At 48.7% G+C, this 286,143-nt stretch overlaps 6 protein-coding genes and 1 long non-coding RNA gene across 9 annotated transcripts; 2 read left to right on the top strand and 5 right to left on the bottom strand.

The window, feature by feature from the left end:
* The first annotated feature begins 42,048 nt into the window (after positions 1–42,048).
* Positions 42,049–47,023, top strand: LOC311521118. The gene is made up of 3 exons (XR_014711800.1): positions 42,049–42,282; positions 44,002–44,241; positions 46,793–47,023. It is a non-coding gene; the product is annotated as an uncharacterized lncRNA (long non-coding RNA).
* Positions 47,024–55,192: 8,169 nt separating this feature from the next.
* Positions 55,193–203,916, top strand: SHB (SH2 domain containing adaptor protein B). The gene is made up of 6 exons (XM_084629217.1): positions 55,193–56,443; positions 94,083–94,200; positions 145,109–145,324; positions 158,208–158,379; positions 163,498–163,617; positions 199,979–203,916. Exons 1-6 carry the CDS (start codon positions 55,901–55,903, stop codon positions 200,160–200,162), a joined length of 1,353 nt encoding a protein of 450 aa, XP_084485343.1. The 5' UTR covers positions 55,193–55,900; the 3' UTR covers positions 200,163–203,916.
* A 33,995-nt stretch (positions 203,917–237,911) lies between these two features.
* Positions 237,912–265,691, bottom strand: LOC311520613 (perilipin-3-like; the record flags this gene model as incomplete). Its single annotated transcript, XM_084628181.1, has 13 exons — positions 237,912–239,025; positions 239,136–239,255; positions 240,137–240,324; positions 241,345–241,630; positions 241,970–242,058; positions 243,538–243,730; positions 244,275–244,354; positions 261,235–261,367; positions 262,715–262,905; positions 263,621–263,906; positions 264,012–264,094; positions 264,806–265,001; positions 265,638–265,691. The coding sequence occupies 13 exons, from the start codon at positions 265,689–265,691 to the stop codon at positions 238,645–238,647; spliced, it is 2,280 nt and encodes a 759-aa protein (XP_084484307.1). The 3' UTR covers positions 237,912–238,644.
* On the bottom strand, positions 249,243–256,381 carry LOC311521408 (perilipin-3-like; the record flags this gene model as incomplete). The annotated part of the gene is made up of 8 exons (XM_084629741.1): positions 249,243–250,229; positions 251,413–251,541; positions 251,966–252,141; positions 252,641–252,878; positions 253,253–253,335; positions 253,986–254,181; positions 255,128–255,207; positions 256,336–256,381. The coding sequence occupies 8 exons, from the start codon at positions 256,379–256,381 to the stop codon at positions 249,867–249,869; spliced, it is 1,311 nt and encodes a 436-aa protein (XP_084485867.1). The 3' UTR covers positions 249,243–249,866.
* Positions 265,692–270,537: 4,846 nt separating the features above from the next.
* LOC311521407 (perilipin-3-like) lies at positions 270,538–274,442 on the bottom strand (the record flags this gene model as incomplete). Its single annotated transcript, XM_084629740.1, has 7 exons — positions 270,538–271,030; positions 271,132–271,254; positions 271,470–271,660; positions 272,386–272,671; positions 272,777–272,859; positions 273,573–273,768; positions 274,389–274,442. 7 exons carry the CDS (start codon positions 274,440–274,442, stop codon positions 270,659–270,661), a joined length of 1,305 nt encoding a protein of 434 aa, XP_084485866.1. The 3' UTR covers positions 270,538–270,658.
* A 5,730-nt stretch (positions 274,443–280,172) lies between these two features.
* On the bottom strand, positions 280,173–281,974 carry LOC311521410 (perilipin-3-like). Of its 3 annotated transcripts, none has more exons than XM_084629746.1 (3): positions 281,936–281,974; positions 280,941–281,063; positions 280,173–280,841 (listed from the first exon to the last, which is right to left on the bottom strand). In XM_084629746.1, the coding sequence occupies exons 2-3, from the start codon at positions 280,998–281,000 to the stop codon at positions 280,470–280,472; spliced, it is 432 nt and encodes a 143-aa protein (XP_084485872.1). In that variant the 5' UTR covers positions 281,001–281,063; positions 281,936–281,974; the 3' UTR covers positions 280,173–280,469. The 3 variants fall into 3 exon arrangements, with proteins under 3 accessions (XP_084485872.1, XP_084485871.1, XP_084485873.1); XM_084629745.1 differs by lacking the exon at positions 281,936–281,974 and adding an exon at positions 281,789–281,925; XM_084629747.1 differs by lacking the exon at positions 281,936–281,974 and adding an exon at positions 281,789–281,925 and having other exon boundaries at positions 280,173–280,838.
* A 71-nt stretch (positions 281,975–282,045) lies between these two features.
* Positions 282,046–285,043, bottom strand: LOC311520611 (perilipin-3-like; the record flags this gene model as incomplete). The annotated part of the gene is made up of 5 exons (XM_084628162.1): positions 284,982–285,043; positions 284,145–284,340; positions 283,349–283,431; positions 282,973–283,243; positions 282,046–282,269 (listed from the first exon to the last, which is right to left on the bottom strand). Exons 1-5 carry the CDS (start codon positions 285,033–285,035, stop codon positions 282,046–282,048), a joined length of 828 nt encoding a protein of 275 aa, XP_084484288.1. The 5' UTR covers positions 285,036–285,043.
* Between the last annotated feature and the right edge of the window lie 1,100 nt (positions 285,044–286,143).

The following is a 286,143-nucleotide window of genomic DNA, read 5'->3' as shown; positions in this document are numbered from 1 at the left end:
GGGGCACCTGGCACTGGCCACTGTCAGAAGACAGGATACTGGGCTAGGTGGATCTTTGGTCTGACCCAGTAGGGCCATTCTTCTGTTACATGATTATAAACATTGGTTCAAAGTTGTTTAAAACTGTGAGTCAGACCATAGACCCGTTCTTGCAATTCTTACTCAGGTAAATCTCCAATTGATTTCAAATGGGAATTTTGCCCAAAGTAAGGACTATAAAACTGAGACCGAAGTCTGTTACCGTTGGGGGGTGAATTGGTGTAATCTAGCTGAGATGAGTTTCTTATATGAAAGCAATTGGGCACATAGGAGTCACTAGAGAGGATCAGAGCCAGGGCTGTCTCTGGCAGTGGCCAGTGCCAGATGGTTCAGAGAAAGGTGTAAGAACTCCATAACACACATGTGGATAATCTGCCTGCACATTAGAATCATAGAATCATAGAATCATAGAATATCAGGGTTGGAAGGGACCCCAGAAGGTCATCTAGTCCAACCCCCTGCTCAAAGCAGGACCAATTCCCAGTTAAATCATCCCAGCCAGGGCTTTGTCAAGCCTGACCTTAAAAACCTCTAAGGAAGGAGATTCTACCACCTCCCTAGGTAACGCATTCCAGTGTTTCACCACCCTCTTAGTGAAAAAGTTTTTCCTAATATCCAATCTAAACCTCCCCCACTGCAACTTGAGACCATTACTCCTCGTTCTGTCATCTGCTACCATTGAGAACAGTCTAGAGCCATCCTCTTTGGAACCCCCTTTCAGGTAGTTGAAAGCAGCTATCAAATCCCCCCTCATTCTTCTCTTCTGCAGGCTAAACAATCCCAGCTCCCTCAGCCTCTCCTCATAACTCATGTGTTCCAGTCCCCTAATCATTTTTGTTGCCCTTCGCTGGACTCTCTCCAATTTATCCACATCCTTCTTGAAGTGTGGGGCCCAAAACTGGACACAGTACTCCAGATGAGGCCTCACCAATGTCGAATAGAGGGGAATGATCACGTCCCTCGATCTGCTCGCTATGCCCCTACTTATACATCCCAAAATGCCATTGGCCTTCTTGGCAACAAGGGCACACTGCTGACTCATATCCAGCTTCTTGTCCACTGTCACCCCTAGGTCCTTTTCCGCAGAACTGCTGCCTAGCCATTCGGTCCCTAGTCTGTAGCTGTGCATTGGGTTCTTCCGTCCTAAGTGCAGGACCCTGCACTTATCCTTATTGAACCTCATCAGATTCCTTTTGGCCCAATCTTCCAATTGGTCTAGGTCCTTCTATATCCTATCCCTCCCCTCCAGCGTATCTACCACTCCTCCCAGTTTAGTATCATCCGCAAATTTGCTGAGAGTGCAATCCACACCATCCTCCAGATCATTTATGAAGATATTGAATAAAACCGGGCCCAGGACCGACCCTTGGGGCACTCCACTTGATACCGGCTGCCAACTAGACATGGAGCCATTGATCACTACCCGTTGAGCCCGACAATCTAGCCAGCTTTCTACCCACCTTATAGTGCATTCATGCAGCCCATACTTCCTTAACTTGCTGACAAGAATACTATGGGAGACGGTGTCAAAAGCTTTGCTAAAGTCAAGAAACCATACATCCACTGCTTTCCCTTCATCCACAGAACCAGTAATCTCATCGTAAAAGGCGATTAGATTAGTCAGGCATGACCTTCCCTTGGTGAATCCATGCTGGCTGTTCCTGATCACTTTCCTCTCATGCAAGTGCTTCAGGATTGATTCTTTGAGGACCTGCTCCATGATTTTTCCAGGGACTGAGGTGAGGCTGACTGGCCTGTAGTTCCCAGGATCCTCCTTCTTCCCTTTTTTAAAGATTGGCACTACATTAGCCTTTTTCCAGTCATCCGGGACTTCCCCGGTTCGCCACGAGTTTTCAAAGATAATGGCCAGTGGCTCTGCAATCACAGCCGCCAATTCCTTCAGCACTCTCGGATGCAACTCGTCCGGCCCCATGGACTTGTGCACGTCCAGCTTTTCTAAATAGTCCCTAACCGCCTCTATCTCCACAGAGGGCTGGCCATCTCTTCCGCATTTTGTGATGCCCAGCGCAGCAGTCTGGGAGCTGACCTTGTTAGTGAAAACAGAGGCAAAAAAAGCATTGAGTACATTAGCTTTTTCCACATCCTCTGTCACTAGGTTGCCTCCCTCATTCAGTAAGGGGCCCACACTTTCCTTGGCTTTCTTCTTGTTGCCAACATACCTGAAGAAACCCTTCTTGTTACTCTTGACATCTCTGGCTAGCTGCAGCTCCAGGTGCGATTTGGCCCTCCTGATAACATTCCTACATGCCCGAGCAATATTTTTATACTCTTCCCTGGTCATATGTCCAACCTTCCACTTCTTGTAAGCTTCTTTTTTATGTTTAAGATCCGCTAGGATTTCACCATTAAGCCAAGCTGGTCGCCTGCCATATTTACTATTCTTTCGACTCATCGGGATGGTTTGTCCCTGTAACCTCAACAGGGATTCCTTGAAATACAGCCAGCTCTCCTGGACTCCTTTCCCCTTCAAGTTAGTCCCCCAGGGGATCCTGGCCATCCGTTCCCTGAGGGAGTCGAAGTCTGCTTTCCTGAAGTCCAGGGTCCGTATCCTGCTGCTTACCTTTCTTCCCTGCGTCAGGATCCTGAACTCAACCAACTCATGGTCACTGCCTCCCAGATTCCCATCCACTTTTGCTTCCCCCACTAATTCTACCCGGTTTGTGAGCAGCAGGTCAAGAAAAGCGCCCCCCCTAGTTGGCTCCTCTAGCACTTGCGCCAGGAAATTGTCCCCTACGCTTTCCAAAAACTTCCTGGATTGTCTATGCACCGCTGTATTGCTCTCCCAGCAGATATCAGGAAAATTAAAGTCACCCATGAGAATCAGGGCATGCGATCTAGTAGCTTCCGTGAGCTGCCGGAAGAAAGCCTCATCCACCTCATCCCCCTGGTCCGGTGGTCTATAGCAGACTCCCACCACTACATCACTCTTGTTGCACACACTTCTAAACTTAATCCAGAGACACTCAGGTTTTTCTGCAGTTTCGTACCGGAGCTCTGAGCAGTCATACTGCTCCCTTACATACAGTGCTACTCCCCCACCTTTTCTGCCCTGCCTGTCCTTCCTGAACAGTTTATAACCATCCATGACAGTACTCCAGGTCTCATTAGGTCTCATCCTAGTCTCTAATAGTTAGAGATTGGGTTGAACCCTGAAGCAGGAGGTTTACTATCCCTGCAAAAAGGGACAGGCTCCTTCCCCACTATTCTTTTTTTGCCTACTTCATGAAAAGCCCTGGATTTATGATTATTTATGATTATTGATATGACAGTAGCACCTGCAGGCTCCAATCAAGAGCATGGCCCCATTGAAGCCCTGGCCTTCAAGAGCTCGTGTTGCACAGTTGTGAACTGACAAAGTATTATTATCTCTATTTTATAGATGGCAAACTGAGGCCCACAGAGATTAAATGACTTGACTAAGGTCATTTGGGGAATCTGTACCAGAGCCAGGCATGGCACCCAGGTCTCGTTAGTCCCAGTTTAGAACATTCAATACTATTCAATATTTTCATTAATGACTTGGATAATGGAATGGCGAGAACGCTAATAAAATGTGTGGATGACACCAACCTGGGAAGGGTTGCAAGCACTTGGGAGGACAGGTTTCAAATTCAAAATGACCTTGATGAATTGGAGAACTGGTCTAGCCAGCTTTCTATCCACCTTATAGTCCATTCATCCAATCCAATTTTTTAACTTGCTGTCAAGAATACTGTGGGAGACGGTATTAAAGCTTTGCTAAAGTCAGAGGTGAAAGTAAGCCGGTACGCCCTGGTACGGCCTACCGGCAAGAGCCGGTGCACTGTACTGGGGCAGCCCGGCTTCCCCAGGGGGCAATTTAAAGGGCCTGGGGCTCCCAGCAGTGGCTGGAACCCCAGGCCCTTTAAATTGCCTCCAGAGCCCCACTGCTGGAGCCCTGGGGTAGCAGCTGCGGGGCTCCGGTGGCTATTTAAAGGGCCCAGGGCTCCCCTGCTTCTACCGCCCTGGCCCTTTAAATAGACACTGGAGCCCCGCCGCCGCTAACCCAGGGCTCCAGGGGCTATTTAAAGGACCGGGGTGGTAGAAGCAGGGGAGCCACAGGCCCTTTAAATAGCCCCCAGAGCCCTGGGGTAACGGAGGCTCCGGGGGCTATTTAAAGAGCCGGGGCTCCAGCTGCCTCTACTGCCCTGGTCCTTTAAATAGCCATTGGAGCCCCGCCCCTTCCCCAGGGCTCCAGAGGCTAATTAAAGGACCGGGGCAGTAGAAGCAGGGGAGCCCCAGGCCCTTTAAATAGCCCCCGGAGCCCTGGGCTGCTGCTGCTACTCCGGAGGAGAAGGGGGGCCCACTTACCTTACAGGGTGGGCTGGGGCTGGCTCTGACCCCCTCAGCCCCGCCCCTTCCGCACTAGCCCCACCCCTTCCAGGGGCCAGAGCTGCCCCAGCGTACTGGTAAGTCACTTGACTTACTTTCACCCCTGGCTAAAGTCAAGATATATCGCGTCCACTGCTTTCTCCACATCCGCAGAGCCAGTTATCTCGTCATAGAAGGCGATCAGGTTGGTCAGGCATGACTTGCCCTTGGTGAATCCATGTTGATGGTTCCTGATCACCTTCCTCTCCTCCAAGTGCTTCAAAATGGATTCCTTGAGGACTGCTCCATGCTTTTCCTAGGGACTAAGGTGAAGCTGACCGGTCTGTAGTTCCCCGGATTCTCCTTCTTCCCTTCTTTAAAGATGGGCAAGATGGATTTGGAGTACTGTGTCCAATCCTGGGCACCACACTTGAGGAAAGATGTAGATACATTGGAGAGTGCAGAGGCAAGCAGCAAAAATGATCAAAAGTTTAGAAAGCCTGACCTACAAAGGAAGGGTAAAAAACTGGGCCGGTTTTATCCTGAGAAAAGAAGATTGAGAGGGGACCTGACAAAAGTCTTCCAATATGTTCAGGGTTGTTCGAAAGAGAACTGTGATCAACTGTTCTCTGTGTCCACTGAAGGTAGGACAAAAAGTCACGGGCTTAATCGGCAGCAGGGAGATTTAGGTTAGATATTAGGAAAACTTTCTATCTCTCAGGGGAGTTAAGCTCTGGAACAGGCTTCCAGGGGCAGTTGTGGAGCCCCCATCACTGGACGCTTTTAAAAACAAATTGGATAAATCCTTGTCAGGGATGGTCTAGGGTTACTTGTTGCTGCCTCCGTGCAGGGGCTGGACTTGATGACATCTCAAGGTCCCTTCCAGCCCTACATTTTTTTGGTTCCTTGATTAAGCACAAGGCCATTCTTCCTCTCTGATTGACTAGGAGTCTGTCATTTAATACATCTCCCCCTGTGCTATCGTTGTTCATTAGTCACTTAAGCAGAAACTCATATAATCAGAAGTGAGATGAATCAAATTACACCGTGTTCTGCTTATCACAATTGTATTAAACCAGACTTGCTTGTCTGAAGGTGAGAGTTTAATCACCTTCAGAAGTTCTACAGCCAAGAAGTCCTGCAGCATTGTGCTGTCAGCTTCTGTAAATCATTCAGTGAACACCCATTCTGAGTGTCAGGGTAGAAACTGCTCAGGGCTCGCTCTACTCCCACAAAGCCTGCTGGTGTTTTGCAAAGTTCCCAGCATGGAACAGGAAAGAGGATTCTGCAGCTTGGTTCTTCTCTCAACCCACCCACCCTGCAAATACGAACGGCTGGTCATTGTCTCTCTTTCAAACTGTGAAAATCTTCTCATACTCCCTGGATCTTTGTTCAAATGTATTTCACCAAGCACATTTTCCACAGCATATGGCCAGAAGTTTCACTTCCAGACCTCCCAAAGACAACTTCCTGTTCTTCTGTGTTTGATTGTTTGGTTGTCTCTCTTCTTTAGCTGTTCTCCTGTAGTTTCTCATCTCAAAACTGGACTGAATACCGTGTGTCTGTGTAAGTCCCATATAGAGTGAATATGGGACTGCTCAGAGTGGATAAAGTTGCACTGAAGCACTGCAATGTCCCGGCTCGGCTGATGAAGTTGGAGAGTTGAGGCTGATAGTACTTGGTGACTAAAACCTGCATATTGATGACAACTCTTCTAAGTTAGTTCAGGATTTCATGGCTGCCGTGGGACCACTGGCTACTGGTATTGAAGATCTGCACCAGCTCAGCAAGAAGCAGTGAGTTTGACTCAAGAATCTGGTGAGGTTCTCTGGGCTGTGTTATGCAGGAGGTCAGAATGGTCCCTTCTGGCCTCACAGTCTATGACGCTGAACAGATGCAGTTGGCCATACTGTTGATCTAGCATTTGAGATGGAGCTGGTAGAGGGGCAAGTAGGCCATTATATGAGCTGGATATCTGGGTGTTCCCTCCTGTGGATGGAGGTCAGGCAAACCTTTCCTTCTTGCATGATCTGTCTAGGAGAACGGGAATGTTTCTGAGGGAGAGGACTCTTACTCTGGGAGGCCAGTCGGTCCGTAGTTCAGAAGGTTTTTACCACAGTCCTTTGTTCTTTCTTATAGATACCAGAAGTCCCATTCCTGGGATTGGTTGCCAGGTGACGTGTGATGGGTGATGTGAGAGAGGAGATAGCTGGAGCATGTGGGGTGCAAGTCTCCACCTGCAGTTGGTCACTTCTGTTTCTGAGCTCCTATGCTGCGATTTGCGGGAGACAAAGAGGAGGGTCTCTGGCTTGCCACATCATCCATGCAATCTGAAATCAGCGGATTTGTTCTGGGTGGTGGACAGCCAGATTAATCCAACTGTCTCCACTTGATAGTTGATTAGAATTCCTCCTATTGAGAGAAAATTTCTAGGTGTGTTGTGGAGAAAATCACTCAGATTCCACCCAAACTGCCTGTGACTGTAGAAACCAGGGAGTTCTTTGAGAGGACACAATCTCAACTTGCAATATCTAATCCCCACTGGACTGGAGGGGTGAGGAGTTGGCAAAGTACGTTGGGTCAAATGCCTTAATTTGGCAAAAAATGCCAGGGCATCTTTAAGAGTTTTGCAGAAGCTTATAAAAGAGAGCCCCTCATGCTAAGGTGCACAACCCTCACTGTATCCTCCCTCCTGAAAAGAGCTGACAAACCACTCCAGGGATTGGAAGCTGTTTTTCTAAGGACTCTACATCTTCCACACCTGGGCTGAAATCCCTGACTTCAGCCCTCCGACCAGCTAGTATTGTTAAGCATCGAATTTAAAACTACAGCATCAGGAACATTCAGAGTCAAGGCAGAAACCCACTTCCCTTCTTTCATGTAGATGTGATTGAAGTGGATACATGAAAACAGACAAGGGAGAGATGGCAGTGGTCAAATTTCTACAGACAGCCCAGCGTGCCGGGTCAGCCCCTACGGCTGAAATCCTGCTCCTATTGACATCACTGGGAGTTTTGTCATTGACTTTGCTTGTGCCAGCATTTCACCCTAAGTGTTTTGCTGGGCTGAAAACAGGAGAGTGATGGCTCTGGTTAGAAAGCAGAAGCCAGCAGAGTCCTGCGATAATACTTCTAGCATCAGCTGAATTTATAAGAGTCCTCGCCAGGTGGGTAATGGTCTTAATAACGCATCTCCCTCTTCCACACTAAAATGCCATGCTCTGAAGCACTGGGCCATTGGGGGTTTATGAGCAGAATATATTTTGTGTGGCTGTTCTAATGGAAGGCCTTGTCCTCTGGCAGTTAGGTGATAAAACTGAGTTATCCGTGTTTATACCAGAGCTTGGGATCAACAGCTTCCTTTAAAATAGAAAAATATTTGGTTTTGCAGCTGTAGGGCTAAAAGTCATTCCTGGCTGCAAGCCACACAGGCCCTAATCCAGGTTCTTTAATTGCTATAAATCAGAATATTCCCACATCCCAGCAAGAGGAATTTGGGGCCTATAGGTAGTTGTACACCCAGAGATTTTGCTAGGATGAGGTTAAATCGATATCCCTGAAATACCTGCTGCATCAGGCTTTCAAGTATCAGAGCATCGCTTTCTGGCTGTTATCTACCATGTGTATTGTAGTAGCGCCAAGAGGTCCTGTCATGGATCCGGCCCGCGTTGTGCTGGGCACTGTGCACACCAGGGAAGGCCCCTGCCACAGAGAGCTCCCAGTCTAGAATGAGGGCAGGCTGCTCCTCGTGGCTGAAACAGACCGACAGGGTGTGCGCCGGGAGGGGAAGGTCCGTGAACTGCTGCGCCTGATGTTATTCTGAGGAGCTCACCCTGGGCTCGGACAGTCCAGCTGGTTCATCCCACCTCACGCATCTTAACTGGCAATAAAGGTTCTCCAGGCCATGTTATGTCCGCACTGACACCGGTGCTACCCTCATTAGCCTTCACATATGTAACCCGGGCATTTCATAGGCATCACCGAAGACATTATTGGAAGATGGGGGTGGCTAGTTTAGGTGTCGCCCAGAGCATAATTTGGCCAGTAGAAACGTTAGCGCCGGTTAGGCCTTGTGAGATGAGAAGAACCCAGCTTGGCTGGACAGTGTGCGTGACTTTACAGGACTGACAGCTAGGAAAATGTATCTGCTCACTTTCTCACTCAGTGAATTTGACTCAGTTAATATGGACCATGTTATTCTATTGATACTAGGTCACTTTTCAGGTTAGAAGTGCAACCTAAAAGGAAGGTATGACGCCTGCAGATCAGGTACCAGCTCTGGCCAAATTGATTGCTGGTCTAGTCTGTGTCCCCTGTGTGTTAGTCTGGCTAAGATGGGTATTGAACTTGTAACAGTGTGTTTAGTGTTTAGACTTTATGAAATGCTTGTAAGTCACTGCATGCATTAATCTCGCTTACAGCATTTGTATCACAGGCTATAAAGTTATATTGAAGATTGTAGAAAGTGTTTGCTCTGAAACTGTGAACCCAGTCAGGAGGGATCATCTCCTGCCCATCAAGAAGCCCATCAAAATTAAATGGGCCGTTATGGGACTTCACAATACAAAGACATTGCTAATTGCCCCCCTGCACCCATGAAGAGGCTACGTGCAAAGGGCTCATCCCATCAGCTTGAATTCTGGAAGAAGGAACTAAAGATAGCTGAGCAAAAAAAACCAAACAAACCTCTTTTGCTGTTTGGACTCTCACAGGGCCAGAGCTACGAACCAGAAGCAGAGATCCCCAGGGTCAACCTAGGTTAGCCCTCAAAGACATTCAGAGCTGACAGATTGCTACAGCTTTGTCACCTTTTAAAACTATACACTGCAACTCATTTGTGTGTATGCCTACTTTAACCTTGGAATAACTCTCATTTCTTTTTCCTAGTTAATAAACCTTTAGTTAGTTTATTACAGGATTGGCTATGAGCATTGTCTTGGGCGAGAGACCTAAGGTATACATTGATCTTGGTTAAGTGACTGGTCTCTTGGGACTGGAAGCAACCTGAATATTTTGTGGTCTTTGCTGTATAGCAACCAACTGTCACTAAGACCAGCTTGCTTGGGTAGCAAGACAGACTGGAATGCCCAGAGGGGCTGCCTGGGACTCCATGATAAGACTGTTATAGTTCTTTAGGAGTTTACATTTGGTATTGGGTTGGTGAAATCTAATCATAGAGCATACCATGAATTTGGGGTCTCTGCCTGCTTCTTGACAGTCTGCCCTGAGCACTCATGGTCATGAGCCACTCCAGACACTTGACAGAAGAAATGGCAGCTGCTGACACATATGGAATATTCATTCTAGTGGAATATTAGAAGCATACCTAACTTACATGTATGCATAGATTTTAAGGCCAGAAGGGACTACTGTGATCATCTAGTCTGACCTCCTGCATAGCACAGGTCAGAGATTTTTACCCAGTGATTCTGGCATCAGAGCCAAAACTAATGGTCGTGACAGAGCAGGTTGTTCAGAAAGACTCCAAGTCTCGATTTAAAGCTGCAAATGCTCCAATTGATCGCCCTCATTGGTAGACATTTGATCTCATTTTGAATTCTTTTTACTTGAGCTTCCAGCCCTTGGATACAGTTATCTCTTTGCTAGATTGAAGATCACTCTGGTATAGATCAATCCATGACTAAGGCTAGAATTTAGTCACGGGTATTTTTAGTAAAAGTCATGGACAAGTCACGGGCAATAAACAAAAGTTCATGGCCCGTGACCTGTCCATGACCTTTACTATAAATATCCCTGACTAAATCTTAGTTGGGGGGGATCTCCAGGGTGCCACCGCTCTGGGAGGCCCCAAGGAACAGCCCCTCTGGCTGCTGCTCAGGCCGTCCACGGGGCCAGCAGCACTAGCCGCTGTTTGGGCCATCTGTGCAGCCAGCAGCACCAGCTGCTGCTCGGGCGGTCCCTGTGGACAACAGCTGGGGGCCACCGAGCCATGCCTAGTGCAGCTGGCTCTGGGGCCACTCCAGCAGCAGACGGTGCAGGTGGTCTCGGGGCCATCTGGTTAGGCGGCCCTGGTGTCAGCCGCACTGGCTGCTGCAGAAGTCACGGAGGTCGCGGAAAGTCACGGACTCCATGAGTTCCGCAACCTCCATGACAGACTCGCAGCCTTATCCATGAGTGACGAGGCTGTGGGCAGAAAAACACATGAAAAACTCTTGTCATGAAGGCACTGGGCCAGGAATCAGGAGACCTGGGGCCAGTTCCCAGTCTTGTGACTTCTTGTGTGACCTTGGGCAAACCACTTGATCTCTCCTTCCCCCATCCATACAAAGTGAATTATGATTTTCCCTTTCCCTACACTCGTCTGTCTTGTCTGTGTAGATCATAAGCTCTTTGGGGCGGGGTTAAGCTCTTATTATTTATGTGCATAACCCAGTGAGGCCCTGATTTCAGCTGGGGCCAATAACAGTGGATCGGGTGGACAGCAAGGTATTCAAAGCAATGAAGGAGAACACTGAGTTATGCGACAGGGTAGTGTACAGATGGACTGATTGCTTTGTTTCTCTGAGTTTAAATGAGACCACCTTCCATTATTTGAATGTAAAATCCTCTGTTCCTTCATCTACATACTGAGAAACCGTCACCAGAGTCATGCACATTCATAAAGCAGATGGTGGGGGCCGAGCTGCAGAGAATACAAAGGGTGGATGGAAGTCGAATGTTCTGCACTGCTTTTGTCAAGGGAGTTCTTGTTTTGAATTTCGTATTTTGAGATTTGACAGACAAGAACATCTCACACATTAGACGGAGGTAGAGTTATACAGCGTATTGGGCAATTAAGGGTAGCAGCAATTCTGGATAATGATTTTCATATTAGAAATTATTTTGATTACTTTGAACGTTAACAAAATATACTTCTGGGTGTCATCAAAGCTGGGGATGAAATAGAGAAGAGCCAGCTGCTAGAGAGTGGGAGTCATTATTTTCTTTGGGATCATATTATACGTTGTCTTTTGTACACTATTTTAAAACATACAGTATCTCACTTTGATTATACAGTAAGCTACAGCTGACAGCAACTTCCTCTGCCCCATTCAAAGACAACATTAGCACCATCCGCTGTCTGAATAGTCTTCTTCTGTATGGTCAGACAGATACAAACAGGCATCATAAAATACACTGGCCAGACACTAGAATTGTGGAAGCTCAATCATGTGTTAATAACATCACCTGCTTGCTTATGTCAAGCACTCCATGGGTACCTCAATCCCACTAGCAAACACACACATACTTATTAGCCCCTTTGCTTAATTTGACGCCATTGCCAGGTTTCTTCCTAAATCTTTCAAGTTGTATAAAAGGAAGTTATGTGAGCTCCAACAGCAGCCAAACAAATGGTCTCTAAACTAATGCACTAGACATTTAAACTTTATTGAGCACAGTTGTCTCTATAATGCACAGGTGACTACAATTAAAATCTGTGCATGCAATTTTTGTAACATTCCAGGAAAAATAATTGTTTTGGTATAGTCCATGACAGAGAAACATAAGATGACAGGGGTCAGATCCCTCACTCTGACATCTTCTAGGCACTTATCTCCTGGGAACAGCTACTTATTTATTGTATTCTGCAAGGCTGTGATCTTTAGCAGGTGTTTTTCCCTTGACCAGGCTATGAGAGCTGTTATTTGCCAAGCAACCTGGTAGAGCAGGACAGTCTGGGAGAGCTAGTTACTTCCTTCCTAATCCACTCGGCTCTGTGTGAAGGACAGCTCCAGCACAGAGAGGCTGATCCAACTGTCCCAACATTATCCGTTCATTCTTATAAAATCCCACTTCTTTCTTTTTGAATTCTCGCTGTGGTTTTGGCACCAGACTGATGGCTCAGAACCTAGAAGGTCTCCAGTGATTTACAGAACAAGGGGTTCTCCCCCATTTGCCTCCATCCACCAACATTCTGAGTGACGCCAGGAAGTGCGTCATGGGACAAACGATGTTAGTACCATGTTGTAACTTGCATGATGCTAAGCTCGACTGTGTTCTTAGTGTGGACAGGGACTGCTATGTTTAAAATGTGCTGGCAGGACAGAGCTAACTGTTTGAATGCAGATCATTTTTGCAGTGAAAAATTGTGAGTTTTTTTCCACAAAAAATGTTCGACCCGGTCGAGCACGGACATCCAGCCTGAGACGGATTGGGACTGGCAGCGTGGAGGGGAAAGCCTTGGCAGTGTCACCAATACCAGGAGCTCAAAGCTCGTGAATCAGGCCTCAGCAAAATCATGAGGGGGTTTAAAAATCATGCAATCTTTAAAAAAGGAATATACTTGGTGTGCTTTATATTTGCCTTCTGGTTTCTGAGTCTTTCGGGTACACTTGAGTCGCATTTTCAAATGTTTCTCTGCAACCACGTGGGCTAGAAAGTTCCTTTTTAAAACAAAATCTAGGCCCTTACCTAATCTCCCGCCTCCAGGACCTGGAGCTTCAGAAAAAGCACCCAACTTGCAATGAAATCATGAGGCAGCAGGGTATCCAATTAGCAACTCCCTGAGTCTCCGCCTGAAAAGCCCACTTGTGGAAATGAATCCGAAGATGCTAGTTCTGAAATGTCTCTTCTGGACTAGAACTCTGTGTGTGCACATGGCGGGGGTGCAAACAGCCTGTGAGGTCCTGGTGGACAGACTGCTCCTCTTGTCTCCAACCAGCAGTAAACACCTTTAGATGAGAAAGAACATGACGTGGGGGGAAAGACAAGGTGGATTTAGCAAAGTGTGCAACTCAATCCGTCTGCAAAGAGGACATTGGACCCTACTTGTTTATGAGTAACCACGTCTAATTCCAATAGGGTTGTGTTGTGTTTTTTTCTGCCAGTTAATACAATAATAGCACATATACAGCCGCCATCTGAGAAGCGCCAACACGTAGAGAACAAAGCAATTGCAGATGCTTTTAGTGTCCTCCAAGTGCCTGCCCAGCTGCACTTTGGTTACATCGCCTTTGTGTAACATCCTTGGACGGTTTAGCCACATCACTTCATGCCAGAACAGGCTAATTTTTCTCTAGCCCCGCCAGGTTTCTCATTCCAGGCTTCCAGCTCTTGGCTAACCAGAATGGATGCCGTGCAAAGAGGGCACTGGAGTCTGCTAGGAGATTCAGTGATTCATGGCGGTTCCGATGGAACTGTGTTTCATTTTGACATAGGGCCTCCCTTTGAAAAGACGTGACTGTTGAACCCACTCAGAATATAGTATGCCAACGTTTAATGAAACGTGGCCGTTGGCCCTGTTGGCCCACATGTAACAGAAGCTAACCAAATGCACTGGAGATGATGTCATAATAGTTCTCCTGTTGGGTTAAACATGCTCATACTTCAGATTTCATTAAAACTTAATGGACAAGCAAGGATATCCTCAAACCCATCTCTATTTTCCAGTGTAGGTAGCGTTTGTGCAGCAGAAAGAAAGGACCCTTATTTATATGCAAGGAGTTAGGAGCTTAAAATTCAAGGTGAGCTAAACATACCACGCAAGGAAATTCATGAATGAGCAGCACGGGTGGGGGCCCACTCTACATGTGAGTCTTTTAAGTACCTTCATTGCCAAGAACTCCCCCAGCTGATGACCTCCTGCAGTGATACAGCTCACAAGTAACTCCAAGAGGGCATCAGGACTGCAGCTCACTAGGCCATTGATGTCTCACAGGGAAGTGTGGGTTCCACTGAGAAGAAATGTGCACAGTTCATGAGATGGGTGGATCCTAACAATGATAATTGTGTTGGGGGTAGCAGTGTGTGGCTGTGATTGCGAAAGCCCTTTGTGCTCCTGGATTTCATTCATTTTCACCTAAATATGCATAGCTTGGCTGAGCAATGGTGTGTGTGTGTGCGGGGGGGGGGATACAACCACATGGTACCGGTATTTGAAGGATGTTAACAGCCAAGGAGGACGGCAAGGAAGACCCCATGCACACCCTGGGGGCACTGGGACCCCCCATGGATCCTTCCCTTCTCTAGACTTTCAGAGAACTTCTTACAGTTTTGACTGGACTTTCTCTGCCCGCTGCTGATTAGTTGTTTGCTCCAACCTTGAGCCTTCCCACTCCCTGTCAGTCTCTTCACTCCACACCTGCCTCTCCTCCCCCCTGCCCTATACCCCTCATGCCCCGTCCCTTCCCTTTCTATTGAGCTGATCCCCACGGAACTAAACCCAACCAAAACAAAACAAAATGGTGGCACTAACGTGCCATTTGCCACTGTCACACTATTCACTCTGCTTGTGTGTCCCAGCCCTTCCCCGACCCTGTGTCAGTCTGGTCTGTACCACCCCTAGCACCATGGGACTCCATTCTTGAGTGGCCCTTAGGCACTGCAGTGACAAACTTGACTAATTACTTAATTAGTGTGCTACTTGGGTAATAACTAGAACAAATGGGATGGAACTAAGATGGGGAAATAAAGACAGAGTATCAGAGGGTGGTGAAGCACTGGAATGGGTTACCTAGGGAGATGGTGGAATCTCCTTCCTTAGGCGTTTTTAAGGTCAGGCTTGACAAAGCCCTGGCTGGGATGATTTAGTTGGGGTTGGTCCTGCTTTGAGCTGGGGGTTGGACTAGATGACCTCCTGAGGTCCCTTCCAACCCTGGTATTCTATGATTCTATGACCATGTCCTGGTAGCAAAATTAGTTATGTTCTTTGGAATTGTACAGAAGTGGAAGTGGTGCTTGTCTGAGGTTCTGTGCACTGCTGCTGCAAATCCCGAAAAGATTTCTTCTTCCCAAAAAGAAAGACTCTCTCTTAGGGAAGTCGTGGCAGGCCCATGGCTTGGTGACTTTACATTAGAACAAACCAAACCCTAGACAATATCCTGGGAATGGCCATTCTGCACTGGCAGGAAATGGGCTGGGAGAATCAATGAGCGCTCTTCCATCGCTGACTTCTAAAATAGCTCTGGAGGCGACAGAAGCTCTGGCCCTACGCAGAAGATGGGAGAGGTTCATGTACAGAATGTATATGATGAGGATCTGTAAATACAGTCAGAGCTATCGCTCAGACACCACCTGGAGATGGCTTCACTGGGTTGCCAAGCAGAAGCCCGTAGAGTTGTTGGGAAAATACATAGTTTCCTTTAATTTGTTTCTTCTTCTTCTTCCTCTTCTCCTCCTCCTGCTCTCTTTTGCACCTATCCTGCCCTTCAGGCTGTATAATAATTAAACTATACATTACACAAGTTCCACGTCGAGGTGCTCACCCACAGGACATTAATACTTGCTCACCATAATAACAGCCCCATATTTGATCGTTTACATCCCTTTCTGCCCACCTTCCTCCCTGCACACCTGAAATACAAAGGTAGGCATAGCCTGCCCAGAAGGTGAACAAGCTCTAGCAGACCCAGGGGTGAAGTGAGCTCCAAAGCTGAGGATCTCTCACAGGAAATACCTTGCTAACAGCCACTTTCCTTTTCAATTCTCCGTCTGTATGTATTTGTGCTGGGTGCTCGATACTGGGTGATGGGTGTGCTACAATAGCGAGGGTGCTTCTGCTCACCACCAGCTTGCTAGTGTTGCTCACAGTGAGAAGTCACCAAGGGAAGTGGTGGACTCCCCATCTCTTGGTGTCAGCAACTCAAGTCTGGCTCCCTTTCTGTAAGATACCCTTTAAGCCAGAGGATATGAGGGCATCACAGGGCTAAGCGGGTAAGGTTCTCTGGCCTGTGCTATAGAGGAGGTCAAACTCAATGATCTCGTGGTCCCTTTGGGCCTTAGACACAATGGAGCGATGAAGGTGCTTTCCCAGAGAGCGAAGTACAAAACCTTTGGGGGCCGTGTACATCCAAAGTGACCTGTCCTCAAAAACAAATACCATCTCTAATAGCATTGACTGGCCTCACAAAGCCAGGAGGCCTCTAAATTTTACAAGTAGGTAATATAGCGACTGCATGTTCCTAGACCTGACCCTGTGTTCCCCCTTACCCCATGCTGTTGTGCCCTACACCCACCCACTGTCCGGTTACGTGGCCTTGTGTGCTACTTCTTGGTGGGTCAGCACAAGCAGGCAGCATCCCCAGAGTGATGACACAGAGTGACACAGAGCTTGGTACGCAACAGAACGGGTGTTAATCACTGGAAGAGGGGACATAGGAAGCTCCCGTCCTGCCTTTGATACTGCTGACTTCAAGGTGCTTTCACCTGCCCTCCCCTGCCAGCACACTCCCACCCTGATCCTCCTCTCAGGGGAATTTCCTGCCTCCTTCCTGTCTGGGCAGAGCCACACCCGCCAGGACCCACCCCAGTGTGCCATGCACACTGACCCAGCAGTGCAGTGACTCTGAGATAGTGCCTTGCTGCTATCTAGGTCCCCTCCCATTGGGTGCCATGGCAGGGTCGGAGGTCCCAGACTGCATGCTCTTTGGGGCAGGGACTGACTGGCTGCCAGCTGCGTTTGGACATTCCCAGCACAGTGTCTCTCCGATGTGTTTACCCGAGATGTGTAGACACACTGACAGCGAGCAGCTAGCCAGGTGCCGTGCACATAACCAACCAATACCTCACAAACACCCTGACCTAACTACAGCGCAGCAGCCGTGGGACCCCCACCAGTGAGCCTCAGCTGCCCCCTCCCATGATCCTCCATTTCCAAAGGGCTGCGGGAAAGAGGAATGTGGCAGTGAGCCCCAATGGGTGTCGGACCAGGGATATTTCAGATTGGGGCTGGGAGTGAAGTCCCACCCCACAGGGCCCTCCCAGCCAGCCCCCAACCCCCTCGCATTCTGCCGGTGCAGCTCCCGCCGCAGCCCCCCTGCTGATCCCAGCTGTGGCGTGTCCCTGGGGAGAGAGGCACCTCGCAGGTATGCAGGGCCAAAGCCACCGAGAGCTTGAAAGGGCAAACCCAGCTCCTCACACTCCCCCTGGAAACCCAGAGGCAGCAGTGCGGGTTCCAAGCACCACAGCAAGATACGCCATTTAGCCCCCGGTGCCAGCTTCCAGATGGCACCAATGCCTGCGGGGACATCGGCATTGCTCACAGGCTCCGGGCCTGCATCCAAGCCGAAGGCTCCTCCTGACCTGGCCATGACAGTGAGGTGTCTGTGGTGGGCTGCACAGACCCCACCCTGGCCAGGAAGGGGTTAACGAGCGCCTGTGGGCCCAGTCATCCCACCTGGGAGAGGAGCCACACCTGGAAGGGGGGTTAGAAGAGGGAAAGCCCAGCTCAGCACTGTGAAAGAAGGCCCAGCTGGGGACAGGACCTAAGCAGAGACTCCTAGATGTCATAACCCACTTTGAGCACATGGGCCTGGTGCGGGATCTGCTTGTGTCTTTTCTCTTTTGCCCCGCATAACTAATTTGGTTCCTCTTTTGGGGGCCCTCCAGACAGGCAGCCGGGGGACAGCCTCTTAGGGCCCAGTAGGAAGCAGCCTGGGGATACAACAGAAGGTCTCTCATATATTCCACAGAGGGTACCTGGGCCGGAACCCACCGGCCCACCTATGGCAGGGCGTGAAGGCCCCAGGGCCAAGGACTGGCAGGTCCAAAAGCCTGAAGTTGGGCCTAAGCTCTGGCGTGACACTGCCAGACCAGTGGGAACTCAGTGGGAACTCAGTGGGAACTGCCAGACCAGTGGGAACTCAGTTGTCCCCAGAAGGGGCTGGACTAAAAGTGACCTGGCCAGAGGGCCGAGTCTTAGGAAGAGGCAGACCACTGCATGGCTAGCATGGGCCATTGCCAAAAGAGGAGGAAAGCTGCTAGGTCACACCCAGCCAAGAGGGGGTGCAGAGACTCCCTGTTGGGCCCCCATGGAAAAATCAACCTAATGGAGAAAAACCCTGCACACAGACCCCAGCAAAAGGTCCATGCCACTGTGGCTGGCTGGTGGGGGATGACGCCCTATGCAGTCCAGAGCTGCAATGGCTCCAGCCTCCTGCTATTCCGGGGGGGCCCTGATCTCTGCTGGTGTCTCTGGGGGCTACTTGAACCCAAATGCTACATACTACTGGGGTGCAAGTGCTTCGCTCAGGCATGGAACCCTGTTGGGGTGCTTTGCTCTGGGACGTCTCTAACACGTAGTTTGGGTTATGCTTGTTATTTTCAATCTTTCCTCTTAATTAAACCCTTCTCTGTCTCAACAGAAATACAGTTTCAAAATGTGGGCTCCACTCTCTTCGCAGTGACATCAATGGGAAGGAAATCGCAGCTCACATTTTTCCACGCCTCAAATTCTTGTGGTTTTGTTCTAAAGCTGGAACCCAGCGTTTGCGCGCGAGCTCCAAAACTGCAAAGCAAGGTCTCTTCGTGCTACTGTGCAGACACGTCACTGGGGCAAAGAGACAAATGAACAGTCCTGAGTTCTCTCATATCCTGAGCAAGAAACGAACCAGCTCTGGGAATCTGAAGGGAAATGTATGAGCAACCCTGTGTCCATAGTGTATGTGTTATTCTCCAACATATCTGAAGAACTCAATCTCACACGCATGAGCCAAGTCAGCTCCAATCTGACAAGGACGCAGCCTAAGGGATCCTCAAACTCACGTACTGCACAGGGGCTTAGATACCATGGCAATGAACATGGAATAAATATCTAGCGGGATTAGATGGAAATGTTACTAGGGGCTTGATTTTCTTCTCGCATACACCAGCATTAGTCCGTTGGATCCAGTGGGGCTGCTCCTGGTTCACACAGACATGAAACCAGAATATGCCTCTTGCCTAGGTCCCCATGGCCTAACGATTCTCTTCCCACGCATATCCATCACCTCTCTTCCCTCTGCCCGCAGCAGGTGCAGATTAACATTTAAAAGAATTCCCTGAGATGCAACACAGGGGGATTTGCCTATCCAGTAACTCCAATAATTCACCGCTCCAATTACTCAGGGCGTTCTGGAAGCCACATTCTTTAATAACTCAAAAGCTTGTCTGCATGCTTAGACATATCAATTGCATTAATGCAAAGAAAAGCCACACTGGTGGTATAATGCAAAAAGGCAGCTCACATGAGCAATCGTGAAGCTGTCCAGTCCAAATATCCACCCCTCGCACTGTGAGCTCATCTGAAGTAAGGGCTGGGCTCCTCTAGCTAAAAGATCTGATTTGTTAGCTGAAACAAATGAACTTGCTTTGTCGGGGCCAGTGTTTTATAGCTGCTCCTAATAAACGATGTTCACTTTCTGTGGAGACCTGCCTTCCCCTCTTCCTGGGGTCTGGCTTTACTGGTAACTCAAACCCAGCTAAACACAGCTTGCATGCCAGTCAGGGTTGTTCCTATGCATTTCCCCTCCAGAACCTCTCTGTCCCAGCAGCTCCCTCTGTCAGAGAGAGGGAATCCCACTGGTCTTTGAGCTTCCAACCTTCTTCTCACCAGCTCCTCCAATAGTGCAGCAGTCTCATGGGATATGGGCTCCTTGGACAGAGAAGGAGGTGGCCCGAGGCTGGGATAGGCCTACACCAATGCAGCCAGGCTTGCCCACGACAGATTGTGCTGATCCCAGTGGAATTCCCTTCTTTGAGGGTGGCATGGGGGTATGTAACAGCAGGGAGCACATGGGGTGCCCTGGGTTCTGCTCCCAGCACCACATGCAGGGTCTGGCTGCTGCTCCGGCTCTGCTCCCGGCCCCTCATTCGGGGTCCCGCTTCTGGCCCTCACGTGGGAGCCCACCAGGGGTGCTGGAACAATCTGTGTAGTAGGGGTGCTGAGAGTCATTGAACCAAACTGTAAACCCTGTAAGTGCAAACTGGTCTCCATATTGGAAGAGAAGCTTAAAGGACTAGAGACCCAAGTATCAACCCTGTGCTGCATCCGAGGAAATGAATTCTTTCCGGACAGAAGCCAGCGTTTGGTACTGCAGGCACAGCATGCTGAAGAATCAGAGAGGGCGGTGCAGAACGGGGAAGAAAACTGGCAGCATGTGACCTCCAGAAGAAGAAAGAGGAGAGCCCATGTACCCCCAATGCGCATAGAGGTAAGAAACCAATTTTGGGCTCTCTGAACAGGTACTATGGTGGAGAATGGTTTGGAAGCGTTATCTGAGGGAAGGAATCAGAAGGAGACCCCATCAATCGGAAGGCCTGGGATGCATTGTCCTAGGGATGGGGGTTCCACGATCAGCACTCCCAAGAGGAGGAGATGGGTGGTGGTGGTCGGGGACTCCCTCCTCAGGGGGACACAGTCATCCATCTGCAGACCAGACCGGGTAACTCGAAAAGTGTGCTGCTTGCCAGGAGCTAGAATTCAGGATGTGACGGAGTGTCTGCCGAGACTGATCAAGCCCTCAGACCACTACCCCTGCCTACTTCCCCACGTGGGTACCATGATACTGCCAAGAATGACCCTGAGCGGGTCACTGCAGACTACGAGGCTCTGGGAAGAAGGATAAAGGAGTTTGAGGCACAAGTCATGTTCTCGTCCATCCTCCCCATTGAAGGAAAAGGCCCAGGTAGGGATCATCGAATTGTGGAGGTAAATGCGTGGTTGCACAGGTGGTGTCAGAGAGAGGGCTTTGGATTCTTCAACCATGGGATGTTGTTCCAGGAAGAAGGATTGCTAGCAAGAGATGGGATCCACCTAACAAAGACGGGGAAGTGCATCTTCACAGGCAGGCTTGCTAATCTAGTGAGGAGGGCTTTAAACTAGGTTTGCTGGGGGATGAAGACCTAAGCCCTGAGGTAAGTGGGGAAGTGGACTATAAGCCAGCTGTTGATCAATGGCTCAATGTCTAGTTGGCAGCCTGTATCAAGCGGAGTGCCTCAGGGGCTTGGTCCTGGAGATGGTTTTGTTCAACATCTTCATTAATGATGTGAATAATGGGATGGATTGCACCCTCAGCAAGTTCGCGGACGACACTAAGCTGCGAGGAGAGGTAGATACGTGGGAGGGTAGGGATAGGGTCCAGAGTGACCTAGACAAATTGGAAGATTAGACCAAAAGAAATCTGATGAGGTTCAACAAGGACAAGTGCAGAGTCCTGCACTTAGGACGGAAGAATCCCATGCACCGCTACAGGCTGGGGACCGACTGGCTAAGCAGCAGTTCTGCAGAAAAGGACCTGGGGATTAAAGTGGACGAGAAGCTGGATATGAGTCAGCAGTGTGCCCTTGTTGCCAAGAAGGCTAATGGCATATTGGGCTGCATTAGTAGGAGCATTGCCAGTAGATCGAGGGAAGTGATTATTCCCCTCTATTCGGCACTGGTGAGGCCACATCTGGAGTATTGTGTCCAGTTTTGGGGCCCCCACTACAGAAAGGATTTGGACAAATTGGAGAGAGTCCAGTAGAGGGCAATGAAAATGATTAGGGGGCTGGGGCACATGGCTTATGAGGAGAGGCTGAGGGAACTGGAATTATTTAGTCTGCAGAAGAGAAGAGTGAGGGGGCGAATTTGATAGCAGCCTTCAACTACCTGAAGGGGGATTCCAAAGAGGATGGAGCTTGATTGTTCTCAGTGGTGGCAGATGACAGAACAAGGAGTAATGGTCTCAAGTTGCAGTGGGGGAGGTCTAGGTTGGATATTAGGAAAAACTGTTTCACTAGGAGGGTGGTGAAGCGCTGGAATGGGTTACCTAGGGAGGTGGTGGAATCTCCATCCTTAGAGGTTTTTAAGGCCTGGCTTGACCAAGCCCTAGCTGGGATGATTTAGTTGGGGTTGGTCCTGCTTTGAGCAGGGGGTTGGACTAGGCGACCTCCTGAGGTTTCTTCCAACCTTAATCTTCTATGATTCTACAGGATGGAAACCACCTCAAGCCAGAGGGTCCTGCAGCACCCCAGCACCCCAGGGTCCAGCACCTATGCCTCCCACAGAGGTCAGTGCCTTTCTCTGCTGGCGATGTTTAGCCGTGACTGCTTGTGGCAGTTCGGCACCTGAGGAGGAGTGGGAGGCAGAAGAGGACTTCCCTCCTCACTTTCAGTCCACTGGTCAGGGTACTTACTTGAGAGCCCTCTGGTTTAAGAGCCCCACCTGAGGGGGAAAAGGGATTTGACTAGAGCGTCTTCCACCTCGCTAGTGAACACTCTAACCGTTGGGCAGTGGGACATTCTGGTGAGCAGGGGCCCCTCAGTCTCTCCTGGTGAAGCTGTGCCCCTGTTACTAATTGTCGAAAGAGTGACTGGGGGGGGGGGGGGAGAGGGACTCTGTAGCCCGCTGGTTAAAGAACTCACCTGGCAGACACAGGATTCAGTCCCTCTGCACCACTAACTCTTAAATTCTATAGCCCTCGTCCAGCAGCTTCAGCAAGAGAGACTGAAGGAGTCCCCCAGCGGACTATCTCTGGCCTAGCACCATGGCTCAGGCACTCACCTGGGAGGGACCAGATCCCTGTTCAATCCCCTTCCCATCAGGAGGAGGGGGGACTTGAACCAAGAGTCTCCCACCTCCCAAGGGGGGCTACCACAGGGCTAAAAGTTATGAGGGAGCTCCTCCCCCAGCTGTTTGGGGTGAGCTGACGTGCAGGTCCTATCTGAGCATGCCTACTGGATTGTGCCCCGCACACGAGTGCCATTGGCCTATCCTCCCCGGATCATACCTCGTCCCGGCCCTCAGGTGGGGGAGCGGAACCCAGGCCCCTAGAGGAAGGCAGTGGTGCACATGCCCAGAGGCAAAAAAACACAGACACCTGGGGAATTTTACTGCAAAAATGTCAGAGCCGCAGGAGTTTAGGCACCAGCAAGATTCAGGGGCTGTTTTGTGAGTCATAGTGGAGCCTAAAACTGGGACTTCAGTGTGAACTGTATGAATCTAGGCTCCTGTGTCTGTGGATAATCAGAGACCGTTGTGGGTCACAGGATAGCCACGGATTTAGAGGAATGCACCACATGGCCACTCTCTATGGGCCACGAAGGAAAGATTTCCATAAGCTAAACCTACCTCACTCTGATTCTAGTAGGGGTTTCTCCCATTCTGCAGGTTTTTTCTTTGTATTCCAACACCCACCCCTTATGAGCGACTTTAGATACCCCCTGTGTAACTTTGAAAGTTGTGGCTGGCCATCACTTCTGGCAGGAGTGTCCTTCAGCTAGCAAGAGGGACAAATAGGTGCAATAAATAGAGTGCGGGAGAAAGACGGTCATATAACCAGACTGCAAATACTACCCATAAATCTTCACCCCCAGCCTTGGCATGGATCTCAGTGAGGCAGAGGGGAAGAAATGACCTGATCTCTAATAAATCAGCTTTATTAACAAACCCCGCTGTTATCTTTGGCAATGGAGGAGCAGGGTGTATAACTCAAACAGCTTCTCACCTCTTCTGTGACTCATGCCTCTTTCATGTCTTTGGTCAACACCATCTTCTCACCATCTTATCTAGTTTTCACAAGGTCTCATGAATCAGCATCTTCTCCTCCTGCTTTCTTGTGCTTTAATACCTGGGGTAAAAAACCTTTCGTCACCTTTTCTATTTGTAGGGGCTTTTAGCTTAAATAAGTGTCAGAAGAGGTTTCAATCCTTCCCATATTGCTTAGTCCGGAGTTCTACTGGAGGCCACACACCTAAATGCAGTTCTGCTCACAGAGGACTCAGAAAGGATATATTTCAGAGTAGCAGCCGTGTTAGTCTGTATCCGCAAAAAGAACAGGAGGACTTGTGGCACCTTAGAGACTAACCAATTTATTTGAGCATAAGCTTTCGTGAGCTACAGCCCACTTCATCAGATAAGCTGTAGCTCACGAAAGCTTATGCTCAAATAAATGTGTTAGTCTTTAAGATGCCACAAGTACTCCTTTTCTTTTTGCGAATACAGATTAACACGGCTGCGTCTCTGAAACATATCAAAAGAGACTACCTGTACTTTTCAGAGCTGAGAGAAATTTCTTGACTAAAAAAAATTTCCCATCAGAAAATGTGATTGTTTTGAAATAGAAACCTTTCATGGGAAAATGTTGATTTAGACCAACTTTTTATTTATTTATTTTCTGATTGGGAGAATATCAATTTTTGGCTTGGCTTGGCACTTCAAAACAAAAGATTTCATTTCAAATTGATCATTTGAGAGCAGAAAGTTCATTTTGACCTTTTGAATCCTTTCAGTTCCATCCAAACAATGTTGACATTTTCTATTCCGGTTCAAAACTTCTTGGAATATTTTGACTGTTCACTATGATTTGGAGCAGAAAGTAATTTTGAAATACCTGAATTTCCTGTGAAAGAAAAAAATCTCATAATCTAATACTTCCCTGGAGAGAACGCTTCCCTTTTGGATGTCAATAATTCATGGTAGGAAAGCTGCAGCTGCATGTCCGAACTGATGAGAGAGACAGAATTGTCTCCTGGCTATTGGCATTCTATGTGAGCATAAATATTTGGTCACCAGTGTTATTGGTGAAAAATCAATGCTAGTTAAGCATCATAATGACAGCTCCATACTTTTCAGAGTAACAGCCATGTTAGTCTGTATTCGCAAAAAGAAAAGGAGTACTTGTGGCACCTTAGAGACTAACCAATTTACATGAGCATAAGCTTTCGTGAGCTACAGCTCACTCCATACTTTGATTCAAGTAGCTTCATGGAACATGCTTCTCAGGGAGAAATGTTAGAGAGGACATGAGCTGTAATTCTCAGACCAGAGACCAGGGACTAGAATCAGCAGTTCACAGGAATGCTGGGCCCCAACCGCTGGGATAATGGTCTTCTGCTGGGTCCCACAGGGTGCCTGCCCTCCTATGGGAACCTGCTTCCAAGCCGGGAACACTGATCCTTCTTGAGACTCTTGGTCTGGTTCTGAGATCTGCCTACCTGTGTTAGGAGACTGGACACAGAGGGAGGGATCGTTGGACACTGACGTGAATGGGAGTGCAGGACCAAGCCATTAGGCCTCGATCCTGCTCCCATTATGACGTCAATGTGAGTTTTCCCCTGTGTTCAGTGGAAGCGCCCTTGGGGAAAACCCAGTCCCTAGCCAGGGAGACAGAGCCAGAGCAGTTCCAATGTGTGGCTGGGAGGTGGGACTGGATGCAGAATGGCTGCAGAGAGGGTATTCATGCCCAGCAGTGCAGAGCTCAGACCTGTGGGCTGCCATGCGTGCCAGGGCACTGGTGTAGGTAGCGGGAGGGGGGGCACAGAGACAGGGCAGCAGAACTGCTGCAATGCAGATCTGTTCCTTACTTCTAGTGGGGGAGTGGCTGCACACTGGAGTGACTCCACTGGTGAGCTGCAGCTTGCGGAGCGGGGCAGGATTCCTTCCCCTTGCCAAGGGGCCCAGCACAAAGCCCATTATTGGGGGACACCCCTGAAGTCACTGGGTCAGGGCATCGCTCCACCTTACCGGGCCCTCCGGCTTTGCCTCCTGTGGGTGGTTCACAGAGTTGCCTCTTCACTCTGTGATGGGAGCATTTGCATTCAGCCTCCTGAGACCAATTGAAGGTATATGCCGCCGAAACGTGCAAGAAAACATAGTGGCACATTTCCCTTTCAATGCAATAGGTCAGGAGACCCAAAGGCCAGGAAGCACATTCCTTTAGGGCCGCTTCATAATTGACTTACTCCTAAAATGCCACTCGATGGTCCAGGCCATTTCCAGGAAAAATCCAGACAAAGCAAAACTGCTCAGATGAAGAGGGAAGAAAGAAAACTCTTTACCGTAAATTAAAGAAAGAGTCAGTAAATGGACGTAGTGTCAGCGAGCAGCGTCATCTCTGATACGTGGGGACAGTGGTTGGCAGCCCCACATCTCTAACCTGGGGGACGCAGGGGGCTTCGTCATGGGCTCCTAATAAGAACTATTCTGTTTTAACCTGATTTACTGACACATGACGTATAATCCAGTCCAATGGAATGAGAAAGAATTTCCCACCGATGTTTTGTCATTTCCACTCTGGGAAAGAAGTAAAAAACCCCTGGACCTCCCGGGGCCCTTGAGTCACTTTACAAGAAGATTTGTGATAATTCCTTATAGATGAAATTATATGGACAACTTAGTTAACGACTTGTTATGCAATTTAATCTTTGTTATGCACATCTGTGTTAGCAGTCAGGGAAACTGCATTACCTTGTCAGCCCACACTGAAATACAATAAAGAAAGAGTAGCTTATATATAAACTGGCTGAATTCTAAAACCTCAGCAAGATTAATGATTAGTTAAAAATCCTGGGCCAGATCCCTAGATGGTGCAAGCCAGCACAGCCCCATTATGTCCCCACATGGGTTTTTTAAACGTCTTTATCTACTTCCCTCTGGCTGGAGGGTGACTCACAGGCCTGGGTGCCCTGAGAATCGTCACAACCCAGGTCAAGCCAGCACACTAAAAATAGCAAGGCAGCCACAGCGGCACGCGCAGAGGGAGAAGCTCGCCACTAAAAGACGTGCCTAGCATCACACTCGGGGTGGCTAACCCCTCCCGCTGGGCTACACTTCCGATGGCGCTAGGATGGGTATGTGTCCTTGAGCTAGAAGTTCAAACGTACACCGCCAGGTGTCCTTAGGGTCTGAGTCTGTTTTGGATCAGCCCTCTGGGGAGAAAAAAGATTGTCAACTCACCCTGCCAGCTCAAGGGGCTGGATCACAAGGAGTTGTTCATGTTCCACCATTTGCGACCGAGGATGGTTTTGATTGTCGTTAGGGTGGTGAGGAGCCTTTTATGCCTCGTTCATTGGCACATTAACTGCAGCATGTGGACCGCATCTGAATTCACACCACATCCTCCTGGTAAGAAGCATGACTGCCATGTGAACCAAACACTTGTTGCTTTGTAGGCAAATGTCTGACCGCAATGCCAGATAAAAGCAGCCGGCAGCAATAGGAAGCTATGCGTGGTGCTGTGTGCCAAAGGGACAGAGCCTGCAGTGCTCACTCACCCACAAGCTCCATCGGGGTTTGCCCCAGTACTGTTACCATGTTATACACCTTGAAAGCAGCGGGGCCTAGTGGATAGTGCACTGGCCTGGGTTTCAGGAGACCTGGGTCCTAGCCACTGCCACTGGCCTCCCAGGTGACCTTAGGCAAGTCACTCTGCCACTCCGTGCCTCAGTTTCCCCATCTGTAAAACTGGGCTATGATCCTGACTGCCTTTGTGACACACTTAGAAATCAATAGCTAGAAAGTGCTATACAAGAGCTAGGGTTTATTATTATAATCTCTGGGCTGTTTCCTGCTATATTCTCTCACCATTAGGGGAACGAATCCCTCCCAACCCCCTACATTCAGTTCCCCTTTCTTGCATTGTGATTCCTGGTTATTGCCCAGTAATCTGTGCTTTCCCAGGCCTCCCCCCTGCAGCCAGCCGAGGTAACAGCAACACAGCCATGGGCGCCTCTGCTCGCCAGGCGGACTAGTGGGGCTGTGCCAAGCCAGATGTTGTCTGTGTGACCAACAAAGCACCTTGCAGTGATGGCGAGAGGCTTTCTGTAGCACAGCCAATCAATTCAGACACACTCTGCTTTATGGATGACGTGCAGGAGCAAAGGGGAAATCCCCTTCTCTCCCTTTGTGAGAGATAAACAGCTCTGTGCAGGATAGTCACAGCTAGGCTGGGGAGGTCCAGTCCATGCTGTGCGGGTGTGAAGCCACAATGCAGCCTGCCTTCTATACAGTGATAGCAGTCCTAGACCCACTGTCCGCTGTGGGTGGTAGGGGGACCAGTGGCCACCCCAGCTATGCAAGGGGGGCATGGCTAGTCCTTCCACGGCTGTGCTGCTCTTCTGAGGGCCACCCCTGGTTCACTGCACAGCCCAGGTATACAGGGCTCCAGGCCCCAAGCCAAAGCCAATGGGAGTTTTGCAGCAGGCCCCAAGCGGCCTGGGTTGTCTTATGCTGGCCTGGTGCACCTCTGATGAGCTTACGTGCACAGGCCCCAGCTTCTCCAGCCACAGCTACCACCAGTTTCACCCAGGGGAATTTTCAGCAGCGCCTACGTGAGCAAACCCACCCTGCTCAGGCACTTTGTAAATCTCACGAGGTGCCTGTCTGCCTCTTTGGGCAGCTACAGACCGGTGAAAATCTGGCCCTTACTGACACGGCCAAGCTCACCCAGGGGGTCTGTGATGGAGCCGGGAACTGAACCCAGGACTCCTAGATCCCACTGCAGCGCTTTCACCCTGAGGTCACCTTCCCTCTCTTCCCAGGCAAGAAAGGGAACCATTCCAACACAACCCTCCCCCTGGGGTGCAGTATTCCTCCAGAAACCAATCCGATGGCAACAAAAGAGTTTGCTGGGGTTACGCTGGGGAGAGAGATGGATAGTTTTGAACTTGTGGAAATTTTACTTGTCAAACTGTCAGATCTAAGTGTTGGGGATGACACTTTGTGCCTGGGAAAACATTAAAGACTCACAACTCTCAGGGATCTGGAAGTGGTGTACAGGAGCTGTGAGAGACCCAAGCCCAGAAAGCAAACAGGCAGGAAAACCACAATCTTTGCTCTTCAACAGGGGAGAAAGAACCTTTTGCCCATCGAGCAAAATGCTGTGGAGATGAGGGAGGGAAGGCAGCTTTCCTGAGCTGTTCCAAACTAGGGGAAGGGATGAGCAAAAATGAGACGTTATGTTTTCTGGGATCTGCGTCAGTTACTCAGCTTCTGGCAAAGATCAGAGAGGAGAATGTAAAGCTCAGAGGGGGCTCACACAAAGGAAAAGAGGAAGATTAACTCTGCTCTTTCCTGGGGCCTTCCTCTTCCTTTAGGACTCAGCTCCCTTAAGATTGCTGAAGCTGCCAAGGGCCGGTTGTACTCAGAGATGGCGCTTGCTAGATTCATCTCCTATTCAAGTGAAATGGAATTGCCCTGGCCAATGGCAGCCGGGGAATGCTGGGCCATCTTTGGCCACTTTTGTCTCTTTTGCAAATCCCTGCCCTTTAATAGCCATAGACAACGTAGGCGTATTTCCCAGTCACTGCACACCCCCTCTGCGCTGACCGAGGGCCGACATTGCCGGCTCCAAGCAATGGCCAGGAAGAGCCATGAGAAGGGTTAGGTGAGGGGACAGTGCAGGGAGGGAGCCCTGGGTGTTCTGTTCATTGTGACTGGAAGTGCTACATGCAATAACAAAGAGAGCGCAGGGGGTTTATAGCAACTAGGGTGAGCCTGGGGTGAAAGGGCGGGCGCCCATACAGCATCGCAAGAATCATCACATGTGGTTACTCCCTTTGGGCTCTGGAATAAACCACAGTCTGGGCTTCATCAACACGGCTGCAGGTTTTTTCCTGAAAACTTGTCCTCCGTTTCAGAGCAGAGGTGTGGGAAAACAAGGCTATGTCACACAAAGGGGGCCAGCAAGGGGCTGAGGAGCCTGTCCACTGGAGAGCCAGCCCAATCTACCCTCACCCCACAGCAGCAGTTGCTGTCCTACAGGGCTCAGCCCGGCTCCCTGCCTTGTGACCTAGCCCACCTGGTCACAGTGCTGCTCAGGTTTGGAGCATCCACCCTGCCACAGATGGGGGCAGAGGACCAGACATGCCAAAACCAAGGGGAGATCATGAGCCAGGTCGTAATGCCCACTGCGGAAAAGAACCACCACTGCAGGGGTCCTGGACTTTATTCAGATTCAAGATGACTGAACACCGTGACCTCCACTCCAAAACTGTAGCTCTATTCATAAACTGAGGCATTTCCACAGCATCAAACTCTATTTTTAATGTACTTGGAGTTTCCTGCTTTCTCAGTTTCTGGAGGAAACTCTGATGATCTTTGTGCACTCAGTGAGACAGGCACGTGCATCAAAGTGTGCCCCCATTTTACAGGGTAGAGCGTCTGAAATAACAGCATATGATGAAATGTCTTTGTTTTATCCATTTGTGAAGGAAATCCCCTATGAAAACTCCCCACCTTAAATAAATGTTACGCTTGCTCCGTGAAGCGCTAAAAACTGAGAAAATGCTTGGAAAACTCTCAGTCAGTCCCCTTGTGATCCTGCCTTACAATGCAGCTTTTTAAAGATGATCACATGGTATTTTTCCACAGAACCTGTGTGTAACAGGTGGTGTGCACCACTGTGGCGCCTCCTGCTGGTTGCTCTGGGAATTAGCTCTGTCCATCAGCCGGGCACCCCCCTCTTGTGGTGTGTCACTCTCCATCACTATTTCTCCACCATCTCCGGAGACCTGCCTCGCTCCCAGACCACGGCATCCTCTTCAGGGCATGGTCCTCCAGCTGTGCCCCAACTCAGTTGTCTCCCCCCTTCTGGGGGAACCGGCAGTCCTTCGCCCAGCCTCTCGCTGCAGTGGCAAACTGCAGCCCCTAGTCCAGCCCTTCACTCAGGGGCAAACGGCAGCCCTTTGGCTGGCCACTTCCCTCGGCAACCAGTGCGGGGCCAAGGCCCACCCACTACTCTGAACCCCAACCCAGGGACCCTATAGCTGGCAGCCTCTCCTTCCCCTCTGCTGCTACCTGCTTTCCCTGAGCCACTTCCCTATAGCCCCAGAACCTACTTAGCCCCTGAATCAAGCCCCCAGATACTTCTCTCTCAAGCTCTATGGAGAGACTATGCTCCACTCTGCCCTGCAGCCCTTCTTATAGGCCCAGCCTGGCCCTGATTGGCTGCTTCTAAGTCTTTCTCTGATTGGCTGTGGTCTGCATAGCCGCTCTAATGGCTGCTATTAACCCTTTGCCAACCAGTAAGGGGCAGCTGCCCCATCACATCCTGCCTCACTCAGGGTGCAGCCTGTACGGTGCTCAGGGAACAAGGCAGTAGTTCATTATTTCTTTGTTATCCGCTCTGTTCAATGTGTGGCCCTGCCTCATTCACAGCGCTCACTAACAGAGTCGATCTGGGGAGAGCTTGTGATCCAACCCTGAGTTTCCTGCAAAGAGAGGTGGATTTGTCCCTTAAAAGTTGGCAGATTATTGCCGATTAATATGGCTAAGTTACTGTCCATTTGTAGACTAGCAGCTTTTCATGAAGAGTTTAGTGTAGTGTAATATTGGTAACCACTTCCTTGATTTTCATGACAAAGCTGGTAAAGATACTGAAGGGCAGTCCTATGGTTTTGGCCCAGGCCTGGGCATCAGGAGACCCATGTCCTGTTCCTGGCTAGTCCAGGCATTTCTTGTGTGACCTGGGAAGTTAAGACAGAATTTTTAAAAGTGTCCATTAACTTTGGGTACCTCCATTGGGAACATCCAATTTTTGACATCTAGGTAGGGCCAGATTTTCAAAAGCACTCAGTACCCAGGAGTTCCCACTGTTCGGTGCCTAGAAGGCAAGGGGAGTGGCAGGCATACAGCACCTCTGAAAATCAGAGCCTATACTTACCGTCTCCCCAGTGGGAGCCTGAAGCCTTTAATGTGCTGCAAAGCACTTTGAGTGCGAAGGTGGTGTCTAGGCGCAAAGAATTAAAGATGAAAAACAGAACCAGCATGCTTCCTGTCGTTGGGCAGTAAATATTCCTAGCCTCTCATGAAGTTGCCATTGCAGCATCTGGGCATCCAAACCGGGGGAAAAACATGCCCCATCTGCATATGCTTTAACTTTCCTTTTAAGCAAACCACAGTGAGGCCTGTCATGTCTGAGCAGAGTACAGTATTAGTATATGCAGCTGGAATTTGGATAGGGGTGCAGCTGGATCACAAAAGTTATCAAAGAAAAATTAGACCTTCAATGATTATTCATTAGGCAATTTTTTAATATAAGTGAGTAGGATATTTAATGCATCATTATACAAATTTTCTCAAGAGACTTGGCAGTAACATCTTTGTTGCCTTGGTCAATTACAGGATCCATCACTCAGGCTGACTTGAGATAAAGAACAAAGTACTGTGTAAAGATAGCATTTACATTTTCCTGGGAAAAATACATGACCTTCTTAAATATCTCTATCTCACAAAGACTTGCTTTCATCTCTCTCTGTTAATATTCACCGTCAAGGCTGGTCCTGGGGATTATGACAGTTCTATTATATGTTAACAGGCCAACCCATCTTCTATTTGAATGCGTCAAGTATGTTGTACTGGGAGATCAAATCTTAAACTGCTTTGTTTTACGGAAGCTGATTCACTAACGCTCTGATGCATCAAAGATTCATTACACCCAGGCTTCACTTTACATCCGTGAGTTGTTCCAGTGGTACTATGCAAATTAAGCACGTGAGTGTTTGCAGGCTTGGGACCCAGGGCTTCCAGATCTGTTGCACACTTTTCATCTCATTCCGGAGAAGTTGGCCTTTTCACCAAGTTTTGAGTTTATACGTTCCTTCTGTGCTTATAATCAGCTCCAAGCATGTGCAAACCTAGATCCCCTCTAGTCAAGGTTCATTTAAACTTCCCTGGACCTAAGCTAAAGATAGTGGCCAGCCCATTGCAAAATCCTCCCAACGTGACCAGGTTCGGACATGCCACACTGAAAAGATACGATTGCTAAATGCTGGTGGACTTTGCCTAAATGGGGAGCAATGAACCTCTCATTGACACGGATGGAATGAAACATCTGATAGCAAGGTCCACTCAGAAAGTACACCTTTGTCTCAAGACGTATTAATGGCCTAATTAAGGACAAGAAGCAACTTCAGTGTCAGGCTGATGGCCGATAAACAAAACTAGGATTGTGAATTCCTCAGCAGACCAAATCACACAGACTTCTGGTGTGTCTCTTTCTCCCCTGGTGTCTAGAATTTCTGGATCCACACTGTCCGTCACCTCTGCTTCTTTGCCGGGGGCCCATTGATGCCTGTGGGTGAAATCTCTTTCCACTCTTTGGAGGCATACACTTCTTCTGCCATGTGTACTGCATATTAGACATTTCCTGGTAAGGGTAAGCAAATGCCAAATGGCTCTTACTGTGGTGGGAGAAGAAACCCACACTAGCATCAGCAAGCAACACCTTAACACCCTGCTAAAGAGCGTCCAAGCAGAAGCTGCAGGGTTCAATCAGCATGTGCACTGAAGGACCTCCCTGGTATAGCATGGGAGACAACAAAGAACAGCATCTTATTTCATCTTTGGACTCTGGTGGACGCAGCCTGGCTATGGTCCATTTTTCTTCACCATTTAGTTTCCTTCTTATTCCCTCATTCCGGGGTTTCCATGTCTGGCCATGCAATAGGGAAGTCTGCTGAACCGAGGAGGAAACTGTCCTGGGGTTTATATGTATTTGCTGACTGTGGCTCCCTTTCCCGAGGCTTTCCCTGTGAATTGTGGGAGAAGGGGTCTGGCGCAGGGCCTGTTTGATGGAGAACAGTGGTCTGGAACTCCCAGGAGGAGGGGGAGGGCTTGGGTGTACTGACGGGCTCAGGGGAAGGTGAAGTTATGGGGGCTCGCATTCTCCCCATCCCTTCCACCCCCATGCTCTGCTTTCAACCCTGGGCTTGTTTTCCCAGCGCAGAGAGGTGTGGAATGCTGCCCTCGCCCGGGCACTGGCGTCCTGCAGAATGCACTGATGCTATCTGCCTATGCCTCGCGGCATGCATGGGACCAGGCTTGTCAAGAATTTTCCTATTTCCATGATGAAAACTGATAGTTTCTTCCTACCTAATGCTCAGATTAGACGCCACTTGACAAATTGGCCCAGATCCCTGGGGCCAGCCCAGCTGCATTTGGAGCGTGGGAAAGGTGGCTCTGAGCCTCAGCCGCACTGGGGCCGTGCCTAAGGGCAGCGCTAAGTGACACCAGCTAGCACAGTCTCCTTGGCTCGGCTCCACTGGCAGGGACTAGCTGGAATAGAGTGTGGTCTGGCTCTGCCTTCTCACACAGTGAGCGTGGGCCCGGCTTAGAGCTGGGTATGCTGGCGTCATACGCCCTTGGAGGGCAGTTCCCATCCCTGCTGTGCGGATCAGCCCAAAGGGGCCTGAGCAGGGGCCCCATCGTCTCTCCTAGTAGGGTGGAGAAGGGCTCTGGAATCACTTTGCTGCCTGTATATGGACCTTCCCCACATCCCAGTACTTTGTGATGTTCTGTCCCCTGGTTTTCTCTTTCCTCTTCACTTGTTTGGCAGTCTGTTTGCCCAAGGAAGATCAACTTACTTCTAGCATTGGGCTATTCAAGAGATCCTACTTAGGTGAGCACTGGAGAGACCACTGCTGGATACTGTGTCCAGCTATGGTATCCACTGTTCAGAAAAGAGGGTGACACATTGGGTAGGGTTCAGAGAAGAGCAACAGGAATAAGTTGAGTTCTGGAAAAGCTGCCTTACAGCAAGAGACTAAAGAAGCTCAATCTATTTGTTTATCCAAGAGAAGAATTACGGGTGGCTGGATCAGCCTACAGTACCTACATGGGGAAGAGTTTTGGGAGAAGAGGGTTCTTTAATCTAGCAGATAAAGGCAGAACAAAATCCTGTGGCTGGAATTGGAAGCTAGATGAGTTTCAGACTAGAAATATGGTGGACATTTTTAACAATCAGGGGAATTAACCACAGGAACAACTTACCTAGGGATGTGGTGGATTCTTGATCACTTGGATCAAGATTGGTATCTGTTTCTAAACTATATGCTCTAGCTCATCCATAAGATATGGGCTTGATGCAGGAATTGCTTGGTGAAATTTTATTCCCTGGGCTATGCAGAAGGTCAGACTAGACAATCATAACGGCCCCTTCTGGCCTTAAATTCTGTGCATCTCTGAATCTTCATGACCAGTTTTCCAACTGGTTTCAGTAAGCTCTGTTCCCCTGCCTGAGGTTCTACAGTGGGCCCTTTCCTGCTGCAATCGAAGCTAATGAGAGCTTTGCCATTGATTTCAGTGAGCGTTGGACCGGTCTGAATGGTGGCTTGGTTGGAGACCAGCGGTGGGGGTCAGAGAGTAGCAACGCACTCAGCCCCAGCCACTTACCAACCCGATTTTTTTGTCACTGACTTTTCTTTGTGCCAGTGAAAGAGGGCGGAATGCAAGTTTGATCACTACCTCTCTCCTTAGAAAAAGCAGTTGTCCTGCCAGCTCTGAAGAAACCGCTCCTGGAGCACAGAACCTACGAACTACTGCCCAGTATCAAACCTGCTGCTCCTGAGCAAGGACGGTCAGAAGCCTGTGGGGGTCATCTAGCTGAAGGCAATAGGCGAGACACCCCCCCGCCACACACATGCACACACAATCCAGACCGAGCCCTGGACACGGAGTGCAAACCGCACTGGAGGCGGGGAGTGGCTGCACGCATAGATGCGGAATGAGACGGGAGAGAAAGCCGAGTCTGTCCGTAGCAGGGTGCTCTCCCACACCAGTGCTCCCATTTCTTTCCTGCCTGCTTTCTCTGGCCCAGCCGAGCCGAGAACCAAGGTGAGCTGAGGAGGAAGTGGCCACTTCAGGGTCCTCCTCGTCCCCTCTCAGGTGCCCTCACATACCAGCAGCCTGAACCATGGGCCCCTACACCCGCCTCATCCCTGGAGCCTCAGCTCTGGAGGGACCCCTACCACCCTTCCCAGGTGCCTCCTCACCACACTCCTTCCCTCACCCCTCCCTGCTAGCAAGACTTGCCCTCAGCTGATGGGTCTGTCCCACTTCCTGGCTGGTCCCCAGCGCTGGAGGAGCCACCGTGGTTTCAGCAGCCGGCAGGTGAGGACCCAGCATGCTGCAATGTGAGCCCGCAGAGCGGGACCTGGGTGCCAGACATGACAGGCTCCCAGCTGTGATGCGCACGGTTGCTAGTTAAAGTGGTTGGGCCATGGCCTGGTGCCCCCCATCCCTGGCTCCTCGGCCTATAGATTCATAGATACTAAGGTCAGAAGGGACCATTACGATCATCTAGTCTGACCTCCTGCACAACGCAGGCCACAGAATCTCACCCACCCACTCCTGGGAAAAACCTCACCTATGACTGCAAGCACATCAGACCTGGCTTCTGCTAACGACACCCCCCGGCTCCCACCCCCCAGGATACCACATGAAGTTCAAGATCTCAGCCTGGCCTTGGACCTGGGTTTGCCTCACGCTAAGAGCCATGACAGCTGCCACCAAATCCACAGTCTAACCCCGGGGTGAGGCGGCTGGGTGCGGCACACAGAGCTCTCTCTGGGGAACCCCCATAGGCTGTCCGAGCCGCCGCAGACCAGCCCCGTGCCCATTCCCGGAGCAGGGTACACTCCTTCCACCTGCCTCCGCTGCACAGGGCACTTTACAAACGGGGAGTTTTAAAAGCCTGGATTGAATTTCTCCACTGGGAGAGGAGCGGCGAAGGAAACCCACGCGGCAGATGCCTCCCTGGAGCTGTGGAGGCGAATGGAAAGATCCTGGCATTGCTCAGCTCCTTCTTCTCAGGCCAGTCCTAGAATGACCCTCTGGGTAACTGCGTCTCCTGCTACGCAGCCCACAAGGCTCAGTCCTCTCCCAGTGTTGTTCACCCGTCTGTAGGAAGCTGGTGAGAAGACCTGGGCTGCCACGCCTGCCGCACACAGATAACAGCAGCCCCTTTCCCTCAAACACAAAACAGCACCACCTCCCCGCTGGCTCAGTGCCCGGCGGAGAGCAGCACCCGGATGGAGAACAGCTGGCTAGAGCTGAGCCCACAAAGACCGAGGCGATGCAGTTCGGCAAGGGAGAGCACTCTGAAGAACTTACCTGATCGGTAGCATTCCCACGCCGGAGAACACCTGCCCTCGTTGTGGTAAGGGTAGAGGCAGGGTTCCTGGAAGCCCCAGTTCTTGGCTGCAGTACTCTTCCCCCAGAATTGCCTTCTACAGCGAGCTACCCTGTGCAGACATCACCTCATGCTGAAATCAATGGAAGCTGTACAGGTGTAAATCAGCAGGCATTTACATTTCCCAATCTGCAATTTATATACCTAAGCAAGGTCAGGCCTGCTGCAGCGTGTGGTTTCCAGAGGAGACCTGCCTTTGTTTTATTTAACGGTCGGAAGGTCTGCAGCACGCAGAGGCAGATGACTTGTCCAAGTTTACACAGAGTCATTAGCTTGGAGTGAGACAGAATTGGGTCCTTACCATCTCCTAGTGGGCAAAGCAAACGGCCACCATGTTGACAGTCTTCTTAAAACTAAACCAAACTAGGAATTGAGGCAGTAGCCAAAGCCAGACGACTGACTCAGGCTTGCTGTTTAGTAGCGAGCGCGTTGGAGGAACGATTTTGATGTGTGCTGCACGGCATGGTATACGGCAAAATTAAATATCAGCGTTTACCTTGGAAATAACCAGTTTTCTCAGGTCGCAACAAACCAAAACATGTCTTTGCTGGAAATATGTGACTAACCATGATTCATCTCCAAGCACCCATGCTGCCGAATGAGGTTTTCAATTCGATTCAAGTTAGCTATGCAGGGACACCAGCCTTCGTAAGCAGGAGGTGTTCCTGTGAGACTAACACAATTGCAGCTTTCACGGTACTTGTGGGAAACAGTTGCAGGCCCATCTGCTGGCTCGTGAGCTGGAATTAAACTGTGATTTTTATGGGATTAAAAAAGAGAAGCAATCTGGTTTTCTTTAATTCCCGTTGTTCTAAATGGACAAGGTAGTCAGACGATTTCAGCTTCAAAACACTGTGGCTGGACACAGTGACTCTTCAGTTACACTCTTTGCACCACGTGCAGGTGCCTCTTTCTCTGTTTGCAGGATTTATTTTATTGTGGCCGTGCTGAGGAGCTGCAGTCATGGAGCAGGGCTCTACTGTGCTAGGTGCTGTACGAACGCAGACTAAAAAGAGCAGCCCCTTCCCCAGAGAGCTGAAACTTTAAGACAGACCAGTCTCATTATGTTGGAGCTGGAGTATAGACCAAAGGCTAGATCGTGTCCCTCGTGTGCGGGTAAAGTCAGCTCGGAAAACTCCACCAGTGGGAAGCTCAGAGAGACTCACCAGGGGGAGGAATGGGGTGTGCCTGCTTGCAGGGTGAGCGCAGTGGTTCTCCGATGCTGCAGACAGACTGAGCTCCATGAGCGGCAGGGATTGCAGGGCAGGGCAGGGAGGCTTATGCTTATTGGAGCCTTGTGGCAATCACCTGGCCTGGCTCCACGTCACTCCCCCTTCAGAAGAAAAGGTTCACACCGCGGGGATTCAGTGCTGCTAGAGACAGAATTTGGACCTGGTTCTCTGAGGCTGAGCAACCTCAGCCCCCAAGGACTGCAGGTCTGAAAATAAGGCCCTTACTTCCCACGGTGTTTCCTCATTAACCAGGCTGTTTGTTCCATAAAAACTTGGAAATAGGATGAGAACAAGGGGAATGTTTTTTTCGTTCCTTTATTGTTGTCAGACACCTCAGAGATTTCATTGTAATGCTTTTACAATTACACCTCTTGGACTGTGATCCTGCAAGTTTGGTCTTGGACCGGGAAGAATGTGGGATGCCATGGCCAGCTGGATGAATAGCAGCTACTTCGAGCACAGCAGAACAGAAATCTCATAGCAGTCCACTGGTAAGAGGAGATTCCCTCTTGCTCTGCGTGCTCACTAACAGGCTGTAGGGGAGGTGATCAGAGGGAGGGAGTCTGGCTCAGATCCTTGGTGTCGTTTGTAGAGCTAACTGGGAATTTTCCATCCAAATGATTTTTCAACAAAAATGCAGTTTCTGCAAAATCAGTGCAACCATTCTCCTCCCTGGGCTGGGGTCCGTGGCTGGACTACATCTCCCATGAAGCACCCTGGTGTCCCCTCTGGCTGAACTGCCACCGTGCATCAGGGAAAACAGAGCACAGACAGATGTAGTTCAAGTCTGAACTGAGGTAAAATTAAATGTTTCGATGTTTCCGAATGGACATGTTTTGGAACTTTCAGGGGTTCTGGAAAACTTTAGCTATTTCAACTTTTCCTCCCAACTTTAGGGGAAAAAAGATGTCAAAATATTGGAATTTCCCATGGGACAGAAATTCCGAATTTTCAGCAAGCTGTAATCATTTGCGACTATGTTTTCCCCTGCAGAAAGCCACTTATCACGTGAAAAGAGCAGGGGCTTATTTTTTGTGGTACAATTTTTTTCAGGCTGAGTCTTTGTGTGTCTTCTGACACCCTCACGACAGCAGCACATGTCCCTGAGACCATGAAGGTTGTTTACTGCACTTCCAGCTAGCAGACCTTTCAGCACGAATTCTTTATTGCTAGCGTCTTGTTCAGAATGCAATGGCCCCCTTTGCTCAGTGCTTTGAGCCACTGTGCTCATATTACATGTACTCTGCATTCCTTACATGGGGTGCTCATGATTTTAACCGGTCCCTGATGGGCTTTAAAATGTTGAAGGGTGTAGGCCCTGGCTTCATGAAATCATCTTCTTGAGCTTTGTCCTGAACGGGGTAGCGTCCAGAGCTCAGATCTCCCAACCGGGTGGTCAGAAAATGGGGAGAAGGGTCTGGTGGAAAATCTCCACAACAACAAACAGAACAAAACATTTCCATCCACATTTTCCATGGAAATTTGCAACTTAACTGTGAAAACTTGAAAATTTTCAGGTGAAAACTTTTGATTCAGAAACGCTACCACAGTGCATCATGGCAGTTGTAGTTCTAGTACCTTGTACTCCCCTCACCCTCCCCATTCTCCTCGCCCGACTGGCCTACATCTCCCATGAGACACCAGGATCTCCCCTCCTGCTGAGCCACCTCAGGGCAGCCCGAGAGTCCCATGGATTGAGGCGGTGCATCTTGAGGGTCCCATGGATTGAGGTGGTGCATCCCATGGGGGATGTAATCCAGTATTTATAAATCAAATTTGGTGTTTGGTTTTTCGACAAAAAGTCAAAATTTTCTGAGGAAGGAGGAGACTTTTCTGGGGGAAAAGAGTTTAATTGAAAACCCAATTTTCTCTCAAAAAACAGTTTTTGTGGAAAGTTTTTGACCAGCCCCAGTGGCAATCTTTTACACCTCTCAGGGATGCCACTTTTCTGTCTGAGGCCACAGGCCATTCAGAATTTGTGGCCATTGGCCAGCTATGTCACTCACTTCCCCTTGACATTTCTCTCAGCCCCTCCCCTCCACACTTTTTAAACATCTAAAACCTTGGCTCCGTGAATATAACTCCGTATTTGGAACCTTTTGGGTCAGTGGGGACAAGGTTGGTTGGGAACTAGGGAGTTTTTTAATCAATACAATTATTATACTCAATGATAAAGGCAAAAATTGAGGTCCAAAGTTTCCCGCGAGCTAGGCCCAGATCTAGTACGTACTATGTAACACAGTAGACAGATCCCATTTACTTCAATAGGATTTAAACGTGACCCAGTCCTGCAAGCTGCTTTGCATACGCAGACCCATATACCCACATGTAGCCCCATTTCATTCACAGATTGCAGGACCAGACAGGACCATTATGAGTATCTTGTCTCACCTCTTGCCTAGCACAGGCCAAAGAATGTAATTGTAGTCCAGATGGCTCCTCCACGGGGCTGGAGCCCTCCCCTTCTGTAAAGAGTGCATGCCTATATTTCCCTCCCTTCAGCTAAAACTAATCCAGTAATTAAGCCAGACATTTTGTTTCTTATTTCCAGAGATTTAATCGCAGTGTTTCACAGAGGGCAATATCTAGCTCTAGCATGCTTCCTGTGGCAGGTAATTCTTTTAAATATGCATTTTTCAAAAAGAGGACTACATCATAGCTACCTTGCTCCTCTGGAAATGCTGAGCTGGAAAACAACTTACAGTAGCGAGCCCATGTTTTACTGATGAGCTGTGGGGGTCTGAGGCAGTCTCTTTTTGGGGGGCTATAATTTTAAAAATAGCTCATTCAGCATCTTGTTTTGCACATGGCTAACTTCACACTTTATCTTCCTATTCAGATGTGAGCCTTTCTGTTTCCAAGGGCTACATCTGCATGCAAGCCACAAAGAAAATCAAATTGTTGTCTCAAAGCAAGACGAGGCTATAATAGCTGGAAGTCTGTATTGATGGGGTGCACGTTCTGTTTCGTTGCAAACTCTGGAGTCTTCAGATAATTTATTAGCCCTTTTCTATTTGCAGCTGTGAATGATATTAATGCTTTGTAGACACACTTTAAACAAATCTCACAGGGGAAAAATGAGGGTATTAAACCTTTAGTGGCTTTAATAAAGGAGACTGTGATCCGTATCAAAATGAACAAACCCAAGACTGTGCAAGCGACCTAGATCTCTGGCCCCTTCTCTTCCCAGCCCAGCCTCTGAGCAAACGCCCAGGCCTGGGAAATGTAGTGAAACACAATACAAGTCACTGCCCCACTCCCACCCAAAATGGCTGTATTTCCAAAATGTTGACAACGTACCACTTGCAATGAAGACAGCACTTGACTGTGGGAAGGAAGGAGTGTGCTCCAAGGATCAGACCAGGTGGGGAAAGGGAAGAGAGAGACCCAATTGTTTTACATGACACGTTATTTTAAAAAGAATCCATTTTCCTGGCCCTACTCTGGAGAACGACCCTAAAAATGGCATCATGGGCATCCTTCACACGTGGCTCTATCAATTCTGCTCAATTTACATGTAAAATCACAGTGGGTGAAATTCTGGCCCCACTGAAATTAATGGGAGTTTTGCTAACTGCCTGCCCTGCAAACACTTCCAGGACTGCGAGAGTTGAGCTGAATTTCTTCCTTCTCGTATATTATCCCCACGAATTAAACGTCTGCACTTCAAATTAGCCTCAGCTACAGCCCCATTATCTTCAAATGATGCTCTCAGTCACACCTAGGCAATTCCATTGCCTCAGCTCGGTTGGTCTGGGAGAAACAGAGCCCTGCTCCCTCTCTCCACTGTGCAAGGCTAGCAGGAGGCCAGTAGCAGTCCGGCTTTATTGCAGACACTAACCTCAGCAGAGACAGCCCTGAACACACCCACCCAGAGCAGAGCTGCTGAGCCAGAAAGGGCCATGTTTACATTCCACCTTGTGCAATGCTGGACAGGGTCCACTGCTAAAGCGGGGAGGAGGGGACGTCCCGAGGCAGGGGATTGCTAGTAGCTGGACAGGCCTCTTTTAGGCTGGGTTCACCAGCTTTCTACTCCGACGCAGTTAATCGTAGCTGACAGCTTCATTTCCAGGTGAAGACAGCCTGTCGCACAGGCTCCTTCCCTCCGCAGTATTCATGAGGTTTAGATTCAGATTCTAATTTATGCTTTTTTGCTGACTGCTGATCCCGGTTCAGGCCCTGCCCTGGACGAGATGTACACCATAGCCGCAGATGAGCCCGGCCAGGCGTGCTACCCTGGTGAGTTGGGGGCTTGTGGAGTTTTCACTTACCCCTTCTGTCATTAGCAGGGTGGCCAGACATTGGTCAGATGGTGCCCTAGCACAGGCAGAGTCTCCTGTCCCGCCCCCCCAAAAATAAGCAGTAGGTTAACACACTATTAACTCGAGGCTCCCCCCTGCCCAGGTTACTCACCTCTGCTTTCTGCCACTTACTTCTCCAGCTCTTCCCCGACCCACCCATGCTGGAGCAGCTGTTCACATCTGACTGGAGACAGGAGCGGTGCCTCACAAGGGACCAGAGCCACCTGACTTTCAGCCCAGCTCCTACCACAAGGCCAGATCTCCCCTGGAAGACGTCTAGTCATAATGCCACCCACTCCCCATCCCCAGGCAACAATTGCAAAACCCCATTGACTTCAATGGAGCCAGATTTCAACCCCAACATCGCATGAGTTGTCAGCATGGTGCACGAGAATGGACCACAGTGTGCCGTTGGTGTTTGCACCAAAGAACGACCACAATAGCACAGCTCAGCCTGCCTTTGAAGACAGCATTGCAGACTCATGTCTAGCTTGCTGCCCTCTGCCTCCCCAAAGCCTCTTCCTGCATTCCTGCTTCCCAGCATGCCTGGGCACTGAACATCGGGCTCTGAATATTTTTCCTCCCAAGGATGGTATTGGGCCCCACTCCTGCAAACACGGAATCATCTGCCTCCCTTCCCTGATTGGCACGGGCCAGATCCTGGTCCATGGAAAGACTCCCCTTCACTTCAGCTATTGTACTAAACCCTGTAGGAGAGATTTCTTGTCCCTGTGTAACCCCATTGATTTCAATGGAAGTTGGATCATTGACTTCAATGGAGTTACACCAGCAATGCATTTGGCCCTATCCGTGCAGGTTTTTCACATATCCCTCCCTGCTCTTGTCGCTACAGTAGCTGTTGTTACAAGGCTTCTTGACTTCCTCATTGTCCAGACTTCTTTCCTTTTCGCTTAACCTTATAGACAGATTTTTAGAAGAGGTTGAATCTCCGACAGTCAAGTAATTAATTTATTTGCCTCATTTAATTCATTCAGGGGTCTGCAGTCTCGCTTGTACTTCTTTTAGCCTTTCTATATGTGTAAACACTTATTCAAGGAGGCAGTATGGTCTTGGACTGGGACTCAGGAGGGCTGGGTGACCTTGGGCAAGTCACTGTCCCTATCTGTGCCTCAGTTTCCCCATCTGTGATATAGTAGCCGGGGTTGTTATTATGACCACCTTGTACTATGGCTCCAGAGACGAGCACCTGTTCTAGGCTCCATTATCCGAAATTGTCAATTATATTGAATCTCCCTGTCAGTACTGGCTCTCCCCTGCCCCCATGAGCTGCAGTCCATGGGAATTCCCAGGCATGCGTCAGGATTCCCAGCCCTGTTCTTGTGCTTTGCTTTGCCCTGGCACTGAGCGGAAGCAGCATGATGTCTTGCTTTCTTTAGCTGGACCAGCTTCTTGAGCCACCTACCAGGATTTCTGGCCTGTTTCTTCTGCTGGATCCCTTTCAGTGCTCTCATTCACCTGCTGGATTATTCACCTCCTGGTGCTTTTGAGCAGGGGTGTCAAAGTCATTTCATCGGGCAGCCCTGAGCCAATACCCAGCCATTTCGCCTGGGCCACGAAGTTCAGCAAAAGTCCTTAAAATAGAAATAACTAAAGTTAAACCAGGCTGGTAATTAGACTCATTTACTTTTGATTTTAGTGACTGCTACCTACGTTCCTCAGTACCTAGCTTCTCTTAGCACCCTTCAGTGCCCTTTCCCCTCACCTGGACATGTGCCAGCTTCCACCAGACTTTGCCACTCCAGCGCCTCGTGAACATGGCCAAGCAGTTCTACACCTGTACATGAGGGATTGCTGCATTGGAGTCCGGCCTGCAGGGCTGCGATCTGGAGAGCTCATCAGCATGCTGCTCTCCAACTCACCAGTGTGGACCCTGCAGGTATGCACTGACTGTTCTTAGTGTGCACCGATCTAGTCCTGTTTGACACAGAATACTTCAAAGCACTCCAGATGGGGAAGTTAGAGTCCAGCATGCTGGTCTGCCATACAATTCACATCCCCGTAGTGCAGACTGCAGGGTCATGTGGACAAGCTTAGATATTTATAGGAAGTCTGTTAGCCGGATGAAACTATTCCAAGGGCTGAATCTGGCCGGTGAGCCATAGGTTTGACAGCCCGGCTTTACACCAACAATGCAGACACCCTTCTCCTCTCCTTCAGGGGCTGACAAAATGTCACCCAACTCTGGATATTAATTCTATACTAGCTGCAAGCACCAGAAACCAGAGGTCACAAGCCAGCGCTATTCATTAAACTGAACGCAGGAATATGCAAATTCACCTACTTCATAAAATTATATATATATTTTTTTTCTGACAGAGCCGAGATTGGACTGGCGTAATAATGAATATAAATTACAGAGAAATAAAATAATCCATTTCCATTAGTAACACCTGTCGCCAAGAAAGAATTTAATGCCATGCAAATGACGACAAATTGCATTATTAGGGTACTGCTCCCCTAGGGTTGCCCCCCCTCTGCGTGATACCATGCCAGTGGACATATCCCGAGGTGTCCTAGCTAACACTTATCCCTGCTGCTCCCATCATTTCACTGTGGCGGGGCTCTGGCCAGGGTTTTCTCAGTGCGGGGTCCTGGGATGTAGAATTCACTTAGAATCATAGAATCCTAGAATATCAGGGATGGAAGGGACCTCAGGAGGTCATCTAGTCCAACCCCCTGCTCAAAGCAGGACCAATCCCCAACTAAATCATGGGGGCTTTGTCAAGCCTGACCTTAAAAATATCTAAGGAAGGAGATTCCACCACCTCCCTAGGTAACGCATTCCAGTGTTTCACCACGCTCCTAGTGAAAAAGTTTTTCCTAATATCCAACCTAAACCTCCCCCACTGCAACTTGAGACCATTACTCCTTGTTCTGTCATCTGCTACCACTGAGAACAGTCTAGAGCCATCCTCTTTGGAACCCCCTTTCAGGTAGTTGAAAGCAGCTATCAAATTCCCCCTCCTTCTTCTCTTCCGCAGACTAAACAATCCCAGTTCCCTCAGCCTCTCCTCATAAGTCATATGTTCCAGTCCCCTAATCATTTTTGTTGCCCTCCGCTAGACTCTTTCCAATTTTTCCACATCCTTCTTGTAGTGTGGGGCCCAAAACTGGACACAGTACTCCAGATGAGGCCTCACCAATGTCGAATAGAGGGGAACAATCACGAACACTTCCCTCCTTTTCTCTGCCTTATCCATGGGTCAATTGAAAATCTCAGGTTTTGTCCCCTCTCAGCTCTTTTTTTTTTTCCTGGAGGGGTGGGAGAGAGTTGAGGGAGACAAGCAGTTGGGCGGGACAAAGTTTGTAGGGGCTACGGAGGGACTAGGGATGAGTCGTTCTATAATTATAACATTGGCACGTGTCCTCAGGCTGAGCACACTTTAAATATGAAAATAAATCATAACAACGTTGTTCTCCTGGAGGCCTGGGGTTGAGCCTAGCTAGAAAACTGCCCAGGGCTAACCCCCTCTGCATTCCCCACTCACCAAGGGTTCTCCTGGAGAACGTGGGAACGAGCAGACCAACCACGCTGCCCTTCCCTGCTCCCACACTTCTCTCCGGACCAACACGGGCCTGGCCCGGGGCTCTCCAAAGGCCATTGATTCTTCAGAAGGATGGGGCTCCAGGGAAGAAGGGTGCTAGTCAATCCCAGGGCCTGTAACCCTTCTAGTGCTGTGCCTGTGACAATAGCCCTGCAGCCTGGTTGGCAATGGGGGCAGTGGTGGGCCCAGGCTCAGCCCCGTGAGAGAGAGGAGCTCTGAGAAGCAGCCAGCAGCTGTAGGTGACTGCAGGGAGGAAAGACCCAGGTACCGATTCTGCACTTGCCAAGGAATTGTCACAGGTAAAGAGCAGGGGAGATGCTGGGGCTGGAGGCAGCCTGGGAGCCATAGCCTGGGAGCTGGCTGTGAAAGGAAGGCCAGGCAGAAGGCAGACTTGAGAGCTGGGGCTAGGAGACTGATGGAGAAGCTGGGAAATAGGCTATGACAGTCCCAGGGTAACTGCCCCTTTAGCCCCCCTCCAGGGTCTGCTCCAGGAATGCCCACTCAGGCTTCTAGCCACGCTACAGCTCCCCTGCAACCCGCTGTGAGTATCCCAAGCAGGCCTGACTCGCGTCCAGCCCCTGTGCTTTGCTCTTTCTCCAGGGACAATGTTGGCTCTGATTTTCCAGGAACCAAACAGCTCTTCCAAAGCAGAGTATGCCGATTTATGGAAAACACACTGAACAATAAAAAGGTCCAAACGCATACTAACCACCCCCGAAGTCACCCATTACCCGCACAGTGGATACTGTGCTTCCAAGCCTCCCCCAGAGTGGGGTGTGCCCTTGGACCAAAGCTCATGTCCATCTGTTGAATCAAAAAGAAGGCCCCTCTGTCAGGTTAAGCTCAGCCTTTTATACCCAAAGCCCTTTCTTTGTCTCCTAGGAACTCCGGTACTTGCCTGAACCAGTCTATGTGAGCCATCCCTGGGGTGGTACTTCTCTGGAGGGGTTTACAGGCCCAGGGACGGCCGTAGTCGCACCCCACTGTTTGCAATTCCTGGAGGAGCTGTGGTCACCTTCCCCCATGGAGCAGAACCCAATCCGTAGGCCGTAACAATCCACAGAACAGCCAGAAATAAATTGAATACGATACGGTCCCCAAAAATACGGTGTGTGTCTTTCACAGCAGCGGCAGCAGGATGCAGGGGGAGCAGCCTGCAAACAGGGAATTGAAACAACCGCTGGAGCTGGAGGACAAAAGGAAAATGCAGAGTAACCCCCTATCACCACTGCAGTGGGACGCGGTTCTCTGGTCAGAGGGCCCTACAGATCAGTGCTCCCTGGCCCTCCAGTACAGGAATGGACCTGAAGGAGATCTAGGCCTGAGAGGCCCCAGGAGGTGAAATTCCTTTGCTCATCTTTATTCCCGCGGGGAAGAGTTAGGAAGCACAGGATTGATCAAGTGTTACAATAGCATCAGGGTACCTGAACTCTCATTTTCTGTCTGCCTAGTAAAGGGTCCTCCTTCGCTCAGAGTACCAATGACAGCCCACCAGGAGCTAGTCAGCAGCAGCAAGCACGCGCCTCCAAGTTTGCAGTAGCCAGAGCATGCTCCCAGATATGGAGGAGGGAGGGACTGGGGTAGCTCAGTACTCAGTGACACCCTGGCTATACGGCGCCAGACTAATGGTCCATCTAGCCCAGTATCCTGTCTTCTGACAGGGCCCAATGCCAGCTGCTTCAGAGTGAATAAACAGAACAGGTAATTATCGAGTGACCTATCCCGTCTCCCATTCCCAGCATCTGGCAGTCAGAGGCTAGGGACACCCAGAACATGGAGTTACATCCCTGACCATCTTGGCTAATAGCCATTGATGGATCTATCCTTCATGAGTGGAATTTGTTACAGTATTGCGACATGTATTTTATATTACAGAGAAAATCCCATTAAAAGAATAAACTCCCAGTGCACCAAAAGGCAAAGTACACAAGAGTAATGACCTGTCAAAGGAATTAATCTGTCAAATGAAAATATTTTCTGTATAAACTCCCCCAAACGTTACATAAACCAGAGTTCTCTTTAAAGGTGACTGCTAAGTTTTGGGAGGCATTAACCCTGTAGATCTGTGCTGCATGCTCCCTGGAGTGTGAGAGAGAGGGGCACTCCGTATATTATTCTCAATGTATTTCTTTTCTTTTTAGCTCCCTTGGCATCACACTGTTTGGCTCGTGGCAATGTGAGATCAGTTGTCACTGGGTATGTCTGCCCTGCAATGTAAGCCAAGGGTTTGAACTCAGGCTCAAGCCTCACCCTCCTTCTGTCTACACACAAATCACGCTACCTTCGGACTCAGACCCAGGGTCCCAGGACCCCACAGGGGTCAAGGGTCCGAGTCGGATTCAAGCCCTGTTGCTTTGTAGTGTAGACACAGCCCCACCAGACTCGTGCTCTGGGAATCCGCCAAAAGTATCCCCCAGGCCAACTTTCTTTGTCCTCTGGACAATGAAGTTTGGCGGACAGCCAAATTTTCCCACACTGCACCACAAACAGAGGGCTAGAACAGCCACATTTTGGGAGGGGGCTAGGAAGTCTGGGATATGGGTAGTTGGACGTGGGCCCATATAATGCAGTGTAGTTCCAACCCGCTAGAGCCAGTGTTCAACCGTTCCTAACCTGGGTTTACAAATAAGTGTAGACACTCAAGCCCTAGGTTAACAAACCCAGGGTCTGCTAACTGAGTTCTACTACCCCTGGGCTTACACTGCCGTATAGACATATGCACTCAGATTCCACAGACAGTGCAGCAGACCCTTAGGCTATGTCTATACTGCAATTAGAGACCAGCTGACAGAAGCCAGCCACAGATTCGGGCTCTCGGGGCTCAGGGTAAGAGGCTGTTTAACTGCAATGCAGACATCTGGGCTTGGGCTGCAGCCGGAGGCCAAACATCTACATCTCAGTTAAACAGCCTCTCGCCAGAGTCAGCTGGCACGGGCCAGCCGCGGGTGTTTAATTGCAATTTAGACACACCCTTAGTGATTCAGTCACGTCTCTTCCACTAAACAGCACGGTTTTAAGTTACACTTTGAGATGTAAAGTATTGAATAATATAATAGAATGTAAATGTTTGCAGAGCACCTGGATGAAGCCAATGATCAGGATAAATCTGCATAGCTTCTGTAAGGGCAAACCATGCTTCTCTGACGGTCAGAATTCTTTGAAAGAGTTAAAGCAGTCGATAAAAATAACTCGTGGATATAATTTATTTAGACTTTCAAAAGGCTTTTGATAAAGTTCCTCACAAGAGGCTATTAAGGAAATGAGGTAACTAAGGAGTGGGAGTTGAAGTCCTATGAGGGATTAAAACTGATTTAAACTGGTTAAGAGATTGGAAGCAAAGGGAAGGACTAAATGGCCAATTCTGAGTCTGGAAAGAGGTTTATAATGAGATGCCTGTGGGATCAGTACTAGGATTGCTGATGTTCAGTAATAATTACCTGGCAGACAGGATGAAGAGAGAGCCAGCAAAATATGCTGATGACAGAAAATTATTTAGGTTCGTTAAAACTAGGGAAGATTTTGAGGATCTCTCCAGAGAATCTAAGAAAACTAGGTAAGCAGGCGACACTGACAAAAGAAATTCACACACACACAACATAGTATATAAAGGAAAGACAATTTGAACTAGATCAATGCCACAGGGTTTAGAATGAATAGTAACTTCTCAAGAAAAGATCTTGGCAACAGCACCGGCAGCTCAGCAAAGGCATCTGCTTAATATGAAGTGCAGTCAACCCTGCAAACAAGGGGCTAGGTGAATAAGGAACAAAGCTACGTTAAGAAAAGGACAGAGAATTGGACAATGTGATAACCCCATTACACATCCTGTAACTGGCTAGGAGCAGGCAGAGCCATGCGGAGCTCCAGGTCCAGCTGGGGGACTGGTGTGTTTGATGGTTGGCCAGCAGTGCACTCTGGGACAGAGGATGTCCGGGTTTGCAGAACAGTGCAAGGAAGTAGGAGGTGTACATTGTGCCTGACTGCCTTGCACCCCCTGTCCAGACTGTGGATAACAGCGCAGAGAGGAGAGCAGCCTCCATGGAGGAGCTCTGTCCCCCACTCGTGCCCTTAGGTGCAGAATGGGATGGGAGTGGGGGAGCCTAGTGGTGCCAGTGTGGTGGGGGGCAGTCCGCTCTACCAGGCGTGTGCTCACACAGAGCAGGGGAAACCCCAGAGGCAGAGCATGACTCAGAGCCGCTCTGCCTTTTGGTCTGCTCTTGGGGCAAGGCAGTGGCATGCTGCCCAGGCTTGGGTACAGCCAAGGCTGAGACCTGTTTGGGCACTTGGGGCTTGTTTTTTACAAGACACCTGAAGGTTCAGACAGGCATCAAGTGAACAGTCCAAAAGCGCCTAGGCTCTGAGCTCCTACTGACTTCAGTGAGAATTAGGTGCCTTGAAAATCCTCCCGGCTGCCAGCCTGCCCCTTCAGGCACCTAAATACCTTTAGAAATCTGATCCTTGCTGTTCAAGCCAATAAAGCAACAATAGACCAACACCTCAGAAAGGTGGCAAACCTGACTAGCAGCACTCGATGGCGGGGCAGCGGCCGACATGAGAGGAGAAAGAGGTTTACATACAAGGCAGAGTGTGAAGACACCTGTGCACCTTTCCCCATACTAGGAGAACACAGAAGGATGACAAATGGATACCAGAAATGACTTTTTTTTTTTTTACACAAGGTACAATTAGCGGAGTGGGATGCCACCTGGGTGCTTAGTGATTCGTATTGCTAGCGATAACACCTGCAGTCACACACAGAAAACCGACTGTCACAAACTGGTGACTACCTGGGATCAGAAAATGATTTCATACGCCACCATAGGATGAAACTAAGGGCATTTGGATATTATACACCTCCCTCTGCCTTACTTGACATTAGCCACTCTTAGAGTGGGGATCAGAAAAGGTAGAACATTTGTCTATGGCAGTTCTTAATATGCAGAATGTATACGATCCTTTGCTCAGCCTGCCCAGGGCCATATTAACCAACAGGTCTGTCCTCCTCCCAGCCCCCAGTCTGATACAATAGACCAACTCCAGGTTTGGAAATGAGGGCATCCCTGCCTATCAATCCATAGCACTGTCTCCATGGAATATCATCTACTCTTTTTCTTATTATCTTAATTATAAATGCCATTAAAATTTATTGCAAGACTTATTAAGCATGCAAACCAGAAATACAAGAGGAAACAATGTCCCACAAACTCAAAAGATGCTATGTAACTTTTCTATTTAATTAAATTTAATGATATAATTACTTGTGCATACTCTTAGTCAGCACAACCCAACAAGTAGTCAAGTGTGTTAAGAAACACATCAATTGCCAGCTATTATCTGTCCTTAGTGCAGATAAAATATTTTTTGCATCGTGTATTATCTAAGTTTTAACAAGTTGCAAACCCTGTCCTAATATGACTGACTATTGCAGGAGGTGTGCAGAGACCTTGCTTTTCAGGTCATTGCGTTATAGGAGGAGAAGATTGTTCACTATTTCCCAACCCATTTTTAAAGAGTCATTACTTCTGCCACTGTGCATTCACAAGAGTCAAGGATTTTTTCCTAGGATTATAGAAAAATCCCCAAACGGTCCCCAGCCCCTCCCAATCTACCACCAAGCTTTAGCTACAGCCAAACCATTGACCCTTGAAATTACTAACTGTGTGGATTAAATGAATCTTTGGAAAACACCTCTAATGCTATCAGCTGTGATATGCTGGCGGGATCAAGGCTGCCAAGCCTCCAGCATCTCCCGTGAAACTCATGGCAACCCTGTTACTCAGCTGACAGGCCTGTGGGCACAAAACATAGTTCCCCCCCACCCCCGCTGCCTCACCTCCCCCAGCTGGCAACAGGCCAATGTGGAGGTGGAAGGCTGAGAATGGGGCAGGTTCTGAGAAGGAACAGATTGGAGCCAAGGCTGAACACGGGAGCGACAAGAACAGTGAAGTCCCCAGAGCTTTGGAAGAAGCTAAACTCTCCTGTTCTAGGGCATAAACAAACCTCTGGCTATGGGAGTGAGGAGAAGACTCTCCCTGGGGGAAGGTTATCTCATAGCTGCTGCTGCTGGTGCTGGGAGCCTTGCACCTTCCTTTAAAGCATCTGTCCCTGGCCATTCTTGAGAGAGGAACCTGGACTACATGGACCCCACGGCTGATCCACTTTGGCAATTGCATTGCTCCTCAGAAGGTTATCTTGAGATTGGAGACAGTGGAGGCTGCTAGCATGCATAAAGGGGCAGAATCTTGATCTGTATTTGGCAGACAGTGCAGAGACTCCAGGATGGATATAACCTGGCTACAGTTGCTCAAACCAGAAATGCAAGCATTCCACTTCGTGCTACCTAGATGACAAGAGATGAAGGAACACCAGAGGAAGTTGTCTTGGGAAGGAATGATAATTGAACCCTGTGGTCACAAGGGAGAGGCTGTGCTCTGATGAGGTCATTGCAACATAAAGAAGGGTTCAGCTTGCGCCAGTTGCACAACCGAAAAAAACCCAAAAAACAAAACAAAAACCACCTTTCCTACCGCATCCTATCCATGATTTTTCAGAGAAAAGGTGTGACCAAAAGCCAGGCCAAGTTTATCTGTACAGGCAGCAGACTTCATACAAAAAGATAACACATCTGTAATTAACTTTTAAAGGAGAACATGGTTCCAGAGGGAAGAGCACAAGAAGGGATGACAGTTACAATGTGCGTTTCACTGTGGTCGGGTGGTAGTGACCTCAGGATATAAATTAAGTACCAACTTGTGCATCACAAAAGACCCCCCAAAGCGTGTGCATATAATGGACGTATAGATACGGCTTTCCCCCCTTTTCTGAACAGAGATTAAAAATCACAGTGCACACAGTGATTAGCTCTTGGCATCTTTATCTCTTGCCGAGCTTTAATGAAGTAGTTGAGTATCAGTTGTTCTTTCAGCCCAACTTTGCCCTTGATGAGTTTCCTAGGCTCTTCATCTCTCTGTAGTTATTATTTGTATCACATTAGCACCCGAAGCCCCAACCAGGACTGGGACTCCAGGTGGCAAAGGTTGTACCAACACAAAATAAGACACCTCCTGTCCCAAAGAGCTTACTGATGAAAATATCATCCAGCTATTAACGTTCAGGGATTTAAAATGAAAACAATAAGGGCAATAATCAGCAGGGATATAAAACCTTCCTGGTCATATTTTAACTGATCTGAATAGAAGCGTTTTCTCTTAGAAAAGGTGACCTTCAGGGGGAGACAAAAAAGATGGACTGTATTGTTTGTGTGTCTATAGGACGGAAAGATGCCCAAAAGTTTGGGCAGGGGGGAGGGTTAAGTCTGCTTTTTTCAACATTAGAAATATCAGTTTTGGGGTGAAATCCTGGCCCCACTGAAGTCAATGGGCATTTTGTCATTGATTTCAACAGGACAGAGCTTCACACATCAAGTCTAGCCTTTCCTGGTTCATTGCAGAGCTCTTCCTAAGGGACCCACAGATGTGAATTGGGAGTGCTCTCAGTCCTTAATGGAAGGGAGGGTGTTGATTCCTTCATTGCCAGATAATTCTAACCAACCTGCTGCAGGGGTGAACAAAAACACCACGACTCTTCATGTCCTTCCTCTGAGATCAAACTGAGAGAGTCACTATAGGCTATTGTCTCTCCACCTCTGCGTCTCCCACCTCTGCAGTCCTACAGAGCTCACTCCTCTCCTCTATTCAGTGAGGGTGATATATAGTTGGGAGAACGGGGGAGACCATACAGACTGCTGCCAGCAATATGCCAATGACACCCAGATGCACATCTCCTTTCCATCACACATAAGTAATGGCATCTCCCAGCTTTCTCCCTGCCTACCCTAAATCAGCACCTGGCTGAAGAACTGCTAGTAAGACTGAGGTGAGACCGGCAGGAAGCACTCTGAAGAACTGGCCTCCTATAGAACCACAACCTTCCCTAGTGAGGGCCTGTCCTCTCAGAAACCAGGGGGACCTTTCGGGCTCCTCAGTGCTGCTGGGGTCCCAAACAGCAATGATACCCAAACCTGCCCAGTCCGAACGGCCAGAGACCAAAGACTGCTCACCCTCCTCACAGGGACAGCTGCAACCGCGTTGATTCACACAAACCTCCCCTCCACGTCTGAGTTATTGCGGTTGTTATCTATAAATGAAGCCACATGCCCTGAAAAAACTTCAACTGATACAAAACACAATATCCTGTCTGCTTAGCAACACAGGTCACCACGAACACAACACCCCAGTGCTCTGCACTGGCTCCCTACTGTAATAGGTTCAAGGTGGCTCTCCGAAAGGCAAAACCCACCATGCAACAGGCCTTTTGGGCCTGTGTGGTTGCCTCTCCTCCAGTGACCTTAAAGATTTTAGGGACTGTCTCCAAATCCTCCTCCACACCAACAGGGTGTTGCAAACACATTCTGTTGACATTGTCTGCCATTTCTTGCTGAGGACGGATCTTTACAAAGCAGCAGATCGCTGGGGACACAGTTAAAAGACATCCCTAGAAATATGCTTCCCAAAGACAGACTCTCATTTTAAAACAAATCTACAATCAGTTCAATTCTTACAGGGCCCGAAAGGAACAGAACTAACTGGCTCTGCCAAGACAGTGCCCACAGAGCCAAATATGCCATCTGCTCCCGCCCAGTGGCCAGCCTGAACACTGCATTGCTTAAGCTACATCTGTCAGTGTCAGAGGAACACAACCACTGGCTAGAGGGAGGGAAGAGGCTCATCCGTCCACCCGGCCAGGGCAAGCTTTCTCCCCACAGCACGCTTTGAAGAACCTTTCCCAGTCTTGCTTTAAACGTCCCAACGTAAGGTGGCTTCTTACTGTTTCCCTCAGGAGATCTATTCCATAGAGCTCACTGCTCTCTCCTCCTGGTTTTCATCATTTTGCTTCAGCCCATGTTTGGTGCCCAAATTGTTTGCTTGTGTCTGAGTTTGGCCTGCGAGTGCATTGAGGGCAGGGTCGCTGTCTGCCTTTATGTTTGGCACAGTTTGGCGCAATCAGAGCTCAATACATAAAAAGCTCTCCCCGGCACTGTCTTTATTTCACCGGGAGCGGATTCCCCGGGTCCTTCTCCGCACACTCCCCGGGAGGAGAGGCCCGTGAGAGTCCGGGGCGTGTAGGAAAGTGGCGCCTGGGTGACCTTAGCCCTACAGACCAGCCCGAATTGTAACGAAAGCGCCGAGCACGTGTAAGCGGGACACGCGTTCAATGGTGCGCGTCGGAGGCGCTGGGACACGTGTTGAAGCAGGGAGCCCTCCCTGCGGCAGCCGGGCGCATTGTCCATGGGCTCGGCGAGGTGCGCTGCGGCTGGGGTAGATCAGAGCCGTCACAGCCTGTCCCCAGCGGGAAGCACCAGGACCCGTCCCGCCACCGGAGCGCCCGGGCTCGGCGAGCGGAGCCCGGGAGCCGGTGAGGGCTGGGGGGGAGCCGGCGCCGCGGGGAGGCTGAGCGGCAGGAGCGCAGGGCGCTCGGCGAGTGGCTGGGGCAGGAGGCGCAGCTAGTCCCCGGGCCGAGCCAGGGCCGGGCCACGGAGCAAGTTCCCCGCCTCCCCGGCACCTGGGCCGGCCCCTCCCCCGGCCCGGGATAGGCAGGGGCCCCCTTGCCGGGGGCGGGGGAGTCTCCGAACAGCCGCGTCCCCGCCTCCCCGGTGCGTGCTGAGGTCAGGCCGGGCGGGCGGGGAGCGCGGCGCAGCAGAGCCGGGCTGGGGCGGCTGGCAGCGGGGCAGCAGCCGGAGCGGAGCAGGAGGCTCGCTCGCTCGCTCGCTGCCCTGAGCGGGAGCCGGGGAAGCGGCGCTGCGCGGCGGTGCCCGCGGGGAGCCCCCGGCGCCGGGAAAGTTGCGCGCGGGGCAGGAGGCGGCCCCCATGGCGGGGCAGGGGCTGCCGCGGGCCGGGCGCGGCGGTGGGCAGCACCCCTGAGCGCCGGGCAGCGCCCCGGCCCGGCCCCCCGTGCGCCCTCCCCATGGGCGCTGCGCCCTAGCGCCGGACCATGGCCAAGTGGCTGACCAAGTACTTCAGCCTGGGCAACAACAAGGCCAAGAGCCCCCCGCAGCCGCCGCGGCCCGACTACCGGGACCGGCGCCCCGGGGCAGAGCTGCTGGCCGCGCACCGCCACACCTCGCCCCGCCTGGCGCCCCGCCACCTGTGCGACGACCCCGGCGAGCTGCTGCGCGCCTACCGCGCCCAGAAGGAGCGCGACTTCGAGGACCCCTACAGCGGGCCCGGCTCGTCCCTGCGCAAGCTGCGCGCCCTGTGCCGCCCGGAGCCCTGCGCGCCCGAGGAGCCGGCCGCCAAGCCCCCCTCGGCCGCCGGCTCGCCGCACCTCTTCCGCAGCCAGAGCGAGCGCCGGCCGCCCACCCCGCCCGACGGCCGCTACCTCTCCCCCAAGCACCGGCTCATCAAGATCGACAGCGGCTGCGAGGGCGGCACGGCCGCGGCCATCACCTGGAGCCCGCCCGGCGGCGCCGCCAAGAAGGGGGGCAAGTGCCCGGAGCCGCCGGAGAGCAGCGCGCCCTCCGCCAAGCCGGAGAAGGTGAGCGAGCCGCTGGGCGTGGGCGGGGAGTTAGCCGCCCAGGGCGGGCGGGACAGCGCCTAAGGGACCGGGCGGCCTGCGGACGTGCTGGGTCTCGGGGCGGAAAGGGCAGCGGTCCCCGAGGCTTGGCAGGGCTGGGACCCGCGCCGGGGCTGGGCAGTGTGCAGCGGGCACCCAGCTGCCCTGTCTGCGGGAGCCGGAGTGACACCGGTTCTGCACACACCTGCCCGGCATCTTGGAGACGCAAGGTGCGAAGTGCTTGAGGGGAGACCAGCTAGGGGGGCAGGTTGTTTCTTGGTCAGGGGCCTGGCCTCCCTGGGCACCGCTAGGCTCCGACTTGGTGCGTGCAGAGGGTGGCTCAACTGCTTTCTCTGACCAAATCAAAGAACAAGATCTGATGCCATCATGTGTCAGACGGGGGGAAGGAAAAGAGAAAGGAGAGGTGTCCAGGTCAGTAAAGGGGGAGAGATTTTTAATCTCAGTATTGCAGGGAATAAGATTTGGAAAAGAGAAAAAGAACTGTGGGTCAGGCACTCCAATAACCAGAGTAGTCAAAGGAGTGTAACACCAGCGACGTGGTCTTGGCACTGGGAGCTGGCAGGTGTTAGCCAGGTTGCTAGGAATGCTGAGGGTACCTCCCCGCCTGTTCTGTTACGGTCTGTGATTTTATGTCACCAATGCATCAAACATCAGAAAGCTAGTGAAGCTTTTTACAGGTTTGGCTGTGACCTACTTTTCCTGATATTCAATCCATCTCATTATTTTGTCTTCAGATATGAAAAGTGATTTATGTGCTAGAAGCAGGAGATTTCTTGGGTTCGCTCATTTGCATTTTCCCCGAAGATGCTCTCTGGAAATGATTTTGTGATTTAAGTTATGGGTGCTGACGATGTAACTTTTTGGCATCTGTTCATAGGGAAAGCCGTGTACATCACCTGCTTCCTTCTGCATGTATTGCTGATCTTTCTGTAGGCAGTCGTACTGAACAAATTACAAAAGTTGATTTTAAGAGTAAGGCAAATGGTAGTGAGATTGCTTTTGAGACTGTTTATTTAAGGGAAACTTGTGCCCAGTGTTTGGAGAGGCTTTTTAAAAATATACATTCTCTTCCATACAACTGAATTATTTTGCTGGTCACTACTGACTTCTGGCGTGGGTGCTAGCATATAAGAATACCTGACCAAGATGTGATTCAGCACATGAGGTTCGCTCCATATGTCTGTCACTGACTGCGATGAATTTTATGGAAGGGCTGCTTTTAGTCACTTATGTCAAAATGTAAATAGACACTCTATGGTGATGAGCACCATAGAAGTGCCAGTAAATGAATGGGAGGGGAAGTTCAGTGGCAAAGGTGAAGCAGAGATTAAGGTTGAGTAAAGTCCCATTGATTACGCCATATCTTTTGGTGGTTTGTGCAAGAGACGGCACAATACTGAAACAGACTTCAGTGCTTGAGGCTCAACTGTAAATAGTTTGCTTTCTTCTCACAGCAGTGGTTCCCAAACTTTGACAACCTCTGAACTCCTTTCACTAAAATGTCAAGTCTCGTGAACCCCCTCCTAAAAATGAATATTTCTAGGGATTTTCTCTTTTACCTGTGTATAAATGATAAAAGCAGTGATCTTGGAAATATAAAATTTGTTTTTGACATGCTTATTACACACTATTTATTACATTGTGAAAATGGCAACACTCTTCCAAGATCTCACTTTCTAGTTTGTATCATTTTGAGTTAAGCCTGTTTATAAGACAAGGCTCCTATGTTTCATCAAGGAGTATCAGGTGTAAAACAGCATCAAGGTATTTAAGAAGCCAACTCAATGAGTTCCTCCCACACAAGCATTCAGGTCTTGAGCAGTCCAGGCAAACAACACACGTTACAACAAAGCTTAAACTTGTTCTTCATAATAATTTAAAAAACAATAATAGCTGCCTATTTAATTTTAAAAACAGCAAAACATATCCACCTCCCTTTCCATTTCTTATAAGGAGACTTGAAGTTTAAATCTCCTCAGTGTGATAGATAGGCTTGCTTTGATCTGCTTAGCTCTTGGTAGTCCAGGGGCTCCGGGCTGCCCGTCCCTAGGGAAAGCTCTGTCCATCATTAGGGAATTTTTTCCCCGAGAACCTCCTGTAACATTTCACGAACCCCAGTTTTGGACCCACTGCTCTACAGGTACGTACCAAGCACTGCAAATACTAGACCATCTATGGAGAAATCATGGTGGCCTTTGTACAGGGAAGTAGTATAAATCATTTAAAAGTGAAGCAGGTATCCCTGCTTTTATTATCCTGATAACCATAGTCTAGTTTTCCCTTAGCGCAGTAGTGACTAGTTTTTTAATTCAACGGTAGCATACTCTGGAGCGTACAGGAGAGATTAATGTAACAGTAGGTTCATATAATCTAAATATTTGCTGGATATTATCAATTTAAATTGGGTAAGTGTGTGCATGTTTAGGCATATGACCTGGTTGAATTGAATAGTAACACATTGCCATGAAGATTTAAATGAATAAATGATATTCTGTCCTAACCTAATTCCAAATAAATCAAGTTGTCAGGATAAAATAAGATTAAAACTCCAAGATATTTATTGTATTGTCAGTCATATGTAGTCACTGACTGGAAACACTTCTTTTCAAGGAAGTGAGTGATTTAAAGTTATTAATTCTTATTTCACTTCTCCATAGGCCGCATGGCTTGAGATCTGTATTTGAAAGTGGCATGCCCCAGGCATCTCCTCCTCTGGGGCATGTATATTCAGAAAGTACCTGCCTAGAGGGCATATGCAATACATAATAGTTGCTCATTGGGCATGAATTTCTAAAAATCACGTGACCGTCACAAGCAAAATCATTTTACTCAATTTTAAACCCTACTGGAGCAAATTTTTTTTTTTTTTTTTTTTTTTTTTTTAAATAGCAGCTTCTAAATCTGCAGCCATGGCAGCCTGTTAGAAAACATGTACAGTATTTACCCATTAGATTGGAACAACTCAGGGAACTGCTCTTTTCAGGTCTCTACTTGTTTTGAGGCTACATGCTTTGTTAAACAAAACAAAAACCCAACCATCGTTGGTTAAAAATAGTTTGGATAAGCAGTTAAAGGCTCTTAAAGTAGCATAATGCCAAAAGTGACTTGATTGTTGGATGGACTCTTCCCAAATCTCCGTTATCTCTTTTCTGCTTTATATAAGTGTGTGAGAGAGAGACAGAGAACACAAACTCTACTTAGCATTTTGAAAAACAAAACTGGAACCAGACCATGGCTGTGGTGTGAAAGCCATATATACTTGACTATTTTTGCCTGAGTAGTGTTGGTCTTGTTTCCTGCTGTGATGGCTCATCTCAGTCATGAACAGTAATGTACCTGGTCTCACGGGGGGGAAAAGAAAAGTGCCAGATATAAGTTGTCCGACTTCCTCTGACTCTAAGTGTGTGCTCAGACGGTATATACACATACATGGTACCAGGCGAATATTCCACATAATAGGATTTGGAGGTTATTACTGACTTTTCAGTGTTCCAAGAAATCCAGCTATAGACTGTGGACTCAACCCAAACAATGAAGCTTTCCTGTTTGGTAACATCAGATGATATTTCTGTTAACTTTCGTGGGAGGCGTTAATTTCCTGAACACTGACTTTCTCAGCTATAGAACAAAGAGGAACTACATAACTTTCCAGCTGAATTATTTGCTTCCCCTCAGTTGTGGAAATGAGAAAACTCTGGCTTTTCCATTACTCTGACAAGCAGTGGAAGGGCCTGGAAAGTTGGCCCAAAAGACAGGGAGTCACTCTTTCTATGAAATACTCTTTAGAATCTTAAGTTCAGCACAAGATTCTCACAGGTATTGGTTGACTTTTTACTAATATTTATGTTTCAGTGTCTAAAGATCCCAGTTGGTGCTGGGGCCCCCTGGGTGACAGTGTGATCTACTCAGTAAGGCACTGGGCCATGGGAGTTGGGGAACCTAGGTTCTCTTTCCAGCTCTGGCACTGATGTGTTGTGGGACCATGGGCTGGTTAGTTCACCTCTCTGGGCCACTGTTTCCTTGCCTGCTCTGTCTGTCTTGTCTGTTTAGATTGTCAGCTCTTTGGGGCAGGAACTGCCTCTCGTTATGTGTTTATAGCAGCTAGCACAATGGGGCTCTGATCTTGGCTGAGGCCTCTAAGCGCTACTGTAATACAAATAATTTGTTAAGCACTAAAGGACAAGCACTCAGGAGACATGATTCTCTGCCCCAACAAACTTGCAATATTCCCAGATAACCAAGAAAAAGCGGCATTCTGCATAGCTCCAACCAAACATATGGCTTTACTTTACGCTTTTTGCTTTAACAGTAACACAAAGTGTCATAAATCTACTCATGTGTTAAACTGTCTCATACATTAGACGTCAGTAATTGAGCTGTGCAGTGGGTATAGAACAGAGCTTTAAAATGAATGTAAACGCACCCCAGGAACCCAGTGCCATTGTGGAGTCCTGGCCCTGACAGCATGTGGCAAAGCTTACTGTGTGATGGCCTGTTCGTGAGCCTTATGAAATATGTTTAAACCAATGGAAAACCCGCTGATCTGGCCCAGAGCAATGGTGGGGCAAAAATGAAACCTAAATACTATTGTCAGCTGGAGCCTCTTGTGCTGTGAAGTGCCTTGTTTGCTTTGTAACTGTTTAGTATCTGTCTTGCACTGCAGATGGAGAGGTACTTAGGAACCTAAGAAGGTTACTAGGCTGTGACTGTAACTTTTGGAAATAGTGGTGGGTTTTTTCTTTTTGAACTTGAGACTCCTCCCCTACATAAAGCTCGTAAAAGCAAATCCATTAGATGCTGATGCAGTCAAAATATTAGTTCCTGCAGGAATATCTGACACGATTTAGTTAACACAAAATCAAGCTGATCCCTCACTGGCTGTCAAAGTTGCATGCACATGTTTGATGTTGTGACTGGCGACAGTCTGTGACTCAGAGGTATCTGAAGAATCAAAGCTGGTGAATTTGGGGAGAGTCTTACAAGGAAAAACATCATGGAAGTGAAACCGTGGGAATCAACTGTTAAAATATCTAGTAAATGCATTGTGGGTATGCAAACCTGCATGCTCCAGAGACTCTCACATCTAGTTACTTCTGTGGGAATTCCATCTGGGTATTTCAGGACAAAACTGGGCCCAAAGAGCTTAGTGTACGTATTGGGCTTTTTTGCTCAAAGCGGTAGTTGCCATGGTACTTATTTCCTAGAACTCTTTGAGGTGGAATTGAGAGGGCCTGATTCATCTCTATCTTGCACTTTGTGTCTTCAGGTAGGTGTGTGCAAAATGGGGATGAAGCATATCAGTAGCATCCTCCCCTGGTGGGAACTTTCACACACCGTCGCCTTCACCCTCTTCCACAGGACAGCGCAAGGTACCATGCAAGAGAGAATCGGGCCCAGAATGTCCACTTCTATTTAAGGCGGGCTTTTTTTAAAAGCTTACGTTTGGTTGCATTAATTAAACTTTGAGTACAGATTGTTTAAAGCGACTAAGCCAAAAGCGCTCCTCTTCCTTTTAAAGGTCTGAGTGGTTTTCCTCCCTAAGATCATCTCAGGTTTCAGACTGTGGAAAAAGTGTTTGTTTTAATCACTGTTCTCGTTTCGTAACAAATAACTTCCTGCACAGTCTCCTCTGCATTAGCCATGGAATGCAGTGACACATAGCAGGTGCAAGACTTGCTGCCAAAGAAGTGGGTGTATTTGATGGCATAATAAATACTCTTAGTCTGAGGGGGCAGAGCAGAAATGCAGGTGGGGCGCACAAATGCCACATGGCAGCTGCTGGGTGGCAGGGCTCTGTATCTGAATGCCAGAGCCTCGCTGGCACAGTTGGCTGCATTCTCTCCCAAGTTTTGAGGAAGGTATGTCTCTCTGTTCGTTTGCACCCATGCTGCTTCATGTGGCCAACAACATATTGCAGCATGAAGAAAAACGTTTTATTTCGTTCTAAAGAACACCGGACGCACAGGCTAAAAGTTATGTGCAAGATGGCTTTGTTGTTTTGACCAGGACAGTTTCATATATTTCAAGCAAGATGGGGATATTCTGTCTGAGCCTTTAATCTGGAATTAGTGATCCTAATATAATATTCCTGTTCAGAGTGGTGATATTTTTTAAAATGTTTTTAAAATATTTTTTTAAATGAGATTTCTTTGACACATTCTTAAATATTTCCGGTTTCTTCCTTGCTGTGTAAAGTATCAATCTGTCTTTTGTGGACTCATTGCACGTAAGAAATTAAAACAACCAAAAATGGGTCTACTGTACCTGGTGATGAAGTGGTGTAATTGATACTAGTATTTAAACAGGCTTGAAAGTTGTAGGATTGCTGTGTACAAGAGGCATGTAGATTTTGAAGGACAAAATACGAGTATGTTCTTCTACGGTGCCTCTTATCTGAAGATCTGTAAGTACTTCACAAATGTTGAATTGTAACACTTGTTTGAGCATGTGTACACACACACAGGTGTGATTATTCTAGTGACAGGCCAAGTACAGCAACTGTCTAGCATTGGTCAGCAATCCTGCCACAGTCCAAGGGAGAAGTATCTCCACTTAGAATGGTAAGGGGCTATCCATAGGCAGAATGTAAGTATCTGCCGTGGACTTACCCTGGGAAGAAGTGCCATGCCATAGGATGATATGGTGAGGGGTTATACTATACATTCCTATTGACAGACTGCACGCTGGACCATCATGGAACCCCTGTTCAATGCTGACTCAGTAAAATGCCACCCATGAAATAACCATCATCTAGCTAGTCCTCTGAGATCTCCCCTCCAAGCATTGGCCCACCCTGACTGCTTGGCTTGTGAGATCTGTTCAGATTACAGCCAGGAGGGTAAGGTTGGTGGACAGTAGTCAGGGGAAGCTAGCATAGGAAAGGAAGAGGAGAATTTGTAGGTTGGTATGCATTTTTCCTTCAGCATTCCAGTATCCTCCGTTTTTCTCCGATTACGAAATACCATGTTGTAAGCACTCACTACTCATGGAAACTTTCCAGTCAAATATCTTCAATATAGCCCTGCGCACATGAGCAAACTCTCTTCCATAAATAATTGAGGGTACCGGTAACCTGAGAATCAAATGAATTACTTGAGAAGTTAGAGTAATAAATGCCATGGATAGTGCATCTTCAGTGTCCCTGACCACCAGGCCTGTTAATTACTTCTAACTGCTTGTATTTGATGTCTTGTGACACTGATTTCCTTCCCCCACCTGCCTTCCTTCCTTAATAATTGTAAGAATAGATTATTTCACATCATGCATCTTTTCCTCTTTCCGGTCCCTCATTCTGTCTGCACCTATTTTGTCTCAAGAAATGGTGACTTCCCCACTGGTGAGCATGACCTGAAAGCCAGTTGCTTGGCTCTTTTGATCAAGAGCTCTCATGCTCTGGGTCATCATAAAGCTGTTTTTTTGGGAAATAACTTTTGATACTCTCTTGACTGCTGTTTTAAAACCAGAACAGCTGTTAGGTCTGAAGCAGTTTCCTTAGCAGTGAAGGGTAAAACTGGAAAGTTTGTGGCTTGAGCATTGCACATTTCATCACCGCAGTATCTGAGCATCTTACAACAACCTGTGTGGTATGGGAATATTATCTCTATTTTTCCAGGCTGGGAACAGAGCTGCAGAGAGGTCAGAAGAAGTCAGGGTCAGATTGGGAAGAGGCCCAACTTCTCCTGAGTGCTTCTTGCTTTTTGGGCACCAGTGTTCTTGTAAGGTCAGGTGACCAGATGTCCTGTTTTTAAAGGGACAGTCCTCTTTTTTGGGACTTTTTCTTATATAGTCGCCTATTACTCCTTACCCCAGGTCCCGTTTTTTCACAGTTGCTATCTGGTCACCCTGTTGTAAGGTCAAGTTTATGTTCTGAAGGTGGTGCTTTTTCTATCAAAAAGACTGAGCTGAACCTAGGTGTGTCCACCCTTCCTTGGCAGTAAGACACCGGCCAACCTCCTAAACCCCCATAACAAGGGTGATTCTATTTTTTGTTCACTACTTAGGGCACGTTTACACTTAAAACACTGCATTGGCAGGGCTCCAGCGCTTTAATGAAGATGCTCGACACCGACAGGAGAGAGCTCTCCCGTTGCCACAGTTAATCCACCTCCCCGAGAGGCGGTAGCTGTCTGGATGGGAGAAGCTCTCCCTTCAACATAGCGCTGTCTACGCGGGGAGCTAGGTTGGTATAATGACATTGCTCAGGGATGTGGATTTTTCATACTGCTGAGTGATGTAGTTGTACCGACATACGTCTGTAGTGCACAACAGCCCGTAGTGGGGAGCGTAATGCATTAATGTCTGTGACGTGCTCTGATTGTGTAGTGATAAGTGTTACAGAAAAACCTCCAGAAAATAAACTTGATTCAACCACAGTTGGTTGAGTTGTCACTTAGAGCGATGTGGTGAGCAAAATCTAGATCTTTCAGTGCTCTCTTGTTGAGCTGTACAATTCCTGTGTTGTATCTGTCTGTGCTTTTTCTCATGATGAAGTCAGTGGCGATGTCGAACAGGAGAGGTGAGATTATATTCTAGTTTGGCACCAGTGTCTAGGGTGAACCATTCCCTCAAGCCTGCGTGTACTTTCTGTGCGTGCTGCATCGCAAAAACAATGGGGTTAATTCGTTATGAAAAAATATATCTAATGAGAACCCCAGCAACTCCCCATTCAAGCTTTACTTGAGAAGGCAAAGGAATAGTAGAGAGGAATCTTCATGTACCTTGGCAGTAAAGTGTAAGCCAATGAGAATATCTGGAAGGGAATAATGTCATGAATTGGCAACGTGGCAACTGCATTCCCCAGCTTACACAAGATTGGGTGTACAGACAATCTGCTATTTTAATAGTGTGTCAGGAGGATGTTAAACAGTAGCTACAAAACTTCAATATTTTTAAATGAGCAAGTACAGATAACTTGCAGCCAAGATTTTTAAAAGAACTGGCTGAGCAGCTGGCTGGATTGTTAATTTTACAAAGCAAACAGCTATGTAAAATGGTAGCTATTAAATGGAATGAATTTGTAACCGATACTGAGATTTGTTAACTTTGGAGATAAGTAGTTGTTAAATTCTATGCAGAAAAGAAGATGAAGACAGGTGTTAAGAATGAGGCCCAAGCATCTGCTATAGCAGGCATGCCATTGGGCAGCTGGAGAAACATGCACAAGGGGCCTACCAAAATAATCTCTCCACCAAACAGTATTTAGAGAGGGAAAAGTTTTGGGCTTCAACAACACAGAGAGTGACACAGGCCAGACAGCATTGGTGGAGCCTTGTTTGTGCCCTAAGCTATGTCTGATGGATTCAGAACAACCAGTAAGTCTGAGCTTCAGCTTGTGGAGGAGAAAAGGACCTTTTGGTGTGGGTGTGTGTGAACTAATCTGTGTTTGCAGAGAACGTGACTGGGTTCCATCTCCAAACGGCGAGGCAGTGCTTTGTCTTTCATGGGTGATGTTTTGTCACAAGTGAAAAGGATGAAGCAGCCCAAAATCGTTTTTTTGACATGAAATTAAAGAATGCAATGGGGGCAGAGGGGGAATGTTGGGTCACATGGTGGTGATCTGGCTGCAATCTGAATGGTGGTGTTGTGGGCCATTGGAGGAGATCATTTAGACTTCTGCTCACAGAGCGTACATGTTGCTGGAGATTGCTTGACCCATGGCTTTTAATGCTATCTTATGTACTGCAAACCAGTCTGCAACTAGCCCCTTTTGTGTGATCCTCTCTTAAGGGTCTGGTGTGAGTGCCTTGCTTGTGGATGCCAGCTGCTGTAATAAGGGTACCGTAGGTGACTCTGTCTCCTGTTCCTGCTGCCAGATTGCTGCCCTGGTACGGCAGTAAGGTTTCCCCACAAATGCCGAGCTTCAGGAGCAGGGTGTAAGTCCTTCGGAGCTCTTGGGATGGCACTGTTCAGCCAAGAGTAGATGTGTGGTGCTCATAACTATTTGCTGGGTCGGTCTCCTGGATCCTTCTCGCTGAGGACCTCCCTCCGTTGGAATGGGTTGCAGCGGGTCAGTTTGCCCCTGGAAGCTGTGTTGGCCTGTCCCTATCACACAGTGAACGTGTGCGTAGCCTGCCCTAGTTATTGTTTTAACTGATTTATTGGATAATGGCTTGGATCTCTCTTGTGCTTGCCCACTCAACCACTGTGTGGATCAGGCTATGCAGTTGCCCCTCTCTGTGACCAGGGATCCCAGCGGTGGCTTAGCAGAGCATTGGGCTGCTAGGGAGAATGCAGCAGCCTGTGGTCCTGCCTCTACAGGCATAGACTGGTCTAGAATTCTTCCAAAACTCTCTAAGCTTGGCTTCTAGCTTCTCAGATCCGAGGTCCGGGAGGGGGGTTCTGAATACCCCAGCTAATGATAAACTTCTATCTTTAATGACTCTCCTTCCCAGGGAATTGTCACAAGGAAAGGCTAGTAATGTGCTCTTCTGCCTATTTACCTAGCATTAAGGAACCAAACTTACTGGCCCAGATGAGCGTGCTCTGTAATATCGGGTATCGGCTACCATTTCTTTATATCCTCGTTCTCGTTCAGTCTCCTCCACACAACCTTTGCTCTGCCCTAGGATTTGTCTGTTTGGTAGCACAGCTGAAATTCATTAGCCAGCAATGGGTTAACGAGCAGGCTCTGACTGCAGAGAACAAATAGCTCCTTATTGCTACTTGCAGCTCAGTTTGTGCACTCTGACGTACTTGGGCACTTCTTGCTCGCTCTCGGATGGATTTGTGCTGGGTAGTACCCATTCTCTCGGGAGTAAAGGATGAATGCAGAGGTGCGCTCTACCGTGTTAATGGGTAAGTCCTGATGAAATTCTGCACTCTCAGGCTGATGGGTGCAGGTGACAACATTGTTTGAGGTTGGGGAGGAAGGACAAAATCTACCCCATTTTCATTCCTGGTGCTTCTTCCCGGACAGCAGTACTAAAATTCTTATGCGGCTGCAGTTCTACTTGTAGATACATTAACGCTTTCTTTAATATGCAGTGTTCTGTGCCTAGGTTATTCAGTAACTTCTGTTTTCAGCAGCCTCTGACTGTGTTAAATGCTCAATGTATCTTATGCCCTAAGCAGGCTTCAGATATAGGTTTGGAGCAAAATCAATTTGGCCTTGTTACGACTGGCTTTTGTTTCTTTCCTTCTACCTCTAACAGAGCCACATTCTGAAAGAGTCCTCAAAGGAATTCAGTAATGATGAAAACTGCAGCCAGCGGTTTAGCCTCCACAACAGGGAGCTTGCTGACGGCAGGTTTTTAGAATAGCCCTTTAAATTTTAGCTGGAAAGCCAACAAACCGCTATTACCCAACAATTAAATTGCCAAGAGCCACGGTTGGGCTCTGAGTGCTTCAAATGGTTTTTGTGGATTTTCATTTTAATTTCTTTTTAAATTACTATTGTGAGTCACTCTTGGGTTTTTCTGAATATTTGTAGTCAGAAATAACAGTAAACCATTGTCCCTTTGATATAGCTGTCAGGAAGTGCAGCGTTTGGTTGGTGACAACAGGTTTTCAGCTCTGAGACTTCTCTTGCTTTCAGATGCATTTTCCTTGTGTTTCTAAGTTGCATTCACTTGCACTCTGAAATTTCGTCAGGGTGACTTTCGTCGCTTGCCTTTTCATATGGTGCTTCTAAACTTAAGGATGCAAAGCATGTCACTAACTACGTATACAGGAGTCATGTTGCCCCCTGCTGTATTCCATCACCTCTGATGTATGATGTGTAACCGCTTACAGCACCATGACGGAGTTCCTGATGGGGAAAAGTGAAGGGAGAATGTGTGTAGACATAATATATTATTCGGCTTCAAAATAGGTAACTGCTTGCTCTTACGAGAAGTGCCCTGATCTATTAAGATCTTGTATAGACAGGAACTAAGCTCTGATTCTCATTGAAAATACAGTACTACCAATAACACAAAGCCTAACACACCCCAGGCATGCTGGAGGTACTGGTGTGTAACTCTCGCTCGGCAGTAAGAGCGCTCGCTAGTGAGCTTACAATGCTATTGCAGCAATTCTCGGATCTGAGGACTAACCAGGCCTGACCTTGCCAAGCTCGTGAGATCTGAGAAGATCACAGCCCACGGTGGCATGGCTGTAGGTGAAAATGTAACTTCTCTTGCAAAGCATCTCAATTGATCCTGGCACAACAATGTTCAGAGAGCACTTTAAAGGAATGCATACCCTCCAAGCATGCACATTTGTTAATTAGCCTGTCTCTACTTTCTACAGGTATAGGAAAGAAATTCCAGTTGAAGTTCTTCTGCCCACATCTGCTCTGAGACTCCCAGTGCAATGTGCACTGGTGAGAAATCAATGTTTGCTTTTTGAAAACGCTGCCTTTTGAACAAGGATCTCTGTGTCACGGGGAGAAGTGTTTGTGAAAGTGGGTCTGCTTGCCCCACTCTAGCATGCAGTGTGGTGAGGGTACCTTGGTGTGCTCACATGGCTTTCACACCTTGTGGCTACTCAGTAAATCCTCTGTGCCATTGGGAGGCAACCGGAGATCAGATACAGCGAAGAGGGGATGGTAAGTGAAAGTTTGCCAACACCCTCTGTGTGCCTATCTCCTTTCCAAGCCCCCCTGCAAAGGAGGGACTTGGCTATAGCTGATGCTGGGCAGATGAGCTGGAGTCGAGCCAGAGATCTCCTGCAGCAGGTCTCTAAGAAATAGTCACTTTGCAGGCAGTTTAAATCCTAAATCTCCTCTGTGAGGATTTGCTGCAGCTGGCAGCTATGTATGAACCGCTAGGTTTAGTGAGTTCTCAATAGTAACAAAGAAAATAAGTTAACGGAACCTTGCAGGCCTTTCTAATCCCTTCTCCCCAGAACTGCCAAAGGAAACGGCTTTAAAAAGTATGTGAAGTTCAAATAACTGAGACTGATTCTTCTCAGTGGAGAAGATGAAGTGAAGGATCTGAATTAGTGACTGGAACCTGCTGGAGACTATTCTCCTTTGGCATCTTAGCAAAAAATTTCCGAGACTGGCTCTGGGCCTGCAGAGCTCTACTTCAGGAAGAGATCTGTTTATCTCCGGTACTCATCTGCCCCCCAGTCACTGCAGTGTCACGGAGCCTCAGGATCTTTATTGTATTTCTCCTCGCAGCACCCTAGGGGCAGGGCAGGGCCGACATCTACATTGGACAGCTGGGACCTGAGGCATAGAGAGGCCAAGCGACTTGCCCAGGGTGACACTGGAAGTCAGTGGCAGAGCAGGGTCTTGGATCCAGGCCTTCTAAGTCTAGGCTAGTGCCCTGACCACTGGTCCATCCATAAGAACCTAAGAATGGCCATACTGGATCAGACCAAAGGCCCATCTAGCCCAGTGTCCTGTCTGCCAACAGTGGCCAATGCCAGGTGCCCCAGCGGGAATGAACAGAACAGGCAATCATCAAATGATCCATCCCCTGTCACCCATTCCCAGCTTCTGGCAAACAGAGGCTAGGGCCACCATGAGCAATTAAGAAATGAAGGGGTGTGTGATCTGAATTTGGGTCCCAAGCTCTTTGCTGAGGGCCCTGGGTTAGCACGGGATGAGGCTATCTTGTGACTTCCCACCCCCACCTCCCCAAAAACTAAAACTACTGGTTCCAGGGCTCCAGAGAGTCCCATCTGGCCCAGCACAGTGGAAAGAAATCCCCTGTTAGCATGGGCAGCTGGTGATCCGGCCGTTGGGTGGGAGACTAGCTCCTGTCGCCTCCCATCCCCCTCCCGCGCAGGAGCCCAGAGCACCTCCATCACGGCCCCAGCACCAGCCACCCCGAGTCCCTGCAGGAGGCCAGCCCCAACCAGCCTGCGCCAGGGCAGAGCTCAGGGAACTGCAGGAGGGGTTCTGGGGATGGAGCATGGACAGGGCCATGCCAGGCTGTTTGGCACAGCCTCCCCCAGGCTACGCTACCTGCCACCCATGCCTGTTAGCAGGGTGCAGGAGTGGGTTTCGGGTGAAGAGTCTAACTGGGGAGTCCTAGTGGAGCCTTTCCACTAAGCCAGAACAGCGAGCTAAGCTCTGAGCTGCCGAGGCTGAGCAATACAGTGAAGTGTCCTGACTTGACTTCCTTAAGGGTGGGAGTTGAAAATGAATCTGTAAGAGACAGTTTGCTCGTTAAGATGTTGCCGGAGGCAAAGTTGCACAGGGACTAGGTGCTGCCACTGCACTTTAGGAGACCTCGGTACAAATTCTTCCTTGGCTCACCCGTGAAAATGAGGTAGGTGCTCTAGTCTTATTCCCTAGCAAACCTTTGCTCATACGCTGGGAAACTGCCACGCAACTTCACATGCTTGCCAGTGCCTGCTCCAGGGGCCATGGACTGAAACAGCAGGGTATTGCGGGTCAGAACCCAAGTTCCTGGTCTGAGCTGCGTGGGGAAGTTCGCCCAGGATCTGCTCCTGCTAGCACTGTTAGTCAGTTTCGCTGTCCCAAGCCTGACCTAGGCCTGGTGTGCTCTCCTAAAGAAATAATCAATCTGCCTGAGTCAGCTGTTCCAGGAGCCGCTCCTTCTGCGGTAGCAAGAGCTGCAACTGTGTGAAGGGGGCAGAAGTGTGGGAGATAACTAAGGGGGGTGGGGGGGGGACTTACCCCGAGCTGCTGGAAAATCAAGGCTTTTGATTTCAACAATTTCCACCCCACCATCAACTTCAGCCTGGACCAATCCACACAAGAGATCCGCTTCCTGGACACGACAGTGCTAATAAGTGATGGTGACATGAACACCACCCTATACCGGAAACCTACTGACTGCTCTACTTACCTACATGCCTCCAGCTTCCATCCAGGACACATCACACGATCCATTGTCTACAGCCAAGCCCTAAGATACAACCGCATTTGCTCCAACCCCTCAGACAAAGACAGACCCCTACAAGGTCTTTATCAAGCATTCTTAAAACTACATTACCCACCTGGGGAATTGAGGAAACAGATTGACAGAGTGAGACGGGTACCCAGAAGTCACCTAGTCCAGGACAGGCCCAACAAGGAAAATAACAGAACAACACTGGCCATCACATACAGCCCCCAGCTAAAACCTCTCCAGCACATCATCAACGATCTACAACGTATCCTGGAAAATGATCCCTCACTCTCACAGACCTTGGGAGGTAGGACAGGCCTCGTTTACAGACACCCCACAACCTGAAGCAAATACTCACCAGCAACTACACACCACACCACAGAAACACTAACCCAGGAACCTATCCTTGCAGCAAACCCCATTGCCTACTCTGTCCCCATATCTACTCTAGCGACACCATTATAGATCCCAACCACATCAGCCACACCATCAGGGGCTCGTTCACCTGCACATCTACCAATGTGATATGTGCCAGCAATGCCTCTCTGCCAAGTACATTGGCCAAACCGGACAGTCTCTACGTAAAAGAATAAATGGTCACAAATCAGACATCAGGAACGGTAACATACAAAAGCCAGTGGGAGAACACTTCAATCTCCCTGGACATTCAGTAACAGATTTAAAAGTAGCCGTCCTGGAACAAAAAAAAGTCAAAAACAGACCTCAAAGAGAAACTGCAGAGCTACAATTCATTTGCAAACTTCACACCATTAATTTGGGCTTGAATAGGGACTGAGAGTAGCTGGCTCACTACAAAAGCAATTTTCCCTCTCTTCGTATTGACACCTCCTCCCCAATTATTGGGAGTGGACCACATCCACCCTTACTGAATTGGCCCTGTCAACACTGGCTCTCCACTTGTGAGGTAATTCCCTTCTCTTCATGTGCCAGGATATTTATGCCTGTATCTGTAATTTTCACTCTATGCATCTGAAGAAGTGGGTTTTTTTTTTAACCCACGAAAGCTTATGACCCAATCAATCTGTAACTCTTTAAGGTTCCGCCGGACTCCTCGTTGTTTCTGTGAATACAGACTAACACGGCTACCCCTCTGATACAGGGCTTTTGTGAAATCTCTAGGTTGTGAAACTGGCCTTCCACCTGTGGCCGCTGTGATGTGTGACTGGAGCAGAACCACTGCCCGGTGGGGTGGGGCAGAGCAGCTGCTGCTGTGAGGTGAGAACGAGCCTGGTGCTGTTAGGGTGCCCGAGTGGGTTGCCATCCTGACTCTGGGGGAAGGGTGTGAGAGCCCCTGACAGGGCAGTGGGATCATGGTGCCGCTCCCTTCCTCTCCCACAGCCCTTTGGTAAGGTGGCAGGAGGGGCACCGCACACTGGGCCCTCTCGGCCTTGTAAGAGGATCTCTACGTGCTTGGGTTGTGTCAGCAGGGGAGACCCCCATATGTGGGCCCTCAGCTAGAATGACACAGGGGGCTGCTGGTGCTGGTCTTCCAGCTGGCTGGGGCCCCACAGCTCCTCAGCAGGCTGCTCCCTGTTTTCTGGGAGGGCTGGGGTCGGCCCCAGAAAAAGGGAGCGCTCCACCTTCCCTGCAGAGGCCTGTGTGTAGGGCCAGCTATCTGTCTGGGTGTGGAGGGCGGTGGCCCGGGTGGGCGTGTAGGGAGGAGAGCAGGGGGCATTAATTGATTGGTGCTTGGGGCTGATGCTGAGGCACAGAGCTCAGCCGGCAGGACACCAGGGTCCTCGGGCCAGGGAACTGGGAGTGTGGCTGGAAGGCTGGTGTGTTCTGGGCTGGCAGGGAGGCTCGGTCCTTACACAACACCTGTTAGCTTATGTTCCTCCAGCCCCGAAGAGAACCAGGAACCCGTTCACCTTTGTGCAGGCAGCACTAGAGAAGCTCTGCCCCTCAGAGCCCCACTGTTACTTTCCCTTGCCAAAGCCCCCAGTAGATGTAGAACTGCTCAAGACTGGGATGATCTCGACCGTGCTATAAGCTATGCTGTTAGCTCAGTAATTCTCAATGCCACTCCTTGAACCCAGGGCATGCGGGCTGTGACAGCCTGGCTTGTGGTGCTGGGATGGCTTCTGCCAGCCAGCTGCCTTGCTGCTGGCACCTCAGGATGGCTGCTTACTGGAGCGCTCGTTACTGGTGGTGTACACACCCTTGGTTTTTGTCCTGACCTTTGTCTCTGCTTTGTAATGTTCAGTTTCTCACTCCAGGAATCCTCCAAGAGGAGCGTCCAGCAAGGAGAGGAGGGAGTGAAATCAGCCGCTGTGCTATGTTACACTGACCCAGTGGTGCTGGCTCTGGCCCTGTTTCGCTCGCTAGCCTCGCACAGGAAAAGCGTTCTGCACACCACAGCCATAATCCCTGCTGGCTCATTCCCCGGTCATTTAACCGTCACTGACGCTGGAAGCCTGGGGCAGAGCCTGCACTGAGGGACAGCTGTAAGCTCGCCAGGGATATTTTAAAGAATGTCTAATAATACAGAGGTGTGTCTCCATGGCTTAAAGACTTTATGCCATGCTGCTTTGTGTGGGGCCAACCCGTCTATTTAACTTCATAAGCCAGCTCAGGCATGAAGAAAATTGAGAGAGAGAGAAATGACAGCATTTCAGTCCAAATGGCAATAGTGCCGTGTGTGTGCAGTTAGAAACACTTGTTACGGAGTTCAGAAGTTCGAGCAAACGGGGATCCAGGTGAAGTAAATTAAATGCTGAAATTTTCCCAGGGAATGTGCAAAAACAGGTTGAAGCAAAAATGGGGTGTGCTTGGCTTCATATGTTGTAGCTGGAGAAAAGTCCAAACGCTATTTAAAAACCATTAGACGCATTTTGTGTTCACTAACTTGCACTGTGCTCTGTCTAAGAAGGAAGCACAGGAGTGACTGCACTTCCCTTGTTTAATGTAATAGGCATCACAGAGAGGAGCATGTTGAAATAAGAAATGTAATCGCTCTTACGTTGGAAATTTAGGCCTTCAGGTGCACTTGATCAAGCTATTTGAGAGTAAAAAGTATTGCAAAGAAAGCAAGTTTGTGTGTGTGTTTTCACATCATGCGCCTTGTGTAGCCAGACTTCTAGAAAGGATGACTCTTTGATGGCTTTTGGTCTTTAAGAATATTGCTACATATTATCCCATGTCTACAGTGTAATTGGTGCTGTAGTTGCTAAATTCTAGGGTTATTTCCTATTACCGATGACATTGAAGTCTTACTGAAATAACTTCCACACACACAGCATTATATAATGTTTTTATTTATGATGCTTCAGTGTAGATCAGTGTAGCTTCTGAACTCTTTTCTCCTGTCTTGCAGCTAACAAGAAGCATTGACGTTACCAGTGGGCTTGACGGAAAGTTCAGGACAGAGTTAAGGCATTGTCATTTGGGATTGTACCTACAATCCTTTGAAGTGCAGTTCTCATCTACTGTTTTTTCAGTGTATCCCTGGATCTTCTTGCTTCATGCATTTAGAGCCACATCATCTGACTTCAGTGACAAAAATAAAATGTCAATTGCTTTTTACACTCTTTTAGCTCTGTTGGCTCTGCATGTTTGAGAGGGAGCGAGTGGGATTTTTTGACTCGTGTGTGCAGCATCAGCAGATTTACTCACTAAGTTCCAGTTGTGGAAATTCCCTGAAGGAAGTGGGACTGTACATGTGTTGTTGTGGGTCTGACTTGGGCTGCAGACCCTCTAATACTGGGGTTTCGTGATCAAACAGAAAAGAGCCCGGCTTGATTTTTGCAGCATCCAGGCTGAGTTTGCAGGGCTGACAGTAGTGTATGGAGAGGGATTTTATTTAGGCTATGTCTACACTACGCACCTTTTAGCGACACAGTTGTGCCACTACGACGTGCCGCTAAAAGGTGCGCAGTGTAGCTGCTCTTCGTTGGCGGGAGAGAGCTCTCCTGTTGACCAAACCCCCCCCCCCACACACACACACAAGCGGCGACAGCTTTGTCAGTGGGAGAACTCTCCCACCGACAAAGCGCTGTTCACACCGGTGTTTTTCCTTGGTTATTGATTGCCTGCGTTGTTTGGTGTAGTTAGTTCAGATGGGAATGGAGGTGTAAAGGATGTTGACACTTAATTGTTGGGATGCTGGGAACAGTACTTGGCTTGTATATCTCCTTTCTTTGTTAGCATCCAGGTTCCTTTTTCCGTTTTCTCATTTCAGAATATTTTAAATGATTATCCCCGTAATAGCTGTAACTTGGCTATACTACACAATGCACTAAAATGCACATTGACTAGCACATTGTCACACGCAATACGGACTTGTGCTAGAAATGGTTGTTGGTGAACATTGCCAAAGCAGCTGGGAGTCTGACATCAACAAGAGGTTAATTGCAAATTAAAATAAAAGCCTCCTGCTCACTAAAGCATCCCATTCTGTAAGGTTACTAAAATTTAGTCAGCTGCTTGCCTAAACAAAAGGGCATCACACCTGATAAAGGACAATGGTCCTGAGTGGTCTCCGCTTCCTCTGGAATTAACAGGAGTGGAGGGTGCCTGGCATCTCAGAGGATCAAACCCATAGTTGCCAGACTTGTTGAAGTTTTAATAACACTTTATTAACCTATTTCTTTTGCAACAAGTTCATTTTAAATTGCAACCAAAAGATTTGCACATCTTAAAGGGAATGAATAGATGAGCTAACTTTCACTTTGTTTCACTCTCTACTTTTCTTGGGCTTTCTGGCTTCAGTTTTGTTTTTTCTTCTCTAGACAAACAAACGCTGCAGTTCCACATTCTGTCAGTTTTTGGCAATTATATGTGTGTATTTGTTCAGCTTCTGAAATATGGGACCTTGGCTATCAACCTGATGCCAGTTACGTGTGTAATTGACCAGGGTAGCATAAAGCTGACAGCTGGAGCTGCAGAACCTGGTATCAAGAGACACATTTTGGTGGTAGAATAGGAAGAAGAAGAATACACTCCAAAGCATTGGGGCCAAATCACGGTTTCCATAAATTTCATAAAATAAACTCCAGTGATCCAGACCATGGAAACTTACATATGATGTGGCCTCTACAGACAGTAGGGTGGTGGCAGGCATCGTATTGTAAAGCAGGGAATATAAGGATATATAATATAAAATAGAGTTGGGTGAGTCTGCTATTCTGGATGGAAAATTAATATAACCTGTTGGGTTCACTTAAATCTTGGGAGTCTACAAACATGAATCCAGCTCTTCCTTTAGAATTAAAGCTTATCCAGCAGACAGTCTCTGAAATTCTTAAGTTTAGAGTAAAGTTATTGTTATAAGTTTCCCATCAAGATTTCCTATCCCAAACCCCTACTATCATTTAAATCTCTGTACTTGATGATTATAAAAATAATCAGTGCAAATGTCAAAGGGATGTAGTCTCCTTGGAGACAGAGCCCCATCTGGATCAATTTCTAGCTGTGGCATTAAGGGTGGCTTGGCTGGATATTCAGTTTGTCCATCACTGGTGATCTGATTGGCCACTAAAGCTTTTGGCGACCATGTGACCCCCCCAGTCATGTAGTGGCATTCCTTCTTAGACACATTTCATAGGTGGTTGGTCTTCCACGCTAATAATACCATTGCTCATGGAAGTGGCTGCTGAGTTTGGCTGTGAATATCCTCCCTGTTGGTCTTGTCCTGCCACTTATTATGGAGCAGCTGATGATCGAAAATCTGATATTCTTCAACCTTCTTCAGTGCTCCCACTTCACTGCCCTACAGTGAAACTGCTACGACTGTGGCTCTGTCAATCAGCAGCTGCGTAGCAAGCTTCAGAGGCTGCTGAAGAACCCCAAGAAGAATTTTTCATGGGGAGTTTAATTTCCACATTCCCTCAAGGTGCTTCTATCTCACATGGCCTAGCAAATGGAAACTATCTCCTGCCCCTTACAAACAACAGTGTTTTCAACTCTGCCAGCAGCACTGCTCTGGCAGATCCCATGTAGCCCCTATGAAGCGGGGGCTCATCGCTTGGGCTCAGTTTGGAGCCTCCATTTGGATCTGCCAATGTAGAGTGCTTGCAACATTTGGCCCATGTATGATTCTTTAACCAAATAACCTGCATCTGCAATCAGAGGGCCCAGTCACAGTCCCACTGCCCTTAATGGGAGTCTTTTCATTGGATTGAATGGGGGTTGTATTGGCCCATTGCTTTGGTTTTTGAGATCTAGAATCCACTTTTTGTCTCCTGTCTCGCAGTTGGGGGAAGTACTGGTTTGAAAAACACTACCTGGGGCAATGTGGTGGTTGGCCTAAATGAGGGTTTTGAGTTTAGCACCTAAATTAAAAACTTGACGCCCCCTTTATAAGCTGGAAAAATGGTGCTTGTATTCTGGAGACCTTTCTGATGCATTTTTACATAGGCAGCTGGGCTAATGGCATTACATTGACAGGCTGTTTTAAAGGAAACAGCTGCCTGTAGGTTTGTTTGGGAAGCGAGACAGGAAGACCCCTTGGGTGCTGAGGAGGGAAATTTGGTACTTGTTGAAATTTTACATCATTGTAAAAAGTAGGCAATAAATGTTGGTGCATAGATGGGCATTTTACAAACACTTATTTCCGCTGTGACTTGTGACCGCTTCCTTGTAAGCGTACACATCTGGAAAAATGAGGAATTCACATTACGTTGTGGAAAATCAGAGTTTAACACACACTTTTTCAAAGCTAGCTTAAGTTCATGTATTTCTCCTTTTTAAAAGAAGAATCTCTCCTCTGCCTTCGCTGAGCCCTACCTGCCGCTTTACTGTTACGGAGCGGAATTGTATAAGGGTGCCACTGACGTGCCTTATGCATCTTCAGTGACGTCAGAGGGTTTGACACCTTCGCTTGCCTCTCTGCCATCTCGTAAGCGCCGCTCCAGGCAGAGTTGTTCCTGTCTCTATCTTCACTATAGCACATTAGTTACTCTGCTCTAGATATGCTGAAAATTTCCCCCCTTGTAGTCAGTCTTAACTTTTAATAAAAAGAACAGGAGGACTTGTGGCACCTTGGAGACTAACAAATTTATTTGAGTGTAAGCTTTCATGGGCTACAGCTCACTTCATCGGATGCATGCAGTGGAAAATACAGTAGGATGATTTTATATACACAGAACATGAAACAATGGGTGTTACCATACACACTGTAACCAGAGTGATCAGGTAAGATGAGCTATTACCAGCAGGAGAGGGGAAAAAAACCTTTTGTAGTGATAATCAAGGTGGGCCATTTCCAGCAGTTGACAAGAATGTGTGAGGAACAGTAGGGGGGAAGAATAAACATGGGGAAATGGTTTTACTTTGTGTAATGACCCATCCACTCCCAGTCTTTATTCAAGCCTAATTTAATGATGTCCAGTTTGCAAATTAATTCCAGTTCAGTAGTCTCTCATTGGAGTCTGTTTCTGAAGTTTTTTTGTTGAAGAATTGCGACTTTTAGGTCTGTAATCGAGTGACCAAAGAGATTGAAGTGTTCTCTGACTGGTTTTTGAATGTTATAATTCTTGACGTCTGATTTGTGTCCATTTATTCTTTTACGTAGAGACTGTCCAGTTTGACCAATGTACATGGCAGAGGGGCATTGCTGGCACATGATGGCATATATCACATTGGTAGATGCGCAGGTGAACGAGCCTCTGATAGTGTGGCTGATGTGATTAGGCCCTATGATGGTGTCCCCTGAATAGATATGTGGGCACAGTTGGCAACGGGCTTTGTTGCAATGATAAGTTCCTGGGTTAGTGTTTTTGTTGTGTGGTTGCTGGTGAGTATTTTCTTCAGGTTGGGGGGCTGTCTGTAAGCAAGGACTGGCCTGTCTCCCAAGATCTGTGAGAATGATGGGTCGTCCTTCAGGATAGGTTGTAGATCCTTGATGATGCGTTGGAGAGGTTTTAGTTGAGGGCTGAAGGTGATGGCTAGTGGCATTCTGTTACTTTCTTTGTTGGGCCTGTCCTGTAGTAGGTGACTTCTGGGTACTCTTCTGGCTCTGTCAAACTGTTTCTTTCACTTCAGCAGGTGGGTATTGTAGTTGTAAGAACACTTGATAGAGATCTTGTAGGTGTTTGTCTCTGTCTGAGGGGTTGGTTGTATTGTAGGGTTTGGCTGTAGACCATGGATCATGTGGTGTGGTCTGGATGAAAGCTGGAGGCATGTAGGTAGGACTAGCGGTCAGTAGGTTTCTGGTATAGAGTGGTGTTTATGTGACCATTGCTTATTAGTACTGTAGTGTCCAGGAAGTGGATCTCTTTTGTTGACTGGTCCCGGCTGAGGTTGGTGGTGGGATGGAAATTGTTGAAATCATGGTGAAATTCCTCAAGGCTTCTTTTCCATGGGTCCAGATGATGTCATCAATGTAGTGCAAGTAGAGTAGGGACATTAGGGGACAAGAGCTGAGGAAGCGTTTTTAAGTCAGCCACAAAAATGTTGGCATAGTGTGGGGCCATGCGGGTACCCATAGCAGTGCCGCTGATTTGAAGGTATACATTGTCCCTAAATGTGAAGTAGTTATGAGTGAGGACAAAGTCGCAAAGTTCAGCCACCAGGGTTGCTGTGACATTATCGAGGATACTGTTCCTGATGGCTTGTAGTCCATCTTTGTGTGGAATGTTGGTGTAGAGGGCTTCTACATCCATAGTGGCCAGGATGGTGTTTTCAGGAAGATCACCTCTGGATTGTGGTTGCCTCAGGAAGTCAATGGTGTTTCGAAGATAGCTGGGAGCGTAGGGCCTGAGGAGCGAGTCTACATAGCCAGACAATCCTGCTGTCAGGGTGCTAATGCCTGAGATGATGGGGCGCCCAGGATTTCCAGGTTTATGGATCTTGGGTAGCAGATAGAATACCCCTGCTCGGGGTTCTAGGGGTGTGTCTGTGTGGATTTGTTCTTGTGCTTTTTCAGGGAGTTTCTTGAGCAGATGGTGTAGTTTCTTTTGGTAACTCTCAGTGGGATCAGAGGGTAATGGCTTGTAGAAAGTGGTGTTGGAGAGCTGCCTAGCAGCCTCTTGTTCGTATTCCGACCTATTTATGACGACGACAGCACCTCCTTTGTCAGCCTTTTTGATTATGATGTCAGAGTTGTTTCTGAGGCTGTGGATGGCATTGTGTTCTGCACGGCTGAGGTTATGGAGCAAGTGATGCTGCTTTTCCACAATTTCACAGTGCTTCCGCCGACGTGCACAGGCTATGTAGAAGTCCAGTCTGTTTCAACCTTCAGGAGGAGTCCACCCAGAATCCTTTTTTTGTAGTGTTGGTAGGAAGGTCTCTGTGGGTTAGTATGCTGTTCAGAGGTGTGTTGGAAATATTCCTTGAGTCAGAGAGGTCGAAAACAGGATTCTAGATCACCACAGAACTGTATCATGTTCGTGGGGGTGGAGGGGCAGAAGGAGAGGCCCTGAGATAGGACAGATTCTTCTGCTGGGCTAAGAGTATAGCTGGATAGATTAACAATATTGCTGGGTGGGTTAAGGGAACCACTGTTGTGACCCCTTGTGGCATGTAGTAGTTTAGATAGTGTCCTTTTTCTTTTGTAGAGAAGCAAAGTGTGTTGTAAATGGTTTGTCTAGTTTTTGTAAAGTCCAGCCACGAGGAAGTTTGTGTGGAAGGCTGTTTTTTTTATGAGAGTATCCAGTTTTGAGAGCTCATTCTTAATCTTTCCCTGTTTGCTGTAGAGGATGTTGATCAGGTGGTTCCACAGTTTCTTTGAGAGCGTGTGGCACAAGCTGTCAGCATAGTCTGTGTGGTGTGTAGATTGTAATGGGTTTTTTACCTTCAGTCCCTTTGGTACGATGTCCATCTGTTTGCGTTTGGAAAGGAAGATGATGTCTGTCTGTGTCTGTACGAGTTTTTTCATGAAGTTGATGATTTCCACTCCATACGGCTAAATTCAGTGCCTTGCATAATGACAGGTTTCAGAGTAACAGCCGTGTTAGTCTGTATTCACAAAAAGAACAGGAGGACTTGTGGCACCTTGGAGACTAACAAATTTATTTGAGCCTATGTAGTATGCATGTTACCTATGTAGTAACAGAAATTATGATTTTTTTGTAGAAATACTTTGAACATATGAATATCACTTAAAATTACTGTAAAGAGAACATTAAATCATAGTAGCGAACTACTATTGAGTCAAAACTGGTTGATGAATTTATAGGTGGTTTCACTTTTTTAAATCTCATATTCAGTGGGTTTTTTCCATGTGCTATTCTGCTACAGCCAAGACTAATTGATTTTGTTTATAGACTCCTGAAAAGGGAGCTTTATTGCAAGTGAATAAATGCATTTAGATAGGTTACATGGGAAGAGTATTTAGTGGAAAAAATACTCTATGTGAATGATTAAAAGCAAATACCTTTTTTTGGCATAGTTTACCAGAAGGGTGGATTATGTGAAGCGTAGTCTGTAATAAACCTTTGTAATCCACCTGATATCCAGTAATTAATGATGATAGGATTATTCCAGATCTAATCTGATAAGATATCTGAAACACTGGTCTAAATTACTTACATGCTAAAACTAGTCCACTTGCTGTAATCTAGAATGGAAAGCTCCCCCAGGTTTTGTAAGGAAAGAATCTGAGTGTTCATTCATGTGACTAATGTGACTTGTCCTCCGCTTGCTAACGTCAAAAGATCAGTTACAGTGGGTATGTTAGCCTGCTTGTAACTTGGGGGCAGAACCAGACCTAGCAGCAGGGGAATGCCCCGCACCCTATAGCGGACTCTCTCAGCCCCCCTGTAAGGAGGCAAAGCAAGCCTTGTTCCTATTTCATAGATGAGGGCAACTTGTGGAGACAGAGAAATTCCAAGGTAACGTGGTGGACAGTAAAGCTGGAATCAGAATTTGGTGGTTCCTCTCTTGAGAACGCTTGGAGAGGAAGTTCCCCTTGGGCTGCAGTGAAGGGACAGACCTGGGGTGATTGTTTGCTTCAGTTGTTTTTCTGTTTTCCATTTCTCATTGGCCTCAAGGCCCTGGTCCAATAAAACACTTGCAGGCATACCTAACTTTGAGCACATGGGTTGTTCCATTGAAGTAAGAAGCTAGTGCTTTGCTGGGAACACCTCACACCCTTCCTTAAAATGGGCTGCTCTTGGGGTGACTCGCCAAAATCAAAAATGGTTCTGCCCAGATTGCTGTGTACCAATATGCCATCGACAAGGAACACCAGTTCTAAGGCAGAGTCATGCTGAGTTGGCACTGTCCTTCCCTGTGTGCACAGATTCATTTAAATACAAGGCAACAGAAATTGTGTTTGGAGACCCTAGGAAGGCAAAGCTTTCAGAGATGGGAGCAAGTACCTTCTTCTCTATTCTTCTTGCTAAGCAGTTAGATTTTTCTGTCTTCTGAAAGGTTGGGATCTCATCTGGCTGTTTGCTTTTGCTTCTGAGAAGGATGAAGAGGTATTTTCAGTGGGTCTCCTAGAGAGAGTCCTCTTGAGAAGATACATGGGGATTCAGAGACTCTTGAGATGGGAAAACAGGGTTTTCCCCAGGCCACCTCTTCAAGCAGCTTGGATTTCCAGTGGCAATTCCTTTTGGAGTTACTGGTGCATGGAACAGTAGTAACTTCTCTGCTTCTTCCTCTGCCGCCTTCACCAGGGATGGCGAAGGGAGGAGAGTTGTCGGCAGCACAGCTTCTCTGGGAAGTTGTCTGCAGGACAGGCTGTGATCTGTAGGACTCTGCACTAAGTGCCACATGGATCTTGGTGGTTCTCTTAGCCTCTGTGAAGGCAACAAAACACTTCATTGCTTTTTTTCATTTCCATAATATGGCTACAAACATCTCTTTAAAACTAATAATTAGATTCTGCAGAATGCAGCAAAATCCACAGCCACACCCTCTTTCGCTGCCCTGTTTGTACTTCTGTGACTGGGGCAGAAGCTGGCATTGCATGTGACATGCCTTTTTTATGCAGGGCACTGTGATAAACTTCAGTTCGAGGAAACTGCATCGTAGGAAACTCCTCCAGGTTTCTGACCTTGATGGTCTTTGGATTCAGAAAAAGGAAAAGCTCAGCTGTGCATTAGAGCTGCTGTAAACAATTCCTGTTATTGTTAGGATGCTACTTGCTGCACCTCTTGTAAATTTCCTCATTGCAAAGCAATTAGATACACTTGAAGGGCTGAATGTTTTGTGCTCTTTCCTTAATAAAATATACTGGATGAAACGTTAGCGAGCCAAATGGATAGTTTTGGATTTTGTGGCTTTCAGAAAAAATGGATAATTTTAGAATAAGACCCACTTGCTAAGAACTCCTAGAATAATTTTCCATTTTGGTCGTCCTACAGATTGTATAACGTGTTGTTTTTTTTTTTTATAAGTGGTCATAATGGGCCTTTGAGAAAAATCCTTCCCCACTTACCAGTAAGAGAGCTCCACGTTAATGGAGCACTGACTATTAGACCCATAATTTTAGACTTGCATTCAAATTGTTATGCATTGTATCCTCTTGTTTTTCTGTCAACTTGAACCTCACTAAAGCACTGATCCTGCACCATAGAAGTGACTGGGAATTTTGCCACTGATTTCAGCGGTTGCAGGATTAGGCCCGATAAATAATAATGCAAAGATGTAGAGTTGCTGTTGCTCATGGACTGCTGCCTTATTAAGCATTGTAACCTCAGTTTATGAAAAAGGTCTGGTATACTTTCCCCAGCACTGGGCCAAATTCCACTCCATTAGTACTATATTTGGCTTGCCTTTAACAGCAAACTAGACTAGTAAATACGTTAATTTAAGAAAATATAAGATGAAGGTTTTGAATTGGAAAAACTAGGTCAGCACGAGTCAACGGCCCAGTAATTATTTTGCACGTCTCATCAAAGTCTCCCGTTGCAGTGAGAAAGAGGTAGAAGTTCCCGCACTGGCTATACTGGGCGAGAGGGATGCGGAATTGCTTCCTTACTAGGGTGACCGGATAGAAAGTGTGGAAAAATCGGGACAGAGGGTGGGGGGTAATAGGTACCTACATAAAAGAAAGTCTCAAATATTGGGACTGTCCCTATAAAATCGGGACATCTGGTCACCCTATTCCTTACTGATATTGACTATATTGAATCTTTCAGATTCTTTCATGATTAGCACTAAGACCCAGGAGCTTCTTGTTAAAACTACCTCTGGCAGATGACAAGATTAATAGTTAAAAGAGAAGGTGAATCATTTATATATAAACTAAATTTAAATGAATTCTGCAGAATTAAATCAGCCTTTAAACTTTCATTGTCTAGTACTCCAACTTCTGTGATGGTTTGCAAATTCAGCTTCTTTCCATTAAGCAGTAAATGTGAGGCCAGACTTATTCATATAGATTGGGTGGGATGTTTGCTTTGCTAATCAAAAGACTGTAAATAGTTGAAGGCATCTTGCTTTGAATGTTGGGCCATGTTTGTTTGCATTTTAGTAGCCATTATTATTTTCTCCTCCTCTTTCTTTTCAAATTAACCATTTTTATTGTTCCCTTTACAACTGAAAGTATAAAGAGAATTGGCCCCATCCCTAGTTTACAAAAGTTACAACTGGAGTATTAGTAAACAAGAATTTGAAGACGGGGGAAGGCTAGTATACAGTCAGAGAGCCTGTTCCCTTTAAGTTAAATGTACTTTCTAGGCGGCGTCTGGATTAAAGCCTGTATTAGCCACACAGCAATCAGTCATCAGTTTTTTCACTAATCGACTTCAAGCAAGGTCTTTTGTATTTGTCAGTCATTTGAATAAACATCACCTGATGAAACAAGTGTGCCATGGCTTCTGATAGCAAAAAAAAATTTATCAATAAAACAAACCGCTGTAAAGAAAAGGTAGTGTAAAAAGAAATACAATTCTGTACAAAATGGATTCAGTATATTCTCGGAAGAAAACAAGGCTTGTCTTATTATGTTGCAGTTTCCCCCTGCGTTTGCAAACTTTTAATCATAGCTCTTAAAAACGATTTCTGCACGCTCTCGTGATGCTGGTCTGGTTTGCTTGGGGCATAATGCTTGAAAAATCCATTCTCAAGGCTAGATAGTGACCTAGCTTGGAACAGTTCCTAAAAATTAATTTTGACGAGATCCCCATCGGCACTGGCTAGCATAACCATGTTTACAGAAACCATTTAAAAACTAGCTTTAAAATCTATTTCTGAACAAAGGCAGGGCTCATGTGGACAGGACCAAAGAAGTTGCATGGAAAGTGGGTATAAACAACCGCTGGTTGGAAAGCAGAATATCTGGTGGTAATATTGGTAGCTGCTGTGGGGATAAGCCACCCGACTGACAATTTCAAACTCCCTTCCCCTTCTCTCAGACCTCTGGTTAGTTCCCTCTCTGCCAGAGAAGAGGAATCCACAAGCATAAAACTTTCAAAGAACCCACAGGATTGGGTTCGTCCTGCTGAGTTTGCTGTAATCTCTGTTGCATGCATGCATACATTCTAAAATTTCTAGCTCTTCTGGCAATGAAGATGGCAGTGATAGTCCAATGTACTTCTGTCCTGTTGAGTTTGCAGCCAGACAAACTGAGAGCAGAGAGGTGTCAATGCTCCTTATGCATCATGCTTAAATATATGACCATCTAAACGCCCATGTAGTTTCTTGCTTCACTGCCGAGTACCGTGCAGGGTACCATAGCTACTGCAGTTGTCCACTGCAGCTGGACTTACCTTGGACATCTTGACTTTCAATGAGAAACTGTGTTAGGAACATGCTCTCTTTTGCAGTGGCTGAAGAAGCAGTTGAAACACAGCTGGAAACAACTGGGTTTAATTTTGGTTTTGACTCTGAGGGCCTTGCCAAACAAACAAACAAACAAAAAAAGCCCACAAAAGCTTGTGCTGCCAACTCAGTGTTTTCAAATGAAAGCAAAACAAAATTTGGCATTTTTTAACTTCTATGTAAGTATAATGAGTGTATTGTTTTTCGGTGTAAATGCTGTTAATTGGAGGCAGATTGGCTGAATTTCACACATGATAGAAATTGATTTGCTGCATCTGATGAAGTGGAAAGCTTATACTCAAATAAATTTGTTAGTCTCTAAGGTGCCACAAGTACTCCTTTTCTTTTTGCTACTCTGAAACCTCTCTCAAACTATATTATCCAAAATATAAACACTTACTACAAGTTTCATATTTTTCTAAAATGTATAGTACAGTAAATTGCTTTAAAATTAGAAATCTATATTCGACTCTTCTAAATTGCTCAGTGGCCTACATATTTTTTTCAGATATTTTTAGATGTTTACTTATATTCCTCACAAAAAATGCCTGTAAAACCATTTAAAGTGGGTTCTCAGTAAAGTTGGGGATATTAGTGTAATCAACAAAATTCAGTTATTTGGAAGGGGGGAAAGGATACATTTTACCAGTTTGTGGAAACTGAGGCCCTGCTGTCTTACTGAGAGCACCAGAATAAAGCAAGCATCTGTTAGAAGTTAAACACATACGTGTGTGTGTAGACACATACGTGTCTGTGGGGAGGGGGGAGAGGAGGAGAGGGAGGCATTGGGTAGCGAGCTCTGTAACATGCAGATGATCTCCTGCTAGCGTTTTAAAGAGAAAAGGTATTTTGTGGAACTTCAGAAAATGTCTCAGGTCCAGTCTGGCTCTCGGAACTCTTGGAGGCACTCAGAATGAGAGTCTTGCTTCTCTTGACTAGGCGACGCACCTGGAAAACATGATAGTAGCTATCCTCCCCCACCCAAACAAAGTGATTGGGTATGTTATTCCATAAGTAGATAACGTGACAGGGCATGTGTGGAGTTTTTGCCATATAGCACAGGAGAGCATTCACGCCTACAAGGCTTTTATATGAAATAGGCACTGCTTGAAATGCAGAAAGACTCCAATTAATGTGCATGAAATGCTGATCACCCCACTGAAATTAAATCCTTGGAAAGAAAATGCAGCAACAAGAAACAGTGGAAATACCCGTGTTAGCCACACTTTCTTAGAGTGAGGATGACTTGCCCTTAGTGTGCAGGGGGACATACGTTTACATCTCTTTGTTTTCGTAGCATTGCGGAAATCTCTGGTCTCAAGCTGCTTTCTTTGTGCTCAGAACTATTCTGTAACCGTGTAAAATGTCTGTCTCAGGTACTTCTCTGACCCACTCACTCTAGTGTGTGAGTGCTTCACAATCTTTAATGCATTTACTTTCATAAGGCCCCAGGGAGGGAGGGAGGGAAGAGCTGTTGTGGCCATTGTATAGATTAAAGGGAACTGAGCCCAGAGAGATACAGTCACAAAGGGTGTTTGTAGCAGAGCAGGAATTGAACCAGGGTCTCTTAGAGCCTAGGCTAGTGCTCCAGCTACTGGCCCATCATTCCTTTCCTCCCCAAAAATTCTGTAAGCTGCCTCGGAGTTCTTCAAAAAATAGAAAAACTGGGTGGGAAGAGTACGTCCTATTAAGACACATTCTAGAACCCTCTAGGCCAGCTCCCTTGGGGTTCCATGGAAGCTGTGATGTCACCAGCATTGTACCAGGTTATGAGGAGCCTCTGGCACATGCCGGTAAAGTTACTTACCTCTGTGAGTTGCTCTTAAGCTGATGCTGTCTGAAACTGAGATGGTGACAATCAATTGACCGACCCATAGGGCAACTGATGTTCTTGGTAGGTTGAGTGGTCGGAGTTCTGCTGGGAGAGCTAATTAAACTTCATGATCCCTTTGTGGTGTTGGCGTCTTTGACGATCCTTTTGCAGCCTTTTATGCATTGAGACCTGACTATGTTTCTTTTGAGTGTGCTCCCTCCTGATTGATTTTCTGGCTAGCATCACTAGATGCACGGAGAGCAGAAAATGGTTTTCTTCAGTGAGCATGCTGAACACAGCACTGTCTATGGTACCGTTATTCTCCCTTGCTGAATCCCTTCTTGATGGTTACACATAGCAAATGGTTGGACGCACGCAGAACAGAGCACTAAGCAGTGCTAGTTTATTTAGACCAGGGGCTTTCAACTTTTTGTAGTGTGGAGTCAACCGTCCCTCTGTTAACAGAGGGATTGTCTCATGAGCCACCTCTATTCTCTCATTCCCCAGTCATGTGGACAGCATTCTCCCATTGCTAATAAGGAAGGTGTTAGTGTGAATTTAGCTGTCTTTTTACTGTAATATAATAGTTTGAAACATGGAACCAGCCAGTTCTCTGCAGGCCCATAAGCAAGCGATTCATTAATCACCAGTGGTTCTCGACCCACAGATTGTGAACTGCTGCCCTAGGCCAGTCCCTAGCTAACCTCTTACTGAGGAACTGAAGATGGAAAAGAATATATTCCTGGAAGATGAATGCTGAAGCCTTATTACAAAGCGTGAGGATAAATACGATTAAGGGTGGATTTTGTTGTGTGTTAGTGATGACTCTCTCCTACCTTCTCCCCACAGTCCTTGTGGGCTGTTGCTTCTCATTGTTCCCTGGGTGACTTACACTGTAAGCTGAAAGTATCTCCTGTGAGAGGAACCAGACTGACCCCAGAAGGCAGAAGCCTGGTCGGTCTCTTTTTTTTTTTTTTTTTTTTTTTTTTTTAAGGCTTCCAGTTCAGGGGTCTGTTGACCCCGCTGCTATGTCTGGCGGTTCAGATGGCAGTGGTTAGTCAGGGGATTGTGATTGCTGCGGTGGCAAGGGTTGTGTCCAGCTCCCTATCCCTTTGCGGTTTCTAGGTTGGACTAGTGCCGTGCGCGTGGTCAGAGCTGCATGAAGATTGGAGGGAAACTGCAGCTAGTCCTGAGTGCTGCTGTTTGCTTTCTTAGTGGTTTATGCGTGCAGTATCTGACACCTGTGTCCTGCAGTCTGCACTGGCTTCCAGTTCACTTCAGATAACAATGGCTAGCTGTTGGATTCAGCCTATAAATGGAGGGGGTGGCCTTGTTGCTGAGCCTGCCTTCTCTTAGAGATCTGCTTGGATGCTAGGGCTGATGGGCCCCTAGATTTTTGTGTGTCAAGAGACAACTGGCAGGGCAGGATGCTGACTCTCCGGGATCTGGTTGGCCATGCTACAGAGCTTACCCTCTTGGGCTGTCCCTCAAACAACCCACCCCCTGAGAAGGGTCTGGAGGCGTGTGATGGGCAGGGAGGGAAAGTTACTTGCACTGCCTGCGGCAAGAAGCATTTTTTAGATCATAAGAACAGCCACATTGGGTCAGACCAAAGGTCTATCTAGCGCAGTATCCTGTCTTTTGACAGGTTTCAGAGTAACAGCCGTGTTAGTCTGTATTCGCAAAAAGAAAAGGAGTACTTGTGGCACCTTAGAGACTAACCAATTTATTTGAGCATGAGCTTTCGTGAGCTACATCGGATGCATCCGATGAAGTGAGCTGTAGCTCACGAAAGCTCATGCTCAAATAAATTGGTTAGTCTCTAAGGTGCCACAAGTACTCCTTTTCTTTTTGTCTTTTGACAGTGGCCATTGTGTGCACAGTGGCTAGCACGGTGGGGGGCCGGCAACTGGCTGGGGCTGCTGGATGCTATCCCAATGCAAACCGCTCCTGTTGTTGAAGTTATTTCCATTACAGTGGCACTGGGGGGTCGGGGGGGATGGGTCTGATAGGTGTGCTATGTAAATTACTTAAATGCATTTATGCAAAAATAATTAAGCATTTGGAAGCGTTAGAGAATTCTTCTCCTTTTGGCCTTAATCTGGAAAAAGGTTCCAAATAAAAGCAACGTAGCGCTTTAACAAACTGCTTTAAAAAAAATCTCCAAACTTCTTAGAAACTGTGAGGATTTGCAACTGTCAGCAAGTATAAAAGAAACCATATGTCAGCATAGGCCAGCTGCTTTATCTAGGCTGAGAATTTGTAAATTCTAATTTAAACTGAAATAGTAATGCAGGCAGCTGGGGGCTCTCTGACAGCACGGAGCTAGAGATCTAATTTTAATAAGAAAATACAGATAGTGTTTTAAAAAGAGCTGGTCCCTGTGTCTGTCCAAGTGAACACTGCATTATCTTGTTACTTCTGCAGCCCTCTGTGTTTATGCATTTTATACGCCATGTTTTATTTCACATATTGATTTCTAGATTATGATGAATAGCCCAGCACTTCCACCATCCAGACGACATAATCGTTTTTCCGCTTGAGGGGGAAACGTCCACGGATCTCTTACAGGGTTTTCCCCTGCTTGCAGAATGCTGGAGACAGAACTGTTAACAAATCATGAGCTTGATCCTGCGGACAAATCCACATACCATGTGCCTGTGTGAATCTCTACAAGGATACACATGGGAATAAGGCTCTGTACATTCAGATCTGTTTGCTGCATCTTTGATTAGGTCTCGTCCTATAAAGCAGGTTCATCATTTCAGTCCCTGTGGTGGTGTCTGGTACCTGGAGCTCTTGAATATGTTACCGTCGTGCTTTTAAACCAAATCAACATTTGACATTCTCCTGCTGGACAGCATTATATGTCTAATTTTTCCCTTAATGCTTTTCGGCAAATAGAGAAGAAGAAATAGCAAATAAAGCACATTGTCCTTGTGAGGCTATTTTTCTGTTTCATGTCATTTTAGTTCAGTTATTTTAAAGAAAGGCAGCTATTACAGTGTCAGTATCTGGAATAGGGGGACAGCAGGGAGCCCAAGATACTATCCATCAGCTCTTGACAAAGTGGTGTCAGGGAAAGTAAATGGATGGTGTTTCAGCTGTAGGGCTTTTACAGATAAATATGCCCTTGTTACTGGGAGGAATTACTGCTGCATGATGCACATTGTTGTCTTTGTGTTGAGCGCACACAGCCGCTGACACTGCTCTGACAGCCCTGCTGATTACAGCTCATGCATACATTACTAAAGATGTCGCATTTTTCATTGAGTTAACTGTATCTGCAATAACAAGCCGTTCATTTCATTGTTAGGTGAAACAAAAGATTGCTCTTTCTCCCTCCTGATTTGCCTTGTCATCTTAGTGGTTTTCAGTTTACCCAGACCCTCAAATATCTTTAATTTATAGGTGGAAAGCGGGCACCGTAGGTTTATCCTTAAAACAGCCAAGAGAAGTAATTTAGAATTGCAATAATTAACTTTGTGCCTGGAGGGATGACACCTAGACAAATTGGAGGATTGGGCCAAAAGAAATCTGATGAGGTTCAATAAGGATAAGTGCAGGGTCCTGCACTTGGGACGGAAGAACCCAATGCACAGCTACAGACTAGGGACCGAATGGCTAGGCAGCAGTTCTGCGGAAAAGGACCTAGGGGTGACAGTGGACGAGAAGCTGGATATGAGTCAGCAGTGTGCCCTTGTTGCCAAGAAGGCCAATGGCATTTTGGGCTGTATAAGTAGGGGCATAGGGAGCAGATCGAGGGACGTGATCGTTCCCCTCTATTCGACATTGGTGAGGCCTCATCTGGAGTACTGTATCCAGTTTTGGGCCCCACACTTCAAGAAGGATGTGGATAAATTGGAGAGAGTCCAGCGAAGGGCAACAAAAATGATTAGGGGACTGGAACACATGAGTTATGAGGAGAGGCTGAGGGAGCTGGGATTGTTTAGCCTGCAGAAGAGAAGAATGAGGGGGGATTTGATAGCTGCTTTCAACTACCTGAAAGGGGGTTCCAAAGAGGATGGCTCTAGACTGTTCTCAATGGTAGCAGATGACAGAACGAGGAGTAATAGTCTCAAGTTGCAGTGGGGGAGGTTTAGATTGGATATTAGGAAAAACTTTTTCACTAGGAGGGTGGTGAAACACTGGAATGCGTTACCTAGGGAGGTGGTAGAATCTCTTTCCTTAGAGGTTTTTAAGGTCAGGCTTGACAAAGCCCTGGCTGGGATGATTTAACTGGGAATTGGTCCTGCTTTGAGCAGGGGGTTGGACTAGATGACCTTCTGGGGTCCCTTCCAACCCTGATATTCTATGACTCAGGCCATGATTCTTGACCATGGGAGTGCTATGCATTAATGCATTGTGAATCCCCCCTGCGTGTGCGCACAGACACACACAAAACAAACCCATACGATTGCTAGGCTGTAGGGCTTTCGGTAGGATTTGTCAGAGGATGCTTTGGGGTTCCTCAAGCTCGTTGAATCCTGCCCTCATATGCTCAAAGACTACCTGGAAATAACGATGGCGACCCAGTTGCCATTGGCCACTTCTCACATGGGGGGACGGGAGTGCGGGTGCTTGTGCTGGATTCATGCACAGGTCCTAATCTGGCAAAGTGCTTAAGAAGATGAGGTGCCCCGTTGGCCATAATGGGGCTCCTTACGTTAAATGGGGAAGTTCACGCAGCCATTCGCAGTGGCGCTCTTGCGTAGAGTACTGTCTGTAACCATCTCCTCCTCAGTCCCTGCGAACTAAAATTGGTCTTTTTGCCATGTCCCACACTCCCTCCCTTCAGCCTCCTCACCCTCACCCTCTGGGCCTGCGTGTGGCTCAGTCCCTGCCCATCAGTCCCCTCGCTGTGGTGACTGCTGTCTCTGACTCCGCCCGTGCCTGGGTGGCTTCACCCAGGTGGCGTCTGAAGCCTGGAACTTTAAATCCAGCTCACCTGGTGCCAGAAGTATTCATTTCCACTCATCGCTGGCTTCAGCCTCACTTCAATCTCTACTGCTTTTCTACGCCCTGTCTGCTCCGCCCCGCCCTCTTCCCAGTGCCCAAGCTACTGGGGAATGCAAGTGTGTCTGCAGTACAATGCAGCTTGCCTTCTCTTTAGTTCTTCTTCCGTGGTCTTTCCTTCTTCCCTATGCCTGCCTTGTCCGCTCCCTCCCTTTTCAGCATCAGGCTGATGTAGATGGGAAGCTCTTTGGGGCAGCGTGGGCCTTTTCCCTTGTCTCTGTAAAGCGCTGTGCAAAGTTACAGCACTGTAGATTTTTTTAATTCATCCATGGGCTCCTGCCCTCGCCCTGTGGCCACCAGCTGCCCGCCGCTGACTGGCTGCTGTGGCCTCCAGCCCCCATTTAACAGGTGGCTATGTTGGAGGCAGCCAGCAAGGGGTGGGAATGGGTGGAAAGGCAGCAGGACCTAGGTAACACAGTACCCAATTACACCTGCGGCCATCCATCAAGGAAGAAAGAGGTGATGCTTGCATTTGCTTAATTTCAGTTTACTTTCTTGCCATCTAATTTCGCATGCATTTATGACAGGAAATTGAGTGGCCTTCTACAGTATTTATAAAGAATAAAAATTATGGGTCAGGTGGAGAAACTCCGCCTCAAGGAAGGGGCTTGGCCTCACGGTCTTTTTTTTTTTTTTTTTTTAAACGGCAAATTAGAAACAAAGCCTGGACCATGCTTAGGTTTTATTCAATGTGATGAGAAGATGTTTTTCCTAGGAAGTAGCTTGATGGTATTATAAGGTACCTTACCAGTTTTGTGGTTTACAGCTGAGTAAATAAACACAAGAGTTAACAAAGCACGTAAAAATGATCTTAAGTACAGAAAATGTGTGACAAGGAGAGAGGCATTCTGGAGAATCCGAGAAGGTATTGTGATAAATTGGAGCCCCGTGGTAGATTCAATTGTGTTAAGCATTCAGATCTCATTAATTTGCTACTGTCCCATTATTCCTTGTGTGGTGATCTGAGAGTCAGACTCCTCCGAGGAGAGCCGCTTTTGTGAGAGGTCCATGGTTGAATGAAGAGATACAAGCGCTGACCCCTTGATTTGAGGAGAGCACTTAAAGCAAGTGCTTTCTGTTAACCAGATGTTTAAGAGCTTCGTTGAATCGGGGCCTTACTTCCAATGCTAAAAGGGGTTGGCTAAGGCCTCTTGTGAAGCTTATGTGCTCACTTTCACTGGGCAGATGTCACCCTTTCGAGCACTTGTTGCTGATTTAGTTTCACTTAGTTTTAGCTTGTGAGTCCCAGATTAAAAAACAAAACAAAACCAAAAAAGCCCCTTCTCCAATAAAAGTATAATTTTCTTGATTTCAGGTCTTGATAGCAGATGACTACTCGGATCCGTTTGATGCCAAGAGCGAGCTGAACAAAGCGGTGAAAGGAGAAAACACTGGCTATATGGAACCTTACGAAGCCCAGAGGATAATGAGCGGTAAGAACATGGGCACTAGGCAGGTGTCAATGAGATGGATATTTGATATGGGGTGTCTGACACATGACTACTCTGGTCTTCAACCTAGCTGAGCCAAGGTCCTTCAGCTGCGTAACACATTGAAGCAAGTATGAAGATCAAACTGAGTCTTGCGTAGGTATTTGAAACTACATTTAAGACCTTCAGGAATAAAGTGAGTGAAGGAAGGTTGCAACTTGCAGCACTTTCTGCAGGAGAGAACTCAGACAAGGCCAATGCAACTTTGTGTGGGGCGCTCTTGTGGTGGTTTAAAACGGGCTTAGATCAGGTTGGCTTGGATCAGTAGATTTACAGGTAAGTGTCCACACACAAGGTTGTCTTGGTCTAATTATCCCGATATGAAATAGCACAAGTTTCATAACTTGTTTAACTAAAGCGACTTTAGGTTAACGAGTGCAAATTCTGCATATAGGAAAGCCCTGGCCACTGCGAGGGAAGGGAGGCACGCTGCTGCTTGATGCCTCTAGATTACCTAAATTCCTGATTATCTGAATAAAATCCTTGTCTCCTGGGATATTTGGATAATCTGAAGCACGCACAGATAAATGACCACCTGAATTCACAATCTGCTGTCTGTCTGAGACTTTGGTGGGTGGCCTGTATGCCTTGTGGGTGTTGAGATACCACCATGATACCATGGCAACAAGTTTAGTATAAAAGCACAGACAGACGGACAATCCTTGGGCTCTGGCTGGTGAAGCTTTAATTTTGATCTCAGTGGCTTTTTGCTTGGAGACCTATGGCATGTTGCTAAGATGCTGTCTTGTACAGTAAGTTCACCGGTACATTAAACAGATGTCACAAAGGGCCCTATCCAATGCCAGTGAAATCAATGGGGATCTTCTCATTTCCACAGTGGGCATTGGATGCAGTCCAAGCAGGATTATAATACCTGGGGAAATGAAGCAGCAGGAGAAGCCAAAGCCATATGAAGCAGCCATCTTGTTTTCGTATAAATGGCCATACTCCTGTTTTTTTAAATAGCACACTTGAAGAGAGGTGCAGAAAATCACCCGTGATTGCATTGTTTATAAGCAGAATGCTTTCAGTGTCCTGTCAAGGTGTCATGGGCCCTTCTTGTTTTTGTTGTAAATCTATTCAGCCATCTTCTTAGGAGGCTTTCTAGATGAATTGGGTAGAATGCATTCTTGTTTTCACTGCTATTGAATAAATGGTCATTTAGTTTCAGTGTAAATGTCATGGGGGTTTTGTACGTTTTTTTTCCCCCTTTCATGTTTATAGTGCTTTCACTTCTTCACAAATATAAATGTTTGCCCTACATAGAAACTTTGTGTTTTAAATAATCCATGAAAAAGACAAGACTGTTACATCAGTGTTGCAGAGCGCATTAGCTGAGATAACAGGCGATGAGTTTGTGTGGATGTGCTACTAATTCTTGAGAGAGAGAGAGAGAGAGAGAGAGTGAGTGTTTTACAGTAGTCTTGGTCCAAATAGCGTTTGCCATAGTGGATGCACTGGCAGGCCAATTCTGTTCATATATCCCTCTACCCCGATATAACGGGGTCCTCGGGAGACACAAAATCTCACCGCATTGTAGGTGAGACGGTGTTATATTGAACTTGCTTTGGCCCTCCTTGTTCCCTGACCGCCCCCTCCAGAGGCTCCCTGTACCCTGACTGCCCCGCCCCCTATCCACACCCCCCGCCCCCTGACAGGCACTCACCGGCAGCGGCGGGAAGCGGAGCAACGTGGCCCCAGCCTGCTCCACTCCGCCACCTCCCAGCCGCGGCGCTCCGCTTCCTGCCACCAGTGAGTGCGCGGGGAACCCCTTCCCCCAAACCCCCTCCCATGAGCGACACGGCTGGGGCTGGGGCGAGGGAAGCGGAGCGGGCTGCTCCTGGCCCCCCGCTAATCCCCTGGGCCACTCTGGGACTGCGGGGCCTCCAAAAGTGCCCCCCCACATCTGCTGCCTCCCAGATCCTGGGGGGAGCCCCTGACCACCCCCTCTGCCTCTTATCCAACCCCTTGGCCCTGGCCCGGCACCCTTAATACACTGCTGAGAGCAATGTATCAGAGCTTTACCACGTTGTATGCGAACCCTCGTTATATTGGGGTAGAGATGTATATAAGGTTGATGTTTAGAACACTGCAAGGATGTTAAAAATACTTGCAAATCAGGAGTCCAATCAAGCAAAGTGAATGCTGAGCTCTCTGCTCCCATTAAATTCAGTGGGAGTATCAGATGCTCAGCATCTCTTAGGACTTGCCCAGCACCTTTCAGGATTGGACCATTGATTTGTTGTCTGCTACCTAAGGGAATGGTTCAACTCCTATGAAAGCCAGTGGGAGCCTTTCCGCTGACTTTTGACTGCAGTTGGATTATGTCCCTTTAATATCTAAGCATCGTGCTTCTTGATGCTTTATTCCTAGAGGAAAACCAGAAGGCTTATTTGTTGGAAGCTTTCAAAGATTTCGCTTTGGAGTCCTGTGTCGGCGTGCAAGGATCTGTTACTTATACTATGCAACTGCTGTAATGTATCGTGTTAAAGAGCACGTTCTTACTCCAGTCTTTGTTGTTGTTTGTGAAATGTTCAGTGCTGAATTCCTCCGTGAAGTTGTTAGGTTGGCTGTGGTGACTGACAGGTGAAAGAGCATGTTACAATTGACAGAGATGAATGAGATTTCAGCTGATACAGAGAACTGGCTTAAAACGAAAAGTACTCTGATTTGTTTCAAGCACTGCTTGATCCCAGATCGCAGAAGTCTGCAAACTGAGGCAAAACCTGCCATTTATTTCCTTTACCTGTCCCAAACACATCCGTCGACTTCTCCCAAGTATCCGAGTTACCTTCCCAGGCTTTAAAGATATTTCAGAGCTACTTGCTTAAAAAAACCACAAACAAAAGATGGAAATTCATGGATAAAAATATTCTGAACAATGTAAAACAGATGAAATGGAAATCTTAACGTTATGTGTGTTTCCCATGTCCATGAGTGATAGGTGTGTGACCAACCGAGTGTATCTAACTACTGTTAACCAAGGTACCAGTTCTGCATGGACCCTGGCTGTAGTTAAGGAAGGCTCTTTGTGGGCACAGGTCTATCCAAGCAGAGCACCTTGCCAGGGACCTAAAATCTTTGGGTTTCATGCTGCTCAAGATAGGGAAGAGAAGACACGTGGGTTAGTAATGAGCAGAGACTTCTTGTAACCTTAGCTTCTCAGAATGGAGCCCCAGTTCTTAAATAGACTGAAAGAAAGACAGATTATCTGGAGAAATAAGTTTTCCCCCAGAGTCCCAGCCTTCTGTCAGAAATAAGCTAACTGCTTTAATTGTATTAAGTAGCGCCAGAGCTCAAGCAGGAGAATGATTATGTTCTTTAGTGACAATAACTTTGATCATGTACCTGACACACAGAGTTTGGTTGTAAACAAGCGAATTTTCCTTACAGTACCGCGTAGTCCTCCAAGCACTTAGTCTGCAACAGCAGTGAGATAAGACAGTGAACCTTAGCCGTCACTAGTTTGCCCGATCCAATGCACTGTCCAGTGGTAGACGCAGCTCTCATCTGGTTCAACAATTGCTTTCCAGATAGTGTCCCAAAAAGCACATTCTTTGCCAGGCTTGTTGTTTAGCTCAGTCTTCGTGCTAACGTCTGTAAATGGGGAAAAAATCCCTTCGTGGCCCGAGTTTTAAGACTGATGCTGCGGAAACCAAAATGTTCCTGTTACGGAGCAAATTTGCTTGTTCTCCTGGCAGCAACTGATGTTAGTTCCCAGCCACTCAGATTGGAGAGAAATGGTTATGGGCTGTCTTCAGTGAATGTTCTTCTGACTCAGGGTCCCGTGAACTCTCTTCGTCTAATCGTGGGCTCTCTTCCATGTTCTAGGGTGGGACCTTGGCTACCCAGTTCCTCAGGAAACCTAAGCTACTTTTTGGACTCCGTTCCTTGTGGTGGCCTAGCTAATCTTTATTTTTAGAAGAGGTTTCTTTCAGCACCTAGCATTAGGAGGCGCTGGTCCTGACTGGGGCCTCCCGGAACCACTGTAAAATGAATAATAAGCTTTGAGAGGTGTTGGAGGTGATTCCGCAGTTCCAGTTGCATTGAGATCCCTGTTTTCACACGTCAGTGATTGAATTTAGTGTCAAAATTTGGCAAAAGGGATAACTGATATTTTCCATGAAAAATATTTACTAGTTTTTAGAGAGGAAAGCTTTTAAAAATATTCCCTTGCTGAAGTATTGCCCGGCTTGCCTTGGAGTTTGGGCTTCCTATAGCTACACCACCATGGTTCTTCCACTCCAAGGTATTATCAGAAAGAGAATAGTAGTTTGAACATAAGCCACTTGTCAGACTTTAAAAGGAAACTGAGGTCCTGCCATTGTTCAGAATTGCTGTCCTGAGCCGTGCAAAGGTTAGCTGGGGACGTGCTTGTGGCGTTAGCTACTTCTCTTCTTGGCAAATTACTGTTTTCTCTGTTAGTGTCACATGATTAATTCTGGCTCTATTTGAAAAACATTTCATGTCAATGTTCGCCTGAGATTTCAACCAAAAATTCAGCCTTTAGCCGTTGAAGCTGTGGGCACTGCATGTTTTGGATGAACAAATTGGCTAGATTTGTTATCCAAGGCATAATTGTATTCCTTTCCATTGCCAGGGATAAAAACAAGGTTTAATAAAACCTCAACATTGTCTTCCTTTATTCTTGTGGAATGAGCCTGCTGTTTTAATTATGTCACAAGTGGGTAGGCAATAGCCTTGATAGCATCATTTAACGTGTTAAACAGCAGGACAGAACTATATAATTGATTCTTCATTTGTTGTCTTATGGTCAGATCTGTGGTTAAGACTGAACAAAGACCTTCTTGGGCAGCAAAGCCCTAAATGCATTCAGTGATCCTGCTTGTTCTGCGTTTATGCCCTTCACTTACTCTAGATTTGCTTTCACTTCCCCAGGGATGTGCAGTTTAATGGATACAGTGCTTTACTTTGAAGACCCTTCTAATGCATTTCATGGACACTCATAATAAGATGTTGGGTCAGGGAGTGTCATGGGATCTCTGTCAAATACTTCGGGGAAGATAGCTTCATAAAAGGGAAGAATTACAATGCAGTTACTAAAAGTCCAGACGTCCGATTATAATGTCTGTTGTTAGTGGTTGGCGTTTGGAGTGCGTATTAGTGTTGGTGGACAGTTTCTAAAGAGAAGATCCATAAAGGCACAATGCAGCCCTCAGAAACCAAGGGCCAGCCAGCTGTGTGCTGGGATCACTGTGAGGTGCAGAAGTCCAGAGGAGCAGTGGGATCTGGTCTGCTCTATGAAGCTCTTTGATGTATAGGAGGGAGTGCATCTGCTCTACATTCCTTTCTGGGGTACAGCGCACTCTTCCAGGGGCAGATCTGCCCTTCGGGCTGGTGGGAAGAAAGATGGAGGGAGGGAAAGGTAGAAGGATGGCTGCCTCTCGACCCCTTTTTGAGGTGCTGGGCATCCTCATACCAGTACACAGGGACCAGCCCTTGCACTCTCTTGAGTAGGGACTGCAGTTGTGCCTGACTCTTAGCAGGACATGCAAGGGATGGGGTGTAACAGGGGAGTTCCCTGTGCTCCTGTATAAGGGCTGGGCACAGTCTGGGTCTGAACTTGGATTGGACTGTTAATGGCTCAAAATGGAAAACTTCACAATGCAATAAAATGTTGAAAGGCTCAAATCCTGCCAGTGACTTGCTTGAAGCCATGACCCTGCTGGGTGCATCAGATTTTGCAGGATCAGGGCTAAGCAATTAGTTAAAGAAGGGGGGGGATCCAGTTTCTGGCAGAACACGTTGGTAAAAGTTGCTCGGTCAGCGTGTCCCGTTCGGTCCTTAGCAGAGGGCTGGAAGGCAGCTTTATAAAGGAGAGTTCAGTATCACGGTGCTGTCATGGCTGCAGGACACTCCCTAGCCACAGCGTGTCTGGCCCCGAATGTTTGGAAAAGAGGCAACTACTGGGATTGCTGCTAGGCTGCTGTCCCCAGGTGCTGCTCAGGGGCTCCATGGGTCATGTCCGATTCTGGGTAGTAGAGGTCCGGTGCGTGCTGAAGCTTCCCCCACAATCTCTGTGTAATCACTGGCTGCTAGAAGGCAGAATGCCACCTCTGTCCTCCCTCACCCCACAACCATCTAAGGACCTTCTTTCTGGCTGGGGAGAGGTGGAGGGGGGGGAAGGATCTGTGCTCTTCTTGGCATGGAAAGGGGCCCTCCCTGCTGCGGGGCCCCTGGCCTGTTCTTCTAGCTGTTGCGAGTGGGGCATCTCTACTGCTTTACCTCTCCCAGCCTCGCTCTTCTCCCACGCGTCGGCCCAGCGCGTGCTGCTGCTCAGAGCTTTGCCAAGAGGCAGCAGAGTGAAACGGACATGGTTGCTGTCGGTCTGGGTAGCCGCAGAGGGACTCACCCCTGTTTTGGTGGTTTCACTGATCTGCGCTGGGGGCTGTCTGAGGGCAGCCTGGCGTCTCATCCACCAGGTTCTGTGCCTCTTCTGAAGGGCTACCCGGCGGCAGGAATTGGTGGCTGAGGCCCGTGTGCCCTTGCAGGGGCAAATGGCTGAATGGATCTGTCGGGCCTGGGTATCGTTGTTGAAGAGACCTATGAGATTGGATGCTAACATGCTTTTATAACTGTACACCTGGTGTCTGCACCTGGGCTCTTAGCACTGAGTATCACCCCATTTGGGGCGGGTGCTCTGGGCCGGGTGGGAGGTGGGGAAGGGTTTGGGGGGGCTGCTGTCCCCCTGTAGCTGGGGATGGCTGTGCTTGGCAGGACCATGCTTTTTCTGAAAACTGCAGTAAGGCCCATTCTGTGCTGTCCTCCTCCTCCTCCCCAGTGCTTCAGAGGCACCTGAGCAGTGCCGTGCATCTCCTTCTGTGCAGCTGGGCCCTCGGGAGCAGTGAGCTGAGCCCTTGGGCGGGGTGACCCATCTCTAGCAGCTGAGTGAAACAATGTACTCAGCAGACTGCTCACTACGCTCGACAAAGCAGGACCCTTACAGAGCCCAGCGGAGAGGGTCCAAGTGTGGACCATGACTCGGACAGCTTGCGAATGCAGTTATACAAGGACAGCATGCAGAGGAGCGTGTGTGTGTGTGTCACTTTATCAGAGGGATAAATGAACACTAATTACAACGTTAATCTAATCCACTCTGAGACTCTGTCCAGTTACCTCTGTTGTGACAGTATTTTTTTTGAGCACCAAATTGAATTAGTCTCTATTTCAACTTCTGATTTCAGTTAGCAGGGACTCAGGATGACACACAATTGATTAAACAAAGATCAGTTTGAAAGATGATGTAATCTTTGATTGGGTCTAATTTTATGTCCCAAACCGAAATACACTGCAAAATGTCTGTAAAATTCATGCTCTCCTGAAAGAACAAAAATGAATTCCCATCCCTCCAGACATCAGCTGGCAAAGCAGAGGGTGCTGGGGCTTGAGTCTTCTCTGTCCCTGGACAGTGCACTATTGGGCATGTGTGCCATAGCTGGTGTTTGCACATCGCACCATCCCACAGCTCTGTCTGATCCAGCGCTGTCCTGGTCTCCTTGTTAAAATTCAGCCTGCCAAGTGAAGGAAGGCTTGGGGTGACTTCTGTCTGCAGTGTACTTCACCCCCTCTCCAGAGACTGGGTAATCCACATCCCTACCAGAGATGACTTATCCCCAGGATCTAGTGCTGAAAAGCAAACGTTTTGGCCTTTGGAATGGATCAGATTGTGCCGGGAGTTGACTATTTTCAAACAGGTCTGTGGGAAGGGTATTCTCCACCTCCCCCAAAGCCCATTTCACATTACACAAGCTGAGCTCTCTGCTATGCCATTAATATAGTCCGTGTGTCTTTCAAATTGCAGAATGACTCCAATACGCAGAATGCGTGTCTGTTTGAAGGTTGCACAGAGGCCAAGTTGCGATCATTTTTCACGTACTGCATGTGTTTAAAAAAAATCCCATTTGGCTGTATGTAAAATGCAGCCCTGTCCTGTGCCCAGACGTGTTCCTTCTCTAGAAAGGTTTCAGTCTGCTTCTGTGTAGGTTTCACTTTACCGTTCAGCCTTTCCTAGTTAAACCATATACTTTCCCATTCCTCTCAATATCTCTTAATACAGCTGTGGTCCATCTTTAAGAATATGCAAAACCATAGTTAATAAAAATACGGTTGTTTTAACTACACACAGATCTCTTTCTGGTGTTACTTCATTTCCAAAGTGTGTTCTGTCAGCCCTTGGAACGCTAATGAGCGTGGTGTGCGCTGTACCCAGAATGTATCACACTTTTTCCATGTGTCATCTGTTTGCTTGACTCATTCAAACTGGAACTAAGATGCAATTTGTTTAATCCGTGAGATGGTAATTAACCATCGACATGGCTTCCCAGGTCATGGGGTGAGTTCTCCAGCACCGAGGAGCCTCCACACCAGAAGTGGACGACTTTCTGAAAGAGAAGAGCTAGCACAGCCTGACGTTCTGGGCCTGATGCAGGAAGCACGCAGGGAATTTCTCTGGCGGTTGGCCTGTGCTATTCCAGAGGCCAGACTAGGTGATCCTGATGGTCCCTCTTGCCTTAAGATCTAGGATTACTTAATAAGCAAAGGACGTCTCTTAGTACTAAACTTACACCCATTTCCACGCATTCGTCTCTTCCAAAGCCTGGGCCACAAGGGAGCTGAGCAATGGGGACATTGCGTGGGATGGTGGTGTGTGACAGGGGCGGGGCGTGGGGACAGACCAGATAATCGTTCTTCTCTCCCGCAGACGCATGCCCTCAATGGAAGAGCGGGGGGGGGATTAACCCTTTGAGGTACAACAGGATCCCTTCCATGCTGTTCCCACCCTCCTCCCCAGTACTCAGGAAGCGTGATACTTTTGTCACCTGCTGCGGAGCCCCGGTCATTGGCCTGGGCCCCACTGTGCCAGGAGCTTAGACACCAAGCAAAGGGACACTCTCTGCCCCAAAGAGCTCAATAAACCCTTTGGCAGGTTGCTGACTTCCCATTTGCCAGTCCGTCGAGTACTGTTCCGACTGTCCCCTCCTGCAACACTGTGAAACACATTGTGTTTCGCTATGGCGGTTCTGCAACCCACCCCTCTCCTGCGGCAGGACATGCTGAGCTTTGCCCTCACCTGTCAGGCCAGACCTGAACCTTTTCCATTCAGTACCCACTCTGTCATCTCCTTCAAAACTCTTGACAGCCAGGGATTCCCTTCATATGCGCCGCACTTCTCCGATGTGTCCGCCCTAGCTGTTTGTGTGATCAGCCAGGGGCCCATCTGGCTGGGCAGCCAGCATTCCCTTCAGGTAGGTGTTGCTGGGGAAGATTGGCAAAGCAGGAGCCTGGGCGCATGGAGGAGATGTGAAGCAGCGATTCAGGGTGCTGGTTTGAATTGCTGTTCGTCCTGAGGGCTGGCAGCTTTTCATTTAGCCTTTCCGCTAATTTTCTCCTCCAAACTAGAAATTGGAAGACGTATGAACAGAGAGCTGCCTCCTGGGGAGCTTCTGTTTCTCCCTGGAATTCAGGGCGTTAAAGTGCGAGCAGGGGCAGGACGGTGCTAGTCCTGGGGGCCACCCTTGCCACCGGGAAAGAGAGGTTTGCCATTAGTACAGTGGGCATAGAATGGCCAGTGACTGTCTGGACAGGGAAGCTAATGCTGGCGGGTTTTGCATTGCACGGTGCTCTGGATGCACATCTAGCATTCTGTGATCTGTGCTGCTGCCAGGTTTGTACAGCTCCTAGCGCAGTGGGTCCTGGTCCATGACCAGAGCTCCTAAACACGGCCACAACACAGATTGGGCTTCTAGAAAAGCGATTCCTTTGTTTCAGCCTTCTGCAAAATTCCTTGTGGATGGGAGAGTCTCGGCATAGCCAATGTCTTCCCATACTGTGGCCTGTCATATTATTTGCCTGGGTTGGGAAGTGCAGTATTGCGACAGGCACTTCCAGCTTAGGTGACTCAAAATAGATGTCCTAGTACAACATCTACCGTATGTCTCTCTTCAGCTCAGGAAAGGCTTGGACCTGTTGCCAGTGAGAAGCTTGCTAGCCGAGGAACAGCTCTGGGAGGACTGGGTTAGGCAGGGAGTCAAAGTTCAGCAAGGCAGGAAGTCCATCCAGTGTCCAAATCTACCTCCCAACACATCAGTCAAGCAGGGTGCCCAAAGTCAGCTCCTTGCGCTTGGCTCTTCTTGGATCTCCTAGCTAAGCAGGGTTGGGTCTCAGCAGCGTCTGCAGAAAGAAGGGCTGATTCAGCTGGAGGCACAATTTCCTCTGAGTCCGGACCCACGGGGTGCCCCAGCAGGGCCCTGGGGCTCGCTGAATGCAGTCCTGAGCACTTGGGGGGTACTTGGCATCCAGGGGGCTGTTTGGGATAGTGGGAAAGCTTAGCCCAAGTGACCGGCCTCAACGAAACCCTAGGAAATTAGTATTTTCTTCCCACCGCTGGCTTTGTTGCCATACGTTGTTCTGCTCTTGCCCTGCCCGGTGTGGCTGGTGCAGACGGGCTGGCACACCTCACTCAAGGCTGCTGTTTGGAGGGTGGAGTGATTTTGATATGTAATATTTTAAGCACTTTGTGGCTCTGTGTAATGGAGTGGAGAATGTAATTGCTGTGTAGGGTGTGGTTTGCCTTCTCTCCCTCCCCTGCTCCCCATCACAAAGATACTTCCAAGGGATTGCGGAGTGCCTTTTGGTTCCTAAGAATTAGTCTCAGAGCTAAAACTGCCCTCCAAGAACTGCTCCCCTAGGCTTACTAACATGAAGCCATTCCCTTTCATTTCTTCCTTTCCTGGACCTCCCCTTCGATGGGTTTCGTTCGCATCCTCCTGCTTGCCACTTGTGCTGCCTCTCCCCCCCCCCCCCCCCCCCCGCTCTCACTGTTGCTGTTCCCTTTGTCTGTGTTTGTCCTGTAGGTAGGTCTGTGTGAGACCTCGCTTCTTGTTGTGGTAGGGGGTTTTCTCCCAGGATCCTCGGCTCTCTCGTGCCTCCTTCACGTCCCCTCTGGCCGCAGGTGGTGGAGCACGACTCCCTTCACAGCCAGTGCTTGCTGTGAATTCACTGACCAGAGGGAGTCCCTAAAGAAAGGTGTGCAGCGCTGCCTCCCCCCCCAATGCAGACTGCAGCCTTCTGTTCCCCCCCGCCAAGCAAATCTGATTCCCAACCAATGTCCTGCCTCCTGATCAGCTGTGAAACTCCCTCCATGTTTCCTCAGTTATCCTTTCTCTCTCCCTTCTGTGTGCATTTCCCCTTTCCTTTGCAGTCTGGTCCTCTTCCCCCTAGCCCTGTACCCGCTGCTTCCCTGAGCAAGGAGAGCAGTAGGAGAGTTAAAGTAGCTCAGTTCTGGGGGGATTGTTCAGCTCCAATCTTGGTGGCTGGACTACGGGAAGCTGTGTGTCCAGGAGCAGAAGGTGGGGTTGTCTTTTTTTTTTTTCCTACTGTAGAACCTCAGAATTATGAACACCGGAGTTACGAACTGACCGGTCAACCCCACACCTCATTTGGAACTGGAAGTATGCAAGCAGGCAGCAGCAGAGCCCAAAAAAAGCAAATACAGTACAATACTGTGTTAAACATAAACCACTCAAAAATATAGGGACAGATAAAGATTTGACAATGTAAGGAAACTTTTTCATTTAAATTAAGAAGGTTAAAAGCAGCATTTTTCTTCCGCATAGTCGAGTTTCAGAGTTGTATTAAGCCAACGTTTAGTTGTAAACCTTTAAAGAACAACCGCAATGTTTTTGTTCAGAGTTATGAACAGCCCCGTTCCCGAGTTGTTTGTAACTCCAAGGTTCGACTGTACTTCCCTTCGCCCTTCCCCACTCCCTTGTATTATCTGCAGAAGCAGACTGCTTGCATGTCACGCTAGCACCAAATGCCCCGCCATCCACCTACCAGGGGCAACATCATGAAGCTAACTGAGATTACAGTAGTTTTGGACTGGTGTTGCTGTTGTCCCCTCTCCCTATGGAGGAGTACTAACCGCATCACTCTGCAAGATTAGCTTGAAAGTGCTGGGAAAGCAGCATTCCCATGGACCTGTACCTGCTGGAAACCAACCCCTGGACGCCAGTTCCCCTTGTAACTCTAGAGGACGTTTTTTGTTTGAGCATGTAACTTCATGCCGTGCAGCGACTGTAGGCATTTCAGATCACGGTGAGTCAGTTCTTGCAAAATACTTAATCCTTTTAGGCAGGTGGTTTCTGGCACATCTCTGCTGCTGCTGGTAAAGAAGAAATGATGGGGTGTAATTGCTTTCCTATTTATTAGGTCTCAGTCCTTACTGGTGGTAGTTTGTGACCAGGTCTGTTTCATGAAGACACATTCAGAAATGAGGATAGTGGACCTAGCAAAACAAATCTGTAATCTATAGACACTTCACATTAGCAGCTATCTGTGGCTGGAAGTTGATCCGTTTGAGGTATGCTTGCTAGCTGAATCTTCTCTGAGAAGAGGGAAATAGCTGCCCGGGGTGGAGAATGAAGAGCCACGTTGCCCCTTAAAGTTTGGATAGCAGGCACTACATTTTAAACATTTTTGGCCCAATCTTGTAATCCTTACTTGGGCTAATCAGTCCAGTGGGACTCTGTCCTGAGTAAGGACTGCAGGATTGACCCTTTATTGTGGGAAGAAGCAGCAAAATTTTGGGGCACATTTCAAACTTCTTCAATTCAGATGCTAGCCTTTAGAATAGAGGCCAGATTTAAAGAGCATTTCAGGGCCAGATCCAGAGCCCACAGAAATCAATGGGAAGGATCAAGCCCTGGGAGATAATGGTGACGTGTGACATTTGGATATCTAATATTCCTGACTAGCATGAATTGCCTATAGGACAGCAATTACATAGCCAATGCAAATAGGCTGTATAGTAGTCACACTGGCTACGTGAGATCTGGAAAGCCATTCAAAGATGTCGGCGGAGATGTCCGCTCTGATGCACACGTTCAGCAGTTACATGTTTGGGGACTTGGATTGACGGAGGAGAGACACCAGCTCAAAACTATTGGACAAAGTCCTTCTGACCCTGCTTTTTTGTTGGTCCTTGCTCCATTTTAGAAATCTGGCTACAGCTTTCATTTGGAAATGGTTTGAAAAAGGGGAAAAAAGTGTGCTGGAGAAATCAGGCCTTACTACACTATTCCCCCGCTGTTGTGAAATAGAAAGGGAAGTCTAACAAAACAGGATCCCTTCCTTTTTATTACCTTGTATGCATGCAAGGTAAGACATGACTGAAAGGATTCCAGGGCTGTATCGAAAGAAACCCTGGCCTTCTCTTTAACTATAGCTACAAAGACCTTGTGTCTGATGTGAAATTACAGGCAGCTGACAAAATGGTGCCTTTGTCCATGCTGAGTGCTTAACATCATGTGAGTTAACATGAGTTCTAACCCTATAACTTTCCCGTGTAGGCAGGGTCAAAATGAGGGGTGAGCATACTCTTCATACTCGTATCAACAAAATAGAGCATATCAGACAGCACTTTACTGATGCTTAGTTGTGGCAAGTGTCACTCAAAACACAGATGATGAGAAACGCTTTATAATTTTTGTAGAAGGTTGAGTGTTTCAGTCAGCAATTTGCACTGTTTTTTCTATACGATTATACTGTGCTTTTCTTCAGGTGGTGATTCCTACTGTATTCCACTGTGGGTTATGCATGCTCATCACACGCCTGGAGCCAGAGAAATTGAAACTAGTGTCTGTTGATCCGCACATGTGTCTGGGCTCTCCTCGTGCCCCTGTATGAGGGGGGGAAAAGTGTAGGGCAGACTGATGGTGTCTCCAGTTCCTTCTCACCGCCACAGGGTCCAGGTCATAAAATCATAGAATATCAGGGTTGGAAGGGACCTCAGGAGGTCATCTAGTCCAACCCCCTGCTCAAAAGCAGGACCAATCCCCAATTAAATCATCCCAGCCAGGGCTTTGTCAAGCCTGACCTTAAAAACTTCTAAGGAAAAAGATTCCACCACCTCCCTAGGCAACGCATTCCAGTGTTTCACCACCCTCCTAGTGAAAAAGTTTTTCCTAATATCCAACCTAAACCTCCCCCACTGCAACTTGAGACCATTACTCCTTGTCCTGTCCTCTTCTACCACTGAGAATAGTCTAGAACCATCCTCTCTGGAACCACCTCTCGGGTAGTTGAAAGCAGCTATCAAATCCCCCCTCATTCTTCTCTTCTGCAGACTAAACAATCCCAGTTCCCTCAGCCTCTCCTCATAACTCATGTGTTCCAGACCCCTAATCATTTTTGTTGCCCTTCGCTGGACTCTTTCCAATTTATCCACATCCTTCTTGTAGTGTGGGGCCCAAAACTGGACACAGTACTCCAGATGAGGCCTCACCAACGTCGAATAGAGGGGGACGATCACGTCCCTCGATCTGCTCGCTATGCCCCTACTTATACATCCCAAAATGCCATTGGCCTTCTTGGCAACAAGGGCACACTGCTGACTCATATCCAGCTTCTCGTCCACTGTCACCCCTAGGTCCTTTTCCGCAGAACTGCTGCCGAGCCATTCCATCCCTAGTCTGTAGCGGTGCATTGGGTTCTTCCGTCCTAAGTGCAGGACCCTGCACTTATCCTTATTGAACCTGATCAGATTTCTTTTGGCCCAATCCTCCAATTTGTCCAGGTCCCTCTGTATCCTATCCCTCCCCTCCAGCGTATCTACCACTCCTCCCAGTTTAGTATCATCCGCAAATTTGCTGAGGGTGCAATCCACACCATCCTCCAGATCATTTATGAAGATATATTGAACAAAACTGGCCTCAGGACCGACCCCTGGGGCACTCCACTTGACACCAGCTGCCAACTAGACATGGAGCCATTGATCACTACCCGTTGAGCCCGACAATCTAGCCAACTTTCTACCCACCTTTAAAATGCATTCATCCAGCCCATACTTCTTTAACTTGCTGACAAGAATACTGTGGGAGACCGTGTCGAAAGCTTTGCTAAAGTCAAGAAACAATACATCCACTGCTTTCCCTTCATCCACAGAACCAGTAATCTCATTATAGAAGGCGATTAGATTAGTCAGGCATGACCTTCCCTTGGTGAATCCATGCTGACTGTTCCTGATCACTTTCCTCTCATGTAAGTGCTTCAGGATTGATTCTTTGAGGACCTGCTCCATGATTTTTCCGGGGACTGTAGTTCCCAGGATCTTCCTTCTTCCCTTTTTTAAAGATTGGCACTACATTAGCCTTTTTCCAGTCATCCGGGACTTCCCCCGTTCGCCACGAGTTTTCAAAGATAATAGCCAATGGCTCTGCAATCACAGCCGCCAGTTCCTTTAGCACACTCGGATGCAACTCATCCAGCCCCATGGACTTGTGCACGTCCAGCTTTTCTAAATAGTCCCTAACCACCTCTTTCTCCACAGAGGGCTGCCCATCTATTCCCCATGTTGTGATGCCCAGCGCAGCAGTCTGGGAGCTGACCTTGTTCGTGAAGACCGAGGCAAAAAAAGCATTGAGTACATTAGCTTTTTCCACATCCTCTGTCACTAGGTTGCCTCCCTCATTCAGTAAGGGGCCTACGCTTTCCTTGGCTTTCTTCTTGTTGCCAACATACCTGAAGAAACCTTTCTTGTTACTCTTGACATCTCTCGCTAGCTGCAGCTCCAGGTGCGATTTGGCCCTCCTGATTTCATTCCTACACGCCCGAGCAATATTTTTATACTCTTCCCTGGTCATATGTCCAACCTTCCACTTCTTGTAAGCTTCTTTTTTATGTTTAAGATCCGCTAGGATTTCACCGTTAAGCCAAGCTGGTCGCCTGCCATATTTACTATTGTTTCGACACATCGGGATGGTTTGTCTCTGTAACCTCAACAGGGATTCCTTGAAATACAGCCAGCTCTGCTGGACTCCTTTCCCCTTCATGTTAGTCTCCCAGGGGATCCTACCCATCCGTTCCCTGAGGGAGTCGAAGTCTGCTTTCCTGAAGTCCAGGGTCCGTATCTTGCTGCTTACCTTTCTTCCCTGTGTCAGGATCCTGAACTCAACCAACTCATGGTCACTGCCTCCCAGATTCCCATCCACTTTTGCTTCCCCTACTAATTCTTCCCAGTTTGTGAGCAGCAGGTCAAGAAAAGCTCCTCCCCCCCCGCCCCCCAGTTGGCTCCTCTAGCACTTGCATCAGGAAGTTGTCCCCTACGCTTTCCAAAAACTTGCTGGATTGTCTATGCACCGCTGTATTGCTCTCCCAGCAGATATCAGGAAAATTAGTCACCCATGAGAACCAGGGCATGCGATCTAGTAGCTTCCGCGAGCTGCCGGAAGAAAGCCTCGTTCACCTCATCCCCCTTGTCCGGTGGTCTATAGCTTCAGCTTTGGCCTACAAAATAGGAATTAGATTTCGCTTTGTAAATAGTTCTAGCAGTTTTTACAATTTAGTGCTTTATAGATCTTAGTGTTTAGATTTAGTCTTTTCGGGGGAAGCCCTAGGGCTTCCCCCGAAACCCTGTTTAGGTACTGGACTGTGCTCAGGACTCTGGGCTTCAAAACCTGCGCTTCCTGCCCACCATGCTGCTCAGTCAGCAGAACCCTCAGCACTGGCTGTACTGCCTTGGGGAAGCCCACAGCAAGGCGAGGTGCGGTATCTGCCAATCATTCCCCAGCCACACCGAGAAGGGCGGGAATTTTGTGCAAATTCCTCATGGAGACGTCCATGAGGCCTCATCGGACCCAAGCAGGGGAACACCTCACTCCCAACTCGCTGGTGATTGAGGCTGCATCTTAAAGGGCTAGATAGCAACATCCCCGGTCTGCTTCTATCAATAAAGAGGGCAAATGCTTGGACCTGTGCGGAGAAAGATCTTTTCATCATATAGGCTCCAGTTCAGGATACCTAGTTATCAGACACTCCTGGTTAAATAAGACTTCCTGAATTATGCCAGGTTTGTGGAGTTTACTGACAGCCTTCCACAACAGGGCAGAGCTGGTTTCCAAGCTCTGGTAGATGAAGACAGACTGATGGCGAAGATCCCTCTCCAATCTGTGGTGGATGCCACTGATACCTTCTCTAGAGCTATGGCTACTGCAGTCATCGTGTGCGGGGGAGTCCTGGCTCATGCGTCAGGGATCCCTAGTGAGGTCCAGTATATCATTGAGGACCTCCCATTGCATGAATCGCAGCTCTTCAACAAAAAGACAGACGAGTCCCTCCCTACCCTGGAGGACTCTATGGCTACCCTCTGCTCACTGGGGATATACACGCCTGCGCCTAAGAGAATGTTGAACTGCCCATTGTTTAGATCTAGACGAATGGCTCAGCAGTTTTTGCGCCAGAGGCCCTATGAAGCACCCTGCAAGAAGCAGAGGATTCAAAGACCCTCTTCCTCACACCCTCTGCAACGGGCTCTGCATCTCAGTCCCTGGCTTGATGTTATTTGCGGCTCTCAAGCGCTCATGAAAAATTAATTAGCCCAACCTCTCCTAACTCCCACACACTGTTTGGGGGTCACTGAGCACTCCTTCCACACCTGGAGTGCAATAACAATGGACAAGTGGGTACTGAATGTCATCCACCTGTCCGCATGACAGAGATTGCATCCCTATTTCTTCCAAAAAATGAGTGTGTTCTCAGACAAGAGGTGGACTCCCTATTGGAGTAAGGAGTGATAGAACACGTCCCCCCCCCCCTCAATACCAGGGGAGCAGGTTTTATTCGACTTTCTGGTACCCAAAAAGAAGAGTGCTGGAAGACCAATCTTCGACCTCCACCATCTCAACTGCTTCCATCGCAAGCTCAGATTTCTCATGGACATCCATAATCCCATCTTTAGAAAAGGGCACATGGTTTATGGCCCTTGATATGAAGGGGGCCTACTTTTACCTAGACATTCATCCCAGTCACAGATGCTTCCTCAGATTCACGGTGGGCTCCGACCATTTTCAGTACAGGGTGATCCCTTCTGGCATAGTGACTGCCCCCAAGGTCTTTACCAACGTACTCCTGGTAGTAGCGCTCACATCAGATGTCGCAGCCTCATTGTCTTTCCCTACCTCAGTGACTGGCTTCTTGTCGCCAAGTCCCGCCGGGAGCCTATGTGTTAACTTCTATGATGCTGCACCTCCTCTCCTCACTGGGAGTTGGCATAAATGCTGAAAAATAATCTGTTCTCACCCCCATGCAATCTCTGGACTCATTGAAGCCACCTTGAATGTTATCACCACAAAAGCATATTTACCCAAGGGCAGATGTAGGCCATGAACAATATCGTAGTTTGATCACAGACAATCTCCAGTGCAGGGCAGGACATGGCTGTCTCTCATAGGTCATAGGGCTTCGTACACCTACATCACCCAGCTCCCAAGACTCCACCTTGGTTGCCTTCAAAAGTGGCTTCAATCAGTCTATTCTCCAAACCACCGTCCCGTGAACCTCCTGGTAAGAGTTCCCGCCAAGGTAGTGTCTTCCCTGCTATGGTAGGCAAAACCTCGTCAGGTATGCATAGGATCCCCTTCCTCACGGGATGGGACCATTATTACAGAAGCATACCTATTCGGTTGTGGAACCCACGTGAACAGCCGCACAGCACAAGGTACCTGGATGTCTTGAGAGTCCAGGATGCACATCGATATCCTGGAGTTGCTAGCAGTCCGGAAGACATGCGAGGCCTTTCTCACCAGGTCCTTATAATGTCGGATGACGTTACAACTGTATTCTACATCAATGATCAGGGAGGAGCAAGATCTGCCTCCCTGTGTGCAGAAACAGTCAGCCTGTGGAACTGGTGTGTCAGCAATCAAAACAGCCTATTGGCAGCCTAACTTCCGGGGAAGCAAAATGTGCTTGCAGACTTCCTCAGCAGACATTTCACAGTCAACCACACATGGGAGCTCCACAACTTAGTACTGCGCTATATCTTCAGTCTCTGGGGAACCTCAATCAGGGAACTGTTCACCTCTCAAATGAACAGGAAATGCATCCCAGGTTACTCTAGAGGAGCTTTAGGTCACATTTCTGGGGTGACACCTTGCTTTTTCCTTGGTCAGACCAGTTCAACTATGCCTTCCCTCCACTTCTGCCACAAGTTCTATGCAAAATCCAGCAGGACGGGGCATCGATCCTCCTGATCACCCTCTGCTGGCCTAGACAGTTTTGGTTTCCCAACCTCCTATGCATGATATCCCTGACTACCAATCATCCTCCCAACGTTTCCTGATCTCCTGACCCAGTGAAATGGTAAGATCAAGCACCCCAATAGACATCTGTTTCACCTTAGGGTTTGGTATTTGGATTGGCATCGTCCTTAGAGCATTCATGCTCCAGGGCCGTGCGAGACATCCTTTCTAATAGTAGCTAAATAGAAGTGCTTTTCTTCTTAGGCACAGCAAAGGAGCATTCTCCCAGAAACTGCAGATATTCCTTTCATGTTGGACTGTATCCTCTCTCTGAAGACATCCAAGCCTGTCCATCAGCTCCTTGCTAGTCCACTTGCTGGTAATCCGTGCATACCATCCACCTTCTCAGGGCTACTCGGTTTTCATGCATCCACTGAGAATCCGATTCTGGAAAGCCTTCCCGGTACTCCCCAGTGGGGCCTGAACCTTGTTTTCTCAGTGCTCACAATGCCTCCCCTTTGAACCTTTAGTTTCTTGCTCCATGTCTCTTCTCTCCCCTCCCCTCCCCCCATGAAGGTAACTTTTCCCATAGTCATCACTTCAGCTAGATGGGTTGGCGAGCATGGAACGATTATGGCAGATTCTTCTTCTTCTATATTCCATGAGGATATGATTTCTTTGTGTCTACACCTCAAATTCACCCCCAGAGTAGTTTCAGAATTTCACCATAACCAATTGATTCACGTACCTGTGTTCTTCCCAAAACCTCACACTTCTGCAGGAGAAAGAAGACTCCTTTTCCTTTATGTTTGACAGGCCTTGTTCCTTTACCTGCAAAGAACAAAATCGGTCAAGAAATCCCTGAGACCACTGGTTGCTATAGCAGAAAGAATTAGGGGACATGCCATCTCCACTCAGAGAATCTCCAAATGAGTCTCTGGGTGCATTCTACTCTATCAACTATTGAACCCAACCCTGCCACCCTCCTATGGAGTGAGAGCTCATTCCACAAGAGCGTGAGAAATACGGCATCACTTCAGGAGCTGCCCCTCCTGTGTATCTGTAAAGAGTCCATGTGGAGTTCCTTACACTTTTGTGAGGCAGGAAGCTTAGGTACAGGACTCCTCTGTTGGTGCCTCCGCTCGACTCTAAATCCTCGCACCCGCCTCTTACTTCGGTGCTACTTGTTAGTCCCTATTGTATTCCTGTGGGTGACTATCACTTGGAGAAGAAAACGAGGTTATTGACCTGTAACTGGAGGCTCTCTGAGCAGCGTGGTCCCTCTCTGTATTCTGCTACCCGCACTCTTTTGCCTTTGGAGCATCTCTGATTCGCAGTGGAGAAAGAACTGGAAAGATGGTCAGTCCACCCTGCCCTGTATCCCCTTGGATGGAGGCATGAGTCAGTCAGGGCATGGGTGCAGATCAACAGACGCTACTTTCAAATTTTCCTGCTTTGAGCACATGGTGCATATGCAGAATCCCTCGTGGGATACAGAGAAGGGCCACACCAATGAAGAAGCTTCAGTTACAGGTCAGGAACTTTCTCTTCTAATGCTTTGAGATACTGCTGCTGCTTTGGTTGACGCTTGCCAGTTTATTAATTTTAGATAAAATGGTTTCAGTGCTGTATCTTTTTATTTTAATAATTCCATCCATACAGCTCACTAGAGGTTAAAAATGGTTTTTATTTTAAGAATGCAGTTTGTCTACTTGCTCTAGAAGCTTGGAATTAACTTTCATTTTTGCTAAGGTTTGTTTAAAAACTAAGTCTCTTGCTCCAGTGAAAGCTTTCCTATATGCCCTGCTCTGCTTTTTAAATTATGGCCTGATAAACCCGATTTAGCAAAGCACTTTTATGTGTACTCAACTCTGAAGTCAGTGGGACTTAAACACATGTTTTGTCAGTTTGCTGAAATGAGGCCATAAATTAAACTTGAGAGAAGATACACTTGTTCCAGGGTCCTAAAATAAACCCACTTTTGGGTAGCTAATTGTAGTTTACAAAATATTTTGGTATAGTTTGATGTTGTGACAATCTGCTGGGGTTCCCAGAATTGCGAGTTACTGTGTAACCCCTCTCAGCCGCAGCAAATGAGTTTTACTGTGCGAAACTGTGTGTGATAATCCCTTGACGCACCAGCCTGTCTGCCTGGCCAGCAAACTCTTCAGGACTCTCCCAGTCCAATCCTTGCCTTGCAGGTAACTGTGAACCCCAACGCCCAAGTTCCCCGTCTACCTGCAGTGTTTAGCCCTATCACTGAACACTTAAAGACGTTATTAAGCTTGTTGCTCCTTTAAAGAGACAATACGTGGCAGCCTGTTAGCTTAACTGGGGTTAACACCTCCTTCCCTTCAATCAGTGCACTGAACTGGTTCATAGTAAAAGTAAAACAGAAGTACATAGGAGTAAGTGATACCGAGGATAAGGAGTAAAGATGGAAAGGAGCAAACAAAAGTAAAAATATGCTTCTAAAGCTAAAACCTGATGATTTAACAAACGAGAGTTTCTTCTTCAAAGAAGGGTTTCTCAGCACGTTTCTTTTCCAGCCTGGCTGACCAGACTGTCTGGCCAGGACCCTTCACTGATCTCAAAGTGCTCCGTTCCTTTGTCCTTTTCAGGTGAAAGATGCCAAAATGGCTTTTTCCTCTCTCCTTGTATCTTCCCAAAAAGTGCATTGACCCTGCTTCAAGAGGCAGAAAGGCTTCCTGGGGCACAGTCTCCATCTCTCCGTGGATTGATCATCTTTCCTCACTTGCTCTCCTGATGGCTTTGTTTACCTTGCATGTAAATGTATCTTTATTGTCTCTGCCTGATGACCAGGCTGGTCAGACAAGTAAATACACATTCCTTTGTGTAGGGCAGACTGGCTCATGCATTGCCAAACCCCATTTTAAGAACATAATTGTAGCACACATTTGTAATTCTTCCTGTACACCCTGCACGTATACTACATGATGATTTTCAGAACCAGCATGTTACCAGATAGTATACTATCTTACATGACACCATACAGGTACAGATTGACAGCACTAGGTGTAGTGAGTGTGCCAGGCCTGACAAAAGTTGATGAGGCAGAGTAGTGAACCACCAGTGGTTCTTTGTGTTTCACGTATCACTTGGTTCAAAACTTTTTTTCCTTGCCCTTTAGGCCCTGATTCAGCAGTCAAACCAAACTTAAATAACAAAGCACAGTGATTCTTGTAAGCACTTTAAGCATCTGAGCAGTCTTGTTGACCTCAGTGTGACTGCGCTTTAAATTGAGGATCTCTGTAATTGCTGAGATTTTTCAAAGCCGCCTAAGGGATCTGGAAACTGTTCTCATTCAAATGATGATGAGATTATTGGTTCTCTGGATGAAGGGAAAGCAGCGGATGTATTGTTTCTTGACTTTAGCAAAGCTTTTGACACGGTCTCCCACAGTATTCTTGTCAGCAAGTTAAGGAAGTATGGGCTGGATGAATGCACTATAAGGTGGGTAGAAAGCTGGCTAGATTGTCGGGCTCAACGGGTAGTGATCAATGGCTCCATGTCTAGTTGGCAGCCGGTATCAAGTGGAGTGCCCCAAGGGTCGGTCCTGGGCCCGGTTTTATTCAATATCTTCATAAATGATCTGGAGGATGGTGTGGATTGCACTCTCAGCAAATTTGCGGATGATACTAAACTGGGAGGAGTGGTAGACACGCTGGAGGGCAGGGATAGGATACAGAGGGACGTAGACAAATTGGAGGATTGGGACAAAAGAAATCTGATGAGGTTCAATAAGGATAAGTGCAGGGTCCTGCACTTAGGACGGAAGAACCCAATGCACAGCTACAGACTAGGCACGGAATGGCTAGGCAGCAGTTCTGCGGAAAAGGACCTAGGGGTGACAGTGGACGAGAAGCTGGATATGAGTCAGCAGTGTGCCCTTGTTGCCAAGAAGGCCAATGGCATTTTGGGATATATAAGTAGGGGCATAGCGAGCAGATCGAGGGACGTGATCGTTCCCCTCTATTCGACATTGGTGAGGCCTCATCTGGAATACTGTGTCCAGTTTTGGGCCCCGCACTACAAGAAGAATGTGGATAAATTGGAGAGAGTCCAGCGAAGGGCAACAAAAATGATTAGGGGTCTGGAACACATGAGTTATGAGGAGAGGCTGAGGGAACTGGGATTGTTTAGTCTGCAGAAGAGAAGAATGAGGGGGGATTTGATAGCTGCTTTCAACTACCTGAGAGGTGGTTCCAGAGAGGATGGTTCTAGACTATTCTCAGTGGTAGAAGAGGACAGGACAAGGAGTAATGGTCTCAAGATGCAGTGGGGGAGGTTTAGGTTGGATATTAGGAAAAACTTTTTCACTAGGAGGGTGGTGAAACACTGGAATGCATTACCTAGGGAGGTGGTGGAATCTCCTTCCTTTGAAGTTTTTAAGGTCAGGCTTGACAAAGCCCTGGCTGGGATGATTTAATTGGGGATTGGTCCTGCTTTGAGCAGGGGGTTGGACTAGATGACGTCCTGAGGTCCCTTCCAACCCTGATATTCTATGATTCTATGAATAGGAACAGGGTATCCAAAAGTTTGAAAAATCCCATCCAGCATGTGCAGATTGGGGCCTTAATAGGGCCAGTCCTGCAAATACACATGCAGATAACTCAACTCGTGTGAGCATAATTAGTAGACTGTTGGTGTCTGCAGCATCTGGCCCAATGTTCGTACAACATCTTGAAAAGGAGGAGGAAATATCTGTATTCTTGAATCACTGTGTAATATTGTACAGCTCAATATGCATGTAGTTAAAATAACCTTTGCAGACTGGGAGAGTCTTACATGAGGCAGATTTAAAAACCTTTAACACTAAATCACTTTTCATTGAAATAATAGTGCAAAACAAAATATTAAAATAATAAAAAAACCAAACCCTACTTATTGTAGAGTGTTGGCTGGTCAAGCATAGTGCTGTGAGTTTACTGGTTCTTTATTTTTGTACCTTACTTTAAGTAACATTTCTTTAATTTGGTATCTGTTCAGGTCTGTGACAGCTGATTGATTTTTATTTACACTGAAAAAAAGAATTGCACTTTCCATTTGGCTTCTCCTAAACAATAGTGTAACAATCCTTTTGTTGTGCCCCCTCTTTCCGTTTATTTCATATAACAGGGACCTAGCTGGTGGCCGTGTGAGGTCGTACTACAGTCACTTGTTGTACAGACCTTTGTAGTAGAACAGAATCTGGCCCTTTGATGCTTCCATGCTAGGCACTGGGAAGTCAGATTTATCTGCCAGCTCTACAGCAGGAGGAGTGTAATGCACTGTAGCTGTGGATCTTGAAAATCTTCAGAGGCAGAGACGAAATAGCTGCTTAGTTTCCTGTTCTGATGCTTGCGTCTTGGGGGATTAAAAAACTGGCCAGCGCCCATCCAAGGTCACTTTACCTGTGTTTCTAAGAGTACAGGCTACTTCCAAGAATCGAACAATATCTTCAAGTAAGAGAAGAAATTGTATAGATGCTAACAATGTATCAGCTGCAACAGACATACGGACGCAATTGGTACAATGGAACAAACGCTTAAACTTGTGACCAGTTCCTCTAAAGCCCCTGGCTGGCCTCATGGATAGGGCACTGGTGTGAGACTCAACAGACCTGGGGTCTATCCCCGTCTCTGCCACTGACCTACTGGGGAACCTTGAGCAAGTGACTTCCCCTCCCTGTGCCTCAGTTTCCCCGTCTGTACAATGGGGATGATGATACTCACCTCCTTTGTAAAGTGCTTTCAAATCTGCTGATTAAAAAGTCCTGGATAAGAGCTAAAGATTATTAGCTCTTAAGTGCTTTGGTAAATTGTGGCCTAAAAAGCATTTAGTGGAGTATGTTAAGGTGACCTTCCCATGTGAGCTGCAGTAGTGCAAATTCCCACAATTTCACATCTTCTGTAAAGCACTCAATGTATTTTTTTCTTTAGACACAAGCCACAATTTGTTCTCCAAAGTCACTTTCTTCAATTGATGCCTCTGTTTAAAGAAGTTAAAATAACTCTGAATTTATAGCAAGATCAAGAAAGAAGTAGAGGAGGAAGGGACCACATGAGGTTGGAGCACAAGGTGTGTAGGTTGCTAGCTGTCGCAATTGCCTTAGCAAATACAGCACTCCCCTCATTCAGAGACCATGTGTCGGGAAGGCTGCAGACCTATCAGGAACTGAAGCGAGCAGGACACTTTTTAGGCAGCGGGCCACAGAAACACTGGGGACAGAGAGAGAGGGATTTTCTTACACCTCTGTTGAAAGAAACATACATGCTAAAATCAGAAGCTGAGGAATGTTGGTTTCAATACTTATAACAATGTGTAGCCCTTGAGTTCTAACATGCTCTAGGTTTGATTTTTCTATATAGCTGATAGTTGATTAAATGGATTTGTTTCTAGAATTAGCTAAGGCGTATCTGCTTGTCCTTTCGAAATCCCCAAGGTTCTGGAGTAGATCTTCAACTTGGTCTCTTGTTTTTCAGTTAGCAGAGGCTGAAAGTATGACCCAGAGAGGAAGGGGAGAGCAGCTTGCATTGCTATGTAGCTGCCTGCTGACTGTATGGCATCTGAAGGGATGCCCAATGTGATGCCCTTGAGGGTGCTGAGAGTTGGGGAAGAGATCTCTGGGTTGACATGGGATGCCATCCAGGGGAGAGAACATTATTCTAGACATTCAGCTTATTCACTGAATTTCCAGATGCATGAGTCATCTTTGATTCTACTGTAGACCTTGGGTATTCAGCCATCGGTGGCCAGGCACTGGCAGTAGCAGCTCTGCCCCAAGTATGGACAAGGAAGACAGTTTGTCCTACCTGAACCCAGAAAAAGCCTCCCATGTGCAAATTGCAGCTTTCCTTGTCTTCACCTGGGGCTTGCACTGGGTAGCTACCCCAGCAGCTGAATTGGAGCTGGTCCCTAGTACAGATGAGCTTTGAGTGACTCCAAATAACTGGAGTACGTGGATAATGCAACGAATCATTTCTGCTTTACTTCATATCTTTCTTGGAGCAACACAGTGAAGAAGCACAAGAAAGAATGTTACTTTTATCACTGAATTCCAGGCAAAATCAGGTAACCGGGGTGTGGTTTGTGTCTCCTTCCCCACTTCATGCCCCCCACCGTGTGTTATGCAAATGAGTAAACTTCAGCTTTCTCAGTGAGAGGTACCAAAACCACATTGTACTTACAGGCTCATACAGAAATCTCACTGGTAGGTGTGCATGGCTCTCCCGCTGAGAGAGGTGACTTGTGCGCAAGGAGATCTCGAATATTCCAAAACCACAATACATTCAAGAGTGCTTGGTATTGAGAGCTTCGCACTGTTAAGAGAAGTAATCAGCATTGTAGATCGTGAGAAATTACTCCCATCTCTGTTGATCTGAGGGGACGCTGTCAGCCATTTAAGACTCTGGCATGGGAAGGTAGATCTCCTGCATTGTCTGTTGGATCAACCTTCTTTCACACTTAAGTTTTTTTAAAAAGTTAACATTTGAAATGTATTGTTTTAAATTAACATTAATATTTCAGGCAGTTTCAGTCATGCGAACCGTGCACGTGGGCATAATGGAGTGTGTATTTAAAGGCCTCTTCCAAGGATGTCAAATGGCCTTTTTCTTTAAGGGTTGCACAGTTGTAAATGAGGTCAGAATTTGGCCACTCTGAAATGGAAGGACTTCTGTGATGAAGGCAGGAGCAGCTGAGTCGTGCATAGCAGTTTGGGACAGGAAGTGACGAATGATACTGTTCAGCTGAAATTTCAGGGAAAATGTAAGGCGACTGTAATGATTCAGTCCGTTAAAATAATGGCACAAACACCTGTGCAGATGGATGCTGTTCGGATTCAGAACAAAAAAGATGGTATTTCACCCAAAGTGCTCAGTCTCCTTTCCAAGAACTAACCAGCCCCAGCCTGCTCCACTGGTGAGTTCTAATGGGATCTGAGGCTCGCAGCCCAAGGTACTGGTAGCTGGTGGGGAGAGGAAAAATTACTCTGTACTGCGGTGCTAAAAAGCCTTTAAAGTTTTCAGTATGTAGCTTTCCTCCCTGACTCTGCCCCATCACTCCTGCTGTTTTATCTCCCTATTTGTTTTTCTATCCATCTCCCATCCCTCAGATTAGTTTTGTGTTCTTCTTACTCGCCCTTGCTTTTTTACTCCTTTAGGCGAAGGCTTTCAACAAAGGGAAATCTGGTAACATCCTGATCTGTGAAGCATTAACTAAAGTACTGGTCTCAAACATTTTAGGTCAACTTTAACTTTTTGCTGCTGGCTGGTTGCATAAACATGTACTGCTCTATAATTTTTAAACATCCCTCTTTCCAAAATATATTCCAGTCCAACATGGTCATAAATGACCGAATATGATGCCTCCTATCATGAAACCAGATTCAACTCTCTTCCTCCTCCATCCAACTGAAGTTAAGATTAAAATATTTTATAGCAGGTTACCAGTTGTCCAATGGCAATTCCTCTTAACCACCTCCATGTGGACATATGTCCCAGATGACTGGAAAAAGGCTAATGTACTGCCAATCTTTAAAAAAGGGAAGAAGGAGGATCCTGGGAACTATAGGCCAGTCAGCCTCACTTCAGTCCCTGGAAAAATCATGGAGCAGGTCCTCAAGGAATCAATCCTGAAGCACTTACATGAGAGGAAAGTGATCAGGAACAGTCAGCATGGATTCACCAAGGGAAGGTCATGCCTGACTAATCTAATCGCCTTTTATGATGAGATTACTGGTTCTGTGGATGAAGAGTGGATGTATTGTATCTTGACTTTAGCAAAGCTTTTGACACGGTCTCCCACAGTATTCTTGTCAGCAAGTTAAGGAAGTATGGGCTGGATGAATGCACTATAAGGTGGGTAGAAAGTTGGCTAGATTGTCGGGCTCAACGGGTAGTGATCAATGGCTCCATGTCTAGTTGGCAGCCGGTGTCAAGTGGAGTGCCCCAGGGGTCGGTCCTGGGGCCAGTTTTGTTCAATATCTTCATAAATGATCTGGAGGATGGTGTGGATTGCACTCTCAGCAAATTTGCAGATGATACTAAACTGGGAGGAGTGGTAGACACGCTGGAGGGCAGGGATAGGATACAGAGGGACGTAGACAAATTGGAGGATTGGGACAAAAGAAATCTGATGAGGTTCAATAAGGATAAGTGCAGGGTCCTGCACTTAGGATGGAAGAACCCAATGCACAGCTACAGACTAGGGATGGAATGGCTCGGCAGCAGTTCTGCGGAAAAGGACCTAGGGGTGACAGTGGACGAGAAGCTGGATGAGAGTCAGCAGTGTGCCCTTGTTGCCAAGAAGGCCAATGGCATTTTGGGATGTATAAGTAGGGGCATAGCGACCAGATCGAGGGACGTGATCGTCCCCCTCTATTCGACATTGGTGAGGCCTCATCTGGAGTACTGTATCCAGTTTTGGGCCCCACACTTCAAGAAGGATGTGGATAAATTGGAGAGAGTCCAGCGAAGGGCAACAAAAATGATTAGGGGTCTGGAACACATGAGTTATGAGGAGAGGCTGAGGGAACTGGGATTGTTTAGTCTGCAGAAGAGAAGAATGAGGGGGGGTTTGATAGCTGCTTTCAACTACCTGAGAGGTGGTTCCAGAGAGGATGGTTCTAGACTATTCTCAGTGGTAGAAGAGGACAGGACAAGGAGTAATGGTCTCAAGTTGCAGTGGGGGAGGTTTAGGTTGGATATTAGGAAAAACTTTTTCACTAGGAGGGTGGTGAAACACTGGAATGCGTTGCCTAGGGAGGTGGTGGAATCTTTTTCCTTAGAAGTTTTTAAGGTCAGGCTTGACAAAGCCCTGGCTGGGATGATTTAATTTGGGATGGGTCCTGCTTTTGAGCAGGGGGTTGGACTAGATGACCTCCTGAGGTTCATTCCAACCCTGATATTCTGATTCTATGATATGGCTTACCTGTATTTATCTATTGTAATCTTATGATTGCTCTTTCTCTCAATATTGCATTATTTGAATTCTCTCTCTAAAATAGATCTAGACAAATCTGGAAAAAGCCACACCTTTAGGTAACTGAGCACAGAAGGCTTTCAAGGAGACTCGAAATCAAATATGATTAGTTAATTAAAAAGTCTGCCACCATTTAACAGAATGAAATATGTATGCTGTGGGTATAGAATAATTAAACTGCTGCTTAGAATTGGTTTATCAAAGTGATACTTTGAACAATATATTGGATCAAACAGTCACACTAAATATTAGTTTGCTGTGATAAAACAAACTAAAAATGCTGCATATAGGTAAAAAGATCTTTATATTAGTTGTTAAGCCATCTTTGTCATGCTGAGCTGACGGTGAAAGTGGTTAATATTTCCTTTCGTTTTGCATCCAAACGCCGGAAGCCTCTGGCAGGGAGTCGGGAGTGAAATCTGAAGCAAATGCCTCATGTTTTTTGTATATCAGCTGTAATTTGACAGCTGCTGCTCCCTGGTTGGTGTTTTTTTTGTTTTTTTTTAAAACCAGTGAGCTGTCCTAGAGATACTGGCTGAGCTGTCAACCAGCATCAGTTCATTTAACTTCTGGATCTATGGAATAGCCTAAAACCAACATTTTTTGTACTGTACTTAAAAAAACCAACTCTGAAAGGTTGGTGGCTACATTTCACGTCCCCTTCCTGGAAATGGGAAGCAGCAGCAGTGTCTTAGTCAGACCGTCTGCCTCAATGTCCAGCTTACTCCTCACTTCTGCCAGCCTTCGGGTTTTCAATTTTGAGCTCTCATCACCATATTATCTGAGCATCTCCCACCTAGCAAAACAGGATCACCATGCACGCTCATGCCTTTCACTTGTCTCTGGCTAGGATGGCTCAAAAAAAGCTGCTTGAAGTAGCTGTTTTTGGGGGGCGGGAGGAGACTTATGAATTGAAATGGAATATACGGCTCCAGAGGGTCAAAGGTGTTACCATGACCCTGAAACTGTCCAACCTCACAGTGTTAAACATGGTTTGGTATACAGAAAAAAGAGAAGAAGTTTGCTGAGATGGGCTGGACCTGTTGACGTCCAGTTCCGTTTCCTAACGGACACAACAAAGACAGACACACGAGGGGAGAGCGAAGAACAGCAAAGGGAGAAAATGTACCTTCGGTCTCTGATGTTGACTTTGACTTTCAGCCTCATTGCTGGATAGACACAGGCTCAGCAAGTGCTCTTATTAGCTGCTCTGAGACAGGGCAAACTTTTGTACCAGCGCCAGGCTGTTTAGGGCATTGCTTTCAGCTGCCTCTTCCTGGTCGCAGGCTTACAGCCTGGTTGTGAAATAGAAGTGTTGGCTGGCTAAGCCAAACTCTTACTAGGCAAAAGAAGAGAGACAGCAAAGAAAGAAGGTGAAGGAAGGAAAAGGACACACAGGGTTGATGGCAGAGTAGGCAAAGTCTCACATCCCAGGTGGTGATTGGGAGTTAGCTGAAGTCAGTGGAGGTGGCGGAGCCAGCTGGGTCCCTCTCTCTGGCCAAGTCTGATCTGGACATCTTTCAGGGAAGGCCCAATGGTGCTACAGTAAATCCTGGGAAATGCTGAGGATGGCAGCCGCGATGGTGGGACTTGCGCCTTCCCCTTATTTCATAGAATCTTAGAATATCAGGGTTGGAAGGGACCTCAGGAGGTCATCTAGTCCAACTCCCTGCTCAAAGCAGGACCAATCCCCAATTTTTGCCCCAGATCCCTAAATGGCCCCCTGAAGGATTGAACTCACAGAGGGTGGGAGGGTTTTTACTCGGAATGTGTAACTGTTTTTTAGTTTACAAGAACAAACGTCTGTCCGACACTTCAGAGAAAAATGCCTCCATTAAAGCTTCAGTACTTCAGCTAATATATTGGGGATCTCAGTCAACCTTCCTGAGCTCGTTCCAGGAGTCTTCCAGCAAAACCTGGGCAGACCCCACTTGACGTGCCTGAGAACTGGAACGTACAAAACAAGAGCAGATAAAACAAACTGAAATAAAGGAAGAAACCACCCGGTCACCCGCCCCTTTCAGGCCCCCTGTAGGTATGCCAAAGAAAATAAAAACGGTCTTGCAATCACCTTTTAGATGTGGTTCATGCTGTGAAAATGGTTGTGATCCCTCTGCTCTGGTGGTTTGAGAAGAGGGGATTGGAAAACAAAGGTGCTGTCTGGAAATGCTGTCAGGAAGTGCTGACTCAGCAAGATCCTGACCAGAATTAATCTTTTATGCCAGTCAGATAGGTCATGTCATAAAGAAAAAATATCCACGTTTAACCCACAAACAATATCTAAGAAAATATGGCTATTAAAAAGAAGGGCTTTGAAAGAGGCAAATCTGTTTTATAGCCTTGAGCTATTATGGATGTTGAATTGTCGTTGGCTTTTGTTCTAATGCGGTTGCTCTCTGAAGGACAAAAAGCAAGAGCTTGGTTGATTGTCACGTTAAATACGGAAACGATCGGAGTTAGTTTTACTCAAAAATATTAAAAACAAAAAAAATACTTGTATTCAAATTTTGCTTGATGTTGACAAATATTCTGTATAGAAGTGAGTAGTACACCTGTCTAAATAGCCCAATATGTTGCGAATAGCCACATTATTATTAAGTGCTGCTGTACTTGAGCCAACAGCAGTCAGGCAGTCACTGAAATGGTCTTGAATTGAAGCTGGGTTTTAAAGTAAGAAACCCATGAAGTTCGGATGTGCAGACACATGACAAAAAAGCCTTGTAAACAATGCCGTACGGAATGTTTAAACTTCAGGTTTGCAGAGTAACTCTTGTTTTGACCCCTTGCAAATGGTGTTTTCTGAGATTCGGCATGCCAACCCTCCACACCAATAGATTCTCTGCCAAGCTCCCCAAGTGAACAGGAACCCCCATAGGCCGGGGATGGATGGGAACGCTTTCCCATTACTAAAATCATAGCCTGTCTTCCACAAGAGGACAACCACCTTCTGCCAGACAGACAATTCCCTCGCGAGAGCTGTGGAAGGGTCAAGTAGAGATTGTGTCAAAGTCCTTCTCCTTACTGTCATTGGCTAGGTTTGAGGGAGTTCTCCCTGCAGACCATCTGGGTGGTCAAAACAAAGTAGCTCGCTCCAGTATTCCCGTACTGAGCGGGAGGGAGGAAGCTGGCATTAATTACCCTAACCGCATCCATGTGCAGGGCAGTCTGGGCTGTATAGCGAGTCTGCTCGGGCAGCGTTTCAGCCCCGGGGTCGCAACCAAAAAGTAGGTTTAAATAGATGCCACTTGTGCTTCCCTGTGTGTTAACACCTTTTGCATACCCATAAAGCTATTCCAACAAGTAGGTGCCACCGATTAACCAATTTAATGCAACGCGCGAAGCGTTATGGGAAAGACTGCTCTGGGGCGTGGGGGTCTCGTGTCCCAACCCCCCCCGCGGGCTGCCTCGGGAAGGGACGTGATGGGGCCTATTGGCCCGCCTGCCTATTTCTGCCTCCCGTGTGGCAGCCTCTGCTGGCGCCCAGCTGCCTCGCAAGCGGCCCACCGCGCTGCTTGGCGGACATGTGGCGGCTCTGGGAGGGGGAGGCAGGTTGAGAGAGTAGAAGAAGAAAGCAAGTGCAGCCCAGCAGAAGGGAGCTGCCTGGGTCTCCCACCCAGCCCCAGCACAGTCCCTGGGTGAAAACTGGGCAACTTTCAGCACCCTGCCTTGGGCTGTAGCAGCCCCTTCTGACCCGGCACAGCTGCTGAGCACTGGGGGGCAGGAAGGGGGATTATTCCTGCCTCGCAAAGCAGTGGGGGATACCAGAATCGCAGGGGATGGAGTCCCAGAGGAGCAGTGGGAAGGGGAGAGTGCCTGTGGGGCAGCTTTTCAGCCAATGCACCTGGCACTCCACAAGCAGCTGGTCCTCACGGAGCCCTGCATGTGTCCGTGCTTCGCCCGGCGTTCTGGGCGCTCGTGGTGGGGCCGGGGCTGGCTGTACACCCTGTGGCCCTGCCATCCCTGCTGGCAGTGCCAGGGGCCGGGCATGCACGTTTGGCATTTCCCGGGAAGTTGGCAGAGCTGGGCAGCCGGGCGCAGGGCCCTGCAGAGCGCGGGGGTGATAGGGGGCAAAGGCAGACGCTCTGGGACTGTACCCCACTGCGTGCTGGTACCACGCTCCTGGGGAGGCTGCACGGAGCGCCAAGCGGTGGGCGAGGAAGTAAATGGGGAGGCTACAACGCTGGCAGGGTCCGTGACAGGGCCACGCCTGCGGGCACAAGGGGGGTGATGGTGCTGCGTGGTGGCTAATAAGTATTTTGGGACCAAAATACTTGTGTGTTTTCACTTCAGCTATTTTCCGGGTCGGGACTGGCCGTCGATGTTTACAAATGGGTCCTGGTCCAAAAAAGTTGGAGAGCCACCGTGCTATAGCTGGTATCTCAGCACTCGCTCCTGGGGGAGGTTTCACTTTTTGCAGCGGCTGCTTCACCGCACAAGGGGCCTGGATTTGGACAACAGCCTCAGAATCCCAGGGTGGAAAAGTTATAAACAAGTCAACTTTCCTCAAGGACCCCAGCTCGACAAGCTCGGTGCACCTGGTTCCAAGCAGTCTATATAAGGGCCATGGGTTTTTAAAGCTAGGAGGGACCAGCGTGCACCTGTAGTCTGGCCTCCTGTGGAATGCAGGCGGTAGAATTTTACCCCGTTACCCTTGTATCGGGCTCACTTGTGTGTGTGGCTAAAGGAGATCTTCCAGAGAGACAACTGCTCTTGATTTGAAGACGAGAGATGGAGGCCCTCCACCACCATTTGGTAGTTTGTTCAGAGGTTAATCACCCTCCCGGTTGAAAACGTGTGCCTAATTTCTAATTGGAATTTGTCTGGGTTCATTTTCCAGCCATGGTTTTTTGGAAATTAAAAAGCCCTCTGTTCCTCAGCTCTTCATATGCCAGGAGCCCAAAGTGCAAGAGCTCCCTGACCTGAAGAGAGTTTGGCCTGTTGGTTTGTTGCATTCCTTGTACTGACACACAAATGTGAGGGGGGCAGGAAGGGGGAGTTTCTGTTTGCTTCCAGGGACATGAACAAAGTTAAAAATACAGTAAATGGATAAACCCAGAGAGCTGAAAGTGACCCTATACCCACCCCATCTGGTACATGGCCTTGAGGCTTTCCAGGAAAACTTCTTCAGCGATTTGAACCCGCATGCTCTGACACTTGGTCTGCACCTCTTAACAAGAAACTCAAGTGTCCACTAAGCTGTGAGCGTGCATTCGGATGTGGCTGCTTTTTGCATTAGGCCTTGTAAATAAAGCAAAAGGGATCCCTGAAGGAGGAAGAATGTGGTGCTCAGAGAGAAACTTCTTGTCAATTGTATCCTGGCTTTGATGTGAACTAAATTAAAATGGTGAATTCCAAAGCGGTGACACAGATTGATCTGATTTTCCATTAATTTGATAAGTACATAGTAATTTTTTCTGAGATCAAGTAATTAAAGAAATTATACATAATGGGTTTTTCTTTAATTGAGGGATAGAGGAGAAGTGACATTCAGGGCTGTTCAACTGGGCAGAGTCCCCCTGTAGTTACCCCACTGGAAGGTCATATTTGAAGACATTTTTGTCATACGTTGCTTCGCTGGACGTTTCCTTCTAAACCCTTATTCACATTGGTATGTTGTCATGGACTGCAGCTCATTAATGGTGTTTACAGGAAAGAGACACTTGAAAATATTCTTGAGCAGCACCTGTCTCTTGACAACCAAAGTCTCTTCCTCTGTGAATGCTGTATAGAATCATGACATAAGAGTTCATCTCACACTCTAGCTTGTTAAACTCGAGATGGGAATTGTTATAACACAGTTGTCAATGTTACCATGACCGCCGAAGTACTGTGACCACCAGCACGCCTTGTACAGATTGTTCAAAGGGCAGCTTCCTTGCGACTAAAGGAGGATTAGCGTTTTCTCCTCAGTAATTCCTACAGAAGTCAAACCCTGGCTCTAGTGAAAAATGATATAGCCCTCTTTCCGGATTGTTGTAAAATGATCATCACTCATATTCAGCTGTTTGTTGCCCTGCCTTTATTCATATGGACATGGGTAGATAGACAATTATTTTGACTTGTTCTTTAAAATAGGTATGTGGGCAGTCTGTCCTGGATTTGTGCGAAGCTTTTGACTAAATATGGGGAAAAAAGGCACAAGACACTGAAAAGTAAACAGGGCTAAACAAAATAATGTCCCTCACATGACGGACAAAACTGCATTTGTTTTCAAAATCTCCTTTTGCTTGATATATGGAATCCTTCTTACTGCTCCTCTTTCTGTTTCCGTTTGATATTATGTCCATTTGGCAAAGGTGTTGTCCTGTGTTCCTAAGGAGGCCTAATGAGAAAACATGGCTTTTCTTTTTTGTTTATATGCAATCAGTATTCGTGCGGCTCTCAGTATTTTGACTAATTGCTGCTGTAGGGGAAAGCAGAGGAAGGCAAATGGTTAGATTTGAGTAGCTCCTGCATACACCACACACTTCTCAATTTCTTTGCATTTTTCAACACCTGTTTTAAAGAAGGCCCAATTTTAGTCTTGATGCCTGACTGTGCCCATCCTAGAGGAGTTTCTGGAACAAAATTCATTGCTTAAAAGGACACACAGAGCTCAGCTCCAGGATGGGTTATGGAGATGTACATGAAATGTTAAACTATTAGCAGGTATCTGAAAACACCTTCAGTAAATCAAAAATTAATTCCATCACCCACATCGTGGGAGACACAAGCTTTGATCCAACACCCGGGTTGCTGCTCCTCTGATCTGGTAAAGAATGAGTTTTGCAGAGGCTGGGCTTTTCAATAAACTAGACTTGAGTTTGGGAATGGAAACCAAAGTGTAGATTGACCCTGGGTCTTTACAGGGTAAGTCTATGCTGCAAGGGGGGAAAAAACCAAAACCCCCAGTGGTGACAAGTCTGAGCCCAATTGACTGGGGCATGTGTTATGCAGCTAAAAATAGCAGAGTAGATGTTCTGCTCCAGCTCTGAGACCTACTCTCTCACCGGGTTTCAGAGCCTGGGCACCAGCCCAGGCGGGAACATCTGTGCTGCTATTTTTAGCCCCATGGAGTGAGTCTGAGTCTCTTGACCTGGGCTCTGAGATTTGCTGCCATGGTTTTGGTTTTGTTGTGTTTTTATTTGCAGTGTAGATAGATGTACTCAGTGTTGGTTGCATGACATTGTCAGTGGAATTACTGCATCATCCTATCCCTGATGTGGGGTATCCAGGGGAAGCATTAGTTTATTATCTTGCATGGCTCCAGACAATAAAGTACAAGCGAGTCTAGGGACAAACTGGGTTTGGTACTGTACTGATGCAACAGGCTACCACGGAGTCCAGAGAACTGCTCGCTGGCCAAGCATCACCAGACGTTCTTAAACCAGACACTTCACATGAAGGAAGGATTCCTGCTCCTCTCCCTTTCCTCACTCAGGGAATGGATAGGGGACCTGTCTGGAGTAGCTGCCTAAGTGACTGGCATTAATTTATTCTGAAGAGCGGAAGTCTGCAGAGATTATACCAGTTTTATGGTAGCAATTAAAACTTCTGATCCAGCACTCATCTAATGGAAAAGAGGATATTGGGGGGGGGGGGGAAGGGAGAATATGGAATAAATGTCTGCCTTCAGATCACTGCAAAAACTAAAGGAATGCCCATTTTGCTTTCAAAACTAGGACTGTGGGAGGCAAAAGAATTCAGTAAAAAATCCTCTGCCCCCCCCCCCCCCCCGGTGAAAGGAATTCTCCTGGGTCGCAGTCCTGGGCATCACCATCACTCCACTCTGAGCACTTTGCCTGAGTGTTGTGCTGTCTTGACACACGCTTCACAGCAGACACAGATGGCTGGCTCAAGCCAATACCAGAGCAGGAAGCAGCTCAGCTGGGTGGGCTGAGTTAGAATGAGTGATGCCACTTGGAGCAGAACCTGGTCTTTGGTCCCTGCAGAGTGGCTAACCCTTCATCTTGTGAAGATAGTCCTAAGGCTCCTTTCCAGGCTAAGTTTGGGAGAAACAAGCAGTTACGTTCCCCTTCTCCAGCAGGAGAGACCTAAACACTTCCCTTCCCTGGACCCTAACTCTTTATATTTGGGGTGTCTCCTAAAGAATCCTCCTCTTAACCTTCTCTACGCCCATAGGTTGGCCCTGCGCATTGGGGTGATAAGAGTCAGGAATTGCACTTGAGGGTGAGCAGGGCAGGGGACAGTGGTTGTGCAGGCCTACCGAAAAGGGCTGAGGCCAGCTGAGCCTTCCAGATGTCTGTGCTCTCTCCTGTTCCTTTGACTCTGGTGCGAATCAACTCCTGAAGCAGTGCGGGGGGAGGAGGGTCTTGTCAATGTGATGTTGCAGTAAAGAAAGAGGAGGGGGATGGGAGAAGACTGTACTAAGAGAGAGGCTCATAATTGAAGGATTTTATAGAAGAATCAGTGACAACTGGCATACAGATAAAGAAAGAAAATCTGGACAGGACCCACGGGCTTCACTGCAGTTGCCAACAGTCCGTGATATTCTAGATTGCCCACGCACTAGTAGGTTTCGGGGAGGCTCTCAAAGGCACAAATGGGAGTTAGACTCCCCACTTCTAGCTGCCCTTTGTGCTTTGAAAATATCCTCTTTCCTCAGTGCTGTCAGCTTCCCCCAAGTAATCTAGACACCATTAATGACGGCTTCTTGGAGCAGCTAGTCCTGGAACCCACAAGGGGAGGCAATTCTTGATTTAATTCTCAGCGGAGCACAGGGTCTGGTCCAAGAGGTGAATATAGCTGAACCACTCAGTAATAGCAACCATAATATAATTAAGTTTAACATCCTGGAGATGAGGGGGGTGGGAAATACTGAAGATGCCCACCACAGTATCATTTAACTTCAGAAAGAGGAACTACGCAAAAATGAGAAGGCTAGTTAAACAGAAATTAAAAGGAACAGTTACAAACGAAATGCCTGCCAACTGCATGGAAACTTTTTAAAACCATCATAATAGAGGATCAAACTATATGTATACCCCAAAATAATAAAAAAAAAAGGACCAAAAAAATTCCTCCATGGCTAACCAACAGAATAAAAGAGGCAGATAGAGACAAAGGCATTCTTTAAAAATTGGAAGTCAACCCTTAGTGAGGAAAAAAGAAAGGAACATACATTCTGGCAAGTCAAATGTAAAACTATAATTAGGCCAAAAAATAATTTGAAGAACTACTAGCCAAAGACTCAAAAATTAATAGAAAAATTATTTTAAGTGCATCAGAAGCAGGAAGCCTGCTAATCAACCAGTGGGGCCACTGGACGATTGAAGTGCTAAAGGAGCGCTCAAGGAAGACAAAACCATTGCGAAAAAGCTAAACTAATTCTTTGCATCAGTCTACACTGCAGGGATGTGAGGGAGATTCCCAAACCTGAGCCATTCTTTTTAGGTGACCAATCTGAGGAACTGTCCCAGACCGAGGTGCAGGAAACACAGATGAACACGATTTGTTGGAGAAGAGTCAATGTGGCTTTTGTAAAGGGAAATCATGCCTTACTAATCTGTTAAATTATTTGAGGGAATCAGCAAACATGTATAACAATGATCCAGTGGGTAAAGTGTACTTGGACCTTCAGGAAATCTTTGACAAGGTCCTCACTGAAGGCTCTTAAGCAAAGTAAGCTGTCCTGGAGTAAGAAGGAAGGTCCTCTCATGGATCAGTAACTGGTTAAAAGATAGGAACCAAGGGGTAGGAATAAATGGTCAGCTTTTACAGTGGAGAGAAGGTAAATAGCAGGTTTCCCTAGGGGTTTGTACTGGGCCCAGTGCTGTTCAACATAGTCGTACATGATCTGGGGAAAGGAGTAGACTCTGAGGTGGCCAAGTTTGCAGATATGACAAAATTACTCAAGATACTTGAGTTTCAAAGGCATCTCACAAAACGGGGACTGGGCAACAAAATGGCAGATGAAATTCAATATTGATAAATGCCAAATAATGCACATCAGGACTGTTCAGCTTGGAAAAGAGACGACGAAGCGGGGACATGCCTGGTGTGGAGAAAGTGAAGAGGGAAGTGTTATTTACCCCCTTCATATCACACAAGAACTACGGGGTCACCCAATGATATTAATAGGCTGAAGGTTTAAAACAAACAAAAGGAAGTATTTCTTCACACATCACACAGTCAATCTGTGGAACTTGTTGCCAGGGGATGTTCTGAAGGCCAAAAGGATAGCTGGGTTCATAAAAGAATGAGAGAAGTTCCTGGAGGATAGGTCCATCAATGAGTATTAGCCAAAATGGTCAGGGACACAACTCCATGCTCTGGATGTGCCTGAGCTTCAGACTGCCAGATGCTGGGACTGGATGATGGGATTGGTCACTTGATAATTGCCCTGTTCTGTTCCCTTTGAAACGCCTGGCATTGGCCACTGTCAGAAGACTGGTTGCTGGGCTAGATGGATCAATTGTCTGACCCACTGTGGTCATTCTTATGTTCTTATCTCATAGGGTTTTATGATGCTTACCATCATTACAGTATCTGAGTGCCTTCCATGAAAAATCAATAGCAGTAACAAAGTCACATGAAGCCTCTGGCGCTTCCTCCCTCTTTGGGGGGCTGTAAAGACATTGTTGGGGTCTGGGGATGCTTTGGTAGAGTGTTGTAGGTTGGTTTGGTGGTTTATTTTTAGTTGGGCTTCCTGTTAAATCCTGAAGCATCCACCGATCATCCCTTCAGAACTTCGTTATGCTTCCCAGTGCTTTCTCTTTCGGAATAAGACTCACTAATAAGAAGGAAGAGGGGCTGCATTCCCATGTGTCTTTCCCTCCAGTCCTAGGCATTCTGCATGGATTGGAAAGCAATTTGCTTTGCTTAGATTAAAAGCTACCTATTGGTTAGAGCTCTCCATTGCAGTCTGTATTTTGGAAATGCATCCGTCTGTCCATCCACTGAGCAGATGGCCGCAGCACACCAGTGAAGCAAGCTTTTATATATGTGGTTAGAAATAGGTTTTTATATGTGAGGTTGGGCTGTAAGGCTCAAGTGACGAGTGATGTGACACAGAAAGTTTCACCTCTAAATTACTGGATTAAATCTAGTCCGGGTTGGGCGTAAGTTTCATGCATGTGCATGGAAGTGTACAAAAAACAGCAACAGTCTCTGCTCTCAGGAGTGGGAAACTGCACCAGTTCCAGGAGTTGATGGCTGGTCACGGAAGTTGCCAAATCTCAAGCATATACAAGAAATGCTGTGACTTGCACCAGGGTGCCAGAATCTGGTTACAAACAGGGGTGTAAATCTTGGCTTTTTTTGTCCATGCCACTGCAGCTTTATCAGTGGCTTGTCATTGGTTGCTGAGTCTGGGCAGATTCCCCAGGTAGACAAGGCCTGAGTCCACAGGAGCAAAGAACCCCTCTTCCCGGGCCTGATCCAGCTCCCGCTGTCCCCCATTGAGTCTTTCAGTGAGAACTGGATTGACCCCTTGTCTGTAAGTGGGCGTCCTCAATTATCTGAGCAACCACCTTTCTGAAACAGGATCATGATCCCAGCTGCCATTGGGAGACTTGTCTCTGGTAGGTGGGGCTCAAGAGAGTTGAGACGGACCAACACAAAATCGAAGTAGAGGCAGAGGCCGCACTGTTCTTTGTCACTGTGTTGCTTTAGTGGAGCAACATCTTGTCCAGTGTCTGCTGCTGTTTAGACTCTTCTTCTGGGGCTTATTCATTTGAAATGTGAATGCACATTTCAAAAGCTGCACTGTCACAATGGATGCATCAGCTGCACTCTTCTGCATGTCCTACTGAAGATGAGCCCCTTCCCCAACAAGTGCTTTCCAGGGGGCCATGGGACTCCCCTTGTTCAGGAACATGATTTTAACATGGGGTTGATAGACGGGACGGTGGATCCAGATGACCAGCAGGGCTAGAGCACAAGTTCATATCTATTGCAGTTTATTATTGGTCACTCATTGCCTATTTAATTCACCCTTAATCATTCAGAGACTTCCAATAGTAAACATCTTTATATATAGTTCATCTGTCTGCTTTGAAAATTTGCTCACAGAAATACGTCTAACTTTTGGATGATAAAGCTGTCTTCTTTGTCTTTGATGCCAAGAATCCTGCAGCTAGAGGTACTTAAATATTCATGTTTAACTGGTGAGGACAGTATTACATTGGTATTCAGTCTCAGATGGATAAGATTTTACATATTATGCAGCAGGTACAGGCAGATTTCCCTCTTTCTACTAATAAATACCCAGGAGGCTAAAAAGCTCGATCCAGCTCTCCTGGGAGGAAATTCTGTAAAGGATAGTGTTTTGGTAAGTGGCCTTCAGTTCTCCCCAGGACCGCCTTCCTTTCTCTTCGTTCTTCATATAGGTCCACAGTCTAAGAGGAGTGGTGTACTCTGAACTCGGAACTGGGAGACAAGACTTCCTGATTTCTAATCGCTGCTCTCTGTGGGATTGATCCAGCAGAGTGCTTTTAGTCAGGTATATGGCGAATACTTCCGTTGCAGTCCCCTCGTGAGGTCTATTCAGGTGCTTAAAGTTAGGCACATGTATAAGTACTTCGCTGGATCCAGCCCTTCGCTCTCGCTTAAGAGGCACTGGTAGCAGTCTTCATGTGAAAGAACCATAAAATCATTGCAAAGTATTTTCAGCAAGCAGCTCAGTAAACAGGGTGTGGTTAGTTTAAACTAACTGCTTCACTCCAGCCACCTCACAAAATGCTCAGGCCAAGAACCTGTCACTTACGTGGTAGTTCATTGCCATTCATGGGGACAACTAATATTTATAAAGCAGTATTAGATTTGATCCTCGTAATGTAATTCTTGATGTGCATTTTTCATACTCATCTAGAGCTTTTGTTTCTCTTGTTTATTAGTAGCACTAAAGCCATAAATAGCAGTCAGCCCTGCGTTATTTAGGAAATTATTTCCGAGGTTAGCTGTTCAGGAACTTGTACTTTGTAGCAGTTTCATTTCCAATGTGTTATCTGCACTGTCTGATCTAGTTGAACAAAAGCTGGCTAACCAGGGTTTTTGGGAAACCAGCTGAATAATTGCAATAGAGCAGATAAGGTTGGGCTTTAAACTATGCACTAATGTGGGAATCTGTGGCAGGAAATGAATGGGTCTATTTGTCTTACTTACAGCTGATCTATTTGGGTCAGTACACTTTAGAATCTGACACAACTGTTGAGTCAGAGCAGATTTGTCATGCCACAGCTGATTAGTCTGCTGGTTAATGTGTCTGTGTTTCATTACCCTCTATCTCTAATTTCTCAGTGATGCATGCAAAAGTGACTGTGTGCTGTCTGATTGATAAAGCAGTGTCTTAGGCAGGCATTTCCATCAGGGATGTTGGGGAGTCTCAGCATATAAAATGTTGAAAAACACATTCTAGCAATGTGGGGTAGCAGGACTAGAGCTAGCCACATGATTGATTACTTTTTTACACAGATTACAAACATACTTAACGCTGAGGCTGTGGCAGAAGCCTGGACGTGTAGGAGCTGAAGAAGAGCGCTGTGTGTGTGTGGCCTGAACGCTTGTCTCTTTCACCAGCAGAAGTTGGTCCAATATAAGGCATTCCCTCACCCACTTTGTCCCTTTAATACACTGGGACCAACACAGCTCCAACAGCTCTGGAAATACACAGACAAACTCTGGGGCACCTACAGTGCAAAGGGAGTGAGAAGCATCATTGCCCCGTGTATGTAGGGGTCCCTGGCAGGTTTAAACTGCCACAGCAGACATTCCCCACCCCACCACCAGCACCTCCAGTTTAGAAATGTGCCATGGCTGGAGCCTGGCACACTCCAGCACTCCCCGGGAGTCAGCTGTCAGGCCTGGTATAGATTGACCCAGACCGTCAGGGAGGCATCACTGGCTCTTTGGCAGTCTGCCGTCACCTCCCCCCTCCCCCCCGCCTTTTCCCCATGGAAATCTTGGCCCTGGGGAGAATTCTGGATGCAAAGTTCCAGAGCATTCTTTAGCCTGAAGTCTAGCCACTTGCACTTGTGGTTTGGTGATTGTTTAAATATATTTGAATTCACCGTGTTGCACTTTCCAACGTTTGGCATTTGAAGCGAAACGCTCTGGTGTCTTTCCTCCTGCACTGTGCATGGGCCCTCTACTGTTGTTGATGTGATGCACGGGCACTGAAGGTAGAATAGAGCCCAGTAGGCTCTGCAGCCCCCATGCCTTGCCACACCCCTTGTAAAGACTGCCCCTTTGCTTGCTGTTGGATATAGCACAGCTTTTGCCTGAAGTGTCTTATCTTCTTTTCTTGTAATGATCGCCGCAAAATAAATACACGGAGAGGGGGAAGAGTTTTACCTCACAAACCCTAACAGCTTTGATGGAGCAATTAGCCTCTCTCTTAAATAAACATTTAGTGTCATGGAATATGTGTGTTGAAGCTTTCACTGAGGAGCGCTTGGCTGACCAGCTAACATTGTGGAGCACTCGCCAATGTGGTACTGTGCTCCAGTGAAAGCATTTTCTTGAGGAAATAGAAGCATCTCAAACCAGTACATTAGTTTGTAGCCTCCTTAGATGGCACGACCAAGTGTCTGCTTAAATATATTAGAAGTTCCCCCCACTCCCTCTGGCAGGGCCTGCGAGCCTGCTGGGCAGTGTAAGTAAGATCGGAGGGAGGGTTCCACCTCTGGGCCCTGGCCTCTTTTCACCCAAACTGGAAAAGAGCTATGCAAAGCCTTTAGCTAACGGGCACAGCACCAGCAGGCTTACTCCTGTCCTGAGCTGGCTGAAAGGCTGTAATGTAAGCACACGGGAGGCAGGGACAGGGGGAGAGCGCGGCATTTGGGGTAGCCCAGTAGGTATCTGAGTAGCCCTGTCTGAGCTGGAGAATGTTTATAACCGGCCAAGGGGTTTGCTGCTGCTGCTGCCCATCACCACAGTATCTAAGCCCCTTCTGTGTAAAATCAGGAGCAATAGCGAAGTCCCTAGTGGACTCCATGGAGTGTCTGGCACTTCTCCCTTTTTGCAGTAAATCTCTACTTGGGATAGGGTGTGTGTGGTTTTCTTTAAATTGTATTTGATTGTGTTGAGCTTTTGGGGTTGACTTATTCTGAAGGCGAGGTTGGCTGGGCTTTTTGGGCAGAAGGAGAGCCCGTGTAACTCTGTGCCTTTCCTAGTTTGGAAAGGCCTTTGCGAAGAGGAAAGATCTGCAGTGTTTCCTAGGGGCAGCCAGAGTCTGCCTTTTATCTCCTCTGGAAGCTTGTTCTAGTCTGGGATCCTCTTGGCTGAGAATGCCTTTTTGTCCCCAGCTCTTCCACGCTTCGCTCGGGGTTGTAGGATTTGTATGGGCCCAGAAGAGAGCAGCTGCCTCGGCGGTTCAGAGTTCCAAATTTGGTCTTTGATGCAGCTCTTTGGTTGACAGTGCTGTTGTGGCTGTATCTCACTGTGGGGCTGGCGGACCGGCTGCTCATGCTGTTTGGTAGCAGAAATGCTTGGTGGGTTTTGTATGTTCCCCATTAGTCAGCTGCACCAAAGGTGGCAAGACACCTAACCACTACTTGTTGTTGTTGTTGTTTTGTTTCCCCCTCCCCTCTTCTCCCCACCCCTATGGGTAAGTGTGTTCCCTATGAAACACAAATCACAGTACTGGACCTGCCAGACTGACTATAACATCAGTTTCACTTTGGGGCCTTCAGGGTGATGTCAGAATGCTGTCAATGTCTGTTGTGACCAATGGGAATAACATTGAAGCACCAGTATAATAGGCCTTTGTGGCATAGGTGTCGTATCATCAGGACACCAACACATTGTGCATGGAGACACAGCTTCAGTTTAAATGTGGCACAGTGTGCAACACGGATCAGACAGTTCGCAGTCCTGGTAGGTCCATCCTTTGCTGCAACCGTAGTCCAGATGTGATATTTTTAAGGCATCAAGATTCATTAAAGATACGACAGGATGTTTATTGCATAGTACCACTCAGTGCAGATGCTGGTACTTGGAGACAGCTGTTCTTCTTTTGCCAATTAAATGCTGATAAGCATTTCCTTGACTTCAGGGTACCTTCAATACTGTGCCTAGTACAAATATTTACATAAAATACTGAATTGTGCCTTAATCTGTATTTCATTGTGTTAGAAATATAAAATGAAAAGTTTCCTGGACTTGTTTCAATCAGACATAAACTTTGGAATATTTCCAAGGGTTTTAATTAATGTTTTGCAGCAGTGTATCAGGCTAGATTGAGCTATAACTATTTAGTAGTTACATTATGGAAATATTTGGCTCATGGGTAGAGGAAACAACTTCCCTTCTCCCACAACTGGAAACGAATGTGTTTAGGGTTAGGGACGGGGCTACATTTTTTTGATCTGCTCACTTTCAGTTTCCTGATCTCTTATTTTCAGCGTGAGTAAGGAGCTGTATAGATTCCGGAAAAATAGCTTTGTTATCTACTCCATTTACTTTGGAGGAGGAGAAAATGTTAGTCAATCAGTCTTGTTCTCGGAAGGCACAGTGCCGGTCTCCAAAACAAAGAACACTTTCCAGTTTTCTTTAGATAATGTTACTTCTCTGTTTGCAGGGTTTTTGCTGCTTCCCTATTTAACTCCAAAAGTATTCCCTCAAGTAAGAGGGTACCATGGGAATGCTGCAAATACTTAAGTTGTTTAGTAATTTAGGCTACTGAAAAGTTTAAGAGCAACTTTAGTGCTAGTGTATCTGCTACAGCAGTTATCTGCTTCCTGTTGATCGTCGTAGCTCTCTATATTGTATGTATGTTTCTTTGTCAAAGAGGAGTTTGGCAGTTGGAAGCCATAACCATTTTAGCTCAGCCTGTAGGTCACATAATCTGACACTCCTGAAAGTTCTGAATTCTTTTAGCTTGCTAGTCAGCCTCTGAATTTCACACAGGAGCTTGAAAACCTGGAGCATGGCTCTGCTAGAACCACTAACTGCAGAGAATAAGAATTGCAGGTAAGTTTATTCTTCCCATTGTGGTGACTTTCAACCTGCTAGCAACAAAAGTGACACTAAGTTTCTTCCATTGAAACTTCAATTCCCTATACTGCTGTTGAATTTTATTAGCTTAATAAGCATAATTCTAGAAAAGTGCACTTCAGTATTGAGATCAAAGGGTAAAATTAATAAATGAGAAAATCAGGGCATTAAAATTTGTTCTTCAAAGAAAGCAGAAAATAATCTATATCAAGCTTTAACAGCCTTTTGTTCAATGCATTCTTGATTGCTCTTGCTTCTGTTTGAATGAAAAGATCCGTGGCCTTGTAATCCTCAAAGCCAGACTTCGAAAAAGCGGAATTAACACACTTTCAGATTCCTTGGTCATTCCAAGAATTATTTTAGTGCTTAGAGCTGTAGTGATTACAGCTTTCATGAAAATCCATAAAAAGTGCCCCAGCACAAATGTTCTGCCTCCTACAAATAGCGAATACTTAAGTATTCCAGTCCTGGCTGCGCTGTCAGCGTGCATCTGAAGCTTTTGCAGCAGCTTCTCCGTTCAGCTTGCTGCTGACGGGGAAAGTGCGTGTGATTTAACTTTGAGACAAATCACATTCTTGTGTAAATAGTCATTTGACATGTTAATGAAGACTGAAATTCAAACAAATTAAAGGGATCTTAATATTTCTCTGCTTGCATTAGTGCCTGGCTTCAAGTGGAAAACCTTTCTGCGTCAGGGTTCAGACACATGTCTGTTTAATACTCGTGTTCTCTGAGTAGAAGGCATGAAATAGCAACCTGCCAAATCCTTTAATAAGGTCATTTTTCTATGAATTTGCTGGTGCTTTGTAAAAATAACTTTTGACTTAAAACGTATGACTGCTGGCTACTGCCTTTCATGGGTTCCTATGGGGTTAATGGTGTCTGCAGCACAAATGCAGGTACAGATCATTGTTCTCTCTGGACTCTTGGTTTTAGGAAGATTGTCCTTTGTAGTCTTTGAATACAAAACACATTTCACATTTTAGTAAACTGCCAGAGACGCTAAATATGGCTGTGATTTTAAAGGGGGTGAGACGCTTGTGGTTCTGATCCAGCAAGGGTCAGGAGTGTATTAATAGTGTATAGCTGAGTGCAGCCTAGGTGATCTTTGACAGGGAGAGTTTTCTTAATGTAGAATTCTGCCCTTGAGCAAAAGTCTTTTACAAAGACACACTTTCAATATAGGCACTGAAGAGTCACTGTATTTCACTATGTAAAAGTGCTAATGATGTGGAACGACACTTTCCTCATACACTTAAGATGCTGTAGAAGAACTAGTCAGATAACTGTTTTCTCGGCTTTGTTACTGTTACAAAGGTGGGAGTGTAGTCTGAAATCCACGGCTGTGCATTATCTGGAACTGTGTAGTTTAGATGCATCACTGGGTTTCAGTATGATTTCCTTCACGCTTATTTGCATCTTGACTGTATGAGTTAACATTGGAAATGCTTCTGCCCAGCAGTGAAGTTGTTCTTCCATAAGTAGTTCTGAGGATTTATTTTGAAGTATTGTTTTTAACAATAAACTCTTAATCAGTTTTCTTTTTGTATGTTGGAAAGTTGGATTATGCAGTTGGGGTGGTGATATTTGCAAGTCTTTGTTGATCTATTAAAAATAATCACTTTTCAGTAGTGAAGTCCAAAATTACGACGGGGCCTTGGAGGAGTAAATTTTTATCAGTTAATGTTGATAAGCATTGATTTCACCGCACGCGCGCACACGCGGCCATGAATAACCGTTATAATTTACAGATAGGCAAAGTCAGAAAACTGCTGTTTGGGAGTTTGATGTAAGGATATTTATGCTCTCTATTTTGAGCCAATGTTAATAACTTGTGTTTTACAATTAGAAAGCTTTAACTTTTTGAATCTCAGCATCCCCTGTCATTAAATAATTGTCTGACCAGCCCTGCCCCTGTGTTGTTCTGTAACTGAGAAAAATACTTTGAAATAAGCATCCATTATATGTAGATTATTACAGATAATAAATAAAAATGGAATTCTGTGACGCCGGATTGTGATTAATGTGGGTTCATGATTGTGTTTTGCATGTCCCTGGATTCCAAGGCCAGAAGGCACCATTGTGATCAGCTAGTTCAGTGGTTCTCAACCAGGGGTCCGGGGCCCCTGGGAGGCCACAAGCAGGTTTCGCGGGTCTGCCAAGCAGGGCCAGTGTTGGACTCACTGGGGCCCAGGGCAGAAAGCTGAAGTCCCGCTGTGTTGGGCTGAAGCCCGGGGCTCCGAACCGTGCCACCTGGGACTGAAGTCGAAGCCTAAGCGACTTAGCTTTGTGGAGACCCCTGTGGTATGGGGCACAAGGCAAATGCCCTGCTTGCTACCCCCTAATGCCGGCCCTGGCTTTTATATGCAGAAAACCAGTTGTTGTGGCATGGGTGGGCCGTGGAGGAGTTGTAGCGTGTTGCGGGGGGGGGGATCCTCAAAGTAAAAGGTTAAGAGCCCCTGAGTTAGCCTGACCTCCTGTATAGCACAGGCCAGAGACCTGCCCCACAATCGTTCCCAGCACAGAGCTCTTAGAAAAACATCCCACCTCGATTTACAACTTGCCAGTCATGGAGAATTTACCATCATCTTGGGTAAATTGTTTCAGCAGTTAATTCCTCTCACTGTTAGGCTCTCTTGGAGAGGCCAGAGTAACCTTTTCCAAATGAGTAACTCTGCAGGGCTCTTCTGTTTGTTGCCGTGTTTGCTCGTTGTGATTCCTGCTCAGGGTGTTGTGGCCTTTACCAAGTACTTGAGGTCTGTGTAGTCTAGTAGGAAAGTGAATGTCCGGCTTTGAACCTGATGGCTACTGCTGCTGTACAGGAGCTGGCTCTGCAGAGCTTCTTGGGGCCTCCGGTCTGACCTTTCCCTTTTTCAACGATGTCTGGCCCAGCAGAGATGGGGCCCACAGCTGCAGTTAAACTCTTGAATCCCAGGCAGGGCAGAGGAGACCCCTCCTTGCCTCGGTGCAGGACCCTGCTCTCCCTGCAGTACACATTGCTTTAGATCAGAGCCTTGGCAAGCTGGGAGCCAGATGTGTCGGTGGCCGTATGGACATTTTAAAGGGTATGTGCAATAAAATACCCAGATCAGAATACTCCCCCTACGAGCCGTCTTTGTACTCAGGCAGGAGAGGATTTCGGTGTGAGATTGGTCTTTCCATTTCCAAAAACTGTTTCCCAATGTGCCCTTTCTTTTCACTGCAGTAGAGCTGACTGTTGTTGTCCGTGTACTACAGGGAAAGCCGAATGTAAAGACTGTCAGTTATCTTACATTTGGAAGATCTGAGGCACACTGCATGCTCCCACAGCCCATACTGAGAATGCTCAGGTGGCCCAGGGGTGCCCTTTGCAAGAAGCCGAGCCAGTGGGTTCTGCGCCGCTTGTGCAGGGAAAGCCCCTGGCGGGCTGGGCCGGTTTGTTTACCTGCCATGTCCGCAGGTGCGGCCGATTGCGGCTCCCGCTGCCCGCAGATCGCCGCTCCAGGCCAGTGGGGGCTGCGGGAAGGGCAGCCAGCACGTCCCTCCGTCCGCGCTGCTTTCTGCTGTAAGCCATGCACTGTAATTGACAGCGCTGTTTGCCCTAGTCAGACTTCTCTGGAGAGGTTTTTTTCCCTCTAAAACGAATCTCACAGAAGGACTTCGGGAGAGACATTGACAGGCAGAAATGGGTGTCATGTGTCCAACTCTCATTGGCTTTCCAGGGGAGTAAGGTGCCAAATTCCCATTGGAGCCTTCAGAGCTCTCCCTTTGAACCACTGCTGCATGGGGTTGATATGCTTTTTCCTCAGAGAGCGGAAATAGTGTAGCCATCCTGGTCTGTCCCGGATTTCATCTCTTGACTATAATGGCGGCACTGATGGAAAACAGCAGCCATCAATTTCGTCTGGGAATGTTCTGTAGAGTAATAGGCAGGGATGGGCCTTGTGTATTTGAGTCCTTCAATTGATGTTTCCTCCTTTAAAGAAATACTATTGTAATGCTGCTGCTAAGTAGTAATGTCTGTAACTTGTAGGCCGTATCTTGGCAGTGTGGCCCAATGGAGAGAACCTGGACTGGGTTCTGACCCTGGCTCTGCTGCTGCGGAAGGGCCCAGGACAAGACACTTTCCTTTCCTGGCCTTCCATTTCCCCAGCTGTAAAATGGAGTTAATGATACGTGATCTCCTTTGCAGAGTGCTTGGAGACCTACTGATGGAAAGTGCAAGGTGGGAGCGAGGTACTATAACATTAGGGGTGTGATTCACCACTGTTACTCCAGGTCCATCGCGGTGTTAACGCCTGGATTATACCCTGCTGAAACTGGACTGGCACAGTAGAGACCCAGGCCCACTATTTATATCAGCATGACTATTTTTCTGTGTAGTATCGGCATGTTTCTTTTTTTGGTAGTGATTCAACGAATAAAACAAACATATTAGCATCCATCCGACGTAGCCTCCCAAATGCCTCTCTGTACATCTTTCTGTGATCATGAAGACCTCTCTCTGTTTCTGTGACTGCTTATGGGTGCTGCCATGTATCAAAATGACATGGGGAATAATGGCGAGCTCAAATGTGCTGATACAACCAGACCCATTTGAAGTGCTACTCATCAAAGTGCTGCACGGTTCCTGTGATCTAGTCGCCACTTCTCTCCCCTCCAGTATTTTTATCATCATCTGGGCAATAGGAGAAATCATTCACATTGTGGCTATCTTTAGTTCCTGCAAAATATTATTGACAGAGACCTGAGTCTGTTTCATGTCAGTTACCTAATAGAGAAATAAATTTGGAAGCTTTTAAACAGCTTGCTGTCTGCAGCCACGTTTTCACCTGTGTTTAATGCTATACAATTGTTCAATATATAGGTATAGTCAGTGGTCAGCCTAACACAATTATTTTCTCTCTTTGCTACAGAATTTCAAAGGCAAGAAAGCGTGAAGTCCCAGCAGAAAGGCATTCAGCTCTATGACACGCCCTATGAACCAGAAGGCAATGGTGTGGAGTCAGACACTGACAGCTTGGTGAGCCAGCGCTTACGAGAGAGCAAGCTGCCACAGGATGACGACAGGCCCGCAGATGAATACGATCAGCCCTGGGAGTGGAACAAAGTCACAATCCCAGCCTTGGCAGGTAGGAATCCTGGGTCTGGTCCACACCATTGGTGCACCATTGGTCTGGTCCACACCAGCACTCATGCCCAGAGTGAGGAGGGCTCAGTGCCCTGAGCTTTGTCCATGTTTGAGGGCTTTTTAAAGAAAAAATTAAGTCATTTTGAGATTTTTCCTTCCATCAGTATAAGAAACAATATCTGACTTGTCAGTATTCCAGCGTAGATCTTGCAAAGAAACTCCACGATGGGTCCAGTCTCTGGTACACTAGTCATCTCAGATGCTTGAGGTGAATAACATGTTGCAGCACTAGAACTGCTGAGAAATAGCGTTCCTTAAGATACCCTTTGGATGGCTCCATAAAGCTAGCTACTTAGATGTGCATGGCAAGCGGAAAAGCTCATGCCTTCCCTAATACATTGTATTAAAACAACTTTTCAGTAGTTGTTACAGTGAATAAATGTGTTTATTTGAGTCAAGCCTGTTGATACACACATGAGTAACCTGCATAGTTGGTCTTAAATTCACCCCCTTGCACTATTAAATTAGCCCACCTCAAAACTCACTGTTCACTAAAACGTTGTATCCAGACAGTCATGCCTGTACATCCATTTCCAGTGCTCCAGGCTTGGTGTCCACCCAGAGCCAGTGGCAGTATTCTGCTTCAGACAGGCTAACTGCCTCCATCTCACTGCTCACAGGGTCGGGGATGGGCCACAATGATGCTTTAATCCTCTATGCTGAGGTCTCTTGAGCCTCCACATCCAAACGGAAAGGTGGTGTAGGGTTCTGAGTTAGGGAGAAATTAACACTCAAAGATCTGACTCATTGAAGGAAGCTCTTACTGTTCTGGAGTAAGGTGAGTTTCCAGCACCTGTTTTGAGTATTGTAATACCGGCTATAGCCTTGCTGATTCTCTAGAATAATATATAGCCACAAAAATCCAACGTTTTCTGTTGAGGTTAAATGGCCACAGTGGAGCTGGAATAGGAATTGGGGGTTGACAAGGTAGTGATTTTTTACGGCTGTACATACTGTAGTGAGATTATCAGGTGACTCTGCTACTTAGTCATTCATCTCTTTTCTCGTGTAGGCAGGGTACAGTCTTTGAATAAATGCTGTGTGTTTTGTGATGCTGTTTCTTTTTGGGAGAGCTGTTGCAAACATGGAGAATTTTTGCTCTTTGCTTTAATCCCTCTAATGAGTGCCCATTCTTGAGGCAGAGCGGCTTCCTGAGGACTCACCATTGGTGCTGGGGCTGAGATTTCTGAGAAGAGGGACTTGCCTGCTTGCTGTTTGTGACTACCTCTCTTTGAGAAGAGGGGTGAAAATAAAACAAGTTACACTTAAAAAAACCTCCTCCCCATCAGTGACTTTTCCTCCCATGGGAAACGCCCCTGCAAAACACCAACCTCTGCTCAGCAGAGTGGCAACAATATTCTAGCTTAGGGTAGGAGCTGAAATATGCAGTGAGAAAACTATTGTTCTGCTATTTGACTAAGCTAATAGCAGCATATGGGGCGGGAGGAGGTGATATTGAGCTAAATTTGTTAATAGTTGCTTTAATGTACGAAAAGAGAGAACCACTTCTCACACATCTTATACATAAACAAATATGATTTTTTTAAAACAAAGGAGGCGCAAGGAGCATTGGTTCCCTCTTTCTGTGACTGTGTACAATTCACTACTTCACTCCCATGATCATTGCATCAGCCATTTGGAAAGGTGGGAGAGCAGATCAAGACCTAGTACACACACGCGCGGCTCCGTCCTCTGTTCCTTTCTAGCGGTGAATTTACTCACTTAGCCCCATGGTTGTGACCTGTCCCAAAGGTTTTCCATCTTTCTGAAATGGAACTGAAAATGCACTGAGGGACCATCAACGAGAGACTTGGTGCTTTGCCCAATGGGGCATTTGAAATATTGGCATCTGGCATACCTGTTTATCTATGGAGGTGTCCCCCACAGCCAGGGTCTTTGAATCCTTCCATAGGGTTCAGTGCATCACCACTGTGTAGCTTCTAGCCAGCCCTCAGGGTTGGGAGAGAGCTCTTGATGACCTTTTTCTTTTCAGGCCATTACAAAGCGGGCAATGCATGAAGGAGATGGGCAGTGAGCGCACTGCCCAATACGGGAGCAGCTTATCTTCACTGGCAAAGGACCGTCACCTCGTTATTTCCCAGCCCAATATTGTCCAAGCTGTCAAAGGCACTGCTGGCCCCCACTGGGGTTTTAAGCCAGGACAAGTCTGAAGTTCAAAGAAACGTGTTTGGATGGTCGCTTGGAGTCCCCTTTATATGTACCTGGAAAGAGTCTGTTGGGGGCCCTAGAGACTGCCCGGCAGGTCAGTTTTTGTAAGTGTAGTTATGTGAGTTATGTACTCGCAGGTCAGATTGCGCTAGGCATCGCAGTGGCAGGAGTGTAGGAGTGACAGCTGCTCTGCCAAACCAGAGACCACTGTTGACTAGCGGACGCTGTGTTTCAGCTCTTTAAAGTGTAGTTTTTATCTGTATCATGTATGATGATCGCTCTGGGATTGCGTGTCAGCTCTGCGCATGCTCTTCCTAGACCATGTCTATTGTATACTAGGAGCTGAAAAATGTAAAAGCTAGTGGGGAAATGACGACTTGTTCTCTGGCTCTGTTGACACTTAAACATACAAGAAAGTTTGCGTTCAGCTTCCCTCTTGTGTCAAACTGACGCATACGTGTGAATGCAAACTCACATGATCAAGCATTGGTGTTACCAGGGTGCAAGTGTCTCCATTTTTATTTCATGTTTGAGTAACACGCCAGTGACCAAGGGGAACTTTATTCAGCTTCTCAAATCAAAGTTCCCTCTGAGCTGGGAACATTCCTGAGAGGGGGAAGACCAAAGAGCTCTACTTTGGGAAAGCTTTCGAAGTACCTGGCAACAGGAGTTCATCAAGAAAGTTCCTTGTTAATCAGATGCATTGCTAGAGTAACACTATACTAAGGCTCCGGAATGAACCGTCTGGCCTCTGTAAGGGAATCTTCGCTTTATATGACCTGCTTCGTTAAGAATACATTGACATAGCTTTCCAAATTAAGGGCAATATTCTGCCAACGCTCTAGGGGTTAATGCTTCTGACCAGGTGTAGCTCCGTTAGCTTCAGTTGCACAGTACGTGGCAATAGGTGCTTTCAGGATCTAAGCATATAATTGGCATTCCCTGCAATCTGTGCTATTTATGTCACTTTGTGTGGCTGCTCAGTGGTACGCTTGGTGTGCTGACTCACTCCTTTTCTTTTGACATGTTGTTCATTTGGCGGCTGAGCAGGAGGGTGTTGGGTTTGTGAACAGGCTCTCCAGTCTCTCCAGTAACCTTGACCATCAGTGTAATTCCCTGGATGGCTATGCGAGTGCAGTCACTTGTTTAAATTCCTAGGATGCCATAAAAGATTAGGAGCATTTGGCTTTTGGCGAGTATCAGGAACAGAGAGAGACCCTAAGGGTCTGATTTCACAGAGCTGCAGCCTGCGCCGCTTGTGAAGTGAAATGACATAGCATCGCAATAGGAACAGAAGGCTATTGTGGGTTTAATCAGCCTTACAGGCCACCTTGGCTCCAATCAGCAGGGGTCTTGCATGTCAGCCGTTTCCACATCCATTCCTACCAGACTGTAAAACTCACAAAGTCGAGGTAGTGAAAGGTACGGTCTGTCCAGACTTGCATCACCAGGTGAGTTCTGCAATGTGCTTGCTATTCACATTGCAGAGCCAGCCAAGGCGTGGAATGCAGTTCGACCTGTGAGAACCATCCTGTGCTCTGGAGGAGGAGGAAGACCATTCGGCTGGGCACTAATAAAGGCTAGATGAATTTTAAAGAAGCAACTGACAATCCCCCACATCACCTCTACCAAGTGTCTCAATCTTGGGGAAGTTTTTCTGTGGCTTAATAGACATTCAGCCTCCAGGGGCTGTTACTTCAGTACCTTTCCCTAAAAAGATCATGACTGCCCCTCTTCTGCATGTAACAGGATGGTGGAAGAGTACGTCAGACGTCACACTTGCATTGTAATGAATACGTGGAGAAGCACACGGCATGAGCTGTCCTGCGCCATAGCATGGTGCTGTTTGGCTGTCTGGGATTGTCAGCGCCAGGTTCGGTGAGCAGACAGCGCGCTTCTGCCTCTTTGCCGCTTTTCTGTACTTAGTTGTTTTTCTGTCTGATCTGTGTTTTTCAAGCCTAATGACTGGCTGTAATGTACACCCTCAGTGGTAGTGTACAACCTCGGAAATGTGTGTGTATCCGTCTGTCTGGCTCGCACAAACACAAAGATGGCTTTCAAAACCAAGCTGCTCCTCCAGTGCGTTTGTTCTTCTGCCGCACAGAGCGGGGAGGAGAGGAACTACTGTTTCCCCCTCGTTGGCAGTGTGGAGTCAGCGTGGCTGTTGGAGAGCAAGCCGGGTTGTGTTCTGGTGCGTATGCTATTAATAGAACTGTCAGAACAGTTCTGACGGCAGGCTCCATCTCAGGGGTGAGATAAGAGGCATGAACAGCTCCTGATTTGTACAGGCCAGATTGTGCGTTGCTGGGGTGGGGTTGGGAATTTTTTAACTTGTCAATAGACTAAATTAGATCGGAGTCATTGAGAGCAAATAAATAAGTAGCCAGGGAGTTGCCTGGTTGTTTATAGTGGCTTCTTCATTATTCCACTTTAAGGAATGTCCTGGACTAGGGCAAGCTTTTTATTTAGGGCCTGATCCAAAGCCCTTTGAAATCTCGAGGAGTCTTTCCATTGACTTCAGTGGGATGTGGCTTAGGCCCTGGTTTAGGGTGACCAGACAGCAAGTATGAAAAATCGGGACTGTGTGTGGTGGGTAATAGGTGCCCATATAAGAAAAAGCCCCGAATATCGGGACTGTCCCTATAAAATCGGGACATCTGGTCACCCTACCCTGGTTTCATTGAACTCTACTTTTGTCATTTATTTGTATTGCGGTAGCGTGTAGAGGCCCCGGTAATGGACCCGTTTCTGCCAGGCGCTGTATGAACAAAGAACACACAGATGGTCCCTGCCCCAGGAGCTTACAGTCTCGTTCAAAGATAATATATGGATTAAAATATCGAACGCAACAAACAGGCTTACGTAGAGTCTACCAAATGGTTGTAATTTACAGTGTCTGCTTCAGCAGGTCTTTGATTAGGCGGGACCTAGGTACTGGTTTTGCTTTGCTAATGTTTTAAGCAGGCTGTCATTCATGCTAGAAGATCAGAAGGGTTGTTTTCCCTTGGCCTGATAGAACAGTTGCAGGATTTTGTGATGCCAACAGAGTGGCTGGCTTCAGGATCCTTGCTGGGATCTGGACTCTCTGCCATGCATTACTGAATGGCAGGTTTATTGGTTTTATTGCACTGTAGGCGAGGTGGGCCCATTTCCATAACAGACTTAAGAGGTGTTAAAGATTAACTAGGAAGAAGGAGACCGCAAATCAGTAAATCATGCAGCTTCCTGAGGCTCTAGAGACTCATTGTTCTGCTGTTACTCCTGTGCACATTGTGAGCAGTAAGGCTACGTCTACCCTAGAAACTTCACAGCGCTGCCGCGGGAATGCTCCCACGGCAGCCCTTTGAAGTGTGAGTGTGGTCACATGTGAGCATGGGGAGAGAGCTCTCCCAGCGCTCTTGGTAATCCACCTCCACATACCACTCCACTGACACAGGTAATGCTCACCCAATTGGAGCCCAACCTTACCGGGTGTCTCCTCAAGCTAAAACTGCTATAGAGCAGGAGATCCAGGGTATGCTACAGATGGGTGTAATCCACCCCTCTGGCAGTGCATGGGCATCTCCAGTGGTTCTAGTTCCCAAACCAGAGGGGGAGATACGTTTTTGCGTGGACTACCGTCAGCTAAATGCTGTAACTCGCCCAGACAACTATCCGATGCCACACACAGATGAACTATGGGAGAAACTGGGACAGGCCCCCCCAGTTCATCTCTACCTTGGACTTAACCAAGGGGTACTGGCCGGTACCACGAGATGAATCCGCCAAGGAAAGGTCAGCCTTCACCACCCATGTCGGGCTGTATGAATTTAATGTGCTCCCTTTTGGGCTGCAGAATGCATCCGCCACCTTCCAAAGACTTGAGCCTGTCCACACTAGCGCTTTAAAGCGCTCAGACTTGCTGTGCTCGGGTGTGTGTGTGTGTGTGTTTTTGACCCCCCCGAGCCAGCAAGTTAGAGCGCTATAAAATGTAAGTGTAGACAAGCCCTCAGTTAGTTCCAACCAGTTACCCAGACATACCCCCTCCATGGGGGAGTGTCAGGGAGTTGGAGCAGTATTGCCCCACTGAGCTGGTGGGTCAGTTCACCCAACACTGCCAGCACTAGTGGGGTTTGAGCCACTCCTGCTGGTGCAAAAGGTTGGTGGCATTTGCACCATAGACCCCAACCCTAGGGGTCTGGCTGCGTAGCGAGGGCAGTTCTAATTCTCATTTGGGAGTCTCTCCTCAGTGCTCCTGGAGGGCCATGCCTCGGCATATTGCCCAGCCATTCCAGCCATGCCCACACTTGGGTCGGTGCTGGCCTGCTGTGTACCTCTGGTGGAGAAAGTGTTCCAGGAGCCTGGAGCTGCTGCAGCCCTTCTCTTGGCAGACTTGACCCGCTTGTGCCCTGAGTTACACTAGTGGCAGTTACTCCAGGGGTGAGCAAGAATTGGAGTATAGAGGAGTCAGCTGAGCGAGGATCACGAGGGTGACCCATTTTCGAGCGTTAGCGTTCATTTAGCTAGGAGACTTTGGATGAAGTTCTGCAGGGCCACACAGGAGCTTAGCAGAGATGAGAGCTGCGTCGCAAAATTCCATGGACATAGATTTTTAAGGCCAAATGTAATCATCCGGTCAGACCTTCTGCTGTACCCAAGCCATAGGCAGGGCTGGACATGCCCCTCTGCCTGCGTGATGTGTTGTCTGTGCTAAAGTCCTTTCTAAACAAAGGAAATGCTATGACGGTGTGAAAAGATGGTGTTAGTGTCAAGTCAATGACAGATACACTTGCATAACCAACGTTTAAAGACTGGATTCTTTGGGGACACTTATCCCTTTCCAGCTTTTCTGTAGTCCTTGTGCAGCGTAGAGCACACGTTTCTCATTGGGAGTTAAGTTCTTGTCATTCCTTGCATTGTAGTTTTGATCATTTTCCAACCACAAAGAATAATCTCAGTTATTGTGAGCTTCCCCCACTAGGGTGCTGTTTGTGTGCTGCCCAAACACGGTTTTCCTTTGAGGCAGTCTGTGAAATGTTAAAACAGAGACTTCATTGTTTGTCCAACACTGAGAATGCAAATCAAATACTTACTGTGTGAGTGTACAGTACCGCACCACTTCCATGTAAAGTGAGGTCACACCTGAGTACACTTGGACAAACTGAAACCTTTTTGAACTAGGACTACAAAATACCTAGAAAATACAATCTCCCTGGTTTTATTCAAAACTAATCTTGAGTTTACGTGTGTTTGTGCACGTGTGTGTCAAACTAGACAATGCTCTGTATATTCTATGCATATAGTATAAAATGAATGACTTGTATTTGACCAAAAACAACAAATAGTTGGTCTCTTTAACATATTACCTCTTTCCCCTCAGGCCCCTCGCACACTCATGGGAAGACTGGTTCTTGAGTAATATTGATGTTTTTAATGCACTCTTTAGTGCTCTCTGATATTGTATTAATTGTTTGAACCTTGAATAAATTTTTTTTTATAAAAACCACAGCTTTTGTTTTGCACCAATTATTTCTTTGTTCTGTAATGTGTTAGATTAAGATTAATTTTTAATTTGCTGCATGTGGCTGTAAATTAATTACATTCAGTCACTACTGTTTGGTTTTACGATTTGTCTAAATGTAAATATTCTTTTAAGGGATTACAGCAGTTATCTTTTATGAAGACCCACTAAATTAAAAATATTGCCAGCTTAAAACTACATACTACAAAAAAGGAATTTAATTAAAAAGTATTACAATACATTTGAATTTTTTGTTGGTCCCTATCCGCATTTTTACTTCTGGATTATAGTGTTATGAATGGCAGTTCTTTTATTTAGGTGGTTGAGATTTCTGTGATTATACTTGTCAGTCCCTGCCACTTGCTGTCTTTAAAATATATGGGTATGATTATTTGTTGCAAGTGAACATGTCAGTATTGTCATTGAGCGTAGCGTCAAGCTGTTGTCTAACAGGCCTTTCTTATAGTGTACCACATTTAGTTCCCGTGAAGAATAAATATTTATATCGGTGAACTAAAAACAGGAGCTCTCAACCGTAACTCTGTAGAGATGGCCCATGGGGCAACTGTTCTGTCCACTTCCATGGGATAGAAAATCTCCTTCAAGCACTCATTCACAGAGGGTAAGCCCAGAGGGGGCATTGTGATCATCTGCTTAGACTGTCGCTCTTTGGGGCTGGGGTCCATCTTTCTGTTCCGCAGGGGGGTAGCACCCAGCACTGTTGGGGCCCGGTCCATGTTTGGGGTGTCTAGGCTCTATGATCGTATAAATAATACAAATAGTCTGCCCTCCTGCAGAACGCAGACGATAGGACTCGCCCCAATGAATTCCTGTTTGAACTAGAGCACTTTGTCAGTAACCGAAGCCTGCGCGGTTATTGAATGGTACATGGGATTTTGTTTCATTTTAAGCAGTGGTTAGTTTCCTAAGTGGTAAATAGAGCTCTAAGAGTGGAGAATTCACACACACACACACACACACACACACACACACACACACACACACACACTCTATAGAAGAGGGGGGAGCGTGAGCCCCAGTACCCGAGGGTGTGCTCAGACAAACCAGAGAGGCGACAGGTGCAGCGAGCCTGGGACAGTGACTTGCAAATGATTTTTTAAAAATATATTTCTACCCTTTTATTGCTGCCCTCTGCTGCACAAAGAACACGTAGGTGAGTTTTTTCTTCATCTTAAGTATCAGCAACAGAACTGGCTGAAACTTTCAAAACATTAATAACATTTTGAAATTTGAAAACGAAGCCAGATGTGTTTTTAAGGAAATGTTTGGTTTACTAGCCTGATACTTCGAAAAACTGCAAAAGGGTTTCAAGCTCAACTCGTCTTCCTGTGCAGCTCACTTTAAACTGACCTCTGTTGTCTCCCTTCTATTTGTGAAGGAGAGGGGAGAAGGAGCTACTAGGAAGCAAAACCATCCAGCCTCCTCTCTTGTTCCCTACCCCAGCAGAGATGAGGGAGAAAATAGTTTGAAATAATCAAAATGTTTCACTTTTAACATTTAAAATGAACTCGAGCCTGGAAGTCCAAGCTCCGAGGCTCCCGGCTCAATCTCTGGTCCTGCGCCCCATCAGCCTTAGCAGAAAGCGAGGAGCCTAGAAGCCTAGCTATCCGTTGTTTACCTGATTTTTTTGTAGGGCTGATTTATTATAGGCTCGCCAATGATCTGACCAGAAGACTTAGGTTCTTGTCCCAAAATCATGATACAGAATGAGAGAATGTAAAGAGTTCAATACTTTGTCCGGACCCTCGGGGTATGTGGCAAAGACATCGGGGTATGTGGCAAAGACATCAGACTGTGGCCAAAGCCAGGGCTTTAGAGATTTTTATGAAAATAAAGGAAAGAGTTATCAACACCCCAAACCACAGAGCCACATAGTAGTAGTACAGTACTATCGATCCTTGTGATATCATCCCTTTACAAAGCCACTTAAACTAGTATACTCACGCCCTTCCTTGGGGACCTGGTAGTGGGAGACAGGACCAGCCTGGTCTCTGGCATGCCCAATGCGTTTGATGGTCCAGGTTCCTCCACTCCTGAGATGGTGGCGATCAGGGTGGGTGTTTAGTCGTTAAACTGTATTGCAAAAGCTGAGCTGATCGCCAAAACAAGAGAGTCCTTAAGGGTAAAGAAAAGGAAAAAGAATCCTCTCCACATGGTGGTTCGCCCTCTTATAGGGTCATGGCACTATCCTGAGTATTTATATCGGTGCCCAAACTTCCATGCGCAAATCTTATTTCCTCATCCAGATACGTCTTTTCCTCCAGGGCAGATTGGAAGAGGCCCTGGAGGTTTTTCGCCTTCCTCTGTAGCATGGGGCACGGGTCACTTGCTGGAGGATTCTCTGCTCCTTGAAGTCTTTAAACCACGATTTGAGGACTTCAATAGCTCAGACATAAGTGAGAGGTTTTTCGCAGGAGTGGGTGGGTGAGATTCTGTGGCCTGCGTTGTGCAGGAGGTCAGACTAGATGATCACAATGGTCCCTTCTGACCTTAATATCTATGAATCTACACATACTGTATAGGTTAGAATATTCTTACATATTAATAACACATCCATTAAAGCTCTCCTTCCCCTCCACCCCCCCAAATTTCCTGCAAAACAGAAATTAAAACTTTCAAGCCGCTCTAGCTGGGAAGCTTGTACTGCCTCCACGCACACAGACACACGCTGGCCAGGTGCCCGAATCAGATGCCTAAGGCCTCCAGCCAGAAACAGAATCTGCAAGTTCCTCTGAAACTTAAACGGGATTTTTGCACAAGGAATGTTAGACACTGATTTTAAATACCGCATTGCTATAACAATATTACCGTTTAGTGGTAGGTTGTCTCTCTTTTTGGCTAGGATAAATAAAATATTTATTTAAGGATATTTCTCGTTGGCTGGAGGCATAAAACTTGTTTGTTATCATTCACAGAGTCCCAGTAGAGAGAAAATATCCATTTTACCGGAGCTTCGTGTGTTTTGTTTCTTTCCTAGTTGAAATAATAACTGATTATGTGTTGGCGCTCTGTGCCATATGCGCACATGCTATTTCATCTTGATTTGGAGAGTAACTCATTCTTCAGTAACTATGGTACGTTTTCCAGTGTGAGAAGGAAATAGATCTTCCTGTTGTATAGGTCATGGAATATGTATGGCTATGTTTGACCCACTTCTGCCCCTAATTTATAATGCTGAGGTAGAGGGGCACTTGGGAATTGATCTTACAACTGTAAACCTTAAGACAAACCTTTTAAAATTGCAAATTAAATGGAAAAAAAAATGTTGTTTCCCTTTCCCCACATTCACTGTGTTTCGTTAAGTGCAATCTTTTGGGATTTGCATAACACCTAGGACACTTTGGCTAGAGCCCCTAAGCACGGAATATGTAAATAGTTTGGCTCAGATCAGCAATTGTTATTTGTACCAAATATATGTCTGGCATGCTGTGTATCCTAGTGAGCTGAATTCTGGCTGTGCTGGGTCATGCTGATTCCTGTCCTGTCAATTAAATGGTGACTAGGCTGGTCATCCAGGCTGGCTTTAACAAAGTGTCCTGGATGCAAAGCTGCAGGGTGTGTACAAACCATTCCAAACTCTGTTAGTCACTGCAAACTTATGCCATGGTAATACCATTGCCCTGGAGCACTAGATGGGTGTTTAGCATCTGGCACTGACCAAGCATGTCCAGGAACATTCTTGATATGACGGTTTCCCTATGGTTGCTGTTGAAATTCTCAGCAGGTAACCATTGATCTTCGTTTGCAATCCTTGCCTCTTAATTTACAATGGTTGCCTATTCCAAACCCTTGGAAAGACTGGTTTGTGTTGCACTGGATCCACAGATCTGCTGAGAATCAATAATTCATGATCTTCAGTAGAGAAGGAAAAATCCTCTTCCAGAGGTGAGTGGGCAGCTCTCTGGCAAACATGGGGCCCTATGACATCAATTTCTATTGCACTTGAGGTGTGCTTTTTAACTAAGCTTTTTAACCCATTTTGTTGCCAGGAGAAAATCAAAAAATGTGAGCTGACTTGTAAACCAGTGCAGTGCAGTCATCCTGAATCTGGAGCCAGGCAGCTCCAGTGCCTCTGCTGCTGCTCAGCCTGTTGTCCAGCAACAGCAGCATGAGCCTGTCAAGACTGGACCATTTTGCAGCTGCTATTCAGAAAGCTGTTGGCGGCAGTGAAACATGTCAGCTTCATGCGGCTGCTGCTGCTGTTCGAGAAATCTCTCTGGAGCAGCAGAGTCTGCGCTCTCCTTCTTTATGGGGAAGATGAATGACCCAGGAAAAGTGACCCAGGAACTTAGAGCAGGGAATGTAGATATTAAAACCTCTGTGACCACATCTGTGCCCTCTTCCTTGGAGGACCACAGCTATCAAGACATGGGGTTGGATAAAAATTATGATGGTATGGTGCTCCCTAATAAGCCTCTTAAGTGTCGTTTTTATGAGCACTTATTTCAGTTTGGTTACTGTTACTGATGTTCCAGTGCCGTGAGAAATCACAGGGTTCCAGAACTGACGCTCTGCTTTGGCTGGAGAGACTGGCGGATAACGTTTTTGGTTTTGTCACTCATTTTACCCCATTATTTCAAGACAGTCTTGCCAAACATTGCCTGGCTGGCTGCGCTTTTAAATAATTGCTGATCAGTCAATGCATTTGATATATTCATATAACTATGTACTGTCCATGTTTTCGCCTGGATCATTGTCCAAGGAATTCCATATACCTTCAGAGGAACTGGGTTCTTGCATCTTCTCTAACCTGATTTCTGTTTGAATCACATCCCTAAAACAAGCAAAATTAAGTCTCTTCAGTATAATGCAAATTGCTCGACACTGAGCAGTTCAATGTTGTGATGGAGATGCAAGTCAAATGTTGAAAACAAGCACTGTTGTTGGTTGTCTAACAACTGCACTAAGTTATCTGATGCAGTATTTTAGGACTGTAATGTGAACTATCAGAAAGGCTCCATATTAAGTTAAGCATCTTGGGTAAACCACTAAGTCCCATGTCAGAGATGTATATTTATCCTCCTTCTAAAGCATAAAGCCCTCTAAAATGCTGCAGTTCTGGTCTCCATTGTTAGAATTCTTTTGTCAGTAGATTCTGGAGAGGTAACTGTTGTCTCTTACAAATCTCTTGCAGCCCAGTTTAACGGGAATGAGAAAAGGCAGTCTTCTCCTTCACCTTCAAGTGACAGGCGTCGACAGCTCCGAGCTCCAGGAGGTGGCTTCAAACCCATCAAGCATGGCAGCCCAGAATTCTGTGGGATCCTGGGAGAGAGAGTAGATCCAGCTGTGCCACTGGAAAAACAAATGTGAGTTAACATGGAAAACACTGTGTGTACACAGCTCTGTATCTGCCTAAGTGAGTGGCAGGTGGCTGGAGGGAATGAGGCCTGTTAGCATTCCGGTCCTGTTGTCCCCTGTACTTCCCGGTGTTTCGTGCTGTTACAAACCCCTAAGCATGCACACAAGGAACAAGAATGTCACCATCACTGAGGGTTCACTTCAGGTTATCTCTAATTGTTATACAATGTGTATATATTATGCTGATAGGTGCCAGGGGGGAAACAATAGAAGTCTGTCTGAATGATGCTCTGGAGCTGTAATCTTCATGACCTGTGTGAATTGTGAGTGGCTCATTTTTGTGTTTAAATTTTTATCCGTATCGATCATACTGATAGGCTTGAAATACAATAATAAAAGCCCTGCTTTAAAGTCTCTCTAATAGAAGATCTTGTTTATATAGAAAGTAGTCATACTGTTTCCGATATTCATCCCCTTCCACCTGTCGGTGAGAGCAGTCTCTGGGTTAACCTGGCTGGACCTGTTACAATACCAGGATAAGGAGAGGTCATCAGAGCAATGGTGATAATCAGCTATGGGTTTATTAACTCCACACCTGCTCCTAAGGCACTCTGGGAAGAGTCTCCAGAATCTCTCTCTCTCTCTCTCTTCCCACTACAGGGGTGCCTCTTGTGTTCCCTGTGCTTCCATGTCACCCAGCGGATGACTGAGCAGAGCTGCATGTGTGGTTATGAGTGGTAGAGTGATCTGGTACCATACGTATTGCTGCAGATACTGCTCAGCCATGTGGCAGCACGTTCTGCAAGTGGGATTTGCATCTCAGGTTCTCCAACCCATCCACACAGTCGTGTTACCCCTTTGGCATCACCCAAAGCTTTCAAGTGGCTACACATTGAAAATGCAGAAATCTCTAATATAGGAAACTGCAACCGTCAAGGGTCAGTCAACACCCCTGCTATAAACCCCTGGCTTTTACAGGACTATAACTTTGGCTATAAAAATTCCCTCTGGGATTTAAATGGTTTTAGCCAAGAAACTACCATCAATTTCATATGACAAAGTTAGATAAGAATCAGTTAAGTAGTTTGGACTCTTTAAAGAACACAAAGTTTAGTAGGGTGGGGATGGTAGTGTAACTTGGAACATTTGGTGGGCGAGTAAAACAGGACATGATTTGAGGTCAAGATTTAGTGGATAATTTGAAATACAACAACTGTGTTAAAATAGAAAGTAAAAACCAGAGATCTGGCTGTACTTCTGTCTTCAGTTCATTGGGTGATGGTCAGATATTTACACCAGACTCCTGGTTCATCAGCTTGACGTGAAATCCAAGATTGAATCCCTGCAAAGGAGCAGCTTCTGACTTTGGGAATATAGTAGCACCTTGCTAATTTGCACCAATAACTGGGAGACCCTTTGCAACTTTCTGGATTTTGTGAATTGGCAAATGTAAAGGACTGAAGCTGTGAGGTGCTGAGAAACCTCAGTTCCCATAACTGCATCTCCAGGATCAAGCCTGAAATGAACAAATCATTTTTTAAAAGCAACAGTAACGTATCACAAAATAGGTGAGCAGGTAGTTTTTTGTTTTTTTTTACAAAATATGCTGCAGTACATCTTGAAATGCAAGCGTAAATGATTGGTTTAAATTGAGTCTTAGTAAATATGACACCTTTCTGCAGCATCTGCTACTAAATCTTTGCTGAGAAGTGGAGAGAGATGGGGGGGGGAGGGGTGTGTGCACGCACGTGCAGATTATAAAGTGAGTGGATTAGTGCAGGGTATGTTGGCAAGACACAAATGTCCGATCCAGCTAAGAATCAGGAAATTACTTTTAGATGCCTGGGGTTAAGGGAAAAACAAACCTCTAAGCACATGTACCTGGCAAGTCAGAGACCTGAAAAAATTGAGTGGAACTGCTCCGCTTCTCCCATATACGAGGCAAAAAACGAAACAGTGAAGATGATGATGTCTCTTCTGTACTTCCTGCCTCTCACTGGAGATGAGATCTTCCTTCCTTCCTCCCTCCCCACCCTGTAAATAAGGTCCATTGCGGCTACTCTAGTCCTCCAGTGCCCAGCTCAGAACTGTGAGGAATGTAATGCTGCATAGCAGGTGAGCTGCAATACATGGACATGGCAGGATGAGTAAGTGATGCAACTACCTGGGCTTCAGTGGTGTTATAGCTGCTTACACCAGGGCTGAATTTGGCCCTCACTCTACGGGCATGTTTACATATGGTGGTGTTCCCGATTAACTCCATGGCTGGATGCTGTTACTCCAGATCTAGAGTTCCTTGATCCTGTTTAGCTAATAGCCGTTTAGCTACGTTAATCAGGAACCATGCCATTCAATGACATGAAGATTCAATTGTGCAAAGTGAAAAGGCACAGCATTAAAGGCCTGATCTACTGCACTTTGCAATCAACGGGAGTCTCTCTATTGACTTCACTGGGAGCTGGAACAGGCCCTACTCGGGTAGAAATACATGATCACATTTGAATGATGCGGACAAGTTTTAGTGTTTTTGCCATACATTTTTGCTGGGTCTCTTATTCGCATCCTTATGAGACTTGGAACTCTAGAGCTTCTTCTGTTTTACGTGTTTATGCAAGCATACTTGCTGGGGCTATTTCACTGCTTCTTGGTCATGTCATTGGCAGCTGAGTCTTGACATGTGTGAGGGGGTTGGGGGACGGGGTGTTTTAGACATTTGAAGAATAGACAACCCCAGTGCAAACAAAATAAACCTATCCATTGAGATTCTGATGCTGCCTAAGGACACACTGCCATGCTAAAGCCTAACCTGTAGTTGGCTTTGGAAATCTCTGCGGTATTTGGGTGTCTAGTTTATATGGCTATGCTATGCAAAGTAATACACTGACTCCCCAAAGCCCCATTAGCAATATTTATCTCTGATACAGAAACATAATCGCCATCAGCAGTTGCCCCATGTCGGATCAGGCTGCTGTTTTCTCCCATCACATTATAAAGCCCAAGTTCTCTGTTGCAACCCACACATGAAGCCGTTGCACAAACCTTGCTCGCTTGCGCACACTCTGGCTTGCACATTCACACACGTCTAATGCAGCTGCCCTGGGCCGGGAGGTATGCATTAAGCCCTATGGCTATAGCTGAAGTGTGTAGATTTCAATCTCATCTTAATGGGCATTGTCCTGTTGTTGGCTTAGATGTTTTGTTTTGTTTGAGGATTATTAATTTTTTTTGATGAATGGCAATGATATTTTTTCAGAGCACCCTTCCCGATTCCATTGTTCTGTCGCTTTGTGAAATCTGATAATGTTTGTGTTTTCTTCTGGGCTCAGATCACCTCATCCATTTGATAACACTTCTTTCAATTCAGTTCTCAGAACCCTATCAGGATAACCTCTAAAATTCTTACTGAGAAATATCCCCTACCTGTAAATATCTGATGGAGAAAAGCCTTTTCTGCTCATTTTCATCCTCCTTTCTCAATACTTCTTGTGACTTCATTTCATGGTTAGTATAGGCTATTCAGGGTCTTTACTCTGCTCTCTGTCCTAATCCCTCCATCGGTTGAGATATTTCACTTCTGGTGGAGACTCTGGGTGTAACAAGAGAGGGTGACGTGATGACTATTTAATACTAGCAGCAAGCTCGGTTTAGTGCCTTACACCAGATTTCGCTAGCAGGATTTTTCATAGGGCTAACATTACCACACAGATGTTGAGGAGCATAACGGATTGCCCTCCAGGGAATCTCTCCGGCAATGACTTTGTTCAGTGGTAGTGAGTGCTGCTCCCTTCTCCGAGGAAGTTATTGGGGTAGTAAATTTAAAACAAATACAAGGAAATGCTTTTTCACACAGCACGCAGCAATGCATGGTGTTCAAGGCCAGTAATATTTTGTAGTTATGCTTGATAAGGTGGGGGGAGGGAGAGAGGGGGGGATCAAATTTTCTGCATCAGGGTGTCAGCTGCGCACTGCAGAAGTAAGGAAGAGATTTTCCCCTCGCATGCACATCATTGCACCACTGACCAGGCATATCATGTGTCTGGTGCAAGCGGGGAGGTCTGCTTTCCTCTAACGCCTTAGCTTGTGCATTATGGGACTAGTGCAACCTGATCCTCTATGGCAAATCCTAGGGAAACCATGCCCCCACAACCTTTAGTTTGCAGACATGCTTGCAGATGAGGAAGGGTTAATTTCTCCCTCCCCCGCCTTCATGATGTAATTAACGAGCTTTCAGAATGCCTGACTGTTTAATCTCTCCTTAAACGAACTAGCCCAATAGACTTATCCAGGGGGTTGAATAAAAACATTCTGCATTGTTCACAGGTGCATTTAGAAAGAGTGCCTTTGGTTTAGCGCGTCTGTTAAGGAAACGGGCACACCTATTTCTCATTTCTCTTTCATGTTTTCTCATATTTCATATATAGCATTTCTATTATATAGCAATCCTGATGTTCCGTTTTTGTTCAGTTTTTACCCCCCAGTTAGATTTATACAATTGGATAATTTCAATTATTTAAACTACCAATACGCTCCCTTCTGTGGGCGGCAGGAAGCTTGTGTGGGTTGGAGACCAGAGATTTTCACACTTCTCTCCTATCCTAGGATTGTGGCCATCATTTTCTTACTATGTCCTCAGATTGTGCCATCATTTTCTTACCATGTCCTCAGATTGTTACCAAACATTGCATGAAAAGGTTCATATAGACTCTGCTGGTATATACATCCTGATTTACATTTCAGCCTTCTTGGACGCTCCCAGGAATCATCATCTTAAATTGTAACTTGCAGTGTTGTTTTGGCCAGCTTGATCCCAGGATAATGGAGAGACAGGGTGGGTAAGGTAACACCTTTTATTGGACCAACTTCTGTTGGTGAGAGACCGGCTTTCAAGCTGACAGGGAACTCTGTCCTTTTCACCGACAGAAGCTGGTCCAATAAAAGATATGACTTCACTCCCCCTGTCTCTCTCAAATTGTAATGACAGCCTTCTAGAACATAACCAATGTATTTTATTGGAGCGATCCTCAAGCTGTTAACCACTGATTCAAATTAAAGCACTTATGTGGCTAAATGTTCTGTTAGTTGAATATTTGTTTACTTATGTCTTCATTGCTTTTCCTTTTTCCTAGATGGTATCATGGCGCAATCAGTCGGACAGATGCAGAAAACCTGTTACGATTGTGTAAAGAATGTAGCTACCTTGTAAGGAATAGTCAAACAAGCAAGCATGACTATTCTCTTTCCTTAAAGTAAGTACAGTTCCGTAAAACGTGGTGGGCACAAACTTATAAACAGGGCTTCCTTTGGTGCGACAGAATTCAGTCACTTTTGTGGCACTAGTGAGGCTGGATAATGTACCCAAAGGCACTGTAGAATGCTGACTGTCAGCTTGTGTTGTGTCTGGTGACAGTTCCTGGATTTGGCATTGCGCTTCTGGGGTGTTAAGGGATTTTTAGTCTTTGCTTGGCGTGCTCTTAACAAAATACACTTGATCTTTTCCAGCTTCTGATTAAAACATTCATGGTCTTTCTGTTTTGTTTCAGCTTTTTAATAGACACCCATTTCTTGCTTGTTTTCCGTTTTCACAAAGACTGTCTTTCTGGATGGAAGGACACTGGCCACAGTTGGCAGACAGGATACTGGGCTAGATGGACCTTTGGCCTGACCTAGTAGGGCCAGTCTTATGTTCTTGTGAAATGTACAGTTGGGGGAAGCTGGTGTGTAGATTGCAGTGCTGAGTGAGAGATGGGAGGAGATTTCTAACAGCTAAAGGGTCACACTTAAGGCCCCTGGAACTCCCAGATTAAGTAATTATCTTTTGTGCTGGTCTCTTCCATGCTTCCACTTAACAATTCTTCCCTTCCTGGCTTGGCTCCTTCAGAGCATGCTCATGTTGTGCGTATCCACTCATCATAGGCTCAACTGGTTTGAGCGTTCATGTCACTGTTCCAGCAGCTAAGGAAATGCTGTGTTAACCAAAGTCACAACCAAACCCTCTTTGCCTGCGTACAGCAGGAAGAAGCCCCTGCATGGGCTACTCAGCCCTTGGGTCTGGGCATGCAGGCGTAAGGAGGCTTATTTACACCCTCCCTGGGACGGGTGCGGTGGGAAACCGGTCTGTGATATGGGCAGGTTGTAAACGACTATGCCTCTGTCGGAGGATACGTCAGCACTGCAGTGGGACCCCCACGGCTGGCCTGTGCCAACTGACTCGGGCTCACGGCGCTCGGGCAAGGGGCTGTTTGACTGTGCTCTAGGTGCTCAGGTTCTGGCTGCAGCCTGGGCTTTGGGATCCTCCCACCTTGCAAAGTCCCAGAGCCCAGGCTTTAGCCTGACCCAGTCTCTAGCCTCAAACAGTCCCTTAGCCCGAGCTCCACAAGCCCGTGCCAGCCTCAGGGGTTTAAGTGCAGTGTAGGCATACCCCGATTTGTGATGCTTCCTAGGGCAAGTTCTGGGATGGTGCAGTAGGCCCATTCCTACTCCATTGGGGGGGAGGGGCACCTAAAGTGTCACAAGGACTCCACACTTATACACAACTCTAGCAGTTAGCCCGTTTCAAACCTCCTACCCTTAAAGCTACAGGCCAAATACTCAGCAGAGTCCATTGACTTCATGTTCTTAGATTTGGGTTTATACTTCCGTTGCCTTCAGCAGATGTGTGCCAATGTGCACAGGCTGAGGGTCTGCCCTACAGGTTAAAAATATGCTGTACAAGAATATTAAAATCCAAATTCCTCTTTGTATGTGTGTCAACACTCCTGTCACACACAGGCTTCCACTGTGGCTTTGTGCTGTCGTGTGCAGAGACCCACCCAGAATAGCTGGAATGCAGTTTCTGTGTAGATGATGTCCTTCTCTGATCCTCACTTGTCTTCTGTGGGTTGTCAGCTATAACGATTCCTCTGGTTCTCTGAGAACCTTGGAATGAATGACACCTGGCTCTGCTGATTTAAGTATGTTTAAATTATACATTTAATAGATTTTAAGGCTAGAAGGGAACACCAGGATCATCTAGTCTGTTTTTCTGTATGACACAGGACAGAGAATTTCAGCCCAACGATTTGTGGTCAAACTAGAGCATAGCTTTTAGAAAGACAACTAATCCCGTGGTAGCCTCCAGATGATGGAGAATCCACCATGTCCACTGGGAAACTGTTCCACAGATTAATTACCCTCGCTGTTAAAATTTTGCATTTTTATTTCCAGTTTGAATTTTGCTGACTGAACTTCCAGTCGTTGGATCTTGCTATGCCTTCGTTTGCCACATTAGTGAGCTGTCTGCTATGAGTAACTCCCTGTGTGGGTATTTAGTCTGTGTTTTAAATCACCCCGTAACCTACTCTTTGATAAACTAAATAGCTCAAGTTCCTTTAATCTGTCATGATAAAGTACGTTTTCCAGACCACGGGTCATTTTTTTAGCTATTCTCCAAACCCTTCCCAACATGGGAATACAGCAATGGTCTCAGTAGCGCAATATACACTCTAGCAAGGTAATACCACCTCCCTAGTCCTTCACAATAGCGTTAGGCTGAGAATTGGCCCCCTCTAGACATAGTTCCCCATTAACAACTGCGGTTTGAGGCTGATCAGTTAACCCTTGTAAATCCCTTTAATCTGAGTTGCACTGATTTTTAGATAGTTCTCCCTTTTCAAGGAGAATGTTGCGTGGTGCTAAGTCAGCTGTCCCAGGATATTCCCTCAGAACGGGTCCTGTTGTCAGCCACACTTGTACTCATGTCAGAGAACAATAACATTCTTTCACAGAACTGTTTTTTCCAGGAACCCACATTGGTGGTGGTTAATTGTATTATCATCCTTTCAACTCTTCCATGGTGATCCTGTAGCTGCCATTCCATGACTTAGCCTGATATTGGATCCTGGGCAAACAGGCCTTTAGGTTATGTCTACACAGCAATTGAAAACTGGTAGGGCTCAGGCTAAGGGGCTGTTTAATTGCAGTATAGACATTCAGGCTCGGGCTGGAGCCCTGGCTCTATGATCCTGCAAGGTAGGAGTGTCCCAGAGCTTGTGCTGCTCCAAGCCCAAATGTCTACACTGCAATTAAACAGCCCTGTGAGCCCCAGTCAGCTGCCAGGGGCCAGCCACGGGTGTCTAAATGCAACGTAAGCATACCAGAGGTTACCTGGTTCATACCAATTGCCCTTTCTAAATATTGGCAAAGCACCAACGTTCTTCCAGGCCTTTGGAATATCTCCAGTTCTCCAAGATTAACATCAGTGCTCTGGAATGCTCCTTTAAAATTCTTGGGTGCAAAAAACTGGTTTTAAAAATGTTTGTCGTTAGCAGACAAGGTTTTAACATCCTCCTTGGCTACTGTTGGACTGGAAAGTATTTCGTCATCGTTATATGGTGAGACTGTATCATCCAGCTTCTTCCCAAATACAGAACAGAAATCCTTATTGAACGCTGCTTCTGCCTTATCCTCATTGTTGTCACTTTTCACATCTCCATCGAGGAGGGGACCTATACGTTTGAATGGGTTCCTTTTGTTCCTGACATACTGTATTTAGAAACATTCCTTCTTTTTGTCCTTAGCCCTGTTAGCCATGGAAAAGTTTGATATCTTTTAGCTTCTGAAATAAATCGCCTGCATTTCTTTAACATCGGATTCCTATTCGCTGCCAGCTGCCTCCCTGGTTTTCCATGTATTAATGTGTTCTTTCATTGTATTGCATTGCTGCTTTCATATCCCCTCCTAATGAAGAGGGCTGTTTAACAAAATCATAGACTCATAGAATATCAGGGTTGGAAGGGACCTCAGGAGGTCATCTATTCGACATTGGTGAGGCCTCATCTGGAGTACTGTGTCCAGTTTTGGGACCCACACTACAAGAAGGATGTGGAAAAATTGGAGAGAGTCCAGCGAAGGGCAACAAAAATGATTAGGGGTCTGGAACACATGACTTATGAGGAGAGGCTGAGGGAGCTGGGATTGTTTAGCCTGCAGAAGAGAAGAATGAGGGGGGATTTGATAGCTGCTTTCAACTACCTGAAAGGGGGTTCCAAAGAGGATGGCTCTAGACTGTTTTCAATGGTAGCAGATGACAGAACGAGGAGTAATGGTCTCAAGTTGCAGTGGGGGAGGTTTAGATTGGATATTAGGAAAAACTTTTTCACTAAGAGAGTGGTGAAACACTGGAATGCGTTACCTAGGGAGGTGGTAGAATCTCCTTCCTTAGAGGTTTTTAAGGTCAGGCTTGACAAAGCCCTGGCTGGGATGATTTAACTGGGAATTGGTCCTGCTTCAAGCAGGGGGTTGGACTAGATGACCTTCTGGGGTCCCTTCCAACCCTGATATTCTATGATTCTATGATCTAGTCCAACCCCCTGCTCAAAGCAGGATCGATCCCCAATTTTTGCCCCAGATCCCTAAATGGCCCCCTCAAGGATTGAACTCACAACCCTGGGTTTAGCAGGCTAATGCTCAAACCACTGAGCTATCCCTACCTCCCTAATAGCCCTTTGGCTGCTGAGGAACTGTCTCTCTTTGGGCCTGAAGTAAGATGTTCTTCTGGACCGTTCCCAGGCATTAGTTACCTGTCTCTGTTGAATTATTTCCTCCCATTGAGTTTTTTCCCATAATTATTTTTAGCTTTTGGAAATTGGCCCTTTTCAGGGGCCAAACATATATGGCTGTTTGGTTTAATTCTGCGTGCCCGAAACAATTGTAACCAGGTCATCATGATCGCTTACACCTCGGCAGCCCACTCGCTTCAAGTTCAGAGAGTAATCTCCGATCTGCCTCATTGACTTCACTGCTGCTCCTTCCCAGATCCTCATTACCGTTTATCTTGGGGTGCTGCCTGCTTCCTTCATTCTTTTTGTTGGAGAATGAAACAAAGTGCATGTGTTCTGAGTATTTTGCCCTTTTCCATCTGTATTATTGAACTTCCTCTGTATTTGGTAGTAGCTCTGTATTTCCCTTTAGTATTTGTTGCTGTCCCTGATGCAAGATTTAAAACCTCACACTAATTCTGTGCTTTTAGTTTGGTCATTTTTAGCTTCATTTGGCAGCTTTCTTTCAGTTTTACTCCTACCAGGCTTCACTGCAATTGCACGCTCATCTATTGTAGTTCTGGTTGTGTAATCTTGGTGTGGCTGTCCTGTGTGCCTTCCAGTTCCTACTTTCCAATAAATATCTGAGTAGTTTAGAATCCCTGAGGAGTGTGAGTCCTGACGACTTTGTTGCTCTGTGTTCCTGGCGTAGGTTGTTGTTTTTCACATGGGTTTGATGTGTAGCATGCATCTAGCGTAACTGCCTTGCCTTCCTTTTCCAATGCCCGCCAGTAGACTTCTGCTGTTACTCTTAGACCCTGATCCAGTATTGCGAACCACATGACCCCACCCATGCACTCACCTAGAGCCCCTTTGACTTCAGTGGGGCACTGCATGAGTGCAGGGGCCCACCTGTGTGGCTCTCAGTGCAATTATCTGGATCCTGAGACTGATATAAAGAAGATGAAATACTAGACCCCATTGATTTTCCTCCCTTGTTATCTCTCTTATAGGTTCTAACATTTTATACCGGGGTGTTCAAAGAAGGGTGAAAGAGCTAGGCTGCTAAAACCCAGTGCCAGCCACCTTCTCCCTTGAACGGTGTGGGCCCCAATCCTGCATATCCTTACACATGCAAGTACCGTAACTCACAGTTATGGTCCCAAGGAGGGTTACTCCTGTGAGTAAAGTTAGTCACATGTAGAAATATTTGTAGACTGGGGCCTGTGGTGAGTTCAGAACTAATTGACAGCTGGTCTGGAAGGGACCGCCCTTAGCACCATCAACAAGCTGTTTTCTCAGTCAGAGACCATAAAAGACCAAGATCATATCAGAGTTTTCTCTCCCCTTCCTTTTCTAAGACACGTAAATGAAGTGCAGCCATCTGGCTCCTGGATGGTGGTCACAGTGACCCTCCGTATGGACATTCCCTGACCCCAGCTGAGCCAGACCTTTCTTCATAAAGTTCAGCCTGCTGCTCATTCCCCTCCACCCCACCCCACACATACAAACCGAAAGTTTCAGAGTGCTTCACTGCACAACTTCAATACCCCGCTGACCCACAGGAGAGCAATCAACAGTTACAGAGTAAGGACAACCGTTGCAGAAACCAGCCCTGGATTCAGAAGGATGCTCTGTTTCCCCCCTGCTAGACAGACGCAGGCATTCTTGGAGGTGTGTGGGGTGGGGGTGGGGGGGTTGTAAAATAAGATAAAACAGAATATAGTGTTCGAGGCTCTTGAATGCTACTGTAAAATAAATGTTAAATGTGTACAATATACAAATAAGATTCAATGCTGAGCCTCTCCACTTCGTAAATTATTTTAATGTTGCAATTATAAAGATGTAAATTAGGAACTGTCAGCTACTACCGTGTTTGTTTTAGTGCATTTGGTAGCCTACTATAAACAAACATGGTAATTAGTGATGATATTCCATTTATGAAAAACAACTTCAGTGTACATTATTAGTTTCCGAAAGACATGCCTAGTTTATTGCTGTTATTAGTGAGATGTACCCTCCAAAATAGTTGTTGTTATTATTATTAATAATTAATAATAAAAAGCTCTTCTGTACCTCAGTTGCATCTGAGTGTAGCCCTTGCTCCGTGTTTGTTGACCTGGTAGGTCAGGGGTGGGCAAACTTTTTGGCCCGAGGGCCACATCGGGGTTTGAAACTGTATGGAGGGCTGGGTACTGAAGGCTGTGCCTCCCCAAACAGCCTGGCCTCTGCCCCCTCCGAACCCCAATCCATCCAACCCGCCCTTCCCCCCCTCCCCGCTCCTTGTGCCCTTCCACCCCACCCCCGGACTCCACCCGATATCCAACCTCCCCTGCTTCCTGTCCCCTGACTGCCCGCCCCACACCCCCGCTCCCTGACAGGCCCCCACAGGACTCCCATGCCTATCCATCCAACTGCCCCCTGCTTCCTGTCCCCGACTGCCTCCCGGGACCCCCTGCTCCTTATCCAACCCCTCGCTCCCCGCCCCCTTACCATGCTGCTCAGAACAGCAGGAGCTCGCAGCCCTGCCGCCCAGCCGGAGCCTGCCGCGCTGCCCGGGAGGAGCAGCGAGGTGAGGCTGCGAGGGAGGGGGGACATCAGGGGAGGATCCAGGGACTAACCTCCCTGGCAGGGAGCTCAAGGGCCGGGTAGGACGGTCCTGTGGGCCGGATGTGGCCTGCGGGCTGTAGTTTGCCCAACTCTGCAGTAGGTCATAGTTAGCTGGGAAAGAGAGAGACTGATCAGGGAGCAGCTTACTGTCAGAGTAATTAGAGTGTACCTGCGCTCAGAGTCTCTGTTTTAAGACTGTATTCTGCCTTCCAGCTAAATTGAGACCCATCCCTGCCCACTACTTTGGCACATGCTGCACATGTAATTCTTATCAGGATGTCCTTGGGAAGGTCTCCTGAGACGCGTCATAGCTCTGCTTGCAAAGTATTGGTTGGTGAATTTAAACGTTATTTTACAAAGACCTCCTTTGAGCTGTCTGGAGCCCGTGTTGTTGGGGTTTTTTGGGGGTTTTTTTTGCCTTCAGAGAGTAGACGGTTACAGATTCACACCTGGCCACCCAACTGCTTTCAGAGGTGGAGTGAAGTTCTTGTCTGTTAGTTCACAGAATAGCTAGTAAGAGCCTGATTCTCACTGCGAGAGAACCGGAATTACAGGGGGAGTGATTTTACTGGCCTGGAAGGATCAAAGAAAGCAGACTTGGTGTGCATCTGTCAGTCCCGAGCTTCATTCTGTACTAAATTGGTAACAAACTGTGAAACTGACAGTAAACAAACATCTCCATCATAGCTTCGTTGCCAATTAGTCACCTGTCTCTTTAATCTCAAGGAGCTAGTTTTGCCTTTGGTGTTGTTGGCTTAAAATCCTGGCCCCAAGAAATACTCCACTTTGACAAAGAATATGGCCTGACTCCTTTCAAATAAGATTTAAAAAAAAAAAAAATCATCTCTTTCAAGGCACAACGGTTTTCAGGCTGGTCAGTCTTAGGTGTGCTTTTCATTACTGATACCTCACAATTTAATTGCAATGGAATGCTAGAAGGACATCTTCGGATACCTTTCCCACCCATCCCCACCCAACCCACTGTTCACTAATTTGCTGTATGGCTTCAGGGAGAATGGAGCAACAACAGGAATTCAAAGGTAGTCCAGCAATGGATTCCTCATTAATTTATGCGGTGACCAGACAATTTTCCAAGGGGTACAGTAGGCATGTTCCATTCAGTTATGGACAGTCAGCTATAACTCTTGGTTTGTAGCTACTGCCCTCTTGAGCGCAAGAAACAAGAGTTTCTTTGTAAAAACCCGGTAGCCCTTTATTTGTTTTACAGAATAAACCTTGTCCTTGTTAATAAACGTGGGATCAGAGAGCCATTTCCAGGTCTCACTTCTGTTGCGCTATATTAAATAGATGCTTTCAGTTTTCTGACACCCCTTTAGATAGAATGTGAACTTGAACAACTGCAGTGTGTAGTTGGTTTTGTATCGAAAGGTTTGCGCATAGAGGCTAACGATGGATGTTGGTCTGTATATAACTACGGCTGGAGCAAGGCAGAAAAATGTTCTTCTGTTTTGTTTTGGACAGACCTAGGGATCTGAGGAAGCATGAGTTGTTTTATTCTTCAAGTCTATTCTCTCTAGGTTCTTTTTCTGTGCTCATTGCTGTAATATCTGAGCTCCTTCCAGTAGTGCATTAAGCAATATAAGTAGGGGGAGGGATAGCTCAGTGGTTTGAGCATTGGCCTGTTAAACCCAGGGTTGTGAGTTCAATCCTTGAGGGGGCCATTTAGGGATCTGGGCCAAAAATTGGGGATTGGTCCTGCTTTGAGCAGGGGGTTGGACTAGATGACCTCCTGAGGTCCCTTCCAACTCTGATATTCTATGATTCTAACATCTGCCATGTGGTATTAATTCTCTCCTCCTCTCCCACAGAAGAGAAGTAGGTGCAGTTGAGTGTCTTGCTTTTGGAGTGTGGTTTTTAATACGAATTTAGCTCTGTATTTATATTAAAGAAGGCAGATCAAAGAAATGTGTCCACCCCTTGGAGTGGAAACATGGGAAGATTTGTAATGGTCGTTCCTTCTGGGGGATTCGTTCCAGAGTCTCGGACCAGCCCTGAGAAAGTCCCATATCCTGCACAGATGAGCTTTGCCCCTATTAGCGAGAGTGCCGTTGTGCCATGAGACCAGAGTTGTTGACCATGGTCTTCATCCCAGAGCCTTAAGCTGTTTGACGTGCCCTGGGCCCAGGCCCTGGCGCGCCTTTTAGATAAGGATTGAAGCTTGGAGCTAGATTGGGAGGTCAATGTGTAGGGGAGGATGTGCTCATGGTAGTCTATGCTGCTGAGGAGATGCACTGCCGCGTTCTGTACTAGGTGGAGTTTCCTCTGAAAGCTTCATGCCCATTGCTGTAGCCCAGCCAAGAATAACAGGCCCGGTCGTTGTGTGCCAGGATGGGACAATCTCTCCTGGCCAAGCAGAGATGATAGAAAGTGTTGCTCACAGATGCTGTTATGTGAGAGCTCAGGGTCAGTGACGAATCCATGAGCAGCTCTCCTGAGCCAGGGGCCTGAATTGACCAATAGTGGGTGTGACAGGAGACTGCACCATGGCTGCGAACTCTTCCAAGTGCTTCCCTCTGCCCGCCTGCATCGCTTGTCTTACTCACGTGCAGTGAGAGCCAGTGGCTAGGTGGTGGTCAGGAATAAGAGTAAATTGTTGGAAAACGACTTGAGAAGGCAGCTGTGCCCAACTAGGGAGAGTGTTTGACAGGGTTCTGTGAGATTGTGGAGAGATGGACACTTTTGTTAAGAGGACAATGACAGTCTTGTATTTCAAACTACACGACTGGGAATCAGGTGATAAATGTTTATTTCTGGTTCTGCTACAAACTTCTGTGTGACCTTGGGCAACGCACATAACTTCTTCTTGCTTCAGTTTCCCCATCTGTAAAATGGGACATTGATACATCGCTATCTGCTGGAGCTACTGTGAGGCTTACTCCGTTAATGTTGGCAAAGTGCTTTGAGACCGTCTGACAGAAGGTGCTGTGCAAGTACCAGGTATTACAAGGTGGTATCTGATGCTTTGAGAAAACCTGGCATGGGTCTCGTCTCATAAAATGGGGGAGGGGGGTAAATCGTGATTTTAAACAGTCTCCGGGTGAACCAGTCTAGTGCTAGTGTGAAGCTGGAGGCTATTTAGCAAGTCAGCATGGTACCCTTCCCTAAATGCCCCCAGAGCTGCTCGCAACTTGGGAAAAGCACTTGGCTCATGTCAGGTTGCTGTTATTTACCCAGTCTCCATGTGGGGATTTCTAAATCTTCCCGCTGTGACCCTGTAGAAATGCAATATCCTGTTGTAGCGATTGGGGGACGCCTGGATCCAAGGGCTCTGGTCAGTGTTTGCAGAAGTGGCCGTTGGCTTCGGTGCTTTATTTGTTGCATAACTTGGGGCACTCCAGTCCCAAAGCTCCCACTTACTTCAGGAGGAGCTGCGGGGGGGGCAGGCGGGCAGCCCTTCTGAAAGTCAGGCGGGCACAAGTTGGAGCACCCAGAGCCAGAGGTCCCCTTGGAACAGCGCCTGAGAATTAATACTACAGCTGGTATCATTTGCCACTGCTCTGCGCCCCTGTATCCAGGCGCAGGAGGGTCACCCAAATGTGGAGTGATCAAAGGAAGTACCATGGAACTCCACATGTGCACCTCTTTCTGCTGCCAGCAGGGGGCACGGGAGGGGAGAGGGGTCATTCCCAAGGCTTCTCTGCCCTCTGCTGTTCACTAGCTGTTACACTGGGCTCTTGGTAGTCAGCCTATGAGCGGGGAAGGAACGGTGCGCTCCTCGGCCGGGGCAGCATACCAGGCCCGGTCTCCCCATTACTTGCTCCGGGGTCCCTTAGTGGGAACAGGCACATGGTGGTGTCTTTGGAATCCCAGGGGCAGGAAATCCCCCCGAGGATCTGTTGTCTGTGGCTTAGTGGCAGGGTTTTAAAACATCTTCTAGAGTTCACGGTGGGAGACAGTGCTTCCACTGGGACTTCTCTCTTTGCAGTCTGACATAGGCGTGCAATGGGGGTGAAACCGAATTCAGTGTTAGACCAACGCCATTTTACACGGAGTCGTGAAGACAAAAATGGTGCCTTTGCTGTGCGTGTGAAGAGCCCTCCCTTATTCTAGCATGCTTGCTTGCTGAAACAGTTCAGTTTGGGTGTTGATACAAAGATGGCTCTGTTAAGACTCTCTGCTGCTTTGTTCAGCGTGCGGAGGGGGAACATGTTCACAGTAGATTCGGAAATAAGCCATAATTCAGTACATAACCACAAAGATTAGCTTGAAAATGTGTATACGTCTCCAAGGCTGAAAGGATTAACTCTTCTAAACAGGATGAAAAGAGCAGTGCAGATGACAGCGTCCTTCGATGGCGTTACCAAGTATTTGCTGAGATATGCAGCTCAGGATGCTAGCATGCGACACGTCCACACTGGCTGATTCCAGAGCATTGTCCGAAGTTGTGAAAGTTAGGGGAAAACTGTTTCCAGCCAGACTGCATGCCTGCCCCCGCTGCCCTGGTGCTGGGAATGTGGCTGTATTTATGTTCTCGGGTGGGGTGGGGTGTTTGCACCTGTCGCAATGTCTCATTCAGCAAGCTGGTGGCACAGATGATTCTGCCCCCGATTCCTGTGGGAGCAGGATGACGCTTTCTGCCGTCCCCATAGGCAGCTCCGCAGTAGCTCAGTCTACGCATGCACACAGCAGTTGCTATAAGAAAGGAGGCGGGATACCGTGGTACGAACTTCCTGTGATCATTCCCAGCTTTCACCTCTTCTCGGTGCAGTTCCTTGTTCCCCTGGGGGCTCTCTCCCTGCCTCAACTGCAGGTTCTTGTCCCCCCAGCTCCCTTTCCCACAGCATACTGTCTGCCTCCTTGCCGCTAGGTGCTCTGCTCCCCGCCCTCTGTTTCCTCCTTCTACCTACCAGTGTCTGCAGTAGGAGAGCAGACCCTGAGCTCTTCCGCTCTCAGCAGCCCAGTGCTGGGGTTTCCTTCCCCCAGTGCTGAGGGGGGCAATAGCTGTTGCACTGGCTGGGGTGTTCCAGAACATCCTCCTGTTGCAGCCTGCGGGTTGGTTGGGTGTTCGCCCTTTCCAGTAAAGCATGAGCCACGAGAGCAGCTAAGTCAAGTGCTGATTCACTGTATCACTGATGTATCATACTGCATCTGTGACAGTGTCGCCAGCCGGTCTGACCGGGTTTGTACCTGCTGTGATGCTACGGGCCGCCTTCACCGTGGTGCTCCCCGGATGGGCTTCGTGGAACGGATGTTGCCGGAGGCTACCCGTGAAGGCAATTTCTCAGTTAGAAAAAAAGGTTTTTTTCTCCTGCTGATGATCGCTCACCTTAAATTGGTCACTCTCGTTATACTGTGTATGGCAACACCCATTTTTTCATGTTCTCTCCGTGTGTGTGTGTGTGTGTGTGTATATATATATATATAATTTTCCTACTGTATTTTCCACTGAATCATAGAATCCTAGAATATCAGGGTTGGAAGGGACCCCAGAAGGTCATCTAGTCCAACCCCCTGCTCAAAGCAGGACCAATTCCCAGTTAAATCATCCCAGCCAGGGCTTTGTCAAGCCTGACCTTAAAAACTTCTAAGGAAGGAGATTCTACCACCTCCCTAGGTAACGCATTCCAGTGTTTCACCACCCTCTTAGTGAAAAAGTTTTTCCTAATATCCAATCTAAACCTCCCCCACTGCAACTTGAGACCATTACTCCTCGTTCTGTCATCTGCTACCATTGAGAACAGTCTAGAGCCATCCTCTTTGGAACCCCCTTTCAGGTAGTTGAAAGCAGCTATCAAATCCCCCCTCATTCTTCTCTTCTGCAGGCTAAACAAGCCCAGCTCCCTCAGCCTCTCCTCATAACTCATGTGTTCCAGTCCCCTAATAATTTTTGTCATGCATAATCATGCATCCGATGAAGTGGGTTTTAGCCCACGAAAGCTTATGCTCAAATTTGTTAATCTCTAAGGTGCCACAAGTCCTCCTTTTCTTTTTGCTGATACAGACTAACACGGCTGTTACTCTGAAACCAGTTAGCATGGTAATGTCTCCGAAGCTGTTGACAGGGCTAATGAGTAAATGCAAACATCCTGCAAATGAACGCATCCTGTGATCAAACGATATGCTGAAAGTCAGGGAAACACTTCTATGCATTTAAATGCAATCCAGAATTCACTAATAGCATGGAAAGGGGTAGGACCTGATTGTCAGAGGCGCTGAGCAATGAAACCAATGGGATTTTGGGTATTTAACACCTAAAACAAGGAGTGATGAGAATTTGACATTAAACCAATAAGCGGTAAGGAAGAAAATCCATTTCCATAGAGCTAGGAAAGCCAATCTCAGCCAGGTAGCTGTGTGCCAGAAAGAAACGCATGGTATCATTGTTCCTAGGTCACTCTACGGTGTCATCCCACTTCGGTGCGGTGAGCTGCGAAGCCTTCTCTCCACACCTCGGGGAAGTGGGTGCTCTCTAGGGCCTAACCCGGATGCCTCTGGGAGGGCTGCGTGGCTGACAGGCTGGGGGAGGGAAGGGCTTTTTCCTGTCATGTAAGAGCTCTGAGGAATATTATTAATACTTAGGCTTCCTTAGCAAAGCTGGCTCTCCGACTTGACCCAGAGAATGGGTGTTTCATCAGTTCTTGTCTTAGTGCTGTGATTTGTCACTCAGACCTGCTTCCATGACAGACAGCTTGGCTTGAGGCTAATCACTGTTGGCTGACTTGTCCAGGGGTGTCGGGACAGAACCTCTAGGTGCTGGCCTGAGCATAAACAGTGGGGCTTATGATCACTGTCCCCAATGAGTGGGGCACAGTGAAGATGGGGGAGGAGGTGTGCGGAGAGCTGCTCTGCCTGATTGCCACAGCAGCAGGCCGTGTTGAACGCCTCTGGGTTTGTTTCTATGATGCAAATAGCCTGTGTTTGTCAGCTGGTGGGGAGAGGCCAGGGAAGCTGTCCAGTGCCAACACGCTCTGAGTGAGTGTCCCAGCTGCATGAATATGGGGCAGCAAAGTTGATAGGCAATCACAGACCGGTGAGAGACTCCAGCACTGTGTCGGGCCACAATGTTCCCTGCCAGGCACTGGTGTTCATGTCAGAAAACGGGGTCGGCTGCAGAAACATGTCCTCTCCTCTCCTGGAGACGGGGTAGCTAGCGTCAGAGTGGCTGTAATTCTGTGCTGGCTGATTCCCGCGTACTTTCACAGCGGGGAGTGTGCTTTCCTCCCATGCTCCAGTTGGGCAGCAACAGAAACCCTTTTGGTAACTTACAGTGCACACAAACACTCTGGGAGCTGTGCCCCACTGCATAAGGTATTGATTCTTCTTACAGACCAAGCACATAACATAAGAACAGCCACACTGCATCAGACTAATGGTCCATCCAGCCTAGTGTCCTATCTGCCGACAGTGGCCAATGCCAGGTGCTTCAGAGGGAATGAACAGAACAGGGCAATTACGGAGTGATCCATCTCCTGTCGTCCCATCCCAGCTTCAGATGGTCAGAGCACCTCTTGGGGAATGTTGGCTCTCAAGTGCAGATTGCTGTCCCACGGCTAGTGTCGAGTCCCATTTCCAGGACATGGAGAATGCAACGTTTTGCTTTACAGAATAGACCCCGCCAACGTGGTGAAGTTGCTGTGTTGTGTGATCTTTGTTAGAAAGGGAGCTCTGAGTCAGCACAGCTCATTCTCACTGCAGGGTCAGGGTGCGAAATCGGCTTCCCTCACGCCGGGGCCAGCCACGCCTGCCATCTGTGATCACTAGCACCCCCTTAGGAAGGGGTGTTTCATGCTCCCCCTCCACGCCAGCCATCAGACTGGCCCTGTTCTGCGCTCTATCCGGGGCTGGGGGTTAGCAGGCGTCGTGCTGCCTTTGTCTGCCTGAGGGGTCCTTCAGGCAAAACGCCTCCGGAAGCTGCTGTCTGTGAACTGCAGCACCACGGCACTAGCCACCGACCTGGCTTGGTGGCCGTGGGCACGCCAAGCCCTGGAGCAGTTAGCACAAAGGGCTGTGTCGCATTGACAAGGGTGTGTAACGTGGACATGGGGTCATCGGCAGTAACAGCTGGTGCATACACCCGCTTGCCGCGTCTGAGAGCGGGAGCCCAGCCGCTCTCTCTAGCCCGTTTCCCCGCCTGGCCCAGGGGGAGCCAGCTCAGAGAAGAGGAGCGGGTGAATGGGGAATGCAGAGACCTACGCCCACTGCTCTAGAACCCAGCAGGCCGGGAGAAGCAGAGGGATATTTATTCCTCCCCAGGTTTGCTATACAGAGTTACAAAACAACACTTCCCCAAAGGCACTGGCAGAGACACCAGTCCAGGCCATCAGTCTGCCGGGCCATTTATCAGGGTGCCGGGAGCCCCTGGTGAAGGTAACTAAGATGGTAATGGATACTGAACCGTGCATGTTCAGCCACGGCTTGAGATTTTAATAGTTAAAAGTAAAATAAAAAACCCTGCAGATCCAGAGTCTTTTGCCAACTTCCATTTAAAGCAGGAGGAAATGGCTGTGATTTAGTGCTGCTGCTGTTCCACTGTAGCCTTGAGGTAAGACGGCCCGTCCAGGCTCTCGTAGCAAGGAAACCTCCATGACTCGTAAATCACCCTCGATGAGTAGGCGTATGGTTCCTCACCGCATTCCTGCAATGGAATAAGAGAATGCACAAGTGAATATTTTCCAAGGTGAGAGCTGAGATGGAAAGATCCGCTCAATCTTTGTAACATAACATCCCACGAATATTTCTGGCCTTACATCTCATCTTTATAGGCCTTTGTTCTAAGGTAGCAGCTTTAGCTGCTGTATATAGCTTGTTCTTTCTTGTTCCTCCATTATTTTTAGACAAAGTCTGCAACTAGTAGTCAGTACTGAAACTATAAAAATGGGAAGCACCAAGGGCCACTGATGTGCATAAACAGCCAGGTGCAGCATCACTAAGTGGTGGTTTCTGCTAATAGTCCATGCACAAGTGATGGAATCTGTCCATAAGAATGTAGACGGTGTGGTCACATACAGGCTGCTAGGTCAGCCTGAGATTAAAACAAACAGGCTGGATTGTCGCCCTGAGAGCGCAGCCCTGGTTCTGGGTGCCGCAGCCGAATTTCCAGGCAAGCTGAGGAGGTAGCTCGGCCTCTCTTTAGATAGTGCCTTGCGTGCTTGGGAGGGCGTGAAGCAGTAAGCCAGCCCCACAAAGAGATTACAACTCCCCAAAGCACAGCGGGCTCTGAAAGGCTCCTAGCATCCCCCCTGTGCACTCCCCAAGGCCCAGTTGCAGTTTGGCTCCAAGCTAACGAGAACGTCTCTTCCAGAGCCGACATTTGTGGTTATTCCGTTTCCTCTTTGGTTAATTATCCTCTTGATGCTAACGCTGAGTCATTAGCAGCGTTCTGCCATCTCTTTTCAGATTTGTATGCCCTAAGATCAGTGACTGCACGCCTTTGATGCAACTTCAGAGTATCCTTGTGATTCTAAAAGTAACCCAGGGCTGAAGTCCCTTGAGGCCAGGCTACAGTCACAGCCCAGACAGGCTCTCTCTGTCAGTGCGTTAGAATAAGCTCTCAAGGGGGCAGTTATTGAATTTCTTCTCTGTTATCTAATTGCGTGTCACACTTCGCTGTTATTTCTTCTAAGTGTAATAGATTTGAGACGTGATTACTTCTCCAGATAGAAATATCCGTAATAAACGCAGCTGTATGGAGATGCTGTTAACGAAACGGCTTTTAAATTACTGCAATTCCTTTTCATTTTTTAATTACTATGCTCTGTACAGCACTAAGCTGTTTATCGGTAGCATTTTCCTCCTACCGTGATCCCGTTGAACATAGAGGAGTCTGGCAAACGCCTGATGCGGGTTATCTTACGCTCACCCGGTGTGTCCGAAAACCTGCTCTACGCCCCTGGGTATTGCCATAATATACATATTTAATTCACTTGTGTAATTATAGCCAGTTTGGACTGTAATTAATATTTACACTTTTCAGGCCGTTAATGGACACACTCCTCACTAGGAGGGTTCATCTTTTATTTATTAATGGAAGGAGGATTTTTTAGAAGTGTCCCTTTTCCAAACTCAGTAGTGGATTTCCCATGGCTCCTTTTGATCTGTCCGTCTGATGTGATAGCCATCCTAATGCTCAGCGCTTTCCTGCAGCCATCCCAGAGCTCTGTACAAAGGAGATAGCTTTTTACGCGCGTGAGCTGCGGGAGGTCACACAGTGGGTCAGGAATAGAATCCAGGCATTCTGACCTGCAATCTCGTGTCCGGAACGCTAGACTACACTCTGGCCACTACAGAGTGACAGCCCCTGAGCCAGAAAGGCTCATTAAGGGTCACCCATGACCTCCTGCAACCGTAGAAGGCTTGTTGGCCTCCAGCTGCCTGTTCCGCTGATCAGGGGCTGAGAAGTCTGCTAAAGCCAGTGGGAGGGGGGCTTAGGGGCAGTGAGGAACACCTGAGACCCATACTAGTGGCCCCAAAGAGCATAATGTTTGCAGGACCTGAGGGTGGGGGGCGGACCCAGTGAGTGTCTTAAGAGCAGGAGACTGTTGCCCATTGACTTGGCAGGCCTCCTGCCCAGAACTCCTAGGAGCAGCTGTTTCCTTCAGCTCTTCCAGGGGCAGTTGTCAGCTAATGGCTGATTTGAAGGGTTCCAGCAGTACATCGTTGTAGTTACCGATGTGACTGCATTGTGGTACAAAACCTGTAGAGGAGATACTGGGAAAGCCGTGGCATCCAAAGGCAGATAATCTTCATAAAATTGGATTTTACCCCACCGTATCCCTCCCCTTCCAGTTTCATAGGTATTGCACAGTTTAAAAAATTCAGCTCCTCACAAATGCACTCTAGTGAATGAACTCTCTCTATAAATGTTGATGATTTGTGTTGATGTATGTGTGTGTTGAATTAAAAAAAAAAAAAAAGGCAATCAGCTCTGAGATTAAGTAAATTTTTGGAACTGTATTACTAGCAGTCATGCTGCAAAACCCTGTAATTAACGTAGGCACATTCTGGGCCAAAGAATAAAACCAAATCTTTGTTGTGTATCAGTGCATAAATCAATTGCATTAGAGGGCACAGAGATGGAGATTTAATTTAGAGAAAATTTTTCACCCTGTGGAAATAGGTTGTCAAGAAATTGATAGAATACCAGCCAGGAGTGGATTTGCTATCCAAAGTCCAAATTACAAAGAGATGAAACTGACCTTTCTAAATTGCATTTCCAAGTCTTCTTAAGTGTTGTTGAAGCTGAAGGTGCTTTGCATATTAATACATTTAGGAGTGCTACCTTTCCCATTTTTGTTCATTAAAATGGTGCTTCTTCTGTCTGTTTCAATTGGGATTGAAGTGTAATGAGTTGCTTTTGTCCCCAGCTGTTACATCACTCTGTTTGTGACTAGCATTTATATTGCTTTGGCACAAATGTCTCATACATAGTTACGGAAGGGAGAAATGCTGAACTTTAGGTCATCCTGCAGTTGGAACTCTCAAAGGGGCAAGGGGAATTCTGAAGGTGAAATAACAGTTAGTAATTGCGCAACCGTATGCATTTAAAACCGGTGTTCATTTTCATCTGAATGTTGCGTAGATTCCTGAGCATTTCCTATTCAATGAAACATGCACCACTGTCTGTGAGGCTTGGCGGGGTTTTAAATTGTGCGTTTGTGCCATTCTGAGACCTTCCCAAATGTGCTTGCATTTATTTTCTCTGTTTGGTGCACGGTGTTCAGATTCCAGGAGAAAGGAAAAATGACACCCAGATGATACATCAAGATTAGGTGTCTAGGATTGAAAGGTCTATTCTTTAATGTCACGTGGCTGCTTTTTTAAAGGGCTAATGTCGGGTTGGGTTTTTTAATTAAACATTGACATGGGGTTCTGAAGCTAGTTGTGTGTGGCGAGTTGTGTGTGGCATCGCTTGGTGATTTTGTTTATTTCACAACATCTCGTTTTTATTTATTGAATTTTAAAATTGCATTGGGTGCACTGTACCGGGAGACTCTGGCTCTATGCCTACAAGTTCCAATAATGTTTCCATATTTGGCAAGAACAATCTGCAAACTACTCTCCCTGTCGTTGCCAAGTGAACATGAAATGTGATGAAAACCAGTCTTGTCATCCTAACTTCACTCAAATGTCATTGAGTAATGACACCATAAACTGCCCCCCCGCCCCCAGTGTCTCTCTTTTGTGCCATAGGAAAGCCGTCCATGTCCAGTCGGTTTGCAGTGGGGGAGGATATTTAGCCAGTGTTGGGGGGGATTTGGACTTTTTATTGTCCTCCCTCTTGGGGGAGGAGTCCGTAGCAAGTTTTGAGCCAGCTCCTTCACCATGCTGCCAGCAGCTCCCAGCCCAGTGGGGGCTAGGCCTAGAATGCACTGCAGGTCCCTGAATGGTGGTTGGCTCTTTGGGAGCCATAGCCAGCGGGTGTGCATTAGAGCTCCCTAGACACCAGCTCCCCAACATCTGTCCTTACCCCCGGGGATACAGCAGAGAACCCGCCCTTCTGGGTTTTCCTCAGCAGAGTGAAATAAAGCAGAATCGTGTCGCTGTCCTGGCTTCCTTCTCTCCACATCTACAGAATCACGTGAAGCTCGACAGGGCAGCCAAGAACACTCACTCAGACACAGACAGGACTAGGGCCCTTGCACAGGGCAGCACCGTAAAGCTCGCCTTCTCCAGGTGCAAGGACATGTCAAGGCAGCTACACATAATCAGGTCAGCCCTGTGATCTCCAGCATGATTTGCACTTTCAGTTCACTGTAGGCTGACGCTTGAGCAAGGGTCTCCGCTCTCATGCGAGCGCTTTGATATTTATTGACTGACCCATTTGGAACAAGAACTGGTCTGGAGAGTGACAAATGCACAAGGCTAGATGGGCCGGTCCTGCTGGCGCGCAGGGGCCGGGGGGGTAGCAAAGACGAGGAATCCCTTTGCAGCTCTCACCAGTGTTTGGAGGGGGGAGGAATTCAAAGGAACCACCCCCCAGGACAGACATCTCAGGGGATCCGCCAGAGCCGTCAGCGCTTCTCAAGCAGCCCCAGGGCCCACTCGTCCAGCTCTGGCCCCACTGATGCTGCTGGGGCCAGCAGTGAAAGGGGGCTCCACTCCCCGGTTGGTAACACCTCCAGCACTTGGCACTCGGCAGCAGGCTCCTGGTAGGGTGGTGGGAGGGAATAATGCAGGGAGAACACCTGTTGCACTCCCTCCTGAAGCACAGATTGCAGACTCCATGAGGTCAGGGGGGACCCACGCTCCAGTTCGTTACACTGTGATAGCACCTACCAGGCTAGGGCCGCACCATGCAAGGTGCTGTACATACAGCTTGATTGTAAGTCCCTTGTGACAGGGTCTTTCATTTATTAACACACAGGTTTATGAAATATATCCAGATAATAGGGGGTGAAGTTGCTTAGGTTTGCTTTCTTTATGCATCTGGCTCATCTGGGCTCCATCTCCCGAATCCAGTAGCAGAACAGCATCTCGATGAATGGTCTATATTTACATTTGAGCCAAGTCATAAAGTCGTGGCTGAAGGAGGAGAGCAATACCACACCTCTAATTAGAGAATAAGCCTTTAAAACTCTGTTGAATGCTGTTATGTTTTGGTAGCGTGGTGGTAACACTTAAGTACGATTTCCAAGAGAGGACCTGGCCCGCAATGGGTATGAACTTCAAAGAAATCCGTTCAGGCGGTTTAGTCCACAATACAGATGAGAAGTGACTATTCGGAGGGCATAGGAGATCTCTTAACAACCAGCGTACAAGTTCTATTTTAGTAAGAGCCACAGTTATCTGTCCATATGTACAGACTCTAATGCAAAGTCCTTCAGCCCGTGGAATTTAGTGTGTGTCTGAGCAGCAGTCAGGTTTACATGACGGGAGCAACTACCATCTAGCGGGGCGCTAATTCATGAACTCAGGCTCACATATCAAGATGCTCAGTAAGTCTGTAAAAAAGAAAATCTCTTGTGCAAGTGCTAAAGTATATGCTTGCTTGATAGATGGCTCCACGTCCCTGGGGTGGATGGGAGGTATTTTCAGAATTAGTACCATGCTAGAACATATGGTCATCTAGCGTTCTACAGGTTTCCAGACCTGACGCCCAGAAGAGAGTGGCAGCCCAACCAGGCCTTAACCTCGTCTGCGCACTTGCTTCTCCAATCTTCAGCTTGATCTAAAAGCCCATATTCAGATCCATAACTATTGTATCTATATTCCTTGCTTGCTCGGTGGTCTGTTTCTGACAGTCTTGGGAGTGGGAGTCCCTTGGTAACACCCAGCCCTTAATCCATATTCACCATGGAGTCAGTATAAGCTTTGATAACCTGTCAGAAGCCAGGCTATTCAGGGTTTAGGCTGATATGCCTTTCAAGCAGTTGCAGTTGGAGCCTCCCCACCTCCCACCCTCCCTGAGACACTGCACTGGTCTCGGTCAAGCATGGAGAAGTCAGCCTTTGCCCCAAGCTTCCTGGCTCGTTTGGATTTCAAGCTTATAGCAATGCGCTTATTTTAGCTGGAGATTAGTTTACAAGTCGTCTAAACATTGCAAAAATGTGTCAAACCAGGGCCAGACTGCTCTGACTGGTGTACACAGGGAGTAATTCTACTTGAAGTCATGAGTCACATCCGTGTAAGTCTGGGTGAGAACAGAAGATACCTCTGGCATCTTCTATCAACATGCAGAAAAATATTTACTGAGGGCCTGATCATGCACTCTCAGAAGCATGCATGTAACTCCCCGGGCGCAAGTAGGCTGAGACGATCAATGTGATCTGAGTTACGCACGTGCTTAAGGGTTTTCAGGACTCGGCTTGTAGGATAGAAGAGCCCAGATTTTTGGAATCCAGAAACCTTATGTGTATCTGTGAAAGCAGTGAGACCAGAGCTGGGTTCTGGAAATCTTAAATCTTGTTAAAACATTTCCTAAGCCCTTGCAATGTAACTTGGATAGCAAAAGAAAATCTTAGTTCCTTTTCCCTGTACATTTTGGGAAGAGCTAGGGCATTTTTTATGGTTCTTCAAATAAACATTTTATCCAAAGTGGTTTCTTAATGTGTTCCTACTCCACTTACGATCTAAACAGAAGTGACAGGGCCCCTGCTGTTTGCAGACTGGCTTTCCTCAGAGTACCCTGTCATTTGAAGTTATCCAACAGGCTAACAATCTGGCCCCTCTTTCAAAGCAGCTAATGGAAATCCTTTATGGAGAACCGAGGCTGACACTGCTATAGCTTTCCCACCTGTTCGATAATGTTGCTGAGGGACATGTTATCAGCCAGTGCTAGAAGAGATGCTGTTAATTGCTCTGTGGAGATAGTCACTGTCAGGTACAGAATGATCTATCACTGTGTCGTCTCTTCTTGGACAATACAGCTGAGCCAAAAACAAAAAAAAAAAACACCCCACATACCAGAAGGTTGATTTCTATACGCTTCTATTTGAGGATTCGGCACACCAGTTGCTAGAACCATCCGTGGACTGGAATTTCAGTTTCTGAGGAAATTCTGCAATTTTGAAATTTCCCGTGAAACAAAGTGGTTTTAAAAAAAAAAAAAAAGTTTTGTTTCAGTTGTCTGTATAATATGCGGAAAGTTTTTTCAAAATGAAAAATGGAAATGGTCCTTAAATGCTGAAATGGAATGTTTTGACATAATTGAACACTTCATTTTTTAAACGAGACTTCATCGAAATCAGCACATCCCATGGAAAGTTCCAATTTTGATTAAATGGTATCTTCTGATTTAAAAATAAATGGACAGAATTTTTGACCAGCTCTTTTGACCAGTCACCATAACTTGAATCAGAATTTTTTAACTTATTTTTTCCTTTTTTTAAAAAAAATAAGAGAGAAAGAGAGAGAGAAAAACAACTCTGACATCTGTCACGTGCTGCCACTTTGAGCAATGCCAAAGCAAAGTAAGATGAAGTGTAGTTTCAGAAGTTGCCTATAAAGAATCCTCCCCCCAACCACTGCCACACACACAGGCATCCTCTCGCCACAATTAGTTAACTCAGTCTAAGAAAAATGCCTAGGAAACTTTTAATTCAAAGGTTCAGTTTCATGACAATAGTTTTGCTGCAACATATTTCCCTCAGTGCAGCGTAACTGTGTCACAAAAACCATTACATCAGTGTAAACAGTTTGGGTCTGAAAGTGTTTAAAAGGCATTTATGGCAATGGTTAGTGTCTACAAATATTCACGCTCTGCATTCAAAGCCCAGGGAGACGAATGAAGTAAGAAAAGGAAAAAGAGGTAAATGCTGTATTCAGTGAAGCTTTTGGTTTGCTTCAGTAAAACAGGACCTTGGCGAAGAATAATTGTGCTAATAGACAGTCAGCAAAATGTGATTGTATTTTTAGAAGTCCCTTATTGTACATAGGCCAAGATTTTCACAAAGACCCAGCAACTTCTGTGGTTATCAGTAGGCATTGCTGGGTGTTCAACACTTAGGCAGATGGTCTGATTTTCAAAAGTGTGGTTTTAAGAGATTATGCCTAGACCCTGGCCCTGTTTTTGAATTTCTTAGGTATAGCGGATGTCAACTTGGCAAGTAGCAATACTGGGAACGAAAAATCCAGAAATATTAAAAATACTAAAAACATACTAAAATTTAGGGATAAATTCTGCTCTTGCTTTTGCAAGTCAAACTAACTTGATATTTTTTTTTTATGTGATTGCAAGGTTGGTTGATAAAGGTAATAGTATTGATGTAATATACCAGGCGGGGCCGAGCTGCGGCTTGCGGCTGCGGCTTGCGAGTCTACATGCGGCTCTTCAAGGGGTCAATTGCTGCTTGCGGAGCTTGGGACTTCACCCCGAGGGTGGGAGAGAGGAAGCGAGCTGGCAGTCACGGCTCCAGCCCCACAGAGGGGCGCCATGGCTCACTGCTTCACCCCCACAGGAGAGGGTGAGCCAATGCTTGGGGCTTCAGCGGCACATCCTCATTATAATAGGAAATTGAGTCACTTTAGTGCTGTGATCTCCTTGCATGCTGCACACTACAGTGGTGTTTACTGTTCATAAGTCACACTTGAATAGTTTTAGATTTAAATGTTAACCCTACATTAATTTTGTGGATGACCGTGACATCTTCAAGAAGATGTAAGAAATGCAAGTATGAAGAAGAAAACTGAAGTTTTCAGCCAGAATGGGAGGAAGATTTTGCATTCACTAGTAAAGATGGCAAACCCCTGTGCCTTATCTGCAATGCATCACACTCTCACTACAAAGCGAGCAACTTGAAACGTCACTACAAAACAAATCACAGTAACTTTTCCTCTACATACTGTGACAAAGCCCTGTCCTTGTCTCCATGGGTCCCGCATTTCCTGGCAGATTTTGCTTGCCTCAGAGGCTCACTGTGATCCTCCACGTAGCCCTTCTCTCTCTAGAGGCAAGGGTCACCGCCTACTGAGCCATTTTCATCTTAAGCCAGTGAGGGAGGTGAGGAAAAGCTATCCTCCCTTGCACAGTCTCTGTTGTCTCCCAGTCTCAGTGATTAATCGGGGGTGAGGGAGGAGCCCAGGCCCGCCCTCTAGTCTGGGCTCCAGCCCAGGGACCCTAATAGTATCAGCTATGGTAGCTGACTTTTTAGAAACAGGATGTGTACAATTCCCTGGGCTACTTCCCCACAGCAGCCCCCCCCCTTCCTCAAGACCCACTTTACCCTTACCTCAGGGCCTCTTTCCTTGTGCCTAATATGGTGTGTACTGCTCAGTCTCTCCAACAGCACAGCTTCCTCCTACAGCTCCTGACATGCGCGCACCCACCTGACTAACTGGGAGGCTTTTAACTAGTTTCAGCCAGCCCCTGATTGGCTTCAGGTGTTCCAATCAACCTAGCATCCTCCCTGCCTTCTGGAAAGATCTTAATTGGCCCCAAAAGTCTTAATTGACCTGGAGCAGCTGCCATTTGCTTATTCTGGTAACAGGGATTTGTTTAGCCTGTGGCTAATATATCTGTCTCCCATTACTTTACTAAAGCCATCTGGCATTGCCCTGCTACAGTACCCTCCTGCATCAGAATTAAGGAAAAACAAGCTAACCACATTGAAATTACACCTCAACAGTCAACAGACAGTACTTTTGGTGTTCAGTAAGGAAGCTGATACAACAACTGAAGCTAGTTTTTTATGGCATGGAATATCGCTCATGCAAAATGTCCATATTGTGATGGTGAATTTGTTAAGAAGAATATTGCAGAAGTGGTTGCCATTTTAGATCCAAATAACACAAAATTTCAAAAACTAATATAGAAAATTCTAATTTCACGCCACACTACAGCGAGTCAGATTTGGCTGATCAGTGCTGATGTTGCAAGAAAGATGCAAAATTATCTAGAGAATTCTCTAGCTTTCAGCCTAAGCTGTCAACAAATCCACAGATATACAAGATAAGCCACAAATAGCAATATTTGTTTGCTATGTGTCTGTGGCTGTAATTGTGAAAGAAGTAATGTTGGACTTAGTGGCACTAAAAAAAACAACCCGCGGTGTTGACATGAAGAACACACTTGACAAAGCATTGACAAATGCCGATGTATCAATGGATAAACTTGTCAGTGTTGCAACGGATGGAGCACCTGCAATGGTGAGGGGGAAAGTAGGCCTTATCGAACTTTTGAAAAGCGATCCCAAATTTCTGGAGTTTCTCCCTGTTCACTGCATCATCCATCATGAGTATCTCACAGGCAGATACTTCAAGTATGGAAAATGATACGAAAACAGTCCTGAAAATTGTTAATTTCATCCGCTTGAATGGGAAGACTCATCAGTAGTTCAAAAGCTTCATTGAAGAGCTGGATCTTGAAGCCAAATGTAACAACGTCTCTTTCTACTGTATTGTGAGGCAGTTCTCAACCAGCAATGTCTTAAGTAGGTTTGTGGAACTGTTGGAGCCTATCAGTGCTTTCCTTGAAGAAAAGGAAAAGTCCTATCCACAACTGAAAAATGAGCAATGGATGCTGGATCTGATGTTTTTCACTGATCTTATGCAGCGTCTGCAAACTCTCAACTTGGCACTCCAAGGTAAGATTATTTCTGACCTTACTCAGATAGCCTTCAGCTTCCAGAACAAGTTAAAGCTTCTGCAAAGAGGCACTGTGTCAAGAGACTTCAACCACTTTTATCTCAAGAGTAGGGTAAACACATTTCCCTGAAATCTAAGTAGAAGATCACTAACTTGAAGAATACAGAGGTAAATTATAAGGACTGATGGATGACTTTCAGGCCAGGTTTGAAGACTTGTAGAAGCTGAGATCCTCCTTCACTTTCTTGTAAACCCATTCATAGTTGATGTGACCAGTGATGGCTGTCCAATTCCCAAAACTGTGGGTACAGAAACTTCTACTGTAGAAATGGAACTATTGGAACTCCAGGAGGATCAGGCTCTAAAGATGATGCATAAATCACAGTCTATAAGCGAGTTCTGGAAGCAAATGCCAGGAATGAAGTATCCTCAACTCAAAAAGACTAGCATGTGACTCATTTCAATTTTTGGCACAACATACTGCTGTGAATCACTGTAGTCCATGATAAAATTTGTAAAATCGAAACATCGTGCAGTCCTTTCAAATCAATATCTGACTGAACTCCTCCATACTGCCTTGACAACATATCAACCAGATTTCCAAAGATTTATGACCAGGATGGAGACCCGCAAAGCCTCTAGCTCTAGCAGTAATTAGCCATGATACAATAAGTAGGATGTTAATATTTTTAAAGATGCATGTGTAAAGGTTGTTTGTGTCTTGTGGCTCTCAAACTTCTTAAGATTATTGTATGCGGCTCAGAGGGTCAGTAAGTTTGGCCACCTCTGTAATATACTTAGACTTGTGGAAGGCATTTGATTTGGTACTGCACAACATTTTGAATTAAAAAAAAAACAAACTAGAACAATGTAAAATTACCATGGCACACATTAAATGGATTAAAAACTGGCTAACTGATAGGTCTTGAAATGTAACTGTAAAAGGGGAATCATCATCAAGCTGAAAGAAAAGGAGTACTTGTGGCACCTTAGAGACTAACCAATTTATTTGAGCATGAGCTTTCGTGAGCTACAGCTCACTTCATCGGATGCATACCGTGGAAACTGCAGCAGACTTTATATATACACAGAGAATATGAAACAATACCTCCTCTCACCCCACTGTCCTGCTGGTAATAGCTTATCTAAAGTGATCATCAGGTGGGCCATTTCCAGCACAATGGAAATCATCAAGCTGGACTCTTCAATCTGGCAGAGAAAGGTCTAACACGAACCAATGGCTGGAAGTTGAAGCTTGACAAATTCAGAATGGAAATAAGGCATCATTTTTTAGGAATGAGGGTAATTAACCACTGGAACAATTTACCAAGGGTTGTGGCAGATTCTCCATCCCTGACCGTTTTTAAATCAAGGTGGGATGTTTTTCTAAAAGCTCTACTCTAGGAATTATTGGGGCAGGTCTCTGGCCTGTGCAATGCAGGAGATCAAACTAGATGGTCACAATAGTCCCTTCTGGCCTTGTCATCTATGAATTCCTGTTTGGTCCAATGGCACCTGAGTAACCCAAAGCAGGACGTGGGGCCCAGGTTATTGCAGCCACATTATATAGCCTGTATGTACTCTACGAATGCTCCATGAGTGCAAAACCAGCATGAGGACGCCTATGTAATGATACCACTGCTGTGGCGGGTGGGCATGGGGCAGAGAGGCCATGCGTATACACACTGTGAACCGTAGCATACGATCCACTGGCTGTGAGCTGTGCCGCTGTGAGCTATAGCTGCTCCTGCAGCAGCAGCCGTGGTGGGGTTGCGTGGGCTGCACCCCGCGCTCTACTCTGGGCATGCTGCCCCCCCGCCCCCCGAGGTCATCTAGTCCAACCCCCTGCTCAGAGCAGGACCGACCCCAACTAAATCATCCCAGCCAGGGCTTGGTCAAGCCGGGCTTTAAAAACCTCTAAGGATGGAGATTCCACCACCTCCCTAGGTAACCCTTTCCAGTGCTTCCCCACCCTCCTCGTGAAATACACCTAGACCTCCCCCACTGCAACTTGAGACCATTGCTCCTTGTTCTGTCATCTGCCACCACTGAGAACAGTCGAGATCCATCCTCTTTGGAACCCCCCTTCAGGTAGTCGAAGGCTGCTATCAAATCCCCACTCACTCTTCTCTTCTGCAGACTAAATAATCCCAGTTCCCTCAGCCTCTCCTCATAAGTCATGTGCTCCAGCCCCTAATCATTTTTGTTGCCTCTGCTGGACTCTCTCCAATTTTTCCACATCCTTCCTATGGTGTGGGACCCAAAACTGAACACAATACTCCAGATGAGGCCTTGCCAATGCTGAATAGAGGGGAATGATCATGTCCCTCGATCTGCTGGCAACGGATAACAGCACTGTGCACAATTGACTACATGCATTCTGCCCACCTCTGTTGTTATCTGCCTAATTGTCACTGATTTTGTTGGGAGCTAAGTGCCTGAAAACCTGTTGAGGATCTGGGGCTTAGTCACTTGCCCCTCTTTGATTTTTGGGCACAGCAGCATGGGGGAGAGAAACTTAAAAAGTGACTGTAAAACCACGTGGCCTGGCAGGAGCAGGCTCGGGATCTGTAGCTACTTAGCAAAGACCTCGGTAACAAATGTGTCAAGAGGCCCTGAACATTATGGGGCTGGGAAGGGGAACAAACTCCCATCAAACATGTTTGAGGGTGCTGCATTTAAACAGCCATAGCTTTCGAAGTACTATACCAGGGATTGGCAATCTTTGGCACGCTGCCTACTAGGGTAAGCCCCCCGGCAGTCAGCACGTCCCTCGGCCCGTGCCGCTTCCTGCAGCCCCCATTGGCCTGGAGCGGCAAACCGCAGCCAGTGGGAGCTGTGATCAGCCGAACCTGCAGACGCAGCAGGTAAACAAAGCGGCCCGGCCCGCCAGGGGGCTTACCCTGGCGGGCCGCGTGCCAAAGATCGCCATTCCCTGTACCACACTGATTGATTGTTTTCTCACCCTTATGCAGGATGGTGAAAAACGTCATCCCATATTTCTAGCTGCAGCCAGCGTGAGCACCGTTATTGTGACTGGAGCACAGGCAAAGTGAGAAGGGGCGGGGGAGGACTCAGGCTCTCGTGCTGACGTTACAGGGAAAAAATGCTTCAGCCAGCTTATCTCCGGCTTTCCAAAACCTTTTGCCTTGCGGCTGCATTTCAGCCCAGAACAACATCCAGACCCAAAAAATTGGAGAGAATTATGAACAAGTGAAAAAAGTGGGCTGGAATGGAATGTTGAACCCAGCCGTAAGGATGCGGTCACTGCAGTTGGCTACAAATAGGCAGTGAAATGGATCTAACAAAGTGATGCCCGCTCTTAATTTTAAATATTCCCCAGCGGTTGCTCAGTGGCACAATGAGTTAATGTAGTCACCTTCCAGCTACAAAGACCTGGATTTAAGTTACAACTTGGGCTCTCAGGTGGAGTGGGTGTTTAGCAATTTCATCAGAGTTCCTAGTGAATCTGTCTCCATGTTTCAGAGTAGCAGCCGTGTTAGTCTGTATTCGCAAAAAGAAAAGGAGTACTTGTGGCACCTTAGAGACTAACCAATTTATTTGAGCATGAGCTTTCGTGAGCTACAGCTCACTTTATCCGATCAAGTGAGCTGTAGCTCACGAAAGCTCATGCTCAAATAAATTGGTTAGTCTCTAAGGTGCCACAAGTACTCCTTTTTCTTTTTGTCTCCATGTTGTATATCACCATGCAGCTTTGTACACGTGGCAGGATCTTCACAGGAGACTGGGGACAGACATGGCGGGGGGAAGGGGGGGTTGCAGACCAGGGTTGAGGGTCACTGGCGGAGCTGTGTGATGAAGTGTATCTCCCACCACTCTGCTCCGATACTCTTCATAAACCAGCGGTAAAACAAATGATAGCACATTTAAAGTCAGGACGGTCTCTCTTCTTTCAGCTAATTGAAGGCCGTTCTTTTCAGGGCCTTCGCTGTGTCCTTATGCTAAGCACAGCATTGCTGAAGAAATGTAAATTCAGGGTAATAAATGGATTGAGGAGATGGAAGTGTCAACGTGGAGACAAGTGGGAAATGGGTTAGGAGAGTTGCTGATTTCCAGCACTTTTCCCAAGATGGAAGTCTATTGTTTTGAAGTCTATTGTCTGTTGTGAAGGTAGCCAGATGTTCTGGTGATGGGGTGTCTCAGAACAATCACGCTGATACCAGTGAGAGCAAAGGTGGCCCGGAAGCAATTTCTCACCTGGGTAGCCTGTTGGTAATGAAAGTCTTTTGGTTCTGTCTCTCTGCCTAGTAACATGGGGTGCTCTGTGGACAATGCTGTTAGGGATTTCAGGACTGGTTGTAATTTGCTAGGTGTGGTGGAGTCAAGCATTCACAAACTGTGCATTAGTCTCACGCAAGCAGCCGTCTGTGGGCAGTTTGATGGAGCCAGTGGTGAGCATGGGCTGCGTTTCCCTCCCACTAGAACGGATTTGTCCATGCTACCTGTTGCAAGGAGGAGGGGCCATCCAGTGAGGATGTGATGATGGCAATGATTGAGCCTTCAGGGCCCAATCCTGCTGTCGGTAAGGTCTGTCACTGAGTGCAGGACCAGGCTGCTCAGAATTACGGTACAAACTGAGGAAAGGCATGTGTTCAGCAGAGGCCTGGAGCCATGATTTGATGCGGAAATCTGTTCTATTCCACTTGGCTTGGAAATTGGTGATGCTGATTCTCCGTGTTCTCCCGGTCAGAGGAGCAGAGGCTGACAGTGCCGGGATTCCCGTAATAGGGTCACAATCACCAGCACATGCGGGCAGCTGCTCCGCCTGCAATCACACACGTACTGTATGCAAGTGTTTTTAAGTCATTTTATCCTGAAGAGAAGCGATTTAACATAAGTTACTCTGCATTCTTCATGAAATATGCATTAAGCAATTACAGCTGAAAGGAAGAGGGATAGGGCAGGCATACTTGCTGCAGGCAATGTGTCCCAGCAGCTGCAAAGACGTGTAATGTATTATTAAATACCTTGATTATTAGGAGGGGGACCGTTCCTATTATTAGGGTCTGTCTAGGCAATAGTATTTAATAATCCTCTAGATCCGAAATTGCTTTTTGTTATGCTAATGAACAGTGTTAGCATAGATATGAATGGTGTTCTGTATTATTTGAAAGCTTTGGTGCATTAATTAGGCAAGTCACCTGCTGAGAGGGCTGTGTATTTGTGGCTTGCTCCCTCAGCTTGTTTTATCAAAGAAGAAGAAAATGACCTAAGCACTCTGCTCTTTTGGAGAAACAGGGTTGCTGTTTCTGGCTTCTTTAGCATTGTTGTAAACTGATGGTGTCATTACAGTGCTGTTAACAGAAGCTACGTTTCCGTGGGTTTGTAATCAAGGGAAAAACCAGCTGCAGAAATCTGACTTTGCCCTCAAGTGAGGGTCCCTGGTATGTAGGGTGGTACCGGAGAATGCCACCATTATACCGAAATTGGTCTCCTTCTGAACAAAAGATTGGCAGCAGGTGCCAGTCAGAAGTAAATCTTTCTGATGCCATAGCCCGAGGCACAGCTCACCTCTGCTGCCGTCTGCCTGGTAGCCCTCTCCCAGCTTTCTGTCATGTTCCCCAGCCAGCCAGACCCTGCTGATCCAGGCCTGGTCTGACCGGCTGGGCTGTAGTTGGCAGGAAATGTAACAACCATGAAAAATTAGCAGAAGGGCTAGGGTGTCCGGCTGCAGCAGGATTCTCCAAGCTTTAGGGTCACGTTCTCTGGTTCCTGGCATGAGTGGCCCTCACCCCTCCAGCTGGGCTGGGGGATGTTGTCAGGAGCAGGTCTGGGTGGGGGTATATGCCTGTATGTACCGTGGTCAGAAGCAATGAGCCCAAAGCAGATGTGGTCCTTCGTTGAGCATTGTCTTTTGGGTCAGGCTGGGCCTTAAGCATAGGCACCGCGAGAGGCTGCTTTGGGGGCCTGCTCCTTTGGAGCGGATGCACACTCAGCAGTTCATGGACATCCTTCCTCCTTTTGCACAGGAGGAAAAGCGGTTCATTGCCAGACTCTCCAGCCCGTGCCTTGGACCCCACTGTGCTGTGCTGAGGCCCTGGAGGGCTGGATGTGGAAGCAGTAAGGGAAGTTGTCAATCTGAGTCCTGTATTTCCTGACCCCTGTGGCTATCGCATGGCCACTTGGCCGACACCCTGTCATGTGTGCTTGGCCCAGCCCTTTCTGTTCTCCGCTCCTCCAGAGCCACCCTGTCACGGACACGCACAGGCTGGGGCCTGTCTCCTCCCTCGACCCACACAACTCAAACCCACTGCTGCTGCCTCCCCACAATGCGAGAGTTCACATGCATCCAGGGTCTTCCCATCTCCCACCGACTCTATAGGGACATAGGACTGGACAAGATCTCCTGGGTCATCGGTCCAATCCCTGCTATCGCAGGCAGCCCCTCATATAATCCCCACAACAAATATATCCAGCTCCACCTTAAAGCTAGAGAGATTGCCTGCCCTCCATCGTTCCAGAGCTTCACTGCTCTGGTGGTTAGACACCTGCTTCTCGTTTCCAGCCTGTATTTACTGCTGGCCGGTTCATACACCCTCTGCCATGGCAGGCCCCCTCTCCGCTACACTTTAAATGCCACTCTTAGGGATGCTCTGACCACATAAGCTCCTCTTGGAAGCCCTCCATTAGCTCAGTACCTCACACCCAGTCTTTGTTCTGGCTTTTAAGGCTTTCCCAGCTCTGCTCCTGCCATAGTATCCCATGGCATAACCCCCATCTCCAGTCCACCGGGGACATGCGCCCCAGACCCTCAACCTGCAGAGGTCCCTGTGCTGCCCCCTGCCCAGCGTCGCCCTCCCTGAATGGATCTGCAGGGCCATTGCCCTCCCGTCGCTGGGTGCGGTACCGGAGCTGGGTGCAGGTATGCAGGTTCCGGTTTAATGGAGGCTAGTGCTGCCAATTAGTAATCTGGCAGCCAGCTCCATTGAGCTCCTTGGTTCATTACACTCCTCTTGTGACTTTCTGGCCCCTGGTCTGAACTGGCTCGGGCAGGCTCGTGCCGCTGGAGCAGGGCACGGAGAAGATACGCGCCAGAGAGCAGGCTCCGTCATGCCAAATACGTGGCTGGGTGCTTGGAGCTGGGCAGTGAATTGTCTAGCCAGCGTGTTCCGTACAGCCTCGGCGTCTCCCATCTCTCGGGCTCTCTGAAAGGACCTGGCTTTGTTTCACCAGTCGCAGCATTGGGTCCGTTATAACGACCGTGTTCATTCAAGGTGAAATGTCAAGAAAATGGGGAGGGAGGACAGCGCTTTCCCCGCTGCTCCCTCTCCCGTGGGGTGGGTGTGGAGAGCTCTCTGCCTGTTTATCTGCCTTTTCCCCAGTGCATTGCTGTGTGGCGTGGCACTTGCTCAGCGTCCCATGGAGTGAGCGCTGGGCAGGGCGTGGAGAGGAAAGGAGTGTCGCTGTTGGGCCGCTCCTTTGCTCTGAGCAAATGTTAAGGACGCTTGTTCAGTGTGTCACCATCGACTCATGCGGGCGCTAAGGGACTGGATAAACCCTTCGCTCCGAGCAGTCCAGCCATGTCCCTGTGAGCCAGATGCCGGCTGCAGACACCAGCACGCTGGGAAAGAGAACAATTATTGGCTGTCTTAGCAGTACCCTGCTAACCTCAAAAAGGTCCCCCAGAAGTGTCCCAGCCTGGGATTTTGAAAATGCGGTAATGTGTTGTCCTAGTGCAGAAGCAAATTGTCTTGTGAATAGGGTCAGTTGGTTGCTTTGAGGACACTAACTGTTCTGGGGTGACTTCATAGTATTGAGCATTCTGCTGGGAACATGAAGAATAATGTTAACACCTCTTTCTTCCTTAATATTATTAAAAGTAGCACATCACTCCACTCTTCTTACCTGAGCAATAGACCTGAAGACCTTTAACAGCCTGCTCTCCAGTTCAGGCCAGATTCTTTAAATTCATGTGCACCAATTTCTCTGATCCTGCTAATTTAATGGCAGACTCGTAAGCCATTTACCAGCAAAGGAAATCCACAATGAGCTGAAGGGAAGGGAACACTATATCTCCTCATAAGAACGTATTTAGAGATGTTACCCTTGGTTTGCAGGAAACCATTTAGAGAGCAATTAAGTTTCAAAAGAGAATCATTCCTATAAGAAATTGACATTTAAATCAAGATTTAAAGCTTGCAAAGCTGTAATTACAGGGCCTGCAGTGATTTCTGCTCAACAGAGAAGGGTCATTTAATCAGAGAATTGCCTCAACAAATCTGGAAAAACTGAGCTTTCGTCTCTTCCCTAGGAGATGCTGTTTCTAGCACATGGAAGGAGAGAGCTTTTCCAAACGCTGTTTTCACAGAAGGGTGACAGGTTGTTTTTTGCTATAAATTAAACATTGAGCTTGCTGGTAAAGTGATGCTGCATCCTAGTGGAAGCCGCTGTGGCAAGATGGTCCCAAGGAAGCAATGCTAGCCACGCCACCCCTTGATTCCTTTTGCACCACGTCTAGCAGCCAGGGCCTGTTGTTTTTATGTCGTCCCCGACCCCCACTCCCCGCAGGGATCCAAGATTCGCTGAGTGGGCGTGTGCCGTGCTTCGTTCTCAGTCCTGGAGTCCACAGGTGGTGATGACAGCCGCTGCCCTGTGTGCCAGGTGGTGAGGCCTGTGGCCCTGACCTGCCCTTGCTGCTGTACAGAGCAGAACAGAGCCCTGTGGTGCCCAGGGCCTGGAGTCCAGGGGTGGCCCCTCTAGGTTTTGTGTCCCTAGCACGGCAGCTCTGCGCCAGGCGGGTGGGGTATGGGTGGGCAGCTGCTCTTGATGCTTAGCAGCTCGAGCAGTTGCCGTGGAACTGACTTGCCTCTTGCATGGACAGCCTCCGGGTCATTGCATTTGCCTGTAGTGTGATGCCCGTGGAAACGAGGGACGCGGCTCACTACATACAGCCACCGTGTCCTGTGCAGTTAGGCCACGCCTGCCCTTCTGGGACAATGCGCCAGGCAGACTAGCCAGGGCAGCTCTGAGATGTGCCCCCCTCGCTATTCACCAGAGGGGATGTTGCAGTTTGATTCCTCCCCCCACTGTGCCCATCCCCTCAAGAAGGGGAAATTAAGGCTCATCGATACAGCTGGGAGCCCGAGCAGGAAGCCAGGGCCAGAAAACACTTTATACGGCATCTCCAAAGCAAATCCCTGCACTCCTTGGGCTCGCTCAGGGCCGGGCGGCGAGATGGCTTTAGGCAGGAGCGCGGGGGGCACAGGAGAAGCGGCCTGCCCATGCACCGCTGCCAGGACTCACTGCTGCCCCTCCCAGGAGCAGGCTGTGAAGAGAGGGCCAGGAGAGGGAGGGCCACAGCGGCACCACCCTATCCTGGCTGGCACACGAGTGGGGGTGCTGTTCCCATCCCTCGACCGCGCCCAAGGGGCTGCACTGGCAGAATTCTGGCTCCTTGTCCTACCCCGCTTGCCACATTAGCTGCCGGAGACACAGTCGCCTGGTGGGGTAGGGCAGTCCCACACCACCCGCTCTGCAGGGCTGTGGCCGGAAAGCCCTGGTCCAGCCCGTAACTCGCCTCTGTCCTTGTCAAGGCTGAGGGAAAGGCGGGGCCCTGCTGTGCTGGGAGGATCCAGCTGGGCTCAGGAGCGGAGGGGCTTGCTCTGTCTGCAGCAGTCCCTGTGCGGGTGCTCCGAGGGTTGGACTCCGCGGGGCTTGGGGCCCTCGGCAGCAGGAATCCAGCCGCCTGCTGATTCGAAGGATATTGCTGGACCCCTCTGGGAAGGGGTTTTGCACAGGTGCCTGTTACCTGCTGGTGGGGGTGGGGGCTGCATGGGGTTGAGAGCCGGAAAGCTGCAGCCCGACTCCTCTGCAGCACCTGAGACCCCCGGGTACTGCCCCAGGGAGAGTTCAGCGACCTCCCCAGCCCTCTTGCAGGGGCTGACTGAGCAGGGCCTCACGTTCATTTAAAAGGCTGAAATGTGTCACTTCTCCAGGCCAGGGCCCTTGGCTTTTCCCGGCCTGAGTCCCTAGCTAGTCGCAGCAGGGAGCTGGCGATGTTTAGCTGTCCTGGAAGGGGCCACCAGCTGTTCTCGGGCTGCCCCACCCCAGTGCAGCTTTGGCACCCCAAAGACCAGACCATGGCCTTGCTGGGATCCCTGGGGAAGGATAGGGCTGAAACCCCAGAAGTTTCTGGGAACGAAGGCTCAAAGCCATTGAAAGGGCCCGTTATCTCTGGGGCCTGCCGGGCACTGCTCCATGTGGGCGAGCGTCAGCCCAGAGCCAGGGGTCCCCGCTGGCATGGACCGGCTGTCTGTGCTGGTGCAGGGAAGACCTCGCTCGCCGCCGTGAGCTGCTAGCACAGGACAAAAGGCTGGCCTGAACGGTCTGCGCGGGTGGGCTTTTGTCTCGCGGTTCTTACGCAGCCAGCGGCATGTCGCCAGCGAAGAGGAGCCGCATTTGGATGCCGACCCTTTAATTGTGGCTGGGGGGAGGGGGGCGTGTGCAGGTATTAATACCCTCTCCTTTGCTTCCTTCACAGGAGCAGTCAAGGCTTTATGCACATGAAACTGACAAAAACCAAAGAGAAATACATCCTGGGTCAGAACAGCCCCCCGTTTGACAGCGTTCCGGAAGTCATCCACTACTATACCACCAAAAAACTGCCCATCAAGGGCGCAGAACACTTGTCCCTGCTTTACCCTGTAGCTGTCCGGACCCTATAACACTCCAATCTCACTCCTTCCTGTGGATGGGAGGTGACGGGCAAGCAACGAAGCAGGAATTACTGCTGCATCGATGACCAGAACTCAGAAACTCGAGGTTGAAATGGAGATGTCCTGCCTTTCATTTCTGATGTGTGCTGGCTGTCTGAAAACTGTTAGACAGTCCTGTGTGTATGGTACTCTTGCACTACTGTGTTTCTATTTCCATGTGAGGAGAACAGAGAGCCTTCCTGGGGGATGTTTCTGTGAATGAAAAATTGTTTCCAAATCCAAAGAACTGCTGTCAAGGGTAAATAAAGCAAACCTCTTCCTTCGATCAGGAAACTCCAAGGATATTTGTTCTTTCACTCTCCTGACTTAATACCGGTGTATGATCAAATAATCTTCCACCGGTGACATGCTGTCCTTAACAGACACTGAAATGGATGCAGATTGTTTCCGGGCTCAAGGAGAAATCAGCACATGACTGGCTTAACATGCAAGTCCTTATAGCTCTGCCCACTCACCCCATGTTAGTGTCTCTCTTCATGCACTGTCTGTCAGGATGATCCAAACACAGGAGTCTTTTGTCTCTCACAGTGTGACTAGGAGATCTTAATGAGTAATTTTACAATAGCAAAATGTGCTTGATTATTTATGAATAGGGTATGTAATTAAAATAGTGGTTTAATATATATATTTTTATCCTTTTTTGGTACATTAATAAATCTCTGAGGGTTACTGTGTTCATTTTGCAAGTGTCATTCCGAGATCAAGGCAGGCAGTTGATCCGCATTGTCTGCTCTGCCAGTGCAGCGTGCGGTGATGTATCAGCTGTGGGAGAACGTCATCTGAATGTGCCCACGTGCTGGGTTTCAGACCTTAAAAGGCTGTCAGAGGCCATGCTTCTTGTGTCCATTTTATCTGGGCAAATAATAGTCCCACTGGGGCAACTGACCCACGGCATCCAACATCCTTTCCACCTCCGGCATGGAAGAGCATGTGATAAATGGGTTTTCCAGCTCTCCAAGAGAGAAGCACAGGGTAGGAGAATGCGGCACTGCATGTTACAGGGAATTCTGGAAACTTCCATGCAAAGAGCCTGGTGCCCCTGCATCTGAAAATATTATGGTCACTGGTATTTCCTCCCCCAGCAGAATATCCAGAGTCACGGAGTATAAGGCCAGAAGCGACCACCAGATCATCCTATCTAAGCTTCTGTACATCACAGGTCGCCTACACCCTAAACCCAGAGATGGAAATGAGACCAAGGTCTTGCAGCCCCCCCGGAAACGAGACTATTACATGCTGCAGGCACAGTGCAGGAGGGACCAAGGGGCACCGGTTTCCTGGCAGGGAAATTATTAAGTGAGAGATACCCAAACAAGCCTGGCGCATGACCCCCACCCACGCGCTGCAGAGGAAAGCAAAATCCCCCCAAGGTCACTGCCAATCTGACCTGGGGGAAATTCCTGCCCGAGTCCCCACATGGTGATCAGTTAGACCTTGAGCACATGGGCAAGAACCAGCCAGCTGAGCTCCTGAGAGAGAGAGTGCTCGATGCCACCTCCAAGCCTGGTCCACCCCGCCCAGTGTCCCATCTCCAGCCGTGGCCATCCTTGATGCTTCAGAGGAAGGAGATCCAAAAACCTTCCCCAATCCCGAATACACTGTGGGGGGAGGAATCCCTTCCTGACCGCTGCAGGTGGCCAGCTGAAGCCCTGAAGCATGAGCTTTAGGGACATAAGATGGAAGTGAGCCCAAGGGCTGTTGAGCCTTGACCTCTGCCATCACAAGCAACACTGTCCTACCCCATCTGTGCGTAGCTGTATCTCATTACTGTCGGATGCAGAAGATGTACTACCTCCACAGTGCAAACGCAGCGGCCTCCCCAACTCGAGAGATGGCTGGCACGCTCTTTGTACGCCTGCTGAATAGGATAACTGACAAACTGTGTTTGCACGTGAATGCTGGAACTGGTGAAATCCAGTAGCCAGGTAGTCCTGATCCTGGTCTGTCATCACCTCGCCGTCTAGAACACTGTGTATTTATACGTCAGTGACTGGAGCAGAGATTTGGTTACTTGCAGTTTACAGACTTTACAGACTGCAATAAGGCTGTGAAAATGTCTGTTATTTAATTCACCTTTCTCTCCACCTCTCTCCCCCTCATACATGCTTTGAAATAAGTGCTGATTGAGAAGTGTAATGGGATAATCATTACTCTAATGCCTGTAAAATACTGCTTCATTGTACTGTATAATGTGAAAAGAACCTCCAGGATGTTCCATAATGATGTTTCCAGATTGATAGTATGCATTTCGCTGCCTGGTTTTTTTTTAACCCTGTTTGTTCCAGATGTGAATTGGGTATAGGGAATTCCAGCATTAGTTCGAATAAGTCTGTGAGCTGGTTGTTAATACCAAGGATAGCTCTGTATAATACCGTGGTCAGCTCATGGACGTTCCAACTGAATCTGCATTGCAGGAGGGTGGCTATGGTTTCCTTACCCTTGAAGTGAGGGTTGTGTGGTGGTCTTTACAAATGGCTGAACTTACCCTACAGGTTCCCTGTTTATCTGCTCCTCAGTGACTCCCCCAGGACATAGGCAGGCAGTGGGATTCCAGATGTTACTTCTCAGATACGGGGATGTGGGGGCCACTTTTGGTTTAACATTGGGGCAGATAGGAGTGGAGAGAGCTTGTGACTTGGGTCCCAGCACATATAAATAAGGACACTTCCTTCCTCCCTGGAGCAGGCCAGAGGTGAATTCTTAACCCCCACTCCCTGTTCCTCCAGAGCAAGGAGGAACCCTGGGAAGGGTGTGTCTGAGTCCCACTTGCCCCAGCCCCAAGGCATAACCTTAGCCTAGCCTTCCCCAGTGATCCAAACTTCCAAGCTGCCCTTTTTGCATCTTCAAGTGCATTTTGTTTTTATTCTGTAACTTGTCTCTCTGTGGTTTTGCGGTGGAATAATCATTTTAGATCCCTCTGTCTTCACCACAATGAAGTGCAAAGACCAGGAGTCAATTAACGGAGAGCCTAGCCAGGCTTTTATGAGCCAGGGGGGGAGGTGGGGGGAGAGGAATTGTCAAGTAAGGTTTTGTACAAGGGCCGGATCCAAATGCCATTGACGTCGGTGGGAGTGACGTCCATGACCTGTGGGTCTGGGCCGACGTGATTAAGGCAGTCAGATCAAACCCCTACAGCCATGTGTGTAGCACGTAATACAACTCTGAGGAACAACCTGAGGCCTGGGCTACCTTAGAAAATTAGGTCGGTTTAACTACATCAGCCCGGGGTGTGAGTAAACCACCCCCCAGAGCGGCATGGTTAGGCTGACCTTAGCCCCCATGTAGGCAGTGCTAGGTTGACCTCGCTGCCAGCTCTGAGAGGTGGGTCACCTACGCTGCTGGGAGAGCGCCTCCTGCTGGCATAGGTATTGCTGTACTGAAGTGCTCCTGGAGCATGTAGGTGTAGACAAGCCCTGAGTTTGGGAAAGGAAAGAGTCTCTCCAACCAGTGTTTTCTAATGGCGGGGGTGGGGGGGGACTTTTGAAAAAATAAATTGCTCAGTAACCGCGGCATAAATAAAACCAGGAGTTTGTTTGCACTGTAATGTTGTCTTTGTTTATTTAAGTGATTGTGTGATATTTTTCCAGTTTAAAAAAAAAAAAAGAAAGAAAGAAACCCTTTGTAACGTACAGTGAAAATGTGGTCTGTTGCAGTTTGTGATATTGCTTATGGCTGAGAGAACAAGTAGCAATCATGCCTGTAAAGTCCATTAAAAGTTTATTTTAAAAAATTATAAACCTCTCCCTTTTCTTCCTCTAATTGTGGAGGTTTCCTCTTTGTCAGCATGTATTCAGATTTTCATGAACAGCGAACAATGGAAGCTATTCTTCTCTTGGAAAGCCACTTGCATTCAGGTTTCTTGGGTTTTGTAAGGCTGGCGTGGCCGCAGCGTGCAGTGAAAATAATTATTATGCCATATTCTATTTAGTCCACATTCTGCCAGGCATCTCAGCCCTATTCAATATTCTGCCTTGCCAACTACCTTCAGTTCTTTCATTGCCCCCAGAAATTCCCCCCTCTGCAGAGGGTACAGCACAAGGTCTAGGGTAGTGGTGCCCAAACTTTTCATGGTGCGCTCCCCCCCCCCTTACCAGTCGTGGAATCTGCCCGTGACCCCCTTCCCCCATTACTACACAGTTGGCTCAGCAGAGGAGCTTGAGTTGGGGGCAGAACTGGGGCAGGGGACGAGCTGGGGCTAGAGGAAAGGAGGGTGGAGCAGGGGGCAGCGTGGAGCTGCGGCTGGAGTCAAAGCGGGGCTGGTTGGGGCTCCCTCCTTGCCCCCTGTGGGGGCTGGCCCAGATCCTGCCATGCACCCCTCCAACATTCCTCCGTGCCCCCCCCCCCAGGAGGTTGCGCCCCACGGTTTGGGGACCACCAGTCTAGGGCATCATTTCGATTCCTCAAGGCATCACTTTAACCCCGTGGTGTACGTGCAAGGAGACCCGTGCCCTGTAAGTGTGTGTGTGGTTGGGAGACCCGATCTTCTCTCTCGGAACACTGTCTTCCCTGTGTTACTGCCCTTCAGCACTGCTACTCTCCGGTGTATAAAGCAGCAGGGTAAAAGTGATCGAACTCCAGACCGTCGTGCAGCTCGCATGGAGTTGATGGTTGTAGAACCTGCACTGTCTGTTGCTCCTGAAGGGGTTTTCCACATTGTGCAGCGTTTGCCTTAGTTTGCAGCTGATTAAAATGAAAATAAATGATTATCAGATACCTCTGGGGCGAAAGGATGGATAGGCTTGTTCTTCTGGAAGGAACCAAAAGCAGAATCAGTTACCCAGCAGGGGTCTGCTTTGGCATTGATATAAAGAAAAGAAACTGCATTGAATTCAGTCAATTAATATTCCTACTTGTTTGTTGTTGTTCTTCATTTCAATCTGAACTCAGGCAGGTTCTTGCCATCTGGCGGCTAGTGTGACTTTCTGTGTCCCATGAGGTGGTGTTCTCGCTGTGGCTCCGCCCAGCCATGCCAAGAACCTCAGTACCCGTGGCCCCTTTGCTGAAATCAGTCCCAGAAGGTGCAGGTGAAAGTGAATGGGCCCAAGTTCCCAGCAATTGTCTGTGACTTTGGCTGCCCAATCTGGACCACGAGTGGCTGCTTTCAGAGGTGCTGAGCACACCAGCTCCCAGTGACTGTGGTTGGGGCTGCGGGAACTCGGCAATGCTTTAAAGTGGGCCACCCAAAATAAGAGAGCAGTTCCGAAACGGGGCTTCGGCACCTCGACTTCTCTTTCTCAGCAGAATAAGGGGCAAGGCTTATGGCAGGGCCGTGCGAGGAGCCTGCAAGCTCACGGGGGCTAACTGAGAGATTCCTACTGCCTTGGAGACTGGTCCAATGGCCACTCCATTGACTTCCTGAGGGCTGGAGCAGATGCCCACTGCTGAGCAAAGGGAGCGCACAGTGGGTGGTGTGTGACTGACCCTGCACGCAGGCACAAACAATGGCTCTAGTGGGGGAGAATCAGGTCGTCCCCTTCTGTGCTGCCCATGATGCCTTTCATGGGCCCCAATGTTGCTGCCAGGAACGCGGCCCCACCAAACAAGATGCAGATCTTAGGGGTTCTTAATACAGGCTGCCATTTCCTCACTGTAGCTTCCTTTCGTGCACGGGAACCCACCGTGAAAATGGGCTTGAAGTGAAATGGCCCATCCCGGCTGTCTGCACCGTCTGAACTGGAGTTAATGCAGCGAGGAGAATGAGTGGGCCTGACGGCAGCAAGTCCCATTAGAGAACGGTGGATTGTAACTTTCTTAGCACGTTCTAAATCAAATCCCGGACATGAGGCTTGATGATGGGGTAAACTCTTGGCAGCGTTACAGTCTGTGGAGTTCTGCCATTGACTTCAGTCGGGCCAGGATTTCACCCATAATTATCACTAATTAACATATCACACCTTCACTTTTAAAAATTCACTTTTTTTCCTATAGGTGAATACGCTGTCGGGAGCCTGGTCTGTGGATGGGAATTGCTCCTTGTAGGGGAGTGTTCTGGATTGAGGATAGAAAAAGAGGCCACCATTGGCTGGTTAAAGCACACGATGGTGCGGGTTAGGCAGTTCTTCACACTCCCAGCATTCTCTCTCGCACAGGGGTGTAAATCAGGAGGAGGGACTTGGCTGCGATGAGAGGGAGAGAAGGAATGGCCTGCGAAGTGCCCCCCAAGCTGGCAGCTGGGGCGGGCAGAGGCAGTTTGGTGGGTATGGGATTTTAGTGGCTTAAGACATCTACCAAACGGCGGGAGAAGGACCCAGACAAGCTCCCGGAGCTGAGTGGAAGAGCTGTGGCTGCCAATCGGATTGGGACAGGACGGGGAAGGAGGGGACAGTGGGCACTGGAGTCTCCTTGGGCACATGACAAGAGTGCCTGACCTTCGCTACCCTCCTCCTCCTCCTGTCTCTTGGGCCATCCCCGCTTTGCTTCTCACAGGCGGCCTGGAGCTCTTAGGGCAGGGAATGGGGCTCTGGTACCTCACCCGAGGGCGCCCAGCAGCTGGCAGTTCTCAGCCAGCTGGTGATGGACAGCAGGAGGCTACCCAGTGCCACCACCTCTAAGCCCCTTGGCATGCGACTAACCACTGGGTTGGGGAGCGGCGGGGTTCCATTGCCTCGCCCCATGGCTCCAGCATGGGTTACTGGAGCCTCAGTGTGTGCCTGGCTCTGGGCTCTGTTGTGTGTGTACCTGTCTTTGCCTTCTCCGCACGGCGATCGCACCCTTCTGCTTTGGCCACGGAGCTGCCCCTGCTCAGTGACAGGTGAGCCCTGCGCTGCGGATCAGCCCAGCAATGGCAGTCGGGGGTGGAGCTGGAGGAAGTGCACAGCCTCGGGCCATCAGTGACTGGCAGATACGCTGCGGGTTTGCCAGTTGGTGTCCCGGCAGGGGATGCTCCTCCTGGCCCAGGACTAGTTCAAGGGCTGGGGATTCTGAGCATCACCCCTCTCTTCCGGGCGACAGGTATAACGCACACGCCTGGACCACGGTGATGATGCACTGTCTGTAACTGACCGAGAGACCTCACGCAACAAGGGCTGGCTGACCATTATTTGGGGAGGGGGAGGTGGGAACGTTTTCAGAAGAACGACTAAGAGTTTTGTTTTCATTCAAAATTGTTCACTTCCCCCTCCCCCGCCCTCTTGCTTTTTTGTCTTGCACTAGAAAAGTGTGTTTTTTAAACCATTGGTTGTTTCCATTGGTAAAGCGGGAGCAGTGAGCGGGAAGGGGAATCTTTTTCTAGTAAGGATGAAAGGGAGAACAGTAAAAAATCGGCGAGGAAGTGCAAATTCTCCTATTTAAAAAATGAAGTATTTTGAATTTATTAGAAATTCTTTGCTGCCAATTGTTTAAACCCCCCCACAAACTTTCACTTTTTATTAAACTTTTTTTTTTTTTTGACTCAAACCCACCTTTTAATGGAAACAACTTCTTCCAGCCTGAATTGGAGCCAGCCTCCTAGGGCCATACAGCCACCGAGCTCGTGTTGTCCTGCACGGTTTGTATTTTAAAGGGCAGACAACCTAGAGTTAGGAGCCCTACATTGTGCCAGCATTGCGACTACTGCGCCAACCTGCGGGCAGGTAACCCCCCCGCATCCTTTTCCACATCCCACACCAGCGTCTCATGAGGGGGTTAACAGTTAATGCTGTCTGAATCCCAAAGGCTCCGGTATCTCCTGATGCAGGGAAACCTAGGGGAGCCCCAGAACTGGGGGAGGGCAAAAGTGCCTGAAAACCACCCCAACTCTCCCATGCTGCACGGTGTGGGCACAGCTCAGACGCTGGCCCAGCACGGACCTTTCCTGCCCCTGTGGAGCGGTGCCCTGCTGTCTGGAGCGGGCACATCCCCGAGCAGATCAGCCATGGAGCGGGCCTGCCACACCTGCGGAAAAGGGGAGAGGTCCGGGCGGTATTGTGTGACGATCCTGAGCAACATGTGTGTCGACTGCCCTTGGCAGGCTGATTCACCCTGGAAATGGCTGTGAAATCTACCCGGTGCTGGAGATCTTTAGCACCTGCGCTCCGTGAGCCCTGCGGCTGGTATACCCAGAGCTGGCCCACTCACCGCCCCGAGTGTGGGGAAACACCTCTGCTTAGTGCACCTGCTTTTCAGCTGGGAGCCTTCCCGAAGCATGAGCATGCAGGGCTGGACACCGGCTAGAAGGAAAGCGGGTCCTGAGGGTTCGGCTGGGGGCTGCTGTCTATTGAAAGTGAAATGTTTGCAATGAGTTTGGGAGGCGGGGAGGAGATGAAAAAGCAAAGGAGAGCACAGTTCTCATTTGGACTGGAGATGGGGGCAGATTTGTAAGAGGGAAGGGAAGGGGCCAGTGGAAGAATCATCATTTGAACTCCAGATTGGTTCTTTCTTTCTAAGGGATCAGCTGTCGCGCACCCAGACGTTCTGGGCCGGAAGCAGGAATCCCTGGGTGAGGTCCCTGGCCTGTGCTATACAGGAGGTGAGACAGATGATCGCAATGGTCCCTTCTGGCCTTAAAAGTCTATTAAGACAACTGACAATCCACGAACATTTTATTAAGGCCTCGTCTGCCCACAGAGTGGCCTGAAGGTCCTGTCACTGAAGGTCTGATTCTGTACCGGTTTAGCCAGACCGGTCCCCCTTGGGGCATGGACGCTCTGATCGGTTTAAAGCAGGTTATTCTGGTTTAACTTACCTCCAAGCTCACAGGCACAAGCGAAACAGCCATGACCAGCCTTAAACCAACAGAGATCCACACACCAAAGATGCACCTGTTTGCCTGGGTTTAATTGGACCCATTGTTTAGACAAAGCCTTTGAGTTCTAGTTACCAATAGAAAGACAGAGATTATTTTAAGTGCCTGGTCTCTGTACATATAACCCCAGATTTTCAGATGCTGGCTTCTGTGTCTGCATACCCAAATCAATCCATGTGTGTGTCCACACCTGGGGCTCTTCCTTCGGCTTTTAGTACAGCCCCAAAACACAGGGTTAAACACTGCTAGCTTTTCAATTAGCGCAGCCTATCAGGATCGGTGGAGGCCCTCTGGGCTCTTCACAAACTGGGATCAGAGTCACATGACATATACACAGGTGGCGGAAGGGGCCAATTTCATAGCTGTCCTACGTAGACGCAATGCTATTGATTGCACTGGAGTGGGCCAGCCTTACCCCACTGGTGACTGGGTCCCAGCATGTGCTGCCCTCGCAGAGTTAAATCAGATGCGCTGGTTTATCTTCTGCTGGATTTAGAGAACATTGTTTTTCACACATGGAACGTTCTCCTGGAGTCACACCCGAGAGACCCAGTGCAGGGCTGTGATGCGTGTTACCTGAAACTAGTAATATTCATGATATGAAATTTCCGGTGTTTAATTTGTACCTGTGTCGCTTACCACAGAGGTTCTCAACCTTCTTCTTTCTTAGCCTCCCTTCTCTTCCCCCTCACCCCATGCTATAAAAGCTCTACGGCCCATCTGTGCCCTAACAACTGGTTTTCTGCACAGCTAGTGGATTTTGGCGGATCCTCTGAAACCTGCTCGCCACCCCACGAAGGGGCCCTGGGCCCCTCCTTGAGAACCACTGACTTACAGCATCTGTGGTCAGCTGCGGAGATTGGAAATGAAACTTACTCACTGCAGTGTTATGATTCCTTGTAACAAGGAAATAATCTAAATTCCCCGGATGGGGAGTGGTTTGGGATCTGTTCAGTCACCTTCCCCTGAGCACAAGAAATGGGAGGCAGATAGGCCCCCTGGGGGTTAGGTGCCTATATACCTTTGAGGATCTGGGCCATAACCCTTCAGTTCTCCTGTATCCCCATCTGCACCCCCTGCCCATGTCACACCCACAGTTGCAGGGTGCTCACTGCAGGGCTGTGTTCAGGAACAGGTGTCACGCCCCAGGGTGGTTACTCTATAAACGGGGTGTGAACGCAGCGCTGCTCTCCCTGGCACAGGGCTCTGCCCAGCGGCTTCCCAAGGTGCACTGATGTGTCCAACAGCTGATGTGCCTTGCGGCTCGTGGGTTGGAAGTTAACCCTGTTGCTGAAGGGGTGGGTCAGTGATATTGTCTGTACTGACTTTTACTCCAGGATCAATTTCTCAACCCTGGCATTATTAGTTACGGACCCAGAAATTAAGGGTCAAGTTTCTCCTGGGGGCCGCTTGGGCAGTCCTACCGGATAGAACTCCTCGGTGGGTAGGAACTAGGACTGGAAAATTTGTCAGCTGTTCCTGTCATGGGGAAATAACCATCCAGAATCACAAGCCACGTGCCTGGGTGGACAACAGCTGACACCCACGCCCAAGGCATTCCTGACAGTAACTCATTGTCATAGGAGTTATTAAAGCATCTGCTGCTCTTCTGTCCAGGACCAAGTCCACACCGCTCTGTCAGGGTCTCCTGCCCTCCCATAGAGCTTGCTGTGGTGTTTTCTTCCAACTCTTTTAAGGATGCCACCCAGCTGCCTGTTTGGGATTGGGCACGTCGCTAATGCTAACTCGCTGGCTAGTACACTCCCAAAGGGCCCAGGGCTGAGCAGCCACGGTACCGATCTCCCCAGGTGGAGCTGAAGGGAGCTGGGGGCACCCCCTGTCCCCCCAAGGTCTCTCTGCTTGCACCCCAAGTTGGGGTAGGCTCAGGGGGTCTCGCAATGAGCACTGCAGTTCCCGGGCACTGTCTCGGAGCTGCAGGCACCACCCCACACTGAGGTCTGTGTCTGGCTGATTTCATGGAAGCGTGCCTGAAGGGGGGGACGGCGGCCGCTCTCAAGTCTCAGACATTTCAAGCTCTGCCCGCCGTGTACCCGTACCTCTCCCCGCTGTGAGGCCAGGTGATCCGTCACCGGTTTCCACTCAGCTAACCCCCTTGAGCCCAGTGGAGATGGTCCAGATTTATACCGGAGATCCGCGGCCGGTCTGGCCAGTCCCGGGTAGTCACAGCCAACGCAGCTTCCCTGGGAACTGGGCTCCCAAATCCCCTGGGATGCCTTTAACCCTCGGCTGTGCCCCAGGCCTCACCCTGCTCCTGTGTGATCTGGGCAAGGAGCCCTGATGCGTGGCCCAGCCCTGTGCATGGCTGTGGAGTGTTGGCTCCTCAGAGAACGGTCAGCAGTGAGCAGGAGGGCTAGGGGCAGCAGAAATGCCCCTGAGTTCAGCCAGAACCGCTCCTGGGGATGGGTGAGAAGCACAAGGGAGAGCCAAGGGTCAGCTGCCATTGGAGGTGGCAGGCGAGCAATGGTGGGCCATTGCTGCCACCACGTGGGGGAATTCCAGATCACAGCAAAGGGTCTCCGCAGCCCGAGGCTGAGGCCAAACTGTGCACAGAAATCCCTGCTATTTGCTTTTCCTCTGCGCTGGCCTGAAGCTGTGTGCTGAACCCAAACCCCCAAGCTACCAGGTGCCATTGATCCTACATACAGACAGTGGTGAGCTGGAGCCGGTTCGCGTGAACCGGTTGTTAAATTCAGAAGCCGGTTTAGAACCGGCTGTTGAAGGGTTGGGCAAACTCCGGCCCGCGAGCCACATCTGGCCCGCAGGACCATTGAGCTCCCGGCTGGGGAGGCTTCCCTTGAGAATCCCTTTTTACTCACCCGGCGGCGCTCTGGGTCTTCGGCGGCACGTCCTTCACTCGCTCCGGGTCTTCGGTGGCACTTCGGCAGCCAGTCCCTCCGTGCCGCCGAAGACCCGGAGCGAGTGAAGAACCTGCCGCCGAAGACCCGGAGCGACTGAAGGAACCAGTTCTTCAGATTTTGGCAGCTCATCCCTGCATACAGATACCAGTTTGGAGGGTTTAGGAGCGGTCCTATGCCAGGAGGTTGAAGGCAAATGTAAACCTATGGCCTTTGCCAGCCAAGGCTGTCTGCTAGGGAAACTCCCGACCCCATCCACAAGCTGGAGTTCTTCTGCGAGTGATTGCTCGTGTGCATTCCACGATAGGTGTGCGTGCTCGCCACGTGCACCGGTGCTGGAAGTTTTCCCCTTAGCAGTACCCATAAGGGATTGCCGCAGTATAAGGGGCGCTGCACGCTCCCCCTTCCCCCCACCCCCAGTTCCTTCTTGCCGCCAGTGAAGGTGCTTCGGGACGGCTCTGCTCCAGCCCTGCTGTAGCTTCCCTCTTGGACTCTGTTAGTTCACAGTTAGCAGTGCCTGTAGCCTACAAAAAAAGCAGGGGGTGGGGGTGGGGAGAGAAGAAGTAAAAAGTAGCTTTAGTTAGAATTAGTTAAGTGCGCCTGGGTCGGAGCATGCCCCGGGCTTTAAGACATGCGACACTTGCAAATGGCCTATGCCCATGAGTGATCCACACGCGGACTGTTTATGCTGTCTGGGGGAAACCCATCTCAGCGATCACTGCAAGATTTCCAGACCCTGCACACCTCGGACCGAGGAGGAGTGGGACATTTGGCTCCGAGCCATTTTGATGGAGTCGGCCCTAACCCCGACGCCACTTCACTGCTGCGAGTCGGCACCGAGCACCGGAGCATCAGTGCGCGGCGACCCAACGGTGTCCTCCCCCAGTCGGCACCACTCCCCATCCACAGGACACTCCAGAAAGGCGAAGAAGAAGTCTTCTCTGCCAAGGCACTGGAGCAAGACTGGGGGAGAGTCTAGACCCGTGTTGGGCAGCTCTCGGTCCCCATCGGCCTCGCGGCCTCTGACTCAAGTTGAGCGGAGTAGCCCGGCCCGCTCCGAGCCGGCCTCCCCGGACGCCAGTGGCCACATTTGGGTGCCCTCCACACTGGAGACCCTGCAGGCGGCTTGAGACGTTATGTCTCTGCCAGGACCAGTAGCACGGCCGTCGTCAGCTCCCCAGTCCAGAGGCAAGCCACCGCTTGGACCCCTGCAGTTGCTGCCTGGACGGTACCGCTCCCGGTCGAGAGAAGGTTCCCAACACCGTTCCCCGCTCAGCAACCACCCCGTGAGCAGTCCACGCCAGTCCCCGTCGACCCCACCAGGTTGTCTGGCTGAGTACAGACTGGCAGGGGTTCCAGGCACTGCTCCGCCTCCAGGGACCGTAGACCTCGCGAGGAAAGCGTGTCCTGTCGAGACCAGGACAGATGGCACCGGAGGTTGTTGTCTCCGAGAAGCTACCGTAGCCCCTTGCAGTACAGGCATCGACGCCGTTCCCGTTCTTCTTCGTCTCGCTCAAGGTCCCTGCCATGGCACCGCTTCCACAGCCCCAGGCGTCGATCGCCGGCACCCCACCGTCGCGGATCCGCCCGTCGGCACTGCTCCTAACACCGCCACCCATCCCAGTCCCGGGATAGCGGCTGATTGTATGCCAGCCCGGCCTCCCTTCGAAGTCGCCAGTCGATGGGCCAGGCAAGTCAGGCTGGACAGCCCGCTTCGCGGGTGTCACAGCAGGCACAGTGGCACGGGACCCCTTGGCTGGCACCAGGGTACCAATGGGCCCCGTGGCCCCCGAAGCAGCCCCCAGTGGTGGCTCGCTCGGTGGCCAGAGCCTTGGAGAGACCGTTGGCCTCCCTTTCTTGGCCTCCCAGAAAGGAGTCAGTGGAGCATTCGTCTCCGGTCCCGCGCTCAGAAGGGGATCAAGTGGTGGGGCCTGCAGCTCTGGTGGGAACGCAGAGTAGCCCACCCCCATCCTCACAGCCCCTCCTCCTTCTGTCCCGCAAGAGGACATGAACGCCCACCAAGAGCTGTTGAAAAGGGTGGCATCAAGCCTCAACCTACAAGCCAAGGAGGTGGAGGAACCCTTGGACTCCCTCTTCAATGTCCTCTCGGCTTTGGCACCGGCCAGGGTGGCTCTCCCACTCCATGAAGGGGTGGCAAAGATCCCAAATGCCTTGTGGCAAACCCCAGTTTCCCTGCCCTCATCTCTAAGAGGGCTGAACAGAAGTATTTCATGCCTGCCAAGGGGCATGAATACCTGTACACCCACCCTGCCCCCAACTCCCTAGTGGTCGAGTTGGTCAACCACAGGGAGAGGCAAGGCCAACCAGCTCCTACTCCTAAGAATAAGGACTCAAGGAGACTAGATCTATTTGGGAGAAAGGTTTATTCATCCTCAAGCTTCCATCTGAAGGTGGTGAATCACCAAGTCCTGCTGGGCAGATAGGATTGCAATTTTTGGGGCTCCCTGCCCAAATTTGCGGACTCTTTCCAGGAGTGTGATAAGAAAGAGTTCAAGGCTCTGGTTGAGGAGAGCATGGCTGCCACCAGGGCGGCCCTGCAGGCAGCCTTGGATGCCGTGGGTACTGCTGCAAGGTCTATGGCCTCCGTGGTGTTCATGAGGAGAGTGTCATGGCTCCTGCTGTCTGGGTTGTCCAGCGAAGTACAGACCTCCTGACAGGACCTTCCGTTTGACGGCAAGGTCCTGTTTGCGGAACAAATGGATATGAAGTTACACTGTCTGAAGGACTCCTGCACGATTTTAAAGACCCTTGGCCTCTATGTCCCAGCCCCGGCCAGGACCAAGTTCAAACCGTACCAGGCTCCCAGTCAGGCCACCCACTCCAGATACGAGCACCCTTATAAAAAGTCAAGGGACTATCAAAAGCGCCTGCAGAGGCAATCCCGGCCTGCGGCCCAGCCTGGGCCCTCTAAGGGTAAACACGTGGGAAAGCGCCAGTTTTGACAGGATGCCCGGGGGCGACTTACGAGTTCCACCCACAATAAAACTTCCCTTCTCCAACTGGTTGTGTGCTTTTCTCGCGGAGTGGTCGTGGCTGACCTTGGACCGATGGGTCCTCAACACCGTCTCCCGGGGCTACACCCGCCAGTTTACCTCTACCCCACCCACCTACCCTCCATCCCCGTCCCTCTTCAGGGACCCCTCTCACGAGAGCCTGCTCGAGCAGGAGGTGAGGCGGTGGCTTAGGAGCGGTGGAGGTGGTGCTGGCCAAGTTCAGATACAAGGGGTTCAAACTCCCGATATTTCCTTATCCCGAAGGCCAAAGGGGGGCTCAGGCCCATCCTGGACCCACGAGACCTGAACCAGTACATGGCAAAGCTCAAGTTTCGCATGGTCTCTCTGGTCTCCATCATCCCCTCCTTGGATCCTGGGGACTGGTACGCCGCCCTCGATCTGCAGGACGCGCACTTCCACCTTCATATATATGAGGGGGACAAGCGTTTCCTCCATTTCACAGTTGGGCAGGAGCACTACCAGTTCACTGTCCCCCCATTTGGCTTGTCCACGGCTCCCAGGGTATTCACAAAGTGTATGTCTGTGGTGGCGGCCTACCTCAGACGTAAGGGGGTCCAGATCTTTCCCTACCTCGATGACTGGCTGGTCAAGGTCCAGGTCGCAGATACAGGATCACATATCACTCCTCCTGTCCACATGCACCACACGGGGCCTGTTGGTAAACGACACCAAGTCCACATTCGTTCCGGTGCAGTGCATAGAGTTCTTTGGGGCGATTCTGGACGCGACGTCAGCCAGAGCCTCCCTCCTACCGGACAGATTCGAAACCCTAAAGGAGCTCAGCAGCTTAGTCACGAGGTTCCCCGAGACCACAGCCAGAGCGTCTCTCCAACTCCTGGGTCATATGTCAGCGTGCACATATGTGGTTCGTCACGTCAGACTCAGGATGCGGTCCCTCCAGCTCTGGTAGGTCTCGGTGTTCTCCCAGTCCAGAGACAGGATGGACAAAGTCCTCACTGTGCCCGAACCAGTGATTGCCTCCCTACAATGGTGGTCCTCCCTGGGAAACATGCTCCAAGGGGTCCCATTCAGGGGCTGACCCCCGTCTGTGGAATTGGTGTCCGATGCATTGGACGTGTGGTGGGGAGGCCATGTGGGAAACCTCCAGACCCAAAGTCTGTAGTCTGCACAGGACTTTGCCCTGCACATAAATGTCAAGTAGCTCAGGGAGGTCAGTCTGGCATGCAGGGCCTTCCGCTCGCACCTGGCAGGCAGGGTTCTCATGGACAACACGGCCTCGATGTTCTACATCAACAGGCAAGGCGGGGCCCATTCCTCAGTCCTCTGCCAGGAAGCCCTGCATAGCCCACAACATTTACCTGGAAGCCCACCACTTACTGGGCATCCAGAACTCTTGGGCAGACCGGCTGAGCCAGGACTTCTCCTCTCAGCATGAGTGGTCACTGCACCCAGAGGTGGTGCACAGGATTTTCCAAACATGGGGCACTCCCCAAGTGGACCTGTTCGTGACCCGGCAGAACTGCCGGTGTCCCCGCTTCTGCTCAAGGGGAGGGCTGGGCATGGGCGTGATCTCCGATGCCTTCCTTCTGCCCTGGTCAGGCCAACTTCTCTATGCCTTTCCCCCGATTCCAGTGATCAGCAAGGTCTTGGAAAAGATAAAAACGGACAGGGCCTGGGTCCTCCTGATCGCCCCAGCATGGCCCAGGCAACATTGGTACGGGACTTTCACGAGCTTGGCAGTCAACCCACCGTGGCTGTTGCCGTCCCGCCCAGACCTGCTCTCCCAGGACCAAGGTCGTTTCCTCCACCCCAACCTAGCGGCACTTCACCTCACAGCGTGGCTGCTCAATGGTTAGGTCGGGAGGAGAGGACTTCCTGGGAAGGGGTTCAGCGCTTCCTCCTGAGAGCAGGTGACCCTCCGCACGTCAGGCCTACCTGGCAAAATGGTCTTGGTTTTCCCGGTAGGCTGCTAGTCGGGGCGTCTCGCCTGTGGCTGCTCCGATCCAGCTTATATTAGACTACTTCCTTCATCTTAGAGCCCAGGGCCTAGCTCCCTCGTCCGTCAAGGTGCACTTGGCGCCATATCGGCCTTCCACCCACCAGTGCAGGGTCACACGATATTCTCTCATGCCATGACTGGCCGATTCCTTAAGGGCTTGGATTGCCTCTTCCCATGTGTTAGGCCCCCGGTCCCACAGTGGGACTTGAACTTGGTGCTGGCTAGGTTAACTGGACCTCCATTTGAACCGCTAGCTACATGCTCCTGGTCGCACCTCTTGTGGAAGGTAGCCTTCCTGGTGGCGATCACGTCTGCTAGACGGGTCTCGGCGGGCCGGGACCTGACCTCCGAACCCCCGTACATGGTGTGCCATAAGGATAAGGTCCAGCTCTGACCACATCCTTCATTCCTCCCCAAGGTGGTCTCTGCCTACCATATGGGTCAGGACATTTTCCTGTCATTGCTCTGTCCCAAACCCCACAAGTCCAGTGAGGAGTGTCGCCTCCATATGCTGGATGTGAGACGGGCTCTGGCTGTTTACCTGAAATGTACAAAGCCATTCAGGAAGTCCTTGCAGCTGTTCATCGCCTCGACCGAATGCATGAGAGGTCAGCCGATCTCCACTCAGCAGCTCTCCAACTGGATCACCTCGTGTATCCGTACTTGTTACGACCTGGCGGGAGTCCCCCTGCCGTCAATTGTGAGGGCACACTCAACCAGGGCACAAACCTCGTCGGCTGCCTTTCTGGCCCATGTCCTTACTCAGGACATCTGTAGGCCTGCCACATAGTCATCGGTTCACATGTTCACCTCGCATTATGCGATCGTCTCCCAAACCAGGAAGGATGCCGGATTTGGCAGGGCTGTACTCTGTCCCGAGTGTCTGTGGACTCCTACCCACCTCCAACGGATATAGCTTGGAATCACCTATTGTGGAATGCACATGAGCAATCCCTCGAAGAAGAAAAGACAGTTCCCTTTTCCATAACTGGTGTTCTTCGAGATGTGTTGCTCATGTCTATTCCACACCCTGCCCTCCTTCTCCTCTGTCGGAGTTGTCCAGCAAGAAGGAACTGAGGGTGGGGGGAGCGCACAGCTCCCCTTATACCACGCCATGCAGGTGCCACTCCAGGGATCGCTGGGGCACACCCCCTTTTGGGTACTGCTAGGGGAAAAACTTCCGGCACCGGTGAACATGGCGAGCACGCACACCTATTGTGGAATGGACAACTCGAAGAACACCAGTTACAGAAAAGGTAACTGTCTTTTCTTGGCCTTGAAATGGGCCATCACTGAGAAGTTTTGTGACTGCTTGTATGGTGCTAGGTTTCAAGTGTGGACAGACAGCAATCCGCTGACTGACAGTGTTGACAAGTGCTAAGCTGGATGCTACAGGGCAGAGATGGGTGGCCGCCTTGGTGAGCTACGAGTTCAGCATTCAGTACCGATCAAGGAGAAGCAATGTAGGTGCAGATGCACTGACCCGGCATCTGCAGCCATTGGAAATTGCTGTGATTCTTATGGATGGAGTGAGAGTTATTTGCAATGGGAGTGATCAAGAGTCAGAGGCCCGCGAGAGTCTTCATCGTTGTGTTGCAGGAACTCTGCGTCTGCCCTCTGAAAGCGTGTCATCTGCCTCCATGAACTATATTGTGTTGGACCAATCTCCCTTGTCCATGCTCAATGCTCCTGACTGTGAAAAAGCCCAACTGCAAGATACTGACATTCGTGACACACGACTTGCAAAAAGAGAGGGGCGAAACCCTGCTGCAATTATTCCATGTACCCCTGAGGGTAGACCACTGTTGAGAGAATGAAGCAAGCTAAAACTGATACAGGGAGTGCTGCACCAGATCACATTAGATCCTTTACAAAAGCAACAAACACAACGCGTGCTACCAAAAGAGTACAGAGCCCTGGCCATGAGGGCCCTGCAGTATGGCTTTGGACATTTGGGAATTGAGAGAACCCTGGAACTTATTCATAGTAGGTTCTACTGGCCCCGGATGGCCAACGATGTATGCAAGAAATGTGCTCGGTGTGTTCAAAGGAAAACTCTGCCCACTAGAGCTGCACATCTGAAGAATATCACCAGCAGGAAACCTCTGGAGCTGCTAGGCATTGATTTCTTGTCTTTAGAAGTGGACAGGAGGAATGTTGGGAACATTTTAGTCGTGACTGACCATTTTACATGGTATGCACAGGCATATCCCACACATGACCAGAGGGCCACCACTGTTGCTCGAGTGTTGTGGGAGAAAGACTACTGGGGCGAATACCATGACTGCCGCCCGGCAAGAGCAGGCAGGGTGGAAAGGGTGCATCGGGGAGCAGTGCAGTGCAGGTATCTGCCTGTCAGTCTGCATTGGAGAGGGTCTGAAATCCAATCTAGAACCACTAATTAAACTCTGCTCTGCTTAACAGTGGCTGGACATGCCTCAGCAGCCCTGGAAAGCAATCAGCCAGGAAGAGGATTGGGTGCAGCACTGAAGCATTGCAGATCTGCCCGTGGCCAGTGCAGCGATTGATGGCACTGAGCTTTCAGCCTGGGCTAGAGACTCCAGGGATTTGTAACATGCAACATGCCAAAGAAAAGGAAAAGTCCACGTGAGCTGGGGAGGAGCACGTGAGGGTCATCACCTCTCACCAGGTGCGTGTGAGCAGCACAGCCAGGTCTGTCAGTGACACCTGCTCTCAGGACACAAGATCTGCACCACCCCACTGCTCCTGGGATGGGGGGACAAAGCAGACTCTGCAGAGCCACGCCACAGCGTCCACTGGCAAGTGGGTGGGCAGATCACAGTTCTCCCCTTGGCTGCTCCAGGGACAGCTCAGCTGTGCACTTAGAGGGCTAGAAATATGGCCTCAATCTAGGCCCACATGTAACGGCAGCTAAGTGTCCTGACTCACAAAGGCTTGAGTTAAAGTGACAAAACCAGAGGGAGCTAGAATTTCTTTGTAGACCTTTGTTCATCAAGATTTATCCCAGAAGCTGGGAATGAGCAAAGGATGGATCAGTTGATGATTCCCTGTTCTGTTCATTCCCTCTGGGGCACCTGGCATTGGCCGCTGTCGGCAGACAGAATACTGGGCTAGATGGACCTTTGGTCTGACCTAGTATGGCTGTTCTTATGTTCTTATTTGAATGGAGATTTTCTTTCTCCCCTTTTCTGCAAGAGCTGGATTTTCCCAGCTCTCTGCAAGCTTCCCCATCTGGGCACTGGGGACAGTTGCTATGTCCTGCTGCCCTTGGTGCGTCTCATGCTTTGGTGGCATGATCATTCATTAGGTTGCTATTAATGTGTGGAGCGTTTGTGATAAAAGGTGCCAGGGACAAATGAAGGCTGTTTTATCCCTAGCGATCTTAGCGCATTGTGATGGAGGTGGAGCTGCTCTGTGATAACTGAGGAACACTCCGGTGACCTGGTTATTGGGATGTTTGCTGTATGATTATGTTGGGTTAGTTGAACAGGGGGAGCTGTCTGGAAAAACAAGCCGGAAGTGAAATAATAGCTCAAGCTAAACCATACCCCAGTAAATGTTGCAGGGTTGTTCTGAGACAATACGTGAACTGTTCGCTTTGAAGACTCTGCCTGCCAGCTCCAGAACTAGTTTGGACAAGCAGGTCTCTCGCTCTCAGGCTTGTCTACACGAGGGGTTAGCTTGCACTGAGTTCACGCCCACTAACTAGTGTGCAATACACAGTAATAGCATGCATGGGGGACACCTGAACCCTTTGCACTGTGTACATGTGGGCGGGGCTTGGTGTGCACTAAACACGTGGCATTTTGGGTGGGTATCCCATAGTCCTTAGCTTTGCTGCTGAGCTGTGTGCATGCTGGGATTTCCCTTGCTGTGCATTGTGGGACGCTTAGCAGAAGCCAGTGGAATTCTAGGATTTGGGGTTGGTGATAAATAAGAGGGGGCACCCAGCCAGCCAGTTGGCTATGGTATCCCTCTTGGTGGTTGTTCTCTACGTGCTTTACCTGTAAAGGGTTAACAAGCCACAGATGAAAGGAAGGGAGTGGGCACCTGACCAAGAGAGCCAATGGGAGGGCAAGAACTTTTTAAAATTGGGAAAAAACTTCCCTTTCTCTGTGTGCTGTGGTTCTCCGGGAAAGAGGGGAACAGGGAGTAGTTATGCTATGAGAAGCTTAAGCCAGATATGAAAAACCATCAGATCATACCTAGAGATTGCTTATCTGAAACCCCAGAAAAGTAAGTAAATTAGGGAATGTCTAGAAAGACGCAATTAGGTTTATTTCTGTTTATTTCTTATTGGTTTGAGCACTCCTCTATGCTAACCCCAAATGCTTTTTATTTTGCTTGTAATTTATTTTACGCTGGACCTCAAGAAGGTTAATCTTGATGTTTACATTTTGTAAATGGGTTTTTTAAATCTAGCAAAAGCTGAAGTTCCAGATGTATTTTTTTCCTCTTTGTTTTTTAAGAAAATGTACCTTTTTAAAGAGCAGGATTGGATTTTTGGTGTCCCAAGAGGTTTGTGCCCATGTTGTTAAATTAGCTGGTAGCAACAGCTGATTTACTTTGTTTTCTTTCTCAGCTCTTCCTCAGAGGGAGGGTGAAAGGGCTTGAGGGTACCCCACAGGAAGGAATTCCCAAGTGCACCTTTCTGGTTTCAAAGGGGTTTTTTGCATTTTGGTGGTGGCAGGATCTACCCATCCAATGTCAGAGAGAAGCTGTAACCTTGGGAGTTTAACACAAACCTAGAGTGGCCAGTATTAATTTTTAGAATCCTTTCGGGGTTTCACCTTCTGTACTTGAAGTGCCAGAGTGGGGAATCAGCCTTGACAGGGTTTGTCAAGGTTCTTTCCCCACTCTGAACTCTAGGGTACAGATGTGGGGACTTGCATGAAAACCTCCTAAGCTTACTTTTACCAGCTTAGGTTAAAACTTCCCCAAGGTACAAACTATTTTACCCTTTGCCCTTGGACTTCCACTGCCACCACCAAACTTTATCTGGGTTTATTGGGAAAACGTTGTTTGGAAACGTCTTTCCCCCAAAAATCCTCCCAACCCTTGCACCCCACTTCCTGGGGAATGTGTGGTAAAAATCCTCACCAATTTGCATAGGTGACCACAGACCCAAACCCTTGGATCATAGAACAATGAAAAAGCATTCGGTTTTCTTACAAGAAGACTTTTAATAGAAGTAAAAAAGAATCACCTCTGTAAAATCAGGATGGTAAATACCTTACAGGGTAATTAGATTCAAAACATAGAGAATCCCTCTAGGCAAAACCTTAAGTTACAAAAAAGACACACAGACAGGAATATTCATTCTATTCAGCCCAGCTATTTTCTCAGCCATTTAAAGAAATCATAATCTAACACATACCTAGCTAGATTACTTACTAAATTCTAAGACTCCATTCCTGTTCTGTCCCCGGCAAAAGCATCACACAGACAGACCCAGACCCTTTGTTTTTCTCCGTCCTCCCAGTTTTTGAAAGTATCTTGTCTCCTCATTGGTCATTTTGGTCAGGTGCCAGCGAGGTTACCTTTAGCTTCTTAACCCTTTACAGGTGAAAGGATTTTTCCTCTGGCCAGGAGGGATTTTAAAGGTGATTACCCTTCCCTTTATATTTATGACAGAGTCAAACTCCAAAAATCCCAGGATTCTGCTCTCTCCATCCCATGCTTCCTCTGTGGGTGGGCTACCACCTCTTTGGAGCTGCTGTCAGCCACCCAGGGCGTAAGAGAGCTCTGCACCATTGTGTTGGCAGCTGCGAATGTGCAGAAGCTGGCTGGACTTTTTATGAGCACTTGGCACAAGGTGGCTACCTTCAGCCACAGAGCCAATGATGTGGCTACAACTGTGGCTTCTCCAGCAGCAGCAATGGCGGAGGAGAACAGGATGGGGGGAGGGATAGCTCAGTGGTTTGAGTATTGGCCTGCTAAACCCAGGGTTGTGAGTTCAATCCTTGAGGGGCCCATTTAGGGATCTGGGGCAAAATTTGGGGATTGGCCCTGCTTTGAGCAGGGGGTTGGACTAGATGACCTCCTGAGGTCCCTTCCAACCCTGATATTCTATGATTCTATGTTGCTCAATAGTTACACATTCCTTGTCTGGGTGAGAACATGCCAGGGTAGGGGTCTAGAAGGATCAGTGGTTCTCAGCCTGCAGACCACTTGCAACCCAGTCAGCACACAGCTCCGGTCCATATGACATCCTTATGGCCATATCGGTAGTATATATATTGTGTGGATGCGGCCATGTAACACATAGCCAGCCGCATGTGTGGCCCACAATGGTAAATAGGTAGGTTGAGACCCACCAGTCTCTAGGAATGTAAGGGAGGCTCATTCAGTGGCATGCCCAGGCTGCGAGGCTGGAAGCTGGTGTGAGCTGTATGCGAGAGGAAGGATGGGCTGAAGATAAAGGCACTGGCCTGGCCCTAAGGAGAGCTGGGTTTTATTCCCAGTTCTGCTACAGGCTTCCTGTGTGACGCTGGAGAACTCACCCTGTGTTTCAGCTCCCTGGCTGTAAGATGGGGGTGATTCCATCTTCTCCATTAGCTACAGACACTGGAGTGGGACTCGGCAGCCCTGGTTCGAGGCCCAGCTCCGTGACTGACCTGCTAGCTGACCGTGCTCTCTCACTGCCTCAGTTTCTCATCTGTAAAGTAGAGATAAATGTAAAATGTGTGGAGATCTCGGGAGGGAAAGGGACTAGATCCGAGGGAGGGGTCGCACTCTGGGTCTGGGGATCACAGAGCAAGCCGTGCCTCGGAAGGGGACCCTACTGGGCAGCTCTGTTGAAGGGCTAATTTACCAAAGGGCTCCATTCCAGTGTTTCAAAGGGGAAGCCAGAGAAGGGGACTGGCTCCAGGGTGCACATTGCACAGGGGGCTTCTTCCCCTTGCAAACTGGAGAGTGGGGCATTCAGATGCCCGGGCCGTCCAAAGGGCAGGAAGGTGGCTATTTTAGGTCCTGGACGAGGACTGGTGTGGCTGCAGGCAGGGTGGTGCTGTATGGAGTGAGAGCACCAGTGATTGAAGGAGGCTGCGCTTTTAGACTAGTGACAGGCACCCTGGCTGGAGAACTGAGCGCTGTGCCCTGTCAACTGCCTTTGGGGTTTCCTTCGATAGTTGCAGTAAATCTCCTGGGCCAGACCCCCGGCTGTTGCTGATCAGTGTTGCTCCTTTGACGGGATCTAGTGGCAGGTTCTGGCCTGAAGCTCTGGGACTTCGGCTCACCCCAGGGGCAGATACGGCCCCAGATGTAATTACACTGGGGAAAATCAGACCAGGAGCATTTCAAAGGGAGAATCTCCAGGAGTGCGACAGTTGTAACAATTCTCATAAACTCCTCGAGGTATTTCTTAGCCCTGGTGGAGGCAGGGGCAGGGGATGCCAATCTTAGGCACTAACTAGGGCTGGACCTAGCTCTAAAAGTGACCCCATGGCTGCAGTGAGGTGTGGCGAGGGCATTAACCCGGCTGTCCCAGGCAAAGCCCAGTGTGAGCAATGAGTGAAGCAATGAGTGGAGTGCTGGCACTTTTAGAAAACTGCAGTCTGCCGCTTCATCCCACTCCAAGCTCACTTTATTTCACTGATGAATGCAGCACTGCCCTCTCCTGCAAACAGATGGCAAAAACCCGCTCTCAGTCTTAGTATAAGTGCAAGAATCCAGCTGTTCCATCCCCTTGAAACTGACTCTGCCAGCCAGAGCCTTGTGCCCCTTCCCTCGAACTGAGTTATGCTGTAGGATGGGGACTTGCCCTGTTTTGTTGCTGATGGGACCCTACTTGGCAGCTTCAGCCCATGGAGGCTCACAAAGGTTTGGCTTAGTGGGATCAGGAGTCCACCAGTTAACCCTCCCTGAGGAGGGGGGGGGGGCACTGGCATTAGCTTTGGAGCTGGGTGCACACCAGGGAATAAACAGGGGAGCACAAGGCCCCCTTGTCTGTCAAAATCATCCGTCCCACACAGAAAATGCCAGGTGACGATGTGCCCAGCGCTGAGCTGGGGCAGTGCTCACACAGCCGTTGCCCCAGAGAGCCGGGAAAATGCACTGGTGGGGTGTCGGGTGCATAAGAGATGCAAACCCGGTGAGACAAAGGTCCTGTTCCTGCTCCGCTTAAAACACAGGGTGCTTTGGCCAGTGACCCCCCCAAGGAGGACAGGGCAGGGCGGATGCACTGAGCACAAGTCATTATGCAAGGTAGCCTATTTCCCCTTGTTTTTTCCTACACCCCCCCCCCCGACGTTCTGGTTAAACTTGTATTTATGCTGGAAATGGCCCACCTTGATAATCATACACATTGTAAGGAGAGTGGTCAATTTGGATGAGCTATTACCAGCAGGAGAGTGAGTTTGTGTGTGTGAGGGGGGTGTGTGTGAGAAAACCTGGATTTGTGCTGGAAATGGCCCACCTTGATTATCATGCACATTGTAGGGAGCGTGGTCACTTTGGATAAGCTATTACCAGCAGGAGGGTGAGTTTGTGTGTGTGGTTTTTGGAGGGGGGGGTAGGGGGTGAGAAAACCTGGATTTGTGTTGGAAATGGCCCACCTTGATTATCATACACATTGTAAAGAGAGTGATCACTTTGGATGGACTATTACCAGCAGGAGAGTGGGATGGGAGGAGGTATTGTTTCATGGTCTCTGTGTATATAATGTCTTCTGCAGTTTCCACAGTATGCATTTGATGAAGTGAGCTGTCGCTCACGAAAGCTTACGCTGAAATAAATTGGTTAGTCTCTAAGGTGCCACAAGTACTCCTTTTCTTTTTGAGCACAAACAGCCATTCAGGCTCACAGCAAGCCTAGCAGCCATGGGCAGAGGAGGCTGGAGCAGGCCATGGGGTAGCTGCTGTAAGGCCCAACAGAGGCAGCTGCTCCCCGGGTCCTTTGCGGGGAAGGGAGGACTGGAGTGAGAAGCACGTGGGGTGTGTTAGGGCAGAGATGGGCTGAGTTGGGAGAGAGAGAGAGACATTGCATGTCCCAGGGAAAGCAAAAGAGGCAGGCAGAGTGCAAGGCAGAAGAAGACTGGACAGCTAGGAATGAGGGATAAAAGCAAGCACCTTTCCTACCCGCAGACGAGCCAGCACCATGCTCCGAATTTCTCCTGGGGAGACTGAAGGCTTTGACTGAGTGCCATTGCCATGGAGCTGACGTTATTTGCAAGTGATGTCACGTGCCATGTCGTCAGCCCCCAGCTCTGCACACAGCAGGACAGGAATGACACCGTGACTCACGGACTTGAGTTCATCCTGGGGCGTTGGAGGGTGAGGAGAGCCAGGCCCCGGTGGCTGGTCGGTAAGCCATCCGAGCACTTTGGTTCCTTGGCTATTAAGAGAATTGAATTCCAGCTCTGAGCCTGGAGAGGGCAGGGAAGGGTGACATGGACGCAGGGCTTTGATCACAGGACGGTATGTGCTACATGAGCATGTTGTTTAACACAGCAGCGAAACCAAAGGCCCAGTGAGGTTTTTGCTATCAACTATCCTGCCTCAGCAACAGACAGGTACAATTCCAGCATTTTACAGGCTCCATCCGAATGGTTTAGAGAGAGTAGAAGGGGCATTTCTATTTGCCCTCTGGCACAATCTGCAAGCAAGGGGACATTCAGTGACATGGCTTGGCAGCCAATATACAGCTGATACCAGGCAAAACTTTCCCATGCAACTCACAATTGACCAGTGGAACTCATTGTCACAAGAGGTTCTCCTCTGTGGATCAGTACAGAGGGCATGAGTTGTTATAGCCCTCAGCTACACAGCGTCTTTTTCTTATTTCACGAGGAGGGTGGTGAAGCACTGGAATGGGTTCCCTAGGGAAGTGGTGGAATCTCCATCCTTAGAGGTTTTTAAGGCCCGGCTTGACAAAGCCCTGGCTGGGATGATTTAATTGGGGATTGGTCCTGCTTTAAGCAGGGGGTTGGACTAGATGACCTCCTGAGGACCCTTCCAACCCTCATCTTCTATGATTCTAGGAGGTCATTGAGGCCAAGACCTGAGCGAATTTCATAAAATGATTGGACAAAACTATCCGGAGTTACAATAGCCATACTGAAAAATAACCAAGAGCTTTAGCAGGGACCTAACTGCTCTTCCCGCCCCCCGCTTCAGGGTTAGGAAGAGGCTCGCCCTGTGACAGATTAGCCCAGAGCTACATACTGCAGGATTTTCTGCACCTTGCTTTGAAGCGGCTGGTGCGAGCCATTGTCACAGCAAGAGGGCCGGCGGGCTGAGCCCATTTGGCAGTTCCTCTGTTCCTAAGTGTGATTTTAGCCCTTCAAACTCTAAATTCCTACAGGTCCGTATCAGGCTGAGCTCCCCATCCTTGTTCTCCTGCCCTCCCGCTGTCTCTGTCACACCCAGTGTTTGCTGTCAAAGCCCACGTGCCTGGTGACAGTGCTTTTCTCTTTATTAGCTGTGTACACAGCGATAATTGGGTGCAGTGACCTGTGTGAGTGGCGGCCTGCCCATACTCTGCTTTCCCCCCATAAACTAGCCTCGCTGGTCATTATTATTCCAGAGGCAGTCAGCTGTGTGATGATCACATTGCCCAAGTGCACCATTATGAGGGGTAATGAGGCGTGGGGAAATCCCTGGGTCCCGAATGATAAACAGCCGCTGCTCTGCGCCCTTCATTGTTATGTTGCTCCTTGATTTTCTGTGTCTGAATCTCTGTTTCGCTCCGCCCACCCCATTCACTCCCTTGCTGTTGACTTACTTTCATCCACTTCTCTCCCTGGGTGTCCCCTTGCACCCACACGCTTTCCCCTTTCTGTTTCTGGCTCTTGCCCAGCCCATCTGTCTTGCTGGCCGAGGCCTTTTCCCTGCTGTTTGATCACATTGGTTTTGTGGTCACTGCAGAGGGTGCTGTGGTTCTGCACTGAGATTGATAAGGCACGATAACGATCTCGAATGTAAAATCCTAATGGAGACAAGACTCTGTAGCTTTTAACCTTGAAGTAGTTGGTCAAGGTTAACCCAGGGTGTCTATAGCTATAAATGTTCATGCTGAGTCACATGAAAGTATGTGAACTGGACCCATACTCAGGTGGGGGAAATTAGGGTCTAATTGTTTATTGAAAGCATCACCAGTTTGTTTTGTTTTTGTTTTCCATCACAGCTGGCTCTCTCCGGAAGAGGATGAGTTTGTGCCATACATGTTTATTACATTATTAGTTGTAGCACCGAGGAGCCCTCGCTGTGCCCTCCATTGTGCCAGGTGCTGTACAAACAGAACACAAAGACAGGCCCGCCCCCGTTCAATAGGGCAGGCCTCATCTGGAGTACTGTGTCCAGTTTTGGGCCCCACACTACAAGAAGGATGTGGAAAAACTAGAGAGAGTCCAGCGGAGGGCAACAAAAATGATTAGGGGACTAGAACACATGAGTTATGAGGAGAGGCTGAGGGAACTGGGGATGTTTAGTCTACGGAAGAGAAGAATGAGGGGCGATTTGATAGCTGCTTTCAACTACCTGAAAGGGGGTTCCAAAGAGGATGGCTCTAGACTGTTCTCAGTGGTAGCAGATGACAGAACAAGGAGTAATGGTCTCAAGTTGCAGTGGGGGAGATTTAGGTTGGATATTAGGAAAAACTTTTTCACTAGGAGGGTGCTGAAACACTGGAATGCATTACCTAGGGAGGTAGTGGAATCTCCTTCCTTAGAAGTTTTTAAGGTCAGGCTTGACAACGCCCTGGCTGTGATGATTTAACTGGGGATCGGTCCTGCTTTGAGCAGGGGGTTGGACTGGATGACCTCCTGAGGTCCCTTCCAACCCTGATAGTCTATGGTTCTATGATTCAGGCTTCAGTTTGTACTTTGGCTGAGAATAGTGATTTCTGCACTGTGTTCCCTTTTAGCCGGTAGGCTGAGGTTGACAGTACTTCTTGGCCCCTTTCTCTTCATCGTGATGCGAGACGGAATAGAAGCCAATGCTGCTCTGTGTCCCTGCTGGGCCAGATGCTGCTCTGCGTTCCCATGGACCAGTATCACGCTGTTGTAACAATAACACAATGATTCCCGTGGCGCTTTTCAGCCAGTCATGAGCCAAGATTTTCTTGTAACGACTAGGGCCAGATGGCCGTCAGTTAAACCAAATAAAGTTAAGGGCGTCTTTCTTAAACCTGTAAGGCCCAGCTCCTGAGCGGTGTTTCAGCACTAGAGGGAGGCCCCCAAGTAGTTTTGAGGATTTGGGGCTAAGCCCTTTGGGGCAGGGCCTGTCATCTACTATAATGCACCACCTTAGTTGAGAGTTTTCAAGGCTTCTGCATCATACATGGTAAATGAAGTCTTCCCAGCGATTGTCTGCCTAGGTCTGCATGCCGAATGTGTGTGTGCAAATATTCTGCATGTACAGCTGTGTCAGGTTAGTTTCACGCACCCATAGCTAGGGAGGTATAAATACTGACTTGGTAAGGATGCAGCTTTGAAAACCAAACAACTGTGTTGTCCTTTCGGGCATGATTCAGCGCCCTCTGCTGAAGACACAAAAGCTCATCTCTGTAGAATCATAGAATCATAGAATATCAGGGTTGGAAGGGACCCCAGAAGGTCATCTAGTCCAACCCCCTGCTCAAAGCAGGACCAATTCCCAGTTAAATCATCCCAGCCAGGGCTTTGTCAAGCCTGACCTTAAAAACCTCTAAGGAAGGAGATTCTACCACCTCCCTAGGTAACGCATTCCAGTGTTTCACCACCCTCTTAGTGAAAAAGTTTTCCCTAATATCCAATCTAAACCTCCCCCACTGCAACTTGAAACCATTACTCCTCGTTCTGTCATCTGCTACCATTGAGAACAGTCTAGAGCCATCCTCTTTGGAACCCCCTTTCAGGTAGTTGAAAGCAGCTATCAAATCCCCCCTCATTCTTCTCTTCTGCAGGCTAAACAATCCCAGCTCCCTCAGCCTCTCCTCATAACTCATGTGTTCCAGTCCCCTAATCATTTTTGTTGCCCTTCGCTGGACTCTCTCCAATTTATCCACATCCTTCTTGAAGTGTGGGGCCCAAAACTGGACACAGTACTCCAGATGAGGCCTCACCAATGTCGAATAGAGGGGAATGATCACGTCCCTCGATCTGCTCGCTATGCCCCTACTTATACATCCCAAAATGCCGTTGGCCTTCTTGGCAACAAGGGCACACTGCTGACTCATATCCAGCTTCTCGTCCACTGTCACCCCTAGGTCCTTTTCCGCAGAACTGCTGCCTAGCCATTCGGTCCCTAGTCTGTAGCTGTGCATTGGGTTCTTCCGTCCTAAGTGCAGGACCCTGCACTTATCCTTATTGAACCTCATCAGATTTCTTTTGGCCCAATCCTCCAATTTGTCTAGGTCTTTCTGTATTCTATCCCTCCCCTCCAGCGTATCTACCACTCCTCCCAGTTTAGAATTGGTTAGGGTTAGGGTTTAGGGTTAGGGTTAGGGTTAGGGTTGGCGGCTGTGATTGCAGAGCCATTGGCCATTATCTTTGAAAACTCGTGGCAAACCGGGGAGGTCCCGGATGACTGGAAAAAGGCTAATGTAGTGCCAATCTTTAAAAAAGGGAAGAAGGAAGATCCTGGGAACTACAGGCCAGTCAGCCTCACCTCAGTCCCTGGAAAAATCATGGAGCAGGTCCTCAAAGAATCAATCCTGAAGCACTTGCATGAGAGGAAAGTGATCAGGAACAGCCAGCATGGATTCACCAAGGGAAGGTCATGCCTGACTAATCTAATCGCCTTTTATGATGAGATTACTGGTTCTGTGGATGAAGGGAAAGCAGTGGATGTATTGTTTCTTGACTTTAGCAAAGCTTTTGACACGGTCTCCCATAGTATTCTTGTCAGCAAGTTAAGGAAGTATGGGCTGGATGAATGCACTATAAGGTGGGTAGAAAGCTGGCTAGATTGTCGGGCTCAACGGGTAGTGATCAATGGCTCCATGTCTAGTTGGCAGCCGGTATCAAGTGGAGTGCCCCAAGGGTCGGTCCTGGGGCCGGTTTTATTCAATATCTTCATAAATGATCTGGAGGATGGTGTGGATTGCACTCTCAGCAAATTTGCGGATGATACTAAACTGGGAGGAGTGGTAGATACGCTGGAGGGGAGGGATAGGATACAGAAGGACCTAGACCAATTGGAAGATTGGGCCAAAAGGAATCTGATGAGGTTCAATAAGGATAAGTGCAGGGTCCTGCACTTAGGACGGAAGAACCCAATGCACAGCTACAGACTAGGGACCGAATGGCTAGGCAGCAGTTCTGTGGAAAAGGACCTAGGGGTGACAGTGGACGAGAAGCTGGATATGAGTCAGCAGTGTGCCCTTGTTGCCAAGAAGGCCAATGGCATTTTGGGATGTATAAGTAGGGGCATAGCGAGCAGATCGAGGGACGTGATCGTTCCCCTCTATTCGACATTGGTGAGGCCTCATCTGGAGTACTGTGTCCAGTTTTGGGCCCCACACTTCAAGAAGGATGTGGATAAATTGGAGAGAGTCCAGCGAAGGGCAACAAAAATGATTAGGGGACTGGAACACATGAGTTATGAGGAGAGGCTGAGGGAGCTGGGATTGTTTAGCCTGCAGAAGAGAAGAATGAGGGGGGATTTGATAGCTGCTTTCAACTACCTGAAAGGGGGTTCCAAAGAGGATGGCTCTAGACTGTTCTCAATGGTAGCAGATGACAGAACGAGGAGTAATGGTCTCAAGTTGCAGTGGGGGAGGTTTAGATTGGATATTAGGGAAAACTTTTTCACTAAGAGGGTGGTGAAACACTGGAATGCGTTACCTAGGGAGGTGGTAGAATCTCCTTCCTTAGAGGTTTTTTAGGTCAGGCTTGACAAAGCCCTGGCTGGGATGATTTAACTGGGAATTGGTCCTGCTTTGAGCAGGGGGTTGGACTAGATGACCTTCTGGGGTCCCTTCCAACCCTGATATTCTATGATTCTATGATTTAGTATCATCCGCAAATTTGCTGAGAGTGCAATCCACACCATCCTCCAGATCATTTATGAAGATATTGAACAAAACTGGCCCCAGGACCGACCCTTGGGGTACTCCACTTGATACCGGCTGCCAACTAGATATGGAGCCATTGATCACTACCCGTTGAGCCCGACAATCTAGCCAGCTTTCTACCCACCTTGTAGTGCATTCATCCAGCCCATACTTCCTTAACTTGCTGACAAGAATACTGTGGGAGACCGTGTCAAAAGCTTTGCTAAAATCAAGAAACAATACATCCACTGCTTTCCCTTCATCCACAGAACCAGTAATCTCATCATAAAAGTAGTCTGCCAGGCATTTTATTCCAAGGCCATCAAATTAGAACTGATGACCTAACCCTCCTGCAAGCAGTTCCATGAGTCCCCTGTAGCCCATAGTCACTCAGGGATGCAGCTGTCCTGCCCTGGAAAGAAAATGACAAAATCGTTTGGAATTGACAGATGTAACAAGAAGCGCTGTAATGTCTCTGGTACAGAGGGGAGACTGGTTTGCCCTGGGCCCAGGAGCACGTGACAGACGTAAGCATGAGGAAGAGTGGGGATGGTATCTGAGTAGAGAGAGTGAGTGGCACGGGGAGGATTTGTGACAGGCATTTAGCTTAGCCTTTGCTCACTAGCAGGTTGGTCTGGTTGGGGCAGCCTCCCTATTCCAATCACTTTGCCAGTCGCTGCATCCTTTGCTATGCTGATGGTTTGCTGCTAAGTCCATCTTTCGTGGCTGGCAGGCACGAGCTCCTTGAAGCCAGAAACCACCCACAGGAAGAGGTTGGGGCTGGTTCTTTGACACCAACTCCAAAGCGGTGTGACGTGACAAGGTAGCAAGTGGATGCGGGGTGGGAGAGAAGGGGGAGCATCAGTTCAGCAGGACAAGCTTAGCAGCAGCACCAGCTGGCCGCCAGGAGACCACCCCCTAGGGCAGCTCTTCCGAGACAGAATCAGGTGTTTTCCCTTGTGCAAGACTCATATCTCCTGCGTTGCTACTGTCAATTAGCATCAGAACTAGGGTCCTGCTCAGCTCAGTTAAACCAGCCACTCTCTTTCAGGGCTGGAAAACTCTGCTTGCTCAAACGTTAGAGCCAGTCACTTCCAAAAATGGGGCATAGGAACTCTAGGTCTGGGGAGTGTTGCTCAGCCCCTGCTGATGGCAGGGCACCCCAGAGAGAGTTGCTCTCCTGTCTGGCCAGAAAGAGCGGGGTGAGCGGAGAAGAGGGCCAGGGCCCGTGGACAGTCACAAAGTCAGAACACAAATAGCTCCCCCTCCGTGACGCCCAGGCGGGAGCCCTGAGCTCTACCCACCAAAAGCTACAGGGAAAAAGAAACAGACAGACCAGCCCTGATAATGCCTTCTCAGCGACACAGGGTGGGGAAGTGAGTCAGCCAAGGTCACCCAGCTGGCAGCAGCAGGGGATAGAGCCCAGGTCCCCTGAGTCCTGGTCTCGGGCTCTGGCCGGTAGGTGACACTTCCTCAGGGCTCCCATTGCTTTGGGTTGTTTACAGGAGCCATCGGGGTGGCAGCAGGACGGCTGTAAGCACACAGCAAAGGGGGGCTCCGAGAAGTTCCATAGAGGCAGCTGGCAGGGCGGGAAAAAAAACACCCACCCACCCACGCAACCCCATATGCTTGTGGTGTCCCATTCTTGCCAAGCCTGGGCCTGTGCCAGCAAATGGCTCCCCCAAGCATGCCTGGCTGCCCCAGCGGGCCATGGGTGACCAGAGGGTGCGGCTCGTCCCCTCCAAGGTGCCAATGAGCCTCATCGGGGAAGCGCCAAACAGCACTGGGCCAAGCCCCTGGGTGGGGTAAATCAGTGTGGCTCCAATGGCGCTGAGCCCCTTTACAGCAGCCGAGAGGTCGAGCCACCTCGTGGTAGCAGTACTCGGGTGCTGTGCATGGGCCGGGCATACCCTGGTTTGCTTGGGCAGGGCTAACTGCATGGTTTTGTTTCACTGCCCGGGCGGGGCGAAGCCCAGCGGTTTCCAGCAGGTGAGGAAGCAGCCTTGGTGGGGCTCGGTTCACCTGTGCATTGCGGCTCACTTCCTTGCTTGAAACCTCACCCCCCCTGAAGCAGCCGGCCAGTGAGTGTGTTTGACAGACTCGCTGGGCTGCTTGGGGCATGCAGGTTACTGAGGCATGTCCCTGGTGGGGGCGAGGTGCCCAGCCTCCTCCCGGGGGTGCTGGGGACACACCGTGAATAGGCCCCCAGGGTTTCCCCACTCAGGATGCTCTCTGCACAGCTTTTCCCCTCGCCACTAATTGTGGGATCAGCTAGATGCAAACGTCCCTGGCCACTTTGCTAGCAGGATCCCGGAGCTGTCTCACAGCAATGCACCCTCCCTACCCCAGCTGTGGCACTAGGGGCTCACAGGTGCTCTGACAGGGCCTAATTTGTAATGAAAGAGGCAAGTTTTTTACTTTCGTAACAGCTGTGAGAAATCCAGAGGTGCTGCAGCTCTGCCCTGGCATGAATTAAGCTCTGTACTCAGCTCATCATTTGCTCAGCACAGCCCACGGACCTCACCCTCTATAAAAAAACCCAAAAGCCAGACACCAGCCCTGCCCCACAGTGCTCACAGCCCAGGGGTGAGGCCTAAACAGACTGAGCCTTAGTTGTACCGGGTGTGCCCAGTCAAAGGGCACCTCCTCCAGATCCCAGCTGCTCTTCGCTTCTACTTTACCTAGCTCCACACACCATAGGCCTCACAAGCTGGAGGTGCTGCCAGGAAGCAAACACCAGGCCATAAAAGTGACTGGTCTTTGAGAGGCTGGGTGGTTTGCTGGAGGGGGTCCCCCCCTTCCCATTCCAGGGCAGGAGGGGCTGGGAGTGGGCATTAAGCAAGGAGACAGGATGGAAAGTGGGCAGATACTTGTCTCATACATAGATCCTATATGCTTTGGAGCAAGGACCTACTTTCTTCTGTCTGCATAGCTCCTAGCATGGTAGGGCTTTGCTCTGGGAGAGGGCCCCAAGGCCTGCCTTGTCTCTACAAAGTGCAATGGCAGAGAGTTACCTATGTGGCAAAGCTGCCCACCAGGCCAGGAGACCCTCCAGGGTTATAGTTCAGAGAATGCACTGCCCCCAGCGCTTTCCCTGCTAACACCTAACATGATTGTGACATGTAGTTCTTCATCCAGGGCCAGTGCAGATGCTGCCCTCTACCCCTAAGCAGGGAGGAGACAGGTGGTTTGAAGGCAAAGATGACTCACACCATTTGTTTTTAAGGGGCAGGGCTACCTTGGGAAATGAACATTGCTAACCTGCAGTCACCTCTTAGTGTGGACAGGGACCTGTGTATTTGAACCCCTAACACAGGGCTCCTACGTGGCATATACTGTAACTTAGTCTTTCTGTAAGGGGGAATAGTCCTGCTATTGTGGGGAACTTTCCTGACTTCTGTACTACCCCCGTGAAGTGAGCTAGCGAAAGGATCTGAGTCCCCGCTCCGACTTCCTTTACCCTGTGGCCTCCCTGCCCTTGAGGACTCCCCGCCCTTGAGGACTCCCCTTCCACTCTCCTATCTGGCAGAGTCCTCTTAACCCCAACAAGGCTGGGCCCAGGATTCCTGGGGGGCTCGACCCCCAACCCTGCTGTGGTCACCTAGGACAGGGGCTAGGGTGTTCCCGCTCCAGGGTACTCTCCCTGCACTGGGCACTTCCTGGACTCACTGCTCATTACGTACAATTTAAAGCAAATGCAAGTTGTTTAATCAACAATTAATTTAGAAAAGGAAAAATGGGAAAGGTTAAAGGAAACACATCACCCCACTCGGAGCAGGGAACATCACACAGTGTCTCTGGAATGTCCGGGCAGTTCACAGTCTGTTACTTGTGAGTCCCAGGCCTTCTTCTCAGGCCCTGGCTGGGCTGCAGGGATGCTGTGGGTTGGACACTCGCTCTGGTGGTGGCCACACGCTCCCAGGCTCTAAGTGGTAGGACCCTTCTTCCCAGTGTTGCCCCCACCCTGTCGGGGTTATGATCCAAGCCTGGCCTGCAGAGCCCCTTGGCTGAGGCGTCTCTCTGTGCTGGGTCTGCTGCCCAGGGTCCCCCTCGCTCTCCCCAGCTGCTCACCGCATCCAGCTCCACCACTCGGTCTCTGCACAGCTGCTGCTCTGCCTCCAGCTCCCTGGGCTGCTTCTCTGGCCCCTCTGCCTCTGGTTGCTGCAGCTCTGCTCCCAGGACAGGTCTGCTCTGCAGGCTGCTCCTGTGACTCTGCTCCCAGCACTGACCTGCTTCAGCTCTGCTCCCAGGGCAAGTCTGCTCTCTCTGGGCTGTGCCTCTGGCTTGGGGGCTGCAGCTCTGTTCCCAGCCCAGGGTCTGCTCTCTCTGGATCTGGCACAGCTCAGCTTGGGCCCCTGCTTTCTCTTTAGCTCGGCCCCACTCTGTCTGACTCAGGCAAACCCAGCTCTCGCAGAGGACAGAACCTCCCTGGCCTGCTGACTCCCTGATTAGCCTGCCATTCAGGATGACCTGGAGTATTGGCCTCCCCCGCCTTGTACCTGGGGACTATCAACCCTTCCCCTTTTAGTACTGAGAACTAGCAACCAAAACACCCCCATTGAATGTTAGTAAGGGGCAACAGTCCCCTTACGTTGCCTATTGGCCCAACTTCCGTTAGTTAGAGGCAGGCCTTCTTGCTCCCCAGGGCTGGGAAAGGCACTCTCCGACTGTCCAGGTCTTTCCTACACCTGGAAACAAGCTTTGGAGCAGCAGCAAGCTTGCTCTCTCTCCCCCACAGCAGCTGGTGCAAGAAGAGATGTTACCTCACCCACCTGGTCTCTCTACGCCCCTGGGAGAGAGAGACAGCGCTCAGCCACACTGCAAACTTGAATTGCCTTGGCAGCCTAGACCCTGACTTCTGTCTCTTGGACTCTGCCCCAGGGGCAAGCTCCAACTGTGGGGGTAGGAAAATGATCAGCAAGCTTGCCTGAGGCCCGCAGGTACAGGGTAAATAGCCCATCTCCGGGCAGCACACGGGCTCAGCCAGACCCAGTGAAGGGCAGGAGCTGGGCACTTCACACTGAAGGATTGACAGCTGATGGATCAGAGGAAGAGGGTGGTGTGCCAGAAGTCTTACTGGGCTGAAAGCAGCTGGAGGGCTGGCCCCTTTCCCTGGGCCCTCTGCATGGCCCTTCTCACCAGGGAACGGCCCCAGAAGCTGTAGCAAGCATTTGTTGGGAAGAGACTTAGTGCATCAGGCCCCGCTCAGACAAGCTGCCGCAGAATCCTGCCCCCTCTAACAGTACCTCCCGCAATCAAGCCTTAAATATATGCAAGATGCCTCTCCAGCCAGCAAACCCCCCCCATGTCTTAGCATCTAGCCCCTGCAGACCCACTGTCCCTGCCACATGTCCCTCCAGCTTCTGTGGTTCCTGGGGCCCTCACCAGCACACTGGTGAGCTGTGCCTTTAAGAGACACCATCAGCTTGTGTAGGAAGTGTATCCCACCCTACCTAAGGTAGGAGAGTTTGCAGTGTAGAGTTTTAGTTCAGCTGACCAGTGGGAACGATTCCTGTAACATCCCACTTACAGGCAAGCCTCATTGCAACTCAGCCTCTAGCCCAGTACTGCCTACTAAGAGCCTCAAGGCAGCAGCCAGATGCAGGTTTGAATATTCATATGAGGGTATATTTGACTTTGCATGCTCTGGCTGAGTCAGCTCCTCCCTTTTTAGGGGGCACAAGCCATGGAAGTTGGGGGGGGGGGAAGGTAGAGAGAGAAAAGATGGTTACAATAGCCTTCCTTCTCTAGTTGGAGGGAAGAGATTCTTGCCACCCATCTGCTTCCCCCAGATCACAGAATGAATTCTCCCACCAGTGCTGCAGCAGAAATGAAGTCTGCAAGCAGATGAGAGGAGAGAGGTTTTAAACAGCATGGTGGTTCTGCCTCCATCTCTGCTCGGTGTATGCCGGGAGCATGCCCTGCTGAGCCCCTGGGTAGGGGAGAAGCCATAACCCCCTCACTACAGAACTTGACAGTTGAAGTTCCACTTCCTGCTTCAGTCAATACTTCTCTGGCAGGAGGAGTGCCTGCCGCCCAGTTTCATTAATAATCAAACATGAGTCAAGGACCCTTATCTGTATGCAGATGAGTATTTATTGTGGAAGAGCCAATAGTTTTACATTGTGTTCCACTCTTAAGTGAGTCACAGGGAGGGGCGGGGTCTTTCTAGGGGCAGACACTGGATTTTGTCAGGGGAGGAGCATGAGACCAGCCTCTATACCTCAACAATGCAAGGCTATTAAGAGGACAAAAGCTAGCAACCATTACAAGGCCATGTGCAGTGGAGCAGGAGATGGTACTTGCAGAACAGACAGTTACTATGCATGGTCTTGAGTTTCCATGCTTAAGGCTGTACTCTAAAGAGAAGAAGAGAGCTTTGGGGGTTTTTTGAGAAAAAGTGTGAGGTTCTGCACTATCTGGTCAGACGTCTGCACAGCAGGGGCAGGAAGACCAGAAAGCAGACCAGGTCCCATCCTCACTCTTTTTATACCCTTAACAGACAGGCCAGAGGAAGCCCTACCAGAGGTCAGAGACAGGAGTCTCTGAAATAAAGGGATTGGAGGTCTGCTCCCCATTCCCTTGGGGGAGACATTAAGGCCATAAATCTTAGGGCCTGCATCAAAGAGTGGTATTCCCACTCAAGCCTCACCAGGAAGAGCATCAGAGGTATTCTAGCAAGTGGGGACTTGAATACAAGATAGACAGCCTTATATACATTCTACGTCTGGCTGTCTGCACACTGCAGAGTCATTATGTGCAAAGTAACGGACAGGCTCCTATCCCAAAGCCAACTATGGCTGGGCTATTCTAGCGGTGAACATTAAGCTCCATTTGAGCAGTAGTGAGATGTATTGCATTAGATCACCATACAGCCACTACTTCAGGCCTCCACTGGCACCCCTGCCTTCTCAGCCTCTGCCGGTTCCTCTGCCTTCTCAGTAGAGTCTCCAGCAGGGACAAAGGGTCCCACAATCCATGTGAGAGGTGTGTTCTGCACCACATATTCCAGCAGCCCATCCAGGGACTCCTGGGCTTCGGTCAACTTCTCCCGGGTCTGGGTCAGGATACCCTCAGACAGTGCCCGGAAGGATTGGACATTGGAGAAGGAAGTCTGGAGCTCTCCCATATTCTGGTAGGCTTGCTGGACCTTCTCCTGCAGAGTGGCAGGGAGACCCTGGATGTTGGGCAGGAGGCTATGGCAGGTGGTCCACACCTGCAGGATGAGGTTATGGGAAGTGGCTAGAGCCTGGGCCACCATCTCCTGTAGAGAGAGATAGGAGGGAGAGTGACTATGTGCATGTGAAGCTCACTCCTGTCATGACATGCTGTAGACACAAGGTGCAGTGCAACAATGCAAGAGAGGAAGGATACCTCTGGCTGCGGTGAGCCATTGTCCTCACTGCCTCCTGGCTGGCCCTTGCGACACTCCAGCCATATCTGCTGCGGTTTCTCCTGCCCATCATGGGCCTTCTGACCCAGGGCCTGTTCCATCTAGGAGAGGGAACATAGGATTCCACAGCAACAAGTCACACACTTGCATAGCTAATAGTGGCTGGAGGAACTGCTTGTGCACAGGACACAATTCACCATCTACCACTACAGTGGGGCTGGTCAGGCCAGGCAGACGCTGTAGTCTATAGGCCAGTTTGTTAGCCTGGGATAGAATTTGGGGTTTGAGTTCGATACTCTTGTATTCTATAAGAATGTGTGAATAAAAGACAGAGACACAGTATTGCTTTTGCCTGGCCAGATGGGTTTGTTATATAATGGGAACAAGGAAGAACAGTTAAAGCGTTACAGGGTATAGTGGGAGTGGAATGTGAGCACACACTGACAGGCTGCCTAGCTCCTTTAAGCCATGGTCAAGCAACCAGTTAGAAGGGACAAGTGGGTGGAGGGAGAATAAAAAAAGGGAGGTGGAGGCATATAAAAAACCCTAAAAGCCAAAGAAAAGCCTGGCCTTGGCTAGAGCACAACCTCACTCCTTACCCATGGGATACAAAAGTGGGACAAAGACTCCCGACTTATGACTCCAAAACAGAGCATGACCATAATGTGCAAGAGGTGCGACTAGGGGTGTCCACTACAGGTCTATTTGGGCCTGCTAAGAAGGAGGCGATGGGGACAAAAGAGGCTCTGCAGCATCAAAGCTGGGAACAGGACACTGGGGAACAGACACTGCCAGCGTGTAGAGCTATAAATTAACATTGCATTGCCTGCACTTCAGACTTCTGCTTTCTGTCTGCATGACAAGACCCAAGGGAGAGGGGGAAGGAAAAGCCTTCTCACAGACACACAGCAAGTTATGTAGCTATCAAGACAGAGGGCTTTACACAAAGCAGACCTGGGAGGAAGGGGTTTAGTGTTCCTACCAGGTCACTGATTTGCTGGAGCTGGGAGAGGGCCTCCAGGGTGCGCTGCCTGGCTTGTCTCATCTTGCCCAGGGCATGCTGGTAGGCTCGCTGGCGCAGCGTGCTCGACAGGGAACCCAGACGCACGTAGTAACTCCGCTGCTCTGCGGGAGCCTCTCCAGGCCCCTCCAGGGATACTGCGAGTTTAGCTGGAAAGAACAGGAGAACCAGGATCTAGTCAGCAGGGAGCTGACAGGCACAGGATGCTTTCAGACCGTGTGCCAGCAAGCCACTCTTGTATTATTTTAGTTTGGGCTGTACTAGAGCCGAGAGCTGGAGAAAGGGAGCCAGCACAATATTACCTCTGCCTTCAAACTTTATCAGAGTTCAAACATCTGCCATAGGGCAAGTTAACTGAAGGTAACTCGAACTTCTAGACTGTGGACCGACTCCAACTGTAGAAGTGTTCCCAATTCCAGTTTGCACTGAGCTCTTGCATAGCACTTGCTACTCCAGTCTCCTATCCAGCATCTCAACTGGACAGTGACCTGGCTGGCATTGCCTCTCAACTGAGCAGCTGTACTGTCTATATGTGCAAGAGACAAGCCTCACCAAGCTACAAAATGCTACTGTGCATAATTTCAGCAACAGCCTACCATGAGCACAAGCCTTGCCCACCCCACTCACTGCAGTGCCATTGAGCAGGAGATCTCACAAGCACCACATGAGCGGATCTGGGATACCTGCAGGGACACTTAAGACTCCAGAATGGGGGCCGCAGTTTACCACTCTGCTCCCTGGCTTGAGTGAGCCACCTACAGCAAGATTAAAGCTAGTTTGTGCAGGAGCAGATGCTCACTCAAGGCTGGCCCTAGGCAGAATCTGAAAGCCACCACTTGGGTTTTGAGCATAGGATGCACCTCCAGCCTTACTTTTTAAGCAGAGAGAGAGCCATGCTTAGCATTAGTATTACAAAGCCACACCGGGGGACCACAAAAGTAACCCCATGTGACAAGTGCAAGTTATGATGCACTGAACGCCTGTATACCAGCAATGGGTACAGTATGAGCAAGTTACACCTGGGCACCACCATTGATCTGTGGTATGGGGAGACGAAGCTTCTTGTCATCCAAGTTACCCCTAGGGCCATACCAAAAACCTGTGTAGGGGTATCAGAGACAGGGATCATGTTTCTTTAGGTTTATGAAGGAGTGTAGGAGCATTCTAACCAAGTTCCTCATCCGTCATCGGGAGGTAGTGATCCACCAACGACTCAGATGTTTTAAGTACCAAGTCAACACCGCTCATGATTATCTGCCCCATGCTGGAGCCCATCACTGTGCTCATGCTGCCGGTCACTGCTGGTTTGGTCACCTCCACGCTCTCCTGGACAGCCCCTTTGGCCACACCCACCATGCTGGTCACTGCATCCTTGGCCTCAGTGACCGTGCTGCAGACTGCATCCTTGGCATCTGTCTGTGTGGATGATACTAGCTCTTTGGCATCAGAGGCCACCTGCAGGCAGAGGAAAGGTCAGTTTATGTCCACTCAAAAGAGCAAGAGACACTTACACTTGGGCACCAAATTGGGGCAGTGAAATCCCCCCACAACACAAGCACTGACTCACCTGAAACTCCTCTTCTCCCTCTGCCTGACAGAGCCTTCTGTTGGCTGATGCAATGCTCCTAGTGGAGATTGCATGGACCGCCCCTCTCCCCTCCCTGGGAACATTTTGCTTCTGCAATCTAGCAGCTGTGCTCGGTCAGAGCCTTCCTCAGCTAGGGCAGTACCAGGTCTCAAACCGCTGCAGCCCTTCCCCTCCACAGGGAGCCCTGAAACAAAGGCTAGAGTTACCTGGTCATCTGGCTGTTGGAGGATGGGCAGCTTCTCCTCCAGTTTGTCCAGGCTCTCGCAGGCGCAGTCACTGGCTGATACTAACAGTTCTAGGATTAGATACCAAAAGCCTTTCCATTTCAATAGGCCATGCATGTTCAGGGGGGTTAACCAAGTTCCTTGCACCCTCTATACATGTGAGGTCACCTCCTTTTCCCCTCTTTGAGAGGTGAACTAGTCAGCGGCTGGAGTAAGTTTGTGCTGGAGTCAGACTAGACCTCAGGAAGTGGTTCTTGTTCCTATTTGTGAACAAAGTCACTAGACCACGCTGCCCATGTGAAGGAGTGGTTTACTTCTGCTGGGAGAGGCCCTCAGGTGGGAGAAGGACACTTTGTGAAAAGGAACCTCTCCTCCAGACAGTTCATTCCAGCACCTCTGTTCTAGCTGCCATGCCAGCACTGCTCCAGAACATGGCGCTGTTTGTGCCCCAGTGGAGTTACGCTGCTGGCCAGGGGTGGATTGTTGGTGGTGGTCTTTTTGGCTGGCAATGCTCAGCCTTCAACACAGTTTCCTGTGGAGTCTCACCAGCAGGCTGGGGTGGAATAAAACAGAAGGCATCCAGTACACTACCTGGAGACCGAGTTGGGATTGTGAGAATGGGGTCTGCTAACAGCAGCAGGCATAGGGAGTTGTGTAGGAGGCTCCAGCTAAGCACTGCTTGACACGTGTCTGGTGGCTGGTACCAGAGGGTCTAGCAGGGGAGCTGGAACCAATGTGTATAGTGGTGGTGCTGAGAGCCATTGAACCAAAACTGTAAACCCTGCATATGATAGAAACCACTTCAAGCCAGGGGGATGCGGCAGCACCCCTGGCATCTATGGGGCCTGGTGGAGTTGTTTCTGCACCATTAATTAAGGGAGATGCAGACCTGTCATTTGTTTCTTGTACATTGTGACCAGCACTGAGTGGGAAGGCTACATGGCATGTTTGTGTTGGAGCTCTTCAGGGCTTGAGCCCGGACAGCAGGACCCTGGATTTCAACTGAAGCCAGTAACAGGAACGGAGTTACGTCTCAGTGTGGACATGCTGAGCATAAAGGGTATAGGAGACAGCTCCACTCCTCATTTGGGCACAGCCCAGATGCAGCAGTCAATAGCAGTATTACAAGGCTGTGTATGAAGCAGATTAAATCATGGAAACATGTCAAGCCCAAGACATGTAACTGCTTTGGCCTGGTGGTGTCGAACTGTGCTACCCCCAGCAATCAGGAAGCTTCATTCACAGTTCTTTGTATTTGGCATATAAAGTGGTGGACCCCATGTAACTGAATAATGCGGACCATGGTTCAGAGTGGTGTTTGGTACTCATGTGCTATGTTGATGGGCATTCTGCAGCACCCATGATGTAGTCAGTGGGGATACCGGGTGAAGCAGGGAGCCCTTCTCCCAGGATGAAGGAGCATCATGCACCTACACAGGAGAGGAAGGCTCCATTTCTCACTCGGGGAGGACATTTCTGTCTTGGGACTCACTTGGCAATTCACTCCCCATCCCCCCTGCATATGGGATCATCCCCCCTCCTTCACTCACCCTGAGGCTCTTGCTGATCCAGGATGGGCTGGGTCCCACTGACTGTGGCAGATGTGATGGTCCTCACTCCAGTCTCTGCCACATCACAGATGGATCTGATGACAGGATGGGTCTCTTTGATGGATGTGTAAGTGGAGACCATGTCGTAAGCAGCACTGACCAAGGGCAGACTGGCCACTCTGCTCACCAAGTTCTAACAGGAGAACAAAAAGGAGAGTCATGACCACCATTGCTTGCTAGTTAGTATGAAGGACTATGGGTAGGCCAGCTACCTTTACTCTCCATCACCCCCTTCAGATTTGAAGGTCTGCAGCCTCCTGGGCAAAGGAGGCCAGACACAGTAACACCAGAGCATTAAGTCTGTCAGCCACTTCTTGGAGAGCCCTTTAATGGTGTAGTGACTTCCTAGGATGGGGCAGGCCTCAGTGCCACCACGCTCACCAGTCATGCTGAGGAGCAGCACTGTATTCCCATTACAGAGAGAGTGATGGTTAGCTACTACTGTAGGTCACAGTAGCCATCTAGATTTACCAGCCAAGTTGGAACCTGGACTCCTCAGGAGGGCTGATGATGCTTCTTGTTCTGCTACCTAGGTCTAGGAATAGGCTGGTTCGCCACCACCATATGCCTGGTGCTAGAGCCACTGCAGCAGTCACTATAGGATGATGACTGGCTAGAAGTCTGAGCAGCCAGAACCAGGCTCTCACCTGCCAGATTTCCAGCACACACACACTCACCTGTTGCTCCTGCTCCCCTCTCTTTGAGGGAGCATCCTGAACATCGTTCTCGTTAGAAGACATGGTGAAGCCAAGTGCTGCTGGGGAAGAGACCACCACAGAGGTTAGCCTACCAACAAGAGGCAAGCGGTGCCCAGACTAACAGCTTAAATGCAGACAGTGCGTTTTATCATTCCTCAAGTGCCCAAGGCAGTTCTATTGCGGGCAGAGTCATCTTACCCATTACCTTTTCAGCCACTCTAGTTTACTCCAAGAGACTAGAGCCAACCAATGCAGCAGCTCAGTCATGCCACTTGCTTGCCATAGAGGGGTGGCCAAACCCAGAGGGAGTGGCACAGGCAGGTCTGGGAAGGCTGTGTAGGTTACAGTGACAACAGTTGCTTTACAATCCAGCAACCGCTAGTGAGTGTTCCTGCAACACATGACCAGCAAGAAGCCCACAGCTCCCTCAGCAGGTGCTGATAACTGCTTTGTCCAGCATCATTAAAGAGATCGAAATGAGAGGATACAGCCAACCAAGCTCACCATCCAGCAGCTAGGAGATCAAGGGTTAGGATTTCATTCTTACACTGCACACAAAATAGTCAAAATGGGGACCACAAGCAGTTTGCCTTGTTTATAGCATTTCCCCTCATGTGGGGTTCAGAGAAAGACAGGTTTAGAGTTGGAGGAGAAGCTTGAAGGGAAGAGTTTCCTCAAGTACATGAAATACCAGCTACTAAGCTTGAAAACAAGCCTAATGGAAGGTAAACATCCCCCTGCAGACAGACGGCAACCCTGTGACCATCATCATGGGACCATTTGTAAGTAGTTAAGGACTCCCATTCTCACAGTGAGAGAGTTCCCCTCGCTAGAGGCACCAGAGTTGTTGACCAGGTGTTAGAGAGTCAGACCACTTGATGTAGAGATTTAAAGCCCCATCAGAATTTCAGCTAAAACAGCAGATTTGTCTTTTCTATGATCATATTCCACCTGTTTCTCATTAGCCCTGCCTTACTAAGCTCATTGATTAAACCTGGTTAATTGATTCAGCTTCCCAAGGCAGGTAATTCCTATCTGTAGCTGATTAGTCAAGACCTCATAACAAAGCCATAAACCTTTAAAACACAACAAAAACCAAAAAAAAAATCCACCCACTCATCCCCACCCCCCAAACACTCTTGGGTTTCACCCAGGAAGGGTGACTGGGCAGTACTGGGACTAGCCTGACACTCAGGATTGACAAGAAAGTCTCATAACTCCCCCTTCTTTCCTCTTCACTAATCCAGAGTTTCACAGATCACAAGACAAACTCAAGAGCTTTCATCTCTAAGCATCTCCCTTCTAGGCCAGTACTGAAAGGTCTGAAGTTTGTTTCTTAGTAATGCAGATGCCGCACACTGAAATAGGTTAAATTAAAACCACACATTTCACAGCTGAAAAAACAAACAAAAAGAAACCCCACCAAACACTTCAGAACAGGCCAAACAACCCATCTCTCCAACAGGCAGGCATAGTTATTTCAATAAGAAACACAGCCTACCCCAGCAAGGTTCTCCAGTCAGTTCCCAGATCCTGCACTAGTACAGTATACAAATGCTGCTCAGGCTTTATATACCAGTGCTGATGTCATCGGAGGGCAGGCCTAGACAGACAGCACCAGAAAGAAATCAGAGCTCTCCACCCTGACCAATGAGTAGCTTTGTAGGAAACACCTTTTCCCCTTCAGCCATCTTAACAAAACAACAGGTATTAATGGAGCCCTGACATTATAGATTCATGGGTTCCAAGGCAAAAGGGGCCATTGTGATCATCTACTCTGACCTCCTGTATAGCACAGGTCAGAGATCTGCCCCCACCCCCAATAATTCCTAGAGCAGAGCTTTTAGAAAAACATCCAGCCTTGATTTAAAAATGGTCAGTGATGGAGAATCCACCATGACCCTTTGGTTAATTGTTTCAATGCTTAATTACTGTCACTTGTAAAAATGTATGCCTTGTTTCCAATCTGAATTTGTCTAGCTTCAACTTCCAACCATTGGATGGTGTTACACCTTTGACTGCTAGATTGGAGAGCTTATTCTCAAATATTTGTTCCCTATGTAGGTACTTCCAAACTGTGATCAAGTCATCCCTTGGCCTTCTCTTTGTTAAGATAAATAAATTGACCTCTTTGAGTTTATCACTATAAGGCAGGTTTTCTAATCATTCTCTGGCTCTTCTCAGAACCCTCCTCAATTTGTCAACATCCTTCTTGAATTGCGGACACCAAAACTGGACACAGCATTTCAGCAGCAGTCACATCAGTGCCAAATAGAGATAACATAACCTCTCTCCTCCTACTTGAGATTCCCCTGTTTATGCATCCCAGGATCACATTAACACTTTTTGCCACATCACCACACTGGGAGCTCATGTTCAGTTGATTATCCCACAAATATTTTTCAGAGTCACTGCTTCCCAGGATAGATTCTGCCCCCAACCCAATCCTGTAAGCATGGCCTACATTCTTTTTTCCTAGGCATATACATATAACATTTAGCCATGTTAAAATGCAGATTGTTTGCTTTTACCAAGTAACCTGTCCTCTTTATTATTTACCATTTCCCCAATTTTTTTGTCATGTGCAAATTTTATCAGTGATTTTATTTTTTTTCTTCCACGTCATTGATAAAAATGTTAAAATAATATAGGGCCAAGAACTGATCCCCCTGGGACCCCACTAGAAATACATCAACTCCATGGTGATTCCCTGTTTACAATTACATTTTGAGACCTATCAGTTAGCCAGTTTTTAATCATATGCCATCAGCTAGCTCATTTTAACAGGGATATTAAAATAAATCAGAGAGTGCAGGCAGCAGGGCTATCAGGGGAATAGTGAGAGCCATAATTTTAGATGTTTTATCAGTGTGATTGGCTGAGAAGTACAACCACTGAGTGAGACAATGTCTCTCAGGGAATGCTTAGGGCTCATGATTCCTGCCCAGAAGAGCGGACCACTTCAGCACAGCAGGATTCTGCTCCTAGATGGCAGCATAGCTAAAAGATAGCACTTGGACAAAGCGATCAGCTCATTTCAGGTCTCCCAGGCTCCCATAGGAGGCCCCAAAATACACTTAGCTTGAGGCTGTAGCCCCATTCCACACTAGGACGTGGACCCTGTTGTTCAGTGCAATTGGGCATTTTCTGTGGTTGTTTGCTTCACTGTCTATTTTGGGAAAGGCCAGGGTGTTTTCTTTGGTCCAGGACCAGCCAAGCTGTCTCCTTAGTTAATTTCTGGTTATCCTTGTGGATTCCATTTATAATTTTAGCCTGTATTTTCACTAGCCCCAGCTTGTCTAGGAATACTTTTAAATGTGTTCCACAGGTCTCTGGTACTCCTTGGCAGCTTGGCTACATTTTGGTACTGCAGCTGCTGTGACAATTTTCCCTTTGGTGAAAACTGAGAGTTACACGATTGCCTGGTGTGACATGGACCAGGAAGCACCTGTGCAGACTTCCTGAGGAGAAACATTGGCATAGCACATAAAGGTCTCATTTTCTTGTGGATGAGGTGTATTTTCTCGTCTCTCATACTCACAGGTGAGTGGTGTGGAACAGGAGAGACATTTTCACAAAACTTTACATAAGTGTTTCCCTAGTTCATTGCAGAGGATTTTGCAAGCCACACATCTGGGGTTAATTGAATTTTTTTCAGTCAGAACTGACATTCAGTGAAACTCTAGCAATTGAACCAGGGATGCTTAAGTATAAGCTTCTACATCTTGAGCTAAAGGAGGCCATAGCATATATTCACAAGTGGTTTATACTAACTGAGGCCTGACTGATTTGGTTTCTTTGAAGCCCAGGAACTTCTAAAACAAAATGAGAGTCTTAATAGCATTCTTAAAAAGAAAAGGAGGACTTGTGGCACCTTAGAGACTAACCAATTTATTTGGGCATAAGCTTTCGTGAGCTACAGCAAATACAGACTAACATGGCTGTTACTCTGAAATAGCATTCTTGTAATCTGAAAAAGGAATGCTGCAAGTGGAATCACACTGACCCCCTTTGATCATCCACAGCAAAGACACCTAATACTTGAGCTAGGGAAATTCTGTAACTTTGGTCAGAGTGACAACTCTGAGAGAAGGGAAGAGGAGTTCCCTCAAATTCCTTTGGGTCATTTCTCAAGTGTCTTTTCTAGCTGTGTTAATATACTGGGCCAAGTTCTGCTTTCTTTGAAATCCAAGCAGGGATGTTGAGTGCAGTAGAAATCAAAGGAAGGACCTAGTTATCTGAGCATTGTCTGCAAGCTGGTCTGGTTCCTGGGCAGGTGGTGACTGTTGAGGGTGAGACTACAGTCACCTTTCAGGGGAACATTTTACACCAGTACTTGTAGCAGTGAGGATTCTTTAGCATCATCCTGCATGAGATCAAGTTCCCCAACCCCACCTGACTAGAAACACTTAGAAAGCTTCTCTGATGAAGGCTTTAAGCATCTCCTTTGGCAGGCCATAAAGCCAATGAGAGAGGTAGAGGGGCAGGACTCAGGGAAGGCAACATGTAATTGGTTAGGCTAAGAAATGGGGAAGAGAAGGCAGAATGGCAAGCCCCAGAAATCTGAGTGGTCCAAGGCAGAGCATCATTCCCATGGCCAGGGACTGAGCAATACTCTCCACCCTGCATTGTCTTCAGTGGGTGGAGGGGCAGAACAGCATCTGTGGGAGATGGCATTTCCTGACATTGTTAGCACTCTGAGTCTGTTCAGCCCAGGACAGCAAGTAAGCAAAGGAACCAAAGTCAGGCTGCCCTAGTCAGGGACAGCTGGTCTCCAGGACATGGCTCAGTCAGAGGGTATATTCAAGGTGGGATAGCAAGACAGGAAGAGATCTGCAGATGAACACAAGGACGAGACTTGTCTGAAAGTGGCTTGTGTTTATTGTGGAAGAGGCTAGCTGTGTTAACATACAGAAGTGCTTAGTCACCTTTTATATCTACCAGCCCCTATGCACTTCCATTAACAAGGCTCAGTTACAGTTACCTTAGAGAAACCCAGCACAGGAATGAGAGAGGTGGGAGGAACACCGATAACTGAACTAGCAGTATTGGTTGAATGCTGTTTGAAGGAAGGCCAGGTGAAGCCCTCACACTAGACAAATGATACCTTAGAACCTCTAGGTGGACTGGAGTCAGCCCCCTGTAACCAGCATGTGCTCAACACCTCAGGATTCCCAAGGTAGTGGGGGTCCCATCTCTGACCCACCTTTCTCCAGCCTGGAAGTTGAGCTTGCAGGAAGCGAGAGCCAGCTCAGTAGGACCCATCAGTCTTAGAAGCCAAGTCACCATGAGACATGCCTTCTGAAGGCTTCCAGCTAAGGCCCATTTAATAGGTGGGTGTTCTAGACAGTTGGCTACTCATGAGAAATTATTCTGTCCATCACTTATAGTGGGGAGGTGACAAAACTAAGGTATTAGAACCGCAAACCCAGCACAGATGGGCTCATCAAGGTGAAAAGATTTGCCTCCATTCCATGAGTTATTGCAATAATTCCTGTGACATGCTGTTCACCACAAACAACTGCAGCATGGTGGGGTGGGAGAAGAGAAGCAGATATGGATATGAAATGTTCAGGCTGTGGCCTCCTCTGCAGAGCCAGTGGGAGAACCAGCAGAGTCTTCAGCAGGAGTGAAGGGTCCCACGATCCACGTGAGAGGTGTGTTCTGCACCACGTATTCCAGCAGCTCATCCAGGGACTCCTGGGCTTTGGTCAACTTCTCCCGAGTCTGGGTCAGGATACCCTCAGACAACTCCTGGAGGGACTGGACATGGGAGAGCTCCAGACTTCCTTCTCCAATGTTCTGGTAGGCTTGCTGGACCTTCTCCTGGAGAGTGGCAGGGAGACCCTGGATGTTGGGCAGGAGGCTATGGCAGGTGGGCCACACCTGCAGGATGAGGTTATGGGAAGTGGCTAGAGCCTGGGCCACCATCTCCTGTAGAGAGAGATAGGAGGGAGAGTGACTAGATGTGTGAAGCTCACTCCTGTCATGACATGCTGTGCAGCACTGTCACATTGAGTCTTTGCAAGAGGACAATGACACTGTGACTGCGCCCCACATTCACAACAGCAGTGCTGTTATGTGGCATTTTGTACAAAGTATGCCTTGTAAGGTATCATTCTGAAAGTCTTAATCTGTTGACCATTAATATCTCAGATGGTGTGCACTATTGTTTTATATGAAGTTAAAAAGTTTTGCTATGTATGGGTTACTAAAGGTGTTGAAAACACCCACAAGCAGCTTTTGAGGTACAACAATAAAGAAGCTACAGTGCTGATGGCCCTTCAACAAAGACAATGGCCCATGGAAGAGCTTAGGCTATGAGTCATGGCTGCTATGACTCAGCAAGGCACGCAAGGGCATGACACCATATTTTTCCCCCACAAGCTGGGCTAGAAACTTGCCAGGAACCCTTTGTTCCAACCTATGTTGAAAGACATCTCTTGGCCTCACTCCCCCACACAAGAGGTCTCCTGGAACCCCCCTGAGGGGCAGAGACTAAACTGGGGGAAGTTTAGCCTGGGGCCAGAATGGATTTCTAGCCTATGTATGGAAGCTTGGTGGACTGCTCATATCAACCAGGGTGAGATATTGCTAATTCAAACCATATCTAGTATATTAGGCTTAGTTTGCCTTTATTTGCCAAGTAATCTGCTTGCTATCACTTCTAATTGCTTGAATTCTATCTTTCTGTAGTTAAACTTGTTTTATGTTTTATCTTAACCAGTGTGTCTTTAAGTGAAGTGTTTGGGAATCCTAGCTCTAAACAGAGGCTGTTACATGTCTTCCCTACATCAAGGGGGGTGGGGGAAGCAAACTATTAATGAACTTATGTTTTACAGATCCCTGTGCAGCATAAGATGGTATAATTCTGGGTTTTTGCTGCAGTAGGGGTGCAAGGCAGGGGAGTTAGGAAATTGGCTGAAGGCCTCCTGTTTGTCCATGAGTGGCTTAGATAAAAGTACTCAGGTAACTCAGTTGGGTGTGTGGAGCCACCTGCTGTTGTGTTGGGTGATAACAGTTCCTGGAGAGTCAGGCTGTGTATCAGCAGAGCAAGGTGAGAAAGGCCACCCCAGCTGAGCTGTTTGGGAGCTGTGGTTCCAACCCCATCAGATACCGCTGGCTGTGGTGAGCGGTCATCCTCACTGCCTCCCAGCTGGCCCTTGTGCCACTCCAGCCACATCTGCTGCAGCTTCTCCTGCCCATCATGAACCTTCTGACTCATGGCCTGCTTGACATGGTCTATCTAGAGGATACAGGGGTTCAGTCACTATGTGGGACAGCAGAGAACAAGAGCTCCTCCCAGTATTGCTCCCAGTGTGTACAGGGGAGCAGCAGAAGCTGAGTGAAGCAGACAGTGCCACACTTGTGATACCACTAGGCTGGAGACCCTTCACCTGGAAGGGAGCTGTTGACTTCTGCAGCCACCAAATACCAGTGTCACAGTACACCCACTTCCATGGATGCAGGTGTCATGCACCCAGGACTACATGGCACTCAGCTGGGCTTTGAGCTATAGTTGTGTGCAGGCACTGCATGACTGTCCCCCCCCACCCGCTCACATGGTCATTCAGGGACATGCAGAGCTTGGCAAACAACTGTCTGATCTTCAGTGATCAGAGCAGCTACGGGGGGGGGGGGGAACACTACAGTAAGACAAAAGGTCATACCAGGTCAATGGTTTGCTGGAGCTGGGACAGGGCCTCCAGGGTGTGCTGTCTGGCTTGTCTCATCTTGCCCAGGGCGTGCTGGTAGGCTCGCTGGTGGAGTTTGATAGAAAGGGAACCCAGACGCACAAAGTAACTCTTCTGCTCTCCAGATCCCTCCACAGGGGTTGCCAGCTCACCTGGAATACAGCAAGGGAGAAATTGTCAGTTGTGATGAGACCTGAACTGCAGAGTCAGACCCCAGGTCTGGTATTCTGTTCCAGGCTATGGACTCCTAGCTACAGGCACTGATGTATCACAAACACACAAGGTGAGGATCACTACAATGAGGGAGCAGGCAGAGACATGGACACCAGTATTCATTCCAGCTCTGCCTCCCGGATGAGATGGGAGATTCCCCTCCACCCACCAATACCATATTTTCTGTAAAGAAAGGATATCTGGTAAACTGTTTCCAGCTGCCAACATTTACTGCAGGATGTCCACTAGCTGCCACCTAATGGGCAGAACACAAGCCAGATTCTCAAGTTGCAAGAGACAGCAGGCCTGTGTGATCAAGGTGGGTTGCATGGCCCTCGTTACCCCACAGAGCATGAGGGAGCATATTAGGAGGATACAGAGGTTAACAAAGCTCCATTCTGCTATTGTGCCATGGAGAGCCAGCACCAGTATACTTACTGAGCTCCTCCTCGGTCATGGGGAGGTAGTGATCCATCAACTGCTCAGATTTCCCCAGAGCCATGTTCATGCTGCTGGTCACTGTGGATTTGGTCACCTCCACGCTCTCCTGGACAGCCCCTTGGGCCACACCCACCATGCTGGTCACTACATCCTTCACCTCAGTGACCATGCTGCAGACTGCATCCTTGGCACCCACCATTGTGGCACACACTAGGTCTTGGGCATCTGAAGCCACCTAGAGGCAGGTGTCAGAGGAGAGGTCATGGCCACATATGCCAGAGCTACAAGATGGGTGGGGTTTTTTTGGGGGGGGGGGGGGGAAGGAGGGAGGTGGAAGCATAGCAGGCACTCCCTCCAAGTGGAGAATGCTCTTCTGTGGAAGCTTTCTAGCATACTGACTAGCATACACGCCCCCCACCCCCTGGCCTCCTTGTGCAGGAGTTACAGCTGTGGGAAGCTCCAGACAAAACCTGGATTTCAAGAAAGTGTTTGTTGCTAGTTGGCAGGTTGCTACTTGGCAGCATCAATGGAGTAGATGAGGCAGTAATTCTGTGGTCTGCCCACAAACCAGAAAGTGTGTTTTTTGTAACCAGGGTGCAGGGTTCTTACCTTCTGCACAGTCTGTTGTAGCACTGGAAGCTTCCCCTCCAGGGTGTCTAGTCCCTTATGGGCATATTCGTTTGCTGCTGCAACTACAAGAGGATCAGAGTGGTTTCCCTCAACTCCTTCCTAGGTGTTCAATCACAGCAAGCATTTGGGCAGGGGGACCCCCGGCCCTGATGTCCCTTTGATGTAAATACCCTCCCCATGTGTCGTGTGGGGCTAAGAACTCAGGTCCTGGCTACCAGTTCCGGGTTCAGAGTGCTGGCCCCAAGATCCCTCAGGAGAACAAGACAGCCCCCCAAAGCAACCAGAACCTCTTGAGATTAATGTTCTGTTGCACTCTAGCTCTTGTCAGGGATTCCCATGGGCTTCTGCAAGCCTCAGTCCAGTGTTTTTAGACTGGTTAGTGCCCCATTCTCTTTATGGGGATGGAGAAATCAGGGTTGGATGCCGGACGCTGCTTGCTCTCAGCTGGCTTCTCCCAGTCCTGGGAGGGGGGAACCATGCCCTGCCCCACAGCAATCCCTGCAGAGCAGCACTAGTCCCCATGGAGTGTTACCTGCCCAGTGTCTTGTCCCAGGACCTGTGTCCAGCTGCAAGGAGACAACACACCAGGAAGGGGGCACTGTCTACAAACACTCATTTGCCAGGACATGAGAGTGAACTCAGGTAAGATCTGTCAGTTACCCACCCCAGGCTGTTCATACAGGAGTGTTCCTGCCTCCCCTCCCTTACTCACGCTGTGGCTCCAGCTGGTCCAGGATGGGCCGTGCCCCGGTGATGGCAGCAGAGGTGATGGCCCTCACCCCAGTCTCTACTACCTCACAGACCCCCTTGATGGCTGGGTGGGTCTCTTTGGTGGCAGTGTAGCTGGCAGAGGCCATCTCACAGGCAGATCTGACCAAGGGCAGGCCAGCCACCCTGTCCCCTGCAGTCTGAGGGAGGGGAAGGAATCAGCTGGGGAACATTCGCTGTCTGGGGCACATGGCTGGACCGAGTGACTCCTCGGTCTGTTACCCTCTTGGGAACGTTAACTCTGTACCCAGCTAGCCACAGAGCTGGGTGCCGAAGAGTTCAGCGCTCCCCCATCCCAGGCCATTTTGGCTCCTCCACACCATAACCCAGCTAGCTCAGCGTTAACAGTTAGTGACACCCCCAGAATGATCCTTGCTTCCTTCTACACACGTACGGCATAGCAGAGATCCACTCCCAGCAGCGTAGGGGGCTATATCCATCTATTGTATCCCAGCTGGGAATCCACAGCTAAGCTCTAACCCCATCCTTGCTGCTGACAGGGTTAATACAGCTAGTCCTGGGCTTCCTTTCACAAGAACTAGTGGATGGGAAAAGTCCTGCCTGAGGAGTGCCTCTGCACGAATCCCCTTGTGCTCCAGGGTTAGCATCTGCAATCAGTACAGCAGGGACGAGTGCCGGGCTGCTCCAGAACTATTCTGGTTAGCACTCGCCAAAGCCAATTTGGAAGAAAAGCGAACAACAAAAACTTCTCTGCTAACTGGAGATTGCCAAACAGTTCAAATCAGAAACACCAAGAGGTTTTGAAACAAGCTTTGGGGAATTGACCTTTTCGGTTACAGCAACGGCAAGAGTGAAAAGAACATCAATTTCACTTAGCTGCTCTGTGGAGTGGGAGCCTCCAAGACCTCAGATACCCTGCTCCAGACAGGCTTCCCAGGACTCTACAGGGCTCCCCCTCAGACTGGCAGGTTTCCCTGGGAAGCCTGCCTGCATTTCATCAAGAGTTTTGTTGACTGGGCAATAGATTTGGCAAAACATTTCACTCCAGCACACTCGGCATTTTCCTGACACAATGAAGTTCTGTCAGAAGGACAGCAGGACGCCAGCTCCCCAGCATGGACCTACCTGTTGCTCCTGTCCCTGGGGCTCAGGGCAGGCAGCCCGGATTTCACTCACGTTACCAGACATGCAGAAAGGAGATGTCACTGCAAGAACCAGGAGGGACCCTTAAGGGATCAGCAAGCCTCAGGCTTCCAGCTGCACCACAGATTGCAGCCTCTCACTCATTTCTAACAGCTGCTGCAGTCCCTTGGCCAGTCGGTGCCTACTGCAGAAATGCACCCATGTGATTCCCCAGGGAGGGAAGCCACGCTGCAGGACTAGGTAATGCAGGAGCGCCCTTTTCAGCTCTCTTTTCTGGCTCATCCTAGCTACACTGGTGGCTGGGACCAAGGAAATGTATCCCAGGTCTTGGACACCTCAGTGAGCAGGACACAGGGCCAGGCAGGGGAAATTCCTCCTGCCGGCAGGAGTCAGAGCCATGACAGGGAACCGCAGCCTGGCTGCAGGGTCAGGGTAGTAACTGCACCAAGGGAGGAGTCAGCTTTCCCCTCCCCCCCCATGCACTCTACACACCAGGACCCAAACCCTGGCAGAGCAGTAGGAAGGGGCTCACAGCACCCCTTCAGTAATACAGGCTAGGTGGAGATGGGAGAACAGAGCAGCCCTAGGTGTTTCTAGGGTCTGACTCCTCTCCCTTCCCACAAGTAGACTGAGCTCCTCTGAGCCCCACCTCCTTGGACATGGGAGGAGAGGTCTATGGTCAAGGTGTGGTAGATATGCCCCCGGCCAGGCTGGAGCCTCTTTGCCAAGCACAGTACCCATAATAGATAGGGAGTTAGCATCAGGGTGTGCAAGGAGACAAGCTCCAGCAGCCCCCACAAACACCAGCTCTGTGTGGTCATGGCCAGCCAAGGAGAAGCTGCATAGGAGGCCCAGCTGGGAAGCCAGGATCCCAAGAGAAGAGGTTTCCTCTTGAGGGAGCAGAGCTCTTCCTTCCTGAGCCAGGATCTTGGCTGTTGCTTGTTCTAAGCTCTCACTGAACTTATGGCAGTAGCCAGGGTCAAGAGTGATTTTGTTCTCTTTAAACAGAGAGACAGTCTTTCTGCCCCTATCTCCCTTCCCTTTCTGCCAGATATTAATCTGGGTCAGAGCTAGATGCACAGGCAAGTGCAGCCAACTGACAAGGAGAGCAGGCCAGTCATCTAACCCCACAACTTCCCATGCTAACAGCCCTCAAGAACTGAAAGCAGTTCCAACTCTCCAGCTCTCACAATGGAAAGCCAAACACTGCAAGGCAAGCACAGCTTTAAGGTCCATTCCAATGACAGACAAGCTCAAACAAAACAATCCCCTTCAAACTCAACACTTCAGATCCCAAAGCCACAGTGCGCTGGCAGCCCACTGCTTACCAAGCCTGCTCCCTCAGCCATACACAAACCACCCCCTGCACAGCTTTTATAGCCCAGTGATGATGTCAGCACAGGGCGGGGACACTTGACAGACAGCTCATCAAAGCAATCAGGAAGGTGTACTCTACCCTGACCATTGAGGTCTGGAATCGGGGTGGAGCTTGTTGCCTTGGAAAATGGCAGTGTTACAATTGACATAGGGGGGTGTTTGCTTATATAGCGTCCCAGCTGTTCCAGGCAGGGGCCTTGACCACTGCGAAGATATCTGAGACAGGGGAAGCTGGTTCCCCAGCACCGAGTTCTCCTGGGTTCCTGTAGACCAGGGGTGGCCAACCTCTGACTCCGGAGCCCCGTGCGGCTCTTCAGAGGTTAATAGGCAGCTCCTTGTATAGGCACCGGCTCCGGGGCCGGAGCTACAGAGGCCAACTTTCCAATGGGCCGGGGGGTGCTCACTGCTCAACCCCGGCTCTGCCCCGGGCCCTGCCCCCACTCCACCCCTTCCCGCCCCCTCCCTTGAGCCTGCTGTGCCCTCGCTCCTCCCAATCCCCAGCCAGAACCTCCTGCATGCCACTAAACAGCTGATCAGGCAGTGTGGGGAAGAAGTGGGAGGTGCTGATCAGCGGGGCTGCTGCTGGGTGGGAGGTGCTGGGAGCGGGGGAGGGGAGGACTGATGGGGGGGCTGCTGGCGTATTACTGGGGCTCTTTGGCGATGTACGTTGGTAAATTCTGGCTCCTTCTCAGGCTCAGGTTGGCCACCCCTTGCGTAGAGGGTGATGGGATGCCTGTGGAGTGCTGAGGGGACATTTCCTAGGGTATGCCACATCCAGCACCTGACTGCCCATGGGCAGGCCCTGCCGGTGTGCAGATCTGCTGACCTCAGGAAGGGAGCACGGGCTTCAGGGCAACTCCACCCCAGGGGCTCTGGGTCACAGCAGCACAGAGCTAGTGTAGGATCGGGACCGCGGGGTTACCCCTGGGATGGTATGTCTATATCACTAAGGACATCCTCACACATTGCATGTGGACACTTCTCCTTCGGAAACCCTCTGGCTCCCAGTGCTGGCCGAGCAGCGTAATACGCCTCTGCAGTCAGCCGAGAGAGGACCCAGGCTGCTCCTGGAGCAGGCTGGGGGGCTAACGTCTTTAGTATCCCCCCGGCATAGACAAGGTGAGATGCCTGCATCAGGCCCACCAAGCTGCCAATGAATATCACCCTCACTTTGGAAGTGCCCATTAGCCAGGGAATTCCACCCCAGCTCCTTGGCATGTTTCAATTCAGTCGTTCAGGTCAGTGGGCAGCAGGGTGGTTGCTGCAGCTGTTTGCTTCCCCGTCCACTCTGGCAGAGGCTGGGTGCGTTCTCTGTCCCAGGGCTGGCTCATGCTGTGTGGTATTTCTCCCAGCGGGCGAGCGCTTTGTGTAGTGCTCAGCGGAGTGGGGCTCCAGTCCCGGGGGAGGCCTTTGGCCCTTACCCCAGTACCATTCATACACAATAAATCAGACTAACAACTCCATCGTTACCTGAGTTTTGCTTTCTCCTGGGAGCCCTGTGAAATGTTTGACAATCTCTCTGCCATGGTTTGGTGGCTGGCTCTTATATGCTTGATGCCATCACGAGCACTGTACCAGCAACAGGCATTTCCTCAGCAGACTCTCCTGGGAACCTTTTACCTTTGCTGTTCATAGCATTTCCCATCTCCACTAACTGCACTCAGTCTAACATAAGTGTCAGTTCAATGCAGGGAACCCCCAGGCGCAGGCGGTATCAGGGGAGCATTTGGGAAATGATGGGGATGACACAGCCACAGGGAAGGACAGAGTGGGGAAACAAGCTCAGGGAAAAGTTTGGGGGGTCAGTCATAGCCACTATGCTCGGCTCTGCCCTCTTCCCATTATCATTCCTGGCCTAGTTACTCCAGTGCCAAGGCCCTTCCCAGCCGGAGTGACAGCAGATCACACCAGACATAACTTCTTCCCTTAACCTCCCCATCGCCCTTCACACTGGGAGTAAAATCAAAGCAGGGAGTGCAAATGCCTGGAGCAGCTGAGGAGAGAGACGGAGGCCTGGGGCTGAGGCAGGTGCTCACCTCACTCCTTTAGAGCAAGCCTAGATGTTCACACTCATGTGTCTGTCCCACAGAGGGATGTGAGTGGGCCTCCATCCAGCCACACGACCTTCAGCTTCAGTGGCTGCAAAGGTCAGAGTGGGGCAGTGTTAGGCCCTGATTCTACAATGAGCCCTGCACAAACCAGCCCCTGCATTTACTCAGACCCCCAGTAACTTCAAGAGGCAGTTGGGAAGAGTAGCTGGGTTCCAGAGGGCTCTGCACAGGTGCAAGTAACACCAGCACAGAGAGACCATTGCATGCTCAGGGCTTAGAAACCACCTTCCCATCCATAGCCCTCCCACATACGCAGCCAGCAGAAGCAACAAGCCCAACCACATTCAGAGCACACTACAAGTCTTCCTACCTGGGATCTACAGCTACAATCACTCATTATCCAGAGGGTGCCACCCAGGAGAGAAAGCCAGCTGGGGGCAGGAAGCATCTCTTTCCTTTTCCCATTCTTCCTTCTAATATTCAGACCATTGGGGGTGTAACTGGTGTGATCTCTATGCTCACACCTTGGATCCTCCAACAGGCCTTTGGATTAAACACTTGAGCCCATGGGTGAATCATGCTGGGGTTTGCTGAAATAACTCACTGCTCCTTGTGCCATAAATACTGCATCCGGTGGGTTAGTCAGTTACTGCATTTGCTTTGTATAACTTAAGACTAGTCCAGCAACATTTTCGATGGGGTATCTTACGTCTGACCCTGGCTTGAGGATGTGTTAGAACCACCCCTTCCCTATGGAAAGATTAGCTGTAGGGACTGTGCTGGGGAAATGTAAGCTGCAATGCTCTTCATGGTGTAAAGAAAATTCAGCTTCTTTCCAAGTTTGAAGCAAATATCTGCTGATGTGAAATCCACTCATTGACCTCACACATTTTATTAGACATGGACTAAATAGCAAAGAGCTTCACGGGGCTTGAACACAGAAGTCAGATTAGCTGACCAGTACTCCTGCAGTCTGCACTTACTTTTCCATATCCCTAAAAGGAGAAGGCTAAGACCTTTACTCACTCCAGCAGGGCTCCACCTCACTAGTGCTTTTACTCACTCTTCCCCATGAGTTTGCTGGAGGAGCCATTTTTAATCCATAACACAGCAGGGTTTAGGAACACACCTCCAGTTCCACAGGCAGATTAGCTTCAGTAATTGCTCCCTGTCAGTTAGGAAGTTTCTGATTTTCCTGCAAAAAAGGACCTAAGGGTTACAGTGGACAAGAAGCTAGGACCTAGGAGTCAGCAGTGTGCCCTTGTTGCCAAGAAGGCCAATGGCATTTTGGGCTGTATAAGTAGGGGCATTACCAGCAGATTGAGAGATGTGATTGTTCCCCTCTATTTGACATTGGTGAGACCTCATCTGGAGTAGTGTGTCCAGTTTTGGGCCCCACATTACAAGAAGGAGAAAAAATTGGAAAGCATCCAGCAGAGGGCAACAAAAGTGATTAGGGGACTGGAACACATGAAATTATGAGGAGAGGCTTAGGGAACTGGAATTATTTAGACTGCAGAAGAGAAGAATGAGGGGGGATTTGATAGCAGCTTTCAACTACCTGAAAGGGGGTTCCAAAGAGGATGGATCTAGACTGCTCTCAGTGGTAGCAGATGACAGAACAAGGATCAGTGGTCTCAAGCTGCAGTGAGCGAGGTTTAGGTTGGATATTAGGAAAAACTTTTTACTAGGAGAGTGGTGAAGCACTGGAATGGGTTACCTAGGGAGGTGGTGGAACCTCCTTCCTTTGAAGTTTTTAAGGTCAGGCTTGACAAAGCCCTGGCTGGGATGATTTAGTTGGGGATTGGTCCTGCTTTGAGGAGGGGGTTGGACTAGATGACCTCCTAAGGTCCCTTCCAACCCTGATATTCTATGAAGAGCTTGGTATCCCCAGTCAATTGGAGTACAAGCTTGGCCCTTTCCAATGAGATCAGGAATAAACCAGCCACGGGAGCTGCTTACATCACCACTTTGATTACTAGTCTCCATCTTTGAGAGCTACACACCCACTCCTGGTCATGGTGCTGTTGCAGTGCTGAACCCGGGAGACATTTCCTTGCCTGAAGCTTTTTAATAGCTGAAGCCCAAGTTAGGATAAGCAACAGTGATGGAGCTGCCTAGATGACACTAGGCACTTGTGACTTCAAGCACAGACAGAAGCTCTCAGGAAAATGCATTACAAGCCCAGCACTGGTCCTACTATGGATCTCCCACAACCCTGAGCCACGTGACTGTAGTGTTGTAAACCTAGCCAGGCCAATACTAAGCAGTAGGAAAGGTTAGGCAGGTGCTTGGCTAATGGCAGGGAGGAAGGATGCAGGCTGGCTGATGTCCATGCTTCAGCATGACTATCTGCTGCTCTATTTCTTGCCACTAGTCTCCCTGTGTGTGCTTTGATAAATCCCAGTTGCCTGGAGTTGTCAATTCACCATCTCTTTTCCTAGACACTTCCAACGTGTTGAGCTTCTTGCACTGCACTTGAGGCAAGGCCTGGCACTGTCCCACCACTGTATGTGGCCCTTTTAACTTTGCTCATTACCAGTAGTAGGCTCTCAGTTCTCCACACACCCCATTTCCTCTCAAGGCCATAGTGCCCTCTCAACCTGGGTCTTTCCCTCTGTTAGTTGGTCTCAGAGTCTGTAATGTTATCTTGCTACCCACTGGAAGCCAGACGAGTGTTCTCAATGGGCTGTTGCCTCCTTCTACTTGAGAAAAGTCTCAATGGAAGAGTGTCAAATGGAGGCACCTGAAGAGATGCCTTCACGCAGGAGATGAGCTCAGCCATTCTGGAACCCTGCCAGAGAAAAAGGGGTTGTGGGGGTGTGTGAAGAAGAGGGGGAATGGGGTCACCTGTACAGTATATGTTCGTACAGAGCATGAGCCAGGGAGGGAATCACATTAAGCAAACAGCAATTTGAATGCAGTTGCGGTTTATTGTAACATTAAACCCTAGTTTTACACATTACAAAGCTAGGGAAAAGATCAAGCTCAGGAGCACTTCCTGTGTATAGAGGAAGACAGCTGTATGTATGTCCTGAGAGAAGCAGACTAGCCCTGCAAGGGATGCAGTCCTGCATGACTAGTGATGCCACCCTGTAACTGGTACTACATGGTTCTGGGGAAGTGTGCCTGGGAAATGACATTCAGGTTCTGCAGAAGGAAGACCTGACCTCAGTCCACCATCTGCCAAAGCAGAACTGTGGCCTCAGCAAGGAGGCCCCACACTAGCTATGCAGCTGGGCCCAGGAACAAACAGTGCCAATGGCACTGAGCATGGGAGGCTGCAGAGACCGTGTCAAGGTTCCTCCCCGACTCTGAACTCTAGGGTACAGATATGGGGACCTGCATGAAAAACCTCCTAAGCTTACTTTCACCAGCTTAGGTTAAAACTTCCCCAAGGTACAAATTAATTTTACCCTTTGCCCTTGGAATGTCCACTGCCACCACCAAACTCTAACTGGGTTTACTGGGAAACGTAGTTTGGACATGTCTTTCCTCCCAAAAACCCTCCCAACCCTTGCATCCCACTTCCTGGGGAAGGTTTGTTAAAAATCCTCACTAATTTGCATAGGTGACCTCAGACCCAAACCCTTGGATCTTAGGGCAAAGAAAAAGCATTCAGTTTTCTTACTAGACGACTTAATAGAAGTAAAGGAATAATCACCTCTGTAAAATCAGGATGGTAGATACCTTACAGGGTAATTAGATTCAAAACAGAGAATCCCTCTAGGCAAAACCTTAAGTTACAAAAAAGACACACAGACTGGGATAGTCATTGTAGCCAGCACAAATCTTTTCTTAGCCATTTAAAGAAATCATAATCTAACACATACCTAGCTAGATAACTTACTAAACGTTCTAAGACTCCATTCCTGATCTGTTCCCTGCAAAAGCAGCATATAGACAGACAGAGACCCTTGGTTTTTTCCCTCCTCCCAGCTTTTGAGAGTATCTTGTCTCCTCATTCGTCATTTAGGTCAGGTGCCAGCAAGGTTACCTTTAGCTTCTTAACCCTTTACAGGTGAGAGAACTTTTCCTCTGACCGGGAGGGATTTTAAAGTGGTTTACCCTTCCCTTTACATTTATGACAGACCGTGACCCACAGCAGCTACAGGGCAGGGGAGAGGGGTCGTGTTCCTACCAAGTCAATGATTTGCTGGAGCTGGGAGAGGGCCTCCAGGGTGCGCTGCCTGGCTTGTCTCATCTTGCCCAGGGCGTGCTGGTAGGCTCGCTGGCGCAGCGTGCTCGACAGGGAACCCAGACGCACGTAGTAACTCCGCTGCTCTGCGGGAGCCTCTCCAGGCCCCTCCAGGGGAGTTGTGGCAAGCTCAGCTGGAAGGGGGAAGGCGTCAGTTGGCAGCAGTGGTGCAAGTAAGGCAGTAAGGTCAGGTACGCCGCACCATTAAGACATTTGTTGCTGGGATGACGTACTGGAATGACGTTCGGTAGCCACTGAAAACCGCAGGGCTCTCAGGAAGCGCAGCAGCGAAAGGAGCAGAATGCTGGCACCTCCTCCGGTGTGTCTGTACCGCCCCCAGCTGGCCCCCCACCAACCCTTCCATGTAGTTGCATCTCCTGTCTGGAGTCTGTAGATCCCCCTGCACAAGGCAGGGTGGGGTCATTTGGGGGGGGGTGTCACGTGCCTCCCCCCCGCTTTTGGGTCCCTCCCATGAGTTGCCGTACTGGTAAGAATTAAAATCTACTTGTACCACCGGTTGGCAGAGCCAGGATACAAGGCAGGGATGCGTTCAGCCCTCCCAAAGCTTGTGACCGATGCAATCTTTCCCAGGACACATTTGGGTGCCCTGCAGCACTGACCAGTAAGGCAGCGGGTAGCTGCACAGGGAGCAGCATCAGACAGGGCGAGCGGAGGGCCCAGCATGAAGCAACTAAGGGAGGGCTAGGAGCCAAGCTAGGTTGCAAGCTAGCCTGAAGGAGAGGTGGCTCTTTTGGCAGCTCAGGCGTGAACACTGAACAGCTGTGAATCCAAGCCGTGCCTGAAGACACCAGGGTCACATTGGTTTGTATTCAGCAGAGGGGATCTTACCGAGCTCCTCCTCCGTCATGGGGAGGTAGTAGTCCACCAGCTGCTCAGATTTCCCCAATGCTGTGTCTATGCCACTCGCAGCCATCTGCCCCATGCGGGAGCCCATCACTGTGCTCATGCTGCTGGTCACGGCAGATTTGGTCACCTCCATGCTCTCATGGACAGCCCCTTGGGCCACGCCTACCATGCTGGTCACTGCATCCTTGGCCTCAGTGACCGTGCTGCAGACTGCATCCTTGGCACCCACCATTGTGGCACGCACGAGATCTTGGGCATCCAAAGCCACCTAGAGGAAAAGGGGTCAGAAGAGAGGTCACTGAACACCTAGCAGAAGTGAAGGGCCCACAGCCTCACCCTGCTCCAGGACCAGTTGTGACACTCGTGTGGTTACCTTCTCAATCAGCTGCTGCAGGATGGGCAGCTGCTCCTCCAGTCTGTCCAGACCCCGACAGGGATATTCATTAGCTGCTGCAACTGAAACAACCACAGAACTCGTTCCCTTAATTCCTTCATGTGCACAGATCTTGTGGGGCTGCTAATCTGTGTACATTGGAGGACTGGTGTTCCTAAGCAAGTGTCCCCAGGTTACTGATGGGAAAGCCAAGGAAGAGGGGTTGGGCAAGTTGCCCAAGGCTATGGAACCAGTCTGTTTCAGAGCCAGGTTTAGCACTCAGGAGATCGGGCTGCCAGTCATCTGTTCTGAAACCCTCTGGAGAAGCTGGGGGTGGATGGAGTCTCCAGTGCCTGCAATGGGCTCAGATCCCTTCAGCACTGGAGCTGCTTCCTGTGCCCTCTAGCAGGTATTGCTCCATGGCATTAGGTGCCATACACAGTGCATGTGGCTGTGTGGTACTGGGCCAGCCATGCACACCAGGGATTGTGCCTGGGCACTGCCTGCCTCTAGGCTGGCCCAGCTCAGCACCAGTACCTGAGCAAGAGTCCCCAACAGCAGCTGCTGCAGTCCTCAGAGTCTCTCCGCACAAGGCCAATGCCTTGGCCAGATCATGTCTAGGAGCTAGCCGAGTTCAAGGGAGCAGGAGAAGGGAGTCCGTGGATTCTGTTTGCTGCCAGTTGGAGGCCGAATTCAGTAGTGGGCCTAGAGCCACTGTAGGCTGAGCCTGCCCCCAGACCCACCTCCCTCGCAACACACACAAGAGCGTTCCTGTCTCCCTTTCCCTTACTCACGCTGTGGCTCCAGCTGGTCCAGGATGGGCCGTGCCCCGGTGATGGCAGCAGAGGTGATGGTCCTCACCCCAGTCTCTGCCACCTCACATATCGCTTTGATGGCTGGGTGGGTCTCTTTGGTGGCAGCATAGCTGGCAGAAGCCATCTCACAGGCAGAGCTGACCAAGGGCAGGCCAGCCACCCTGTGCCCTGCAGTCTGAGGGAGGGAAAGAGGAGTCAGCTGAGGAAGAGCTCCTGGCTTCTCAAGGTGTCCCTCCTGTCTCTTTCCCTCACAACTACTGATTCTGTAGGAGACTGTCCTCAGAGCTAGGCAGTCTTCAGTCCCTGTCAGGAGGGGTTCAGTGGCCTGCGTGTGACATTAGTTACACACCCAGAAACCTGGTCCCATTAGAACAGCTGCCTATATTCAGCAAAGTCTCAGGAACGCTGCTTTCGTCCTGGCAAACCCACCAACAAAACAGAACTGTGTCACGGTCTCGTTCCATCAGTGAGAGCAGGAATGGAGAGACCTTTTGTCTTTCCAAGTGCAGTCTCTCCTGATCAGGAACGATGTCTCGCTCTAGCACCCGGTACAATGTCCCTATTGGGCATTATAATCAGCGGGATTTGCCGGTGTTCGAGTGGAGACAGCATACAGAGGGTCACCAGTGCCGATGCTCCTCCTGGCTTCAGGGGGCACTTGTGGGCAGTGACTACGGCAATCTGAGAACTAGAACTTGGGAGCCTTAGCTAGTTTTATGGTTACGAGTCCCTGTCTCCAGCAGTGGAGACATTCAAGCTAGAACAGCCCTTCCAGCTGCCAAGCACACCTGCCTCCCCAGGAGGGACCCACCTGTTGCTCCTCTGCCTGGATCTCCACCTGTGGTTCATTTTCCTTAGCAGACATGGTGGAGTGAGATGTCCCTGCAAGACCCAAAAAGGAATATTGAGTGGCTACAGCAGGAAACAGTGAAATCAATATTGTGTACGAACACCAGGAGAGCTGCTCCCGGTCTGTTTTCTCTAAGAGCCAGACCAGGTTGTCCCCCTGCAGTAAGTCTCTCTCTATGGAGAACAGGCCAGGGCCTTAAACCTTTGATCTAAGGCAGGCTCAGAGACAGCCAGTTCCTCAAGCCCAGGGATGCACTTGTAATCCACACACCTTGTGGGTGTGTTCTTCTGTCCCATCTCGTGGCACCAGGACCAGTTAGAGAGGCAGAGATTAACACATCGGCTTTACAGTCTTCACTAAGAACCTTTTGGCTTTTGGCTCATGCAGTAGAGGCTCATGCGTTTAGCTGCAGAGGTCCCAGGTTTGATCCTGCCAATCACCAGAGTCTTTTGGCGTTACACACTCCCAAAGCTTCTCCTCAGACTTCGACACCCAACAATGCCTCTCAAGGGGAGCACCAGGACACCTGCACAGCTCATCAGAGGCACCCTCCTAATTTAGTCTTTTCCCAGATAATACCAGGACGAATTCCATTTCTCCCAGAGTACAATCACTGACTGAAGTTATCCTGCTGAAGGTAGTAGCCATTGACTACACACACAGAACACTGAATTGAGAAGGTACTACTGGGGAGCCTTCAGGGACCTCTTGAGTGAGTAGTGTAGGAGTCTTCCTGGATACTGAATTACATAGGAGATGATCATAATGGTCCCTTATGACCTTAATATCTCTGAGTCTACATAGGAGATTCCCACTATGGGAGGCTGGTTATTTTAAAGCCAATTTAGCTGGTAAAAATACAAATATTTTCTACTGTCAGTTAGAGACTAGTCTGGTGAAGAAACACAGATTCCAGTTCAGGTAAATTGACACCATCACTCCTAGAGGCAAGTGTGAGACCACGAACTAGAAAGCTACGACTAGGAAGCATTTCCCTTAGGGGACGGGAACATAGCACAGAGTTTAACCACACATCTTACCAAACTTCTACACTACTAATCCTTTGCCAGTAGTGGGACCTACCCCCCTCAGCCATTATATTCCTGTGATGATGTCATCATGGGGCTGGACACACTTGACAGACAGCTCAGGAGACCAATCACACAGCTGCATTCCCTACTTTACCCAGTGAGGGCTGTGAGCCTCTGAAAAGTTACAGGGTTTCGGAGTTGCCAGTTTTGGCTCCAGTTGGTCTCTCTGAAGAGTGCCTTTATGCTCCATTTCCCTGGTAACATTTTCAGTGTAGAAGGTTTTTTCTCACTAAAACAATCTAAGAGAGGAGAGTGCTGATTGCTCAAAGAGAGTTAGGTAGCCCCACACTGGGCAATAAGGGGTTAAAGACTGAGTGCAGTTAGCAGTTCCAATATAAGGGTCAGTTCAATACGTGGAACCCCAGGCTCAGGGGAGCATTTGGGAAATGATGGGGATGACACAGCCACAGGAAAGGACTAAGAGGGGAGACAAGCTCAGGGAAAAGTTTGGGCTGGGGGGAGTCAGTCATAGCCACGATGCTCGGCTCTACCCTCTCCCTATTGTCATTCCTGGCCTAGTTACTCCAGTGCCAGGGCCCTTCCCAGCTGGAGTGACAGCAGATCACAGCATGTATAACTTCTTCCCATAACCTCCCCATCGCCCTTCACACAGGGAGTAAAATCAAAGCAGGGAGTGACAGTGGCCTGGGGCTGAGGCAGCTGCTCACCTCACTCCTTTAAAGCAAGCCTAGATCTTCACACCCATGTGTCTGTCCCACAGGGGGATGTGAGTGGGCCTCCATCCAGACACACGACCTTCAGCGGTTGCAAAGGCTAGAGTGGGGCAGTGTTAGGCCCTGATTCTACCATGAGCCCTGCACAAACCAGCCCCTGCATTTACTCAGACCTCCAGTAACTTCAACAGTTGGGAAGAGTAGCTGAGTTCCAGAGAGCTCTGCACAGGTGCAAGTAACACCAGCACAGAGAGACCATTGCATGCTCAGGGCTTAGAAACCACCTTCCCATCCATAGCCCTCCCACATATGCAGCCAGCAGAAAAAGCAAGCCCAACCATGTTCAGAACACACTACAAGTCTTTCTACCTGGTAGCTACAATCCCTAATTATGCAGGCAGTAGTGCCCTGGAAAGATAGCCAGTTGGGGGCAAGAAGCATCTCTTTCCTTTTCCAATTTCTCCTTTTAATATTCAGACCATTGGAGTGTAGCAAGTGTGATCTCTATGCTCACACCTTGGATCCTCCAACAGGCCTTTGGATTAAAGACTTGAGCCCATGGGTGAATCATGCTGGGGTTTGCTGAAATAACTCACTGCTCCTTGTGCCATAAATACTGTATCTGGTGGGTTAGTCAGTTACTGCATTTGCTTTGTATAACTTAAGATTGGTCCAGCAACTTTTTTGATGTGGTATCTTACGGCTGACCCTGGCTTGAGGATGTGTTAGAACCACCCCTTCCCTATGGAAAAATTAGCTGTAAGGGCTGTGCTGGGGAAATGTAGGCTGCAATGCTCTTCATGGTGTAAAGAAAATCCAGCTTCTTTCCAAGTTTGAAGCAAATATCTGCTGATGTGAAATCCACTCATTGACCTCACACATTTTATTAGACTTGGACTAAAGAGGAAAGAGCTTCACTGGGCTTGAACACAGAAGTCAGATTAGCTGACCAGTACTCCTGCAGTCTGTACCTTTACTCACTCCAGCAGGGTTCCACCTAGCTATTGCTTTTACTCACTCTTCCCTGTGAGTTTGCTGGAGGGGCCATCTTTAATCCATAACAGAGCAGAGTTTAAAACACACCTCCAGTTCCACAGGCAGACTAGCTTCAGTAATTGCTCCCTGTCAGTTAGGGAGTTTCTGACTTTTCTGCAGAAAAGGACCTAGGGGTTACAGTGGACAAGAAGCTGGAAAGGAGTCAACAGTGTGCCCTTGTTGCCAAGGCGGCCAATGGCATTTTGGGCTGTATAAGTAGGGGCACTGCCAGCAGATCGAGGGATGTGATCATCCCCCTGTATTTGACATTGGTGAGGCCTCATCTGGAGTAGTGTCTCCAGTTTTGGTCCCCACATTACAAGGAGGTGGTGAAAAAATTGGAAAGCGACCAGCACAGGGCAACAAAAGTGATGAGGAGTGGCTGGGGGAACTGGAATTGTTTAGTCTGCGGAAGAGAAGAATGAGGGGGGATTTGATAGCAGCTTTCAACTACCTGAAAGGGGGTTCCAAAAAGGATGGATCTAGACTGTTCTCAGTGGTAGCAGATGACAAAACAAGGATCAATGGTCTCAAGCTGCAGTGGGCGAGGTTTAGGTTGGATATTAGAAAAAACTTTTTCCACTAGGGGGGTAGTGAAGCACTGGAATGGGTTACCTCGGGAGGTGGTGGAATCTCCTTCCTTTGAAGTTTTTAAGGTCAGGCTTGACAAAGCCCTGGCTAGGATGATTTAGTTGGGGATTGGTCCTGCTTTGAGCAGGGGGTTTGACTAAATGGCCTTCTGAGGTCCCTTCCAACCCTGATATTCTATGAACAGCTTGGTATCCTCAGTCGATTGGAGAACAAGGCAGGCCCTTTCCAATGAGATGACCACTTTGTTACTAGTCTCCATCTCTGGGAGCAACACAGCCATTCCTGCTCATGATGCTGTTGCAGTGCTGAACCCGAGAGACCTTTCTATCCTAACTCAGGCTTGAGCTACTAAGGAACAGTGATGGAGCTGCCTAGATGACACTACCCCCTTGTGACTTCAAGCACAGACAGAAGCTCTCAGGAAAATGCATTACAAGCCCAGCACTGGTCTGATCATGGATCTCCCACAACCCTGAGCCATGTGCCTGTACGGTTATTGACCAGGCTAGGTTTACACTAGGAAGTAGGAAAGGTTAGGCAGGTGCTTGGCTAACAGCAGGGAGGAAGGACGCAGGCTGGCTGATGTCCATGCTTCAGCAAGACTGGCTGCTGCTCTGTCTTGCAGCTAGTCTCCCTGTGTGTGCACGCAGGGGTGCGTTTTGACAACTCCAGGCAACTGGGATTTAACAATTCACCATTCCTTTTCCTGGACACTTCCAACCTGTTGAGCTTCTTACACTGGATTAGAGGCAAAGCCTGGCAGTCTCCCACCACTGTATGTGACCCTTTTAACTTCGCTCATTACCAATAGTAGGTTCTCAGCTCTCCACACACCCCATTTCCTCTCATGGCCATAGTGCCGTAACACACTGGGCTCTTCCCTCTGTTACTTGGTCTCACACAGTCTGTATTGTTGCCTTACTACACACTGGAAGCCAGATGAGTGTTCTCAATGGGCTGTTGCCTCCTTCTACATGAGAAAAGTCTCAATGGAGGCACCTGAAGAGATGCCTTCACCCAGGAGACAAGCTCAGCCATTCTGGAGCCCTGCCAGAGAAAAAGTAGGTGCAAGGGGTGTGTGTGTGTGTGTGTGTGTGTGTGTGTGTGTGTGTGTGTGTGTGTGTGAGTGAGAGAGAAGAAGAGGGGGATGGGGTCATCTGTACAGTAAATGTTTGTAGAGAGCACGAGTCGGGGAGGGAATCACATTAAGCAGACAGGAATTTGAATGCAGTTGCAGTTTATTGTGACATTAAACCCTAGTTTTACACATTACACAGCTAGGGAAAATATCAAGCTCAGGAGCACTTCCTGTGTACAGAGGAAGACAGCTGTAGGTATGTCCTGAGAGAAGCAGACTAGCCCTGCAAGGGATGCAGTCCTGCATGACTAGTGATGCCATTCTGTAACTGGTAATATATGGTTCTGGGGAAGCGTGCCTGGGAAATGACATTCAGGTTCTGTAATTCTGAGGTCAGCTCCTCCTTCTGCAGTCCACCATCTGCCAAAGCAGGACTACGGCTTCAGCGAGGAGACCCCATACTAGCTATGCAGGCAATTCAGCTGGATTCCTTCCAGCAGCAAGGGGAACCCTTCAGGCCTCCACCTTCTTTCCTTCCTCCACCAGCTCAACAGGACACGGTGGGGAGTCTCCAGCAGGAGTGAAGGGTCCCACGATCCAGTCCAGGGGAATGTTCTGCATCACATATTCCAGGAGCTCATCCAAGGACTTCTGGGCCTTGGTCACCATCTCCTGACTCCGGGCAAGGGCACTGCTGGACAGATCCTGGAAACAGCCGGCACTGGAGAAGGAGGCCTGGAGATCTTCTGTACTGCTCGAGATCTGCTGGGCCTTGTCCTGGATAGTGCTGGGAAGGCCCTGGATGCTGCCCAGGAGAGTAAGGCAGGTGGTTTTCAGTTGCTGGGTGAGGCTCTGGGACATGGCTAGAGCCTGAGCTTCAACCTGCTGGAAGGAGAAAGAGACTGGAGTATCTGCAAGTCTCCCCTGCAGATGGGGGGGGGGAGTTCACTGGAGCAAGGCTGTGAGGGCAAGAAGGAGGAGAATACCTTTGCGGAGTCAGGATCCTCCTGCCCTTCCAACTTCCCCCTGCAGTACTGGAGCCACATCTGGTACAGACGGTCCTGGCCATTGTGAAGCTTCTGATCTACGGCCTGCTTGGCATGGCTGATCTGCAGGAGGAGAGGGCAGTTAGCTAGGAAGAGCAGGAGGCGGCTGGCCAGGGAAGCTCTCCCACAGCTAGGTGTGGGCAGCAGGCAGGCAGCACTACTGCAGCGACACAGCTGGGCCCTTGGAACAAACAGTGCCAATGGCACTGAGCATGGGAGGCTGCAGAGACCGTGACCCACAGCAGCTACACGGTAGGGGAGAGGGGTCGTGTTCCTACCAAGTCAATGATTTGCTGGAGCTGGGAGAGGGCCTCCAGGGTGCACTGCCTGGCTTGTCTCATCTTGCCCAGGGCGTGCTGGTAGGCTCGCTGGCGCAGCGTGCTCGACAGGGAACCCAGACGCACGTAGTAACTCCGCTGCTCTGCGGGAGCCTCTCCAGGCCCCTCAAGGGGAGTTGTGGCAAGCTCAGCTGGAAGGGGGAAAGGGTCAGTTGGCAGCAGTGGTGCAAGTAAGGCAGCAAGGTCAGGTACGCTGCACCATTAAGACATTTGTTGCTGGGATGACGTACTGGAATGACGTTCGGTATCCACTGAAAACCGCAGGGCTCTCAGGAACCACAGCAGTGAAAGGAGCAGAATGCTGGCAGCTCCTCCGGTGTGTCTGTACCACCCCCAGCTGGCCCCCACCAGCCCTTCCATGTAGTTGCATCTCCTGTCTGGAGTCTGTAGAGCCCCCTGCACAAGGCAGGGTGGGGTCGTTTGGGGGGAGGAGGGGTGTCACATGCCTCCCCCGCTTTTGGGTCCCTCCCATGAGTCACCGTACTGCTAAGAATTAAAATCTACTTGTACCACCAATTGGCAGGGCCAGGATACAAGGCAGGGATGCGTTCAGCCCTCCCAAAGCTTGTGACCGATGCAATCTTTCCCAGGGCACGATTGGATGCCCTGCAGCACCGACCAGTAAGGCAGCAGGTAGCTGCACAGGGAGAAGCGTCAGAGCCATGAGACAGGGCTAGCAGAGGGCCCAGCATGAAGGAACCAAGGGAGGGCTAGTAGCCATCTAGGTTGCAAGCTAGCCTTAAGGAGAGGTGGCTCTTTTGGCAGCTCAGGCGTGAACACTGAACAGCTGTGAATCCAAGCCGTGCCCGAAGACACCAGGGTCACATTGGTTTGTATTCAGCAGAGGGGATCTTACCAAGCTCCTCCTCCGTCATGGGGAGGTAGTAGTCCACCAGCTGCTCAGATTTCCCCAATGCTGTGTCTATGACACTTCCAGCCATCTGCCCCATACGGGAGCCCATCACTGTGCTCATGCTCCTGGTCACGGCAGATTTGGTCACCTCCACGCTCTCCTGGACAGCCCCTTGGGCCATGCCCACCATGCTGGTCACTGCATCCTTGGCCTCAGTGACCGGGCTGCAGACAGCATCCTTGGCACCCACCACTGTGGCACGCACGAGTTCTTGGGCATCCAAAGCCACCTAGAGGAAAAGGGATCAGAAGAGAGGTCACTGAACACCTAGCAGAAGTGAAGGGCCCACAGCCTCATCCTGCTCCAGGACCAGCCGTGACACTCGTGTGGTTACCTTCTCAATCGGCTGCTGCAGGATGGGCAGCTGCTCCTCCAGTCTGTCCAGACCCCGACAGGCATATTCATTGGCTGCTGCAACTGAAACATAACCACAGAACTCGTTCCCTTAATTCCTTCATGTGCACAGATCTTGTGGGGCTGCTAATCCGTGTACACTGGAGGACTGGTGTTCCTAAGCAAGTGTCCCCAGGTTACTGATGGGAAAGCCAAGGAAGAGGGGTTGGGCAAGTTGCCCAAGGCTATGGAGCCAGTCTGTTTCAGAGCCAGGTTTAGCAGTCAGGAGATCCGGCTGCCAGTCATCTGTTCATCCACCCCCAGCTTCTCCTAGAGGGTTTCAGGAGTCTCCAGTGCCTGCAATGGGCTCAAATCCTTTTAGCATTGGAGCTGCTTCCTGTACCCTCTAGCAGGTATTGCTCCATGGCATTAGGTGCCATACACAGTGCATGTGGCTGTGTGGTACTGGGCCAGCCATACACACCAGGGATTGTGGCTGGGCACTGCCTGCCTCTAGGCTGGTCCAGCTCACCGCTGGTACCTGAGCAGGAATCCCCACCAGCAGCTGCTGCAGCCGTCAGAACTCCTCCGCACAAGGCCAATGCCTTGGCCAGATCAAGTTTAGGAGCTCGCTGAGTTCAGGGGAGCAGGAGAAGGGAGTTTGTGGATTCTGTTTGCGGCCAGTTGTAGGCCGAGCTCAGTAGTGGGCCTAGAGCCACTGTAGGCTGAGCCTGCCCCCTGACCCACCTCCCCCGCCACACACACAGGAGTGTTCCTGCCTCCCTTCCCTTACTCACGCTGTGGCTCCAGCTGGTCCAGGATGGGCTGTGCCCCGGTAATGGCAGCAGAGGTGATGGCCCTCACCCCAGTCTCTACTACCTCACAGACCCCTTTGATGGCTGGGTGGGTCTCTTTGGTGGCAGCGTAGCTGGCAGAGGCCATCTCACAGGCAGAGCTGACCAAGGGCAGGCCAGCCACCCTGTGCCCTGCAGTCTGAGGGAGGGAAAGAGGAGTCAGTTGAGGAAGAGCTCCTGGCTTCTCAAGGTGCCCCTCCTGTCTTATCCTCTGCAACTACTGATTCTGTAGGAGACTGCCCAGCTCTGAGGACAGTCTCCTGTCCATTTCACCTGGGTTTCAGTGTCCTGCCTGTGAGATTAGTTACAGACCCAGAAGCCTGGTTCCATTGGAACAGCTGCCAATATTCAGCAAGGTCTCAGGAATGTCGTTTCCATCCTGGCACACCCACCAACAAAACAGAACTGTGTCATGATCTCGTTCCGTCAGCGAGAGCAGGAATGGAGAGACCTTTTGTCTTCTCAAGTGCAGTCTCTCTCGATCAGGAACCATGTCTCGGTCCAGCACCCGGTACAATGCCCCCACTGGGCATTGCAATCAACGGGATTTGCCAGTGTTCTAATGCAGACAGCATTCACAGGGTCACCTGTGCTCCTCCCGGATTCAGGAGGCACATGTGGGCAGTGACTACGGCACTCAGAGCTAGAATCATTGCCTAGTGTTGTGGTTACGAGTCCCTGTCTCCAGCAGTGGAGACATTCAAGCTAGAACAGCCCTTCCAGCCGCCAAGCACACCTGCCTCCCCAGGAGGGACCCACCTGTTGCTCCTCTGCCTGGATCTCCACCTGTGGTTCATTTTCCTTAGCAGACATGGTGGAGTGAGATGTCCCTGCAAGACCCAAAAAGGAATATTGAGTGGCTACAGCAGGAAACAGTGAAATCAATCTTGTGTAGGAATACCAGGAGAGCTGCTCCCGGTCCATTTTCTCCAGGAGCCAGACCAGGCTGTCCCCCTGCAGTAAGTCTCTCTCTACAGAGAGCAGGCCAGGCCCTTAAACCTTTGATCTAAGGCAGGCTCAGAAACAGCCAGTTCTTCAAGCCCAGGGATGCACTCGTAATCCACACACCTTGTGGGTGTGTTCTTCTGTCCCATGTCGTGGCACCAGGACCAGTTAGAGAGGCAGAGATTAATTTATTGGCTTTACCGTCTTAGCGAAGAGCCTTATGGCTTTTAGCTCATGCAGTAGAGGCTCATGCATTTAGGTCCAGAGGTCCCAGGTTTAATCCTGCCCATTACCAGGGTCTTTTGGCATTACACACTCCCAAAGCTTCTCCTCAGACTTCTACACCCAACAATGCCTCCCAAGGGGAGCACCAGGACACCTGCACAGCTCATCAGAGGCACCCTCCTAGTTTAGTCTTTTCCCAGATAATACCGGGGCTAATTCCATTCGTCCCAGAGTACGATCACTGACAGAAGTTATCCTGCTGAAGGTAGTAGCCATTGACTACACACACAGAACACTGAATTGAGAAGGTACCACTGGGGAGCCTTCAGGGACCTCTTGAGTGAGTAGTGTAGGAGTCTCCCTGGATACTGAATTACATAGGAGATGATCATAATGGTGCCTTCTGACCTTAATATCTATGAGTCCACATGCCCACTACAGCAGGCTGGTTATTTTAAAGCCAATTTAGCTGGTAAAAATACAAATATCTTCTATTGTCAGGTAAAGATGGTCTGGTAAAGAAACAGATTCCAGTTCAGGTAAGTTGACACCATCACTCCTAGAGGCAAGCGTGAGACCACTATCTAGAAAGCTATGGCCAGGAAGCATTTCCCTTATGGGAAGGCACCAGGCTTGTTTTCCTTTAGTGTTTCCTGCATTATCTGTTTCAGATACATATTGGTTACCCAGCACTCCAGTCTCAGCTGAATCAGCCACCTCAGTCAAGTGTTTCCACCTGCAGATCTTTAGGACAAGCCAGAACTCAGACCACAACCAGAAGTCCCAATCCCCATCCCTGCATGGGAACAGCATAGCTTTGCTCAGGTAGAGAGATGAGTAGGAGTTTTTCCCCTAGTCCAAACTCTAATTTAGTTCTCCTTGTTAAATATTCTATTTTCCTCTAGGGAAGCCTCCATCTTCTTGAACATACCATTAATCCAGGCCTCCCAGTCTAGAAGGCAAATAGTTTCCTTCCCTGGACCATTTGCTCAGAAGACTGAACTCAAAATGCTTTACACAAGTACAACTACTAAGCACTGAAACTAGCTAAAAGCTTCTGACCATTCAATCCTAGCCACTACTGGCCATCAGGCAAGACATTGGGTCACACTCTGTGTAAGAAAAGAGCCCCCATCAAAACAAATACAGAACCTAGGAACCAGAGACATAAGACAGAAGTTAACCACACATCTTACCAAACTTCTACACTACTAATCCTTCACCAATACTCAAACCTCCCTTAAGTCTCAGCCATTATATTCCTGTGATGATGTCATCATAGGGCTGGGCACACTTGACAGACAGCTCAGGAGACCAATCAGACAGCTGCATTCTCTACTTTGCCCAGTGAGAGCTGTGAGCCCATGAAAAGTTACAGGGTGTGAGAGTTGCCAATCTTGGTTGGATGTGTTCCTGGAGGTCTCATCACATGACAATCTTTAATTAAAGATTAATCTTTAATTCCTGGAGAGTTCAGGACAATCCTGGAGGGCTGGCAAACCTAGTTTCAGATTATGAGCTGTTTGGGGCAGGCCTTTTACTCTGTGTTAAGACAGTACCTAGCACGATGGGATTCCAGTTCTGATTTTTGCTTTGAAATGCTACGGTCATACAAATAATAATAATGGTTCATATTCTCAGAGTACTCCGGTTGTTCTCTCTGAAGAGCGCCTTTACGCTCCATTTCCCTGGTCACATTTTCAGTGTAGAAGATTTTTGACAGTAAAACCGTCTAAGAGAGGAGAGTGCTGGTAGCTGTTGTATTATTTTCCTTTCCTGCCCACTCCAAAAGAGGCTGGGGAAGTTATTCTGGCCCAGCTGGCACAAGATACTCCTCAGTTCATTTATAGCTTTCCTGTTGGTTGACTTGTCCAGGGAAGAGAACATGGCACAGGTTTTTAAAGGTATTTAGCTATTGCTCCTCTCAGCATTGCAAGGCCTAAGTGAGTTAGGCCCAGGACCTCAAAGAGAGTTAGGTAGCCCCACACTGGGCAATAAGGGGTTAAAGACTGAGTGCAATTAGCAGTTCTAATATAAGTGTCAGTTCAATACGTGGAACCCCCAGGCTCAGGGGGAATCTGGGGAGCATTTGGGCAGATGCTGGGGGTGACACAGCCAAAGGGAAGCACTGAGTGGGGAGACAAGCTCAGGGAAAAATTTGGGGGGGTGTCAGTTATAGCCACTCGGCTCGGCTCTGCCCTCTCCCCATTATCATTCCTGGCCTAGTTACTCCAGCGCCAGGGTCCTTCCCAGTCAGAGTGACAGCAGATCACACCAGGCATAACTTCGTCCCATAACCTCCCTACACCTTTCACACAGGGAGTAAAATCAAAGCAGGGAGTGCAAATGCCTGGAGCAGCTGAGCAGAGTGACAGTGGCCTGGGGCTGAGGCAGGTACTCACCTCCCTCCTTTAAAGCAGGCCTAGATGTTCATACCCATGTGTCTGTCCCACAGAGGGATGTGAGAGGGCCTCCATCTAAACACACGATCTTCAGTTTCAGTGGCTGCAAGGGCCAGAGTGGGGCCGTTTTAGGCTCTGATTCTACAATGAGCCCTGCACAAACCAGCCCCTGCATTTACTCAGACCCCCAGTAACTTCAAGAGGCAGTTGGGAAGAGTAGCTGAGTTCCAGAGAGCTCTGCACAGGTCCAAGTATCTCTAGCACAGAGAGACCATTGCATGCTCAGGGCTTAGAAACCACCTTCCCATCCATAGCCCTCCCACACAGGCAGCCAGAAGAAGCAGCAAGCCCAACCATGTTGAGAGCACACTACAAGTCTTCCTACCTGGGATCTACAGCTATAATCACTAATTATTCAGAGGGTGCCACCCAGGAGAGAAAGCCAGCTGGGGGCAGGAAGCATCTCTCTCCTTTTCCCATTCCTCCTTCTAATATTCAGACCATTGGGGTATAGCTGGTGTGATCTCTATGCTCACACGTGGATCCTCCAACAGGCCTCTGGATTAAACAGTCGAGCCCATTGGTTTGGGGTTTGCTGAAGTAACTCACTGCTCTTTGAATAAATACTGCACCCGGTGGGTTAGTCAGTCACTGAACTTGCTTTATATAACTTGAGAGTGGTGCAGCAACATTTTCCATCGGGTTTCTTAGGTCTGACCCTGCTTGGGGATGTGTTAGAACCGCTCCTTCTCTACAGAAAGATTAGCTGCAGGGGCTGCACTCGGGAAACGTAGGCTACAATGTTCTTCATGGCGTAAAGAAAATCCAGCTCCCACTTCTATCCAAGTTTGAAGCTAATATCTGTTGATGTGAAATCCACTCATTGACATCACACATTTTATTAGACTTGGACGAAAGAGGAAAGAGCTTCACTGGGCTTGGATACAGAAGTCACGTTAGCTGACCAGCACTCCTGAAGTCTGCACTTACTCTTCCATATTCCTAAAAGGAGCAGACTAGGACCTTTACTCACCCCAGCAGGGCTCCACCTAGCTAGTGTGTTGGAGGGGCCTCTGTTAATCCAGAACACAGCAGGGTATGTAACACACTTCCAGTTACACAGGCAAATTAGCCTCAGTGATCGCTCACTGTCAGTTAGGGAGTTTCTGACTTTTCTGAAGAAAAGGACCTCAAAGTTACAGTGGACAAGAAACTGGCTATGAGTCAACAGTGTGCCCTTGTTGCCAAGACGGCCAATGACATTTTGGGTTGTGTAAATAGGGGCATTGCCAGCAAATCGACAGACATGATTGCTCTCCTCTATTCAACACTTGTGAGGCCTGATCTGGAGTACTATGTCCAGTTTTGGGCCCTACACTACAAAAAGGATGTGAAAAAATTGGAAAGTGTCCAGCAGAGGGCAACAAAAATGTTTAGGGGACTGGAACACATGACTTATGAGGAGAGGCTGAGGGAACTGGAATTGTTTAGCCTGCAGAAGAGAAGAAGGGTGTGGGGGGGAGAATTGATAGCTGCTTTCAGCTACCTGAGAGGGAGTTCCAAAGAGGATGCATCTGGACTGTTCTCAGTGGTACAAATGACAGAACAAGGATCAATGGTATCAAGTTGTAGTGGGAAAGGTTTAGGTTGGATATTAGGAAAAACTTTTTCACTAGAAGGGTGGTGAAGCACTGGAATGCGTTACCTAGGAAGGTGGTGGAGTCTCCTTCCTTTGAAGTTTTTAAGGTCGGGTTTGACAAAACCCTGGCTGGGATGATTTAACTGGGGATTGGTCCTGCTTTGAGCAGGGGGTTGGATTAGATGACCTACTAAGGTCCATTCCAACCCCCATATTCTAGGGGTCTATGAAAACGTTTGTAGCCCCAGTCCACTGGGAGTACAAGACAGGCCCTGTTCAATGAGATCAGGAGTAACTAGCCCTGGGAGCTGCATCCATCACCACTTTGATTACTAGTCTCTATCTTTGAGAGCTACACACCCATTCCTGCTCATGGTGCTGTTGCAGTGCTGAACCCAAGAGACATTTCCTTGCCTGAAGCTTATTAATAGCTCAAGCCGGAGTTAGGATAAGCAAAAGTGATGGAGCTGCCTAGATGACACTAGGCACTTGTGACTTCAAGCATAGACACAAGCTCTCAGGAAAATGCATTACAAGCCCAGCACTGGTCCTACTATGGATCTCCCACAACCCTGAGCCATTAGCCTGGCTAGGTTTACACTAGGCAGTAGGAAATGTTAGGCAGGTGCTTGGCTAATGGCAGGGAGGAAGGATGCAGGCTGGCTGATGTCCATGCTTCAGCAGGACTATCTGCTGCTCTCTCTCTTGCAGCTAGTTTCCCTGTGTGTGTTTTGTTAAATCCCAGTTGCCTGGAGTTGTCAATTCACCATCTTTTCCTAGACACTTCCAACCTGTTGAGCTTCTTGCACTGAACTAGAGGCAAGGCCCGGCAGTCTCCCACCACTGTATGTGACCCTTTTAACTTTGCTCATTACCAGTAGTAGGTTCTCAGTTCTCCACACACCTCATTTCCTCTCAAGGCCATAGTGCCCTATCTCAACAACCTGGGTCTTTCCCTCTGTTAGTTGGGTCTCAGAGCCTGTAATGTTGCCTTGCTAGCCACTGGAAGCCAGACGAGTGTTCTCAATGGGGAGAACACTGTTGCCTTCTTCTACATGAGAAAAGTCTCAATGGAAGAGTGTCAAATGGAGGCACCTGAAGAGATGCCTTCACCCAGGAGATGAGCTCAGCCATTCTGCAGCCCTTCCGGAGAAAGTGGTTGGAGGGGGTTTGTGTGTGTGAAGAAGAGGGGCATGGGGTCACCTCTACAGTATATGTTTCTACAGAGCATGAGCCAGGGAGGGAATCACATTAAGCAGACAGAAATTTGAATGCAGTTGAGGTTTATTGTAACATTAAACCCTAGTTTTACACATTAGAAAGCTAGGGAAAAGATCAAGCTCAGGAGCACTTCTTATGTACAGAGGAAGACAGCTGTATGTATGTCCTGAGAGAAGCAGACTAGCCCTGCAAGGGATGCAGTCCTGCATGACTAGTGATGCCACCCTGTAACTGGTAATACATGGTTCTGGAGAAGTGGGCCTGGGAAAGGCCATTCAGGTTCTGCAGAAGGAAGACCTGACCTCAGTCCACCATCTGCCAAAGCAGAACTGTGGCCTCAGCAGGGAGACCCCACACTAGCTATGCAGGCAATTCAGCTGGATTCCTTCCAGGAGCAGGGGGAACCCTTCAGGCCTCCACCTTCTTTCCTTCCTCCACCAGCTCAACAGGACACGGTGGGGAGTCTCCAGCAGGAGTGAAGGGTCCCACGATCCAGTCCAGGGGAATGTTCTGCGTCACGTATTCCAGCAGCTCATCCAGGGACTCCTGGGCCTTGGTCACCATCTCCCGACTCCGGGCCAGGGCACTGCTGGACAGATCCTGGAAACAGCCGGCACTGGAGAAGGAGGCCTGGAGATCTTGTATACTGCTCGAGACCTGCTGGGCCTTGTCCTGGATAGTGCTGGGAAGGCCCTGGATGCTGCCCAGGAGAGTAAGGCAGGTGGTTTTCAGTTGCTGGGTGAGGCTCTGGGATGTGGCTAGAGCCTGAGCTTCAACCTGCTGGAAGGAGAAAGAGAGACTGGAGTATCTGCAAGTCTCCCCTGCAGATGGGGGGAGTTCACTGGAGCAAGGCTGTGCGGGAGAGAAGGAGGAGAATACCTTTGCGGAGTCAGGATCCTCCTGCCCTTCCAACTTCCCCCTGCAGTACTGGAGCCACATCTGGTACAGACGGTCCTGGCCATTGTGAAGCTTCTGATCTACGGCCTGCTTGGCATGGCTGATCTGCAGGAGGAGAGGGCAGTTAGCTGGGAAGAGCAGGAGGCGGCTGGCCAGGGAAGCTCTCCCACAGCTAGGTGTGGGCAGCAGGCAGGCAGCACTACTGCAGCGACACAGCTGGGCCCTTGGAACAAACAGTGCCAATGGCACGGAGCATGGGAGGCTGCAGAGACAGAGTCAAGGTTCCTCCCCCACTCTGAACTCTAGGGTACAGATATGGGGACCTGCATGAAAAACCTCCTAAGCTTACTTTCACCAGTTTAGGTTAAAACTTCCCCAAGGTACAAATTAATTTTATCCTTTGCCCTTGGAATTTCTACTGCCACCACCAATCTCTAACTGGGTTTACTGGGAAACGTAGTTTGGACACATCTTTCCTCCCAAAAACCCTCCCAACCCTTGCACCCCACTTCCTGGGGAAGGTTTGGTAAAAATCCTCACCAATTTGCATAGGTGACCTCAGACCCAAACCCTTGGATCTTAGAACAATGAAAAAGCATTCAGTTTTCTTACAAGACGACTTTTAATAGAAGTAAAGGAATCACCTCTGTAAAATCAGGATGGTAGATACCTTACAGGGTAATTAGATTCAAAACAGAGAATCCCTCTAGGCAAAACCTTTAGTTACAAAAAAGACACACAGACTGGGATAGTCATTGTAGCCAGCACAAATCTTTTCTTAGCCATTTAAAGAAATCATAATCTAACACATACCTAGCTAGATAATTTACTAAACGTTCTAAGACTCCATTCCTGTTCTGTTCCCAGCAAAAGCAGCATATAGACAGACACAGACCCTTGGTTTTCTCCCTCCTCCCAGCTTTTGAGAGTATCTTGTCTCCTCATTCGTCATTTAGGTCAGGTGCCAGCAAGGTTACCTTTAGCTTCTTAACCCTTTACAGGTGAGAGGACTTTCCTCTGACCGGGAGGGATTTTGAAGTGGTTTATCCTTCCCTTTATATTTATGACAGACCGTGACCCACAGCAGCTACAGGGCAGGCGAGAGGGGTCGTGTTCCTACCAAGTCAATGATTTGCTGGAGCTGGGAGAGGGCCTCCAGGGTGCGCTGCCTGGCTTGTCTCATCTTGCCCAGGGCATGCTGGTAGGCTCGCTGGCGCAGCGTGCTCGACAGGGAACCCAGACGCACGTAGTAACTCCGCTGCTCTGCGGGAGCCTCTCCAGGCCCCTCAAGGGGAGTTGTGGCAAGCTCAGCTGGAAGGGGGAAGGGGTCAGTTGGCAGCAGTGGTGCAAGTAAAGCAGCAAGGTCAGGTACGCCGCGCCATTAAGACATTTGTTGCTGGGATGACGTACTGGAATGACGTTCGGTAGCCGCTGAAAACTGCAGGGCTCTCAGGAACCGCAGCAGCGAAAGGAGCAGAACGCTGGCACCTCCTCCAGTGTGTCTCTACCGCCCCCAGCTGGACCCCACCAGCCCTTCCATGTTGTTGCATCTCCTGTCTGGGGTCTGTAGAGCCCCCCGCACAAGGCAGGGTGGGGTCGTTTGGGGGGAGTGATGTGCCCCCCCACACTTTTGGGTCCCTCCCATGAGTTGCCGTACTGGTAAGAATTAAAATCTACTTGTACCACTGGTTGGCAGGGCCAGGATACAAGGCAGGGATGCGTTCAGCCCTCCCAAAGCTTGTGACCGATGCAATCTTTCCCAGGGCACGATTGGATGCCCTGCAGCACCGACCAGTAAGGCAGTGGGTAGCAGCACAGGGAGCGTCAGAGCCAGACAGGGCTAGCTGAGGACCCAGCATGAAGGAACAAAGGGAGGGCTAGTAGCCAAGCTAGTTTGCAATGCAGCCCAAAGGAGATGTGGCTCTTTTGGCAGCTCAGCTGTGAGCACTGAGTCCAAGCCATGCCCGAAGACACCAGGGTCACATTGGTTTGTATTCAGCAGAGGGGATCTTACCAAGCTCCTCCTCTGTCATGGGGAGGTAGTAGTCCATCAGCTGCTCAGATTTCCCCAATGCTGCGTCTATGACACTCGCAGCCATCTGCCCCATGCTGGAGCCCATCACTGTGCTCATGCTGCTGGTCACGGTGGATTTGGTCACCTCCAAGCTCTCCTGGACAGCCCCTTGGGCCACGCTCACCCAGCTCGTTACTGCATCCTTGGCCTCAGTGACCGTGCTGCAGACTGCATCCTTGGCACCCACCAGGTCTTGGGCATCCAAAGCCACCTAGAGGAAAAGGGGTCAGAGGAGAGGTCACTGAACACCTAGCGGAAGTGAAGGGCCCACAGCCTCATCCTGCTCCAGGACCAGCCGTGACACTCGTGAGTTTACCTTCTCAATCGGCTGCTGCAGGATGGGCAGCTGCTCCTCCAGTCTGTCCAGACCCCGACAGGCATATTCATTGGCTGCTGCAACTGAAACATAACCACAGAACTCGTTCCCTAAATTCCTTCACGTCCACAGATCTCGTGGGGCTGCCCATCTGTGTACATTGGAGGACTGGTGTTCCTAAGCAAGTGTCCCCAGGTTACTGATGGGAAAGCCAAGGAAGAGGGGTTGGGCAAGTTGCCCAAGGCTATGGAGCCAGTCTGTTTCAGAGCCAGGTTTAGCACTCAGGAGATCCGGCTGCCAGTCATCTGTTCATCCACCCCCAGCTTCTCCTAGAGGGTTTCAGGGGTCTCCAGTGCCTGCAATGGGCTCAGATCCTTTTAGCATAGAAGCTGCTTCCTGTACCCTCTAGCAGGTATTGCTCCATGGCATTAGGTGCCATACACAGTGCATGTGGCTGTGTGGTACTGGGCCAGCCATGCACACCAGGGATTGTGCCTGGGCACTGCCTGCCTCTTGGCTGGCCCAGCTCACCGCTGGTACCTGAGCAAGAGTCCCCAACAGCAGCTGCTGCAGCCGTCAGAGCTGCTCCGCACAAGGCCAATGCCTTGGCCAGATCACGTCTAGGAGCTAGCTGAGTTGAGAGGAGCAGGAGAAGGGAGTCTGTGGATTCTGTTTGCGGCCAGTTGGAGGCCGAGTTCAGTAGTGGGCCTAGAGCCACTGTAGGCTGAGCCTGCCCCCAGACCCACCTCCCCCGCCACACACACAGGAGTGTTCCTGCCTCCCTTCCCTTACTCACGCTGTGGCTCCAGCTGGGCCAGGATGGGCTGTGCCCTGTTGATAGCAGCAGAGGTGATGGCCCTCTCCCCAGTCTCTACCACCTCACAGACCCCTTTGATGCCTGGGTGGGTCTCTTTGGTGGCAGCGTACCTGGCAGAGGCCATCTCACAGGCAGAGCTGACCAAGGGCAGGCCAGCCACCCTGTCCCCTGCAGTCTGGGGGAGGGAAAGAATCGTCAGCTGGGGAAGAGCTCCTGGCTTCTTAAGATGCCCCTCCTGTCTCTTTCCCTTTGCAACTGCCGATTCTGTAGGAGACTGCCTAGCTCTGAGGACAGTCTCCTGTCCCTGTCAGCAGGGGTTCAGTGGCCTGCCTGTGACATTAGTTACACACCCAGAAGCCTGGTCCCATTGCTGAATATTGGCAGCTGTTCCAATCTCAGGAATGCCATTTGCACCTTGGCACTCCCACCAAGGAAACAGAACTGTGTCACAGTCTCGTTCTGTCAGTGAGAGCAGGATGGAGAGACCTTTTGTCTTTCCCAGTGCAGTCTCTCCCGATCAGAAACCATGTCTCAGTCCGGGACACGGTACAATGCCCCACTCTTTTTTGAGGGCCCTTGGGCATTAGTCAGCGGGATTTGCCAGTGTTACAGTGCAGCCAGCAGTCAAAGGATCCCCAGTGCTCCTCCTGGCTTCAGGGGGCACTTGTGGGCAGCGACTACGGCACTCCGAGAACTAGAAATTGGAGCATTAGCTAGTGTTGTGGTTACGAGTCCCTGTCTCCAGCAGTGGAGACATTCAAGCTAGAACAGCCCTTCCAGCCGCCAAGCACACCTGCCTCCCCAGGAGGGACCCACCTGTTGCTCCTCTGCCTGTGTCTCCACCTGTGGTTCATTTTCCTTAGCAGACATGGTGGAGTGAGATGTCCCTGTAAGACCCAAAAAGGAATATTGAGTGGCTACAGCAGGAAATAAAATCAGTATTGTGTAGGAACATCAGGAGAGCTGCTCCCGGTCCGTTTTCTCTAAGAGCCAGACCAGGTTGTCCCCCTGTAGGAAGTCTCTCTACAGAGAGAACAGGCCAGGGCCTTAGACCTTTCATGTAAGGCAGGCCCAGAAACAGAAACAGCCAGTTCGTCTGGGTGTTGTCTTCTATCCCCTCTAGTGGCACCAGGACCAGTTAGAGAGAGATTAACGCATCCACTCTACAGTCTTAGCTAAGAGCCATATGGCTTTTAGCTCATGCAGTGGAGCTAAATGCATGAGCCTCCAAAGGGCCTGGGTTTGATCCTGCTGATGACCAGGGTCTGTTGGTGTTACACATAGATAGATCGATATTATAGTCAGAAGAGACCATTATTGTCATCTAATCTGACCTCCTGCACAACGCAGGCCACAGAATCTCACCCACCCACTCCTGCAAAAACCCTCTCACTTATGTCTGAGCTACTGAAGTCCTCAAATCGTGGTTTAAAGACTTCAAGGAGCAGAGAATGCTCCAGCAAGTGAACCGTGCCCCATGCTATAGAGAGAGGGGTAAAACCTGCAGGACATTTTCCAATCTGCCCAAGAGGAAAATTCCTTCCTGACCCCAAATATGGCAATCAGCTAAACCCTGAGCATATGGGCAAGATCCACCAGCCAGATAACCAGGAAAGAATTCTCTGTAGCAACTCAGATCCCACCCGATATAACACCCCATTTACACACTCCCAAAGCTTCTACTCTGACTTCAAGACCCAACAATACCTCCCAAGGGGAGCACCAGGACACCTGCACAGCTCATCAGAGGCATCTTCCTAGCTTAGTCTTTTCCCAGATTATACTCTGGGACAAATGGAATTAGCCCCACTACAATCACTGACAGAAGTTATCCTGCTGAAGGTAGTAGCCATTGACTACACACACAGAACACTGAATTGAGAAGGTACCACTGGGGAGCCTTCAGGGACCTCCTGAGTGAGTAGTGTAGGAGTCTCCCTGGATACTGAATTACATAGGAGATGATCATAATGGTGCT

The sequence above is a fragment of the Lepidochelys olivacea genome (assembly GCF_965140295.1).
Source record: "Lepidochelys olivacea isolate rLepOli2 genome assembly, chromosome: 5".
Taxonomy (NCBI): Eukaryota; Metazoa; Chordata; order Testudines; family Cheloniidae; genus Lepidochelys; species Lepidochelys olivacea.
Note: the sequence above shows the minus strand (reverse complement) of the source record. Positions and strands in the feature narration are given on the sequence as shown.

Coding starts and splice junctions, on each gene's coding strand:
- SHB (XM_084629217.1), top strand. CDS start 55,901: ATGGCCAAGTGGCTGACCAAGTACTTCAGCCTGGGCAACAACAAGGCC. Junction 56,444..94,082: donor CCTCCGCCAAGCCGGAGAAG/GTGAGCGAGCCG, acceptor TCTTGATTTCAG/GTCTTGATAGCAGATGACTA. Junction 94,201..145,108: donor AGCCCAGAGGATAATGAGCG/GTAAGAACATGG, acceptor TCTTTGCTACAG/AATTTCAAAGGCAAGAAAGC.
- LOC311521410 (XM_084629746.1), bottom strand. CDS start 281,000: ATGTGGCTCCAGTACTGCAGGGGGAAGTTGGAAGGGCAGGAGGATCCT. Junction 280,842..280,940: donor AGGATCCTGACTCCGCAAAG/GTATTCTCCTCC, acceptor TTCTCCTTCCAG/CAGGTTGAAGCTCAGGCTCT.